Genomic DNA, 262927 nt, shown 5'->3' with positions numbered 1-262927 from the left:
GCTGCTCTGGTGGCTCCCTTGGCACCTTCTCCTGAGTCTCTGGGAGGGCCAGCTGAGCCAAGATGGAGAAATATTGAGTCCAGGGAATTCCTCCAGCACTGCACAGGGCACAGGACAGCTTTTTGCTCCATCCTGGAGCATCTCTGGCTTTTTGCCTGGCCCAGAGCCTTCCCTGAGGAGCAGAGCGGTTGATGTGCTCACTCCTGTTGCTCCAAGGAGGCCACCTGGCCTCTCTTTGCCTCTCGCCCTTCCTTGGGGGCAACAGTTTTGTCACTGGGGCATTTCTGTTCTGGAGGAGCCCTGCCTGTAGCACCAGCACCCATCCTCATTAGCTCCCCTTGCAGATGTCCAGGGCAAGGTGACAGGGCTTGACTGGCCTCCCAGCACTGGGAAGGGTAGAGCTGCCCTTTTCATGCTCACCAGCCATCTTCAGGCAGAAATAGCTCCCCACAGACCATCTCGGCAGGGCTGCAGGACAGGGAGAGGTCGTGGGCACTCAACCCTGGAAGGCTGGAGCCACGGGGAGATGCTGCTGCTCCTGGCTGGGAGGCACCGGTGGGGTGCCCGGCTCACCCAGGGGAAGCTGTGGAGGAGGAGAAGGGCTGGGCAGCGATGCCCTCTCCTCCTGGCAGGGCTGGTGGGCCGTAGGCACCGTCACTTTCATTTCACTTCTCTTGCTCAGGCGGTAAATCTTGCCTGACAGGGCAGGAAGAGGCACCGAGTGCCGGGAAGGGGAGGAGGCACCGAGGCAGCGGCGCTGCCAGTTGGTAAGCTCAGCGCTTCCTCCCAGCGCGGTGCCTTTCCCCGCGGTGCCCAGGGATGCTTCCCTGACACCTGCATCCCCAGGCAGGTGACCCCGTGGTTCCAACCATGGCTGCAGCCCCCGGAGGGATTCCCACTGAGCTGCAAGGTAAGCATCGCCCACCGCCGTGCTGCCGTGGTACCAGTGCCATACAGAAAGTGCTAGCGTGGGGCCTGCTTGGCCCTGGTTTGCCATGCCGGGGTTGCCAGAGGTGCTTTCGGGTCCCTCAGCAGCTGCAGTTCAGGGATCCAAGCAGGTTCTGGGCTACGAGGGCCACTCTTGCCCCCAGAACTCACATGCTTAAGGATGGTGCTTGGGCCAAAAGCATCCCCAGATAACAGCCTGGCTCCTCAAGGACGTGCTTCTGCACAGCTTGAGCTGCCTGGTTGGTGGGTGCAGCATGGTGCTGCTCAGTCCCATGGGTTTGGGGTCCCCCGGCCAGCTGAGGGTCCCCAGCAGCCTCCCAGTGAGTCACAGCCCACAGCCCTGGCCTGGCTTCCCAGCAGCATGGGGGATGTGTGAAGCACTGCTGCTCCCAGCCTTCCCTCATTTGATTGAAAAAGCAAAAGGCCACAAAGGTCTTGGGGTCCTGCAGCCTCACAAGCCCCATGGGGCTTGCAGTGGGGTGGGAAGGAGCCAGGTCACTGTGCCCCTGTGGTCCCAGGTCTCAGCTCTACCAGGGTGGGTCCCTGGGGACACGTGGCTCAAGCCACTGGACCAGCAGGGCTCGGTGGTGGTATAAAAACCTGGTTGGCTTTGCGTGGCAAGGGACAGCTGTGGTTCTGGTCCGTTTCTCTGAGGGAGAGACGTGAATCGGGAGAGGTGGGGAGGTGATGCGCAAGGCAGGAGGCAGCAGGCAGGAGCGATGCTTGTGCTGGTCCACAAGTGACTGGTTTGCAAACATGGGGAGGTGGGCACACACAATCATCTGTGCAGGTGATGGCCAGGAGAGTTCCCAAAAAACTGCAAAAGCAGAATACATCCTTGGCTGCACTGTGGGGAGGAAGGACTTGGGTGCTGAGCTGCTCCTCAGTGGTAAATTTGGGAATGAAGGAAGAGAAACCAGGACCCTCTTGTCACTCAGCACCAGCTCCCGGCAAGCGAGGCACATGTGCAGCATAAACGAGCAACCCCAAAGGCCTGTGCTTGGCTGAAGCTGAAGCCAATGGGAAGGTGGGTTTATCACCTGAGCAGCAAATAAGACCCAAGGCTGGTGAAGAAGCACGTGGCTTAACTGAGAGAGCAACCAGGGGCTGCCTGTCAGGTGTGGGTGGAGAGGAGTTGGTTCAGGCGGGGGCGTAGGGGAATGAGTTCCCAAGGGCAGCAGGGCATGCAGGAGAAGACCGGGGTGGCTTTAGCCACCTCACTTCACACAGACATTGGTCTTTTCAGAGAGCATCACCACCTTCCTGGGGACAAAGAAGGTTCTCCTGGTGATGAGCATCCAGCTGCAGGTGAAATCCAAGTATGATGACTATATCTTGGTACGTGCAGAGTCTGGCTGGGTTCCTGCTTTCCCAGTTTCCCCAGGCAGCCATTTCATGGCCGCAGCAGGGGACACGGGTGGCTGCCATGTCACCACAGTCCCTTGTCACGCCAATGTCCCCCCCTGCCTAGGTGCTGACGCCCTGGCGAGCCTATGTGCTGCTGGTGATGCTGCCGGTGAGGGTAAGTGCCAGGGACCTTGTGCCAGGGTAGAGCCCTGTGGCTCCTAGGAGAGCATCGCTCAGCTGCCTGGGGCACCTGGACCACCGGGTCTGGGAAGTCCCCAGGAGCAGGATGGGGAGGAGGGTGAGTCAGGGGCTGGTGAAGGCTGGGGGCATGGCTGGGCACCACCTGGGGTATGGGGAAGGGTGGAAGCCGGGGGCACCTTTGGGTCCTGCTTCTCCATCAGCACTGGGGCTGATCCTGCTCCTCTCACGCACAGATTCACAGCACCTTCAGCTTCCTGGAGGTGAGGGAGATGACAGTGCGAGAGCCCAGCTTGGTGAGTGGCACCAACACCCGTGGCAAACCCAGCCCGGGCACCCACCACCCCACCCTGTGCCCACATCCCCCTGTAGCAAACGCTGGCCTGGAGCCCACCATGGGAGCTGGGGCTGTCCTGCCCCTCCGTTGCATGCTGAGGGCCACCAGTGATGACCTGTGAGAGTTCCACAGGCTGTCAATCCCTTTGTCACCCATAAAGAAATCCTGTTACGCCTGGGGTATCACCCTCAGGGCTGGAGGTGCAGGCAGGCACCCAGGGGTGCTGGGGCTGAGCGTGGGTGCCTGTGCCTCTTCCCCTGCAGCAGCCACAGGCAGTGCCTAGCTGTGGCACCTCCTGCTCAGCAGGGACAAGGTGACAAACGCTTGCTGGCTTACGGAGGCAAAGCCAAATTTAGCAAGAGGGTGTTTTAAACCCTGATAATCCTCTTAGAGAGGGGCATTGCGCGCAGGGCACGTGCGGCAGGTAGGAGCTGTGGAGGAGAGGGGCGGATCGGGATGCCCTGGCTTGGATGCGTGGGCTGGAGCAGCGCCGCAGTCCTCGTTAACTTCTAGCTTGGCTTTTGCTCATTAAAGCATCATCAGTGATGATGGCCCCAGCCTCTAAACAGGGATTCTGCTGCTCAGCAGGCTCTGCGTGGCTGAGCCCTGGGAGAGGAACAAAAAGGGGCTGGGCAGAGCAGGGGGTGCTGGGGTTGGGAGCCCAGGGTGGCGGGGGTGGTGAGACCCCTGGGGGGGCTGTGGGAGGCCCAGGGTTGCTGGCCGGCAGGCAGGGTGCAGGCAGCCCAGCCGCGCTGCCTGCTGCAGCCATGCCAGCAGATAATTGTCATCCCGATCCCACGCCTCAATCAGCATGTAATTAAATTAGGGAGCGTGTTGCCATGGGATTTTTCTTTTTTTTTTTTTTTTTCCTGCTAGGAACTGAAAGCTAAAAAAGCCTTAAAACCCGATTAGAGAAATTCAGGGAGGAAACCTCTGTCCTGCAGCTGTGGCTGCTGCAGGCAGAGTCAAGGCTGTTCTCATGCCACTGCCTTGGGCTGCTTTTGCATCAGCTTAGCTTGAATTTTGGGGGAGGTTTATGCCTTATTCTGGCACGTTAGGATCTCTTTCTTGTATTTTATCCTACAATATCTATCCTATTCCTGGTGCTTGCAGCCTTCCCTGTGCTCACAGTGCTCCAGCTGGGTTTATAGGCAGCGGCTGGGTGTTTGCAGTGAGGAGCCGATGGCTGTCACCGTTGTGTCTGGGGGCTTGGGGACGCTGTGTGCTGCCAGCTCATTCAGGCATCTCCTATTCTTTGGACCATGCAGGTTGTCATAGAAACAGATGCAGCATCTTACGCCTTCCGGTTCATGTCCTTTGATGATTTGGAGCAAGTTGTCATCCATGTCACCATGTCACTTAAGAAGGTCTTTCCAGACTCATCTCCTGGGTAAGGGTCTGCTGCTCCTCAGGGATAGTTGTGTAGGCATTGGATCAACGTCTGCTCAGAAAAACCACAAATTTGGGGTGGGTTCACAATAGCACCTTTTCACAGCAGAAACTCACAGTGATGGAGGCCAGACGTGGCTCCCCGATCACATCGGGAGGGATGCTGCCGGCCACCCTATGCACAAGGGTGGTAACTAAGCATAAAGTGATGGAGATGCTGCTCTCCTGGCTTACTGCCACACCCCTCTGGTCCTTCCCCAGGACGCTGCTCAGGAACTCCCCGCCCAACTTGTACGAGAGGATCCGGCAGATCACGGACTCGCTGGAGGAGATGCTGCAGAGCAGCCCTGGGCCCTGCGGTAAGCCCTTTTTTCCCCACACACATCTTCCCCAGGCACATTATCTCCAGGAGGGCTGGAGCACCCTGGGGACCATCACAGCCCAACACCCATTGATGTGACAGCCCCCACCCCTGCTGGCAGGGCACCCATGGTGGCTTGGGGCAGAAGGAGCCCTGCTAGGAGGGGACTGCTCTCCGCCAGCCCACCCCATCCCACGGGGCAGGAGCAGGTCTGAGGGGCCGCAGTTCCTCAGAAAGGAACAAGACAGCTGTGGGGCAAGGATGCTCAGTTCCACCTGTGAGGACACGCAGCTTCCACCCCCGTCACGTGGCATCGCTGCAGAGCCGGGGCTTTTCCCATAGCCTGGTCTGAAGTAGGATACCTCCATTATCATCACAGCAGTGCCCCTTGCCTTGTATCCATACGGATCAAGCAAAGCAAGCCGCAGCCCCCTGAGTTGCGCCATCATTTCGGCTGGCAGTAAACCCCGCAGGACACTCTGGCCCCTTTGAGGAGGGCAGGGAGAACCCTTGCCACCCCTTCTGAGCCCCCGCTGCCCCTCTCCTGCCTCCTGCCCTCCCCAAAGCTCTCCGCTCTGTTCCTGTGGCAGGCCTGCCAGCAAGGCTGCCTTCTCTTCATAGGGGGGTTTTCGGAGACCTACGCTGCTTTATGTGACTACAACGGCTTCGCCTTCCGTGAGGAGATCCAGTGGGTAAGCTGGCCTGTCCCACCAAGGAGTGGCAGCTGCCGTGTGCCACTTGGTGGGCAGGGAAGTGGGATGCTCGTGGGTGCCTCTGCTGCAGGCAGCAGCCCTGTGGGGCTGCCGGGGCTGGGACACCCCAGTGACCAGGGACATCCCAGAGCTGGGAACTGCAGTTTTGCCTGGCTTGAATACCTCCTGCTCCTTGCTGGGGTGGAATCAAAGTACAAGAGGGGATGAGATGCTGTTCCAAGACTGTCATGTAAGGAGAACCCTAGGAAATCTGGGACCTTGCTGGATGTCCCTAGCAGAGGAGAAGCTGGCTGGGACCCAGCCACAGCAGGACCAGCTGTCCCCCCCTGCCTCTGGGACTGACTCCAGCCCACCTCTCCCACACCCTCATTGTCCTCACCCTGGGGGTGTGTTGCCTTCTTCTGGCCAGTCCCTGCAGAAGTGCTGCAGGACCCACCGAGCTGTCCCACCAACGTGGGACATGTGCCCGGTCAGCCACAGCATCAGGGGAGGGTTTGGGCAAGGAGCTCCCCAGGGAGGGTCTCCAAGGGCTCAATTCCCTCCAGCAGCACTGAGCACCCGAGCCCTCCCCAAGACCAGTCACTGAGCCTGATCTATGTGTCCATCTATCCGGGCAGGATGTGGACAACATCTACCACAGCCAGGACTGCCGTGAGTTCAACCTGCTGGACTTCAGCCACCTGGAGAGCCGGTCAGTCTGCCAGCCATGCTGCCTTCAGTGCCCTCTGCTGCTTGAGCACTCGTCCTCATCCTGCCTGCTGTAGATGCAGGGATGGCCCAACACACTCCTCTGCTCGTGTTAGAAGCTTTTATTGCTTTACATGCTCCACGGATGCCACATCTGCAGGCTGATGCTCCCCCGCACCAGACACCACGAGCCCCATCCCATGGGACAACGGCCCCGGGAGGCCGGGCAGCTTCCCCGTTTGTTTTTAACACTTCACCCAGCCTGTGGGCTGCTTACAGGCGTGAGGACCAAACATCACGGCAGCTTCTTGCAGCTCGTGGCTGTCAGGTGTTTCCCTATGCAAAGCAGCTGGTGCCACTTGCCTCCCCCAAACTTGACGCTGCTCCTCCCAGCCCCCCAGACATCTGTTGTAACCCCACAGCAGTGCCGCCGGCTCAGGCTGTGCCCAGAGCTCTCCCAGTGGGGCTCAGCCGTGTCTCCATCCCAAGGAAGGTGGAGCAAGGGCTTGGCTTGGGGAAGGCAGCCACTGCGCTGGGGCATAGCAAGTCAGAGTTCTGGGCTGAGCCTTCTGGGGAACAGAGGATCTGTGTGCAGTTGGCCAAAAAGGAGACAGCTTTTGAAATGTCTTTGGACCCAGAAGTCAAAAAGAAATGTGTTCCCACTCAAGCGAAACCTGTGCTGTTCTTTACGTGAGAGCTCAGAATTAAAAAGAAAAAAAACCACCAGAGGTTTTGACAGAAGCATGCAAATATTTACATTAATTTTATTTTCCCTGAGGGAATAATCTGGGAAAGCTGAGCCCCGTGTGGGCTGCCTTAAACTCAGGGACCCCATTCCTGCTTCACTGAACACTCTTGGGGCACCCCAGGGTTGGGTGTCTTGGGGCACCCGTTTAGGACCAGGTTTGGCTCAGCCTGGCTCCTGATGCTGTCATCCTTGTCACCCTGCAGAGATGTGGCGCTGAGTGTCGCTGCGCTGTCCTTCAACCTGTGGTTCACCAAGGTCTCCTGCAAGGACTTCAGGCTGGTGAGTGCCAGTGCTGCAGCACCGGGTGCGCCGGAGGTGGCCAGGTTTCCAGAAGGGCTTTCTTCTCCCCTGCCAGAACCAAGAAATTTCGGAGCAGCTGCTCTACATGCTCAGCAAATCAGTGACGCTGGAGGAGCTGGTGCTGGAAAACAGCGGGGTGAAAGCGTAAGCAAAGTTGTTGCAGGGTGCTGGCATGGTTATGAGCAGGGTCTCAGCAGCCTGGTGGTGGTCCCCTCGTGCATGGAGCGAGGGGAGTCCATGCACCCAAGTGTCAGGGGAGTGTTGGTGCCTCGTCCCAGCCACAGCATGCTCCACTGGGAGCAGAGACCCCCTACAGCCTGCAAAACCTTGTTCAACCCAAGCATCCCACCCTTGGAGATGCTCTGCTTTCTCCTGCTGCCTCCTCAGATGGAGCCAGCTCAACTCGTTCAGCAGGCAGGAGCTGGTGGCACTTCCCTGTAAGGCTACAGGGTTGGTGGCCACATCTTCTGGACGTGGCCATACCTTGCTCAATGAGTGACCCTTCTTCCCACAGTGACTTTGCACAGAGGATGGCCCAGGCACTCAGCAACCACCCCGACTCTGTCTTGCACACTATCAACCTTGCTGGCAACCAGCTGGAAGACAGAGGTACCCAACCTCTGAGCCGGGATGAGTTTACGTCCATGAGAACTGATGTTCAACTCCAGATCCCACTGGCAGCTGTCCCCCACCAGGGACTGGAACTCGGGGTGGGATGGACACCAAGCTGCACTAGCACGGTCCCTCAGGGCTCTCTGCTCTTTCATCAGGGATCATTGCCTTCAGCCAGTACGTGAAGAAGAGTCCCAAGGGTCTGCAGAGCCTCAGCTTGGCCAGGACGACGCTCACTGCCAGAGGTACAGCCCAGCATCCCGCTCCCTGCCCAGGTGCCGCTGGGAGGCTGGGCACGGCAGCACTCGGGGCCAGGCTGGCACCAAAGGGGTGGCTGGAGGGGTTGCAGGGACACCCTGGAAAGGGCATCTTCAAGGATAGGGTGTCCTGCTGCCCCAGCTGTAGGAAAGTGTCCCTTTGTCTGCCCCATGGTTCCCTCCAGTACAGGGGACCTGCAGACATCCTCCTCTCTCCTGGGGCAGGTATAAGCACGTTATGCAGGGCTCTCACAGATAACAAAGCCATTGGCTCCTCCCTCCGGCACTTGGATCTTTCTGGAAACCCTGGCACCCTGGCTGGCGGCGACATCAGTGTGAGTGCCCAGGCTGTGATGCGGTGACACTACCTGGGCTCTGTCCCCAGTGTGGTTTGGATGGCTTCAGCCTCCTGGGGTCTGCGCCCTGCCTTGCAGCACCCAGGGACAGGGAAGTCACAGCTGCAGCACCTCCCTGCCTACCTGGGAGCAGCTGAGGGATGCACTGGGGACGTCCCCCTGCATCTCCTTGCAGGAGGGTGCGAGATGCCACCTGGAGCAAGGATTTATCCCAGGAGTGAGCAGCATGGGGCTGGGTCCTTCTGTGCAGGATTCATCCCTGTGCTCAGCAGGAGGGAGGAGGGGGGCTGGAGCTGGGATTTTTGGGTTGCAGGGTGCTGGCAGGGGGTCGGGGTCCTGTGCAAAGCCACTGAGCCCCCTCTGCTGACAGAACCTGCAGAGCCTCCTCCGCCGGTGCCGCTCACTCTGCCACCTCAGCCTGGCCGGCACGGACTGCCCTTTGGATGCTGTGAGTAACCGTGCGAGGGGTCGTGGCCAGGAGTCCCTGCCCCAGCCCCCTCCTGAAACTGTGCTGCGCTGCTGGGGGGTGCTGCCACCCATCCCACTGGCACGGGGCCGCGGGGACAGGGCGTGTGGGGCAGCGGGCAGCCAGCCCAGCGTCGTCCCGCTCTGTGCCCACTGCCGTGGGTGGGTGGGGAGCTCGGGGTTCAGCAGGAGGAAGAAGGGAACCCCAGCATGGGGCACACCCCCCCTTAGTACCCCTCATAGCTTGTCCCGTCCCATCTCCCATCCCTCCCTGAGCTGTGCAAGGGGCTGCAGCACCAGCTGAGTCCTCCTTGAACATGGCTCATGTTCCCACCCTGGCAGATCTTTGGAGCCCTGGTCCATGGGTGCCACACCAGCCTCGTTCATCTGGATCTCTCCAAAAATGTGTACTCCCACAAGTAAGGCCCCAGGACAGTGGGGAGGGGAGTGCAGCACCCAGCTGGGGGGCAAATGATGCCATGTTGTGCCCATCCTTTTCAGGAGGGTGAAAACCATCTCCCCTGACATCAAGGAGTTTTTTGGGCAGGCCTGTGCCCTCAGCCACGTCTCCCTGGCAGGTACCAAGCTGCCAGCAGATGCTGTAAGGTGAGGGGGGGGCTGTGAGTCTACCGAGAGGAATGGATTTGGGGTGAGCATGGTCTAGGGGGGGACCTCGCTCAGTGCTTTGCATGTTGAAAGGGCTGGCGGGTAGGATGGATGGAGCTGTGAGAAGCAGAGCTCTGGGAAGCATGTCTTCTCCAGCACCCCGCTCACGCTCCCTGAACTGTTGTGGGGTGCTCCATGGTGGGTGCTGGTGCTCCCGTTGCTCACATCGATGGGTGGCTTTGGTGACTTTTTCAGGGCATTGTTGCAGGGGCTGGCAGACAACAGCCACATCAGTGACCTGCACCTGGATCTTAGCAACTGCGAGGTGAGGGGCCAGCACCCATGGGTGCCGTCAGGCCAGCCAGGGGGTCCCATTGAAACAGTGGAGGAGGCTCGCTCTCTGTGCGGGGAAGGTCCATGCCCTGTCTGCCGTGGGGCTGGGGTGACATTCCTGACAGCAGGATCTTGTTCGCAGGGCTCAGTGCCTCCCCTTGAACTGATGTCTTGCTGTTTCTTCCAAGTTGAGATCAGCGGGGGCCCAAGTCATCCAGGATCTCATCCCTGATGCTAGTTCCATCAGTGACCTGGACTTGTCTGACAACGGTAGGTTGCTTTTTCCCCACCTGGGAGAAGGCCAGACACTGTGGCCTCTTTGGCAGAGGCTGGCTCAGCCTCGGCACCTGGTGAGGGTGGGGGAGCCCGCAGGGAGATGGGCAGGGTCTGTCGCCCCTGCCTGCGCTGGCTAAAGGAACACTGAACTGCACTCGCCACCTGTGAAAGTCCTGCAGCAGCTGCAGCACTGCAGGCTGTCTTGTAGGCTGGAGGCACACAGTGGTCACCACTGGATCCCTGCCTGAGAAATTACCACCTTATTAGGCTTTTATGGCTTTTTACCCCTGAAAACCACCCCCACCCCCACCCCACCTTCCCCAAGGTAGGCAGTCGTTCCAAGTGCTCTTCTCCATCTACTGATGTCCTTCCCAGTGTGCCAGACCTCTTCCATCACCTTCCAGCATTACATCCCACGGTAGGCAGCGGCGATGGCCCTTGCCTCTCCCCTTGTTCAGAGAAAGCTTCTCTGGCACAGGGTGTGGGGTGACTTCTTCATCCTCTCCAGCCTTGGGAGTTGCCAAAAATTCTCATTTCGCATCTTTTGTGGTGCAAGCCTCTTCGGCTCACTGAATTTGAGGCGGTCTCAAGTTGCTAGCTCAGGGTTTGAAGCAGTGAAAAGGTCTCCCTGGGCTGAAACTCTTCCCACCTCTCTACAAGAGTTTGCAGCTTCTGCTGCTAGACTTGTCCTTCCATGGCCTCTGAAGCCATGGACGAGCAATCCTAATTATCACAAACATCACCTCTGCCAGCTCTGAATTTCACCTAAAAGGCTCCAGACCTTAAGCAGCCTTGCTAAGATCTCCCAGCAGACCATGCAGCTCCTTGACAGCCAGATGGCTCTGGGAAAGCTGATGTGGTTTGGAGTCCTTCAAAAAACTGTTCAAGCCACCGATGCTCCAAAAGCTCATGGTCTCATCCAAAATTTTTGCCAGCCTTTGCTGAAAAATGCTTTTGGCTCTGGCTTTCCCAGCAGAGCAGCTCCACACAGGAGGGACAGTCCTGTAGGTGGGTCTCGGTGCCTCTTGGTCCTGGCTGGCGGAGCAGCTGGGTGAGCAGATCCTTGCCCACATCCCTGCCCCGTAGGAAGGATGTCACCTTTGCTTGCCAAATTTCCCTGAGGATGCTGCAGCTGTGAAGATGGGAGTGGAGGCAGCTGCAGGCAAGCTGTGAGAAGCTCTCCCACGCTGTCCGGGTGGTGGGTGGGTGATGGAGGGCACATTCCTGCAGGATGGCAGAAAGCAAGCGCCGTCTCTAGCTCCGTAAGTGCTCCCCATGGCTCAGCACAGCCTTGGCAGAGCAGGGGGCCCCAGAGCAGGTGCTCCTTCCCTGGAGTCACTCCTAGGGACCCCAGCTCTGCACAGGTCTTCGATCTTCTGGGGGGAGCCATGAAGAGCAGGAAGATGCTCAGGAGTTTCCCTGGGCATCTCTCCAGCATGCCACGCTGGCAGCTTGGTGGTTTTTCAGGTCTTCTGTGAGATACCACCTAGGTGCCACCTCTGTGGACTGCTTGGAGCACCCCTGTGAGTGTCTCCCATCTCTTGCAGGCTTTGACCCTGACATGGTGACGCTGGTGCTTTCCATCGGCAGAAGCAAGTCCATTAGGCACATCTCTCTGGGGAAGAACTTCAACATCAAATCCAAGTAAGTGCAAAGCCAGAGCAGCCAGGCCAGGAGCCATGCTGGCACCATGCAACCACCTCAACCCTCTCTTGCCATTGAAAGCCTGTGGGCTGGTTGGGAATGCCTGGGATTGCCTGCCCGTCCTGCCCGCTCCTGCCCAGCAGGGAGCCTGGGACCGTGGGGGGACATCACCTGCTCCTGGCACAGTTCCTATGGGACCGCAGGCACTGCAGGGCTAGGTCACAGCCTCAGGCAAGAGAGGGAGGGAGGACAGAGCTCTGCTGGCTGCCCCATGGCCTCGGGGGGTGCACGTGTAACCCCCTGCCTCTCCCCTCTCCCGCAGAGAGGGGCTGTTGGATGTCCTGCACCGCATTGTCCAGCTCACCCAGGAGGATGACTGCGTAAGTCTGGGTTGTCTTCAGACACCCCACTCATGCTTTTGGTCACCCTCCGCCACCACCGTGCCAGGGTCCCATCCAGATCCCTTCCAGCACAGGCTGGGAGCAAACTTCCCCCCCTCCCCCCACCATTCAAATCCTCCTGCTCTTATTTTCCTCCATCTGAAGCAGAAGCTCAGACAGAGAGCTGTTCCCGTTCCACTGGGAAAGCGGGAGGCTGTGTCTGGCTGAAGACATGGAGGACAGGCTTGGTGTAACCTGGCTGGAGCCCAGCTTTCCAAAAAAACCTCTTTTCTCCTCACTGCTGCCAGGCATCTGAGCTAAATCCAGGGTGTTGCTAAAGCACCCGTCGCCCTCCTGTTTCTTGGGGTTCGGCGTGACTTGGGCTCTCCTAAACCGGCACCAGGTGCCCACAGAACTGCCAGCCCAGTGGCCACTGGACAGGGATGGAGGCTGTGTCAGCAAGGGTGACACACGTCTTGACGTGTGTCCTGGCCACCTCTCCCCCTCCTTGTCCCCTTTCTAGCCTCTCCAGTCCCTGTCTGTGGCCGAATCACGCCTCAAGCTGGGAACCAACGTCCTGCTGAGTGCCCTGGGCAGTAACACCAGCCTCATTGCTCTGGACATCAGTGGCAACGCCATGGGGGACACGGGGGCCAAGATGCTAGCCAAGGCCCTGCAGATCAACACGAAGCTCAGGTAGCAGCACATTGCTCTGTGGGTGCCCTTCCCACCTCGTGCCGGGTGTCCCTGGGATGGTGGTTCTGGTTGTGGTGCTGATGCCATTGGAGGGGGCTTATCACGGCCCCTGGTGACCACAGATGTGGCCCTGGACCATTCCTGGTGCATAGTCAGATGCTGTGGCCGTGTCTTCCTCTCATGGCAGTCATCTGGCAGTGCTGGCAGGGGACGTGTGAAGAGCAAGAGAGGAGCAGCTCAGCCCTGGCACTTGCCAGCTCTTTGCCAGGCTCCTGCACAGCCCGTGGTGCTGCAGCCAGGCCCTTGCAGTCACTGCCCTCACCCATGCACTGGCATCAGTTCCTAAAATGCCATTTTTTTACCACATCATGCTCTCAAATGCAAGGCAGGGGTGTCTACAGGGGATGGGGAAGGTTCTCCCAGCCAGAGCTGTTCCTCTGGGGGACATCTGCCCTTGCCAGCAGGATGGGGCCTGGCTGTGTCCTCCCTGCCCTTCACTCCCTCCAGGCACCCACATGCTTTACAGCTCCTTGCAAAGTCCAAGTTTACATTTTGAATACTGAGATTCAGATTTTTAACCCCATTTCTAGGCTTTCTGGTACCTGGGGTCAGCCTTGGGCTCATTCCTTCTGGCACCCAGTGGGTGAGCACCAACTTTGGGGTGATGTGGGTGCAGGCAGGGCTCACTCGTGTCCTTTACTTTGCAGGACTGTGGTTTGGGACAGGAACAACACAACTGCCCACGGGCTCCTGGAGGTGGCTCAGGCTTTGGAGAGGTAAGGAGGGAGCAGCTTGGTCCTTCTGGCTTGGTACAACCATGCAAAAGAGCCTCTGGCACCAGTATGTCACCATCCCCAGGGCCTCTTGTCCCCTTGAAGCAGCAAGTGCATCACGCAGTTGCATACAGCTGGTCCACTGCTCGGCCTCTGCAGCCAGCAAAGCAACCTACCACCTGTTTGGTGGTGGCACCTTCATTACAGACCTCAGGGTCTCCCCTGGGCTCTGCATCCCAAGCTGGCACAGCCCATGTCACCCCAGGCTGTCCCCAGCGAGCACGGGCGGACCTGCTGTTGGTGGAGATGTGATGCTCTGCTGCTCCCTGCCCGTGAACGATGGGTAGAGGCTGCCCACCAGCCAAGCACACCAGCAGCTCCGGGGTTTGGCCCTGTTGCTTCTCTGCGGGGCAGAGGGAGAGCCTGGCTGGGTGGTTGCTGCCGCCCGGTCGGGGCCAGGCTCTGGCCGTCCCCACCTCCTGGGCTGGACCCTGCAGCAATGCCCAGGCTGCTGGTGGGTGGGCTCTGGGCTGGTTATGTCTGCGGGGAAGTGCATGGTGGGGATGACCCCCCGCAAGGCTGAGGGGGGTCCCGCAGCACCTGCTCACCCCTGTGCTGCCTGGCAGGAATTACACCCTCAAGTCGATGCCTTTGCCGATGAGCGATGTGGTGCAGGCATACCGCAGCAACCCTGAGAAAACGGAGGAGGCGGTGCACAAGGTGGGGGGGCCACGGGCTGGGGGGCACGGGGTTGGGTGCCACCGACACTGGCTGCTCACGGCCTCTTGCCTGCTACAGCTCCAGTCCTGCCTAACGAGGAACCAGCTGCGGCGCACGCTGCCCACGCAGACCTTCCGGCTGCAGCAGGGCATCCTCACCACCTCTTCTGAACAGGTTTGCCGGCCAAATTGCTGCGTGGGGCTGCCCTCCCCTGCCCCAAACAACCCTGGCTAGCTCCTGTAAGCTCTTGCAAGCAGCACAAAGGCCTTTCCACCTTTTCTGAGTGGAGGGCAGAGCAGTCCAGGGAGATGAGTGGGGCCAGGCAGAAAGAATGTCCCCAAGGAACCCTCCTGGTTGCACCCATGTGTTTCATGCACATGCAATGCTGGGATATCTCACTGCTAAGCTACCCCATGCAGCATGTTCCCAGTGCCCTGTGCATGCTCTCAAGCAAATCCCTGCCATGTGGCACCCCTGGTAATTAGGCAGGGATGCTCTGAGGGGCAGTATCCTGCCTGTGTGCCCCCCGCCCCATCAGGCAGGTCTGGCACATCCTTCTCCGGGAAAGTCACAGCAAGGAGGGGAACTGGCAGTGCTGCTCCGGCACCGACACATGACACAGCCTCTCTGCGCTCCAGATGGTGAATGAGATCTGCCTGAGCGTGCAGAAGCATGTCGACATCCTCAGCGCCTGCCCAGGCAGGGAGGCGGAGGCAGACATCCTCTGTGCGGAGGAGGCCATCAGGAATGCCAACCTCTCCATCAGCGTGAGTCCACCGCACCGGGAAACCCTTCAGCTTCCCTGGCTTCAGTTCGGGATCGAAGCAGGTTATCGATTAGTTAATGACATAATAACTGACAGTCAGGGAACACAAGGATCATCAATGCAACAGATGCACATCGCTGAGCACTTGCAGAACGTTAAAGAACAGCTGCAAATTTCTGAATCCCCTTCTTGAACCAGGCCCAAAATGTTCTTAATCCCCTCGCCCCAGAGGCACACCATTGTATGCACATCCTCTGGGAAGTGGGGGTTGCAAGCACACCCCCTCTTCAGCGAGGGCACCCCCTGCCCGTGCACCCCTCCTTGGGAGAGGTGGGTGCTCCAGCTCTGGGCAGATCCTGCAACCCACCGATACCCACAGTGGTGAGAAACACCCCCTACATCCCCCAGGGGTCCCTCCCTGGGGCACCCACATCCCACCCTGGCTGGGTTCATCCCAGCGATGAGGATGCTCCACCAGCCCTTGACGAAGGCCAGCGTGCTGGCTGGGCAGCTCCCCACGCTGTCAGCCCTGATTTGATCCTGGTCTCACTTCCCTCTCCCCATCACACCTCTTCCTCCTCCTCCTCTACTTCTTTTCAAACCACCTCCTTTTCCTTTTTCCCAGCTCTCTTGGCAGCCCACTGGGTACTTAATCTGGTGGATATAGGATTTAATAGGACAGTGCTGATGGTGGAAAGGTGGTGAAGGAGTGGGAAAGGATCTTCCCTGATGTGGGCAGCAGCAGGGGAAGGAGGGTCAGTGGATGGTGGGGAGCAGCTGAGGGTCTGGTTGGGGGACACAGGGACCACAAGGGGCGAGGATACCCAACCCTGGCCTGGCAAAGGCAGGAGGTCACTGAGTCTCCCCAGCTGATGCAGGCAATGCTCTTGCAGCCAAAACCAGGACACTCTTCCATGGGGCAGCCATGGATGCAGGCTGCACATTGAAGGATGGAAGGCAAGCATGAGGCGCCATGGGATGATCCACACCTTCTCTCTTCCCATGGCAGATCCTGCCCCTCTTGTACGAAGCAGGAAACACCCCATACCAGAATGGCAAGCTGCAGCACAAGCTGGAGTGTCTCACAGAGGAAGCATTGCAGACCTGCAGCCGGGAAATCCAGGTGGGCACCCAGGGGGATCTGCCAGGGGGGAGTGGGGAGCTGTCAGCAGCATGGGATGCTCAGTAGCCTCAGCCCAAGGATAAGGGACATGGTGTCTCCTGGAAACCATATGTATCCTGATAGAAAAGACATGGAAAACTCCCCTCTCCCCCCCAAACTTCAGGCGATCATGCAGGCAGTGCTGGACACAGCGCACAGCCTGTGCCCAGCTGTGGTGCAGAAGAGCGGGGTGAGGGACCAGCTGGTCAATGCCATGTCCGAGCGGATTCACCTCCAGGACCACCTCAACCTCAGCACTGTCCTGGACCAGATGGTCACTGATGTCTTCAGCAAGCTGAAGTGGGTGACGTGCCATTTTTCCTCCCTGCTCCACAGCTGGCTCTTGCCCATGGGGCCAGAGAAGGATTTGGGGGGCTCCCTACCAACTACTCCCCTCCCCACACGGTGGTGGCAGTGGTGTTCTAGATCCTGTTGCAGTGTTTTCTCAGCTGTGGCTTTGCTTCCCACTCGGATCCAGTTTGGATGTGTCCCTAGGGAGCTGGGATGTCCTGTGGGGTGATGTTCCTGCAGGCATGCTCCTGTGGCTGGCAGAAGGGAGCCCCAACCATCAATGGGGGAATGTGCTCAGCATCCTCCATCCCAGCCAGCACCTGCTCCCGTTCCCGCGCCGGCAGCATGCCCCCAGTGAGCCGGAGCCCAGGGCATGTCCTGGGTGCCCCTCTGGGTGCCACAGCTGAGCATCCATCTCCCCAGCAAGGGTCTCCTTGGGGGGGCTGGCCCCGTGGCTTGCAGGGGCTGTAGGTGCTGGCCCTGATGCCCATCTCTCCACTCCCAGCGAAATCAAGTTGTCCGTCACAGCTGCCATGGCTGACTGCATCGTGGATGTCGTGCTGGGAGACCTAACCATTGCCCAGTGCAAACTGGTGAGTGCTGGGGGCTGCCAGCACCTGCAGAACATGGATGTGGGATGGGGATGTGGGGCTGGGGTGCAGATGGGGATTTGGGTACCTCAGCATTGCCCAGGCACCAGCAAACGCGATGACTACAGATTTGCTATCTGGGAAGCAGGACAATTCCCACCCAGGCTGGTTTTCCTCCCAGGTAATCCTCTCCTGGTGCAGTCACAGCAGCATTAACAATCCTGAGTGAAGGCCAGGAGCGCAGCGTGGTGGAGGGTGCCGGGGTGAAGCCGGGCACCGGCTGCTCGTGCACCGGGGCGGCACAGGGCAGCTGCGCTGGGGCCAGTCACCAGCTAATCAGCCCTAAATCCGCTCACAAATCCCAGCCACGGGCAGGGAGCGGAGCAGCACAGAGCGTGCAGGGCAGCCGGGCGCACTTCAGTCCCTGGGATAATTTAAGCATTTCCTAATGGTTTTAGGTGGAGAGCCTCCCCAGGCAGGGGCTCGACCTCCCGGCGCTGCTGCCGGAGCTGGCTGAGGATGATGCCGCTGCACCAGCGAGGGGCAGGAATCCTCCGGACCTCGCCGCGGAGGAGGTAGGGTCTGACCCCACTGCCGCTGCGTGATGCCCACGCTATAACCACCTTTCATCCGCCTTACCAGATGATGCCAGGCTTAATGCTTCAGCCTCTCCGGGTGCACGCACCCTCAGCACCCACCCAGCGCAGCACTAAGGCAATTAGTGCTGGGAAATGGGACTGCTAGGCTGCCTGGCCATGCTGCCTGCCCTGCCAGCACCGACAGCGTGTCCTTGTGGTGGCCTGGGCTGGTCCCAGCCACACACAGCCCCTTCCATTGGCTGTGGCTTCAGGACCTGGGATCGAGCACAGTGTGAGGTCCTGGCTGGGGAAGCATCCGATCTGGCATCGTGGGTGGTTTTGGTGCCAGACCAAGATGAGGGGGTGCAGCCCTGGGGGTGATGGAGGCATTGCACCCATCACCGGGCAAAGCCTGGCTGACACTGGCAGGATGCTGCTCACCACAGCCAGCTTGTCAATGCCAAAGCCACCGCCGTCCCTCTCTCCCTGCAGTACAAGATGGCCCTGCGGAGGAAAAATAAGAATTTCAGGAGCATTCGGCCCACGCCAACTGTGAGAAGTAAGGTCACCGCATGGCTTTCCCTTTGCTGTGGCTCAGTGTGTGCCATGCCACCTCCACCAGGGCATGGCAGAGGGACTCGCAGCAGCCTGATGGGCAGAGCTCTCTGTGATGACGTTACAGGCTGCAGGCAGCACCTGGCAAGGATCTGGCCCCTTTGGAGAGCCTCTCCTGGTGCTGTGGTGTGGGTCCACAGGCAAAGCTTGCTGTGAGCTTGCTCTTGTGCTGGTTTTGGGGGTGCAGCTGGCTCAGTGCCCATGGGCAGGGGGGTAGATGCCCTGAGCTCCCTCTCCACACAGCCAGGCAGGGGTGGGAGCCAGACAGGTGCAGTCTGTGACTGCAGATGCCACAGCATCTCCTCCTGCCATCCCAGGGACCACCCTGGGTATGGGCATCACTGACCTGCCCAGCACCCCTGGGAGCCTGGCACAGAGGGGAAGGAGACATTGCCCAGGGCTGTTCCTACTGCTGATGTTGCCCCACAGAGCCCTGTGTGCCCAGGGAGGGGGCAGGATCCAGAGGGGGCAAAGGCAATGAGCAGCTGATGGGTGACTTCTGCTTTATGGGGCTTTGGCTGTGATGCATACTTGGCTTTGGCTGAAGTAGAGCTTGCACTACACCCGAGTGCCTGGCACCCAGGTGTCCCCAGGGGACCCCTGGAGTCCCCAGGCCCAGCAGCACCCTGAAACTCAGCAGCACCCTGACCCCTGGTGTCCCCCAGCCCAGCAGCACCCTGACCCCTGGTGTTCCCCAGCCCAGCAGCACCCTGACCCCTGGTGTCCCTGAGCCCAGCAGCACCCTGATCCCTTGAGTCCCCAAACCCAGCAGCACCCTGACCCCTGGTGTCCCCCAGCCCAGCAGCATCCTGATCCCTTGAGTCACTGAGCCCAGCAGCACCCTGACCCCATCCAGCTGCCTGCAGAGCAAAATGGGGTGCACTTGTGGGTGCCGCTTGCCGAACCAGCACCGGCAGCGCTTGTGCCGGCCAGTTGCTACTTGCCACAGGTCTGAGAGCTTGCTGTGGGGGTCTGCTCGGTCCCTGCCGGAGCATCCTGCCCCTCCGCCCCCAGCATCTACTCGGGGGACCACAGCACACACACACCCCCGCAGCCCCACCCCCGCACCCCCTGTGGGTGCTCCCCGCCGAGCGTGGGCGATGCTGTGGGAGGCTGGGTGCCAAGCGGGGCCCTCTCGCCCCCGGTAGGTGTCTCGGAGCTGGAGCCGGCGGGCCGGGAGGCGAGCGGGCTGCGGGCGCACCGGGCGCCGCCGTCACTCAGCCTCGCCGCGCCGCCGGCACGCCCTGCCCGCACAAAGGATGCGGAGCCTGCGAGCCGCCCGCCGCCCGCCGCGCCCGCGCTCATGGACCTGCCGACCGCCGGCCAGCGGCTGGAGCACTGCACCAAGGCCCGGCCCCGGCCCAACCGCCGCCACCGGCAGCCGCCCCGCAAGCCCAATGTAAGCGAGGGGGGAGTGGGCAAGGAGGAGGGGGGGTGCTGGGGGTTCTTTGGTTGGGGTTTTTTTTCTTTATTTTAAATTTTATTTCCAGTCGGGTGAATTACTGCGCTCGGTATTTGTTACCAGGCAGGAAAATGAGATGCGCGGAGCCGCGGCTGGTTAATTATCCCGCATTCCAGCCGCTGCCGGAGCCGCCTCGGAGGAGGGGGGCAGCCCAAAAGGATGGGCAGGGGGGTGAGGGAAATCATCCATCCCCTTTCCTGCTGCCCGCCGGGAGCTGCCGAGCGGTGGGAACCGGCAGGGAGGGAATGAAAATCCTGCAGAGTTTGGGCGCAGAGGGCCGGCGTTCGGCAATGGCTCCGGCTCCTCTCTCCTCCTGCGCCCCACTCGCTACCCCCCCCAGACCCCCCGGCCCCGAAGCGCCAGCAGCCGCCGTGGCCCCCGTGCTGCTGGTGGGGCTCTGCCCGCTGCGGTGGGGCGAGCTCCGCTTGCCCCCCCACCCCCCACCCCCCAAGGGCAAGCAACTGGGGATCCCACCTTCGCAGCCCCCTTGCCAAAGGAAAAGTAACTTTTGGGTGCAGGCAGCAGAGGAGTCTGTTGCCGTCCCCTGGGCCGGATCCTGCTGGCATCACCTCGTCCCCATGCCACTGTGATGCAGCTGGATCCTTCCACCTGCCAGAGAGCCTCAGCTTGCACGGCTGCAGTGATGCTTGCCCTCGGACCATGGTGGGACCAACCAGCGCTTGCTGTGGGGCCAGAGGAGCGGCAGGAGCCGTTCCCCGCAGGCAGGGTGATGCTGGTGGCTGGCAGGGGCCAGGCAGGCCTGGGGGCCACCACCTTGGCACGTCTGTCCACATGGGATGGGCACGCTCAGCACCCAGGGTTGGCCAAGCTCTGAGCAAGGATAGGCTTTGATGGATGTGATGTGATGGGGAGAGCAGATCTTGGATGGCTGGAACAGGTCCTGAGCGGCATCAATCCAGCCATAAAGCAAAGTCGTTATGGATTGAAATGCCACCAATGGCGAAGCACCTCCCTCTCGTCAACAGGAAGCCACCGATGTGGTGCCACATGCTGGGGTGAGGAAGGTGCTGTGGAGGAAGGCTCAGCCATGGCATGGACTGCTTTGCCATGGGGATGGAGTGGGTAGCCTTCATGCAGGCTGTGGTGGCACTCCAGGGTTGGACTTGAGGATGAGCACCAGCCTGAAGGATGCAGACACAGGTCCATGCATGTCACCCACTCCGTCACCCACCAGCAGCGTGGGTGTCCCTTCCTTGGCGCTCAAGCGGAGGAAGCATCGCTGCCAAAGGGACACCCCTAGGGAGAGCAGGGTGGGAGACCTGGCCCAGCCCTGCGAGGGCTGCAGCAGGATTTGCCATCGCATGTCATGAAGGAGGGGCAAAGGCACCTTACCTGTGTGTAAGGCATGTGTGCCAGAGTGTGTATGGATGCCATACCCTGGCCACTGTGCTGGGGAGCCACCAGCACCCCACAGGTGGCACCCAGCAGGGTGCAGGGGGCTGACAGCTAAGCTGCCCTGCCTGCACAGCAGGGTGAGGAGCTGGCGGGAGCCTGGGGCAGGCTGTAGCTCCCAATCCCCCAGGGGTGCAGCAGGATTAGAGCTGGGATGCAGCTGATAACACCATGGTCTTGCCTTCATGCTGGATGCACAGTGAGACAGAGGGTGCCAGCACCCATCCTGCATGGTCACCCGCTTGCTTGTGCACAGGCGTGGGTGACCGTTGTTCATGCATGGGGGTATCTTTGCCCTGTGCCGGGCTGATGGCTGTGCTTGCTCACAGGTGCAGCCCGTGGCCTGCGAGAACAGTGAGGACAGGAGCATCACCCGCGTGGATGAGGGGCTGGAGGACTTCTTTGCCAAGAGGCTCATCACAGAGGAACTGCCGTAAGCCCAGGAGGGTACCCAGGGCCCCACACCCACCCAGCACCCTGGCACACACCCATCCCTGGGGTGTTGGCAACCCCCCCTGCCTTTACCTACCCAGCAAACACTGCTAGTCCCAGTGCCAAAGGGATGCTGGGAAAAACATCACACCCAGGGGCATCACCAAGGACAAGGCTGGTGGAAGAGGGCTGGGGTGGCAGCCATGGGGTGCAGGATGCAGCCAGCACTCCACTCCCACAAGCCTGAGAAGGGGCCATGGGGTCTCTCCCATAATGGGGAGGCAATGGGGCAGTACCCATGGGGTGTCCCATGCTAGGAACGGCTGCCCTTGCCAGGACACTGTCACGTCAGGTGGGGTGTCTGGGGTCTGGGGTCCATCCTTTCATGGTGGGCAAGGTGGGAAAAAAATGATCCCTAGCCCCTCAGCAGCACGGAGCTCACCTTTCCCAACGCTGCTTCTCTCCCCAGCCCCACTGCTCCGGAGACCTGCCCGGGATCAGCCCCTCTGGCCACCTCTGGCTCCCACACCCTCAAGAAGAAAATCGGGAATTTTTTTGCCTTCAAGAAACCCAAATCCAGCCGGGGCTCAAGGTGTGAGAAGGAGCCCGAGGGTGGACCTGCTGTCCCCAGGAGCAGGCGCTCGATGCTCAGTGACATTTTACGAGCCCCTAGCAAGGCGGGCGAGGCGGGCAAGCCGCTGAGTAAATCGGAGGAGGGAGGACTCGCTGCCAAGCCGCGGGCAGAGCCTGAGCACTGCCAGACCCCCGACTCTGCCCGCAGGATCCGGCCCAAGTACTCACGGGAGGGCAAATCCCAGTCACTCATATTGCTGTCCGGGGAGGATGAGGATGCGCTGGGCATCAGGCATGACAAAGTAAGTGCTGTCACCGCCACCAAGCCACCACTGCTGACCCTGCTCTTCAGCTCACCCTGTGAGAGCTGCTCCCTCCCAAGGGCACAGTCAGCTGGGTACTGCTGGGGGGGGGGCGACACACGGACAACGACCAGAGTGATAGCTGGGGACATCCCCACTGGGTTGTGGCCATGCTTCCACCTCCTGGGGGCATGGCTGGGGTTGGGGGCATGGGTACCCCGCAGATGGGTGCTGTGCCCCTGGCAGTGCTGTGTCTGTCCTGCAGAAAAGGCACCTGGAGAAGAGCGAGGGGGAGCTGCCCGGCTCCTTCGAGCAGTGTGTGCAGGTCATGCTCCACCGCATCGGCGTCACCAAGGGCCCAGCCGCTGAGGGCAAGAAGCAGCAGGTGGGGGAGCAGCTCCACTTTTGGGACAGATCCTGCACGCAAAGGGTGGGTGGAGGTGGCGGTCCATGGGATGGCGGTCCCCCAGCCGGGACTGGCAGCACCCAGCTCTGTGCCACCACTGCCCGTGGCCTCTGTCCTGTCAACCAGCCCTCTGCCAGGGGGACCCATATGTGGGCTTCTATGCACTGCATGGTGTCTGTCTGTCCTTCCCTGGCATGCACCCATCCCCTGCAGCCACCCCGGAGCCTGGCAGCACCCTGCCCTCTGCCACCTATCACCCCTGAGGGCACTGCCACCCTGACCCCCTGCCTGAGCAGGTTTCTTTCCCCTTGCAGAGCAAAGACAGCGAGATCAAGAAAGCTGGCTCAGATGGTGAGGAGCTGCATCCCTCCCAATGCCCGCCCAGCTGGGCACCCACGGGTGGGCACAGCCGGGCTCCCAGCAGCGGATCCCACCACGTCCCCCCCGGCTGGGTGCTGGTGGCACGGGGCAGACCCCAGCTCACTGATGCTGGCCTGTGGCTTGTGCTTACAGGGGATATTGTGGACAGCTCTGCAGACTCTCCCCCCTCCCTGAAGGCTCGCACACACTCCGTATCCACAGGTGGGTCACCCATGGGTGCTAGGGGGGTCACACAGGCCCCCCGGGCAGAGGGCTCTGTCCCCTCTGCTAGTACCAAGCAGTGCTATGTGGGGACTGGAGCCAAGAGGGACTGGTGGGCACGGGCACCCAGGCAGGATGCCCAATCCTGGTGATGGCAGATGGAATCCCAGCCCCTTGCCTGGTCCCTGGGGGGCTGCAGGCTGGTTCCCAGTGCCAGTAGCCATCCCCTGGGACCATCCCCACCGGGCACCCACAGCTCTGTCCTTCCTTCCCTATAGATGCACCCTTCCGCAGCCCAGCCACCGCGATGGAGCCCGGTGGTGGCACGGCTGAGCACCGGCCAGCCTGGAAAGCCCTGGGCTGGCAGCTGCCCACCGAGCCGCTGGGCACCAGCTCCGACCAGCCCCGCTGCCCCCTCCTCCTGGCCGAGCCCGGCGGGCTGCCGGAGCCAGGGGGCCGGCAGGGCTGGAGCAGCAGCCTGCCGCGGCCAGGGAGAAGCACAGCGGCAGTGCTGCCACGAAGGGTCAGCCATGGTGGGGAGGTGGGTGCTGGCAGCGCCCTGGCCACCCCGCCTGATACCGAAGGTAGGGATGCACAAGCTGCCACGGGGATCCCCCATCCCACTACTGGGCCCGTTTCTGGAGCCCCCTGGGCAGGGAGAGCAGGGGGGACACCCAAGCACCCAGCACTGAGTGCTGGGGGGGCTGCCAGGAGGCCGGGGTGCTGCAGGCCCCCCACCCCGACGGCACAACCGCCCCCCCCCCGTTGCTTTTCCAGACAACCGGCTGATGCCACGGCTGGTGGCACCACGAGGGACCAGCCGCAGAGCTGTGTCTGTCCACGAGGAGCAGCTCAGGGAGCCCGAGTGCCTGGCAGCGCTGGGAAGTAAGTGGGAGCTGGAGTGGGACCCCACACCCCCCCCCGGCAGAGGAGGCAGGTGGTGGCACAGTGAGATCCCACATACCTGGTGGTGCTGCTTGTCCCAGCTGGCGGGCAGCCACCCACAGTGCTGGGGTGATAGATGGCAGCATTGCGGCTCTGGGAAGGTCTCAAGGGGGACTTGGCATGGGGATCAGCTCCGGTAGCAGCCAGGCTTGGCAGGCAGAAAGGGAGACGGGAGCCAGATGGCTGTGCCCCGCCGTGATGCGGGGCTGGGCTGTGTTCCCCACAGTGGGCACCATCCCCCTGCGCCTGCGACGGTCGCCTGTGCTCAGGCGGAGGACCAAGCACAACTCCCTCCCTGAGCCAGAGGGTAAGCCCGGACTGTCTGCCCATGCTGCAGGTGAGACACCATGCTCCCCTCCACGGTAAAGGGGGGGGGGCATGGAGGGTGTCCCCCCCCCGCGCTCACGCCAGCACCCGTGACCTCTCCAGGTGCCACACCGCAGGACTGGCCCTGTGCCAGGCTGGAGGAGCCGGAGGCTGGAGCAGAGACCGATGGCGAGCGGCTGCAAGCCCTGGCACAAACTGTTGCAAATGCACAAGGCTCAGCAGCCGTAGACCAAAGACACCCGGTGCCAGGCTGGGGGGAGCCAGCCCTGGGGCAGTGACACCCCTGCATGCTGCTGCACTGCTCCCAATAAATCCCTGCAAGCAAGCGCACAGTGCCAGGGTGGTTGGCAGCTGGGGTGCAGAGAGCAGACGGGGCACAGGTCTGCTCCGTACCGGGCTGGCGTGGATGCAGCCGCAGGGCCGGCTAATGACAGCATCACCCACCGTATGGCCAGGCCACCAGCATCACCCAGGAGGGCAGGGATGCCCAGGGACTGTGCCAGAGCCCTCAGGATGTGCCAAGTGGCATCACCTTCCCTGGATGGCATCTGCCACTGCAGGCTGTGGAGCGGGGAAGCTGGTGATTTTAGGCAGCAGCTGGGCAGGCAGCAGCAGTGCTGGCAGCCAGTCATTTTTAGCAAGTGTTACCAGGGCCCATTTACCACCCCAGCTCCTCACCCCACGGGGTACCGCCCTCTCCAGCCTCCCCTCCAAGTTGCAAGTTTCCATCAGCAGGACCACGAGCCATGGCATTCCAGCATGCAGCTTCCCCAGCCGAGCTCCAGCCACGCCTGCCTCGCCATCCCCGCAGCCTCCCCGCCAGCACCAGTGTTACCCCAACACCCAAACAGCTTTCTCCTGCGTTGACCTCCGCTCCGGACCAAATGCATTCCTTACATGGATGTTTACAACAAAGCAGCAAGATGCTTCTTTTTACTTTTTTTTTTCTTCTTTTTTTTTTTTAATACAAGAGCTATGTATTTAAAAAATACACAATTTTTATTTTTAACTTCTACAGCATAAACCTGTTGAACATTTTTTGCAATGAGCAGTGCAGGACCCTACATAAACCAATCAATAAAATGTCCAAACTCCTGCACTGCCTTTGGAGCAGGGATCAGGCTGTGGGGCCTCTGCCACCTCTGCTACGGTGGCAACTCTTGTTCCCACTTGCTGGGCCTGGGTGGGTGCAAAGGATGGAGAGAGAGAGGTGGGAAAGGGATGCTGGCTCATGCCCAGGCATCCCTGAATTAATGCTCTTTTTCCCTCTCCGTGCTGAGGGTGCTGGCCTTCAACAGATCATGTCCCCAGCATTCCTGGAACAGGGTCTTTTGTGGCCAGGCCAGCACACAAAGTGGTCCCCTTGGGGACAGGGGTCCTGGTTTTCCCCCTATCCCTCCCCCAGCTGCTCTTCCCAGACAGTCCTAAATTGTTTTGGCTGAACCAGAGAAGAAATGAAGAATGGGCTGGCCTCAGGAGTCCATCTCCCCGGTGAGTATCCAGCATGCCCACTTCAGCATCGCCTTTGAGATCCTGCAAAACCAGACCGGGGGAGCCAGGGTGAGAAGGGACCCAGCTGGGGACACGAGCAGGGCAGCCCAGTGGTGAAGGGTAAGGCAGAGTTTGGGGACCTGCTGCAGGGGTGCAAACAACATCACCCACATCCCATGGGGACAGCCATGGGGGGAAACAAGGGACTGCCATACGAAGCCATCACGGCACTGGCACTGACCTGACAGATCTTATCTGCTTGCAGAGCTCGGGGCTTGGTGTGTTGTACTTGTACTCGACGGGCTTCTCATTCACGTACTGCAGAAGCAAAGGGGAGGGTGACGCTGGTCTGCCCCAGTCACAAAACCCAGAGCACAGCCCCACCAATGCCAGCCTGAGACCCTGATACACCTAGGAAAACTCTGGAGTCCCTCCCTCAATCACTTCCTGCTCTTCCAATCTTATTTTATCCAGAGAGCTGGAAGATGCTCCAGCAAGCGTCAGTTCTCACCCAGCTCAGGCTCAAGTACATCTTCACCCTGTGCCCCAGATCCTCCTTTGGGAGCGCTGGGGCCACCATCTATGTTGACACCTGCTTTCAACTCCCCATCCCCACCAGCCAGGCGAGGAAAGACCCTGGGGGGTGGACACCAGCAGTGGGGGGACACAGAGAACCTCCCCAAGGGCCCCCCCCCTCCAGGGGACCCCACCAGCTGCTTCATCTTTACCGGCTGCAGAGCTCTGTGCTGCTCTGGCTTGGACCTGGAGCCGCTCACTGGGCATGCTTGCTCTTCCTCCTCCTCAGATGGCTCCTTTCCATGCAGCAAGTCAGTCTCCTCTCTTCTCTTCTCTGCACCCTGTGTGCTCTCAGGCTCCATCTGCCTGCCTGTGTCTCTCCCCCTGTCCCATGGGGCACTTCGAGGATGCTTCTGCCCACTGAGGCCATCTCCCATCAGCAGCTTCCTCTTGGCACATGCAGCACCTCCTCCCGGGGTCCTGGCATGAGCCGGACCACATTTCAATGTATCTGGAGGGAAAGCTGTGCCACTGGAGTCTGTGTGCTTCCTGCAAGGCATCTCTTTGGGCAAGGACTGCAAAGGGCTGCTGGGCAAGACAGGAATAGCTGGAGAAAGAGATGGCAGGGTCGCCCAAGAGCCCCCCCATACCTGCAGGCCCCCAGCAGTGCAGGGGGCATCACAGGCTGCCTCCGAAGCTGACACCGGACAGGTGGTGCTGGTCTCCACCAGACTGGTATCACCATAGGAGCAGAGCAGGGAGGGAGAAGAGGTCTCCACCAGCTGTCCCTGTTCCAGCAAGTTGGGGGTGTTGCTGCTAACAGCCATATCTTGCTGGGTCTTCAGTGAAAGGCTGCGTTGAAAGCTCTCTGCCAAGAGAAAATGCATGGTCAGCTGGGGCAGGCGGCTGGTGGTGGGACCTGTCCCAGCATATCAGGTTGGGCAGGAGTGTTGGAGCTGGAATGATGCAGGCACAGGGCAAGGGGAGCACCACAGCACCACGCTTTGGCCAAGGGAAAGCATGCCAGCATCCAGGATGAGCTATGTGGTCACTCACTGAGGGGAGTTGTCTCCTGTCAGCCAGGCAGGCTGGATGCTCTGGGGCATGGAGACTCACCATCTGAAGACTCCAGGACCAGAGATACTGGGGCGAGCCTGTTCCAGGGGTTGTCCAGGGATACCTCCGAGGTCTCCGACAAGGCTGTAGACCCGGTGGCTGCAACGATGAAGTTGTGAGGGATGATTTTTGCAAAGAAAGTGGCTGCCCACTCCCAAGCCTGCAGTGGCTACAAGGAGCAGTGCACGAGGTCTGGGACAGAGACAGCACTCGAGGGGAGCACCGAGAGCCCTTTCCAGCCGCACCCAGGGTGTTCTCAGCCAGGCTCCTTCCAAGACCTCAGCCAGCCCCTGTAGCACGTAGTGGAAAGGCAGATGCTGCCCAGAGAGCAGGAGGGTGGGAGGAAGACCTTCTCCTACACCCTGCACTGTCCAGGACAGCAGCTCCCTTTGGCTTCTTTGCTACACAGAGCTCTAGGAAGTGCTTCTGCAGCAAAGCTTGGTGACACAAGCCTGTGCTGAACCACAGCCAAACAAGAGCCTGCATTCAGGCAGGAGACTCGGGCTCCATGATGGCATCAAAGGGACAAAATGACTTATTGTGCTCCCAGCACAATGAACCAAAGCTACTCAGCTTCAGGGAGGCTGCAGGACGATTCTCTACCCATTCAAAGGACAGCTGGGAATCCTGGTCTCCTAAAGACCTTGGTCAAGCTAGCACCTCCTCCACTCAGTCCAAGGAGATGGGCTGCACTAACTGCAGAGGAAACTACTACAAGGCTGGATGGAATCTGGAGGCCCCACTACTCACAGCTGACTTGGGATATGACGCTCGCATCACTTGGCACCATCCTGCTGTCACCACTCTTCCCAGGAGTTGCTTTGATTGTGTCTGCAATGAAAGGGGCGCTGCTGGTTGCATCCCAGCACTCTGCAGAGCTGGAGCAAAGGAAGCAGCATCCCCACCCCAGGGGACCCCTTATTTCACACGCTTGAGCATGGAACTGCCCGCCTAGAGTCTACTCTGCAGATGAAGCCACTGCACTGACCTGCCTTGGAAGCATCACAAGCAACCATGTCCTCCTCAGAAGTGATCAGCAGGGTGTTGGCCGGGACTATGAAGACATCCTCACCCCACTGAAATGAGACACGTTGTGTGGTTTTTGCTGGGCAGTCTCACTCCAGATAGAAGAGCCCACCCGTACCTGGCAGCTGAACACCACCTCTCTCCACAGTGAATCCCCAGCTCTGCCCATCACCCTTCCTCTTCCTCCTCCCACCCCTCCAGGGCACCATGAGCTGTCACAGTCCTGTCTCACATAGTCACAACAGCCAGACTGACCTTTTTCTTGCGCTGTGCTTCCCACTTAGTGGTGGAAACCTCATCCTTCACCGCTGCTGGCGGCTTGTTGGGCATCCACAAATCCAAGCATTCCTCAGCATTTTTCTTCAAAACCTCCAGCTGGTTCTGTCCTATGGCATCAATTAGCTGAGAGACAGATGCCTCTGGAGCAAGAACACATGAATGTCAGTGGAGAAGACACTTCAATTCAGGCAAGCTCCACTTGCAAATGTTTTTACTCTTGATGCCTGACTGTCCTGTGCACTGAACACTGAAACCTGTGGAAACACACAAAATTCTATATTTTCTTTCCTTCTAGGAACTATTTTTCCTTTCTCCACACAGGTCCTGGAGCAGCAGCACGAGCACAGGTGTGCGACGGTCCATGCTGCTGTAGCTGTCAGCACCACCTCATCCTGCTTTGGGCTTAGCAACATTGCCTTGTGAGACCTGGTCAGGTTTGCACTACCTCTGCCTAACCTGGATCAAGCTGAGGAGAGCCATGAGCCCCAGCAGGCAGCCAGAGCATCACATGCCCCCCGTAAGCCTTTACCTGAGCTGGCAGCGTTCTCCAGAGCGAGACTCCTCCTGCAATGACCAGGAAGACAAAGCCAGGTAAGGGCTAGGGCAAACGCGGGCCAGCAGCCCTTTGCAGCTCTTGGCTGCAGATTGAGCACCCTGGCTTGGGAGAAGCAGCTTGTACGCTCTCGTCATGGCGTCTGGAAATATTCCCCCAACAACAGCCAGCCCTGTACTTACATCCAGAGTTCCTTTATCTTCTGCAGCACAGAAGGCTCCTCGTTCCTGCAGCAAAAGAGAAGCCAGTTACCGACTGTCTCTGAATCCCCACCTTCCTTCACAGCTTGCAATTGAGGCAGTTCCTCTTTCAAAGAGCAAACAGTCCCCACCACAACCAGGTCACACCAGGACTCCCAGGGTTAGTGCTGCTCCAGGAAGATGAGGGAGCACCCTTAAAAGCAGAAGCCCCACCCACCCCATGGACCGTACCCGTTAGATGCCTCCATTCTCTGCCTCTCCATAGGCAGCACGATGAACTGCTGGGCTGTGAGGTAAAACTCGCAGTCCTCCTGTGGGGAAAATGGAGCCATAAGGCACCTCTGCAGTCCCACCTCCCTCAGGGCCAGCAAACACCCATCTGAGATCTGCCACCAACCCTCCAACCAAAGTGAGGACCTCATCACAAAGGACAACCCCCTTCAACTGGGGTTTTGTACCCTTCTACATCAGCCGATGGCTCTTCATGAGCCACACACCAGGCTGGGCCAGCCTGAGGCCACAGAGACACTCCTGACCCCCTGCAAGGAGACAGCAGGCAGCTCTGCCACCAGTGGTCCACACAGGTCTTCTGCCGCTGCACAACAGCAGAAGGTCACAGCCACGTGGCCCTGGGGGAGATGCCCCACATCCCCAGGGAGGACTCATGCCATGCCCTGCCCCAGTGCCCAGGCCACCTGCCACAGACCATCCCAGAAGCTGCAGATGAAGACAGAAGAAAAGCCACCCATCATCTGCCTCCAGCTCCTGGGGGCAGCTCAAAGCAGGTACGCATGCAGGAAGCACAGCAAGATCAAGGAACAAGTTGCTTCCACTCATCAGAGCACTTACCAGTCTGGCCTCCTCTCGGAAACACACTGTGTACTTCTGTAAGACAATAATCCTGCAAATAAGGCTGGAAAGCCTGACATGCATTTGGGTGCTAGAAAAAGAACAGAGCAGGAACATCTTGGAGAGATGAAGAACGGAGCTGGACCACCCAGACACACAGTGGTGTTCCCCACAACAGCCACACCAACCACGCTGGGGCACGCTGGAACATGTTTCAGCATGAGCATCAGGGACCGAGGCCTCCCAGTTCCTGCAACTTATTCCTGCTGCTTATCCCTTGGCTCTGCTAGCAGCACCCCACCAGTCTAGGGGTGTCCAGATGGGGAAACTGAGGAAAGCACTGACGGAACAGCCCAGGTTAAATGCTCTGGCTCCTTTCACAAAACCCACGGGCTCTTTAGTCCTTTCTAATCATGTCTAGATGGCATCACAGCTTCTGCCATGGACCCCTGCCCATCCTAGCCAGCTGAAACTGGAACTCCGGTGTTCCAGCTTTCTTTTCTTAGCAGCTCTTTCATGCAAACTTCCCACCCTGTGGTTGCTTTAGCTTAACACAACCTGAAACGAGACCAGGCAGAAGCCCCACTAGCAGCTGTGGAGAACTGCTGTCCCAGCCACAGCCGAGTCATGGTGCAACCCACTTTTCGTCCGCCTGCAGAGCTTTGGATGTAATGACCACACGGATGTAGTAGGACCCATCTGAGACCTGGAGGACAGCATCCTGGAGGACCCCAGGTTGGCCTGGAGCAGTTGAGTCTCTCAAGACCTATCAAGAGATTGGGGAGGGGGAAAAAAGAAATCTCACTTACAGACTTTCCCGTGAACAAGGACAGGACACCACACCTGGCTGAGAGCCTGGACTCTTCGGAGAGAAGGTCACCAGTCACTGTGAAGCCAGGTGGTGACGCTTACCCCAAGGCCAAGGGGTACAGCACATGCCCAGGCCTCCCGACTGAACTGAGCAAGCTCCACACTGAGACAGAGGAGGGACGTGCCACATTGTGCAAGAGAGCAATTGGAGGCAAGGTGGGAGAGAAGCCACAACCAAGCATTTTTTCACCCAAATCAGCAGCAGGAATCCAGGCAAAAGGGGTCTGGGCAGGCCTGGGGCATGTGCTCCTCTGCAAAACAGAGGGAGACGGTAACCAGCAGGATTGCTACAGCCATTCCCTTCTTTTGAATAAAGTTCCTGGTGTAGCAGCCCTGACTCTGTATTAAGCCAGGTCCATGCTGGGTCAAAACCACCCCCGAGGAAAGCAATAAACTCCTCCTCCAAGACTCAGTGAGTCTGCCCTGTGAGCTGGGAGCTGTGGATCAATCCTGGCCTGCCCCAACCCCTACAGCCCTGAGCTTCTCCTGATACACACCTATGATTTGGTCACATACATCATGTACATTGTTCACCTGACTGGTGACGTTGGGACACAACGCATGAAGAGCGGACATGAAAAGGCATGTCCCGTCATGCATGAACGCCGTCTCCATTTGACAAGAGGTGTGCATATGTCCTTCAATAGGTGCCCACCATGCTAAAAAGACCAGTTGTTTTCAGCTGGGACTTTCTGACAAGAACAGCCTGCCAATCCCACCGCATAAAGCTCCTGTACAAGCCAACAAGGCTTGCTGCCGGGTTTAAGGATGCCCCTGACACTAGCATCCTGCTCCTGTAGGTTCCTGTTGTGGTGTAACCCCAGCTGGCCACCAAGCACCACATTCATTTCCCCTACAGTGGGATGGGGAAGAGAATCGGAAGAGCAAACGTGAGAAAACTTGCGGGTTGAGATAAAGCCAGTTTAACAGGTAAAGCAAAAGCCACACACGCGGGCAAAGCAGAACAAGGGCTTCATTCACTGCTGTCCATCGGCAGGTGCTCAGCCATCGCCAGGGCAGCTGGGCTCCATCACGCATAATGGGGACTTGGGAAGACAAACGCCATAACGCTGAATGTTGAATGTCCCCCCCTCCCTCTTCTTCCCCCAGCTTATATACTTGGCATAACGTCATATGGTATGGAACAGCCCTTTGGCCAGTTTGGGCCAGCTGTCCCAGCCATGTCCCCTCCCCATTTCCCATGGCCCCCCAGCCCTCTGGCTGGCAGGGCCGGAGAACCTGCAAAGTCCTTGACTTGGTATAAACATCATCCAGCAACAAGCAAAACCACCAGCGTGCTATCAATGCTGCTCTCATGCCAAATCCAAAACAGCACTGCACCAGCTCCTGAGAAGAAAATCAACTCTGTCCCAGCCGAAACTAGGACAGTACCACAGCTCAGCCACCAGCAGTCCTCACTGGATGCATCCCCTCGTCCTGGTGGGAGAAGGCCAGCGTGCAACTGGCCAGTCCCACCGCGTGCTCACTCGCTATGGGCAACTCCTGATGCCCAGCACAGGCAGAGTGGCTTGGCCCACGCTGCAAGAGAGCACCAGTACCAGCAGCAGGTAGGGCTGCTCATGGGCCTGGGTAAAAAAACACAATAAAGAAGAGGGTAGGTTTGGAAATTGCAGTTCTGAAACAGATAGAAAAGAAGATGGGCAGAGCTGGAACACAGGGCAAGCTGGAGAAAGGCTCTGCCGCTCAAGGTACACTCCCAACCTTCCATTCATTGCGGAGGCCTCGGGTGGGTGTCGGTTGGAGAGTGGCCACACTGAGGCAACTCTCCCCATTAATCCCTTGAACCCTCGGGGAAATCCATTCATCCACTGCCGGGTCCTCATCAGCCCAGGCACAAGAGATCTCCTGCCTGGGAGAGGGGACTGGGACAAGAAGTAGGGAACCAGTGATTTCACCACCTTCTGCCTTCAGACAGGATGCGGAACAGGACCACAGGGTCTTCTCTCTCTCACTGTCATTTGTTTCTCCCCATCTTGTCTATCTTTCTGTTTAAATCACAACACCCATCTTTCTCCTTCCTGCTCCCATGAGTGAGGAGACATCTGAGCTGCCTCAAACATCTACTTCCCCAAAAGACATTAGGAGATCGCTAACAATAATGTTGTCCATGGCAGGATACTGCTACAAGCCCCCACAGGCTGCGAGAGAACAGTAAACTAGAGCACTAGAGCTGGGTTTCTCCAGCATTCAGGTCTTGACCTGGTCATCACAAGGCAGGGACCGCATGCCCTGCCTGTGTGGGTCCCACGTCTGCTGGGGCACCCAGCTGTCCCACAGCACCTCCATCCAAACCCTCTAAGTCCACAGCAAATGATCACCAGCACTGACTTTGTTTGGCTGTTTTCCTCCTACTTCCTTTCTGCTGCCCATCAGACCTCAAAGAGGCACGAGAGGCCCCTGACTAAAGCTCTCTCCTGCCCCACCGGACAGATCAAACGTCAAAGACATCACCAGCATTGCACCAAAAGCTCTCCAGCCATGATGCAGGGGCCATGCCCTCAATCACCACACAAGATTTTCTCCCAGAAGAGCCAGCAGCCAGGGGAGAACGAGCTCGTGGTTCCACCAAGGTTCACCACCAGATAAGACAAGGCTCCAGACACCTCAGCAGGTCCTGCTTCTGCCTCATGCTACCCACTGTCAGGACCACCCGTCAAATGACATGGTACAAGGAAGGATGGGATGCAAAGAGGAGGAAGAGGAAGCCAAGGCAGCCTGCAAGTGTGAGGCTAGGAGGGAAGAGGATCTCGGAGACTTACAAACTCTTTGGATAAGAGCAGGGCAAACCTACCAGGGGTGCAAACATCAGCCAAAGCTGCCAAAAATGAGCAAAGCAAAACTCCTCCACCTCAAGAAAAAAAAATAATCAGGGGCTTTGAGGAGGAACAGTTGCCCATCCATAGCCACCAAATTGGGAACTGCTGAACACTTCCAGGAATTTGGATTTCAAACAGTGTCGGAGACCTTTAGAACAGTCCCTCTCGCTACCTACCTGCAAGACCTGCCCGGCCACGAGACACTCATGGGTATCCACCTGCTGGGAATTCAACAAGAGGTTGACAATCCAAGGCTGCAGGATGTAGATTTTAGGAGCAGATATATACTTGGACTCATACACAATCCTGCGGGCGAAGAGAGGAGGCACCAAATCATACATGTGGGACACAGCAAAGTTCCATCATCCCGGGAAGAGTTTTGCACCCCTGACAGAGCCACAATCCCGGGAGACGGCTCAAATCCAGCCCAAGCCCACCCATTTCTCCCCCAGGACACCCATCCCCAGGGAGCCGTGCCAAGGTAGATGTGCTGGGGGGGGTTCAGCACCCTGCTTGTGCCACCAAGGGCGGGGGGGGGGCACCCGCAGTGTCCTGAGCCGCGTGCAGGCTGGGACGGGCCTTTTGCAAGTCTCCCACCCAGCTCAAAACGTGATTTTTCTATCTCTTACTATATTATTACCCCTCAATAATTATTTTCCCGCGCCCAGGCCTTAACCACCCACCACTGCCTTCACTGTAAAAGGGGGAAGGGGTCTCTGTGCTGGGTAAGGGACGGGCAGGGGGGGCACGGGCAGGGCACAGGCGGGGCCCGTCGGCTCACCCTGACACCAGCAGCTCCTGTCGCTGGACCAGCTGTGACCCCGCGGCAGCCCCCGCAGGACCGGCAGCCGCTCCCGCCATTGCGCCGAGCAGCGCCCGAGGAGGGGCCGCGACCCCGGAACAGGAAACGGGAGCCGCGCGGGAGGGGCGTGGCGTGGCGGAAGCGACGGGAGGGGCGGGGCGGAAGGGGCGGGGCGGAACGGCCTGGCACAGGCACCGGCAGCGGCTCCAGACCGGGGCTGGCACCAAGGCGGCCCGGCACATCTTGGCCCAGCTCCGTTCCCAGCCCCGTTCCCACCGCCATTCCCAGCTCCACCCCCACCCCCAGCAGGCTCCCCGCCGCCCCCCGCGCGTTCCCTGGGCGCACGCCCGCCCGCCCGCCCTGTTGTTGGGCCGCCTGCCCGTCCCCGCTGCCCGGCGGCTGGGCACGATGCCGCCCACCGGAGCGCTGCCTCGGCCTCGCACCGCGCCCTTTCCCGCCGGCTCCGGCCGCTCCCCGCAGCCCCGGGTCTCCCCGACCGGCCACCCGTGGGAAGCGGCGCCCTCCGGCCACGACCGTGGCCTCCCCTCGGGGCGTTACGGCCACCTGCCCGCTCCAGCCCAGGTAGCAAAGCGGGCAGCACCCGGCGCCTGCCGAAGGGACCGCACCGCCTGCTCGGGCGTGGGTCAGGGCTGGGACGGGGCCACCGGAGCTACGGCTTGCTCCGGCCACTGGCACTCCATCCCCGGGCTGTGGCTGCTCACGTGGGCTTGAGTGAGCACAGCGAATTGCCACGACAAGATGGATTAGTGCTACACAGAGGAGTAGAGAGCAGGGTGTGTTTTAAAAGCAAAAAAGATAATTTATTGGGACTGTTGCATCAGATAGCGCGTGCGTGGAGGATCCCATCTCTTGAACAGGACGGCTGGATGTTTCCCAGTTGCAAAGGTCCTTGCAGCAGCAGCCCCAGATGGAGCAGGTGATGCTCCTCAGGCTGATGCCCACCCAGTCCTGCCTGATCACCTGCCTGATCTGTGTTATTATCTCAAACTACCTACCAAACGTCGCTGAACTATCTTAAATGTATCTTCTTCTATTACAAACTGTCTGTCTACGGTTTGGGCAATGCTGCAGCAGGAGCCACCTGGGGAGGCCATGGGATGCTCAGATCCTCCCCGCAGAGCGTTCATCGGTGCGTGGAGACACGCAGGTGCTGCTTCTCCATTGCCTTTAGGCATAGCAGGAGCTCCTGGGGGAGCTTCAGGCCTGTCCTGAAGCCCCTGTACCCATCAGTCAGATGTTTTCCTTGGAAGTCAGCTGGGAGTCTGGTGCCTCCCTGCAGCAAGAGCAACAGCGTATGGACCACCCTGGGACTGAGTGGCCATTGTGTGCAGTGTGTGTGCCTGGGCACGGCCCCATTCCCGGCCACACCACAGTGATACCTGTGGGGCAACACTGAATGTTATCCATCTGTCACACCTACAACTTAAATACTGTAGCTGTTGTCAGAGCAGACCCGGAGGAAAGGGTTGCTCCAGGCAGCTCTGGAAGGTTTCCAAGCAGTCCTGGAGGGTTTCTAGGTGTTTCAGCCTGTTGAAGTGGCCAAGGGACACTTGTCTGTTCAAGCTTCATCCTCAACCCTGGCTTTGGCCTTGCACAAATTAAGGCCAACAAACTGTGCTGCGGGGGGTCAGCAAGTCCACCCTTGCCTGCCTGACCTCAGGGGAGGAGAGGGACAGAGCCTGGTGTCTCAAGGGGGAGCTTAGCGGTGGGAGGGCATGTCAGTGCAGGAACGGGGGTAGTTCTGGCCAAAAGCCAAACGGCTCAGGTTTGGCGGAGCAGGGAAGGTACAAAGAACAGCTCTCCAGATGTCCAGGCCAAGGCATTCCCTGTCTGGGCAGGACACTCGGCTCCCTTTGCATCATTCCTCAGCTTCTGGGAAAGGTGGATCACGGGTATGGACCACAGCCAAGCGGCTGAGGTGCAGGCAGAGAATTTGCTAGAGCCACGGGCTGATGCAAGCCATCGTGGGAAAATTCGAGATAGCTGAGTAGCAAAAGGCACCAGCAGAGTCAAGGTGAGAGCAGCGCAACAGCATGGCAGGGCTTCGCGTCTGCTCCGTTCTGGTGACGGGGGCCAACCGGGGGATCAGCCTGGGGCTCATCCGGCATTTCCTGGGGATGCGAAACCCACCCAAGTGGGTCTTTGCGACTTGCCGAGACCCCAGGGGGCAGCGAGCACAGGTGAGGCTGGGCTGGGCGGCAGTGGGCTGTGCTGGGGGGGGCGCTGGGTGCCAGGGCGGCAGGGTAGAGCCAGGAGGGGGTCTGCAAAGGGCTTGGGCTGCAGCTGGGCACCTGCAGCACAGGGCGGCCGGGTTGGGACAGTGGTGGGACCAGCTGTGCATGGGATGTGCAGAGGGGACAGTGGCATGTAGCAAGTGTGGGAGGCATGGAGCCCCATCCGTCGGGAGCAGGACAGCCGGAGCAGGGTGCTGGGTGCAGGCACAGAGCTGGCGTGACACAGGCTTTGTCTGGGAAAGGCTGAGCCTCGGCGCAGCCCCTCCTGCCTCTCCGTACCCACACGGTGCCCTCTCTCTCAGGACTTACAGAATGTGGCCTCCAATCACGCCAACCTGGTCATCATCCCGCTCGGTAGGTGCCCCGAGGTGGGGGTCCCTCGCCCCGGTTCCCCTCTCCACCTGGCACCACAGTCCCGTGCAGTGCCGGCAAGTGCCCTGGTGCTGTGCACACCCTGGGAGCCCAGTGCCATAAGGGAGCCACACTGATAGGTCGCTGCCTTTGGGGACACCTGGTGCTGCTGTCCTGGGGGACACACAGGGGATCCCAGACCACCACGGGGACGTGGGTGCTGACCTCCCCTGCATCGGCTCTGCAGAGGTCACCGACCCCACCAGCATCAAGGCAGCTGCAGCCAGAGTTGGGGAGCACGTGGGGGGCTCGGGGCTGAACCTCCTCATCAACAACGCTGGGATGGTGATAAATAACACACTTGATGACGAGACGCCAGAGAACATGACCCAGATTTACACCACCAACACGGTTGGGCCCCTGCTGCTGGGCCAGGTGAGACCCTCACCTGAGCTGGGCTGTCCCAGGGGGCACGAAGGGTGGGTGGGAGGGGGTCCTGCCTCCGCTCTGGTGCCTGATGGGCTCTCGGTCAGTGAGAGGCTCGTGGAGCAGTGGGCTGGAGCTCAGGAGCTGGAGCCTGGCAGGCTGGGGCAGGGGGAAGAGGAGGGAGGATGCTCCGGTGCTGGTGCCAATGTTGCCCACTGTGGAAGGAGCTGGTCCTCCCCTGTGCCCCTCCACGTGTGCCCCTCTCTCCTCTCTCCTCGCAGGCGTTCCTGCCCTTGCTGAAGAAGGCTGCCCAAGGGAGCCCGGGCTCAGGGCTGAGCTGCAGCAAGGCAGCCATCATCAATATATCCAGCTGTGGGGGCTCCATCACTTCTCCCTCTGGCTGGGATCTGCTTCAGGTTGTGTCATACCGCTGCAGCAAGGTACTGCCACACTGTGCAGGGGCCAGGTTTGGTTCCCCTGCTCTGTACCTGATGCGGGGTCTGCACGTGTCCCCTTGCAGCCAGCCGACCCTTCCCACCGACGACCCTGCCCTGTCTCCCTGCAGGCTGCCCTGAACATGCTGACCAAGTGCCAGTCCCTGGGGTACCGGGCGCACGGTGTCCTCTGCGCTGCTCTCCACCCTGGCTGGGTGCAAACTGACATGGGGGACTCCGTCGGAAACGTGGTAGGAGTTTCACCTCGGCGGGTCCATCGGAGCCCCTGGGACGGTTTTCCCGTGGGAGGGAGCCGCTGCCCTGAGCCCCTGCCCGCCCCGTCCCCTGCCCTGGTCCTGGGTGCCTGTGGCCCCATCCCCTCGGCTCTCCCGGTGCTCCGAGCGGCTCCTGCCCCTGGCCCCGGCTGCTGCAGGGCAGCCCTTGGCCAGCCCTGGGGCAGGGGCTGCCTCTCCCCCTCCGCCCCGCAGGCCCCCTTGACGGTGGATGCCAGCGTGCGAGGGATGCTGAAGGTGCTCTCCTCCCTCTCCGAGAAGGACACCGGCACCTTCCTGGACTGGGAAGGGAAGGTCCTGCCCTGGTGAGGTGCCGGCCAGACTCCTGGCAGTGGGGCCCTGGCCGCTGCTCCCGCCTGCCCTGCATCCTCAATAAAGCCCTGCCTGAGACCCCCGGCTATGCTGTGCGCTGCCAGGCCCCTGCCCAAGCAACCCCTCCTCACCGCGGGCTGTGTCGGTGCCCCAGCTGCCCGCTTGACCCGCAGCTGTCACTGGTGTCCCCATGAGTCGCAGCCTGTGTGTCCAGTGACACCGTCACCGACCCCCAGAGACGTGCCCCCCGGGAGGCACCGGAGCCAGGACAGAGCCCCTCTCCCTGGAGGAGAAAGGCGGGATGTCCTGATGCACAGGGCCGGCTCTCCCCCTGCCCAGCTGCGGGGCACACCCGGGTGTTCAGCCCAGGGTGCCCGAGGGGCTGGGGGCACAGGGACCAGCTGCCCTCTCCCCTCAGCTGGGGGATGCTCGGCCGCGGTGGGACAGACGGACAGACGTGCGCGGGCAGCGTGCAGGGACCATGCGCTGGGCTCAGCCCAGGCGTTTGGGGCTGGGGGCGCAGAGACAGAGCAGAGGTATCAGCTCCCGGTGTTTACAGAGGTGGGGGGTACAGGGGGCTGCAGGGCCGCGCGTGGGCCGGCCAAGGGGAGCGAAGCTGCTTCCCATGCCCTTCCCGCTCCCTGGCAGCCCGGGGCGGCTGGGGGCGAGCAGAGGCCCGTGCCAAGGGGCGAGTGGGGGGCTGAGGCGCAGGCAAGAGGTGCCGCCTGCGCGCCCGTCACCAGGGCAGGCTGCTCCCTGCCCAGTCGAGGAAGGCTCCGGAGGTGTCCTGCGAGAGGCTGGCCAGCACGGCCAGGATGCCCCGCATGCTGCGCTCCACCATCAGGGGCGCCTGCAGGGGAGGACAGGGCCAGTGTCACTGCTGCAGGCTGCGAGCAGCACGGAAAGCAGCCGGCCCTGGGCAGGCAGGAGGGTGCATGGCCCGGGGAGCAGCACCCACGGTGCTCGTGGGGGCATTTCCCCCCCTGCCACCCCCCTGCTGTCCGTGCTGAGGGTGCCAACGGGGCTGGCTATCCCGTGTGCTTGGCACTTGGCACGTGCTGCCCGCTCCCTGCCTGCTCTGCCCCAGGAGATGGTCCTGGCATCACAGCATGACACAACATCCCCTGCCCTGAGTGCCCCTGCCCTCCCTGAGAGCTGGGGGCACAGCAGGAGTCCTGCTGACCCTCCCCTGCACAGCCCAGTACCTTCTCCGTCCCCATGTCGGTCTTCACCCAGCCGGGATGGATGGCCGCGCACAAGATGCCCTTGTCTTGGAAGTCTGCAGCCATGCACCTCGTCACCATGTTCTGGGCAGCCTAGAAGAGGCACCGCCGTGCCAGCATGACCTGGGGCATGGGTGGGCAGGAGGGGGGACACCTCCCAGCCAAAAAATGGCTGTGGGGGTGGGCAACGGGACTTTGCCCTGGGGTAAAGCATCAGCACAACCCACCTGAAATGCTCAGTCCTGGGTGCTGCTGTCTTGGTCTCCATGTACTTGGAGAGAAGCAGGCAGGGGGTGGTGGCCTGGGGAAGGCGGGTGCCCCCAGGGGCTCCCCTCCATGGGCACTGTGTGCAGAAGAGCATTCCCAGCACCTCCCCTGGCACCTCAGCTTGCTGGCACGGTATGCGTACATGGGGGCCTCTGGCACCCGGAGGCACAGCCCGATGGAGCCCAGCTTGCTGGAGATGTTGATGACCGCAGCCCTGCTGCAGCTCAGCCCCCCCTTCCTTGCACCCTTCGCAGCCTTCTTCAGGAGGGGCAGGAATTCCTGATGCAAAGACACTGACACTCTGTTAACACACAACGAGCCCGAGCCTGAGCACTGCCCTGGAGGTCTCTGCTGTGGACCAGGGATGAGCAGCTGGACAAATGTCACAAGGGCAGGGGATGGGGAGGATGCCCCATGGAGGGACCAAGCTCCAGCCTTTCCCTTCCCCAGGGATGGAGTGAGCTGGCACAGCCAGCCTGGGGCGGGCAGGAGCTTCAGCTGGGGAGGAGCGAAGCATGGGAGATGCTGGGGCTGGACTGAGCTGCCTCCCTGCTTCCTTGGCTGGGCAGAGGAGACCTGTGGTCCTGGTCTTGCCCCATCAGTCTGCCTCGTTCAAGAGAGCAAGAACCCACCCAACTGAGGGCACCTTTCCCACGGGGAACATCTCCTCAAGAGGGAGAAAGCCAAAAGGTCCAGATGTACCTTGGCAACCTGGAGTGGTCCGACCACATTGGTGGCAAACATGGAGAGCATCTCCTGTGAATCCAGGGAGCGCAGCGTGGCCTGCGAGCTGATGCCCGCGTTGTTGATGAGGAGGTTCAAGCCCTGATCCTCCAGATGAGACCCCACAGCCCGCACGGCCCCTTGGATGCTGGACAAGTTCACTGCGTCTGCCGGGACAAAAAGCAGAGTGGAGGAGAGCTCCAGCGGGTCACGCAGCATTGGCTGGAAAGCGTGCTGTGGCTGGAGTGCCTCTCTTTAAACCAGCATTATCCAGAAAGAAAGGACCGGGTTTAGCAGGTCAGGATGTTAAGCACATTGAAATGAGCAGCCGTTTGTCCTCACCTCTTGGTTTCACAGCCTCAGTGAATTAAACCTCAGTTCAGCTCCTTTTTGCTTGTACAGAGGCTACTGGCGAGAAGAACGTAGCTGTGTTTGCTGTCTGTATTCAAGGGATCTGTGATTGCACAAGGGGTGCTTGGTCCTTGCACACTGAGACTGCCCGTTTTATTTCCATCAGGGGCCAACACAGCTGGATGGGCACATTTTAAGGACAGAATCCCCATCTCGGGGGAAACAACCGAGCTACACTCTTCAAGTCCTGCTCTATTGCGCAGCAGGTACAGGGGCTGGGAACACAGCAGGGGCACATTCATTTCATTGTTGAATTACATGATGATCTTCTCTGGTTGATATATATTCTGAATGATCATTTAAAGCTATCTTTGCCTTTTTTAACAATTTGTGCTTAAACTGATCTTCACAGCCTAACTTCCTATAGCTTTGCAGCCGTTTGTATGTGAAAATCCTTTCTTTTTTCTTCAGATATTTTTTGTTTCACCTTGTTACTGATGAGGATTTGGAGCTGATATATTAGCTAAGTAATAAAATATAAATAATAATAACAATAATAATAATAACAATTATTATTATTGTTTGTGGTGGTGGTGGTTGTTGTTACTATTATTATTATTATATTTGGGATATAACCTGTAGTATTTGTCTGCAGGCTCTGAGCCTGAACTTCCCCATCTCTACAGATGCTCTGGCCAAGTTGTGGGGACAAACCTACCTCAAGGAACCAGAAACAACTGGAATTGTGCTAACAGGGATAAGCATTTCCAGTGCCTTTTTCTTCACTTAAATATTGGTATCTTTTTGAAAATCTGCCATGCTTTAATTGCAGGATTTTTTGGCTAAAGCAACAGGAGTGGTATTTTTTGTGTTCAGCTTTTGGGTTTGCTTGTTAGGATGTGCACCCGCTACCAGGTGCTCGCCCCACTGACGTGGCCATTGTCTATTTAAAAGAGGTCATCTAAACACCCTCAGGGTCTGAAATGGGCCAGTTAGGCCAACATTAAACTTTATATATTGCCTTTTAATATCCTAAGTACACCACCGAGCCCTTAAGAGACTTGAGTATTCAGAGCGTGCCTTTGCTTCCCGCACACGTTTCTGCACACAGTTATTGCAGGTGCTGGTCTGACAAGCCTTCTGTGGGGGGCAGATCATAGAGCCAGATTTCTTTTTTGCAACTTTTTGGCCCCTGAGCTGTGTTTCTGGAATCATGCTTAAACAAGACTGACTTAGCAGAGGTTTGTAAGGCTGAAGACTCCTTTCCTGGAGTATTTGCTACACTGATGAGCAGCAGAACAATCCTTTTTCCTGGCATTTTTAACTGGCCTGGTGTCTTATGGTGGTAAGCAAGTATTCGAGTGGCCTGGGACTTGTAACCACCTTGCCTTGCGCAGCACAGACCTTCCTTTGTAGAGTGTCAGAAAACATTTTAGGGGAATTTGACGAGATAATGTGCTGTGGGGCTGCCATCTGTGAAGGGATGGAGACTTGGAATTTGACAGGACATGCGTGGCGAGCTGCAGGACATATCACAGGGTGCTTCTTAGTGACTCCTCTTTAGATAATGATTCAACGGAGTTCAAGGCTCCATCGCCCCCCCACGTGTGTGGCATCTTTCAGGCACTTTGGTGAACAATTAACTGCTCTGTTTGGACTACCCGAGTCATTTCTCCAAGGGGCCAGGCGTGTGGGACCAGCACATCCCTAGTGCTAGGCCAGCAAAATTTGCTGAAGGAACAAACTCTTTTCTCCTTGGAAGAAATAAAGAGGATAAGGATGAGGAGGAGAGAGAGCGAGAATGAAAGGAAGTGACAGGTCATGCATTTTGGAGCTATGTTTTAACTGTCCTTTCTGAAAAGTGGTACTCCTGTTACTGGTTTGAAGCCAACCTGTCTGCAAGATGGAGAAAGACAGACTAAAGCAGCTTATATTTTTTTAAAAAATACTTTGTTGCTGTTGGATTTTTCATAGCTTTTTAGCTTATTTTGGGGCTTTATAGACAGTCTGGGTTTTGGGGTGTGTGTGTGTTTTAGTAAAGGTTGTTTATTTAGCAGTCAGCCCCTGGTGGTGTCCCTTTCATGTTGGCCATGCTTTGGTGAGCAAAGCAAGCATGCTCCCCCATCACGTGCTGCCGGCTGGGGCCCACAGGTAATTTTAAAGGTGCTGTTTCTTAACACAGAGTACCACATACTTTAATAATATGTTTAATAACATGAGAGAGATTTGCTGCCTCTTTGTAGCAAAGTCTCACTTCAGGAATGCCTTCTTTGCTAAGAAATACTAAAAATTTACTCGAAATTTTCAGGTGTTTTTAAACACATCATAGGTAGAGACCGATAGGGGCTTTGCACTGCTTTGACTCAGTTTGCTTGTTACTGGCTCTAAGGAAATGCATTTAGAAGGTCTGGCTGCTTCTCACCTCACTTCTCACAGCTGCAGCAATTCTGGTGCAAATGCTTCCCCAAAACACTTCTTTTGGGTTTGGATGTTTTTTCAACCAACTCTTCTTAAAAAAATAGTGGCTGTGAGCAGCCCCTGCTCTCTCAGACAGCATCGTCTGCCTCCAGGCACGACTGCAGGAGACCACGCTCCTCAGCCCGGTGCTCCTTATCTCACGCTTCAGCCTGGTGTCCCCCCCCTGCAGGCCCCCGTCCCTGCCCTGCACCTCAGAAGGTTCCTGCATGTGAACACCCTGACCCTGGCAGCACCAAACGCTGCCGTGGCTGCGCTCCCTTTACTCCACCAAGTCCCTGTGCTGTCCAGGTCCATTTGCCACCTTCTCCTGCTGCTCCCGGGCGCTGCTGACAAAGGCCAGCAAATCTGGCCTGCCTCCATGGGAGCAGGGAAAGGACAAAAGGACATCTTCCCAGTCCAGGCTGCAAACATCCTGAACTGGAGCATGCTTCTGGGTCTGAGCATCAATCTGGGATACCAACACTACTGAAGGCCAAATTTCCCATATGCATCCTTTTAGCCCGTTTCTTTTCCCTGTTTTTTACCTGCAGCAAAGGAGATGCCGACTGTGGCCACCTCCAAGCAGACCCCAAACCAACCCTCCTACTTAGGGACCAGCCAGTAAGTTTGCTTGCTGTGCTCTGCCTTGCTTTGTTTTGCGAACCTGTGTGTCCCAGCCCAAAACTCAGGCACCATATTTAGCATCTTTGGGAACAGAACGCATACCTTTCCCATGAAACATGCTCAGCCGAGGTGTACAGACCCGCTTCTGCCTGTCTCCAAAGCCAGTTTGACTGCTTTCAGCCAGAGGACAGCTCTGGTTGGAGAGGGAAGCCTGCCCAGATGGGCACCGATCCCTCCCCACCTGGCAGAGCTGGAGCTGCCTGGCTGCCAGCATTGAGGCAGGCTGCCTGACAGAGCTGCCCCTGGTCCCATCCCCAAAGCAAGCAAAGGGCTACAAGCAATGCTGGGCGCAGGGAGGGAGGTTGCTCCATACCTAGCTGGACCAGTTTGATGCCAGGGTGCTGGGCAGCTAATTCTTGCAGGGCCTGGAAACAAAGTGATGGAGCAAGGGAGGCGGTTAGAAGCCACCAGCAGCACAGCCAGGTCTCCCACCCGTGCTCCCAGGTCACCCCAGCTGCGGCCAGGCCAGGGTGGCTTTGGTTATTTGGTGGAAAGCGTGCAGGACCATTCCCAGAGGCCAGGGCAGGGCAGCATTGCCATGGCTGGCAGGAGAAGGGTGGTGCTGAGCTCAGGCACTGCCCCCTGTTCTGGGTGATCCCAGCATGGAGAAGGGGTTGACCGGCCATTGGCACACCCAGGAGCGAGCCCTGAGGACATGGGCACCATGTCTGCCCCGGCAGCCTCATCCCACCCAGCTAGGTCAGGCACTGCCATAACCAGGGGGCTGGGGGCAATAAGACCCCGCCAGAGCACTCCTGCCCCACTGCTGGGCCACCCAGCCAGGGCCAGCAGTGAGGTGGCAGAGCCATGGGGACTGGGAATCCCCTGCGCCCACCGGGCTCGGGACCATCCCCATGCCCTGTGCCCACACTGACCCTTCCCTCTCGGACCCTCGGGGTTGCGGCAGGTGGCAAAGATGTGCTGGGGGGGGTCGGGGGCTGGCGGCGAGCTGCCTCACCAGCTCCCGCCTGATGCTGCAGTTGGACCCTGTCACTAGGACGCTCTGAGCCAGCGCAGCCATCTCAGTGGCCGCCATGCCAGGCGGTGACACATGGCAGGACTGCTGCCATGCCGCGCAGTGACACATGGCAGGACCACCGCCGTGCCAGGCGGTGACACATGGCAGGACTGCCGCCTGCTCGGCACAAAGAGAAGCCAGGCACAGCCCAGGGCGGGGCTGCTGGCGCCCACGGGGACAGAATGGTGCCAGCACCAGCCCCGGCCCCTCACCAGCCCCACACAGAGCCAGGGTCCCAGGGTGGACCAAGGGCTCCCTGGCATTTTGGCACATGGGGCTGCATGTCTCCTGCAGTGCCCAGTTCCCCACCACTTCCCTCCTCTAAAGCCCCAGATCCCAGGGTCCCTGTAACTGCAGGAGGAGGGTCACTCCTACCACAGGTTTGGAAGACCACTTGGAAACAGCACCAGGAAAAGGAAAACAGGTCCAGACCTCTCTGTGACTGGCAATCTCCCACTTCGGGGGGTGAGTTTGTGATAGCTGAACCCAGGGGTGGTGATCCAAAGCCCAACCTGGGAAGTGCAGGACAGGTATTTCTAACACTGCAGGATCAGGTCACACCAATACCTTCACCCACAGTACCCAGGAGCCAGCAAAGAAGACCCCAGTTTCCTGCAGCCCTGACCACTCGCTGCTGGGGCTCCAGGGTCATGGCCATCACCCTTCTCCTTTTCTCCTTGCTGACGGATGCTGCTGGATGCTTATCAGCCCAAGAGGTGCCTGCAAAGGCTCCTGAAGTCCAGATCAGCCTGGAGGCACGGGTTTTTAGGAGACAGGAGTGAGGTGCTAAAAGAAACAGAGCTGCCATGTTAAAAGGCTCAGCTGAAACAGAAGAATTGGGGCAACCTGAATTTAATATGTGAGAGAAAATAAGAAGAGGAAAGTAGTGGGCAGGAATGAGTCTGTCTGGATGTGCCCAAATGGACCTGTCTATTGCCCAGTCTCACTCGGTCTGGTGGAGGGGGCAGAGCTGACTATTCCCTCCAAGTATTTCAGTGGTTCCAGGTCTGGCAATCACCAAAGAAATACTTGGGCCAGGTGGTGGGGCTCCAGGTTTGGAAGATGTGCTTTCAGGTGATGTAGAGCATGGAGAAGAGGAAGCAGTGATGTTTCCTTCCACCTTGGTGGGTAGACTATTGCTCCCCCAAGAGGTAAGCATGCTGGGTGTGGATTTGCATGCTGTCAGACTCGGACCCGCTGTAGCAGGGGTTATTAAGGATGTAATCACCTGTGCAAGTAATTGCACTGCACAGACTTGCCCGTGCCTGCTGCTATCTGCAAGCAGCATCCAGAGCAGTTTCCATTAGGAACCAACAAGACCAGAGTTTCCTCTTTTCCTTCCAGGCTTCCTGGGAAGGAAAGAACAGACACAGGAACGGTGTGAACGGCCGCAGGCCAGCACCGAGCAGGGCAAGGCGAGCAGCAAGTGAAAGGGCTAACCAAAGCCAACCAAGGCCAAGGACAGCAGCACAGATGTGCTCGTGGCTCAGGATCCACAGCCTGGGCCAGAAGGGATGCTCTGGGGAGGAGACAGGACTGAGCTACAAGGTCCCATCACCGCAGAACAGCTGGGGACCGTTCAGGCTGGAGGGGACTTGGGAGGACTCTGGCCCAAGCCTCATCAGGGGGAGCAGGGTCAGCAATGACTGCAGGTTGCCCAGAGCTTGAACCAGACCTCACGAACCTCCAGGGACCCCCCAGTCTTCCGGGGCCCCCATTTCAATGCCTGACTGTCCTCACAGTGAATTCTTCTGCCCAAGTGGCACCTCCCCTGTGTGCTGTGCCTCTCGGCCTTGGGCCTGAATAGTGAATGCTGTACCACTTATCTAAAGGATGACATACCTATGTTTAGTTAAAAGTTGGGAAATGTCCAAGGACCCTTATTGCCACATGACAGATGCACAGACTGCTAAGTCCTTGGGTTGGTTATCTTTAGAAGTAGCATTTTGTCTTAAGATTCCTGTTGTACATGCAACATGGCGAAGATGGAGACTTTAAACATGGCCGCTGAGGAATAGAGTTTGCACAGAGACAACTCCTCAAGGACACTGTGCAGGCACGAGATACGTAAATGAATTCTCAGAATTGTAATGAATATGTAAACAATTTCTTGGAAAACTCATGAATAGGTATGAGTAGCTTGTATAAAGGGGGGACTGAAAAATCCCCTCGGGGTGCATGACTTTGGTGGAGCGATCCCCCACGCACCCTGCACCCTGCGCTGCCGAATAAAGATCACCTCCGCTCGCCTGCATACTGCTGACTGATTCTTCAAATCGGGCCGCATGCCCCTACGCCATCCACTGCCCAACTGCATGACCAGAGCACGTTCATCATGCAGTGACCCCCCCCACCGCACCTCCGAGCCGCGGCCTTGTCCCCTTAGACCCGCACAAAGGCTTTGCAGCCATTACGAACCCCAGCAGCGAAGCCCACCGGGCTTTGGCCGCCACTGCAGCAGCCACCTCATCCACCGCGCCCAGCCAGCTGCCCCGCACGCCCTCGGCCTCCTGCAGCCCCCTGCTCTCCCCACGCCCGTGAGCGGGGCCGTGCCAGCTGGCCTAAGGCCTTAGGCCACCGCGCCGCCCCGGTACCGGCAGCGAGAGGGGTGGAGCGCCTCGACAGCCCCTGCGCCGCCACCAGGCGCGCGCTCCTCAAATGGCGCCGCCCGGCGCAGCTTCAGCCCGGCCGCGTCACGTGGCCGACGTGCCCCGCCATTGCATCAGCCGGTGGGCGGCCCGCCCCCGAGGCCGGCCGCGAGGAGGAGGCGGGGATGACCCAGAGCGACGGCCGCGATAGCCAATGGGGAGCTGGTGCGCTGCGCTGCGGCGGGGGGCGGTGCGGTACGGTGCGGAGCGGAGCGGGCGCTGCGCTGCGGCGCGGCCGGCGGTGCGGAGCGACGGGTGGCGGCCGGGGAGGTACGGGGAGGGGGTGGGGGCCGGAGCCGGAGTGTGGCAGGGCCCGGCAGGGCCCCGCTGGCCTTCGGGGTTTGTCTCCTGTTCTGGCCCGGCCGGGTCCCCCGGGCCGAGGGGGAGCGGCCTGGCGGGGCAAGGGGCCCGGGGCGGGCAGCGGGGGGGGGGGGGGGGGGGGGGGGGGTGCGTGGCGGTGCCGCCGGGCTCCTGGCCTCCGCCGAGCTCCTGGCCTCCGCTGGGCCGGGGCGGGCTGCCTGGCCTCCGGCGCTGGGCGGGTCTCCGCGGGGCTGCCGACCCCCCGGGGCGCTTCGCACCGGGTGGTGTCGGGGCAGAGGCTCTGCGCTGCCCGGGAGACGCCGCTGCGCCGTGTCCTTCCCTCGTGGGGTCCCCTCCGCCCTCATGGGGTCCCCTCCTCCCTGGGGTCCCGTCTGTCCAGCGACCCGCTGGCCTTGGTTGTGTGAGGCCATGTCAGACGTCCCTCAGCACCAGAGCCGCTGGGAGCTTGTCCCCCGGGGTGACCGCCCCGCGCTCCGTTGGCAGGGGCCAGGCTGGATGTCCCCGTGAGGATGGGCAGGAGGTGCTCTCCTCCAGACTGTCACCCGCTCCCGGTGTCCGTAGGGCGATGTGGTTCCTCTCAGGAGAACGTTTCCAGCCATCCCTGGAGCTGACCCCGTGTTGAGCAGGGCAGGGTGGATGAGGTGACATTCAGAGGTCGTTCCCAAGCTTAACCACATTCTATGATCCTATGATTTAATCACTTTTAATGATTTTAGGACTTGGCAATCCCCCCTGCTCCCCATGTCCCCAGCAAGGCAAATACAACCTCTTACTAAGTTCAGCATCCAGGTGAACTCGGTGTTTTACACCCGCGTGTTTTCAAAGAGCAGGTAACTTGAGGTGGAGCTCTCGAGGTCTGGGGTTGAGCCAGCGCTGTTGGGGCAGACGGGTGGCTGAGCTGAGGTCTCAGTGAAAGCGCTCTGCCCAATGTGGGGAGACCCTGTCAGGAGACAGGGGCGTTCATCCTCATGCTCTTGCTTGAGCTGACAGCATGTAAGCACCTTGTTGTTTTTTCAGACTGCACCAAGGCCTTGCTGCTTTCCCTTCTGCCTGCTTTGGACAGCTGTGACTTGAAGCTTCGAGATGGAAGCTCTGCTAACAGCTAGTCAGATTCGTCAACGGTTTATTGACTTTTTCAAGGAAAACAAGCATACCTATGTGCACTCATCTTCTACAATCCCCCTGGACGACCCCACCCTGCTCTTTGCCAATGCTGGTATGAATCAGGTAGGATTCCCACTCTGGTACTGTGGTCCTTATGAACGTATCCTGTAGCAGTTGAAACCTGTGAAGCTGCTTGCAGAGCTGTTTGTGTGGAAAATTATTCTTGTTTTCTGCATCTTCCTTCTGGTCACAAAGAGGTGGTTGGTGTGTCTGCTGGAGCCCTCTGTGCTCTCACAAAATTGGTGAGAGCACTAGAAGACGTTCCTGTGTCTGCTGGGCTGACTGCGGCGATGCGAACACTGCCAGCCTCCCTTCCTTGACCCTTTGTACCACAGCTGGTCCTGGCACAAATGGCTAATGGCATCTTTGAGGAGTGGTTGAGGCTAAGCTGCTGAAAGGGCTCTGCTGGAGATCAGCAGACAGCTTTCACTGATTTTTTTTTTTATTTATTATTATTTTTTGTTTATCAGCTGGGAATCTGGCTACTTTCAGTCCCTTTGGAAGTCCTGGGGTTTGGTGAGCTCCAGGAACACATGCGTGTGTGGGAGTGCTGTTGTAGGCAGTGCTGCAGCCTCCTCACAGGCAGGATACAGCAGGCTTGTTGTTTCTGAAAGCTGCCCTGGTTGTCTCCAGGCTAGTGGTATCATGATGTAGACAACGTTTACTGCCTTGCTGTTGCTTGCAGTGTTTGAAAACAGTCTCTTAGTGCTTTTCTTGATTGCCCTTTTTTCTTTCCTTTCAGTTCAAACCCATCTTCCTCAATACCATCGACCCCTCACACCCGCTTGCTAAACTGAACAGGGCCACCAACACGCAGAAGTGCATCCGAGCAGGGGGCAAGCACAATGATCTGGATGACGTTGGGAAAGATGTCTACCACCACACCTTCTTTGAGATGTTGGGGTCCTGGTCCTTTGGGGATTATTTCAAGGTAAAACAGGCTAGGTGCAGCTCTGAATCTCTTGCACGAAATTACTCATCTCTATGAACTCAGCAGAACAATTGCCAAGAGGAAAGAGGGTATCTTGGCACGGAGTGGTTCCTAAGGTGCATGTGGCTCCTTTGGAATAAATGAGTTTGGAAGCTGACCCAGCCCTGCAGAAGGTTTTGAGATTACTTAAGGTTTACAAAGCTGATTATGTTAACTCTCTCAGTTTGGAGTCTTCAGGCAGAGGTTGTAGTGGCTGTCCTGGAGCTGTGGGGAGTTGTGTGTGCTGTGCAGCTATGATGGATGGACTTCATACAGGAGCGATTGTAAAATGATGTCCTCTCCCAAGCTTCTTGATAATGTAGCATTCAAAATCAGAAAGAGGATTTTAAGAATACAGAATAACAGCAGAATTAAAAGGCTTTTTTTGGGCCATAAACATGCCTGGCTGCATCTGGAAAGCCATAGGAGATGTTTCTTGTGCCCTGTTCACTGTATATTTCAGTTTGTCTCTTATGTCAGAAGTCTGAAAGTTTTTGGTGGTTTAGCTACTGATACCTACAGTAGCCAGTACTTTGCGTGCTGAAGAGAAGCTGTCTTTGCATTCATTTGCTGACCTCATCTTTCCTTCTGCAGGAACTTGCTTGTAAACTGGCACTGGACCTTCTCACCAAGGAGTTTGGCATCCCTGTGGAAAGACTCTATGTCACTTACTTTGGTGGAAATGAAGCTGCAGGACTGCAACCGGACCTGGAGTGCAAGCAGATATGGTTGAATTTAGGGTAAGGCCTTTAAACAGAGGGAGGTGCGTGTTTTGATGTGCAGTAGTCATTCAGAGAAAGGTGGCATATGTTATGTGGTGGAGCACATATAATGGCGGTTTTTAATAAAATTGAAATGTCGCACATAACGTTTGCAGGTGGTGGAGCTGCAAAACCAAAGGGAAGCACTGGTATAAGATAGACAATACTAGAGATTTCGTTTCACAATCTCTTGTGTAAGCTTAATTAGATAAGAAGTGCCACGCTGGGACAGATCAGTGGTCTGTCCAGCCCCGTGTGCTGCCTCTGTCAGCAGCTGAGAAGATGCTGTGCAGGGAAAGCAGGCAGGCCTGACTGTGGCCTGCGCTCTGTTTACCTCCTCCCCTCCCAGCATCCGCAGTCACTGGATTAAGTATGTTAGAGGGTCATCCATCTCTTCCCCTGAGCTTCTGTCTGGGGCCCTGCTCCTTTAGAGTGTGTCTACATTCTGTTTTGAACCCGTTGGGTTTTTCTAAATCTAAGTCGTAATCTCCTGCCCAGCCTTGTCCTCTCCAGATTGAAGAGTCCTCATCATTTCTGTATGCCCTTCCTAAGGCAGCTGTTCCACCCCTAGATAGGTTTAGTTGCCCTCCTCTATACATCTGCTACTTCTGCCTCACCCTCCTTGAGATGAGGAATTGTGAGCCATACTCAGCACTCAGGTTGTGCGTGGGCCAGAGCTTGATGTAGGAGTGAAATGATGCTTTTGGTCTTGTGGCTGTAACCCCCTCTGAAACCTGCCACGGACCCCGTGACACATCTCTGTACTGCGGGGCCAAATCTGTCTTGCATATATAAAGTCAGAGATTCCCCCTGTCGTCTTGGAGCAGCTTCGCTGAGGGGTTGTGCCGGCCTCTGCTGCCGCCTGGGACAAGTGCCAGGTGCCAGCGTTCACTTGGTCCTCCTCAGCAGGGATCCTGGGAGTCAGGCTGTTGGCTTGGTCTGTCTCAAAACTCTGACAATTCATCCCCTCAGCCGGGGAGTCAGTGAACTGGTGTTTCTCTGGTGTAGCCCATGACCTGGGAACGCTGGCCTTGCCATCAGCCTCTGGTGTTCAATAAGAGCTTCTTGTCACAGGCTGGCTGAGGGCAGGATTCTGCCTGGCAACATGAAGGACAACTTCTGGGAAATGGGAGACACTGGCCCCTGCGGCCCTTGCAGCGAGATCCACTATGACCGGATTGGGGACAGAGATGCTTCACACCTGGTCAATCAGGATGACCCCAACGTTCTGGAGATCTGGAACCTGGTGTTCATCCAGTTCAATAGGTGAGCCAGACCTGCTTCCCTCCCCAGGCTGCCCCAGCTCGGCACGGGATGTTGCTCAGACCGCGTACTCTCAGCTGCCCCTGGTTTGCTCACCATTCCCTCATCTCCATGAGCTGTGCACTTTGTGTTGCTGTGTCCCCTGACCCACCCGTACAGAAGAGCTCAGTCACACTGGCTTTGGGGATGTACTGGAAGTATTTTTTCAGTTCATCTACCAGGAGTTCAGCAGTGAATAAGTGCCATCCCGCTCTGGGTCTAAGTTGTCACTGAGGATCTTGCTAACTATATGTCGTCAGTGTTGTCCTTTGTGTGGCTTGTGTATGGGCCCGTGTTGTGAATCTGATGGAACAAAGTCTCGTGGAGATGAGGAGAGAGGTAGGGTTGCCCCTGCAGACCCTCTGTCCATAACAGTTCATCTTTCTTTTTGTGGCTGGGCAGGGAAGCTGATGGAACACTGAAGCCTCTTCCTAAGAAAAGTATCGATACTGGGATGGGCCTGGAGAGGCTGGTCTCTGTGCTGCAGAACAAGATGTCCAACTACGACACAGACCTTTTCCTTCCTTACTTTGAAGCCATCCAGAAGGTACAAACTGGGGAGTCTGGGTCTGGGCCTGACCCAGCTGCATCCCTTCCCTGAATCCCTGGGGAGACGCATGGGGCTGGTCGGACAGGGTGATTGTGTCTGCAGGTCTCTGCTTTCCCAGCTGCTGCAGGCTCTGTGCATTTGTACCGTGAGGGCAGAAGTGCAGGCTGGCACGGTAATCGCTGCCTTGGGCCACGTTTCTAGGGGAAAACACAGGGCAGTGAGCAGTGCAGCTTTCCCAGGTGTTTCTGTGAACTGTCCGGACGGCACACTCCTTGGTCCTCTCCCAAGTGGGAGATGCTCTGCAGTCCTGTATGGCCAAGTGCCATCTTTTTGCCACGTGGTAGAGAGCACGTGGTGCTGTTAAGCCAGAATCAGAGTTTGTCCTTCAGTCTCTCACCTGGAACATGCTGATCTGTAGAAGATCCCCTAGGAGGGGAGGTCTTTGCTGTAAACCATGACAGTCATTTGCAGAACTGGGGGTGGACCACATTACCAGTGCTGGGAGCTCTGTGTGCCTCTGTGTGCAAGTCCAAGCTGTTGTGGTTTTTTTTTTTTTTCTCTCTCTATGGAAGAGATAGAGCTTCCTGGCTGCAGATCGTGCTGGAAAAAATGCAGGGAGGAGAGCCTAGGCTCATGCTGCCTCTGAGGAATGAGGTGCAGAGCTCCAGAGTTGGAATTGGAGGGCTGCCTTCCTTTGGTGTTGAAGCCACTGGCTAGACACAGCCGATGTGTCCTTGCCTCCCTTCCTGCCATGTGCTGGGAGCCTGGCTGTAGGGGCTGTGCCCATGGTGTGAGGTTTGCACCACTTGTAAGCACTGCTTTGTTACAGCAGTTACCTTTCCCTTGAGCATGGATAAAAACAGGCCATGAGAGGGAAGCTGGGACTGTCTCCCATGTGATAGAATTTGAAAGGTTTCTTGGCTGGGTGGGTTATGCAAGGCTGAGACCTTGAGCCAGTGTGCAAAACAGATGATTTCCCTGCATTCTGTCCTCCTCCCTCTTTCTTCTGCCCTGGGCTTTTAATGTTGGGATAAATTGGCTTTTCTTCCCTCTGGTGTTGGAGATCCTTTGGCCCCAGAAACATGGGCAGTCAGAGAGGAGCCTCACAGCTCTCCACCTTCCCTGGCTTCAGTGAGTCACCTCTTCTCAGGAGGAGTGTGCCTCCTCTGGCTGCAGGCAGCAGGATGGGGTTGGCGTCCAATGTGCTTCCCTGTTGTTCTGCCATGTTGCGGGTCCCCACTGTCCATAATTGTCCCCTTTGCCCACCACCTTCTCCTCTCTGCGCAGGGCACAGGTGCCAGGCCGTACATGGGGCAGGTCGGTGCCGAGGACGCTGACGGTATAGACATGGCGTACCGTGTGCTGGCTGACCATGCCCGGACCATCACGCTGGCCCTCGCTGATGGGGGCAGACCTGACAACACGGGCAGAGGGTAAGGAGGGAGCTGCTGCAAGGCTGCCTCTCCCATTCTCTTCGGCACAGCTTCCCTGGGGGGACTGGGATCTCATGGGTCTCTGAGATGTCTTTGAATTTGTCATCGAAGCAGTGAGTACCAGAGGGTTTGCTCAGTATATTTGACGCTTGAATCCCTGTAGCAAGCTCTGCCCAAAGGGCCAAGGCACGCAGGTCTGAGGGTTGGTGTGAGCACCAGTCTGGCTCAGCACCCCCAGAAAGGATCGCTGTGGGCCAACAGGCATGAAACCATGGTTAGTGCAGTGCTGCTGTCAAGAAAGCCATGAAGTTTGGGCTGGGGGGCTGTGCTGTGGGTGCTGCTGGACTCACAGGACTGACTCTTAATCACATGGTAGGTCAGGGTCATGGAGCTGGGGCCTGGCACCTCAGCTCTGGCTTCCTGCCGCTGTGAGCAGCGACTTGAGAGAAGATGTGGGGAGAGAACCCTGTGTCCTTGGTCCTGGGGGTGGTGGTGCTGCCAGGTTGATGCTGGTGGATCCCCTGAGAACACGAGGGGGATGCATGATGGGCTCTGCTATTCCCTAGGTATGTGCTAAGGCGGATTCTCCGACGGGCTGTGCGCTACTCCCATGAGAAGCTCAATGCCCCTAAGGGCTTCTTTGCTACTCTGGTTGATGTGGTGGTGCAGTCACTGGTAGGTTCTTCCCCTGCTCCACTGTATCTGCCAAAGCCTTCTGCTGCTGAATTGTGCAGATCTCCGTGCTGAAGGACTAATCCTTTTGGATCTGTAGGGAGATGCCTTTCCTGAGCTGAAGAAGGACCCGGATATGGTGAAGGACATTATCAATGAAGAAGAGGATCAGTTCCTGAAAACACTCAGCAGAGGACGTCGCATCCTGGACAGGAAGATCCAGAGCCTGGGGGACAGTAAAACCATCCCTGGTGAGGCTGTGACTTCTGTCTCGGTGCACCAAAAGGCATTTATTATCTGGGACTGAGTTAGGACTCAGCTGGGCTGCGAGCTGAGAAACAATGGAAGGTAGAGGGGGGAAAGAGTTGGAGCCAAAAGATCATTGCTCAGAGCTGGGCCACCCATCTCTCCTCTGGCCTGTGTTCACTTGCTCAGGTTCCTGAGCTGCCCAGACACAACGTGACTGTGTGATCTCTGCTGCGTCAGAGAGGAGCCTCTTAGCTGCTCGTGTTTACCAGAGCTGTTCGCTGTAGTGCCGAGCCAGCTGGTGGGACGGAGCTGGCTGGAGAGCAGGGAAGGAGCAGCACCTCATGGAACAGGGGTGCTGACCACTCTGTTTTTTCTCTGAAGGCGATACTGCCTGGCTGCTGTATGACACCTACGGTTTTCCTGCGGATCTCACTGCGCTGATTGCAGAGGAGAAAGGCCTTGTTGTGGACATGGAGGGCTTTGAGGAAGAGCGGAAAAATGCGCAGGTAGGTAACAGCTCCAGCGGGAGCTGGTCTACAAGTGGGCAGGGAGGGTGTCCAGCCTTGTTTGCAGTCATGGGTCTGTTCCTTTCTTACCGGGTCTGCTCATACCTTGCATGTCCTGGCGCCCTGTGGGAAAGGCCAGGGCACTGCAGTTGTTGTGGGACGTGTCATTTCTGTGCAGCTGGGGCTGGTTTTGCTCACTAGTACTGCGAGGCCCAGAGCCTCGAGCTCAGCCTTCAGAATTAGGGGAGTTCTGGGAGCACTTCCCCACTGCTCCATTCCGGACAGGGAAGCTCAGGACCGCAGTGTCCGAGCAGGCCTGCGGCTTGGGTGCCTCTTCTCCCAACACATCAGCGGCAGCGGCAGGGAGTGACATCAACGGGCTGTCTGGGTACTTGCCTCGCCCTCGCTGGGCTCTGGCTCACTTTGTCTGCATGCTGGTGGTGCTGGAACAGCCCGCTCTGAAGCCAGAAAAGATGGGAGCACTCCAGCTACTGGCACACAGCTTCCCCAAGAGCTCCGCAGTTTAGAGCTTTGCCCAGAGATGCGAGTGAGGTGTCCAGTTAGGCTGCTGTGCGTGGGCCCGTGCTGAGGTGGGATTTCTTAAACTCTGGTGTTTGTCACTGGCAGCTCAAATCCCAGGGCAAGGGTGCTGGAGGGGAGGACCTGCTCATGCTGGACATCTATGCCATTGAAGAGCTGAGGGCCCGAGGGCTGGAGGTGACTGATGACTCGCCAAAATACAGCTACTCTTCAGATCCAAGCGGTACCTATGGTATGAAAAAAACTTCTCAGAATCATCCTCTGCTGCCAAACCTTTCCTGCCGTGTACCTCGACGAGATCCCCTCTGGGCTCATCTTTCGTGGGACATGGAGGCGGGAGTGGAGACAGGCTTGTTACAAATCAAGCACGGCAAGAGAAGGGCAGATAGTTCGGGGGCTGCTGTACTGCTCAGGTCCCTTGTTGCCAACTTAAGGGGATTCCTGTTCCCTGCAGCTTTGTGTCACCTATGTCTGTGTTTCTCAGCTGCTTCTTTGCCAGTGCCGCAGGAGACTTCTTCAGTTTCTGTTTGATTTGTTAGAGGGTCCTTGGCTCACTTGCTCTGGCTCTTCCTGCTAATTTTTTGATTTGGTGGAGATTCAGGAGGCCCCAGGCTTGTAGCCATGTGTGCTGCTGACTTTTACTGCATAGTTGTGGAAAGAGTGACAGTTCCTGCCTTAGAAAACACAGAATGAAATTCCCTCTTATCCAGCTAACTGTTGCCCTGGTTCCTTCTCCTTACCCCCTGCAAATGTGGTAGCTGCCATAAACTCCTGTAGTAGCTGGGAGGTCGTTGCTCACTCTGAAGTTCTGCTCCTGTACGGTGCCTGCAAGGTTTTCCTATCTTACTGACGCTGTGTGTTGTCCTGGTGACAGATTTTGGGAGCCTCGTGGCCACAGTGAAAGCCATCCGCAGGGAGAAGAAGTTTGTGGAGGAGGTATCCACTGGCCAGGAGTGTGGGATAGTGCTGGACCGGACCTGCTTCTATGCCGAGCAGGGTGGGCAGATCTATGACGAGGGCTACATGGTCAAGGATGACGACGGAAGGGAGGATGTGAGTGGGCCTGAGAGCCTTTTGCTGGACTCAGCCTGACCCAGGGCCTGGGCAGAGGAGGAGAAGGGGCCAAGCAAGCTCTAGCAGTTTCCTGCCCATGGCTGGTGTCAGGCATTGTGTGGGTTTCCTTTTTGGGGTGCAGCACGGCACAGATGTGGTAGAGTTTTCTTCCCCTTGCTTCTGGGGGAACTGAACTCTGTGCTGCAGCATCAGGCTGTTGCCAGAATGTGGGTGCCTGCAGTGGTGGTGGTGGAATTGTTGTGCAGGACGGTGCTTTGGAGCTGTGATGGGGAGTTGCGGTGGCGAGCTCCTTCGGCTCTGCTGTGCCCCGTATCTGTGCCCCATCTTCACTCGCTTCTCTGCTTGGGCAGCCATGTGCTGTGCCGGGGGACACTCAGCTTTCTCCTATCACACGCAGCAGTCTGGATCTCAGCTGAGACCTTTCCAGTTGCAGCTCAGACCTCTGGCTGGACTGTCAGCCTCCCCTTGGCCTCTCGCCTTGCTCACTAGGTGCATTTCCCTCTTCGTACAGAAAACGGAATTCACGGTGAAGAACGTGCAGGTCCGAGGAGGCTACGTGCTTCACATGGGAACTCTGTATGGAAGCTTGAAAGTAGGAGACCAGGTCCACCTGTCTATTGATGAGGTGAGTTAAGACATGGTGTCACAGCACGTGGCCTCATCTCTTTTCCTTGGTTTGCCTCTCTTCATCAGTGCCGCTCTGGGGGCTGGCTCTCCCTGCAGCACACAATCCAGGCAAGCACTGTGGCCTTCCCAGGTTGGCTGACCCAAGGCCTCTCCCGCTTGGCGCCTGGCTTTCTCCTACCATGAGGCAGACAGTGCCTGGCTGGCTCAGAGCCGTGCTCGCCGGGTTTTGATGATCGGCAGTAGAAACATGTTTTGGGTTACAACTGGGAGGTGGAACATGTATGGTGCCCCACTGTCTGCTGGATGCCAGCAGAGAAGCCGGGCTGTTGGCCCCGCTCCAGACATGGGTTCTGTGGGCTCAGCCTGCAGAGTGAGTCCTGGCTTGATCCTAGCCTGCAAAATGCATTTCCCTTCCCTATAGAGGCAGCACCTTGGAGCAAGAGGGAAGGCTTCCACCTTGCAGTGCTTTTCCCTGCCAAGGGGCAGAGATCAGCGTCTGTGACCTGGTTTGTCCCTGGCCTCTCTCCAGGCAGGCCCAACAAGGGGACTGCCAGGGAAAATCCATGTACAAATCTGGTGGGGAGTGTCTTACTCCCTTAGCTGAGGCTCCCAGGCAGCGAGTGTAACAAGTGCTTCCTAGTCTTCTGAGCTAGTTCAGGTTCCTGTTGGAGCAGTGCCTTAACCTCCACTTCTGCTGCTGGAGGTGACCTTGGCTTCACAGCATGGGACCCCGTCTAACAGTGGCTTCCTCCATCAGACAAGGCGGAGGCCGGTCATGAGCAACCACACGGCCACCCACATCCTCAACTTCGCCTTGCGCTCAGTGCTGGGGGAAGCTGACCAGAGAGGATCGCTGGTCGCGCCAGACAGGCTGCGGTTTGACTTCACGGCCAAGGGGGCTTTGTCCACCCAGGAAATCAAGAAAGTCGAAGGGATCGCCAACCAGATGGTTGAGGAGGCAAAGGTGGGTATGGCTGCCGGGTTGGATATACTCGGGAGAAAAATACCTGGAGCCTTCTGGATGATCTCAGATGCTGGGGGTTTGGCCCAGCAGGAGTCTTCTGAGCTGCTGATGCAGTGCTGTGCACAGATTGGCATCCCCTTGGGGGAGTTTGAGTGGGACAGCTCCATGTAGGTTGCTCTGTTCGTTGGTACCAGGCCCTCTCTAGGACTGGAGTGTTTCCATGCCTGCTCTAGTGTTGCATTAGCTACAAGAGCTGAGAGGTTTGGCAGAGTAGTTTTGCAGGCCTGGCTGGATTTACCGCGTGTATGCCCAGTCACCCCAGCGGTGTGTCCTCAATGGTGAAAGAGTTGCTCTGCCTGGCACCAGCCCTGTGTCAGAACAGAGCCTGGAGCACCCTGTGCTCCACTCAGGTGTCAGCAGTTAGAAACCGTTTGAATGTACAGGAGCATGCAGCAACTCTAAGCAGGCAGTGGTGTCAGAAATTTTAAAGATAAGGGATCTGTCAGTGACTTTGGGACCCCTACAGCTCAACAAACCCCAGCTCAGGTGAGGCACAGAACTTCCCTCTTAGGATCTTTCAGAGGAAGTCAGGATTCCCTGGAAATGTGGGCCCTTGCTCACAGCTGATGGGGACCGGCTTTGGCCTGCATCCCTTCCTTGTCGCCTGCAGACCGTGTACGCCAAGGACTGCCCTCTCGCAGCAGCCAAAGCTATCCAGGGACTGCGGGCAGTTTTTGACGAGACCTACCCTGATCCTGTCCGTGTGGTCTCGATTGGCATCCCTGTGGAGGAGCTGCTGGCCGACCCCTCTGGCCCCGCGGGCTCCATCACATCTATTGAGTTCTGCGGAGGGACGTGAGTATCTGGAGAGGCTGAGGAAGGTGGCAGGGTGGCTGGGAAGGAGTCCCTGCAGAGCCCGAGCTCTGTTGAGAGTGCTGTGGGTGTATGCTGGGCACAGCCAGGGTAGAGCTGGAGGTGGTGGTGATGATGTGCCTTTGCATTCCCGGTCCTGAGTCGCTCTGTGTTTAAAATCAGCCTTTGCAGGCAGGGAAAGCTGCCTGTATGCTGTCCCTGCCTGCTGATGGTGCTGGGAACATAGCCTTGGCCACCCTTGCCTCACTCATATGCTTTTAGCGGCTAGGTTGGGTTTTCTGCCTGTCCCCATGCTTGCTGCATCTCCCTGGCAGGGTGTTTTTTTTTTGTTTCCATGCTGATTCCTGCTGAGATGAGAGGTGGACTTCTAACTCTGTCTTATTGTGGGTCTTTCTGGGTTCTTTACAAAGGCACTTGCAGAACTCCAGCCATGCTGGCCCCTTTGTGATTGTTTCAGAAGAAGCAATTGCTAAAGGCATCCGGAGGATAGTTGCAGTCACTGGGGCCGAAGCTCGGAAGGTAAGGGGAGGCAGGAGAGATCCTCTGTGAAATCCCATATATTAACACTGTGTGAAGGTTAATTTGGTTCAAACTTGCCCAATATCCCTGTTGGGATGCTGAGCACCAGGGAAAATCGGCATGAGTGTCTGAGGGGCTCATGGAGAAGGATGCTGCTGTTAGCAGAGGCGGTGCTGGAGGCCCCGGCTGTGCTGCAGTCAAAGGAGAGAGCAGGGAAGGGAAGTCTCAGCTGCAGCTGCTGCGTCAGTGTGGCAGAAGGGCCTGGGGTGGGCCTGCGAGGTGGCTGCAGGGTTGGCTCTGGTGGCCCTGCAGAGTGGGCTGCGAGTCTGTAGCTCTCAGCAGCCGGCAAGATTGGCAGGAGAGCTGCAAGGTCTGAGAATCCATCCGGTTGTCTGCTGCAGGAGGCAGGTGACTTTGGTCCTGGGCCAGCTTGGGCTGGTGCTTCCCGGAGTGGGAGAAAGGGGTCTGGTGGGGGAGATGGTTGACAGAAGGATCTTGACCTTCCTTCTGTCAAAGAAGAGTCCTGAGGCCTGTCTGCCAGCATCACACCCCGGTTCTGGTCAAGTGCCGCCTGCTTTGCCTCTGCTGCTTCCTGAGGAGTCACTGAGCTCCGTCCTGGGGCTGCAGCTTTCCTCGCCCCTTCTCACGCGGGTGGCCGAGAGCCTGGCCCGCTCATCTCCCTGCCTGACTTAACTGTGATGGTGTTCTGCCAGGCCCTCCGGAAAGTGGACAGCCTTGGGAAACTGCTGTCAGCCCTGGAGGCCAAGGTGAAGGTTCAGACAGCTCCCAACAAGGACGTGCAGAAGGAGATCATGGACCTCAGTGAGGTGAGGCTGGTAGCAGTGCTCTGTCCCCAAGTGAACGGGACCTCAATTGCCAGTGTTGTCTGGTAAGAATGAGGCCCAAGTGCAGGTTCCTGCTCCTGCCCAAGCAGCCCTGCATCCTGTGGGTGCTGGAGCTGGCACCTAGTGCCTGAGGCTGTTGGTGCTGGGAGAGGAGAGCAGCTTACTGGGCTCTGCCAGTTGAGGCACATGAGGTTCACAAGTGTGGTGCAGCATCTCCTGCTGTGGTCAGCAGTACCTTTAACCCTCTGCCTACTCCTGTTTTGCAGACACTAGCCACTGCTGTCATCCCACAGTGGCAAAAAGATGAACTGAGAGAGGCTGTTAAAGCACTGAAGAAAATCATGGATGACCTGGACCGAGCAAGCAAAGCTGACATCCAGAAACGAGTGAGCCCCGGTTGGGAATAAAGGACAGTATGGGAGGGCTGTGGGGGACTCCCTGGGGAGCTCCACTTGTGTCCAGCATGCAAGGGAGCTGAGCTGTGGGGATGGCCTTCATGCTGTTTGGCCTTCCAGCCTCCCCTGCTCCCTCCTGGGGCATGGCTACCTCCACATCTGTTCCCTGGCTTGAAGCGCTGGCAGCGTGTCTCAGAAGTTGGGGTGCCTCTGCCCTAATGGTGCCTCTGGGTGTCGGCTTCTTCCTCCTGGATCCCATTGGATTTTCCTGGAAGAGGACTCACACACAGCACTGCTGCTGCCTCGCTGGCCACACGTACCCACTTGCCAATACATTTTGTTCTGGCTCTGCAGCGTGAGGCCACTCTAGGCTGGGCTGTGGGTGTGCTTGGGCACCTTGGGGGCCTCTGTACCTGCAGGGAAGCTCTGCCTGGGTGGTTCTTGTGTCCAAACGTAATGTATGCGCTCTAGCATCTGACCACTGTTGTCCTCAGGTGCTGGAGAAGACCAAGCAAGTCATTGAGAGTCACCCTAACCAGCCATTGGTCATCATGGAAATGGAGAATGGAGCCTCAGCAAAGGTACGGGAAGGTCTGGTCTCTCCTCAGCAACCTGCCTTGTGCCTGAGGAGCAGCTAGGTGGTCTCTGTTCACTCGGGGAGGCAGCGCTGTGTTACAGAGTGGTCTCACTTGCTACCTGCCAGCCCAGAGAAGTGGCTAGTAAAGAGGGGGAGGACCACTGGGATGCCCCCCCCCCCCCCCCCCATGTCCCACCTGGATTAACACATGGGTCTGCAGGGGAGGCTGGGGTCTTGATCATTTGCTGAGCTTCCAGACCCAGTGGCAGATGGGGGACCCCGATAGAAATCACATTGTGTCCAGGTGAGACCGATCCAGCAGCTGTCATGACACTAAAGTGCAGGCTTAAGGAGCTCTGAAGAGCCACCAGGCCACAGTGGCTGTTACGCTTGTGGGCGTTGCAGATCAGCTCTGGGAACGGTGTCCTGGGCTGAGTGTGTGGAGAGGGTTGGAGAGCTGCTCCCCAGCTTCTGGGCGCTGCGTGCTGCAGCAGGTTCAAGTTCTCCAGCCAGGGCTGAAGCTGCTCCTTCCCGCCTCCGTGAAGAGGTTCAGTTTCTTTCTGAGCGATTTCTGTTGTGAACAAAAGCTCCCTGTGTGCACTGTGCCACAGTGCTGAGCCCAGCAAGTGCCAGGCAGTGGAGGCCAACGGTGCCCTGAAGTTGGACTGCTCTGCTTGTAATGCTCTATTTAAATTTCCATCTCGGGAGTCTTGGAGCTGATGCTGTCTACAGACGCCTGCCTGCTCTCTGTGGCCATCCCCATGTCCATGATGCCAGCGGTGGGTGCTGATGCAGCATTCTTCCTGGAGGAAAAGTACATCCCAGGGGATGGTGGTGCTGGCAGCCCAAGGAGCTATGCTTCCCCTATCTTAATAGACCAGCACTGCTGCTCGCTGGAAAGCCCACTCCTGCGAGCTCTGTGCCACATCGTGCTGTCTGTGCGAGCGAAGGATAATGGTCTCCTTGGGAATAACAGGACGCGTGGCAGTCTCCCTGGTTTCTACAGTGTGTCTGCTGTGTCTGATAACCCTTGCAGCTTCTTCACGCTGCATTTGAGTCCTCCTGACTCACTGTAGAACAGCCGCTCCCTCCTGCTGGGAGCTCACATGGCACAGCAGAGCGTTTTCCCCTCCAGCCATTACACCCAGGGAAAGGTTCACTTGCTTTGGTGCTAATTCAGCCAGTTCCTGGATAATGGAAGGTGGGGAAATAAAATAGCTCCTGCTGCAGCTGTGAGGGGTCACAGCCAGGGCTTGTGTCCTCTGCCATGGCTTCTGCACAGCCAGGAGTGTGGAGGTGGCTTGTGTTTGGGGGAGTACTGCAGGGTGCTGCTGGCTGGTTTAACAAAAGTCCAGATTCCCGAGGTCCCAGTGGGGGCGGGAGCCAGGCTGGCTGCGAGCACCGGGGCAGGTGTGCTGCCATGATGTTTGTCCTCCTGCAGGCCCTGAATGAGTCTCTGAAGCTCTTCAAGGCTCACTCCCCCCAGACTGCCACCATGCTCTTCGCTGTGGATAAGGAAGCTGGCAGAATCACCTGCCTGTGCCAGGTGCCCCAGGTACGGCCGCCGGGACTCGCCCGCTGTTCCCCAGCCGTGGTGGGGGGCTGCAGCCCCCGGGCAGTGACAAACACCACGCGGCTGGAACTCCCGTGGGTTTGGCAGGAGCTGCAGCCCTTACGCTTGGGGTTGTCCTCAGGCTGCAGAGGAGGGGGGAGAGGCGTTGTGCTCCGTGACTGGGGAAGAGCCAGGAGTTAACACGGTTGTGGGCAGGGGGCTGTGGCTTGGCTCTTCGCCAGGGGCTGCACCTGGAAGAGTTTTGCCCTGTTGGGTGCTGCCCACGGCCCCTCTTCCCTCGCCGCTGGCTGGGCCGAGGTCGAGCTCCCTCCTTGTTTCTCTCTCCCCGCGCAGGAGGCTGCGGCCAGGGGCCTGAAGGCCAGCCGGTGGGTGCAGGAGGTGTCGGGGCTGATGGACGGCAAAGGCGGCGGCAAGGACGGCGCTGCGCAGGCGACGGGCCGGAACGTGGGCTGCTTGCCCCAGGCGCTGCGGGTGGCCGCGGACTTCGCCCGGCTGCGGCTGGGCGAGCTGGAGAACTGACGGTGGGGGGTTCCCGAGGCCCCCCGTCTGCCCCTGGGGCCCCCGCCGGGCGGCCCGTGAATAAAGGCTGCTGCCCTGCGCGCTGCCTCGGCTCTCTGCGGGGCGGGGCGGGGCGGGCCGGGGCGGCCCCTCCCCTTCCGGCCGCCGCTCCCCGCGCTGCCGGCCGAGCATGCCGCTGGATCACCGCCGCCTGCGGGGCCCCGAGGAGTCGCAGCCGCCGGGGGCGTGGGCGGCGGCCGGGGAGGCGGACGAGGATGAGGAGGGGGCGGCTGCGCCGCGGGACCCCTGCGCGCTGCGGCCGCTGTTCGCCCGCGCCGGGCTGCTGAGCCAGGCGGGGGGCTCGGCCTACGTGGAGCTGCGCGGCGGCACCAAGGTGCTGTGCGCGGCCTGGGGCCCGCGGGAGCCGGGCGAGCCGGGGGGGGCGGGCGGGGCGCGGCTGCTGTGCGAGTTCCGCCGGGCGCCCTTCGCGGGCCGCGGGCCGCGCTGCCGGCCGGGCTCGGCGGCGGAGCGGGAGGCGGAGCGGGAGGCGGCGGCGGCGCTGCGGGAGGCGCTGGAGCCGGCGGTGCGGCTGGCTCGGTACCCGCGGGCGCGCCTGGCCGTCAGCGCGCTGCTGCTGCAGGACGGGGGCTCGTCGCTGGCCGCCGCCATCAGCGCCGCGTCGCTGGCGCTGGCCGACGCGGGGGTGGAGATGTACGACCTGGCGGTGGGCTGCGCCCTTAGCCGCCCCCCCGGCCCCGCCGCCACCTGGCTGCTGCAGCCCGGGGAGCCCGAGGAGCGCCGCGCCGCCGCCCGCCTCACCGTGGCCCTGCTGCCGGCCCTCAACCAGGTGTCGGCGGTGCTGGGCGCCGGGCAGGGCGCTCCCCCCGACGCCTGGGCTCAGGCGCTGCGCCTCGGCCTCGACGGCTGCCACCGCCTGTACCCCGTGCTGCGGCAGAGCCTGCTGCGGGCCGCCCGCCGCCGCCACGCTGCTGCCACCAGTGCCTGAGCGGCCCCACCACCCTGGCCCGCGGCGGGGCTGGCTACCAGAGCCTGCCCGGGGTGCGCTTGGTGCTGCTGGAGGCTGCTGCTGGAGGCCCCTGGAGCCTGCCCAATCCATGCCCCACCCAGCAGGAGACCCCCGATGCCTGCGTGATCCATGCCTCATGCGCTTGGAGACCCCCGGAGCTGGCCTGATCCATACTTAGCACTGCCAGAGCCTCCCAGAGCCCCCCTGATCCACGTCTCATGTGGCTGGAGCCTGCCGGAGCCCACCTGATCCATGCCTCGTGCTGCCACAGATCCCCGGAGCCCGCCTGATCCATGCCCCACACCGTTGGAGACCCCCAAAGCTGGCCTGATCCCCACCGCCCACCGGAGCCCACTTGATCCATGCCTTACACTGCCGGAGACCCGCAAGGCTGGCCTGATCTACATCTCATGCTGCCAGAGACCCCTGGCACCAGCCCAAGCCAGCCCCTGTGCTGCCGGGAGAACCCACGCTGCTATCCATGCAGTCAGAGGCCCAAGAAACCTGCCCAACGACTGGAGTCTGCATCCCCCACAGCAGCCCCCACACTGCCTGAGCACCCCGGAGCCTGCCTGAGGAGCCCCCACATTGCAGGAGACCCCTCCCTACTGGCCCTGTGGGACCCAAACAGCCTCATTTGCTGCCAGAGCCCCCCAAGAACCACCTCTGTGTTGCCTCAGCTGCCAGACCTGCCTGCACCACCCCTGCGCTGCCAGCCCCTGCCCGAGACCTCCCTGCAAAGCAGCTGCCTGCACTGTGGGACCCCGCACCCTGCCCCAGGGTGGCTCCAGCCCCAGGGCAGAGACCCTTGTACCGAGCTGCCCACCACAGCTGTCACACAGGCAGGGTCCCGGCAGCAGTGGGCAGGAGCCACACTGTGGCACAGACGGTACGTGGACCTCGTGCCCAGACAGTGGTTCAGGGTGGCAGAGATGGGTTTTGTTGTTGGATTTTGTTGGGGTTTTTTTATAATAAATCAGTTTTTTCTTGTGAGTCTTCCCGTGTGGCTCTGCTGGGGCCTCTGCCAGCTGCAGGTGGAGGTAGGATGCAGTGGCGGTGACCAGCTGTCAGGCGTTGGGGTCACCTCCCTCCGTTCCCGCTGCCCTTCCTTGAGGTGTGTGTGGGGGGCTGGACGCTGCCTTGGGGTTGTTGTTCCTGGGGATGGAGAGGAGCTGGTCCTGCCTGCCCAGCTGCACTGTGCCGGGCTGATGGGAAATATTCTGGGTAAAGGCGGTGAGTAATATTTCCATTCAGAAACAGGGCAGAGCTGTGCTCCTCCTGCCTCTGGGCTGGGCTGTGGGGAAGGCAGCATCCTAGAAAGCCCCCAGGGCCTGGGGCTGTTGGGCAGCATGCAAAATTGGGTACAAAAATTGCATGTGTGCTTCAAACAGTTAAAAACTGCATTGGAGTCAAATAACCAGAGAAAAGAAATACAAATTATTTTTCTTTCCGACACAATACACTCTTTTACCAGAGCAAATTAGAAATACAGAACAAGTTCCTACCAGCGAGAGAAGGACAACCTAGAAATGAAGGACACTGAATGAAAATGCAACGCTGGGGAGCACAGGGGGGGGACAACTATGATTCCTTGGGCACAGGCAAGGAGCCCTGGCAAAGCTGCTCACAGGAGTCCTGCTGACTGCAAACGCGATCCCTGGCCAAGAACAGCCTGCAGTAAACCAGTAAGGAAACCCATTTGGGAGCAGGGGCAACCGGGAGCAATCGGGTTTGCATCACCTTGCTGCTGGTCCTGCAGCTGGTGTCGGAGCCGGGTTTAGCACCATCCCAAAATCCTGCAAAAGTCTCCTGGAACTGTCTCAGGGTGGTCCCTCCTTCCTGTGGCATTGTGGTGGGATGCTGAGTGGCTCCGAAAGCCAGCCTGGGCTTAGCCCTGCCTGCTGCACCTTGCTGGGCCAGTTCCTTGGGGGGGTCTGAAGGGTGGGCTTCCACGGAAGGGCACGTTGGGGTGCAACCTCTGCCATAGGGGCTGGGAGCCCTGGGGTGCTTTCTCAGAGCCCCACAGCACCCTGTGAGTGAGGGGATGCTGGCAGGCAAGGCAGCCAGGATTTGGGATGCTCCTTTGGGAGATGGTCCTTTTGGGTGGTTTTTTTTGCTCCTCCCCTCCCTCCTCTGGCCACATCTGCTTATCCCTAGGTCTGAAAACAGGAGGAAAAAGAAAACAAGCGCACTCGAACACAAAGACCTCTCGCCACGGCTGGCCGGTGTCTCGCAGGGGTGGGATGCGGGGCTGCCGGCTGCAGGGGTTGGCCGTGCTGAGAGCGGGCACCTCGCGTTGCGCGTGGCACTCGCTGGAAGCCTCAAAAGAAATACGAACACAAGACGGAAAGGGCTGGCCACACAGGGAGGCTGCGGCACCCCAGTCCATCTACTGGCTCCCCTCAGGGTCTGACATGTGGTTTTTCATCTGCAAGGAGAAACACAGCATGGCCATCCTCTGATGCGCCCCAGCAGCAGGATCAAACCCAGCACCCTGCCCGGCCTGGGGACCCCTGAGGTCCTGCACCCAGCTGGGGGATGCAGGTGTGGGAGCAGCGGCTTTGATAAAAGGTATTTCTACTCTAAGGATCTTTGTGCAGCCTGTGCTGCTGGAGTTGTGCATGGCCAGGGGTTTGCTGCAGGGTGCTGGGGGCTGTCCCAGAGGCACGGGCAGTTGTGGCCCTGGCACACAGCTGGGATGGGTTTGGGGACCCTGATGAAGCATCTCTGCTCTGGGCATCCTCTGTCAGGACCCATGCGGGCAGCAAGCAGGGGAGAATTCTAGAAAAGCAGTGGGCCTGGCACAGGATCTAGCCCTCCTCCTACCGTCTCCTCCGTGTCTGTGCTCTCCTCAGCACTGTCAATGTTGCGCAGGTCACTGTGCCCGTCAGCTCCTGTCCCCTCCTTTCCCCGGGGCTCCCGTGACCCCTCTCCTGCTGGAGACGGCGACTCTGCCCCTGTCTCTACCCTCTTCTTCTCACTCTCCTTGGACCCTGCAAGGACAGAGAGAGCAGAACTTTGGGGTGCCCATGCGAACATCAGCCCTGTCCCCGCACGGCCCCCTCGTGCCGAAGGGGCAGGACGCCCGGGGGAATTTGCCCAGCTCCCTCCTGGGCAGGCAGAGAGGGACCCTGTACACCCAGCGCGGGGTCCAGGCTCGTGTGTGCCCGCAGGCTGCCCAGCACAGACGGGTGGGTGTCAGAGGGTCTATGGCCCATCTCCTCACCCGCGAGACGCTCCCTCCGCTGGTCCATGCGATCCAGACTCTCCAGCAGACTGTCCACCTGCGCCTTGATCTGGCTCAGCTCCCCCTTGATGGAGTGCAGCTCTTCGGCCCGCACTGCGGGGAGAGCTGCCGTGAGGATCCCACCCAGATGCTCCTCTCCAGAGCATCCTCCCCACTGGGCATCCCTGGGGAACAGGGACAGGTCCAGGGGACAGCCACCAGCCCAGTGCAGTCAGGGCTGTGTCTGCTGGAGCCAGGGACTGGCAGCAACAGAGTCAGCGCTGAGTGGGACCTCCAGGCACCGGGTGCACTGCTCTAATACTGAGATGCGAGGGCCAAGCCTCCTCATCCTGCCAGCCCCATCGCACTCACACTTTGTCCGTCCCACTGTGGAGCTAGTGCTGCTCCTCGCCCCAGGCTGGGGGCTCGGGCTGCTTTTGCCTCCTGCTCCCACGTGAGTTCGTCTGGCCTTGACCGGGATGCGGTTAATGAGGGGGGGGATCTTCTGGTACTCGTACACCCTGCAAGGGCACAAGAGCAGAGTGGCATGAGCCCAACCTTGGAGGTGCAGCAGCAGCCCCTGCCAGGCAAGACAGCATCTCTCGGGTTCCCTCTGCGGTGAAGGACCCCCACCATGGACACTGTGCAGTCCACACGCTGTCCCTGCCCCATGTACCCCCTCCCCAAGGTCCCCAGCCCGGGGAAGCTGTGGTATATGTGCTCCTTGAAGGGAGCAAACATCGCCAAGCCTCTCTTGGAGGCGGGAGGACAGATGCCCAGGGACACCCTGCTTTCCACCTTCAGCAGAAACACCATTGCACACCAAACCCAGGCGTGCCCAGTGCCTCCCACTCCTGGGATGCCGCGCTCACCGATACGGGAAGTTGTCCCTGTAGAGATCGTAGTCCAGGTCGCAGTTACTGCTGCAGGAGGGGAAGAGAGGAGAGCAAGTCACTACAAGGGCCATGGAGCTGCCACCTCTGGGCACAGCAGGGCAGGGCCCCCCACTCAGCCTCCATCCCCAGGGAGCTGGAGGCACCCCAGAGGGTACCACATAAGCTGATGGGCCACAGCATGCTCGGGGAGGTGGCAGTGCCCTGGCAGGGGTTTACCCTGGAGGCAATAAAGGGTGTTGGGGGGGTTGGAGAGAGCCCCGGGGCAGCATCAGCAGGTTCTGCTCTTGGGAAACCGCATTTAGAACACTCTGATGTTAAATTTTATGGTCCCTGGCTCCACACGCATGCTGCTGGCTCGCTTGGCTCCAAATTAAGAAGCGATCTGTCAACGGATCGCCTCCAATGCGGGCAGCCGACGTGCCAGTAATAAATCATGCGCCGTGGACCAGGAGCAGGGGGGAGGAGGAGGAGGAGGAGGAGGAGGAAAGATGCTGAAGCTCATTTTGCTGCTTCAGCTCTTGCAGAGTCAGGGAGTGTAGGATTAAGCCTAACCCGAGGGGAGACAAAGCTGTGATCAGAGCATCACTGGGAGTGGGGAGACTTCCCTAGCCATGCTGCCAGAAATGGGGGGACCAGGAAAAGGACCCCTAAGGCTCCAGATTTTGCTGCAGATGAGCTTGTCACCCCAGGACGGATGCTGGAGCTCAGGGAGAGCTGGAGGTCTTCTGGGGGGGCTAATGGGCAACCTGGACCGCCCTGCCTGGGGCACCAAGCCTAAGCCAGGCTTGCCAGCCCCAAAGGCAGCCTGAAGTCTGTCAGGGGGCAAAGGCACCCCCAGCCCTGCTGCCACCCTGCCTTATTCAAGAATAATCTGCACGGGACACAGCACGCAAGTGCCAGCCCTCCTGGTAAGGGTGAGCTGTCAGCCCAGGGGTGCCAGGACCCATCTGCTCCTGTTCTTTGCATCTGAGGTTATTTTGGGAGCTTTTGGCCCAGCCTTGCTGCCTTCCCAGTTTCCATCCGTCACTGTGACCAGGACAGCGAGTCCTTCATGTCCCCACCTCCTGCCTGTCACCCAGGGAGGAAGGTCAAACCTGCCTTGGGGAAGAGGGGAATAGGCAGCCAGAGGCGAGTCCCAGCCCACGCACAGGCACGGGGAAGGTGCCAGCTCCAACAGCTGGTGCTGCCTGGAGCCCATACCAAAAGAGACAGGGATGCTGCAGCCCTCCCCGCATTGTGCGAGCACTGGTGGCACTGCAGGAGACCTGCTCTTGGGGTCTGGCACCCAGCTAGGGACACAGCAAGGGTTTTCCTGGCTCAGCTCTTTGCTCAGAGCATCCCCCGGGAAGAGCAAAAGCCGCGACTGCCACACTCCAGCAGCCCGAGGGGGCCAGCAGTCCCTGCCCTGCCAGCGCTGCATCCCTCCGGCACCATGGCAACGGGCAGAGCAATTAGTTCAATCAGGGCGTTCGCAAAAAGCTCTCTAACGAGACAGACGGAGCCTGGCTCGTATCCCCTCTTCGCTACACGCCTGCTGAGCTAGTGAGCCAAAAGCACCCAGGGATGGGAACCCGCTCTTCTGCTACCATTGGTGCCACCGTCACCGTCAACTACTGCCACTGTCAGGACCATCCCCGCCCCGGTGTGCCTCTGCAGGGGCGCCAGTCCCCCAAGAAACAATATTCAAAGGCCAGAACTGCAACCAACATCGACATCTGTAACAGGCATGGGGACTGCAGGGCTCTGCTCTTCTCCCAGCACATTCGGATGGGGCAGGGGATCTCCACACCCCATCGAGGGGAGCCAGCAAGAAGCCAGCCACCACCAGTGCAGCCAGGCAATGCCATCAGCATGGGGCACGGACATCCCATGGATGCTGTGGGCAGGCAGCTGGAATAGTCAGAGGTGCAAGTGATGGAGAGCAGGGAGAAGAGGAGCCAGGCATGGGACAGTCCCCAGCCTGAGCCGCCCCCTGGCGCAGCCCCTGCCCCACGCGCTGGCACTCACTGGTACAGGCTGCTGCCATGCTGCCGCTTCTGGCCCAGCCTGGCCCGGCTTGGCTTGGGTTCCCTGGCCATGTCCAAATCTGAGGGGATAGAGAGGAGGAGAATGAGCAGTAGGAAGAAAAGGGGATGCCAATACCCTACCCCACGCAGACACGTCTCTGGCACCGGCTTCCCCGGGGCTCCTGGCCACGCTCCTCTCCTGGCTGGAGATGTCCCACTCCAGAGCACCTGCAGGAGGAGCCAGAGGCTGACAACTCTCTCTAGATTGAAGTTTTCGGGAAGGACTGGAGCAGCCCAGGGTTGTGCCATGACATGGAGTGGCTCCTGCTACCCCTGCAGCAGCCCCATCCTGTGGGTGTCCCGTCCCCAGGAGCCTGCACTCAGGCCAGGCGGGGCAGGTTCCAATTAGGGTGGCAGAAAGCACCTCTGATGATGAGGGTAATTAATCCTCAGAGACATTTCCCACCACCACGGGGAATCAGCCTTTGCTATCGCTCCTGCCAGGTGGTTGGGGCATTTTTCAGGATGCCAGTGAGTGCTGCCCACCACGGACGGGTGGCAGGGATGGGGGAAGCCCCACACCCAGCCGCTTCACGCTCCCAAAGGCTGCCAAGGCATGTTCGATGCTGGAATGTGGGGTAGGGATGTCTCCGGATGCGCAGCTTGGTGATGCCACGTTACACCTCCCCGGTGATGCTCTTCAGCCCTTCTTTAGGATTTCACAGCCAATGTCCATATAAAAGCCAGCTTGAGTCTGTTTTCTGAGTATACATTTGAGAGCCACCGATGCAATGCTTTCCTAACACCTCCATGTATTTAATTTTGTAATTCTGGGGGGCTCTGAAACATCTCTGACCGCTGGGGTAGGGGACGGTGGGTGAGATGTTGAGGGCTCCCTCTTGGCCATGGTAATTGTGACCAGCTGTCCCATGGGTGACTGTGGATATGACTGCAGCAGGAAACTCCAAGCTGAAGCTTCCCGAGTCCTCTGAGAACACACCAGCTCATCAGAGAGTTCCAGACCTCCCCAGGAGTGTGCAAACTGGCCACAGGCCCCCCTAAGCTCCCCATCTGTTGGAGCAAGGTCCCTCCATCCCTGCGGAGGAGAGGACTTCTGAGCAAGATCCATGCGGAGGGAATCCAGCGCTTGTTTGCTTTCCAGGCTGTCACCTTGTGTGATGAAGTCTGCAGGCTGGCTCTGATCTTGGGGCGAGCTGGGGAAGGTGCCCCACTCACCCTGTGCACCCCAGGAAATGCTGGCACCCATCTTCTGTGGGTGCAGCCAGCACCCCCGGTGACAGCTGAGCTCACGGCGCAGGGCCAGAGCCCACTGTTGCCACCCCTCTTCCCAGCCCCTCGCACTTGCCCAGCTGCACCACCCACTCCCCTCCCTGCCAGTGGGACAGGGACCTCAGCGCCCTAGCCAGGGACCCCAGCCATGGCCCGTGCCCTGCCACAGGCCACCTGCCCCAAGGGGACTGTCCTGTTGGGGCAGGGGACCCAGGCTGGCAGGGCTCCGTCACCCCGGGACCATCTGCCCTGTATCTGGGCTCCCTTCCCTGTAGCGGCAGCGGGGACATCCCAGTATGGGGAGGACGTTCCTGTCCTGGGGGTGATGGCATGAGGGGGTAATTGTATAGGGGACATCCCAGTATGGGGAGGACATTCCTGTCCTGGGGGGTGATGGCATGGGGGGGTAATCGTATAGGGGACATCCCAGTATGGGGAGGACATTCCTGTCCTGGGGGTGATGGTATTGGGGGGTAATTGTATGGCGGGTATCCTGGTGCTGGGTGGACATCCCTGTTCAGGGGCTAATGGCACGGGGGCATCCCAGTACGGCGAGGCCATCCCAGTACGGGGAGACCATCCCAGCACGGGGAGGCCATCCCAGCACGGGAGCGGCTCGGAGCCGGGAGGCCAAGCGTGTCCGCGGGGAGGGACCGGTCCCAGGGGGCGGGAGGCGGCCTTGCCCTGGGGGGGGCCGTGCGGCGGGAGGCTGGCCGCGGGGGGGCGGGGGCATGGGCCGGGCTGGGCTGCCGGGGCCGGGCGGGCGTCCCGGGGCCGGAGCATCTACTGGGAGAGGAGTGTGGGAAGAGGGTCGATCCCGGGGGAACGGGGGCACCAGGGGGTGGGGGGCCGGATCCGGGTCGGTACTCACATCTCCAGCCCGCGTCCCCGCTGCCGAAGAGCGTCATCCCCCCGCGGTGCGGCCCCGGCCCCGACCCCCGCCCCGCCGCTCCGGCCCGAGCGCGCCGCCACCGGGCGCTACCACCGCCGGTCGAGCGGGGGCCGCGGGCCGCACCACCGCGAGGGGGGGACTGCCCGCCTCGCCCGCGCCCCGCCCCGGGCGCAGCGATGCTTTATGGCACCATCCCTGCCCGCACCATCCCTGCCCGCACCTACCGCCGGGCCGGGAGCTCCTTCCCCGGCGCTGCAGCTCTACGGACGTGGCAGCTGTGCTGGATCCTCATCCTCCTTCCACCGGTCCCATCCTCATCCCCCTTTCCCCATCCTATCACCATCCTCCTTCCTCCACCACCCTCATCTTCCTTCCCCCATCATCCTCACCCTCCTTTCTCCATGCCCGTTCTCCTTCACCCATCCCCATCCCTGCCTTCAACTCCATCCCCATCCTCCTTCCCACTTCCTCATCCCCATCCTCATCCTCCTATCCTTGTCCTCCTTCCCCCATCCCTACCTTCATCCTCCCCGGGCTCCCTCCCACATCCCCTGCCTCCAGCCCCCTCTGACCGGTGGGGCTCTGCCCCCCTGCCCGACAGCTGGGTTGCACCCTGGCTTTGCTCAGCTCGCCCCAGAGCCATGAGCCTGGCCTCGCCGGCAGCAACATGGCTCGCACCTTCCTCCATGGAGCCGGGGTGCAAACAACCAGCTCGCAGCACCCTGGCTGGGGCCATTTTCAGTTCCACCCAGGCCCCGCGATGGAGCGGGCTGCCTGCTCCCTGGCTCTGCAGTGGGAGGGTCTCCACAGGGTGCCAGCAGTGGCATGTCCCCTCCAGAAGCACCCACCAGCTTTGGGGACACAGGCTTGCACCCAGCAAATGAGATGCCATGGCTTGGGGCCATCCTGGGGCTGGAAGAAGCAGCTCTTGGCTACCGAGACCCCCCTGAAACACCCCAAGAGGGCTGGAGACATGAGCTGGGCCATGAGCCAGGCTGGTCCCTCCTCTGACCCCAGCACCCACGCCAGGGATGGAGCTGGAGGTGCTGCCCAGCACGGGCTGTGGAGAGGGGGTGTCTGGTGGGTCTGGGGGAGGATAAGGAGACAAATGGCTCTTACCAAGGGAGAGAGGGTCTTTATTAACCACCCAGAAGCTGGTGAGGAACCGGATGATGATGAAGGACCAGGAGATGGTGAGGAACCCGTGGTACAAGGCTGGGGGGTTCCCACCCAGGCCAGGATGATGGTTCGGAGCTGAGCCCAGTCCCTGCTCTGAGCCGTGCCAGGATCTGCACCCCCTGGAGGCCCCCCTTGGCTCCTCATCACATCAGGACCATGGTCCAGACACAGCCCAGCTGTGTTCAGGAGGAGAGTGCTGTTGGACCTGGCTGTTGCAGGGGCATCTCCCTGCCCTGGAGCTGCTGCAGCGTGATGGCGACAGAGGAAGGTGAGGGGCAGAAGAAGATGCTGTTTCGGGGATGCTGATGCAGAGCACATGCCCCTCTCACCAGGTTTCATCACCATGGGTCCCCTCAGCCCCTGCGCAGGGGAGCCGTTGAGGGGTCCTCCTGAGCCCTGGCCTGGGCTCGGCACAGCACCGCCATCCTCCTTAGCCACGGGCTTGGCACAGCAGCCAGCGCTGGCCAGTGCCCGGGGCTGCCAGCTCAGGGGTCCTGGTGCCACCGGGAGATGTGCTCCTGGGCTGTGATGGGATGTGGATAGTCAGTGCCTCCCATGTCAGGAAGAACCCAGAGGTCTGGGCAGGGCTGGCAGCAGAGGACAGCCCTGGCAGAACCTCAGCCCCCCTGGGAAGGTGCAGGAGGGCTCCCAGCTGCCCACTCACCGAACTGGCAGATGTACCGGTTTCGGGTCTTGCAGCGCTGGTCATTCCAGTTGAAGGCGGCCGACGCTTGCATCTCCACGCAGTTCCCAAACCTGTGCCCCGGCAGGAGGGCGGTGAAGCCAGCCAGCACGGTGGCATGGTGGTGACACCACACAGAGGTCAGGTGTCCTCTGGATCCAGCGGGGACTTACCCTTGGTTGTCTGGCTGCCCAAAAGCGAAGCTGGTGAAGGAGGACGGCTTGCCCACATCCCAGCGGAAGGAAGCCTTGGATGTCTTGTAGGTGAGACCTGGAGCATCGGAGGTGGGGTGGCAGGTCCGCCTGCATGCTGGGTACCCTGCAGCTTGCCCCGTGCTGTCACTCACCGATCCAGAAGTTCCCGGTCTCAAAATCAGTGTCTGTCACCCTGTTACCAGTCTCCAAGCGGCTGAGGTAGAAAGCCAGGATGTCCTGGACCTTCTGGTTTCCGATCTGGGCCAGCATCGCCCCTTTCTCCTGTGGGGAAGGGAGTGAGTCACACCAGCACGTGGCCCAGACCCACACCAGGCAGTGGAGGGCTGCACACGGGGGCTGTCAGCATGGGTGGCATTTTTCAGCTGCAGAGGGATGTTTGGAGCATCCGAGGGGGTCACCTGGCACTTTATTTTGGCTCCATAGTAGGTGTCAGCCTCGGGGGACACCATGAAGCAGTCGCCATCTATCTGCACATCGCAGGCGTGGAAGGGGAACCGAATCTTCACTGGGGGCAGAAGCAGGCACAGGTGGGTCCCTGTGCCGGCAGAGGTGGGCCCCCTGGAGGACCCTTAGCCCCACTCTGGAGGTCCCTGCCTGCAGATCCCTGCTGCAGCACAGGTGGGTGCAGGCTCACCGCCACACTCGGCTCCGCCGTAGCCCACGTCGCAGAGGCAGGAGCACTCCTCCTTCCTGAACTTCCCGTGGAGGCACTGCCCGCTGCATCTCACTGTAGGCAAGGTGCTGTGTTAGCTGGCAGGGGGCTTGGCAGCCCCTGCCCGCCCCAGCTGAGTTCGTGCTGCATGTCTGCGCACTGCACTGAGCTGCCCATGCTGCACTGGCCATGCATGCATGCATGTGCTCCACCACTGTGTGCACTGAGCAGACCATGAATGCTGCACCAGCCATGCACGCATGCAACTTCATTGGGCCTGTGCCTGCACGCACTACACCGACACTGCATGCATGTGCACTGCGCCAGCCGTGCACTGCGCTGGGCCCTTTGCATACACATGCACTGCACCTACACTGCACATGCACTCACCCTGTGCATGCCTGCAACACACTGGCCATGCATATGCATGCACCACACTAAAGCTTCACATGCATGCACTGCACTAGCCATGCACACACTGGCACCGCACTAACATTGCAAATGCACGCCCTGCACCCATCCCGTGTGTGCCTGCATTGAACTGGCCGTGCACACAGAGGCACTGGTACTGCACATGCATGCACTGCACCCACCCTGTGGATGCCTGCACGGCACTGGCGAGGGGCGAGGGGAGCGGGGGTTGTGCAGGTGCCCCTCTCACCTTGGCAGTACCTGCCTGTGTAGCCAGGGGGGCAGGTGCACTGGCAGCTGCTCATGTCGAGGCGCCCGCTGTTCCTGCAGCTCATGCGGCAGGGGTTCCTGGGCACCTCTGGGCACAGCAGGGAGGCGGGTGGGCGTCAAGGGCTGCGGCACCGCTGGGGGCCGTGCAGGGGCCGGGGGGCAGGCGGGCACTCACCGCAGAGCCCGCCGCCGTGGTCCCAGGACTTGAAGCAGCCAGAGAGGCCGGCAGTGCAGAGGGAGCACCAGGGCCCCGGCTTGTAGGGCAGGACGGGCGTCCCTGCCACCTCCCAGTTGCCCCTGTTGCCCCAGGCAGCTGGGTGTGGCTGCCCGCCCCACCAAGCCCCACCCACCCCGCCAAGCCTCACCCATTTCTGGGGAAGACCACGCCCAAATCCCACAGCCCTGCCCTCTGTCAGCACAAAACCACGCCCACATTCCTAATCCCCGCCCACCACCAAGGCAAGACCCCCCCGCCCTCACCATGCACCCCCATTGGCCAGCACAGCCACACCCCCGCTGGCCCCGCCCACAGAGCGGGAGGGCCTCTCCCAGCTCCGCCCCCACACCACTGACACCCTCCCATGGCCCCAGTCCTGTCCCTGCCTCATTGACCCCTGCCCCCGCAGGCCCCGCCCCGTGGGCCCCACCCCGCCGGCCCCACCCCGAAGGCCCCGCCCCCCGCAGCCTTACCCTGGGGAGTAGACACAGGCGAAGGCCTCGCTGGGGCCATGGCCGCCAGGGCAGAGGTGCCGGCCGCAGCCCAGCCACCCTGCCGTGGCCCACACCAGCTGCGAGAGAGCGTGTGTCACCCCAGTGCCCGGCCCCCCGTGCCCCCCTGCTCCCCGTGCTCACCTGGGTGTAATGGCGGCAGGTGGCATTGCTGGCACAGCGCCCTGTCCCGTAGTCGTAGCGTTGGCCCTCGTCAAACCAGCGCTGCAGCACAGCCCCAAAGCCCCCAGTGCCCACCGGCAGCAGCGCCTCGCTCCAGCCCAGCTGGGGGGCCGGCGGTGGAGCAGGACCCCCCAGGCAGCTGGCTGCCCGTGCCCCCGCCAGCCGGCCCAGCTCCTCGCTCCACTCCTGTTGGGGGCAGTGTGCTGTGAGCCGCTGGGGGTCCCCAGGGACGGCCCCGGTGGTGGGGGGATGCTGGGACAGTGGGGGGCCACTCAGGGGGTGTTTGGGGACCACCTGGGGGGGCGGTCCAGGGGATGACTGGGGGATATCAGAGGGCTGACGTGGGGGATGCAGCAGGGGACACCAGGGGACCAGCCTTGCCCTTGATGTGTGCAGGTGTGCGTTGATCGGGGGGCATCAAGGGCTGTCACAGGACATGGGGAACACAGCTGGACTCCAATTATCTTAAAGGTCTCAAAAGATTCTATCATTCTATATCCAGGGCCATCGTGGAGAATGGGGGACCCCACTGGAGACCCCCAGGGACCATTCCTGCCCCGCCTGTGGTGTGTGCAGATACAGGATGCTCAGGAGACATCAGGGGGGCATGGGGGACCCCACAGGGCACCCCAAGGGACCAGCCCTGCCTTTGGTGTGTGCTGAATCTGGCAGTAGGACATTCCCCAGGGTCCCTATGCTGGCCAGATCTTCGGCTTCATTAGGTTGTTAACTATCTAGTGTGTAGCATGCACGGGCTGCCCCCTGCACCGGGCATGGAGTGGGAAGTGGATGAGGCATCCAAGGTGGGGCCTGTGGGGGGGGCTCACCAGCTTCTGCATGTTGGCGGCGGGGGGCTGCACTTTGCTCCTCAGCTTGTTGTGCAGCGAGAGCACCAGGAAGGTCTCCTTCATGCTGAGAGCTGGGGGTGGGGGCAAACAGCTGGGGCCAAGGGGGCTGTGGGGTGCAAGTGCCTCCCCCGCATCGCCAGCTGCAGCCAGACCCTTCCGGGGGCCGTGGGAGCAGACCCAAAGGGTCCGACTGCAGCCAGGGTTACAGCGGAGGCACCCGGGTCTCCATGGAGACTCGAGGGGAGAGAAGAAATCGCTTTTGGGCTGGAAGCACAAAAGGGGCAGGGGCCAGGGGGAGTCCAGCCTGCTGAGCCCCTCTCTCGCACTGGTGGGCTGAGAAGTCCAGGAATGTACCCACCAGCCCCCTGCCCCCCTCACCTCTGTCCTGCCAGCACCCAAACCCCACCAAGCTGGACCCTTCGCTCACCCCTGACACCAGCCCTGTGCTCCCCTTCCCAGCCCCATGCCATTACCAGCCCCAGCCCGCTCCCCAGCCCCATTCCATCACCAGTCCCATGCCCCCCCACAGCCCCTTCTCATTCCATCCCCAGCCCCCATCACTCACCGAGACCCCCACTGCCATCCCTGCATGCCCATCACCCACCCAGCCCCCGTCCACCTGGCCTAGCCCCAGGGGACAGTGCTCAGGGTGCACCCACTCCCCGCTAAACCAGCTGCCCCCCAGCCCTGCTGCCGGCAGCAAACCCCCCAGCCCCTCTCCCGATTACCTCCTGGAGCCAGCACGGACAACTTCTCCGGAGCACCTGATCCCGTCTCACCCACCCTCCACACCAGGAGGTTGCAAACCAGCAGCACCGAGAGCTTCATGCAGGTTCCTGGAGTGGGGAGACCAGACCCCCACGGCTCTGGCGGGAAGATCTGGGAGAGATGAGCCCCCCCCCAGCAGCCCTGGCGTTGGGTGAGCTTGGCCGCGCGCTCCTGCGCACTTCTGTGTGCTTGTGTGTGTGTCTGGTTGCAGGATTTGATCCTATTCAGGACTCCAGACAGGCACCGCTGGTCAGCTCAAACAAAAGCTTGACGGGTGAGTAATAGCTCTGTCAAAACAGTTGCTCGCTGGCGCGAACATGGCAGACAACTCCCGGGGCCGCGGGCTGCAGCCCTGCCGGGATGCCCCGCAGCGGGGCCAGCGCCCCGCGCTCTGCCCCAGCCCTGCCGCAAGCCGGGGTCCGTGTGGAAGGGCAGGCAGCAGTGGGTATCCCAAGCAGCACCACTTTGGGGCACTGGGAGGTAGGATGTCAAGGGGCTGGGGGCAGCTCAGGGCCCCCCCCGGCTGCCAGCTTTCCTCCTGCCCCATGAATTAAACATGCTGGGGAAGTAACACACACCACCATGGGCTCGAAGCCAAATACCCGCTCCGGGGAGCTGAGCAGCATGGTTACGGTTACCGGGTGGGAGGATGCGAAGGCCAGGGGGCCAGCAGTGGGAGAGATGCTGGGCTCGGGGTGGGGGTGGGGGGCATGTCTCAGCAGGCGCTCAGGGCCGGGCAGGGGTCCCAGAGCCCGTGCTGCTGAGGGGCTCAGTAGCACCTTGATGGCTCTGCCCTGACGCAGGGCTCCCAGCACCCATGTCAGGTGTTCCCCCATGGCAGGGCAGATGTGTGAGTTCAGACATCCCTGCTCAGGGGTGGGTGGGGGACAGGCACATGAGGCTGTGCCCCTTCTGCTGGGCTATCACAGTTGGGAGGGACCAGAGCATCCCACCTGCTGGTTTTGGGGCTGAGCTGGATGTCAACAGAAATCCAGCTCCGAACGCCTTCAGCTCCCTCGGCTGGAGCCTAACTCTCACACTGGCCTGAACCCCAGCCCCACGGCTAATGCCAACCCCAGCCTTCATCCAAACCCTCCTGTTCATACGGACCTGAACCCTTGGCATCGGTCCTCACACTGACCTTAACCCTTACCCGAAACCTGCCCTTAGCCCTGGGAGTCCAGTGCTCACTCCAACCCTTGCCCTAGTGCCAATCCCAACTCTAACCCTAACCTTAACACTGACCCCAGCATTAACTCTGACTCTAATGTTAATGCTGCCCTTAATGCTGACTGGCACCTCAGCTCTCGGCTGCAGGAGAGCCCTGGGGTCCTTCTCTAAGCTCCAGTGCAGCTGAGCTCACTCCAGCAAAGCCATGGGCAGCCGGCAAGCTCACCGCGCTGCTGGGCTGCCCCCCGCAGCAGCCCCAGCTCCCATGGAGAGCTGGATCCCAGTGCCAACCCTGGAGCCATCCCTTCTCCTGGGAGACTTTCCCACACTCAGCAAACACGTGGGATTAGCCTCATCCTGCACCCCTGTGTGCCACAGAGCCAGGGCTGGTCCCAGGGGGAGCCCAGCACCGCAGGTACGGCAGCAAGTGCTGTGACAGCCACCGCCTGGCCCCGGTACCCGCTAGCCCTGTGACACGAAAGGCCCCAAAGCCCCTGATGTGCAGAGAGGGAGGGGAACGGAGAGGCTGGTGCCAGCACCAAGGGGAAACTTTCCTACAGCTTGGCTTCAGACAGGGGAAAAAACAACAAACACACGGGCACGCGCCATGGATAAATCCCAGTGTGTGCAGGAGTGCGGCCGCGAGCGAGCAGGGCAGGACCAGACCACTGGCATCTCTGCAGTCCCTGCAGCCTGCACAGCCAGAGCCAGCCCGGCATGATGCTCCTCGTGCCACCACCAGCCTGGCTGGCCCCGGGCATCCTGCAGCTGCCCCTCAGCAGCACCCAGGTAAGGATCCCTGCACCTCCCTCCAGCTCCCTCGCAGAGCCCACACTGGGGGCTTCTCAGCACCCACCTCTCAGACCCCAACGCGCTGGCACTGCCTTGGCAGGGACACACACAAACACAGAGTATCGCCCCAGCCTCAGCGGGGCTGCCCAGGGCCAAGGGGGACAGTTGTGGGGCTTTTCCCCTGCAGCAGCAAGATGATGCTAAACCCACCCGGTGTATCCAAGCTGCTCCGCAGTGTCCAAGTGCTGGGGCAGGACCGGGTGGAGGGGCTGAGGCTGGAGTGGATGCAGAGGCGGGAGCAGACCCCACACTGGGACAGGGAGGAAGGGGCTCTGCCCAGGGCAGGGCATCCAAACCAACCCCAGAGATGCTGCCTGCTTGGGAGGGTCCCCCTGGGCTGCGGCAGGGTGGCAGGAGACCCTGGCAGGTGACGGGGATGTCCTTGCATCCCCCCAGGAGTGCCTGAACCAGCAGCAGGTGCTCAGCACGGTGTGGCAGATGCAGAAGCTGCTGGTGGCACAGGAGGCTGCCCACCTGCAGGGCACGCGTGGTCTCTGCCAGCAGCTCTCCATCCTCCGCAGCCGCCTCCAGCGACAGGCCACCAAACGCAATGGTAACCCCGGGCAGGTCACCACCACGGGGGTGGCATCCCCGTGGGGATGGGTCCAAGCCCTAGACCTCCGGCAGGCAGCCTGGCGAGGGACCCCCAGCTCCTTGCTGGGGTTGGCTCCAGCCTGGCGATGTCCTCACCTGTGTCTGTCTGTCCGCAGAGACCTGTCCGCAGCTGGCGGTGCCTCTGAACGGACGGATGCTGGGCCGGAGCATGCGGGTGGGCCATGATGTTCACTTTGTCTGCGATGCTGGCTTCAGGCTGGTGGGCTCCGAGACGTGTGCCTGCCAGCACGACTGCACATGGAGTGGCACCCAGCCCTTCTGCAGAAGTGAAGTGGAGCGGGGTTGGGGTGCCATGGGCTCAGCTGTGCCTGCAGGCTCCTTTGTTGCCCTGAGCTGTGGTGTCCCATCACTCTGCTCTGCTACTGTGCAGAGAGCAGCCCAGAGGCTGCAGCGAAGGGCACCGAGGCTGGGCAGCAGGATGGGGTGAGGATGGGCTTCTCCAGCTGGTGTTCACGAGCTCCTTCTCCCTAAGTATTGACGACTGCTCCAGCAACCCATGTGCCAACAGTGGGACATGCCTGGATGGCAACCGGAGCTATACGTGCCTCTGCCCCCAGGGCTGGCCAGGCCCCAGCTGCCAGAGCCCCATCTGTGCCTGTAGGTGCCTGGGTCTGGGCTGCGGAGGACAGGGATGCTCATGGGGACAGCACTCAGCCATGCTGCGCCCGTCTCCCCCTTCCCTAGCAGCCCCCCAGGATCTCAGCCCCCCCCCCCCCCCATCTCCCTTTGACACACCCCCCAGCAGTGACACCCGCTGCCCCCCCACAGCCTGGGTGACGCTGAGCAATGCCTCCTTCAGCTGCCAGCCCCGCTGTGCCGAGAGCCGCGTGGGCTCCTGGCGCTGCAGCTGCGATGCCGTTTTCCAGATGTGAGCTGGTGGCATGTGCCACGGTAAAAAGGGGTTGAAGATGGCGGGGAGGGGGAAACTGTCTTGGTGGTGACGGGACCCCAGTCATGTCCCACTCTGTCCCCCCAGATGTGGACGAATGCCAGCTCTTCCACTCCAGCCCCAGGACCCGGCTTTGCCTCCACAACTGCCTCATCCTCCCCGGCTCCTACTGCTGCCTCTGCCCCCCCGGCTACCTGCTCCACGCTGACCGCAGTACCTGCAAGGGTAAGCGTGGTGGGTGCAGGGCAGGGAGCATCCCCTGGGAGCAGGGGTGTGGGGAGGAGCAGCAGGGACAGCCCCACTCGCCCCGTGTCACTGCTGCAGACGTGAATGAGTGCGCCATGAAGCAGCACAACTGTACCCAGGGTGACTCTCTGCATCAACACCTTTGGGGGCCACCGCTGTGTGCGCCCCAAGTGCCCCCCGCCCCGCCACAACACCAGCTACATCAAGACCTCTGCCTTGTGAGTACCACGCGTGACTCAGGCTGTGTCATGCCCTCTCCCCCAGGTGATGGGTCCCACAGTGCCCTGGGGACCGCACCCTGCCAAACCCGGGGCAGCAGGGAGAGTGCCAGCCAGTGCTGGCAGCAAATTGTCACGTGGGGTGCTGGGTGTGCTTAGCATGCTCCCCGATGGTCTCAGGATGCAGGTGGCTGGGTCCCCAATGGTCTCAGGATGCTGGTGTCTGGGTGTGTGGGTGGGAGCCCACCGGCACATGGTGGCTTTATGTAGGATCCCGTCCCCCCAGAGCCCCAGCCTAGGGGGAACAATGCTGTTCCCCCTCTGCTGCACATCCGCATGGTGCCATCAGCTGCCACCCAGCAGGCAAACCCCCTGGTTCTGCTTTTGAGACTAAATCCCTTTATGGCTGAGCACAAGCTGCCCAAGCAGAGGAGCTTGCCTACTCTGGGTAAGTTCATCGATGGGAGGCATGTCTGAGCCTGGCTCCATCCCTGGCCTCCAGCTGGGACTGTGGTGCCCCTGGTCCCAGCCCCAGAGCGTGACCCAGAGCTGCAGCCCCGCAAGGCACCGTGTTTGCCTGGCAGAGGAGGGATGGGACACAGATCCGATGGCAGGCACGCTGGGATGTGGCTGTCTTGGGTGGCTCTGCCACAGGACCGGTGGTGGGGCTGGAGGCCCTGCCCGCAGTGCAGACTGGGCTTGTTTGCAAGGATGCGGGCAGCTCCCTGAGAGCCAAACCCCAGCACTGAGCCACGGTTCCCCTTCTTTCCTGGCAGCCAGTGTGAGAGGAACCCCTGCCCCACCGGGAGCTGAGCCTGCTGCCTGGCTGCCACCTCCATCTCCTTCCACTACCTGCCGCTCTGGGCCAACTGTACTGTGCCCTGCGTCCTCTTCAGGACGTCCACCACCCGATCCACAGGCGACAGTCTGCATTTCACCATCGTGGGTGGCCGGGGACAGGGCGCCTTTGCCATGTGGCGCTCCAGCCAGCAGATGGGAGAGCTGGTGCTCACCAGCCCTGTGGCAGGGCCAGCCACACTGGAGGTGGAGCAGGAGATGAGCGAGTTCTCCTGCAAGGTCCTCCTGGGCAAGCACGTCTTTAAGGTCACAGCCTTTGTGTCCCTATATGAGTTTTGATCCCCCTTGGAGGTGAGTGTGGGGCCAAGCCAGAAGTCTTTCCTGGGGAGTGATGGAGCAGGTTCAGCTCAGTGCTCCCAGTTCTCATCCCATTGGAGGCGTCTCTCTCCCATAACACTTGCTCACGGCTGGTAGAGCAAAGCCACCGCAGCAGAAATGATGCCTGTCACAAAGGCTGCAAGGAAAACCCTGCAGGCAATGGGGGGACCAGCCTGGGGGTACCTGCCTCTGCCAGCCCCCCTCCTCTCTGCCTGCATAGCACACGGAGGGGCATGACAGAACAAGCTGACAGCACGTGGTGTGCAGGTCCGGCTCCTTGTATCTTTTAACCTCTAATAAAAGAAAAGTGGCTGTTGGAAGGGCGTCCTCCTTGCTGTATGCCTGCTGTGTGGGATCAGCCCCATGCTCCTGTGGCAATGCTCCTGGGGAGAGCTGGGGGCTGTGGCCATGGCAGGGTCCCCTTGCAGAGTTTGGGGTGCCAGTAGAGCTGTCAAGCCCACCCAGGATCATGCAGTGTATGTGTCCCTCCCAGCACCACTCTTCCCACGGGGGCATGCTGAAGAGCCCCCCAGTGCAGGACTGGGAGGCGGGCTGAGCATACTGCCCTGCACAGACAAGGCTCATTCCCAGCCCCTTTGGCAGGTGCAGCACAGCAGGGCTCCCTGGCACCCGCCGAGCAGGGGACAGCGGCCGGGGGCCGTGTTTCCCCATGGCCAGGGGACTTCCCTCTGCAACAGCTCTGACAGGAGCTGACTGCACGGGCAAAGCTGCAGGTCCGCAGCTCACTGAGCACTCAAGCTGTCCCCTTGCTCCTGACTCGAGGAGGGTGGGCAGCGAGGACAAAAGAGTGGCAGCCCCCCACACTCCTTGGGCCCCTCCTGCCACCAGCAGCACAGACAGAGCCCTGTGCAGGGAGCGCTGCCGGCAGCTGGAGGTTGAAAAGGTGACGGGGGCTTTTGGGGACAGTGAGTGAAGGACATGCCGCCCCTGGGACACCCTTCCCTCCACACACAGAAGCCTTCCTAGGTGAGTGTCCAGCCAGCCCATGCCAGAGCTCCTCACACAAGGCAGCCGCTGTGCACACACCGCGGGCGGCTCATAAAGGCCCCTTGTGTGCCCGTGGCCGGTGCTGCCACCGGCTCTGCTCGCCGGCTCCTGGGGCTCCACATGGCTGCTTTGCTGCAGGAGGGGGACAAGCCCCCCCGGGGGCATCAGAGCTTCGGGCTGGACTGGCTGTGCTGCCTCACGGAAATCCACAGTTGGCCCGTGCCAACCGAAATAAGAGGCTGGGACACAAAGCAGGGTACAGTATTGACAAGTGTAAATATTTATTCCTGCACATGAGGTGTCCCAGCCAAACGGGGCACCCCAAACGTGGTTTTGCACAGGGTTCTTATACCCTTCAAACCTTCAGGTACAACATGACCTGACTGAGCACCACCTCCCACATTGCTGATTACCAGCCACAGTAAAACTTTGTGAAGAAACACTATTTTTCCAGCATTCTCACTGCTTGTCTATCGATCCAGACGTACCTGGAGTCAGTCTTGCTGGAGTTACTGATCTATGACACCAGGCAATGCTGGGAGGGTTTCAAAGCCATGTCTTTGGATGCTAGGGTGCCCAGGGGTATCTTTCATCCTTCATGGATTCCTCTAGGCTTCCATGAAGGAAAGTCCTTATTTCCAGGGCTGGGCTGCCCTTTGGTTTGTTTTACTTAAGCACAAACAATACTGAAGCCTCCAGTAAAATTCTACTACCTTGTTACATCGCAGTTATAACCTGAACTATGTATATATTAAGAACATACATTTTCACGCTGCAAAGGTGGGTTGGTGGAATAGTTAGAGAAAGGAATTTTCCTAACGGGACGGCTGGAACCCCCCGCCTTCCCACCGCCGGCGGCCAGGTCACCCCGGCACCGCCCGCCCGCGGCCTCGGCTGTTCCCATAAACCAGCCGGCGTCACCAGCGACAGGGCACTGCTGCCTTCGGGGGGACCGGGGGCAGCGCAGGCCCCTCCGCTCCTCCCTGGGCGGCCTTCGGAGGGGTCGCGGCTGTTCGGCGGGGGTTCGCCGCCTCCCCGAGCGATGAGGACGGTACAACGCGAGTGACCCGGTGCCACCAGCGGGAAGGCCCCCGGCTGGCGAGGCCCCGCGGGGTGGGTGCTGCAGGGCTGGCGCCCAGGGCCTGGCCCGAAGGCCGTGCCGTGCCCCAGGCTGTCCCTCCGGTGTGGGGTCCGCAGGCCCCGGGCCGCCCCAGGCAGGCCGCACACTCCGGTGGAGCGAGGAGGCCCCGTCCCGCCCCGGCTGCGCGGAGCGGCCCCACCGCGCCCGGCCCGGTTTGTCCCCTGCGCGCCGCCGTACCCAGCCGTTGCCGTGGCGACGGGCCCAGCGGCCTGAGCGCGCGGAGGCGCCGGGAGCTGCCGCGTCGGCCTCGGCTGGGGGCCCCGCGACCCGCCCGGGCATGAGGCGGGTACGGGGCCGCTCTCAGCCGCCTCTGCGGGGAGAAGGTGAGAAGGCGGTGGCGGATCCGCGGGGGGTCTGACCGGCCCTCCCCGCAGCGGCTGCCCGCGACCCCGCTCGCCCGGCCCGGCCCGGCCCGCGGGGCCTGCCCGCAGCTGCCCGGGAGGAGCCGGTCCCCGGCGCGGCTCGCTGCGTGCTGCCCCCGCTGCCCCCCGCTCGGCGGCTTGGCGGCCGAACACCCGAGGGGTGAACGTGACAACTCCCGGCTGGCTTACAGCCAACTAGGTAACTAGCAGGGTTAACAAGTGGCGCCAGCTCAGTTACCCTGTGAGGTGGTGAGTGACCCCGAGGGCGGCTCCGTGCCCCGAGTGCCGGTTCGGGCTCTGCAGCCGGGCCCGCGGGGCGCCGGGCTCACCCGCGGCGTAGGGTACCCGCCGGGCAGGGGGACGCAGCCTCCTCGGCTCCCTTCACACGCAGCTCTGTTTTTCATCAGTACCGGTGAGTGATCAGTGCATGGGCTACAAGGGAAGCTGTCGCACTGGCAGGGAAAGGCCAGAGGAGCTTTGCCTCTGAGGGCCTTTCCTGCTCCGCCACTGGCTGCCGGGCTCGGGGGGGCCCAGCCGGGAGGGAGCTTTGGTCGCAGTTCAGCACATAAAAGGTTCTGTAGAATTGGACCAAGGTTTTTGATATTAAACAACATAATGTTAAATCCCTCTGGTGGTGTAAAACAGTAAAATCTTGCAGTGAAACAGGGATTCCAGGGTCTGGGTGGGCTGAGCGCCCTCAGCCAGGGTCTGGTTAGGAGAAAGGAGAAATGTGGGGATTTTTTCAAATAATTTGAGCAGTTTTTGTAACAAGTAGCTCAAATTGATGCGCAAGCAAGCTTTCAACAACCAAACGAGAAAAATACCATGTGATTAGTGACTATTTATCATCATTGATGAGCCAGTTGCCATGTAGCAATTTAAAGTATGCATGCATGCAGGCCGGTACTGCTAATTTCTTCAAAGGCTGAAGTTAGGAATTATTTTTTTTCCAGCCTGCTTGTCGATAAGACCGTGCTGATGAGCATAAATTACATTCTTTTGTATTCTTACCTGCTGCGTCTCTACCAGTTGACACCAAAAGATCCTTTGTTGGCTGTGATGACACAAAAAGCCCTTTGCCTGGGGCTGATGCAGGACTGTTGGTGCACCAAGGTCTGGAATTGTTCTGCTCGCGCTTTCAGCCTGTTGGCATTTTTCTGGTACTGGAACTACTATAAAAAATGCTGCAAACGAGCCAGAGATGACCTCCTTTTCTTTCAGCGTGCTCAGGTGCAAGTTAATCGGACTAATTGAAGTTGCTTATCCCTGTTAGATGTTAATTCAACATCGTCTCTAGTTACTAAGGAACCATGAGCGCGGTGCAGAGGTACTTGTGCTTCAAGTCAGCTCGGGTCCGGCAGACCTTCTTAGTGCCGGTTTTACAATGCTACCCCTGACCTGCTGCCTGTATCGTACTCCCCGGTATCCGCTGCACCCAAGTTTTCCGTGAAGCAAAGCAGCCCAACTCTCTGTCGTTAAATGCCCATCCTGGCTCCACAGCAAGTGAAAAGCAACAACTAGCAATCCAACACAAATTGAAAAAAAGGAGAAATGGCTTCTGAGCTCATAGCTGTTGTGCAAACAGGAATCGTAAACGTCAGGAACTTTCCAGGTTATGGTTGTAACTGATCTTTGCAATTAAATTTGCTTTCTCCTGCCAGGAGTCCAGACACGGTAGGACAGCTGAATAATCAAGCTGCTTCCTGCGTGGATGTTCTGCATATGTAACTCTCTGTTCAGTTCTTCTAGCAACAGTCTGCTTTATACCTGTGTTGTGGAGTAACTCCTGCTTCTTTTCCTCTTTTTGTCATTAGTGTATCAGTTTACTTTTTCAGTTTCTAGTCTTTCCACTTCCTTTGTTGCTGACAAAGGAGTCTCTGTTGTCTTGCATGCTGCGTGGTGCTGAATTGCAGTTCCAGACCACGTGCTCCAGTGGGGCCACCCGCTCTCCCCTCCCTACACTTCTCTGCACCAGCTGGAAGGACAACGTGGCATGTCTGAGACAGGTGAAAGGACTTGTTCTGCCACCATCCATAGCAGTGTTCAGACATGAACATGTCCCCAGACCACAGCAGATTATACTGCATCTCTGGACTGTCACCAAAATACCCTCTTAGCTCTTTTTACTCTATTTATTTAGGTCTAGATCCATTCAAAGACTGGCAAAACCTGCAAGTTTCCCTTAGCTGAAAATCTGGGGTATTGTTGTTTCATGCAGACATCAGCACTTGCTTTTAGAGTGGAATTGGTTTTTTTTTTCCTTTTGTCACTATTGATACAAAATCCCCTGTGCAGAGAGAAGTATCTCCTCAGGTGTGTTGTCATTTTAGTCTCTCCAACTTTCTGTACACCTTGGAGCACATCTCCAGCACTTGGGCTCAGTTGCGATATTTTTGTATCACATATTTTTTTTTCCATTTTTGATTTCTGTAGATGAATATCTGCAATAAACCTCCTAATAAAACAGCTCCAGAGAATTTGGCCGAAGCTGTTCCTGAGGTGCAGGTCCAACGCGCTCGAAGGAATGGCTGGAGCTGGCCTCTGCACCTTTTCCAGATTATTGCTTGGTCGCTGTACCTCTTCTTTGCGCTGGTTGGCTTTGGAATCCTGGTTCCTCTCCTGCCTCGCTACTGGCTGCCTGCTGGCTATATTGTATCCTTTGGTCAAGAGGAGAACACGGACCGTAATAAACTATTGGTGGGACTGTTTTACAATAGTTGTTAGGTAGTGTAGAAAGTGTAGGAGAAAGTAGCTGAGCCACAATCTTTTCTGAACTATAACTATAATTTTGATTTTCTCCTGTCTATAAAAAACAGTTATTCTGAGTTACTCTGCCCTTGAACTTTGGGTAGGTCACTAAAGTTCTGCTTGTTGCCTTCATCACTCTGTTAAGGTGACTGTCTTTGCTTCCAAGACTCCTTTGCTGTCTGCTTCTGCCTGTGTGTCTCCTTTGTTTTATATTATTCTTCTACAAGCTTGTTGCAGGGTTTGAGGGAAGTCAAACTAGAAAAGCCCCTCCTGAAGCCCCCTGGCCGCAGTGGGCAGCCGCACCTCCCCACGCTGACTGACCGAGTCTTGAAAGGCGGCTTTATCTGTTGGTGGTTATATGGTGCGGTCGCTTGTGATAGCTGGCAGTTATCTTCTCCCTGGGCCTTCTCCTGGGTCTTCCGTAGAAGATTTGTGAGTGAAAGGCAAGGTGGTGTAGTGTGACCCTCAGAGGAGAGGTCTGTCGTGCAGCAATTTAACGCACGTCTAACTGTCCTCTCAATGCGGGCAGCATCAGAAGATGAGGTACTTGTGCTGTGAAGGCATCTTGTCCTGTGAGCTGTGCAGCAAAGCCCAGCTCAGCCCAGCCCAATGTGTTTTCAGCCTCCTGTCCTCAACCCACCTCCCTAGAGCTGTGCGTGCTGCTCCTGCAGCTGGGAAGGAGAGAGACTAGAGATGGGGTGTGCTGGGGAGTGATCCCAGTGCTCCCAGTGCCACCTTCTACTGTCATCTATGCCCAGGGAAGGAATTTTGTCACGGCCAGGCCCTGGCTTCTCCTGGTGGACTAGGTTGTCTGGGGAGTGGCAGGCTGGAAGAGGGTATCCCAAGATTGGAATTTAGTACTTAACAAGCTGGTGAGGATTTTTAATTTGATGTGCGCATCTGGGTGTACCGAAAATAAACTGGAAGGTTTGCACACATGCTCATTTAGCTGCAGTGTATTTTAGCAGCAAACTCTTGAGCACAGCGGTACTCCAGGCATGCAGGTTGCTGCTTTGTATGTGTACATTCTTACGTATTTGTATATTCTTTCCAAATATCAGCCATTACTGCAGGTGCCTGGTCAAAAGTACTGCTAAAGCACATTTGCTCTGGCTTGCCACCATGTTAAGAAGTAAGAATCCAAACAGGCTGTGTTACACGAAACAGTGGCAAATCCTGGATACCGTTTGCCTGTAAATTGTACAGGAGCCTTCTTTAAAGGGGTGATCCTCGTCCTTGGGATTCTGACTGCAGGAAGAGGAAAGCAAGGTGGTCAGTACTAGTTCCTTGATATGACCTTTTTTTTTCCTTTCTCGTAAGTTTGTTCTTATGAAGGGGCACGTGCGTGGCCTCAACTGAGTGTTCCTTTCCAAGGAGTCGGTATGGACTGAGATATATGGACCTACGTCAATGGTCTGCATGTGGGTCCAGATTCTGGTAAGTAAAGGTAATTTTTAGAAATGTCCTTCCTAGCACAGGAGGTTTTGTGAGGCAGAGTAGTACATAATAAGGAGGGTTGTTCTGTAGACTTAGTTATCTTTTTCCGGAAAATATTTATTATCTCTGTTAATAAAGCTCAGATTAATGTGCTGCAGTCAGTTATATAGTGATACTTCATTCTAAGCCATATATTTCTCATCTGTGTGGCCTTTGTGCATTAAGGATAAAAATTACAGGCATTAAATCATATGATCCTTAACTGTGTACTTCAGTGTCCAGGAGTGTGTTTTATCTACCATTTAGTTGTTCATCTTACTGCAGTCTCCATTGATCCTGCGGATGCAAATGTGCGAGAAAAAAATTATCTGGGGCCTCTGGCCGCCTTCAATCGTAATCAACACACACATGTCATTGAAAACCGTCACTGCCATGTCTGCGATGTCGATGTGTAAGTATCTTCTCTTCTTCTCCTACTACTCGGTTTTCTTCACCGTTACACATCACCGTTAGTCTTTAATGCTAAACTCTCTTAAGATTGAAATTGAGCCCCTGAGGCTCTATAGCGCAAGTTAAACTTTATCCTGTGGCAGGGCTCAGTTAATCGGGTCAGTGCCCTCTGTCAAATACGTACACGGTTCTGTGTTGCATTTAATTGGTCACGTGTTGTGTGGAGCGGACTGTACGGTTCCGTGCTACTGGATCTCAGTGTTTGACCTAACAATGTGTCATTTGTGTGTGTGTGCGTGTGTCTGGCTGGACGTTAATACAGTAGCAGGCAATGCTTGGAGGGCAGGCATTGTGATCAAGCTTTGTAGAACTGTTGAAGGATTTCAAATAAGAAATCAACGATTTCCAAATTAGAAATTGTGCAGTGTATTTTGCAGTGTTTAGGATTGTGGTCCAACAATGGCTGTTTTGTTTGGGTGTTGAGGTATTCCTGATGTGGAAGGTTTCCTTGCTATTACCAGGATCTTAACCGCTGTATCCCCCTCTACTCGTGTCACTGGAAAGTCACGGTAATGAGCTGGTGCTGCCGTGCTAATGTCACCCTTTCTTTGGCAGGAGTGCCAAGTCAAAGCACTGTGGAACTTGCAACAAGTGTGTGTGTGGCTTTGATCACCACTGCAAATGGCTCAACAATTGTGTGGGAGAGAGGAATTACTGGTAAGAGCCTGGCATTGTGACAGGAGCACAACACTGAGTCAATGATGTTGCCCCTTTTCTTCCCAAGGTTTTCCTGCATCACACTCCAGCCTGTGCTGAGCCACGCAGCTCTCTCAGACCCCAGCTGAATAAAATCAGTCGTGACAAAACCAGATGGAAAATGCAAGCATAATTATGACATTCAAATAGCCAGGGATAAAATTCCGACACTTAGTAGCTGAACATCTACTAGTAAAAACAGCGAACATAATCTTGTTTAGTTTTAGGAAAAGCTTACGGGGTATTAACTGGGGGTCCTTAATGCTTCTGAGAGCCGGAGTGGGAATAGAACCATGATCATGCAGTTCCCATCTCTGAAACAACCTACTTTGTTGTGGGTTTTTTTATTGCATACTTTTCCTACGAGACCCGCAGCGTACAGGCACCTCTTATCTGTGCTAGGTTTAAGATAAAGAGTAAGGAAGCTGTCACTGATTATTGCTTCTCAGTTTACTTTCCTGCACTAAAACCACATGGAAAGCAAACGGTTGTTACTGCTGGGTGCCTTGTTACACTGCCTGCAGATGTTGTGCCGGGAGCTCTCTTGTCTGTCCTAGATAGACCTGACCGTGTTGTAACCACAGTTTCCCTTAAGGGTCACTGTTTCATCCCTCAGGGTAACAGATCAGAAGATCGTTAACCGGTGTCTATCATAAGTGTAAGAAAGCATCACAGTAATTTGGGGTAACTGTCTGTCTCTATCTTATCGGAGGCTGGGGTTTTGAATTGTATGTGTGCCGTTATTGAAGCCACTCAGACTTTTCATCTTCTTGGCAGGCTTTTTCTGAATAGTGTGCTGTCTGCCCTTCTGGGCCTTGGGCTTCTGCTGCTCGTCGCTTGCTACGTCTTTGTGGAGTTCTTCGTTGACCCCACGATGCTTCGCTCTGACCAGCACTTTGATGGTACTAGCAATGCTTCTGTTGTGTGTCCTGTGAAGCAACCGGCGTATCTTGAAAGGGGATTGGATTCCCTGGGCTCTCCCATGGAGGAGGAACTCCTTACTCCTTCAATTTTGTATTTCTGCAAGGGTGTCTCTGCTCAGATGGACAGAATGTCTTTCCTTACAGAGCCAACTGCTCTTCCCAATGGCCTTGCAGACAAAAGATTTCGTAGGTGTCCAGTGCATAATGGATCTGCAACTACTTTTGAACTAACAGTGTTTGCAGCTGTAAAGTTTATGATGCATCTATAGAGATATGTAATATCTGGACGATCTACTTAGCCTCCAACTCTTTGTTTTTACAGCTCTACAGAACCACACGGACCTCTGGTTTGTGTTTCTCCCTGCAGCTCCTGTTGAGACTCGCGCACCTGCCGTTTTGACCACCATTGGGATTTTTATTCTTCTGAGCCTAATGACCGTGATCCTGCTTGGCCACCTCCTGACCTTTCACATCTATCTCAGTAGGTGCTACATTCCTGTCATCTGCACCCCCATTTCGTTTTCACTTAGCTGCTTCTACTCATTCTGCATACACTGTGTGTTCACTCGTGTCACAAATATACAAAGTTGTGTAAGATGGCCATTGAAATGGTAGAAAATTTGAGTTTAACATTGTATTTCTGATTTACCACCAGTACCAGGTGGTCTTATCAGTGCGTGTGCAGCAGGGGGCTTGAGTTGGGCTTGTGCATTCCTGTGTCTAAGCTGCGTTGTCCTGGACCTGAGAGCATGTGGGAGAGTAGCAGCGAGGCCAGGTGGAACGAGCTGGATAATTCCAGCTCAGTGCCGGCGATGGCAGATTCAGATTGGTTCTGCACGTGTGCTGTTGTGAGTCTCCTCACTGTGCTGCCCAGGACGTCTGTTGTGTGAGAGTCTGTTTCTCTGTGACCCCCGAGAGATGTGGACAATATTATTCTAAATTTCTAATAGGAGGCCTAACGTCCAGGTCAAGCTCCCTTAATGGAAGTTGTACCTCCTTAACACAAAAAGGCTTGTGAAATTCAGAGGAAGAGGTTTTCAGAAAGGCTTTGCATTAAGTCTCCTACTTGTTTCTCTGTCAAGAAGGGATATTTATCTTTGTTTACATACAGATGGGCGTCAAAAACCTTTTTACAGCCATCGTCTGAAATGAAGCCGATGCTATTTGGCTGCCTGACGTAAGTCATGAGGAGAAAGGATCTTACAGTAGCTGATGGTGCCAAAACTATGGAAGAAGGGATGTGGTGGAAGAGAAATGAGGACAGCAGTGACAGAGGATCATTGGGTGCATTTTTAGGTTGTCAGTCACAGTGGTGCAGATGCCAACACAAACTAGGTCAGCTCAAACCAGTACAGCTCCAGAAACAAAATAGTTGCACTGCTGAAGTGTAGCATTTGATGGGCGAGGGCTCCTCAGCTGGCATGAAGGTTCCTGTCGGTGAGGTCATTGACTGTTGTTTTCCTTTGAGACCCTTTAACGAGCTTAACTTAAATTTGGTCCCGCTGCGATTTTGCTTTCTCGGTGGAATTGGAAGTTGACTTTGCTGAGTTAATGGCGATGCCTGTGGATTTCAGAGGTCGAACTAGCACGGTAGAAAGACTAAAAGCGTAACAAAACTGGGGCCGCTCCAGGAGGATTTCTTTTGGACGAAAAAAAAGTATTCTCCAGTTGAGTAGAGTGGTGTTTCTCCTGTCTTTGTGTACAATTTCCACGAGAGGGTGCTCCCTCCTTGGGATAGAGACATGCTTCCTCGTCAGGCAGAAACGTGCATGGGTTGCGCTGGTTCTGCTCTGGGTTTGGGGGATTTTTTGTTGCTGTTGTCTCGGGGTGATTTTTCTCCCCTCTTTCCGAGTAAATTTTGACCGAAATTAGTTTTTCTTTCTGGCCCGGTTTTAATTCTTATGACTTATGAGAAAACAGAATTTAATTATTGCTGACTTTTATTAGTATTTTATTACATTTAAATCTGCTACCCTACTGAAACTGGTCCCAGCTGTGCAGAAGTGCAGTGTGTAAGTCCTTGCTTAAAAGGAGTGATGTTACTATATAGACGCCTGTTGTGCATTAGAGATGAGAGTGCATTGCACTGACAGCTGAGATTCAGGGAGATGGGCAAAGCATGTCTGGGTCAAATTCCTCTTATTTCACACCTGTAATTGTCAATAGTCTCACCTGAATGCTTTAAGGTAGGTGGTGTTGGAATGAACGAACCTCTTTTGGGACTAGAAATACAGTTTACCAATTTAAACGTAATTACTGTTCATGAGTATTTCTTCATAAACCTTTATTTTTTAAGAACAGTTAAAATACAAGGAGAAAACAGCACCCCTGTGAGTGCTATTGTCTGTAAGCTTCACATGAAAAAACATTGCTTAAGTCAGGTGTGACTATGGAAATTTAGAATCTAGTTTTGTTACAAGCACAGTGAACTTTTCAGAATTACTGTCCTGGTTTTTAATTACTCACTGCTACCACTCAAAAGGGAGGAAGTAGGTTATTCTCAAAATAGTACGTCCGTGTATTCAGAATTGCCAGTCTTGATGGAGATTCAGTTCTAGAGGCATTCAGTGAAACATGGTGCTTCAGAAGTTTGGAGGGAGGATATTTTTTTCATTCTTCAGTAGTCAGAAGCAATAGTAAGCAGAATAAAAAGAAAAAAAATGGTAGGGAATATAAGAAAGGATATGGGGCTCTTCACAGGCTATTAATTATATATTTCACAGTATGTGCTGAAGTGTTATCTGGCCAGACAAATGCAGTATTTTTAACTAAACAGTTATAAAATATTTTATGAGTTATGCTGTTAAGTATTCAGAAACCAACAAACTCTAAATTAAAAGTGGTTTATAGCCCTTTGCTTATGAAGCAATATTCTGTTTCTCAAATGAAGCACACGGTGCCACTGTAGGAGCATTTGCCAGCACCCTGTGCTGTCCCTGCTCAGTGCATTCGCTCAGTACTTGGCTGCGGAGCAGTGTTCATTTCTGTGCTCCATCTTCCTGGCCGAACGGATCTTGAATTCTTATTTCTTCATAAGGACGATGCTTTAACAGGAGGGGCACCTTCCCCTTTGCTCTCTCTCACTTCCCTACGAAGCCGTCCTGTGGTTGGGGCATCGTTTCAAGGGGTCAGATATTACTGATACAAACGGCTTCAGGCAGAGGAAGAACCATAGTCTGGACGTCCCACATCCTGGGTGTCTGCATGAGCTGTGAGAAGGAAGAATGATGACCAGGCTGGGCACTGAAAACCTTCAGCATCCATTGCTGGGTTTTGTGCTCTGAAAGTACTTGCTATCACAGTGTCATTATGGGAGGAATGTCTGACTTTTGGATCCTCGTAACATTTTGGGTCTCATGAAGAAACCAAGCTTCTCAGACATGGCACGTGCTTTTGGTCATTCATGGAAGCAGATGTGTTTGTGTGTGTGACCTTAAAAGCACAGAAACTCAGGCACATGTGACCTCTGGGCACATCTGTTTGGCTTAAGGCCAGCTGTGCGTCTGAGGTTTTGAATATGAAGTGTCTCAGTCTCCTCTATGGGACACGCTGACCTGCTGAATTTCTTTTCTGCATTGAGCATCACAGACCTTCTGACTGCTTGTGGAGCTTTCTGTGCAGCGCACACCGTACCCTTACTGGGTGTGAGTAACGGGTTTGCTCTGAAATGAGCTGGACAAATCACAGCGGCACAGACGGCTGCACCATGTCAGTGGGACTTTAGAAGAACAGTGGGATTGTGAGAAAGTGTGATGGTGGCAGTAAGGGATGTAGTAAGATGTACAGTGCAAAGGTACTTTTGACTCAGATTATCACGTTTATCACGTTTACAGTTACTGTCTGATTGTGTAGTTATTCACACTCTTTGTATAAGTGTAGTTACAGAGCGGCCTTTCCTGCGCTGACAGCTCGCTTTTTTTCCTCCCAGTGTGGAACAAACTGACGACGTATGAGTTCATCCTGCAGCAGCGTCCGCAGCATGAGACAGAAGATGGGGAGAAGCAACAAGAGTCTTGTCCCTCCCAAGTGACACCCAGTCAGGTACTCGCGGTCCATTTCTCAGAACAGCCTGGCTGGCCTGCAGGGTACAGTGTGCTGCATGTCTGGGAGTCCAAACTTTAGAGACAGTTGCCAGACAGAAGATTTTAGAGAGACTTGGTGGAGGCAAGTGTGGTGTGAGGGAGTGTGAGGCTGTAACTCGATGTAACTTGTTGGAATTCGGGGCGGCTGGTGCAGCTGGGTCAGTTCTGGTACAGCCGGGGCAGCAGGGGGAGTGACAGGGGGGGAGCAGAGAGAGAGAGAAAACAGCGACAATGAGCGCCATGCGCCCCCACGTGCCCCCACTTTCTTTGCCCCACTTTCTTGCACCCCGCACATTTGCACCCCACTTCTGTGCCCCACTTTGTACCCCACGCTTCCTTGCCCCACTTTTCTCTGCCCCACTCCCCCTGGGTGAGCGGCGATGAAGTGATGGCTGCAGCGGGCCGGGTGTGCAGCGTGTGCCGGTCTGTGTCGGTCGTGGCCATTGCTGCAGCTGATGGTTCTGCTCGTGTGGCGCCGTCTGTCTCTGGTACCGTCAGGCTGCTGCTGGGCTGTGGCTGCGCCAGCTGTCAGGACAGAAAATGTCTGGGCTGTGGCTGAGGCAGGAGGGAGAAGACATCTCTGTAATAAAAATCTCTCTTCTCCCCTCTGTGTCCGTATTGGTCTGAAAATATTTTGCTTTATTTTTTCCAGGAGGCAGGCTCTTTTCCAGGTCACCCTGGCTGTACAGACCCCGCTGTTCCCGTAGGGGAATTCTCAGCAGTAACTGCAGGACAAGGGTGAGTAAAGGCACAGGTACGAGTTTCCCTGCAGCGTGTGTGGGGAACGGGAAATTGTCAGCAAAGCCACTGATGGATCCTCAGGCAAAAGCACTTAGCAGGACAGGGAGCACTAATGTTTTGACCAAGACATGGTAAAATCTTTGAGTTTCAGGAAGGGAAATACCTGCAGGACTACTTACCTCCCCTTCCCTGGGAAAATATCTTTCCTACAATAGCCTTTTTCTTTCTTTTTTTTTTTTTCTTCTGTTTTGTATCAAAATTACAGCAAGGCTGCCTGATTTGTCGTGTAGTTCCTATATTGAGCTCGTTACAGTTATATCATTTCAGGTTGTCAGGAGATGAATCACAACAGCAAGGTCTGTAGCACAGGCCAGCACTCATGGGAAAACAGCGTCCTTGTCTCCTCATTCATCCTGGGCTGTTAACTCCTGTCCCAGGGGAAGGGAGAGGAAACCCTTCACACATTGCACAATGGTGCAGGAAAAGTGACCCTGCAGTTTTGTCAGGGATGCTGTGCCAGGCAGGGGATGCTTCAGTCAGGCTGGTGTGTCTGTGCGAGCAAAGTGGGCATCAGTTAAGTCACGTGTAAGGGAATCATCTTGTGTCTCTGCTGTGTGTTTTAGCTTTTCCAAGCTCTGTGCCCACAGTGATGAGGCTGACCCCGAGCAGAGGTCCTCCCCTGACCTCCCATCTCTTCACTTCGCAGTCCCTTCTCAGGTGAGCAGGAGAACTTGCTGCATGCCATCACCTCTGCTGCTGGCACCTCACCCAGGTGTGTGGTGCATGCTCACTGCAGTGCAGGCTGTGGTTTGTACGCACACTTTGCCTGTCCTCACTGTGTATCTGCAGGGGTGACTGTGCCCTGCGGTCACTGTGTCCAGGTGACACTCTCCTGTCTCAGTTCGCGCGTGTGATCAGATACATTCTGCAGTTCCTCCGTAAACTCACAGCCCAGCTGTAACACAGCTGTAACACGATGTCCTGTTGCTGCAGTGCGGTGCAGTGACTGTATCTGCACCACTTCACTGATGTAATAAGCTGTGCATGTTTCTGTTGAGCAAAATCCAACAGTTTATATGTTTAAATACGGATGTTAAAGCACCTGCCCAGGGAAAGATGGTGTGCGTGGATATGAAGCTTGAGGGTGTGAAACAGCTGCCCAAAGTCCAGTTTTCTGTGCTTTTGATATTCGTGTATTTGTGTCCAGATGCTCTTCCCCCTTGCTCAAATGGCAGGTGGTGGTGCTCTCCCCATTTCCTCCAAGCTTATTAATCAAAGTTGTCATCTAGATGATAAAAAAAATTCCTTTTCAACTATACTTGTATTTTGGACAAGAGGTACCTCTCCCTTGGGATGTCCTGTGCTATGTGACTTTTGGTCCCCCCTTCTAGTCTGGCTTTAAAAATCCATCTATCCACCGGTGTCTCGTAGATCGTCCAGCTGTACGAGACAGCAGCTTAAAGGCACCTACACACAGGGAATCACTGTGTGCAGATAACACATATTCATTAAATACCTGTTCTCTATCATTTCTTTATAGTAACTCCATCTTAAATTATAAAATGTTCTTGGTCTTTGGTCATGACTAATACCATTATTAAAAATAGGAGGAATTAAAAAGAATTAAACTATCTGTCTCATTACTTTGGGCTGATGAAGTGACTTACCTTCTTTGGGCCATCTGCTTTCACAGCAGCAGAAAAAAAGAAAAAAGAAGATGCATAAAGCTTCTTCCTCAGCAATGGACAGCAGATCCAAAACACACGCTGGACCTTGGCCCTCTCTCCCAGGCCCCCAGTCAGGTGAGAGTGCACCAGTCCGCTGCTTTGCTTCTGGACTGGGTTTCTGGTTGCTGGCACACAGACACAGAGTGTGTCATGAGAACCCACTGGCAAAAAGCTAACTTGCCTAAGAGGGGAAAATGAGTGCTTATGAGTGCTTGGAGACACTCTAAAGTGATCAGGCTTGGGTACTCTGCTGAGAATTCTGTACATTTTCATAGATCATTTTGCAAGAATATGCATATGATTTTCTTTAACACTGGTGAATCAGCCATATGAGAGTTCCTGGGCTTGTTCGTGTCTCTGTGGGGCTGAGGGATCTCTCTCTCTCCCCTTCCTTAAGCTTTCTTCTCCCTTCCTTTCCACCTGCAGATGTCCCAGCCATGGCTGCTGCCACCTCATCTTCCCGCAGCCTGCACTCCTTGGTGCCAGCTTTTCCTCTGGGAGCTGCTGTGCCCACCCGCAGCGACGGCCTCATCCAGGTGGCAGGACCCCCTGCTGAGTATCACTCAGAGTCCGCTGAGCCCATAGATGAGATTCCTGTGACTCAGACTCGCCTGGGGAGTGTGGCTCTTCACAGGCCTCCTAAGAACAACTCTCAACACTGTCCCTTGTCCACAGACGATCCCAGAGGTGACAGGAGGAAGAATCTGTATCCTGGGCACAAGGTAAAAAGGAAAAGCTGCCAGCAAGGCAGACATGTGGAAAAAGACCTGGAACTCTTTTCCAAGATTCCTGCTGTATTTGTCAGTAAGAGCAGTGGAGAACCTCGTGTGTCTCAGCCCCAGCCCTGTGAGGGCACATCCGAGCCGCAGCACAGAAAATGTGCCAGCAAGCAGCATGTGGACAAGCGTGTTCCACGCTTGAAGGACATAAGGACAAACACCACAGCGGCCTAGTGGTCACCTTCCAAAGCCATGGCCTTCTGGGGACAAGGCAAGAGGTTCTCTTTTTATGTTACTGTTCTTGGCTCCGGTGACTTGTCTCTTTGCCTGGAGGTAGCAGCGCCCTTGACCTGCAGCTGCCCATCTGCCAGCAGAACTAGCTGAGAGGTGGTAAAACCTGCTGCATCATTGTTTCTGGCTGCTGCCTCTTCCTGAGCCAGGGGTGCCCCAGAGCCCAGTTCCGCTCCCCGTGACGAGGAGGAACCATCTCCCCTGGCAGGGATGTGCCCAGGGCTGCCCCTGGCTGGGAGCTGCAGCTGCAGAGGGCGAAGGGACTCACCCTGTGCACTGTGCTTGCCATCGCGCTGCAGTGAGATATTTCTCATACTCGACCAAAGGCCAGAGGCAATAAGGTGGCAAACCTGCGGCAGGCACGTTGCTAGAGAGAGCTCAGGTTCTTTCCCGAGGAAATGGACATACCCTCCTGGCCCTCTGCGCACTGGTACTGTGGTAACTTTCTGGGAGAGAGCGTGGGAAAGACCAAGGCTGCATCTCCACTGTTCCCTGCACCCTGAGAATTAAATTTCCCACCTGCCTACACCCTGCCAGTCCTTGGGTCATTGCAGGTGCTTCAGCAGGTGGTTGGAGAGTTACCTCAGGATTGCCCTGTCCCTATACCGCTTTCCACTGTGCGCTCTCAAACCAAGCCCACCACCAGCACACACCCTGTCAGGCAGCGCAGTGTGACCTGCTCCACCGTCCCAGCAGCCCGCAGTGCCCCGCAGCGCAGCTTTCTCATCAGAACCTCTGGGTCCTGAAACCTTGCCATGTCCTGGGCTGCCAGGTCCACGTTAGTCCGCAGCCAAGCCTGGAGTCTTTGTAGTGCAGAAAAATCTTGCAGTGGGTGCTGGGGCACGTAGCCGGTGCCTTGAGTCACACCAGCCTGTGCTGGTGGTGGGAAGCAGAGAGCTGTCTGGGTGGCTGCGCTATGGCACCGCAGCTTTCCCTGCCCCTTGGCTTCTGCAGGGAGCATGCCCTGCTCTGGGTTCCTGGCCAAGCGCTGGGGCCAGGGCTGCCAGCAACCCCAGGTCTGCCCAGCAGCCAGCTCACCTCGGAGCCCAGGGTAGCAGCTACATCCCAATCGGCCTTGCCACCAGCATGGATGTGCCTGACATGGTTTGTCACTTGACAGCCATGGCACCTGCATAGCCCCTGCCTCCCCGGCATGGCCGGTGTCCTGAGTGGCAGCGGCTGCCTTGGCCAGTTGCACCATTTCTGGACAGGCCCCTGGTGCCGCACACTGCTGGTGTGTGTGAACACAGAGGTGCACCAGCAGAGCAGAGGAAGCCTGGGAAGCCTTTATCACCCTACCGAGTGTTTTGATGCATGGAAACCACAACTGACCCTTTCTCCGGACCGCGGTGGTTGCAGGTGGGTGCAGGTGAGGGAAGGACAAGGCGCAGTGGGGTGCCGTGTGAGCCGCAGTGGGGTGCCGTGTGAGCCCAGCCGAGCTGCTCCTCCCCTCGCCCAGCTCAGCCTGCACGTTCAGCAGAAACGGTTTGGAGCAGGATGGGGTATGTGGGGACAAACGCTCTTTGGGCACAGCCAGCACGGGACAGGCAGGCTGCACTCCCAGCTGTGTTGTACACGCTGCTCAGCCCTGCTGCTGCCTGTCATCCCCATGCTCACGCTGGCTCCTGTGCTGCTCTGAGCTCTACACAGAGTCCGCGTCCCCTGGGCCCAGGTAGTTTTCGTTCCAGAGAGCTCAGTTCAGCAGGGAGAGGCGGGCAGGCACCTGCTGCGTTTGGAAAGACCGAGCCCATTCCCAGAGCAGCCCCGAATGCCGCCTGCTGGCCCAGCTCCCTCGGGAAGCACCCAGCGCCCCTGGCCAATACCGTGCTGCGTGGTGCTCATGCAGCAGATGCTTCAAGTAGCACATGCCTTCAAGGAAGAAGGCAAAGTGCTGCAGCTGCTGCTGGAAACACATGATCCTTCCAGAGCTGAAGTAGGGGAGTCCTTTGGCTGAAGGGTTTATGGCAGGGGTCTTCAAAATGGCAGGAGGTCATCTGTGGCTGCTTGGTTTCCGCCCCCAATCCCTGGCGGGGGGGGGTGGGGGGGTGGGGGGGGTGGGATCTATAAATACCGGGGGCCAGACTGAGGACCCTGGGGGGCCGTAGTTTGAGGACCCCTGGTTTATGGGGTAAGCGTGGCTCAGAGATGGGACCGTCAGGCCGAGCGCTGCCTGGGACAGTCCTGGGGAAATTCTGGCAAGGCAGCATGGATATGACCGCTGACCCTGGGTTTCTCTAAAGGGCTGGCTTGTCGTCCTTCTCTCTTGTCTGATTTTTGACTCCTGGAAGAGCCGGAATGAGGAGCTGTGACTCTTCATTGAATGACGTGAGCTACTGATCAGCAACAGTGAAGTCTCACGTAGCTGTTGAACTCATTACGTGTCAGTCTGCAGGAGGGGTTGGCCTGTGATCACGCTCCTCGTGGCTTCCTTTGCTGCTGCGGCCAGTGGCACCTGCTGGCAGTGTGACCCTTTGGCAAAGCTGGTGTGTGTGTGACCAACCCTGGGGGAGCAGCAGAAACCAGGGCATCTGCTCACTGATGGGTCTCAGTTAGACCAAGTCCTTCCAGTCATTTCTCTTCGTGTCTCCTGTCACCTAAGGCAGCTACACCCCGCAGTAACGCTGTGCTCGGGATTTTCCAAGGCAGCTGTCCCACCACCCCGGAGCCATCGGTAATGTCTCTCCAGCAGCTGCCCCCTTATGTGTTTTCTTACGCTTCATCTGCACAGAACCAGTACCAAAGTCATGTCTGAAGCTCTTTAGTAGCTCTGTTCACAATAAAATTTTCTATGTCCTTTGCAAAATAGTTTCCTCCTTTTTTGCAGTCATTTGTTTATTGGCCTGGTTGATGGCCCCTGGCCTGTTTGGTCCGTTTTCCCCGCACCTCTGACATCCCAGCTGGGCTTTGCACCTTAGCCTGTGTGGCGGTGACAGCAGTCCCCTCCCCACCGGGCCGTGTGGCTGCTGGATGGGACATGGGCCTGCCTTCCCTGAGGGGCAGGGGGAGACCACCCCGTCTGTGCTGCCGCAGGGGGAGGCCAGCCCGGCTACGCTGCAGAAAGGGTGCTGTGCGCTTGGGGAGGGGGGGAGGGGGCTGGGATTCCTGCTCTATCAGGTGTCCAGGGACAGACAGGTCTGGCATGTCCCAAGGTGGCAGGTTTGGAGCACAAGCTGGGAAGGAAGGGGATGTCCTACGGTTTGCTGGGATGTGACCCTCTCCAGGAGCAGGGGGGTCACCCTCAGGTTCAGCATTTAGTTGCCCTCCCCGCAGGCTGCACTCACCTGCCCGGTGTCCCACTGAGAACGGCCCGTAAGCCCCAGGCTCCCCTGCCACACACACGGACACCCACCTGAGGAAGGGTGTCTGCCCCCAGAGTCCCTGACAACCAGTGCAGAGGCCCATATGCCGCTGGGCTGTGCTGGTTTTGTCCTGCCCTGCAGATTTCTCCCCAGGGAGTGGGAGCCCACGCTTTTTGCTGGAGGCCAACAGGGTGCCCTGGAGACCCTGCTCTGGGGGTCCCTCTGGGTAGGGCAGACATCCTTGTGCTGCCTTCTAGCTGAGCCGTGGAACATTTTCTCCGCTATGTCAAGTGCTGGAGGAGGCAGAATAAACTGAGGCTGCAAAACGTGCAATGCCTTGTTGGTGTGTCAGGGCAGCTGGGTGCTGAGTGAAGAGCTGGGCCCTGGCAGGATGGGCCCCCAGCACTGCTGCCCGTGTTGGACTCTGATCTCCTAAACCTCAGCAGGCAGGATCGCGCGTGCTGCGTCGTGTTTGCTTTTGGCTGGATTCTCTCTTTTCACTACAACCACATTAAAAGTGGACAGTTGGAGATGCATTCCGGGCACCTGAGTGGAAATGGTGAGACGGAGGTGGTTTTAGCTCCTGGGAGAACTGCTGTCTGCTCCAGATCAGTTCCCAGCAAGGATGAACCTTTGCAAGTGCAGTTCAGTGTCTCAGCTGAGCTGCTTCGTGTCAGGAGGGCCTTTTGCAGATGCTGCTTTGCAATATATACATGCCCTCAGGACCCTGGCTTTGGGTGCTGTGTGTGGTATCCCACAAAACCGTGGAGGTTTTCTGCAGCAGGCAGCTGGTGCCTTTCCAAGGTGGTCGCAGCAGGGGCAGGCACCATCTGGGCTCTCTCCTTCCCCACCTCATTTCTGTTCTTTGGGGACCCTAATGCTCATACCCTGCTGGTTCAGGTGCGGAGGGCGTTTCTGCAGTCCTGATGCCTTCAGCTCCCTGTTGCTGCAGGGACATTGAGGTCTGGCACCCCCAAGCACCTTCTCCAGCACTCAATAAAAGGGGGTTGCCAAGGCATGAACTCTCCCATCAGCAGGAGGCAGCGCCCTGGACTGGCCCTTTCCACCACGAGATGCTGTGGCTTTTTATTAGGAACAAGCAATGTGCGGCTTTCCAGAGTCCTCTAAACTCATAAATCATGTTCCCCGGCCACTCACCAGCAGCTGAGCTGGACCTTGCGGTGCCTGCTGTAAGTCTCTCAGCGTTGGCACAGGACATACACCCTGCTTGCTTTCATCTTCGGGCCTGACTCATGTTTCTTAGTTTTCCCTTTGAAGTCGAGGGGACCTTCCTTTGGGAAATGGTTTTTGATGAGTCTGATCGTGTTCTGCTTTTGACATGTCCTGAGAACATCATAAGGGGCTGCCTTGAACTGCAGGGGGGAAATGGAAGCTCCTGCCGAAGGATGGAGCTTTTTTCCCCCTCCCCTCTGCCCAGTGTTGGGCATCACAGCTGGGACACCAGCTTGAGCAGCAGAACCCCCTTGTCGCACCACTGGCACACCCGGCGCGCACACGCCACGATCGCACCGCTTGTCAGCCACAGCTGAGCCCTGTTAATGCCTTGTGGACACGCTGTTGCTGGGGTTACCGTATACATATTGCACAACCGCCGAAACACTTCCCTCTGTTTTGTAGCAACTTGTGCTAGAGAAGCAGCGTTCCCGCATAACCTCATCCCACCCCAGATGCTGCCGAGCCAGCAATTCATTCCTGAAACAAGATGACTCTGGGGAGCCTGCGGTGCCCAGCCCCAGGGAGGCAGGAGGTGGAGATGAGCACAGAGGGTGCTCTGAGGTTGCTCTTCTGCTCTGGTGTGAGCTCCGAGCTACACCCTGAAGCAGCCACAGCGCTCCAGGGCTCTGTGTGAAGGTGGGGAGACAGGCATATCCTAGCAGGGACAAGCCCAGCATCCAAAGCTGTGTCTCGGTGACACTGAGCTGTGACCCTCAGTGTGTCGCGGGTAAGCACCCAATTTATGTGGCTCATTAAGCTCCCCGGGACAGGAGGCAGCCTGGGAATGTCCTGACCTTTATAGGAAATCGCAAGAAGGGAAAGGTCCCCAGGGAGCTGAGCACTGTGCCATGTACATGCTCCTCCACCACATCAGAGGACCGGTGAACCTCCTCCTCAGCTCCTGCCTGTGCCACAGGCTCTGGACCAAGTTACAGCCACCTCCTGGGCTTCCTTTCCCGGCTGCATGAGGAACAGCAGGAGCTGGCCAAGGACTGTGCTCCATCCCAACAGGGCTGTCATGGTGACAACAAATGCACAACAAACCCCAGCCCTTAGGAACCGAAACCTGACCTGCTCAGCCTGACCCCAAGGGGCAACTCGCCAGCCCTGGCCTGGTGCCCCCGCTCGCCTGGCTCCCCCCGTGTGCCACTTCTTGGCTCTTCAGGCTCTGCAGCCCCTGGGACGGACTGGAGCTCCTAGAGAAGAGCTGCCGACATGCCCAGCTCCCGCTCAGCCCCTGCCTGCTGCCAGCACGGTGAACCTGGGCTCTCGTGCCACCTGCTGCTGCCAAGCCCTGCCAGAGCTGCTGCGGGCCGGGTGCTCCAGCCGGCATTCCCTGGCTACTCTCTGGAGCCATCGGCTGGAAGCAGAGCCAAAGGCACTTGCTCCGGCAGTGGCAGGGCAAGCTGAGGACAAGGCTGTACCTTCAGCAAGACTTAACCACCCTCCTCGATCTGACAGCCGCAATTATTGCCCTCTCCTTAAAGCAGAGAGCAGGTGAGCAGCTCTTCCCCGCTTTCTGTGGGGTGACAGGACAGCCCTGGGTCCTTGCTGGCCTGGGCGAGGGCTGGTTTGAATTCCCACTTCAGCCAGCTGCCGTAACTGCTGAGCCTCTGTGCTTTGGGAACTGCTTTCATGTTTTATGAAGAGCGGGAAGCATGTGTGCTCAGGACAGAGTCCTCCTGGTGCCACCTCCGTGCAGCTCCCAGGCTCTCTGGCCATGGCTGAGCTCTACCAGGACAAGCCGGACAGAGGAGAAACATTTGGTGGGGATGTCTGCTTGGACTCTGGCATCAGGCTGGTCCAGCCCCTACTAGATGAGCCTCCACACCTGTCCTGCGCACCCTTGACTGTCTCCTTTGGGATGGCCTTGCCACTGGGCAGCTGTGGGTTGCCACCCTGCCTCTGGCTGGGCTGTGAGACAGCAGCTCCTGCCAAGGGAGGGGTCACAAGGCTGGCGGGAGGGACATGACAAAGTGGAGCCCCTAACATAGCTGTGACCATCTGGGGCTACCCAAAGTGGCCAGGTGCTGAGGTATGCCTGTGTCCTCTGACACAGCCCTGGCACTCGCCTCCGAAGCGGGAAGTAGCGCTAGTGATCCCAAACCGCAGACTTGCAGAATTGGCTGGTGGGCACCTCTGGAGGTCCCCAGACCCTGCTCCAAGCCAGGATCAGTACGGGTGTGTCGCTCAGGACTTTGTCCAGTTAAGACCTGGCAACAAGGTCCCGGCAGAGAATGCATGCCCCTCAGCCAAGAGCAGGAGGTTGCACTGGGACCGTACCCCAAAGCAAAGGGTTCTGATACCTCCGGGGCAGCCCAGCCACAGGGATACCCATGTACATCCTCGCCCTGCAGCTCCTCCACACGGGGACCAGAGCAGACAGAGACCCCAGGGTGTCAGAGGCTGCCTGCGTTGTTCCCGCTGTTCCCCAGCTCCCCAAGCTGCTGATTTACCCGCAGGATCCTGTGTGGCAGCAGCGAACGCTGTGTCCCCTCGGCGTGAACAGCTCCTGGTGATGCTGTGGCTGGCCATGCACCATGGCCCGTGCCTGCCGGAGCGAGGATGAGGAGCGCCGAGGTCAGAGCAGGCTGTGGGCAAACAGCTGAGGTGGGGCTGTGAGTAGGTGATGTGGGCTGTGTCGGGACGCCATGGCAACAACAATATTTGGGTGCTGCTTCAGCCCGCAGCACCTGCCGGGAGCCCCACATGTGGTTGGGCTCCAGGCAAGGGAAGTCAGCAGCCACGATGGGCAGTACTGGCATGTGGCTGGCTGTCCCCAGGGCTGCTCCAAGGGTGTCCCACCAGGCTGTACAGAGGGGACAGGGGCTCACCATGGTGCCTGCCACGCCAGGATGGTTGGCATTTGTCCCCACAGCCTGGGCAGTGGCCTTGAGTCCATGTCACCCGCTGAGGGGGGCCAGTTCCTCTATGGAAGGTGCACGCTGGCCGTGGGGCAGGGGACGGGGCTGCAGGGCAGACCACAGGGGGCTGCCGGGGGGAGTCTGCAGTGGCAGGCGGATGGAGGCACCTTGTGGCGGGATGGTGGGGCCTTGTGGGGTGGAGGAGGGACCTTGTAGGAAGAGGGCTGACAGGACTTTGTGAGGCAGTGGAGAGACTTCGTGGGTTGATGGACTTCGTGGGGTGGAGGAGAGACCTGGTGGGGTGATGGAGGGACCTTGTGGAGGCCAGGAGGGCCTTGTGGGGTGGTGGAGAGACCTGCTGGAGCAGTGGAGGGGCTTCGAGGGGTGGCGGAGAGTGCCCCGGCGGCGGCTCCGGACGGCTGCCCGGGCCCGCCTTCCCGCCCCGGGGGCGCTGCGGGCCGTGGGGCGGCCCGGGGAAGGCGGGAGGGGGCGGCCCGGAGCGGGCGCGGCCCGCGGCCCCTCCCGTCGCCATGGCGGCTCCTTAAACAGGCGGCGGCGGCGGCCCCCACGCCTCAGAGCGCGGCGCCGGGAGGTGAGTGACCGAGCAAGCGCGGCCGCGGCGGAGCCGGGACTCCCCCGCGCCCCGGGTCGCGCCGCCGGCGGGACCCCCCCGGGCCGCGGCTCCGGCTGCTGCCCGTCCCGCGGCGCGGGGCCGGGACCCTCGGAGGGAGCGTGCGGGCTCCGTGCGGCGGCGCCGGGCGGTGCGGGGCCGGGGCGGCGGGGGCCCGGGGCCGGGCGGGGACAGGCGGCTTCCCCGCCCCGCCGCTCCTCCCTGGCGACGGTCGCCAGGCAACGCCGCTCCTCCCTGGCGACGGTCACCAGGCAGCACTAGGGCCGGCGGTGCAGCCACCGAGCCCGCTGCGACTTCGTGCCCCCTCCCGGCTCTCGCCACGGCCCCGGGGAGCCCATCCCAGGCCCCCCCCGCCCCGGGCACTGGTTGAGGTACCCGCTCCGCACCTCGGCGTGCCGGAGCCGGGCCTGGGTCCTGGCCGGGATGCTGCGGGTGCTCAGCACATGGCGAGGGATGCTGAGCCGGCAGGGCGAGGCTGACGAGGGATGGCGGGTGGGAGGCAGGATGGGGCGGCGGCTGCGGCACTGTGCAGGGGTGCGGAGGCCCAGCGGCCACTTGGCACCCCGGTGCTGCTGGCTAGGGGGCACCATGTTTGGCCCAGCCCCGGGGGGCAGGCTGCAGGGCTGGGGTGCTGTCAGCTGCACGCAGGGGATGTGGCCGTTGGCAGGGCCATCGGGGCACGGGAGAGGTGGGGCTGGAGGCAGCGAGCATGATCGGCGAGCAGGAGGAAGGCAGCCGCATTGCGTCATTCCCAGAGAGTGCTCCCGAGGGGACAGGCTGCTGTGCTCACTCCTCGCCAGCCCCTGGAGCCGGCAGCCTCGCTGCTGACAGCTCTCCATCCCCCAAGACACGTCCTGGCTGGTGGCTTCGAGGCTTGTCCCAGGCTGCTGCCAGCCCTCACCCCACGCCCGCAGGCTCTGCCAACGCCCCGCTCCTGCTGCAGAGCCTCGGCCCTCGCCAACCCTCCTCCTCCTCCCACCCTTGCAGGCCAGAGAACAGGGCTGGCTGAGCTCTGCCGGCGCAGCCAGCCAGAGCCAGGGCAGTAACAGGCCCCTCCATCCCCTGTCCTGCTGCCCCATGGCCGGGAGCACCGAGATGGCCTCGCTGGAAGAGAGCTTCCGCAAATTTGCCATCTACGGTGACACCAAGGCTACGGGGCAAGAAATGAATGGGAAGAACTGGGCCAAGCTGTGCAAAGACTGCAAAGTCACCGATGGCAAAAGCGTCACCAGCACCGATGTGGACATTGTCTTCTCCAAGGTGAAGTAAGTGACTTGGCTTTTTGGGGCCTCCAGCGGGGCTGCCCTTGTGGTGTGGGCAGGGTGGCAGTGCCCAGGTGCGGTGATCCCCAGGGGGTGTGGTACCCCAGCTGCATGCCCAAGCTGTCCATTCCCGTGTTGCACTTGGCATGGAGCAGCGGGTGCCGCCCTGCAGTGTTCTGCCTTCCAGGGAGTTGTGTCGCTGCTTTTGCAAGACCTAATAATAAATTAATCCAAATCTCTGTGTGTGTGTGTGTGTGAAGCTCAGGTTTTGGTGCAGATCCTGTGCCCCTGCTCCTGCTCCCCCAGGTGTCAGGGTGGGCCTGGCCAGTTCTGCCAGGTTCCTGTGTAGGTGCTGCAGGGAGCAGAGAAGGATGCTCTGGAGTGTCCCCTGTGATGTGGCACAGCCCATCCCTGTGTCTGGCCGGCCCACACCTCAGCCTGGAGCTCACGGGCAGCTGAAGAGCTGAAGGCACCTGGGGCTGTTTCTGGGGTCCCTGAGGACATAGTGACACCCAGTGCTCCAACACCAGAGTGCAGGAGCAAGGATGGGTGGAGAACCTGCTCTCTCTGTGCCCTCCATCTGGGGACCCCGCTGATCCCTCGTGGGGCCGGGAGGATCTGAGCAGCAGGAGGTGTTCAGCCCGTAGGAGGGTGGGTTGCTATGCTGCCCTGGAGGCGAGGACCAGGCGCTCATGGAAGAGATGCTCTGTGCACATCCGAATTTGACCAGAGAAGGACTGATGCCTGCCAGGGTAGAGAGGGTGCTGGGCATCTCAGCCAGGCTGGCAGCAGTGGGAATGGATGTGTGTCCCCTCCTGCCACCAGTGCCTGAGTTCCCAGGTCACTCCCATTCAGGGGTGAGGTATTTGGCACCAGAGACTTGAAAGCTCCTGGAGCTCAGCACCAGTTGTGCTCAGCTCAGCCCGTTCAGCCAGGATTGCCCTGGCATAGCTATGTTTCAGAGGTGGGTGAAGGGCTTGAGGCCAGTGGAGGACAAAGCCGGGGTCGTCTTGATGCAGCTCATCCCGCTGCATCCTGTTTGGAGGCACAACCTGAAGACGTGCTGATGGCAGCCTGGGTTTTGTGCTTGCAGAGGGAAGACAGCCCGTGTCATCAACTATGAGGAGTTCAAGAAGGCGCTGGAGGAGCTGGCCCCCAAGAGATTTAAGGATAAGAGCAAAGAGGAGGCGTATGAAGCTATCTGCCAGCTGGTGGCAGGGAAGGAGCCCATTAATGTGGGCGTCACGGTGAGTGAAGAGCCCTGTGGCTGCTGGGAGCAGGAGGGGTGGTCAGGGGGGGAGGATGGAGCTCTGCCCACAGTGCAAATGCTTTCTGAGGGACCCCATGGCCCTGGGTGGGCTGGGGGGTCTGGGGATTGTGTAGGTTTAGTGGGTGTGGGGGGCATGGTAGGGCCTTCGGTGGGTCTCAGAAGCTTGCATGGGGCAAGGGATGAAGGGGGTGGGGCACGTTCTTGACTCCGGTGTCCCATCTCCCTGCTGCAGAAAGCCAAGACGGTGGGAGCCGTGGAGAGGCTGACAGACACCTCCAAGTACACGGGCTCCCACAAGGAGCGTTTTGACGAGAGTGGCAAGGGCAAGGGCAAGAGTGGGCGGGAGAACATCGTGGACAACAGCGGCTACGTCAGTGCCTACAAGAATGCGGGCACCTACGACGCCAAAGTGAAAAAGTAGGGATGGGTGCTGTGGTGCCCACCGTCCCGGTCCCTGCACGTCGGCCGGGGGTCGGCGCTCATGTCAGCCTTGGGACATGCCTGCGTGACATGGGGCCCGGGAGGCTGCGCTGGGGCCAGCCCCAGGCTGGCGGGATGTCAGCCGCCCAGCGCTGTGATTGGGAAAGTCGCCGGGCTGTGTGCTCTGCCCCAGTGCTATGTCTGTCCCCCTCCTGCCGTGCTGTGACCCTCCCCAGCCCCTCCCGTGCCCCCCATACTGTCACCCCCAGCCCCCTGCCACTGGCAGCGCCTGCCGTACTAACAGCACTGCTCCTCAGGGCTCCCCTGTCCAGCTTGTACCCAGACCTTCCCTACCTCAGCCCCAGCTTTTGGGGCATCCTCCCTGCCAGTCCCACCGGGACCACAGCCTACCTTCCCCATAGACCTCCTGGAGACCTGCCTTAACCCTGCATGAACTACACCACAGCCACCTCCTCACCTCCTTCCTTCCCCACTGGTGCCCTTGCCGTGGGGCTGCCCAGCTTCGCTCCTTGCCCAGCACTGTGGGAGGCTCAGACCCTGTGGTGCTGTTAGTGCTGGTGCTGCCAGGATGCTCCCAGCTGAGCCCTGGCATCCACTCTGGGAGAGCTTGGCGTTGCCTGGCCATTGGCAAAGGTCTCCGACTTGAACTCCTGTGGCCTCCTGCTGCCTTTGTGAAGCCCAAACCAAAGGATGCTGCAGACCTGCGCTGTAACCCGGCTCTGCAATAAAACCCCACCCGCACTGACGCCCCCGGTCTGGCTGTGTTCTGTGGGGCCGAGCAGTGAGAGCCCCTTCGCTCGCTTGCCCGGCCGGGCGGTGGGAGGCTGGGCTGGCCGTGCCACCCCAGGGCAGTATGCCATGGGCTCGGCCCTGGCCGCCGGCAGTTTTGGCAGCTCCTGGCTGGCCCCGAGTTGCCTGAGCAACCACAGGCACACAAACATGAGTGCCTGGCTCCCACTCCTGCTCTGTTTGCAACCAAACACATGAGCTCCTGGTAACCATCCCTGGGAACAGGCTGGGCTCCAGGGTGGAACGGCAGCTCTGGGATGGGGGTGACCACTCTGACGGGTGCACGAGGCTGGGTGCAGGGGCTGACACCCCAATTCCAGGCACGGGCAGAGCCTGCTGCAGCGCTGCTGGGTGGCAGTGCCAGCCAGGCTTTCCAGCCAGATACCCACCTCCGAGGGCAGCTGCTCGAAGCCGGGCTCCCAAAATAGCCCCCGGGGGTTATTTCACAGGTGCCTCAGCCGTGGTTCTGGCACTGCCCGTGCCATGAGGGACATGCTGGGGGCATGCACGTGCCTTGGGCAGGCTCACTCCCTGCCAACGCACAGCATTGCACCTTCTGCATCCTAGCCATCTGCTTTGTAAAACACAGGAGAAGGAAGAGGTTGTCTTCTTCTGGGCTGGCTTCAGCCTCACCTTCCGTGGGGGTCTACCAGTAAGTGTCTACCAGTGGTGGGCTGGGGTGGGTGGGGCAATATTAACCCTCCTTTGAGCAGGTCAGAGGAAGATCTGTGTCCTTAAATGCTCTTTCTGAGAGCCAACCTTCCTCCTTCAAAAAGTTGTTGCGGGGGGGGGGGGGGGGGGGGGGGGGCTTTAACCCTTTGCTGACTCCATTGCCCAGCTGCAAATGTGAAGTGCAAAATTCCCAGGGCAAGGCAGCCTTGTGTTGCCTTGTGGTCTGTGGAGGTGCCACCCACAGCCCTGTCCTTGTGCACACTCGAAGGCTTTGTGAAGGAAGAAGATTTTGTGAAGAGGTGAGCAGGCCAGGCCCCGTGGGACTCATCCCCTGCCTGTATGTGGCTGTGGTCAGGACCTGGTGCTGGAGCAAAGGGGGGTACCCATGTCAGGGCAGCTCTGAAGAGTTGTAGGTGGTGACGTGCTTTTAATACTGGGCAAGACTGGGAAGGGGATTTTTGCCTGGTTTCATGCCTGCGTGTGGGACAAGCAGCAGTTCTGGCATCCCCATGTCCACTGGCAGAGCATGGCATTTGGGAAGAGCAGTTGTTCCTCCCCCAGCTGCTCACCCCACCTCTGCCACTGAGGCTGGGGACCTCAGCAGCTCAGCTGTCCATGTAGCAGCTGCTGAACACCCGTGGTGTGTGAGCCTGCAAGGAGGGTGGATGGGGCCTCACTGGGAGTTACCTCCGCAAGGGGTGCGGAGCTGCTGCTGCTCAGGTGATGGAGCAGCCAGGGCAGGGACTGCAGGACTGCCCCTGGACAGCCTTACTATCAGTTGGTTGCATCCTGCTCTGAATCCTGAATAGAAGCAGCTTCTTTGCAGCCTGTGAAGGCATGTTCCAACACACTGCCAAATCTCCCGGACTAAACGGATTCCTTACCTGCTCCAGCTCCTCTTCAAGCTCTCCACGGGTTACACAGGACCTTCCCCCTCCAACCTTCTTGTTCCCGAGGTGGCAGCTTCCAGCACTTGCTGTTCCCTGCATGGGGACAGGGCTGTGGTGAGGGTAGCAATGGTCAGACCGCCCTGGCCAGGCTGGTTGGCACTGCCTAGTCCGGTATCGCAGTCCTGCTGCACCAGCCCGGGAAGAATTAGTGCTGGTAAAGGCACAACAGGGTTTCATGGTGGCAAAGTGCCTAAGATCAACCTGAAAAGAAGCCGCTTCCCCTGAAGTGATGGGAACAGCTTCCTGACAGCAACAAGATGTTGCACCAAAAATGTAAATCTTTCTAAACACCGGTGCAGTGATCTCCTGGGCAGCTGTTGGCTGGGTACACGTGTACGAGGCTTGCCCCCTTCATTCCGGCAGCAGGGTGTGAGGCCCTTAAGAAAAGGCATCTGAAGGGCTGCAGTTGTCATCTGCATGGCAGATACATCACATGGCGCCTGTGCATGGTCGAAGCCAGGTGGAGACACTGCCTCATGGGACAGTAAGTGGCCTTTAAACATAGATCTTTGGGACTAATGTGGACAGGAAAGTGGAGGCCCCCAGGACGGTTGGCACTGGAGTGCAGGATGGATGAGAAGAGGCCAAACTGGGGTGCTCAAGCCCTCGAGAAGACCTTAACCTGAAAGAACTTCCACAGGACCAGCAGCTCCGGCTGTCTTCCTGGTGAAGCTTGAAGTGGTGCCCCAGGCTGCTGAGATAGAAGAGACCTTAAAATATTAGTTGCCAAGCTACTTTCTGTGGCGAAAAGTGACACAGCCCAAACAAAAGGGCTTGCAGCCATTTCCCCTGTGCTAATGGATTTGCTCTGGCCAAGCGTTTGCTCTGAGGTTGGCTCCACACCAGCTCAAGAAAGACCTTTTGCAGCCAGCGTGTAATTCCCTCACAGTGGAGGAGCTGGCGGGCGGAAGGTGTCTCAGCCAGTATTTATCTTGTTTGCATTGATCCAAGCCCCAGACATGAAACACTTTTTCTCCTTCCCCTTTGTTCCTTCCCCTCAGCCGCTCCCTGGCCCCAGTCTCACCGTGGAGGGGCACGCCAAGCCCTTCCCCCCCCCCCCTTCCACCACACACCATGCTCACCTGCTCCACCACTTTGGACAAGCCCAGACCCTCTTACAGGCTGATGTCCCAGCTTGCTGGTGAGACATGCAGCCCAGAAGGCTCAGCCAAGTGGTTATGATGAATTTAGCTGTAAAATGTGTTCTCTGCCCCCAGGGTCACTTCCCCAGAGAGTCTAAAATTATCTGGGGTTGTGTCTGATGTGCTTCACACTTTTACAGCAAGTGTGTGTGCCAGGGACCAGGGATCTGGTTCCTTTGAGAGGTCATCTCTCTCTGGGATGAGGGGTTTGACCGGAGTTACTGATGAGGACTGAGCACCCTGAGCCTTAAGGACATAGATTCATTGCTAGGAGAGCGAGACAGTGGATGCCAGTAACCCAGCAAGGTCTTACCCTTTCTGTCCCTGTGCAGGAGCACCAGGAAGAGCTCATAGGTGTTGCTGTTCCAAAAAATTGCTCCCCCAGTGAGCATCCCTCCATGGAGTGTATTGTGCTGGTGCAGTGCAGACCCTTGTTCTCAGGCCAGGCAAAACAGTTTCCCGGCTGAGCTGTACCTGTGCTGCCTTCCTCAGTACTTTTCCACTTCACTGCTAGTCTGATGGACAGTGTTTTCCAAAATACACAGACTAGGCTGTAAGTTGTGTTCAGAAAAGATTCAGAGAGCAGCTTGTATTCCGATGGGTCAGGCACATTCTCGGAGGGGCACATCTAAACCTGGGACTGGAATTTCAAATCCTTGCAGTCAGTGCCCTGAGATACTGAATTAACCACAAATGTCATGTGCAATACTTCATTGCTAGCTACGTGTAGCCAGCACGATGCTGGAATATTGATTCAGTACCATTTTAGAGGGAATTCAATTAACTAAATTACTATCTTCCCAGCACAGCATAGCTTCAGATAAAATGTTATTATACAGGAGCCATCCCCTCTTTTTGTTGATATAACAACTGCAGCAGAAGTGTAAGAACACAGGGGAAGATAAAAACAGGAAGATGCAGAGAAATGAAAAAAAAAAACCCCACACCAAGAATAAGATTCACCAGCTTTAAATACAGCCTGAGGTTTCATACAAGATAAAACTGACCATAATCCATATTTAATGTCTATTTTGTTCCCAGAGGAAAATTGCATAATTGCTCTGAACTGCGGTACTGACCGGAGCCGTGTGCGGGTGGTACCGATGCAGTTCTTCCTAGTGGGGATGACGACTCATGATCGGTGCATTTCGCATCTTGAAGAGGTGTTTTGTGAACAGTGAGGCTGCTCTCTTTAGCCAGCTGCTCCAGCAGGACGGTTTGTAGACATGAAAGACCTGGGCAAGATTGCTGCAGAAAATTAAGTGGTAAGCATGCATTCAGGAGAGTGAACCCACTGTAAAGATTTTTTTTTCCAAAACTGATACACTGATTTCCATTTATTTGAAATCACATTTTAAAACATTTGTACTTGGAGCTCTAAGTTTGCAGCTTAGAGCTCTGTATTTCAAGGTGACTGCAGCTACAGCTACGGTTCATTTTAAGACTTCATGCATTGCTGGCTTGCGATAGTTAATAACTGATAGAAACCATTCAAAGAGATTGATGGCATGTGCTCAGAGAGCTGGAAGCACATCAGTGGAGCACTGTGATTGCAAAAGGCAAGTCTCCTGTCTCTCGTTTTGTCCTGAAACACTTCTGCTAAAAAAAGCACTTTCATCAGGCCCAGAATATTCCTGACTTTCCGCTCACCGAACTGGCATTTTCATATCTTGGCTTAAAAGTCTGTGACCGGTTCCAGCCCCCTGAAGTGTACAATGTGTGCTAATGATCACCAAAATAGCCTGCCCCTGTGTCAAAGCTCTGAATTCATCCCTGTGCCACCAGCGCGGGGGTCTTGCAAGAAGCATGTGTGACCTGGGACCGGAGGAGTTCTGCTGGGGCCCGGGTGCGCCCTACCTGTGCCCAGCCCACACTGCTACCTGTCCTGCAGAAGATCCCTGGACTCCTGAAGTATGGTAAGTTGTTTCACTTCCAGTCTTAGAAATTCCACCTGGGAACTCAGATGGTCATTGTCCCAAAACAACTCCTCTGAAGGAAGCACAGGGAGAAGGCTGAGTTACAGTTACTGCTGTACCAAGCATCTCTCTAACAGGCAGGGCTGTTGTGAGAGACGGAGGGATCCGTTGTGGGAGACCGTGGGATCCAGTGGCTGGAGGTCACGCTCAGCAAAAAGTCCCCAGAGCTGCCTGCGAGGGGTGGTGGAACATCCTTTTTTACCCAAAGCCCTTAAACCCCAGGGCTGTCGGAGTGGCTAAAGCCCATCCTGCAATTCAGTGCTGCTTCCCTGACCCTGCAGCATCCAGGGCACAGAACCATGTGGCCTCTGCACTGGGGCAGGTCAGAGGAGATGCTTAAGCTTCCTCGGCCACCCAGCCTGTGATGTATCTCAGATCACGTTGCTCCTGTTACCTTTCATGCCAGCCACTGAAGTGCGCTGGACAAATGGGGAGGAAGGTTTGGACAGCTGTCAGTTTGCCTGCCTGAGGGCAAGGACAGACTGAAAATATGGGATAATCACTTTCATTTTGTAGGAGAGCTTGGTTTGGTCCTTCAGCAGTCCAGGCATCCATCCTATGATGTTCCTCGTTCCTTATTACCTTACAGTAGTCTTGTTCTTGCTGTACAGTGAACCCAAGTGCCTAGAAAAGGCATGCACGCAGAGCTGGCATGGGCATAGCACATGCATGGTTGCATTGAGTCAGCTCTCGTCAGCCTTATAAAGCCACCTCAGCCACATGAACCTGATACCCAGGAGGCTATGAAGGGATCCATCCCTTTTGCCCTACTGTATGTGGGCATTTGATCTCTTCAGGCGCAATAACGAGCAGCAGCCGCCTGATCTCTCTCTTGTAATGTGGCACCTGATACACGGCTCTCCTCCAGCCCTTCTCCCAGCTGCTGCGTCAGATCACCTGTGTGTGATTGGGCAAGACAAAAGAAAACAAACCAAAACCCCCCAAAATCACAAAAGGTCACAAATATTAAGAGAAATTAATCACCTTTCAGTGGTTTTGCCAGTGCCTGGTAAGTCCCTAGGAACCTTCCCCATGATGCTGGTGAGCTTGCTGAAGAGTGATAAATGACAATGAGCCTGACATGGTGTGAATTCAAGCAAACCCTTATGTCACTGCTTTGAAGTATTTGTTTGAAATGCACTTCTAAGGAAGAAAGACATTTTCAAAGCATTCCTTCATAGGTGTGCAAAAATAACCTACACAAACAGTAAAATCTGAAACACAAAAAGATATTTAGGCATTTTGGCAGGGAGCTTAGGTGACGTCAGAAAACAAATCCAAACAGAAATGTTTCTATGGAATTTTTTGTTGTTGAGAGCTAATTGGGAACAGATTTTAGCTTTGGATTTAAACATTTTCCTGCAGCATCTGCAATGCTATTGAGCATGACTATGATGCTCTGGAGCAGAGGAGGGAAAAATTCAGCTTCCTCCTGCTTGCATTATTGCTACAGGTTCAGCCAGTGGTCTTGGGAAAGTCGTGCAACCTCCCTCTCCTGGGAATTTTACCCAGTGGAGTTCAAGATGAATTATACACCTGCCCATTGAGCTCCATCTTTCTGCCTTCATGAATCCAGCGAGCGTTTCTTGCTCCACTGAGACAGAGCTTTGAGAAGAGTGAGGAGATTGGGGTGGGTTAACATCAGCATGGGATGAGCTTGGGCTCTTCCCTAGGTGGGCCGTGTTGGGGAGGGTGCCTCACTGGGTGCCTCACTGAACCCAGGCATCTCATTTCCTGACTCAGTGTGTTAGAGTAAGATCCGCCAAGGAAAAAAAGACAAGTCTTCCACTGGATCAGGAGTGTGTCATTTGATGTGAAGCACCCCACAGTTGTGTGCTTGTTAAATCTGACCTGGAGCAGGGAGCAGGAGCATAGCTGGAGGCAGCATAGGGGACCTGCGCCAGTCCTGCCTGTGACAGGCTGCAGTGCAATTGTATCAAGTAAAACATAAAACCTCAGCCAAAAATGCATGTGCAACATCTGGGAAATGCAGAAATTGGAGCAGCTATGGCACATGGCCCCAAAGATCATCCAGAGGATGATAAGTGTTGCTAGAAGTCTTGCTGTGGGAGTGGATGGACCCAGACCTGGCCAGGGTTGGACATGAGACAAAACCAGTAAGACCATGACGGCGGCGGCAGGCAGGGCAGTGTGTGGCCAGCTGGTTTGCTGGGAACGAGGAGAGCCCAGCTGACAGCTGAACGGCTCCTCTGTGCCGCGGGGGAGTTCAAAGCGCATCGCTTAGCGAATATAGATAAAACTCCATTGGATCATCTAAGAACAGGACCCGTCTGATAGCAAAGCTTTTGAACTGCCAGTGGGTTCGCACTGTACAGGCTGCAGAGGAAAAAGGGACCATCCATTTGTTTATACAGTATTTATTTATTTATTGTTGGTATAATACAATTATCCTTATGTTTTATTTTTCCGAAATCAAACTCTTCCCTTTTTCCCCTTATGCCAAAATATAGTCTGGCAGCCCCTCTCTCACCCTCGCTAATAGATCTATCGTCTAAAAGCAGCCAACAGCGCTTCAATACCAACGGAATATTTTTGCAGGCAAGTCTACCAGGAGAGGATGGCAGAGAAACCGACAACTCTGAAATCAAAAACCTAACGCAAAAACCTGCACCAGTAGTAGCCTACAAATTCCTGTCTGGGAAGATAAAGCAACTAAATAAAGTTGTCTTCATGCCAGCTGAGAGATCCAGGACTAATACGCAGAGCTGTTAATGGGTGAGCCTAAGTGAATGTTTAAGACATATAATCCCATCAGTGAGTTGTGACACAGTCCCAGAATGCAATTATTATTGAAGAGATTTATATGCATATATAATATTTGTATATCTAAAATATTTATATATTGATATATATATTGATGCTCTTATTTTTTTAATGCTGACCTTGTCCCCAGGGAAAGAAAAATATTGATGAGCACTCCTATATCTTTATCTAAAGCTCTCCTTAAATTATTTTCCTTAAAAAAACTAAAAATCCTGTATGCTAACAATGATTAGTCAAGTAACAAGCTGTTATATTCCAGATTTCCTTGGCTTTTTTTATTTCTTGGGTCTTGTTTCACACCTGTTTCCTATTTTAACTAAGAGAAATGACACAAAAGCACCTCATTAACAAACCCTTTCACACTACATTATGTTAATTGGCCTTTAAAACAAATTGTGGCCCTACCCTTTCCCCTGGGGCTTTGGGAAGCTCAGCTTTCATAAGGAGGGTGGTCCCCTCCTTTTGCAGGGATCCTCCTTTAGGAGTTCCTGGGGCCATCAGGGAGGTCTCAAAATCCTAGAGTGCAAGTAAAATAGATCAACAGAGTAACTCACGGTGAAGGGATTTTAAAACCGAGCCTTGCCACAGCACAGCGAACTTTATTTTATGCTGTTTACAACCAAAAGAGTGCTTTTAAATGGGGTCTGATCGCCAGGTGTGCAAACAGCTCTGGATGCCCAGGGACCTAAGCTTTCACTGGCCAGTATGAAATTGAGGATCTTTGTTCCTGAATTACTTCTGAAATCAGGATTTTCTTTTTACTTTCCTTTTCTTGTAATAAAAAGCTGTAAAAGGTTACTGGCTTGGTCCCTGTGGGTCCGGGTGTGCTACTGTCCCCCTCCTGCCAGCGGGTGCTCCCCCAGGGCCAATGCCAGCTGTGCACCCACCTGGTCCAGCTGTGCACCCACCTGCTGGCATCCGCTTGCAGAGTTGAGTGCTACAAGAAGCTGTAACACCCTCTTACCTTCTGCTGTGCCATGGAATTGGGCTGTAAAGCTGTGGGCTCAGGAGGAAAGCTTAATTATAAAGCCATCAGAAAAAAAGCCATGGATGTTTGCATCACAATTTTCAGCAACAAGAGAAGAAATGAGAAGCCGAACCGACGTCTGGCTCCCTATAGATCCTTTCTTTATATTTCACAGACTTGTCCTGTTGAGCGTTGTGTTCGTTCTGTTCTCTCATTTATTGGGTTTAATTTCACAGGCTTGTTCTGTTGCCTCGTTTACTGGGTTAAATAACGTGTTATCCCTTTTGCAGCTTGGGGAGAGACAGCAGCAACCCACCCTGGCGTATGTTTTAACTAACCTTCATAGCCGTAACTTCTGTTTGATCAGAAACCACCGAGACAGTAAAAAAAGAATCCCTTTGGTGATGTTTTATATGTTTTACAGGTTTTATTGTGGCTGTAGTACAACTGGTGCTTTCCAGGTCTCAGGGTAAACATTCTGAGCGATGGTACACGCTGGTGTTTTATGGCAAGTCGCTTGGTAGCAGTAATGGCAGGATCACCACCGGCTTTCTGCTACCTGGCTAGCTTGCAGAAGCCTGATTATCCTACATCCTGAAGATGGAGCTTTGATTAATCTCTGTCCTGAAGCTTTGTGGAGCTGAAGCTGTACGTACTGGGTGTGGGAGACATCCACCCCTGTTGCCCCAGCCACCCTGGCAGGCACCCCTGCCCTGCCAACCAACATGGCCAACAACCCCTCTGTGGGGAGGGACTTCCTGCAGCCGGTAGGTGTTGCTGCCAAAAGGTTATAATTATAATTTGTTAATCATGCATCCTCGGGCTGTATGAGCACCGTCCTCTCCAGCTTCACACCTGGCTCTGTGGGGACAGGCAACTTGGCCTGCCCGTGTGCCCCCATCATCCTGCCATGGGGTCCTGTCACCTGCCACCCCTGCTCTGTGCCCTGGCATTGTCCCCTCATGGCGCCTGGCTGTCCCCCCTGGGCCCTGGCCTTGTCCCCCCATGGCGCCTGGCTGTCCTCCCCCAGGCTTCCCGCCATTGCCTCACGCTGCCGCCATGTTGGGGCCGGCCTGCTGCTGAGGTGAGGTGGGGGCCACTGCCTGGCGGGAGCTGCTCTCTCTCCCCAAGGAAACCCACGCCCTCCTCATGAAAACTGGAGGAACAAAAAAGCTGTAGCAATCCCCCCCGAATGGATTGTTTCTTCCTATTGTGAGTGACTTGGCTGAGCCCAAGGCCTGACGTGATGGGGCGGCACCAGACGCGAGGGGCAGCAGGGGAGGGGGAGGGGTGAGGCCCTTTGCTGGGTGTGGGGCTGCTGCCTCGGCGCTGACACCCCTGCAATGGCGGCCCGAGCTGTGCCCACCGCCTCTGCCGTGTCTGCAGGGAGTGTCCTTGGAGCGATGGTGATAGTGAGGGGGGCCTGGTGGTGCTGCCGCTCTCCCCCCATCCCCTATAATTGGCAATGAGCCTTAGAAATACCAGGATTTTACTATCCTGTTGTTTTTCTTTTAAAAATTTTAATCTTTCTTGTTTGAATAGTTGGGTGTTTTTCATGTGTTGTATTCAACTCTTGAATTTGCTTTGAAATTGCTGGGTAGTATCAGTGTGAAGAAGTTGGTGATGAGAATACCTATGAAAAAGCCTCATCTAAGTGTACTCTGAAGGCAACATAACTGAGATTCTCCATCTTTAGTTTTGATTGTGAGTGTCTCTTAGAAGCTACAAGCTCTCTCTAGAAGCCGAGTTCAATTCTTGCATGCATTGAGTGGCTTTTCCCCCCTCCATCCTTTTTCAGGTTTCCTTTCGACTCCCTTTTCTGTAGCCACTTGTATGAGAAATAGCCTAAAACCATTGCAGACATCAGGTACCATCTTCCACCACGTTTTTTTCTGCTGAGAATTGTGCTGTCCATTGACAAGACAAACTCTGTCTCTTGGTGTCGGAGGCCAGCCGCCGTGGCAAAGGCAGGCAAGCTTTTCTTGTTTTCAGGCTTGAATTGACTCTTCTGTCCATTTTAGTAGGCCACAGATCAATCCACATGTTAGTGTGATACAATCAACGTGAAAAAATTGCCTACATGCCTGAAATGTGTGTTCTCGTCCCACCTTAGGTGAATTTTCTCTCTGCTTAGCTGACAGCCACCTATGTCCTTACCAGGCATCCCTTCCCTGTGGACCATTATTTTCTTTTCTGTCTTAAGAGGGTTATGACCAACATAGTAATGAATATCTGCACCTTAAAATAGTAACTAACTATACAGAATGGTGTGTCCATGGGCAACAGGTGGTGTGGGAGGTGATGTGGCATTTATTTATTTGCATGTTATTACTTTTATTTGAATATTTAAGGAAGACGTTTGTCATATTTCATTCGCTGTTCTGTGTTACAAGCTTGGTATGCATGTATACCAGGTTGCTCCAAGGTTTAGCCGTAAGTATTACATTATGCAAAACCCTGCAGTTTGCTGACTTGTCATGACCCATGGCCATAAACACATACTAACTGAGGAATGTGCATGCACAACTGAACGGGAAGGTAATTGCCCCGTGCTTTATTTTTTGCCAAGCTACCACAGAACGGCAAATAAAATGCAAAGTCCATTGGAGTTCTAAAATAAAATATCACCTCGTTTCATACTTTACAGGTTCATTTTTGCCTCTTGATATGTTTTCCTCTTCTGTTTGAAGGATCTGGAAAGCGTTATGGAATCTGCAGAAGAAGAGTTAGTTGATTTTAATGTTGGTGGCTGGTATTTCTCAATTCCCAGAAGTAAAGTTGCTCAGTTTCCTGAATCTCTGTTGTGGAAAGAAGTTTCTTTACAAGATCAGTCTGAAAATCCAAGATTATTTATTGACCGAGATGGTTTTGTATTTAGGCACCTTCAATATTACATGCAGACTTCAAAGTTATCTCTTTTCAGCTGTGCTGAATTGAATTTACTGTATGAGCAAGCATTTGTTTTGCAGCTGACACCTTTATTACAGGTAAAGTGGGATGTTCTCTGTGGCTTTTCTATATCTTTTTTTTTTCCGTTCTTAGATAATATTGTCTGTAGAAGGATGTCAAAGGGTTTGTGCATATAACTTTATCAATGCTTGCGATAGATATCCAAACAAATAATTGCCACTTCCAACTCATCTGCCTCAGCTGGTGAGTACAGAAGATGTTACAGATTTCATGCCTGACCTTTCTGTAAGAGCTCATTCAACAGTCATCACTCGCTTTCTTTTAAATAAAGTTAAAGCAAGCAGAGGCTTTTATCTGCCAATTGTTGTGCTTGACGATGATTATACTGACCAGTCTTGTTGAAAATGAACGCTCCAGTCTGAAGAAGGTGGGACTGCCCTTTCTGTTCGTCCCTGAGAAGGTTCAATCTGCCTGAAAACAAAGAACTCCTAATGGCACACCGCGGAATTTACCGTCATGTGAAATGGGAAATGGCGATTCTTCCTCTCCTCCTATTCTGTAGCTGCATAAACAGAAATGTTAAATTAATATCTGTAACAAATACTTCATTTGCGATTTAGCTACGAGTGTTTTATATTGCAATTACAGTGTGGGTTTGTATTGTGCCCGTGCAGGTTGAGTCCATGCTTCCCGGTTGGATGAAATGTGTATTTCCACTCATTAATGTTTGTATTTCCTCTGAGTATAATCTGAACTCTGAGTTTCTTTTGGTTTCTAATACTCTTTTTTTGTGGAATAGTCTCAAAAATGCTGTGATGCTTGATATTTTCAACCCAAAATATGAACATTTTGGGTTTAACATGAGTGATTTCTGGATTGTCTTTTAGGACTGTGTTTAAAAATGCAGTATCTCCAAATAGGTTGGTAGAGGAAGACCACCAAGCCTCAGTAGTCGATTGTATTAACAAACCATACAGGATCCCGTGCTTGACACAGACCTGTCGTGGTATGGCCACGAACAGTCCACTAAATACACTTTAAGTCCCTGTGAGCATAACGTTATTAACTCATGAAGGTATTTTATACATGTGCTTTAGAAATCGGAACCGAGGCGCTAAAGTTACTTTGTACTTCATATCCTACAACAGTATGTAACCATTTGTTCCAAGCCCGAAATAATTCATTTAGCGTTCAGTAACAAGGTTAGAAATTACAGACTGTTAGTTACTCCAGTCGCTGAGCTAAACATTGATTCCCCTTTCTAACCATCGAATTCCTATAGCTTATCATAAAGATATTGTTAAAAAGTGCCCAAAAGGTCTTTCAGGCTTTGTGTTGGGTTCTTGGCTCTTTCAGTTGTGGTATGCTTTTATGCCTGCCACTGTGCTGTCTTGAATTTCAGAGCTAGAATACAAAGAAGTGCCATTAAAACCCAAACTCTGAAAAAGGGTTGGCTTTTTTGAGCATATGAATGGCTCTAATTATATTACAACTTATAAACATTCTCCACAAGTTAACTCCAGTTACACTGAGGTACCCAAACCCCCAGGATCTAATAAATGTTCTTGTCTGTACACAATATTCCCCAGCGTATTTCAGTAGATGTCAAATACAGCACGGGATGTATTAGGCTCTTTCCTGTGGCTGCTTTTGATTTGTGGATTAATTATATGAATTGAAGTAATAAATAGAAAACCTTTACATATCTTAGGTTTTAGATGGTTTGAAGGAGGAGAAATATAGTTTACCTGTCCAGCCTGCAGATACACCAGTAGCTGAAAAACCATCTCTGAATTACTGGAGAACAGAGGAACGTACTGGCATGCTGTCAGAGATTCCTGCTAGCAGTCCCGCATTCACAGGTGGGTGTCCCAAACTGGTAAATCCTTTTGCTTCCTTAGGAATGCCCACAGGCTGTTGTCAGTTGTTGCAAGCCAGGAACGTTTTACTCCTGCAAAGTTTATTTTGCGCGGTATTTTTTTCATTAGCCTTCTTTATTTTTTAAAAAAAGAGGAAACCCCATGAAAATGTTTATTCATTTGTGCTGGGCTGTAAGACTTCATCCTTTAGTGAACAATAAAAGTTGCACAAGATTTGTGTGCTTTTATTGGCTTTGCTGTACTAGTCAGGTCTCCAGACTGTATATCTGAGTTCCATTTTTCTTATGTCTTGATTTTTCTCTGATTTTCTTCCCCTAGGGTTACATGAAAGAGCTCCCCTAGGGCTAGTGGATACACCTTTATTAGATACAGAAGACAAAGTGCATTACTGCTTTTTGCCACTAGATTTGGTGGCAAAATATCCTGTACTAGTTAATGATGACAATTTGTTATGGCTGCTTGAGAATGCAGCCCTGATCAAGTGCAATTGCAGTGAGTTCCGCTTCATAGGTAACTGCTTTCTTTTTTTTTTTAATTATTCAGCAAATGTCTAAATCACTTTTTTGTATTAAACTGTTTCTGCTTGTCTTCAATAATACATCGTTAAAGATCAGAATCTTTTAATCTTTTGGTTTGGCTTGGTTTGGGTTTGCTCTCTGCCAGTTCTACCACCTTGTTTATCAGTCAAGAATCAGGAATTAAGGTAGAGAAAGCTTTACGTGGTGATTCTAAATACTTAATCAGTCTTGTATATTTTCAATAGTAAGAAATCCATGTTTCATTCATTAAATACACTTTCAGCTCACAAAAAGACAAGTACTTTCCAAAAGTATGGCAGGATCCCATAGGTCCTCCATCAACACAGTATTTCATCCTCTGTGAACTCGGATGAGATGAGACAGATATGGAATTGGTGCAGTTCTGCTTTGCCATTCCTCTGATGTTAGCACATGGGAAAACCATGTTTAAATGCACAGTGGGATGGGACTGTGCTGGGAAGGGGGCGGGGGGGAAGCAGCCAAACAATCAGGAAACCTCTTACATGAACCTCTCAGGATGCTGTGGTAAAATTAACTTAATTCTGCACTTCCCCTACAGTTTATGCTGTGTCTGGTCTTCTCTAGCATAAACCTTGTTTTTAGAATTGTGTTTTCAAAGACAAAACGTTCCCTGGTGTCCATTGATCGGCTGTTGTATGTGCATACGTGAATAGTAACACCGAAGGGAGCAACAGCCTGTTTCTGCTAGAGCTGAGCGGTGCACAGAAGATGTCAGTACACACTTCCTATATTTTATTTTTATTTTCAAGTTAATTTTCTTCGCTCAGAGAAGATGCTGTTACCTGATGACTTCTCCAACATAGATGCCTTGGAGGAAGAAGTTTTAATTCTGCGAATTCCTGAGCTTATAGATGCTGTGAAGGCCTACAGAGGTAATAAAATATACATAGCTATGTATTTTCTTCCTTATGTGCATTGGTTTTAATGTTACCTTGTGAAACTGGGTGTCTGAAACAAATTATATTAATATGATCAACACTGAGGTGAATAGTCTTATCAACTTATTTCCATAAATGTTGAGAATAGTGGAATATACTGTGGTGATTATTAACTGCTGCCCTTCTGGAACATGGTCTTGACCACCTTTCCTTGCAGGTGGCTGCTCCACGCTGTCCCCTGCCACGGCGGGGGACAGGGATTGGCAGGGGGCAGCAGGGGTGTCCCTGTCACCATCCCCACTCTATGCCATGGCACTGGGGCTGCTGGTTAACTATCCGGATTCGATTCTGGGACAACTCTGCGTGGGCAGCGACCTGGGCAGGAGCCACCTGCACCTCTCTGGCAACGGCATCCTCTTCCAGCACATCAGGTACCCACCCTGCCTTCATACCGGGCAACAGCAATAAAACCTTTCAAGGAACTATCTGGCAGGTTTGGAGTCGAAAAGGAGCCCTGTTCTCAGCAGCCTACCCTTCAGTATCTGTAGTATTCATTTTCAGCTAAACTTGCAGGTATCTATAATTACAGGAGCTGGCATTCTTCTATTCTATTGTAGGCTGGTAAGCCTAAAATGCTGAAGTAATTCATGTGAGGTTTTTAATGGTCACATGCTCTTGAAACTTAAGATTTATCATTAATTTTAGACTTTTTGTATTTTCAAAAGCATCTAAATGCCCATGGGTACAGGCTTTTTGAAGACAGAAAAGTCACGCTGACATCTCTGGTCCAAGAAAGAATGTAGATTTCCGAATACTGTGTTTTAACTTGATCCTTTGAGGTGTTTCTCCATATGGTAGCATTACTGCTCAGGCTTACCATACTGGTGTACCAGTTTAATAAAATCCCTATTGTGTAGGAAAATGGGTCCTGAGTGCATCATTAGCACCTCTATCCTGAAATCAGTGAAAATGTAAATGTAGAGGTGAGGCATCTTTGCTGTGACCAAGGGATATTTTATTTTTAAATGCAGACACTTACTAGATGAGTCATAAAGCTAGCCATCAAAACCCACATTTTAATATTCTCTATTAAAAATGGTGTGCCATTTTCTTTGCCCTGCTTGTTGTGATCTGAATAAAGAAAACCAAAGGAAGTCACAGTGGATCGGTTGCGATTCAAGCCCGCTGCACAGTTAGATGCTCAGCCATGCATATCGCCATCAACCACACACTGAGAAGCTTCCTGCGCTTTTAACTGTTTTTCAATTTAGCACAAACAGATAACACCCAGTCTGTAAAGGGTGACAGAAACACAACTGGAAGCCCAAACCTGCAGTCAGCTCACCTCTGGGCCCCACAGCTTGTCTGTGCTTGCTGCTGGCACTGGTGAAGGATGCAGTGTAGGAGCAATACCACATTAAATGTTTTGTTCCAAACTATTGCAGACCATGACTTGATGGCTCCATTGCAACAGCTTTATTTGTCTGTGCTGCATAGTCCTCCATACAAAAACGATGTGGAAAGTTACAGGTAAAGCTCAGCAGGTGCAAAAGTCTTTTTTAGGAGAATTCGTATTTCCTGACTTGTGCTCATTAAAAATCAGCAGTAAAAACATAAAGCAATGATAAAAGGTTTAGTGATTCCCTCTCCTTTTGGATAGGAACTGGCTGGGAACTTGCCGGCTTCCTCTCACCAAGAATATTTCTGAAATCAAAGAGCTCTGTACTTATCTGGACCAAAGGGACGCCATGTACAAGCCAATGAAAGATGCTTTAAGATGCTATCTGAAACAACAGGCACCAGCAGAGAGCACAGATTATAGTAAGTCAAGATTTCTCAAGAGCTCCTTCATTTTAAAGTAGAATGAGCAGTGTTGCCTGAATACAGTTAATCTGTCAATGATCCACACCAAGTTCTGAGGGGTTGTTACAAAAAAGAGCTGAAGGTCTCACTGACTATTGGTCGGCTGTGGCCGACCAGTGAACACTAGAGCAATAATGTTAGGTTCTAGATGAAATACAGAGCAAGTCTTCACTCGATTTAGGTAGTACTATTCATATTTTTGGGTAACTACTTGGTAAATTTGCCACTCTTATTCATCACTGAACTAATTAGCGGAATCCAGTTCCTTCAAGCTTAGATAATCCAAGTTACTTTCATCAGAACATGTTCTACCTTAAAAATGAGGTTTCTTTTGCTCCCATTTTTCTAATGTGGGGCTGTTCTTATAACTCTTGCTATTAAACTACGGAATGTACTTCTAACTTCCAGCCTAAATCCTTCACAGCCACATTTCACTCTTGCTAAAAGTGATCTCTACCTTAAATGCTGTTTCTGCTTTGGTTTATCCCTTCTTTTCCTCTAATGCGTTTATAGAAAAAAATCATGACATTTTTCTCTCAGCTTTTATTGTGGCTTCTTAACAAGAGCTGATACGATTCCCTGGTTAACATTGTGATTTTTCTTTTTACCTATCCCAGTTTCCCCATATTCATAGTATGTAGGTCAGAAGACATCTCTGGAGGTCATTTCGTCCAACTCTCTGCTCTGACCAGGATCAAGTAGGTCAGGTTGCTTAGGACCTTGCCAAGAAAAGCTTTGAGTATCTGCAAGGGTGGAGAACCTGCAGCCTTTCTGGACTGCTCTTCCAATGTTTGGGTACTCCTGTGCTAAATAAAGTTGTATGTGTCATTTCCTATGTTCCCAATTTTTTTTCCATTGCCTCTTGGCCTAGTGCTTTGTACCTCCAAGGATTTGTCTCCCCTACACCCTCCGTTTGCTGCAGACAGTAAGATCTTCCTTTGACCTGCTCTTAATAAGGCTGAACACAACTGCTTCTCTCCGCCTTTTCTGGTATGCTGTGTGCTCCAGGAAAGATAAATTTAATCACACTCTGCACAAGGTAATCCAGTTGAATACTCCCCAGTATTTTAGACTATGCTACTACCAATCCTGCTGGAGTCGGCTCCCTCAGTGCATCCCACAGTCTCATTTGCAGTTCCTTGTTCCACTGGTGGCACGCGCTTTGGGATCAATGAATGCAGACATCCCTCTGCCCCATCCAGGCACAAGCGTCCTGGCTCAGGCTTCAGCTTGTAGGATCCTAACTGTATTTTCTGTTGCTTGCAAACCTGACTTCTTATTTTGTGGTAGTGACCTTACTTCCAGTTTACTCCACCCTCAAGGTCCTCTGAGTCTTTCTGTATGGGACGATTATCCTTCCCATTTTAAGCCATCAGCATATTTCACCTGAATAAGGTGAAGTGTTCTTCCCTGCCCCACGCAAAAAGCATGCATGCAGAAAGGAGTGAATCCTATCAATTCTGAGCTGGAGTTATGACCCTCGAGAAAGAGGGTTTGAACTTAAGTTGAAACAGTTAATGAGTTCTGTGCCATTATCGCGTAGCCTGTCGGATAATACATGCTAGAAAAAGTAACTCTGTGACTCATATGTCTCAGCAGTAAATGATGCCTTAATCGTACATTTTATAGAAGGTGGATAGTCCCGTTGTAGTAGCTACATCAGACAAGCATAATAGTTGAATCAGTGTTTCGAGATAGAATCTATTCGTATCATTAGCCATAGCCCTATAAGTAACATTACGTGTGACTTGCCCCTACCTTCTGTAAAGGCTATTGTAAGAAACACAGTTCTCCAATCTGAAGCCCTTTCCAGAGTTAGTTGTTTTTTGGGCTTGGGGGTTTTCTTAACAATTTTTTTGAATGCAAACGTGTTTTGCATTTCCTAGAACAATGTCCCAGAACTTACTGACTATAAGCAGTAATCTGAATTATACTATTAAAGATGTCAACAGAAACTTTCCCAGATTGCTATTTGTTGCCACACTGAAGTAAGAAAGATGTGGGCTGAACCCAGACTAAAATATATCCAAAGCTGTTATGTTACACCCGCTCACTGTAAGGAACAGCAATCTGAGGCTTGCACCTGCCCTGATACTGTCACCTTCAAAGCAAGTAACAACGTGGGGCTCCTTGAGAGGATGGAAAACGGTGCAGGAGCTCTAATCCGGGTTGCCCTGGAATTCCACCAGCTTTATACTTGCAGACAAGCTGCATCTTCGCTTGCAAAGACCTTTCAGATTTCCCCCTTATTTCTAGTAGTTTGGAAATAAATTATTTCTTTTGGTGGCAATGTTACAGTATACTTTGACTCGCCTACCTTAGGTGACATAAATGTGCCTGCTTAGTAGAGCAAGCATGGCTATGCTAATGCATGTAGCCTTCTTGCTATAATTATTTTTAAATCCGCTGAGGAGAGGTGGTTTGGCTGCAGCACGGGTGGACCACGTTGCCTGCTGTGCTGTGACGTTACGTCCTGACCTGCCTTTTGCTTGCGGTTGGCTACGAGCACCAGGTAAAGGGCAGGGTTCCACCTCTGTGCGGCAAGTGCACTCTATTACTTCACTATTTCCAAGAATTATTATTTGCAATATTTCAATGTAAAATCCCATGTCACATTAATTCGTTATCTATAACAAAACAATTACTACTTATAATTTCTACTTGTCATTATTTTAGTTGCTGCCTTTCCATTTGTTACTCCATCTCTAGACGCAGGCTGGTCAGCAGAAGTATCCGTATGCTCACTGCATCAGATCGTGAGAGTTTATGTAGGGAGTAACTGGTATGAAACTTATTTACGGACTTTATTGAAGGTATGGGTAATTAATTGTCCTTGCATTGCCTTCGTATGAACCCCCCTAGACAGAATTTGTAATTCGGCAGACTAGAATCTATATTTCTAGTAATAAGAATTATTAGAATGGTTTTGACCTGAAAACTTGGAATTATCAGAACCTCACATGTAGACTGGGCACTTTATACTAAAGGAAGTATGTTCAAGCACCCGAGGGAGATAAGTCATGGGCTTCCCAAGGAAGCACTTTCTTAGTTTGGCTAATAATACAAGTAGACTTGATGGAACGGGTTTAATTCTTTCACCAAGAAAGGAAACATCCTGTTTGAATTTCTCTCCCTCTGTAACACCAGAAACATGGTCTTAATATATTTTTATTTCTGTAGTACCCAGAGCTGCTGTCAAATGACAAGAAAGTCTGTTGGATCACATATGGTCAAACTCTTCTCATCCACGGAGATGGGCAAATGTTTCGGCATGTTCTCAACTTTCTAAGACTTGGGAAGTTATTTTTGCCAGCTGAATTTAAGTAAGCAGAGTGCATTCATGTCCGTTTTTTTTATTTTATTAGATGGCTGTGGGGGAAGCAAGCATTGGGATTTGTCTTCTGATTTTCACAGGAATATTACCTAAAAGAATTAAGACTTTTCCTTTTAGTCCTGAAGTGAACTATTCTATCTAAACATAAATTATTGGTATCTAGAGATTAATAGATACGGTTTTGTTTCAGTAGGTATGCCCTCATTTTAAGGATCGATATGCCAGCCACTTGGTACTGCAGGGTATATCACAGATTGGCGCACTGTGAGTGCACCTTTAGCAACCAGGAAAATTTTTTTATCAATGAGATCATTGCATCCCTTTTGAGATTTTTGTGGGGTTTTTATGGCAGAGACAGCTAAATCTGCTTAGTCCAGCTGAAAAATACTCGATCTGCCCCCTCTGCTGGTACCTCTGCTCCAATGCTGAAAAATGTCTTCCAAATGGCCTAAGAATGGAGGAACACGGGATGCTTAAAGATAAGGCATTTTCCTTCCATACACACATTGCTGTATTAGGTCTCTAAATTTTATCAATCATCATCAGTTGAGGTGGCTTAAAACACCAGTCTCCTAAGGACAGTCCTTCAATGTGCTTCACTTGCCCCCGAGACTGCTCAGAATCGATGTTTTGGTGCTGTGGCTTCTTGTAGCAGTTTCCCTGCTTCTGCCATCGCGACATGTTAGAATTCTTTGCATTCAGCAAGGAAGGTCTGCTGGCGTCAGATCTTTTGGTCTCTTCAGTTCCTGAAGCCCTTGTTTGTTGGTTCGTTTCTAGTAGGCAGGATATCCACTGCAGATCACCAGCCGATGTGGGCACGTTTAGCACCTGTAGCTGTTTCCAGGAGGAGCACGTGTTTGCAATCTTTTCCCCAAAGTCAACAGCGACATTAGACCAGTGGCTTCTTCGATCCTGAAACCACTGGTTGCTTTCGTGCCTGTCATCAAAGGTATCGGAAGCCAGGTGTCAGGCACCAGCGTTACATCTATACGAGCAAACTGAGTATGTCTGGGAATGTTTCTGGTCACTGAGGCCAGCTGGTGCCTGCTGGTGATCTGCTTTAACCCCCCCGGAGAAGGTGGCTTTGTTCCTCCTGTCCGCTGCAAGTGGTCCCGGGAACAGCTGAACAGCCAAACCGTGCCTGGGAGTTACTGGAGAGAGTGTAAATTGGGCAGGGCCAGGCACAATGCTAACAGCTTATCAGCAGAGTTAATCGTGTTCTAGGGCTAAGAACAGTTCTGGGAAGGGTGGATTTCCCAGTAGCCCATCAAACCCATGAGCTCCCTTTATGGGGTTCCCTTTGAAAAATGCCATGATAAATTTTGCACATGAGAAAAATGTCATGAGTGGCACAGAGCAGAGTAGGGTTCCTGCTTCTCAGGGTTTTATCATCAATACCCATGGTCAATTAAAAAAAAAAAAGAAAAAAAGGACAGACATTTTCACTTAATTAATAGAAGGGCAATAGCTGGAAAAAGCATCGAAAAGAGCAAGGCTTGCCAAGATTCCAAGGTGCTGCTAAACCCCTCTGGTTTAGAAGGTCATTTATTTTGGTTGCACCTGTCAAAAAATGTGTCATCTAATTCAGGATTCCTGATGTAAAATTCAGACTCTGTGGAAGTCAATGGTAGTCAATGGTAAGATTTCTATTAATGTCAATAAAACCAGATATTTTTTTCTCGTTGTTTGGATGCCAGATATGAAAAAACAACAACAACAAATTAGTTTGGATACTTTTCAGTATTTAAAATGATAAGCTATTTGTCTGTTATAGGAAAAATCATTTGTGTGATGCATCTTTCATTTTGTGTAGTGACTGCCTGAGCTTCCAATATCAATAGATGTTTAGAAAAGATAATCTGGTAGGATCATTTTTCAGTGATTTTACAGTTCAGTTTATTTACAACCTGCAGAGAATGGCCTCTCTTTTGTCAAGAAGCAGAGGAGTACCAGATCCCTTCTCTTCTAGAGGCACTTTACCACTCTGATGCATACAGGTAGGTAAAAATTCTCTTCTTTCTTTTTCTTTTTCTGTCATATAACATCCTTTCATCTGCCCTAGCAGTGCTTGTCCTTTGAAAGGCATGCAATTTTCTCCTTTCCTTCTGAAGCACAGCTGCTGGAGGGTGGGCAATTCCACTGTCTTTTGGGCCCTATTTTTTCCCATCAGTTATTTGGGTGCTGGAACAGTAACAGAGCCAAGGATCAGTTGCCTCTCTGGTAACCAAGGAAAAAGGCACTGAGATATTCCCCCAAAGCCCAGATGTTGAGAATACTGCAATGTGTGCTGAAAACCAGTCTGGAGACACCATACTGAGCAGAGACATTCAGATTTCTTAGCTTTGGCTCAGCCTTGGCTTTGCCAAGCCCCAGCCGGTTTCTGCAGACCCACTGGAGGATTCACCAGTGCTGCAGAGCGTAGAATGGTGTATCTTTGATGCAGCATCACAGAAAAGGATTGAGACCAGATGGAATTTAAATCTTGATGAATTAATGTTGAAAAGAAGCTGTAACATTTTGTATACAAATTCATCATTGAACATTTTCTCAGATACTTATTTTTCTATTGCTGACAAATGTAAAAGTAAGATTGGATGCTTTTCTAAAAGATGTTTTTCTATTAAACCAATAATTAGCATTTAGTGTTACTGGAGACCAGGCTTCATAATCGCAGTGGTCTTCTGGTCCTATAAAATCTGTGAATCTGCAAACCCTAGTGTTTTCTTTTCTGCTGTACTTGTTAGAGGGAAGGAGAAAATGTTAGAATGAGAGGGATGGAGAAAATTTTAGAATGTAGGCCTTTTGGAAAGTCCGCAGAACCCCTGACTGCAGAGTACTTTAGAAGATGACCTAGCATGGACCCTCTCTTCAATATCTTTTCAAGTATTTTCTGCCCAGGGAGGCTGTGGGGTCTCCTTCTCTGGAGAGACATGCAAGCCCACCTGGATGCAGCTCTGTGCAGCCCATTCTGGGAGAGCTGCTTCAGCAGGGGCTGGGCTGGGGGAGCTCCAGGCGTCCCTTCCAGCCCCAACTGTGCTGTGATTCTGTAGGAGAGCTCTAGAAGTGAATGGATTCTTACTTTGGCTGCTAACAGGCCATTTAGGCGTTTAAAAGTAAAAATATATCCATCAAAATCTTCCCAGAAGACCATAAGTTGCTGCAGCATGTTCTGAAATACCAGTGCCATGGGCTGTTAGCACCAGGTACTGCCACAAGTAGTTGGACAGACTAGTGGTAGCTACCAGTATCCCACTAGTAGTGACAGCATTTCCTAGATTTTACTGTAGATGTCTAAGAAGAAGAAATCCTAAATGTCATTTCCCCACTTCCCCATCCCAGTGTAGGAGCCTAACGTCATGTTCCTATACCTGTAGAGCAAGAGGAGGATGTCAGAGGGACTCTGAAGCACCCTACATGGGAATGATAACATTTTACATTCCCTAGAAGGTTTTAGCTAAGGATTAACGCTACCCTAAGATACACTCCTCCACCGCTCTTTGGAGCTTTCCCATCAGGGAAGGTGTCAGTGTCTCTGTCACATACACCAAAGGCCTCTAACACAGAACAGTTAGGCATTTGTCCCTGGAGTTCTTTGCTAGATCATGGGCCAGCTCTGTGGGCTGTCTTAGCAAATCTCCGTCTATAGGAGACAGAGAGCAGCAGTTACTCAGCGCTCCCAGAGTGATGTCACCCCTTCGGAAACTGCTGCGCAGCTCAGGCAGTCACTGTCAGGAGCTGAATTTCTTAAGCAGACTCAGAATTCAATTTTGAAACCATGAATAGAGATGGTTGACCTGGGTCTGCCTAGCCAGCTCCCCAAAGTGTCTAGAACGTCTTCATAATAAAACTGCCCCTCCCCCCCCCTCCAGATATGATGTCAAGTGGCCTTGGCTTGGGCTGATCAGCAAGGCTTATGTAAATCCATTGGCCAAGGGTCTGCGGATGCTGGAACAGAGACAAGGGATCATTTTTCTCTCTTGCGTGTCTGCAGCATCACATTTCAGAAATCATTACCGCAGGTGGGCAATACAAAACTGCTGGTCCTTTGTTGCCCTCGTGTTGTGTGCTGGGGCTGATTGCGAACGCCTTCCACCCCCCAGTGGTTTAAAAGTAACTCATAATATTAGAGTGTGATAGACACGGGTCCAGTGGTGACTGGAAGTCCTGACAGCTCCTTTTACAGGTTGACGTGGTGTTGCCCCTGGAAAGAATTCTATAATAACTGTAAATATTCATTTTCTAGATTATGGATCCAAAACAATGCATCACACAATGAAGAGCAGGAGTTCAGCAAAGACCCAAAAGAAGTAAGGTTTGGTTTTCAGAATATGTTGCCACAATGCACTTCTAAAAGCAGTCTGAATTAGAAAAATGACAAATTTTAATTCTACAGTACCATTTCGCTTTTTTTCTCTCCAAAATCAGCTACAATGCGAGTGTTGGAAATTTCTCTATTAAAAAAGACCATCTTCATTTTAAAAAGCCAAGCTGTGCTGTAAATTATACAGTTCAAAGCACAAGGTCAGGATCCTCCAGCCTGTGTTAGCTCGGTCTGAGTGTTACAGCCTGCACACTCTTCGAAACTCTTCTTTTGGTCTTGTCATTCACACTCCTGGTTACTTAGGGCATCTCTGTCACCAAGGCGGGTGGCAAGCCTGTGGCTTGGGCACTTTGTTGGGGCACAGGAGACACGGGGTCTGACCCCTCTGGACAAGGAGGACCTAGAAGCCAGATCTCCTCGTTTATAGGTAGTAAAGACAGGAGCAGCAAGCTTACGCAGTGCACTTGGGCAAGACAGCAGGAACTGTCTAGTCTTTGAAGTCAGTGGAAGGGGGAAAAGAACTTCCTGCTCAAGTCTTTGAATACTTTTAGTCCTTAGTTGGACACCTGCAGCTGAAAGGTGTCTTCAGTCTGCTAGAGAAGGGTGACAGGTAAGCGCTGCCTCCGCTGCATTTACATGTTGGTACCGAGCTGCTGTCCCCTGTAGCTTAATGCTGGTGTTCCCATGGCAGAGTGGTCGCACAGCTTGCTTTAGTTTGCCACACCAGTTTTCTTGTACAGAACGTGATGCTGTCAGTTCAGATAATCAAAATGATCTTAGCTGTAGCGGTAGCAAGGATGCTGGGGCGCTGCTTGTGTGCCTTGGCCGCTCCAACGTCTGTCTTCAGATTCTGCAAAATTCAGTGATAGGAGCTGAGGCCATTGAGGACAGTGTAATGTCGGCGCTGAATTATCACGGCTGGGTATGCAGAGCCTTAAGGCACTGTATCCCCCAGGGAAGTGAGAATGCATTTTCCTGGATTAAGAGCTCAGTCCTTAAATGCCTGTGTTAGAATGAGTAAAATATATCAGTTAATATATTATTTTGTATGTATATTATATTAGGAAGGGCAAAACATACACTTTGTTTCATGTCAATTAGAAATAACAATATTTCACTGGTTTTTTAGGGGTACTCATGTACAGCTGAGGATTTCAGTAAATGCCATATGAAGACATGGAGTAAGATAAAAGATCTGAAGGGAAAGCAAGATACCAGTGGGAAGAAGGCAAAGCATTCCAGAATGTTTTCAGGGGTGAGAGAGACAAAAAGGAGGAATAGGCTTGGAGAATACAACGCATCCTCGGGCAGCCTGGTAAACTCCAGCTATTACAAACATTTGGCAAGCCCTCCAAGGGAGAGAGGAATAAGAAGAAGTTTAACAAAGAAAGTAGAAAGTAAAGCCTCAGCAAGTCACATCCAGAAATCACTTTCATTGGCAAAGGAATGGGATGCGGTGAGCTCCAGGAGGTGTGATTTTCAGCACATAGGAAGGTCTGCTGGTTGTACCACAGAGCATGCGTCTCGATGCAACAGTCCTGGAAAGCACAGAGGTGCCAAGGCTCCTGTCGCCTCTCTCCCTGGGAAAATCAGCTTTACAATTCCAGGAAACAATCCCACTGTCCAATATGAAGTCAGGGCCGAAGGTGAGCAGCTGGAGCAATACGTGTTCACACACAGTTTGCAAGTTAATCCAAGTGCTGGAATGTACCAATTTGGCACTGTAAAAACTCCCCCCGCAGCAGGAAATGGTGCAGGGAATGTGGGCAAGGAGCCAGCAGAAGGTAAACCAGTGCTTTGTGATTGTTGTTTTCAAAGGTGGTGGGAGTAATTAACTGAATGCCTTATATAGCTAAGATACTTTGATCATGCTGAGGACTTTGAGAGTGACAGGCTCAACCTTTTCTTGTTCTCCTGCTCGTAGCAAGTGTTTCCAGTGAAGGAAGAGACACCACCTTGCAAGTGACACCCCTCCCTCTAAAAGACAGTGAGTTGATTGCCGGCTGCTAAGCAAGGGCTGGATTTTATTGCTTGTCTATGTAGAGTTTGATACTAAAAGTGTGTTAGCCAGAAAGGTGGAGCAGCTTTTAGATTCACTGGCATTAATGAATTGTTCTTTAGTTGGCTCCTTGTTGCTGTGGTTGGGTGTGCTTAAATTGTCCACTTGGATATAGGTATCCTTAATTTAACATATAGACTGAAAGATTTTTATGTTAAACCCAGAAGTTTCCACGGGCACATGTAAGAGGTAAAAAGATTTGCCTGATTAGCCAAGATACTAAATGCAAATTCAAGAAACCTAAGTGGAAAGTCTCAGTCCGAGACCCATTCCGACACCCCAAGGAGGATGTGATTTACCTGGCACCGCTTCTGCCCGGGGTAATGGGGTGGGTTTTCACAGAACTGTTGGCAGAGCAAAATGTATTATTAATGATTGTGAATGGGTTTGTTACTATATCAGTGCAAGCAGAATTATTATTTTCATGGGAAAAAACCCCTCTTTCATAGCCCGTGAAAGAATCCTGGGCTGAATTATGCTTGGGTTCCATTAAGCTGTATGTAACGGTTACTCTGTCTGAATTTTCCATGTGGAAGAGGGGAGTAGAGAAGACCTGTGATGTTATACCTAAGTTTGCAGATTATTTGGTGTGAAGGTAATAATTTACTATCTAGTGGTGTTTCATCTTTCCTGGCAAAACATGACAGAATAAAGACAGAGTGAGGCATAGCTCTGACGAGAAGGTGACAATATTGCATGCCCACTTAGAAATGGGCAAACATGTTTGGCCTGTAGCTGCTGATCCAGGCTTTGCTGTGTAATTCAAACCGTATTCGTTCACAGGAACAAGGGACAGCCAGCAAACCAGCGTTGTTCTGGCAGGCCACAGAAATGTAGGGCTGATTCTCAGAGTTGACCATCCTCCGGTCTTAGGCAGCGACGGCTTTTGCAGCAGCGATGAGGAGAGTGTTGTTTACAGCGCCCTGCCGGGTGGCAGCCGGCTGGCTACTCCCAGTGCCCCAGCGCTGTGCAGAGGTAAGGGATGGCAGACTGCACTCAGAGCCCGCCGCAGAGTGTTTGGTGTGAAAACCATTCCCTCTGCCATGGTTTGTTGCCAGCGCTGAGTAGTGAAGTTATCGCAGCCAAACCGCTGCTCGCATGTAATGGTGAACGCTGACCCACAGCCTTTTCTCTTTCCTAATGTGCTTGTGTTATTTCAACGGTTCCCCGCAGATACCGTCTTTCTGACCTTTGCTCTCTCCCATGAAGAGATGTTTTACGCCAGGCAGTGCCACTTCTTCCTGACCGATGTCATCCTGGACTCAGTAAGGCAGAGGGATCCCAAAGCAATCACAGCCAAAATCGGGAGCCTTGTGAACAGGCTGTGGGTAGGTGCGAGCTGCTCGCAGCCCGGGTGAGCCGTGGCCGCTCAGCTTCCCCGGGCTCCCAGTGGGGTGGCAGCGGCTGGAAACTCAGCTCTTCTGGCTGGGCACCAGCGGCCTGGCTGCTGTGGGGGCTGAGGGGTGGCCGCAGGCCAGGAGGGGGGCACGGGGCTGCCCCCAGCGTGGCACTGGGGCAGGGCAGTGTGCCACGAGTCCCTTTCCAGGTCCCTTTTTTGAAAGCCAAGGGTAGCCCCTGCAGCAAAGGTGTGGCGAGTCAACCCTGGGCAGCCCACACTACGGCACCCTCAGTGTGGCGGTGAGGTTTGGCCTCCCGTTGCTCCCGCAGCAATTCAGGAACGAAGCGTCGTGCCCCCTGCACAGCAGTAGCCGCCTGCTGTCCGTGCCGCCCTGGGCTGTGCTGGCTGGCCGTGGCAGAAATATAGGCCTGTCCTCGAGGGGCCAGGAACTTCGGGTTGCTTTTTAATTTGTGTTGGAGGTAACAGATCTCACCTGCACCCCCTCCCCAGCCATCCTGCTGGGAGAGATCCAGCCAGAAGCATTTTTCTGGGAGAGGGGCAGAATGGGGTGAGGACTTGGGAGACGCTCACCCCTGCTTTTTCCTCTGCGTGTGTGTGTGTGTGTGACTGACTCCAGCCCTGCTACCTCACACCAATTCTTTTTCATCTCAGTAATAATTAACCTGACCAAGGCCGGACAGGGAACATCTCCCTCCAACAGCTAATTGTGAGCTAGACCTTACCAGCGCACCCACTCGCTACCATTGCTCTCATTGTTCACAACTCACTGTTGTGTTCTGTTTAGACACGGCAGATCACACCTGGGGAGTTTGTTACCGATTTACTGAACACAGAGAATTTTAAAAAGGACAGAAACATTCCCAAAGAGCTCCTTCAGTGGGTGGAAGTAAGTAGCGCTTGCCACCAGGCGATCTACGTGGCTGAGCCTTTTCTCTTCCAAATGCTGTTGGCTTTCTGCTTAAACTAGCTCCCTGTTGCCAGCTCGGTTTGCAGGCAGATTTAAGTTGCGGTGGGGGGGGGGGGGGGGGGGGGGCACATTTTACAGCATGAATTGACTAATGGCATGTATAGTCTTAATGGAAAATTCTGCTGCTCACTTACAAGGCTGCCCACAAAGAGTGGGCAGGAGCTTCCTATGGCTGTTAAACGGAAAGAGAGGGTGATGCCGCCGTTGTGCCATCCACAGGCGGTTTGAGAGCAGCCGTCGCCTTGTGCTTTTTCAGTTTTCCCTGCCATTTGCGTGGAAGTACAGCCGCTGCCTCAACTCGCTGATCCAGAGAGGGTTTGCTAGATCGGTCTCGTATTTTGTCTTGGAAATGTAAGTTCATGTAACGTTAATGAAAATGTAAGTTCACATAACGTTAATAAAAATTTGACCTAGCTACCTTCTGAACTGCTTTTTTATTTTCTTGCGGCAGGTGAAGGGAGGAGGGTACATACCTCAGCTGCTGGTTAGGGAAAAGCCTTTTTTTTTACTCTGCCTTAACTTTGAACAGTGACTTTGTTGGGTCAGGAATTGTGGTAGCAGCCTTCTGCCTTATTTCTTATGTCTCCGTTAGTGACACGTGGTGTTTATTTCCCCCTAACAGCCTGATTAGAAAAACATTATTACAATCTCCCACCAGTGTTCCAAAGAGGGCATTCAGATGCCCCAGGGCCACATGCTCCCCTCAGCACATGCCTCTTCCCCCTCCTGCAGTCCAGGCTCCCAGGCTGAAATCAAGACACAATGCCAGCAAGATTCATATAAAGAAAATAACCTTTATTAGACAAATCAATCAAACCCTGAAAAAAACAGTGTCAGGTAAACATTACTAAAGGGTTTTCCAGCAATGCAGAAACCTTTGTAACTGAGAAATTCAGTAAGTTTCATGTTCCTCTTGTTGCATTACTAAATTCTCTCCCTCTCATGACATGAGCTGTCGCTGCCTTGACAGCCCAAAAATCTTGCGTGAACTCAACAATTTTAAACAGCAACTTCTAAAATCTTCCCTGTGCAACCGTTTCCCACACAATTTTGTACAAAGGTGTCAAACTATGTTCTTTGCTGTCTAAAAAAGAACAAGATTTAAAAAACATCCAGCTTATAAAAAATAACCAAGTGTTTTATTTACAGTACAGGAATTTCCGAACTCAAAGGACCACGGTCCATACGCTGGGGGTAATGCGGGTGGCTGGCAGGTTTAACACCAGAGACTTCAGCACTGCCAAGGGCCCGGCAGCTCCTCCCCGCAGCGGGAAACCGCAGTTTAATTAATTACTGCTCCCTCCATTGTCTTCCTCAGGCTAAACCCCGACACCACTTCTCTCACACCTGGGGAGCCTGATTTACAGCACTTCATAAACCAGGAGTAAATTGGCAGCAAGTAACTACTAATTTCCAAAAATGCTAATTTTCACTTCCTCCAAGAGTACGGGGAGGATGTCACAGCCACACAGTAAGCCTTGATGTCACTTGTGAACAGGCCACCTCAGAACACAGGGAACGCTTGTTCTCCTGTCACGTTGTGGTGCTTCAAACAACGGGGTTTCAGGTTCAGCATTATAAGCAACCTGCTATGCTCAAAACCTGCTGTCTCAGATGCCGCCACCACCCAAAGCTCCTCAAACCAGCCCCGATGGTGGGACTGAAGTACCCACAGAGGGGCTGAGTCGGAGGCGAAGCAAGCAGCCGGTAACCCCAGGGCACAGCCTGGCTGCCAGGACAAGGCATGATGGAGTTTGAACTTGCCACTTGCACCCCGTGCCACTGGAACCTGACCCAGCCAGGAGAGAGGCTGGCTGCCAGGCAGCGGCTACACTGGGCAAGTGGCTTAATTAAGAGCCAGGAACTTTGGTAACTCGTACCTCCTGACCTCTGCCAGCTCCTCTTCCTCACTCTAGTGACACCTCTGCTGGCAGCTCCGAACTCCTGGCTCTGCCTCAGCTTTCCCGTTGGCAGCACCGAAGTCTCCACCCAGGGAAACTTCCCGCTCTCCCGGCGGACGCGGTCAGGATTGAGATGGTTTAGCTGGCAGCTGGTTAGTGCAGAAACCGCACAGGGAGAGGGGAAGAGCTGACAGGTGGTTAAGACAGAGGTAAAGCTCAGCAAGAATCATCTCTAGGAACAATTCACTATAACAATGAAATTGTTTTTATTAAAACAGAAGTGTTAAGCCAAGAAAATAAATTATCGCTATGATAGACATATTTAGAACATAAGGAAGGACGTTAAATCTTGAGCTCCAGGTCAATATAACCCTGAAACAGAACATTACACTACTTTTCTTAAATACCTCAGTTTCTCTTCGTGCCCTTCCAAAAACTTTATAAAATGTGCAGTTTACAGAACAAATAGTAACAGAGTCACTTGTAACAAAAATCTGTACAGCTCATAGCTTTAAAAATAATACATTTTTTCCCCCAAACTGCTATGTTACTTACTACTCATAAATATAGGGCTAACAACATCTGAATGCCCAAGGTCCCATCCAACACCAAAGCTATTACATGTAGTAGCTGACAGAAACCTTCTTGGGGCTTCTCGCCCTCTCAGAGGTCAGGTTTTGGGCTGTTTGAAAGAGCCTGATTACGTATAAAAAAAAAAAAATAATCTTCACAGGTGAAGACTGTCTCCTTCTGCTGGTCAGAGGCCTGGGGTCTTCAGTGAGTTTGAAATGGCAATCAGTCAAACCTGGAACACAGCACCGTGCAATGGGTTAGACTGGCTGCCCTCCCACGGCGTGGCAGAATCCCACAGGTCCCTCTGTCCTGGCCAGCAGCGGTATCGCTAAGTGTTTAAAACCCACCGTTTGTCAGAGCTGCATTTTGGTGGGGAAAGAACGTTTTACTGGAAGAGCCTCGCAGGAGAAGCCCGGCTCTTCCCCCATGCAGGGGTCTGCCTCTGCACTTCAGGGCTTGCCCAAAGGCTACAGGCTGCTGTCCCAGCAGCCACGGGCCAGCAAAGCCTGCTGCTTCTGCAGCCACTTCAAAAGTCTCGTCCATGACCCTCCGCAGAAGGGGTTCTGGATCTTACATTTTAACCTTGGCTGGTTCTGTTTAGCTGTTCCTGAGCTCCTGTACCTGCAGATCACAAGCCGTGGGCCCACACACTTGTAACACCCCCCAGTGCCAAACCTACGAGCCATCTACCACCCTGCGCCTCAACCGTTCAAGTGCTAACCCAGCCCCCAGCGTCCCAAGCCCTCCACTCCCATGGGAGGGCGGGTCAGGCCTAAGGACGCGAGGAAAAAGCTGAGCCAGAAGCAGGCTGGTCGGAGTGGGCTGTGACCTGACTTCCCAAGGGCTGCCACCCGCACGTAGGGAGCCCTGCTTGCCAGGGCTCACCCCTCCTCAGATCACAGCGATTTCCTTGCTGACAAGGCATCCTCTAGAAATCGGGAAGCACAGGAGCAACATCAGGCAGCTCCCTTGGGACATCCCGACCATCACCTAGCAGGTCGCTCTGCCTGGTGACGTGCAGTTTCCTTTGGAGATTCAAAGGAAACTGTGGAATAAATCCAGCTTGGGGAGAATGCCATAGATTCCCCAAGGCAGTTCAGAGGGACTAAGAGCAGGACTTCAGAAAACAGCCACAAGAAACAGATTAGTGGTTAGACAGCTGGGCAGCATTCAGAGGAAAGGAGCTCATCTGAACACTGATGACTAGGCTGTGCTCAAACCTCTTCTACCTGGAGGTGATTTTGCTTTGTTTGCTTCTGCTTCTTCAAATCAGGGAGGCTTCAGACTGGCTGTTGGCGACGGCCCTAAGGGAGCTGGTCTTCTCTAACTAGATGAATCAGAGCCTCAGAGACCAGGCAGGAGTGCGTGTGGAAAACTGCTCATTGAGAAGCAGAAGGCGAGGTTCTCCTGTCTCAGAGCTACTGCCAAACCTTACCAGCACTCAAATCTGCTGGAAAAATCCCCTTCAGGGGCTACTTACAACAAATCCACTTCCTTAGGCGGTATACACGTGCAGAGGGGTCACACTATTGTCGAGGGACTTATGGTGACCTGGCCTGCTTTCTGCAGAGGAGAGAAGCCAGCATTAGTACAGGGTTAGAGGACAACAGCATCAGGACACGATCTAGTGGGAAGTCACTGAGAACTCTCGGGAACGTAAGAGGAGACACGCTGACATCTCAGAGCGACAGGCTCTCGCTCTTCCAGCTCATCGCTCCCCGAAAAAGGCCCAGACCTCCCAGGAAAGGGGCTTAGCAGCATCTGCAGCAGAGCTCCATCCATCCCAGGAGGTTACGTGTGTACCCCAGCCCATGACAAGGTTATAGCTCCTGCGTGTGCAGCATCCCCTCTGGGTGTAGCCTCCAGCACTGCAGGTCCTTCCCAGTGCATCTCCTCAGGGATCTGGGCCACCGTAGGGGAGGCTCCCCCAAATGAGGGGCCCTCACCTGCCCTGGAGGAGGCAAGTCTCTGCAAGAGGAACTGTCACTTCCCCACTGTGACCCCTAGCCCAAAAGCAGCATCTTCAGTCCCCCCATGAGAGGCAGTGGCTTGAACCGGGGAGACAGTTGCAGGAACAGGCAAAGCAAAGAGAGCATTTTGGCTACTTGCACTTACTGCAGAAATGTACTGGCTGTTTGCAAATCTGGGTTTCTCCTCCACTGCAGAGCTGTGTTGTGAGCCTAGGGGCACGTAGGGGGGTGAGCCCATGTCTTCACAGAAGCTTTCTTGTGGGATGCTGGAGACACAGCCGCTGTCGGAGCCGCTGGAGCCGCTGCCTGACATGCAGTGCGATGACTCTGAGCTCTCTGTTGCTGAGGGAAGAGAGGAAGGTTGCTCTGATGGCCACGAATTTGGCCTACATAACCTGTGCCATCTACACTTGATAATCTATCTGGCCACACAAGCCCGCAGATAAGCCACACTCCGCTCTGGGCCTCTTTGAAGCCACAGGCAACAAAATGACTCAAGGAAGTGTAGCAAGCAATGCTGGAGATCGGTGTAGGCTGGCCAGGGGAGCTCACAGAGGGGAAGCCCAGGGGTCACCGGGCCAGGCTGGCGAGAGCAAGGGACAGAGTGCCTCATACCAGAGATGCAGAGACATGAGCACTGGTCTCCAAGGCCCCAGCAGCCCCAGCATGCGGCACCAAGCCTGCCACACATATGGCTGCAGATCAGTGGGCACTGTACTAAGCCCCACACCTGAGCCAAGTATCCCCATGAAAGCTGAGACAGAGCTGGCACAGAAGGGCAGGGCCCTCCTTGCCCCAGTCTGGGTACAAGGCAGGGACTGCCATGACCCCAGCGAGCCTGGTCCGGCTGTGCAGCACAGTGCGAGGTGTGGGGATGAGCCCACACAGCCCGGGGCGCGCTGCAGAGAGCGGGCTCATACGTACTCAGTGATGGCTGGCTGCTGGTCTCGTGCTCCAGCTCATCTTCCTCGATGCAGGTCCCGATGTCAAAGGGGCGGCTGGGGGCCAGGACGCCTGGCAGCAGAGCCTGGTCCAGGTACATGTGGAGGTTGAGGGGCCCCAGCAGGGAGGAGGAGGAAGGGCTGTATGCAGCAGGGGTGCTGCCCGTGGAGAGCTGCGCCTGCGTCCTCTTGTACGGGTTGGAATGGTCAAACAGAGACACTGCAATTGATGCTCTGGTCCTGGCACCTGCCAGAAAACATACCAAAAAAGCCCTGAGCACCAGTCCTGCCTAGCTCACATGGAGCAAGGGAGAAGGCACAGCTGGTACTTACCTCTGCCTTTCATGATGTAATCGATCGCACGGTCATTGATAGCTGCCTCACTGGGTTTGATGTCCAGGAACGGCTTGTTGCCCACCCCCATGGAAACCATCTCCTGCATACGGATTTCTGGAGAGGAAGAGACCCACAGCCACATCGTGAGGTTGACCCAGCCCTTGCCACAGGCACTACTCAGCCCCAGGCTGGAGCACTCCTGGTCCAGGCTGCTCCTGAACTGCTGAGATTAGATCTGTTCTCTGCTTGCTCCTCAGTGCTGAGGAGTCTCCAGGGACAAGCAGACATGCCCTGCTCTGGCCAAGTAGCTCAGTGCCATGCGGAGAGTCCTGCCAAGTGGGAAGCCAGTGGAGGGACCCAGCCAGCCTGACTTGGGCAGCTGCCACTCGAGTAGCAGCCTAGATCACAGGGAGAGCAGCAAGCCTTTCAGGAGCACAGCGCATGCTCACAGGGTGGGGAACCCTGTGCTAGTATCTCCTGTTCCTCTCAGGGAGTCCAGGTGGGTGTCCACAGTTACACAGAGCTTGGACTGCTCAGGTTCCCTGGAGATGAGAAGCAGGGAAGGGACATACCCAGCCAAGCCCAGCACATGCTGCTGAGGCTGCATGCTGGCACACAGCCGCTTGCTGCACAGAGCTGCCTGGTCACAGGCTCCAAACCTACTCAGGACAGCACGAGCTGAACAGGGCTCCCGCACCTTTTGCGGCACAGACGCCCCGGGAAGGAATCACACCTTTATTGCGGGCTGCCTGCTGCCACAGGATCTTGGCAATGTCGCTGGTCCAGGCCTGCTTAGTCTCGGCTGAGCTGGCCTGGAGGATGTAGGTGTCGCTGGACTTCCGCCTTCGGAACCAGATCTCAAAGCGCAGGCCACTGTCTCCAGAGTTCTCCGTCAGCCCGATGTCTGCAGTCTGCCAGAGAAAGGAAGAGCAAAGTGTCAACCAGGGCTCCACCAGGAGCAGAGCCAGAGCTACCCCCAGCTCAGCAGAGCCCGAGGGCCCAGACAGGAGCAGGTACAATCCGCACACAGCTGAGCAGAGACAGCCCAGGCAATTCCCAGTGCTTCAGCCAGTCAGCACCACCTCCCTGCCACATGCACACTGCCCTTCCCTCAGAAGACCTTGGCCCCACATCCCACGCCATGGAGGGGGCCCAGGCATTACTGTGTGAAGTATTTCCTTCTGGCTTCACTGCACGGCTTGGAGAAGGTTTAGCAGTGGTGGGAGCACTCTTCTGCTGGAAGCGCTCCTGCTTCCCATTTCAGATCCATGCATCCATGGGGAAACCAGCCATGGACGTCTCCTGCAGAAGAGGGAGCTGCAGGGCTGCCCGTACCTTGAAGGAGCGTTTGTAGATATACACATCAAAGCCACCCTCGATTCTCTTGGGCTTGCTGAACAGGATCAGGTCCTCAAAGAGGAAGACGTGTCGCTGGCACTTCCTACGGCCCAGCCAGATGGTGAATTCATCCTGCCGCACCAGCTGCCCCTGCTCCTTCAGGTTCACCTGGACACAAGGAAGGATGCTGGTAAGACCCCAGCAGGATCAGGTCCGGGCAGCCACAGGCCTGGGCTTTGAGAGCAGGGTCCCACACGGCTGTGGCCCAGGTGGCGAAGAAGTGGCAGCTACCTGTCATCTTAGGAGGGCTCTTGGAGAGGTAAGGCTGCATGGCTTGCTAGAGGCCACACCAGGCTGAGACAACTGGCTCAGGGGAGAGCTGCACCTTTCTCCTAGACATTACCCATAGGTGGCCCTCTCCTGCCACCCTGTGCAGATCTGTGACAAACCCCTGGGGTGGGGACTGGAGGCAGCAGCTAGAGCTTTCTCTTGGGGAAAAGAGGAGAGCTGAAAAGGAAAGGAGTCCCATAAACTGTCAGGAGCACATCTGGGTCAGCAGGCCAGTCCCTCAGTTCTTCCTGCCCCACATCCATCTTCCCCCACCATGAGCCCCGGGGTTTTCCTCCTCCAGTGCTGTACTTCGCATGCCTCTCCTTCAGGTCCCACCTAGCTGACTTTGGCCTACCCCTGGCATCAGCATCAGTTTCAATTCCTTCTTGCAAACTGCTCGGCCCTCCTATCACCAGCTCAAGAAGATGGAAGGGCCCAAGGCAGTCAGCAGGACATAATCTGCAAGGGCTGCCAGGTCGCCTCACGTCACCAGGAAGCATCTGGGAGCACATTTACGACAAACATGTCACCCAGCTCAAGTAACAGCACCCAGGCTGCCTGCCCTAGCAGATCACGGAGACCTCCAAGCCCTGCTGTTCCCTTGTCCTGTGCCTCAGGAGTCCTGCTATGCTGTACTGGCAGACGGCACCCTGATCACTGTGGGAATTTGAGGGAAGGCTCACCATACAACCCAAACATCCCAGGTATAGAGAAGGGGAAGAAGTGTGGCTCTGCCTGCCCAGGCAGGGGAGGGCACTGAAACGTACATCACAGTCACGGATAGCATCCATGGCCAACAGGTCATTTCCGTGCCGGAGCTGAAACTTCACCATTTCCTCAGCTGCACGGAGGTAGCCCAGCTCCTGCTCTTGCGCCTCACTGCACTCCTTGGTCAGGTCCTTCAGAAGCAGGGCATATTTGCTCATCCGCTGGATGGGTTTCAGCAGGTAGGAGGCCAGGTCCATCTTATCTCCAAGCTGCACCTGCTTGAACTGAGAGACACAGCACAGTGAAGGCAGCAGCTTCCCGCAGAGCATCCTCTGCCCCCCGGCAGGCACTGACACCCTCAGTTCTTCCTGACTGGGTTACTCTGTTCGCTCTGTGGGGAAATGCAAGGCCACAGGACCACCGCTGCTGTGTGCCGGGCTCCTTTCCAAAGCACTCACTGCACCTCTGCCCCTGTCCCCCAACATACACTTGTGCAGACAGCTGTGCCAGGAAAGCAGAGGTAGTGCTGAGCATGCCTCAAACAGGGAAATTAAGCTTGTTTAATCAGCGACCCAAACACAAGAGTAATCATGATGCAAGCAGTGGAATTTACCTTGAAGAAGGTATTCCCATGGCTGGCCAGCAGCGAGTCTGACTTCGGCTTGTTCTTGCTATACAGTGCGTACATCCCAAACTGGTCTTTCTGCAAAAAAGATCCCCATGTGAGACCAACACGCACCCAGGGCACAGGGGCAGCCATGCTTTTGTATGTATAACCATCAGTTACTCTAGTGCTTCTGCCTCTCCCAGGCTGCACCAGAGCCTCCTATGGAACCACAAATGACTTTGCTTCAGGTTCATTAAGAGCCAGGGAATGTTCCTGTCCTCCTGCTCCTACAGGAACTAGGACTTTTTAATCCGTTGTCCTGTTACCCCTTGCCCCTTAAGTACCCCAACAGACACCATTCACTTGGTAGCAGCCAACTTGCATGGGGCAGCTCAGCTTAAGACCCGTGCCCCATGCTCCTTTCCCCCCAGCAGCAGGTCTGTGCCTCTCTGCTCACTGAAGCCGTTCCACACTGACACCACAGACAGAAGACGGGGTGGTTTTATGGAGTAAACATTTTGCTTCCCTGGCGGTGTCTCTTGGTAGCAAAGAGCAACAGGAAAGGCAAAGAGCATCTGCTACTGCCCGGGCTCAACTGTGCAGAACCATCCCAGCCCAACCTAGCATTTAAACTGGCAGGGGACAAACCAAGCCAGTACAGGGTCGTCCTCCCCCTCCCAAAGAGGGTCACACAGGCGAGTAGTCAAAAGTACAGGCATCGCCGCGCATAGGAAAGCAGCACATCTCTGGAGAAGCCCAGCCCCAGGGGGAAGGTCCTGATGCCTTACGTGTCGGAGGAAGCAGTGGCTGACCCGCAGGGGGTGGTTGCAGCAGCTCTCAAGCTCTCGCAAGAAGTACTGGCTGTGGAAGTCATAGAGTTTCTCCAGGTTCCCAAAAATGACGCTGCGCTTCCCACGCAGGTCCTGGGGGAGGTCAAGGCGCTCCATCTCAGGGAAGTAGCTATCGATGATGTAGCAAAGCGACCTCACATATTCCCGTTCCGTGGTTACCATCTCATCAATGATGTGCCGCAGCTTGCTGCAATAGGAAACACTCCTCCTTGAAGGCACCCAGACTGCAGCAGGGCTACAGCAGTCGGAGTGCCTGCAAAGCACCGGACTGCCCTGGAAGAAGGTCCCCCTCAGACCCAGCACAGAGATGAGATGATCCCTCAGCACCATCCAAGCTCACACTCACAACTGCCTGTCTCAGCTCTGACCCTGAGCACTGACAAAGCTCGTGGCTGATCCAAGGAACTCTTGTTGGCTTTTCTATTCAGGAAGGGCAAGCCTCAGGTGGCTGCAGTCCTGCTCCAACCTCAGCAGGACACACGCATCCCTGGGCCCACCCCGCCCCTGCTCTGGATGCAACAGGCAGCTCCGCAAATGGCTGCGCTCCCAAAACAGGGACAGCAGGAGTCACAGTAACTTCTGTGAGGAGGAGTCAGCCTGATGACTGGAAGCAGTGGGAGGTGATGGTAACCACGGGAGAGAACACAAGCACTGGACCCAGGTGCTGTTGGGCTTGTCCCAGCAAAAATGAGTGGGTAACAAACCTCGTTATCACTTCATCAGCAAACAGCAGTTCCTAGCACAGGTTGCTCTGCACGTCTCCGACAGGATCACTCTTAGGTACTTCAAATTTCCACTGTGAGGCAGTGCAGCATCAAACATAACTACTCCTGCCTTCCCTTCCTCTCAGCTTTTCCCCAAGCCAACAACTGCGGCTGTTCAGAAGACCGAACTGTGCAACTGCCTCAGTGCCCACAGGCAGGAGGGCTACTGCGACACTCCCTTGAGAAGCAAACTGCTGGTGTTCATCCCCTGCCATGCGCTTGCCTGACACATGCTAGGATATCAGAGACCCCTTCCAGAAGACTTCACCGTTCCCAGCCATCCCACTCAGAGCAGAAGCAGTGGAGGAGATCTGTAGTCTCCCTGCATCCAGCACTCATTTCTCATCTCTGCCTCCAATCTTCATTTTTTTTCAAAATTTTTCCAGTGAGATCAGCTGAAAAGACCTGCCTGGTGACCCCCTTTCAAGAACAGCTCACATCCCAGGGTTCTCCATAGCCCAGGCATGTTGTAGCATAACAAAGTTAAGTGGAGATCCTTAAGGACAGAGAAGGGAAAGAAGAGAACAAAAGCCAGCTGTTGGTCACCCAAACAGAGGTCTCGGCCCCAAAGGGCAAATACAAACACTCTGCTAGCTGTGATGCTGCTGTCACCGGGTACTTGAAGTGCCCTCTCTACCAGCCTGGGTACAACACCCCACAGAAGTGTCCAGGATGATGCACTATGCTTCTCTCCCGCTGCACCTGTACCACTGGTTTGTCAAGTCCCCAAGTACTACGTTTCTGCAAAGCCTCGTCCTCCAAATAACAGCAATGTTCAGAGACTCTCTCTCATGCTTGGGAACTGCTCTTCCCCCTCTTACGGGGCAATCCATGCTGTAGGGGAAGAGCAAGAGATCCGATTTCCCTGCCGCCCTGCCCAGAAGTAGGTGCCAGGCTATGTGGGGACATCCCTGTGGGACTGCCTCAGCACCACGCACACGTGTGCAGGGAAGCTGGAGCCGCACCTCCATCTACCTGCCCTGAATCCATTGCCAAAGTCACTGTTACTGCAGAGCTCTTCGCATCTTTGCTGACTGCCTTTTCACCACCCTGAGGACCGGAGCTCCGAGCTTCACAGCCACTTACCTGCCCCAGCTCTTGGCTTCTGACACAGAGAGGCAGCCCCTCTGTCCCTCCGGCAGGCAGTCTGCAGCCCAGCTGTGAGCAGCTTGCTGCCGCAGCACGAAAGTCCTGTCCACCAGCTCGGTGCTGCTCACCTCTAGCCCCTTAATAAAGACGCCGGTGTTGCCATATCTGGCCGGCTCGCTCAGTGCCCTCTGGCAGCCTGACCACAGGCTCTCACCGCAAGGGAGGTCAAAGCTTTGGGCCTTCCGGAGCATCCTCCTGGGAGGCAGCTTCCCGGAAGCTGGAGTAGATGTGCAGGATGGCTTCACCTCCAGGGTTTCTAATACGCTCTCCAGGTTTGGCTTTTCTTCAGGCAGCTTTGGAGACTTGGAGGCCCCACTGGCAAAAGAAACTCTGCTCGAGTGAGGAACAGGGCTGAGAGCAGCTTGGCAGGCAAATTCTTCCCCAGCACTGACATCACCAGGGCAGCTCAGGGAGGGTGAGGGAGCTTTCTCCTTAGTCCACCCCAGAGAGCAGCTGGGCCTGTTGCTGCAGTGGGATGCGCTGCAAGTCCTGTCCCAGTGGGACCTGGAGGTGGCCCCCTCAGAGTGCCTCCGGTGGGACAGACTGCCAGCCTCGCTGCCAGCCTGGGGCTGTTCCCCTGCTGCAGCTGGTTTTTGGTCTGACAGCAGAGACCTCCTCGTTCTCAAGGCTGCTTCAAGTTTCTTTTCAAAAACCAGCTTGGTCTCCTGGCATTTAGACCATGCAAATTTCCACTGCTTGAGTCCCTTGTTGCTCTTCAGCTCACAGGCCAGCTCCTTCATCTCCTGGAACCGGGCATCACTGATGTCTGGGTGCTGCCCCTTGTAACTCTCCAGGCACTTAATCACACCTGCACAGTGTTCGGCAGAGCTGCAGTCCTCCATGCTGATGCAGGCAAGGTGTCGCATCCCTTCCAAGGCCCACTCGTACGCCTGCAGAGAGCAAGAAAGAAAAAAAAAAAAAAGGCAACAGCTAGTTAGAGGGACTGTGGGAAGAATAACCCTAATTTGGTGCCTGAAGACAGGAGAAAGGATCAGTATGTGGCCACCACAGTTCCTCGAGTGTGAGAGGAGGGGGGACTGCTGTTGTCAATGGGGCTTAACAATTCAGCAACACAAACAGCTCCTTATGCAGAGGGCTTCAGCTGTGCTGGCTGCTCTGCCACAGCTCCACCTCCCTGCCAGGTCCCCGTGACGCTGGGCACCCACGCTGCTGAGCAAATTTGTCCTCCCTGGGCAGGGGGGAGCAGGCGACACTGCTGCCAAGACTGCAGGAATTCACACCTCGGTGTGGCCCTGCTCAGTGTAAGGTCTGGAACTTGCCCTCCTCCTTTGCCCAGCCACTGTCACCACTACCACACAGGAGAAGGCTGAGGGAGCAGCAGGTAAGCTGCAGGGAACGGGACTGCTGCTGCCCATGCCATTTCCCCGGAGCACACAGAGGCCTGGAGCTCTGTCACGGCTAGGCTCTGTGGATCACCCTGAGTGCTCCGAGCCATGCTTGCAGCAAGCAGGGATCTGACACCATGCAAGCCCAGTTGCAGCTTGTGCGTTTTCTGCACTTGCTGGCGCCTGATGTGCTGTGCCTGGCCCACCTGCCTGGCTCTGCTTGCTAGTCCACTACATGCTTGTCCTGGTTGGTCAAATACAGAGCTCAGCAGTTTGTTTCTAATACTCCAGGAATGCTGGAAGCGGTTTCATGGGGCTTAGCTCTATCAGCACTGCAAATGCTGGCCTCGCTAAAACAGCTCTGCCATGTAAGTTGAACAAGAAAAGTGGGACAAAATGTGGTTCAGTGTGACAGAGGCAAGGTAATAATGCCTTACCACCATGGCAGGGAAGGGGCTAATGAAGCACCATGCGCTAAGACCTGTCTGTCATTCATAAAAATGAGAGGAAAGACAAATATCTGAATTACTCAGGCTCGTAAGTCACTACTTTCTCTATAAAGCATGGTCTCTATAAAACAAGGTCAAACCTTAGAGCGAGTAAGATGTGACTGGTGCCATAGGCCTGCCCAGGGAACCTTACTGCTCATCAGTGAAAACACAAAGTTATTTGTTAAAATCCAATGCCCAAGACAGAAACGATTTCCAGGACAGGTCTGCCTGGCACCTTCCATCAACCGCCCAGGACCAGTGGATGTGCAGAAACACCACAGGCTGCCCTTGACACAAACCAGACCATCTCTAGCACTTCACCTGTCAGGCCCTGTGCACCTGCTGTTTCTGCAGAGAAGCACCACTCGGTGCCAGGAACAAAGTGACCAGCCTTAGACCATTTTCCACCTGCTGCACAGCCTCTTTATGACAGCCTTCACTCCGAAGCTTGAAGCACTGATTTTTATGCAGAATAGAACCTTAGACACCAAGAAAATCCACCCAAGCTTTATGCAGACATGGAGCAGACACTGCATCCCCATCAGGGACATGGTGGTCAAACAGACCAGGTGCCAGGCTCACTCCCTGTTGGTAGGCAGGGCAGGAGGTGCTTCATTCACACAGCACCCAGCCCCTGGATGGGGACAGCTATGACAACCAAGTGCCACTGTCTGTAGGAGAGCTGAATGGCAGCACGTGAGGGGCAGCCTGCGGATTTTGCGGCGTCACTCCAGGGACAGATTCCACAGGAGCTCCCACGGCCGTTCACATCACTCTCCTGAGCTGCAGCTGCACGCCGTGCGTGCCGCCAGTCGCATTACTCATGCAGAGCAAGGAGCTGCTTCAGAAACACCAGCAGCTGCTCAGGGAAAATGCTTCTCAAACAGTCCCATGCAGCCACAGCACAGGACAATCAAGCGAGCAGCAGCCCCCTCTCCTCCCGTTACCCTGCCCAGCGCAGCAACAGGCCCCTGGCCCGCCTCTCTCTTGAGCCAAGCTTTATGCCCTAGACTTGCCTGCTGCAGGGGGCTGGGAGGGGCGTGCGGAGGCCAAGGATACGCCAGACCCTGGTGAGAACCTGCATTTAGCCATGACGCAGAGGGTCTGTTATTCCTGGGAGGCAGAAGTACATCAGGGCGAGGTGAAATGCTGAGTGCAGCGGAGCCCAGCAGACCCGCACGGCAGTGACGGACGGCCTGTTTTGCTGTGGCTCTTTGAGCTGCTACCCCCAGCTGTAGGCAAACCGACACCAGCCCCCTCCAGCTCTGTCCGCAGCAAGGGCTGGCCATCAATGTGGACTAAGGGCATGTCTCACGTCTCTCGCTGTGGAGATCAATGGGTGATCCTACTGAAGGCTGCATGCTGGCTCCCTTTCGATCACCAAGGGGAAAAGTTGAGCTCAAAAGGCACACGGGGCTCTGAAAGAGCGTGCTGAGAGCCATGTGCAGAGAGGCACAGCCAGCAGGCCAGCCTAGCCTTTACAGCACCCAGTCAGGAAGGCAGAAGCCCTGTGAAGGCCTCCTCCGAGGCTGGGGACCTCACTTCCATGCACAGATGGGAGAGTGAGAAAAGAGGCTTCTTTTCTTTCTAGGAAGCTCTGCAGATCTGCGTGGGGCCGCAGTCAGAAGGAATCAGGGCTGCAAACCACACGGGGAGGCAGCCCCGCCACCTCTCATCTTCATATGGTATCTGTCTGCTCTTGGCGAGGACTCTGAGGGCTGCACAGAAACGACTCTCAATCTCGGTGGCATTTCTTCTATACCCAGTGCCTGTCGCAGGCCAGCGAATAGCTCAGCCTTGTTCCCTGCACAATGGGGGCAGCCCTCCACACCCCCCAGCTTGCTTGGCACCATGCTAAGTGGCCACCAAGGCTTTCTCCAGTCACACCATCCGCTTCAACTGCCCCTTTTAACACACGCAATGGCAGCCCCCTGCAGGGACCAAGTGTGCCCAGGCACCCAGGAGGGAACACCCTCATGAAGGCAGGGTTACTGCCGTCATCTGTGTCCCAGTAAGGTCACAAATCACACTCAGCCAAGCCAGGACACTTCCCTCCAGCCACAGGGCTCCGGGTGAGCAGGCAGCCCTACAGCCTCTCTGCAGAGCTGCAAGAGCTGCTCATGTCTAAGAGGAGGCACCTGTGTGAGACGAAGCTGAATCTTGCCAACCACATCTGGAACCAGGCAGGAGGGAGCCTGCACCTTAGCTTTTGATCTTTACAGACAAGTTGCTACTTAAACTCTCAATTACAGGATTAAAGACAAACCTGCTTCCTGCATACACAGAGCTGACCTATCCAGCAGCTGCGTGAGGGAGTCAGCAACAGGTTGGTCCTGCCAGGCTGCCGGGGGGAGGCAGGGGCTCTCAGGGACCTGCTGTGCCGTAAGGAAGAGCCAGGGACTTCACTGGAGCACAGTGCAGCGCTCAAACCCAATACCCTGTGTTGGCCCCTGCTCATTTCACCGTGGGCAAGACCTGCAGCGCACCAGGGACAGAAGCTCCTGGAGTCTGTTGTCTTTGGCATCACTGAAGTGCCATCTGCAAATACAGGCCAGGATAAGCTGCTCAACCCTGGCTCAGGGTACCTTGCTAGCACTGCACAGAAAGCTTTCAGAGGGTCCCAGATCCTCACCTGAGCCACCTCTCAGATATTACACCTCCCCAACCCAAACCTACCACAAACCCACCAGATTCCTCTGATGGCCAAGGTCCAGTGATCTCTAAGACACCTTTGTGGTGGCCAAGGCAGGAGACAGACACTGTGCACCTGCAGACAGATGCCAGAAGGGGCAATTTTAAGGGTGCCTACCTTTGTCCAAACCTCTTCTTTCTGTGGGGAGACAATGATTGTAACTGTATTTCTCTTGTCAAATAGGAAACTGGGTGTCTGAATAGGCAGAGAGTAAGTGGATCACAAACTCCCCAACTTTCTGCAGAAGAAAAATGCATCTAGGTGGGTGACTAACTCAGCTGCGAGGTTTCCTTCTGAATTTGAAGTGACTGCACAAGGGAGCTGGGCTGGGGTGATGAAAAGCCAAGACTGATCCCAATGGGAGCAACAATACAGGCAGGGATGCACTACAGCTGTGGGTATGATGACTGAAGCACTGCAACGAAAGAGACCAAGTCCCCATCCTTCTGTGGCGATGTCCCAGGACTGCAAGCCCACTCACTCCCCTGCTTTCCACCACACAGAGAGAGGGAAGCAGCACAAGAGCTGGAACTGTTGCCATGGACAGAGAAAAAGGAACCAATGTAATCAAACAAGCCCTGATCTAGCCTGCGTGCAGCTCCTGCATGTGAGCTGTTCCACCCTGCTGTTTGTTAGTGAGAGACAACTAATTGCAGGTCTTTGTGGTAAGAAACAACTGTACAACTCCCCATTTAACAAGACCTCTCACCACCACTATGTCCACTCTAGGTGCCCTAAACTTCACCTGTGAGTTTGGAGAGCAAGATGAGGTTGGCTTGCAGCAAAGGAGACAGAAACGGTGCAGCCAGAAAAGGTCAGTGCATCACCGGTACTGCTGTGAACTGAGCCATGTGCTTCCCAATGGCGACTATACACGATGCCACGTAGGCACTGACTCCAGCTACCCTGCTCTGCTGGCTGCCCCAGGTCTTGGCAATCAACCCTGCAGAGCTGAGACACCAGTCACAGCACTCATAGCACAAGGGCAGAGTGACAGGGCCCTCACCAGAAGACACGACCGAAGTAAACACTGCTCTCCTGCGTGACAACGCCTGCTCCCAGGTGTGCTCCTTTTACTACAGGTGCTCATTTGGGCTTATTCCCTCTTAAGTCCAATACGGCTTTAAGCCACTTTGAGAACCAACTCCTGCTCACAATACTGATGTCTCCCTTATCACAGGCTGCTGCACACACACCGTTAGCAGGGACCTGTGGCCGGAGGCTGCCTCATATGCTAACAGTTCAAAAAGACCACAGTTAAACCATTTTACATCAAAATATATTGAAAGGAAAATTAACCAGGCTAAAACCTTAACGTCACAAGAGCTGCCAACTGGCAAACAGTGACAAGCCTGTTTCTCTGCTAACTCAGAGACCAAGTAGTTACAGCAGAAAGGCTCACCACTCACTTGGACCTGCTTTGGGCTTTCCTCAGGCTCCCACCAACCGCTACTAATAGCGCCCATGAAGGAAGGGTCAGGGAAAGAGCAAGAGTTCAGGACCTGCAGATGTCCCCCTGACAAGTCGGGTTAAAAGAATCCATTAAAAAATAAACCTCATCCTACCTTCCCATCTGTACACAGGGGGTCCATCTCCTGGCTGCACCCAGCTCTGTGCTGTACATTACCATCCCCTATGGCCAGACTGAGGCAGGACCACTGCTTCAGTGCATCACCTCAGCTCCAGCTATTCACAAGCAAACGCTGCTAGACTAAATACCAGATTGAGGAGTCCTGGTAACCAGAGACAAGGCGGAGGGGGAAGGGGCTGCACTTCACATGAGAACTACTGAAGTGTGCAGAGAACACCCTGACTGGGCACAGGCCAGATCCCCTTTCTTTCACACTGCAAAAAAACAGGGAGAGAAAACATCCCAACTGACCCCAAATTCAAGCAAAATTCAAAGCAAGCCACCACTCGACACACAAGAGCTTTGGAGAAAACAATGCCTCCTAGACTTTGCAATGCTTTTTCCACATCTCCAAAAGCCAAAGCTCCTGCTCACTTCTAGCAAGATTTGCAGCTCTACAAACAGGCAGCTACGCTGGGGCGTACAAGAAACCATGTAACTGCAGAGCACAGGCATTTCAGCAAAGCCACAAAGAAGTAATCTCTCTACGCAGAGGTTCCCTCTCTTCCCCACCCTGCAGCATTCAACTTTTCCAAATTGCATTTGAAGCCCTGCCTGGGATTCATTAGCAGCAGAAACAAAACTAATCAAAACTGTGTTCTACGTGGGTTTTAGCTGGTGAAAGCTGAGCTTTGAACACCGAGGAAAGGACTCACCCTCGACATAAAAACCTAAACCATTTCTGAGTTGCTGTGTAGCTGGTGCTTCCCCTCCTCTCTCCAAGCGAGGAGAGACCACTAAAAATCACCAGTTTGCCTAAACCTAGCTGCTAAGGAAAACAAACTTTAAGCCCTGTATTTGCATTTCTGCCTGTTACCAAGTGCCAGATGCTGTACAAACACTGTGGGAGGGCAAAAGGATGAGAGACAAGTGCGAAGTGCAAACTCCTTGGATTTAGGCATAAGAAAGGAGAACAACTAGATACCCACAGCTGGGCAGGAAAGAACGAGAGTTCAGGGAAGCAACACTGCGCAGGGTTAGTCTCGGCACGCCACAGCCCGAGCACCAAAGGGTGCTTGTTAGAGCAACGCACTTGGAAATCCTTTTGCAGCAGCACTCTGGGTGAACGTGAACAGAGCTCAAAAATCCCTTTGATTCCCCTCTGGGCAGCCAGGCTTGACAAGTCCAGGAGAGTCTTAATTACAGAGGAATATAATTGGATAAAATAGGATTGCACATGATTTCTGCTCTCTTGACGACAGCATGAGGACCCAAAGGGCAAACGTGGCTCGTGCTGGAGCTGGCGTGCAGGACGCGCGCTTGATGTGCAGGACGCGCGCTTGCCCTTCTCTCAGTGCCGCAGCCGCCAGGCAACACCTGGGGCAGCTGTGTGAGGGACAGGCTGACTCAGCCGCTGAATCACAACCAACTGCAATAACCCCTGTTTAAGTACAATTCCGAGCTTCTACAGAGCAGCCTATGCCAGTTTCTCTATATATCTATATACAGACACACATATATGTCTATATGATGAACATATATGTATTTATACATGTATATATGTATAAAATGACTGCCTAGGAAGCTGGGCAGCAAGCGTCTGAGATTTGCCCTCCCCACAGCTTCTACTGCTCTGCAGCTGCAGAAAACCTCCCAACAGCCAACGACATGCAGTTTTCACTCCATTTTTCCTTTTTGCTCCACAGCCATGAGGGACTTTCCATCCTCAGGTAGCGTCTGCACTGATTTTTCTCCCCCTATTTTTGTGTCCCACCAAGGGAATTTTCTCAACATTTAAAGCTCCCAAGCCAGAGGACCGGGGTCTGGGTTTGCTCTCAGTAAAATCAGAAACTTTATGTTTGCCTTTGCTGGATACCAGCCTCCCCACATCTGAGGCACTGCCCATTGTTTCAGCAGCTTCATGCACCCATAGCAAAGCTTCTCTGTCAGTGAAATTCTGCTCACAACTCCTTCTTACCAGAATAAGGGCAGATGCTGTTTCAGTGCCTCGGTATTATCCTCCCTCCTTTCTGATGCTTCACCGGTTACAGACCCACACTGCACGCTGAAAACTCCTTCGGCCACTTTCTTCTCCCTGGCTGCTCCTAAACAACTGGAATCTGGTGGCTGGTCCTTCATTTGGCTACAGCCTACATCAGTCGCTACAGAGTTATGAAACCATCTTGAAGATTGACTTGAAAGAAGTTACACATGTTGAGTGCAACTCACTGATGGGTAAGAAAGCAGAAGGCATGAAGGAGTGAGCATATGCATTTGTGCATGTACGACCACTGCCTAGAGGAGGAGGAGGAGGAGGAAAAGGGTAGCATGTTTTCAGGCTTCTTTTAGTGAAGCAGAGAGCCAAGAGCCTCACGTTCCAGCCAAATTCAAGATCAAGCCACACAGAGATGTGAGATACGTCAGTCACTTGATATGCAGCAACTTGCACAACAGCAACAAATCGCTCTGTACAGACACTAATGTCACCTCCAGAGGATTTTTGCATGCTTCGCTTTTTTACATCTGTCCCGACAGCCACGTCATTACACTGCACAAATATCACTCCGTAATAGTATACCGCAGGCCAGTGAGGACAGAATGGACTGTGGTGTCCCCTGTCTGCTCTGCACTGGCTCCCTTTTAATGAGGTCCTCCATGGTCAGGAGGGGATTGTGACACCTCCAGTACACCCTTGGGCCTGCATGGGGAAGTGGATGCTTTCTCTGTGGTCTTCAATTCACATCTCACTTGTGACAGGCTGAGCCAAACTGCTTAATTATTCAGTGATGGGCTGGGACCTCTCTGCACAGTGCTGTTCGGCCACTTGTGCCTTGGGAGACGTGGAGCTGAAACTGAGCCCAGACACCCAGCACATCTGTTGGGCCGCCTTTCCTCGGGGTGGCTGACAAAGCCAGAAACAGCTCCCTGGTTTAAGAGCATGCTAAGATGTGCTTGGAGGATGAAGCCCCTGTGGAGCAGCCAAAGGAGCCTGGTCAGAGGCAGCGGGTGCTTGGGAGAGCCCTGTCCATATGTCCACAGCTTTTGATATGCAGATGGAGCCATTGTGAGCCTCAGCCCCATCTGTACACTGAGGGGAGCTTCATGTCCAGATTGCTTGAACAGATCTATTTAACTCCTGTGACTAAAGGGAATTCCAGCCTCCAGGAGGATCGGAGCATCCAGATGGATGCCAGCACATGAACATTCAGAAAATCTGTCACCCTGCACAGCTCCTAACCCAAGATCAGAGTGGAAAAAAACCCACCCAAAGACCACATTTTGCACACATGCACAGGGCTAGGGTCAGCTGAGGAAAGCCCTCTGCTTGCATCACATCTGACACCAAGTGCAATGCGCTCCCTTTACAGCACAGCTGCAACACAAGCTGGGAAATCCCTAAACCTGCTGGGAGGAAATGCTCCTTCTCTGCCATTACCAACCGGCTACCAGTGTCACCATCCAGCAGATTGAATCCCACCCAAGTCAGAGGGAGCTCCAGACCCCCAGACCACTGTCAATTTATGCTCACAGGCAGCCAAGGACACCGAGGAATATTTACACAGAAGTGCTGTGGCAGCCACACATGAATACAGAAGATGCTTTCAGCACATCTAGCATTGCCCCACTGCATACACAGTGGTGGCAGAACATGTTGGCACTCCTGTGATCTGGGAAGGCAGCTGAAGGGTGATCAGCCTACTCAAAAGATGCTATTCGCTGGCTGCCTCCCCCAGACTCTTCTTTCTGCTGTGCCCTCCAGCAAGGAGGAGAATGTGGCCAGCACAGTAGGAGGCAGAAAGACACCAGGCAGATGAAGGCTTCGCCCCCACCTCACACGTGCCACAAATACATCACACAGACCTCATACTGTGCTAAAGCAGAGCCCAAGGTGTTGGGCAGATGCCCAAAAGCATCTCAACCCAAGAAGACCTCACCTTCAACTGCAAATTGTGCTTGGATTGAGCACATGAAAACCCCTAATTAATTTACTGCTGCCCTGTAATACTGACGGACAAATTTATGCACCAATCTAACACCTGTGTTGTGCAACTAGAAAGGAGTACCAAGCGCGAATGCTACCTACCATTTAGCATTCGCCTACTGTCACAGAGCTTGCGTGTGGGACCTGGGGCACTGCTGTGATGCCAATTTGGCAATAAATTCACTGATGAAACACAGAAGAAAATAGACTGGGCACCAGCAGATCTAGCAGTGAATTACTGGAGAATTCATAAAACAGAACAGTTTCCAAATCACTAATTTTGCAAGACAGAAGAATAAGGGAGAGCTGTAGCAGTTCACATTTAAATGTTCAGGACTTCTTGTTTGTGCAAGAGGGCTATCTCAAACTCTGAGGCAAAGCAGAAACTTTCTGATACATGAGTACCTTTTGATGGGAACGTAAACATTACAAGCTTATTAACCTTGCAAGAAGGCTTCTCCAGCAAAAACCTGTCGGGAAAGAGAAGGGAGAGATTGCATGCATTAACCTTGCATGAACTCTGCCAGAGGATCAATTTTCCAGCCTCGAGGCTCAGTCCCCCAACTGCTTCAGGCTGCACATGCAAAAGAACACCCCTGAAATGGGAGCGCAAATCAGACTAGATGTCTGTCTAGGGGCATGACTTCACAAGTGTAACTGAAGAAGGAGAGAGGGAAGAGAGAGAGATCAGACAGCTGCTGTCAGTGCTAAAGCCAGACAAACAGTGCCTTCCCCTACAGCATCAGGAAGTCACAGCATGTATTCCTCTCCGTTGTGCTACTCAGATCTTCCTTCATCACCTTGAGAACTTGCACCAGATGAAAGCTGTTATGTGGGAATGTTGTGCAGCCCAGCCCCAAAAACAAAGCCAATCTCTACACAGAGGTGAAGAGAGAACAGCATGTATTAAGCCTCTCCCAGAGACTTTATTTTAAGTCACAGCAAAAACCTCATTTGCTCAGAGGTGCTAGGGGGCAAAGCCGTGTTCTGACCTGAGCATGACTGCTAGCAAGAGACAAGCAGCATGGCACCTGCATCTCTGTTCATACCAAGTGTGCTACAGTAAGGACATATCAAATGCCTCTTTTTCTACTCTCCACTTCTCCTCCAAGTACATTCCCCAAGTGGGGAATCATAACAACACCCTTTCAGCAAAATTCTCAAACTGTGCCAAACAGTCTGCAATAACAAAACAAAACAACACAACACACTTTCAGGTCACAGCCACCAGGATCCTTTCCAGCTTCCCACAGACCAGCATTCACAACCCTCCTTTTCCTCATCAAAGCCTAAGCAAAAAGAAACACCAATAATTTATCACCTAAAGGGAGCTTGATTCCCCCCCCCAAAACCATCATCTGCAACATTATATCCATACATGGTCAGAAAGGAAGCACAGCAGAAAATGAGCCATCAGCAGGTTGCTGTTCTGAATCTTTTGGGGAGAAGTGAGAAGTAACAACATCTGCGGAAGTCAGCTAATTTATCATGCCCTGGATTTCTGCTGTCACATCTAAGATCAGATCCATCTCTCGAAGCTGGGAATGCAGTGCCAGCAGGTCTCAGTCACTCAGGGGACAGGAGCCCAGCAAACCCTGGAGCAGTTGAGGCCAGCAGCCTCCTCTTGTGCTGTCCACAACCTGTAACAGCAGTCCAGGCAGCTCAAAGGGTACCACCTGCCCCGTGCACACATCCAGCTGGTTTGGAGGCATGCAGTCCCAGCAACAACTTTCTAGCTGCAGTTAAATTATGCCCACTGAAACGATCATGCAATAACCTCTAATAAAGAGACTGAGGGACAAACAGCACAACCCTGGGATTCAGAGGGACCATGCAAAGATGCACACAGCCCGCAGGGCTCTGTGTGAGTGCACAAAAGATGCACACAAAGCACTCTGATTCATGCTGGATGCATACAGACGCGCACAAGCAACCGCGTGAAAAGCCTTCTCTACATTGTTTTAAACAATCTCAATACAACTCACACGTCAGCTGGGGCGCCGGGCACTTGGTACTTCCAGGAGGGTTTTTGCAGTGTCTGTCTGCTGTCGGCGTTAGGATGGGGTGTATGCGACTCGGAGGGAAGGTGCATGGAGATGCACAGAGGCTCTCCTGCCAGCGGGGCAGGAGGGGTGGGCAGAAGGGCCCCAACCCCTCTGTGGGCCCCAGAAGCAGCAACACTTGTTCACAGGATGGAATGAAAAAAGGCTGGCATTCCTACAGCAGCAAGGACAATGGGGAGGGATGAGGAAGCACTGCCATAATCAAATGCAGGCCAGCTGGCCCTCCCCCAGGAAGGGCAGGCACCTCCTTCACTTGCCAAAGGCTTTGTTTTCTAAGCCACAAAGAACGAAGTGTCTGAGGAGGAGAGCCAGCGGAGGAGGAGAGCCAGCGGAGGAGGAGAGTGGAGAACCCGTGTGGGGGCAGATGCACGTATGAGCGCAGGTAGCCCGGTCCTTGCTCCTCGAGGATGTCACCGCAGATGGAGAGGGCTTGGGCCAACAATCCGCCTGCTCCAAGTAGAGCTCTGAGCTCGTAAGCAGCAGAAAGAAGCCAGGGATGGCTGGAGATCACTACTGAGGAACCAGAATCGGCACAGGCTGATAGCCAGGGGTCCTTTGAGGGAAGGGATCCAAGGGTGGCTGACAGAATACCACTGAAAGAACAGCTCACGGAGCAGAGCCCAAAGAAATCCCAACAGCGGAAACACTACCATTTCTCAACCCACGAATCCTGAGCAGCAGGACTCAAGAGCCTCTCTCGGAAAGCAAATGCAAAGTAAGGGCCCAAGCTGTGCGAGGCTCCTAAGGCCAGGGCAGAGCAATGCCCATACTTTTCCCAAGCACCAAAAGAGGCAGCATTTTGCACAACATCCTGACAAGCAGGAAAAAGCCCCTGGAGCTGCCTCAGGCCCTCCTGTAATGATACAGGCAGCTCAGCTGCAGGCTCCGGGCCCCACACCACCGCATGGCTGCAGGGTGTGCAGACGCTGAGCCGGTGCGATGGGACTCTGCCCTTTCTGGTTGGGTCACTGCTTTCTTCCAGAGTGACTTTTGCCAGCAAGTATCACACACCTTCACTACTGCTTTCTGTAGGACTGGTGGTCACCCCAGGGCTGGCAGATACTGCGCTGTGTGCTCCAGTGCATTAGACATGCCGCTGCGAGTTAGGTAGGTGCGGTCCTGACAGGGGGCACAGCCCTCACATGGCCGTTTCAAGCCTGTGGTCCAGGCAGCTGGGCACTTTGCTTATGGTAAAGTCAAAAGCATGCAAAGACCTGGGATATAAGAGCGACCTGGGAAATAATTTCACCCAAAGAAAGGCTGAAAAAGGAAAAAATGTGAAGGCTAACAAGGTGAGCAAGGAGAGGGAGACTTGCTCTTAACTCCTCCTGGCACTGATGGTGTGCCTATGGCAGTGTTACCGGGAAGCCAGGACAGGCAGCGGGAGAGAAGGGTACTGGGGGATGCCCTTTCAAGCACCCCAGAAAAAAGCAGACATTAGTGCTTTTGGTACAACATACACACCCCTGCTTGGTCAGCTTCCCAGTTCTCCCCCAACGCACTGTGTGGTGCCAGATCCCAACAGTCTTGGAACTGAGTAAGCAAGGGACAGCAGCCAGAGCAGGCCTGATGCCACAGGAAGATGGCAGGTCCCCGAGTATGCCCGCACTGAGTTTGTGGTACTGGAAAACAATCCTCCGTCCACAGTCAGAGATGGGGAAGGCAGCTTCCTACACCACTCCGCCGGCCTCAGCCCAGCCGTCATCCAGCTCCCGTCAGGCACCAAGAGCTCCTGCCACAAAGGAAGTGGGGACAAATGGAAACATCCAGCTTGGCATTGGACATGGCCTTGGGGAGGGAACCCTGCCAGCCCATGCGCAAGCTCCATGTGGTCTGGCCCAGCTCAGCCTGCCTCACCGCAGGGAGTTCTGACAGGCCATCAGGAGCTGTCAGGCAGTGAAAAAACACGGTACAGCCTCCTGATGGACCATATGGGGTTGTGCTGTCCTGTCCCATGGCCTGTCCAGCAGCCACAGGCAGCACCCTATGAAACACTGCCCCACCACAAGAAAGTCCAGCAAGCAGAGCCTCCCATTCCTAGTAGGCAACAAAGTACATGAGGGATGAATAACATGATCCCCGTGGTGGGTGCTCCACTCCCCTTGGCACACGCTGAGATGTCTGGAGAGATCTGAGCTTGCCAGCTCATTACTGCAGTGTACATTGCTTATGCATCTTCAGGCTTCTTCCCTAAATCCTGGGGTCTGGCATGCCACAGGCTCTTTACAAGAAGGAAAAATCAAGGACATTGCTTAGTGCAGACTTCTGCTGTTGTTATCCCCCTCAGATATTAGGGGAGAGAGAATAGGGTTAGGCTGACACTGACAAGATCACTGCAGGAAGGTCAAAGCAGAAGAGAAGGTCAGCATCAGAAGAGAGAAATCAGTTTAGATAACATCTTCTGCTTTCCCCCCACCTCCCAGACTACACCACTGACTTTGCTTTGGGAAGGCAGAAAGTATTCTGGAGATCAAGATCAAAATAACCAGCACTGAAAGAACTTTCATGCTGCGCAGCAATTTCTGCACTCATCCTACAGCTGCAGGATGTATTCCCAACCCCCAACCCCTGGTTTCAGTTGGCCATCAGCTCAGAATACACACATGCTATATTTACAACACTGGCATTGTTTATAGTTCTGAAACCAGTGAGATCAGAATCCTCCTCCCTCACTAAGCGAGATACCTCTCCTCCACACCAAAGCGGTGTGCAGACACACTGTGCTGCTATCGTTCAGTTTTCACTGGGGCTGTGCATCATGAAAGGCATAACCAAGAGGGATGATGCTGTTGCTGCCAAGGACTGCATCCCCAGTTGTCATCCACCAAAAAGAAGCTGTATGAGTGGTGCTATGATGCCCTAAGAAAAGAAATGGGCCATTGTTGGGGTCTGTATAACACTTGAGCCTCTAAGAACGGCCCAGGCTTTGAAAAGCTTTGAAACTGTGGAAGAACACGTATCACCAACTATCCTGGCAGCCCAAGAGCTGCCACCGTGATGTGGTTTCCATGCCTGAACAGAGAATGGATCAGCCATCGTGTGCTACAGTCCAGGTCTGGTGCTCCAGAGATTTCCAGGCTGGGCGGGGTGGGTTCATACAGGACCAACGTTTGGCTTGGCCATGGAACTGCCAATATGCCGAGCAGGGCTGGCACCTTTACGTGGCCCAGTTTATCAGAAGAACAATGACAAAAGCCATCCTTAGCAGGATCCTTCCGAGTACCCCCCATGACGGCAAGGGGTGTTCAGGGACCAGAGCAGGCCCTGAATGTCTGTGCTCAGCGAGTGAGCAGAGCACAGGTTCTTGCCATTCTCTTACAGCATGAGAGGCACTTTTCTCTCCACTGCAGGGAGGAAAAAGTAAATTACATATTCCCATAGCAAGAGTGTTCTGCACCCTCACAAGAAACTGTACAGATGATCTAGAGCAGACCTGCAGAGCATCACCAAACAAACGCAATCCGTACATGTCCTGACAGCAATGTTCTGGGCTGCTTTCTCTACTTTCCTCCCTCGCACAGGATGCTTCTCGATGTTTTCATGTTAACTGAATTTCTTTCCCCCTCCTCTGAGCACTTCTGGCTGCCAAGGCAGCTCAGAGACAGCAGCTAAGTGCCACCTACATCTGGTACAGCTTAACTTTTAGTGTCTATTCTTTCTGGAATTTGAGAACCTCAATACCTAATGTTTGTACAAGTGTGGAATAAATGGAGTACAGGCTCCCTGGCCTTCAGTGCTTGCCAAAGCTGTATTTTAAAATGCACTTAGAAAATCCTACTGTTTATTCATCTGCAACTTTAGAAATTAAAGGACACGAAATCCAACTGCAGGTCTGCTGAATGGGCGCATCTGCATTAAATCAAACAGGTGAGAAGGCCAGGCACTCAGCACAGTCACCACACACATCCCCTCCTCCTGCTTTCCAGATGCCTGGGCCAACCCAGTCCCCTCGTTTGCTCAGCCACACTTCCCAGCACCCCGTTCTGGTGCTCCGTTTCCTGACACAGGCCTCCACGAGAGAGAAGCTGGGCTATATTTAGGGCTGAATCACAGGGTGCTACTCCTGATGTGTCAACAGGCTGAATTTACCAGCGTGTAAGGACACAGCACGAACACAAGGCAGGTAGCCTACCCTGGCATGGTGACCAAGACAAGCAACCAATCTCTTGGCCCTTATTGTCAGAGCCAGCACCACCATAATCCTGTCTGCTGTGGCCATGAGAGGGGCCCTAAAGCTACAGCTGAGACAGGAAGACCTCTGTTCTTAACACATGCAGACATTTTATTGAATACACATCCATCCTTTCTTCCACATACTGACTTGAAAAAAATCACTGCAGACATATGAGCATGACGGAGCTTTGACAGGTCATAGGTCCAGCTCCCTGTCAGTGCACACACACTGTTTCACACCTTTCATAAACAAGCAAGTTCTGGATTGAGTCCAAGCAGGCTTTTTACTCCGTCCTCTGTGCAGAAGACGCCTTGTCTTACCTTGTCAAAGAATTCGTACAGCCTGACCGTCTCACAGATTCGGTGCCTGTTTTCATCCAGTTGAGTGCAGAACTCCTCCAACTGATCTTTGTAGCTCTGCAGCTTTCCCCTGTAAGAATGCACATCCACAGACGGAAAGTCTTCCCATCGATCCATCTTCTTTAGTGCTTCCTGCCCTCTTCTGCAATATTCCTGAAAGCAAAATGGGATTGCGTTTGAGGATAGAGACCTGACACGGACAGTAGATAAGTCTTCAAGGTCATTAATAGCTAGGGCTAATTAGACTGTTTCTTAAGGTTCAAATCACAGGAGCAGGGGTGTACTTGTTTACAGAATAATTCTAGAGAACCCTGACCTCTTTTATGATTTATGTTAGCCACACAGCTGCTTGTAAAGGCCTATATGGCAGCTTGTAAAGGCCTATGCAGCAAGGCCACCGGTCAATTAAGATCAGAGGCAGCGTCACAAGCACATCAAGGGAGTAACCAAAAAAAATCCATCTTCTATCACAGTAGTTATTTTCCTGAAGACTGGCAAATACCATCTACTAATGTGCTGAGCTGGTGGCTTTGTCTACAAGAGAGCAGGGAGGCTAAACAGTGCTAAGGAATGACACACACCTTGGTGATGAACCCTCTACCAATGCCATCTTAGCATCATGGGTTTGGCTGAGCATGTACAAGGCACATACGCTACCAAATCAGACCCTGGGGAACACATTTTTCCAATCAGACAACACTTACACTGGCAACAAGATCAAACTCCCTGAACTGCTTTTGTGCTTGAAGCAGCATCTCCAGAGAATCATCCAGGTTGATTGTTTCCTTTAGCCGTTTTCTGCCAACATTCTCAATCCAACCGCTGACCTAGGAGAAAAGGGAGAAGCTCCACTATTAGTCACCCTGTGCTACTCACCAGGGCAGGCCTTCATGTGGAAAGAGCAAGGAACTGCTCTCTTAACTGGTCATTTCATTACTGGAAAGAATGTGCATGTACACTTCTCCCCCCATCCTAGCATTTCAGCCTGAGCCTCCTGCTAGGAGCCTTTCCACTTCAAGTTACTGAGTAATTGCAAAGCTCTGCTATTGCTCAATAGCCTTAGGCATAAACACAGCAAGTAGCTGCTTGGGCTCTGTTTCGGGTGAGCCATGACCTAATGCGAGCTCTGCAACCTGCAGGCTGGCCTTATGTTCTTATTATTGTTACCCCCAAGTGGGATAAAATCTCCCCGCAGCCAGATTTCCTACATCACTTCCCTCTTCTGACTGGCAGGACATGAACTACATCAGTATGAACGTACTGACAGATTCTCCCCCTTCTGCAATGTTTCATGGTTCTCTAGGACTCACACCTACTGGTTTTCTGAAAGCAGCTCACTGCAAAGCTATGCAGTAACTGCAGGTTCCTCAGCAGCGCCCAGCCACTGCTGCAGTTATAAGTCCATATCCTCAAACATGGATAGAAGACTAACAAAAGCGTCCTAAAAGCAAAGCAGACACAGGAGGCCGGGCAGGGTAACACAGCATCTCCATCAACAGTGGGTTTTAAAAACTCATCAGTAAACTGGTCTGCAATGCTTCAGGCATAGCTGCACCTCAGGGAAGGGACAGGCTAAATGTTTCTTAATTCCCATGCATCCTGTTTTCCTGTATTATCTAAATCCATATCTCAACTCAGCCCCACAGTCAAGGACAAACTCCTAGTCCTGTGAACTGAGAGAGGGTCTGTGCCCACAGACCAAGCCCACGAGAAGATGGGGGTGGGCTCCCAGAATGGGACCCTTACTGCAGCTGCTGCCTAGAGCTCCTAGGCAGGCTTAAAAGCAGGAGCAGCTGCTGCCATCACTGGTGATCTGCAAGCAAAGTAAGCTAGGAGCAGTTAGCTTTGCTTAATTCTATCAAAAGAGAGTTCAGCTTAAAGCAGGGGCAGGCTGCAGAGCCTGCCTTTGTGCATTTTTTCATTTCTGTTTGGTATTAGGAACCTGTGTGTTTAAGGCAGTTTTTCTAGGTTCTTGCATCACACTTCTTGTCCTGAACACATAGTACATGGCGCCTGAGCGTCTACCTCCAAATGGGAAGTCATTAAAACTCTTGGATCCACTTTGGCCTGTGAAAACATCAGGCAGGCTACAGCCTCCTTTGCAAATTCAGTTCTCTCCAGAGGAGAATAGCCCAGAATCCTAGAAGAGCAATGGCGAAACTGGTCCTAGTACTGATCTTTAAGGACACAGGTTCCTAAGGTGAGCTCCAAAGAGCACACAACCCTTCACAGACACAGGGTAGTAAGTGATAAATAAAACTTCTCACTGTTGACAAGCTGCAGCAACAGAGACTATGCGACTCCGTAATCTCGAGGTTGAGTTCAGGCTTAGGCATCTGTAACACTGAAAGAACTGATCAGACCTCAAGGGACACTCGGGCAGCCTGAGCTACTTTATGAGTTTTTAAGGTCCTCTACCTACACAGCTATAGGTTGCAAAGGTCTTTTTGAAAGCCAGTGCCTGTTTTCTTCAATCATTCCACAGCTGTGAAGAGTTTCAATCAGCACCCTGTGAAGGGAAGCTTCAGCTCCCACAGAAGTGCAGAGAGGTGGGGAGGGCTGAGCATGGCTTTTGGGCTAAGGACAGGAGGCTGCTCCCTTGCCTCGAGCCTGTGTGCAGGGCTGCACCCAGAGGCAAAAGGAGTGTGCCTGGGGCTGCACCCAGAGGGGAAGGAGTGTGCCTGGGGCTTATCAGATAGCAGAGACCCGAGTACTGCACAGGAATCTAAACAACACAGTGCACAGCAGGGATGGGCAGCTCGCGTGGGGGTTGCAGTGCATGGCTCACTCCATAGCAGGATGTAGGCAAACCCTGCAGGACCTACAGCCCAGAGGGGACACACAGACTCATCACCAGCTTGTCATCACTCTGCTGCTTCTCAAGGTGGAGCATGAAGAAGGGCTCCTCAATAGTCTTGCTGGGAGGGTATTTTTGCTCAACAACATAAAAAGACATCCCGCCTCCAAGTGTACAGCTTACCGATGAGCCACTACAGTGTGGTCTTCAAGTATGGAAAAACATCACAGATTGTTATGGCATTTGACTGACCCACACCTAAAGAGCAGCCAGGAGACTTTCACCTGGCATCAGGAGATACAAGTCAAAACAGTACCTTGGTTCTCAGCACATCTGAAAAAAAAAATCTCACATCTGGAGAAAAAAAATATGTCAAATTCTTATGTTCAGTTGTTCTTTTTAAGGACCTACAGGCTTCACTCTACACCATCACACAGGAGACCAACAGGCCCAGTACCTGCTGCGGGACGCACGGTCAGAGGGTGGCAGCAGGTAGTCACTGGAACCGACAGGCCTTACCTCCTTAAAACACTCTTCCACTTTCTCGAACTCCATCACCAGTTCCAGTTCCTGAATGCGTTTGTTTGACAGCATCACCAGCCGGTGAACGCCCTCATCAACTCGATTATAAAGCACACTGGCAGCATCAAGTGCGTCTCTGGAAGGGGACACAAGTCTGGTCAGGGGTTTTGCATTAGGTCCTTCCCCCAGCACTTCATGCAAACGTGACCTGGCTAACAGCAGCACTTCAGTCGTCCTCCCTCCCATAACAGCCATCTCCTTACGGAGAACAGAAGCAGAAAGGAGAATAATGCTGGTCCCTGCACATTCCTGTGACTCACCACTCTGATCCCAATGCAGACAACCTGGCAGGAAGGACAAGAGCATCTCCTCCCAGCCAGGCTCCTTGCAAAATTTACTGTCCTTGTCACACTTTCAGACAGGATACTCGGCTTTTCATAAATACAGATTATTGCCTCAATGGGCTTTCACAAAACACAGGGTCAGGCAGTCTCAGTGTCTAAAACACCATTTGAATTAAATTTAAATAAGTAAATAAGCAACGACTCAGAAGCATATTTCTCCTGAGTGACAACAACATAAAGCACCTGATGCTCCACTCACTCTTAGGATTTCTATCAGCCAAACAAAAATGCAAAGTGTCCAGCACTCCAGCACCAAGAGAAATTCAATTTTATGATGTCGTACTGGAAAGATTCATAGACAGAGCTCCCCGTCTTCCACAGGCAGTTGCGCCGACCAAAGCCCAACAGGCAACACCAGGCAGCACTCTCCCTGCCAGCCCGGCCACAGCAGAAGTCAACATCCTCATGTAGAGGCAGGAATGGAGGGGCTCAGGCTGGAGCCCAGTGCCTTTGGATCTGCTGGACCCCTTGCCAGGGTCTAGGCAAGATGATGAATGTTAGCAAGTTCCTGTCAGATGTGTGCAACACAGGCTCGGGTGAATTGTCCCAGGATTCAAGAGACAGAACAGCATTCAAGCTTATTCTTTCTTTCTTATATTTCTTTATAAATTATATTTTCCCTCCTCTTACTATATATGGACTCAACAGACACCTACAACAAAATACAGCCTCCTTGGGCTGTGCTCTGCGCTGGCGTGTTCAGCCACCTGACCATCTCCCATACTCACCCTAAACCAGCTTTCATTTTGCAATTGTCTTACAACCTTCTGGCTTATGACAGCATGGCTTTTTTTATCATATTATTAAAATTATCAAAAGCACTTATGAAATAGATAGCTAAAACTCTTAAAGCTTTGTAAATGTAAATTAATACAATCAATTCAGCATACAGATTATTTATGTCTTGGGTTGCAGGCAACCTTGAACATAGGAAATGCAGCTGAATATGAGCATTTAGTGGCAACCACCCCACAGTTCTTAGGTAGTACTTAACTGACATGAGGTAGTGCAATGGGTCTGGACAACTAGCTCTTGCATAGCAGAAATCCACAGGATTTTTCCATTCAGAATTCCACCCAGTGTACAACAGCCAACTTCTCAAACCTCAGGCTCTTAGAATCTTTTGTTTTTCCTCTTCAAAATGCCATTAGACCAAATGAACTTCTCCAAAGTTCAGCCAAAAATACCCGAATTGTTTCTGGACTAAGATCAGTGCTACCGCAGTGCAGAGGAGACAGGTTCTCTACAGAGAATCTGCAAGCTTCCATGGAAAGATCCTAGCTGTAATGCCGCTCCTGCGTTTCCCAAAACCACTGTAAACAAACAGTGATGATATGAGCCTCCTGTTTTGTAATCCTTTCCCAGGGACAGACCCAGATCCAACCCAGGAGGCTTCCAGCGGCAGAGCCATAACCACTGTCCAAGCCGAGCTCTGAAAAGTGTGTTTACAAAGCAGGTTCTTGAAGGCCAGTTCCCATCAGCTGCAGTGACACAGCTAGGACAGCTAATGAGAAACAGTTCAGAAGATCGCTGAAAGTTATATTTGGTAACAACATTAATGCTGTTAGGTTTTGTGCAGCAGAGTGTATCTGTCAGGTCCTAGTTTCTGAATAAAGCACCACCGTACCGATGGCCAGACAGGTAGACACCCTTCGGTCTTACTCCCGTGGTTCTGAAGTCCTTGCTGGGGAATTTAATTTAATGCTCTCATCCACTCAGGAAAGCACAGCAACACAGCAAATGCTCTTCCTCCCACCGGCACAGACAAGCAAGCACTTATAACTTTAGACATTACAGGCTGTTACATGCACACATTTGCGGTTATGCTCTCGTAAGGCAAAATATTTTTCTAACTTTTCTCTGAGCTTCCATGGAAATCACTTTGGTGTTGATCCTACTTCTCCGATGGCGCTTTTCAACAAGCTAGATTGACCCACTTGTCTGTAACGGGAGCCCATACATCCACCCAAGCCCAAGATAAAGAAAGCATACGTGGTTTCAGTGCTTAACAAGATATTCCAAGTTGGTAACCTCATGGCATAGAAACTTGAAACAAGAGTTCCAGGTCTTACGTTAGCTGACCTAGCGCAGAGTGTGGCCTGATACAGGGGCAGGAAGCCAGGGAGTCCCACTCCACTCCTCTCCATGCCTGATGGAGGAAACAGGACCCCAGCTGTCTCAAATTTTGACTAGTTTTCCTTGACAGGAGTCAGTCATAACTTGGGCTGCAAGGCTCTAAATGCTACAGATTCATACACAGCAGGCAGCACATTTCCCAGTCACAAAACACTGGTTTTCCTGAAGACAGCACTGCAACTGTGGGAAAAATCACCCTCAAGGTAGAGGGACAGGAGGTGATTACAAAACAAATGCAAATATTTTTTCAGAAACAGAAATAAGCCTATCACAAGCCTACTGTGTACAGAGGCGAATTCATAGGCATTGTGGACAAGACCAGTCTCTTGGAGCACACTTATGACCAGCAAACCACTCCAGGGAAAGTCAGGTTCAAAAACGCAGTAATAAAATACTGCCAGTCCAGCCCCTGAGCCCTGAGGAGCCCGCTTCAGGAGAAGAAAATGAGCTTGGGTGAGCTGCCTGCTGCTGAGCTGAAGGACTGAAAAAATAATCCACCCCAGACAGCGCTCTTCTGGCCCCACACACGTTTTTCCATAGACGGATTTATGCCATATTATTGGAAATATTAATAAAGAGCCAGACTCCAAAGATCTCAGTAAGACCAAGACTTCCTTGCATGTGCAGCAGAGTGGCAGGGAAAAAGCAAGCTACCAGTTTAGAACCGAGCCCTCAGCACCATCAGATGTGATCCAGGTGTTGGCAAATGCAGCAGCTACACACATCTACATATACTCAGCTACCTTCCCTCCATCTCCCCTGATTCAAGGGTACCAAAAGTGATGTCCTGTTACTGAATGCACACATGGAATACCTTACTGATCCATAGGCAGCTCAAACTAGAGTCAGTCTAGGATGCATTTGAGAGTTTATACTATGAGCAGGGACTGGACAGAGAATTCATTTAAGGTAAAAGGGCTGGAAATTAGTTATTTTTTATCTGTAAGTGGGGCTGTTTAGCATATATATAATTATTTAAAATCCCTTACTCTTGTCATTTAAGTAATTTTATTTTCTGTGAATGCCTGCGCAGGCTGTTGATAGACTTATCAGGGCACAGCCCAAGGCTGCCTCTTCTCTTGGTCCTGCCAATGGTTTGCTGAGTGACTACACACAAGCCACCCAGGAAAAATGTTTCCAAACAGCTCCTCTGGGCTCAGAGCCCCACAGGGACTTCAGGTGTGGCCTTACCACCATCCCTCCTCCTCCTCCTCCTCTGCTGAGTTCCTCCAGCATCCCAGCACCTCAGCTCTTTGTTTCAGGGTCTGGCCATGCTGATTTCACATGTTCTGCCTCGCTTGGCAGGCATTCATTAAAACCTCAACGTCTAGTTGCTGGTCTTCCGTTGCATCTCCAAGGTAACTCCATTCACACGTTGTCAGCTTCTGACAGTTCACTTTTACCAGCCTGACGGGCTCTATCCCTAACATCCATCTTTTACTCTCTTACACAGAGGAAAATATAAGCCTTTCCAACCCTGTAGCATAAAGTAGATGGGCAAAGTGAGCCAAACAAAGACATCGCTCACAGTCCATGGGAAAGTTTGTTTTTGCAGTTCACTTCGGCACTTCCAGTGCTCACAGAAGGTACTGATTGGGCATTAAGCATGTTCTCCCAAATCTCTGTATGTCTGTTTACCTATTTACCCATCCATTTGCTGATCCACATCTTTAAAAATTCTTCCTCAATCATTTCTAGTATGCCAGTAAACTCAGCAATATCCTGCAACAGGAGTTTCATGGGTAAATGATACCTTGCATAAACACCTATTTCTTTTTCAGAGTCAGACTTTTTCATCCCTGTCATTCACTGGCTTCAAGGCAGCTTGGACTAAACAAAATAGTGAAAAATTGGTTGAAGAAGAAAAAGTGACTTCCATCCTGTCACACAAAGGGAAACACCTGGTTTTTAAGCACCTTAAAGATATTTTAATAGTGGCCTGCGCAACTGTGAGGAAGAAAAGTAGAGTTGTTTGAAGTCAGTGGAAAGTCTTGTCTAAGCTTAGATCTGTTCGGATGCATTGCAATTTCCCTGCGCAGGTGAGTGTGGTAATAAGTCTTTCACTACATTCTTCCATGGTCAAATCATTCAAAGTAATTTTGCAATACTGCAGAGTCAATATAATTTATAGTAACAAGGAGTAGCTTGATGTCAGTTTATGTTTCCCCAAATCCTGTTTTCATTGGGCAATTATCATTTCAATGGAAAAGGTTCCAAACGTCTTCAGTTTTCTGGAGAAGCGCCAAGCTGTTGTATAATGCTAGGGTAATTTTAAACCTATAATTTAGAGAGACCATTTCTGTCTGAGTCCATCCTTCAAAAAAAGCTAGTCTTGGAGAGTTACACTTTAGTTTTCAAAGCAAAATACCTGATTTATTTTTGAAAATTGATGGCCACAGAAGAGGCATCCAGCAGGCTTGCAAAAGCAGGTGCTGCATGAGCCATGCCTGCCGCTGCCAGTGAGACACAAATAGAAAGGCGCAGGGAAGGAGGCAGCAGAACCATCACCATTCTGCAGCTTACTGCCTGCCCCTTGAAAAACTGCTCTAACCAACAGCAAGAATAACAGATCTAAAGCGAGGGCTAAATTCAGAGCTCATCCTCTGACTAACCTTGATTAATTTTAAATGGCAAGAATTCACGAATGGAAGAAACACAACACATAACTGACTTTTGCTGGCGTACTTGATGATTTTTAGGCAAGAATATCACAGCTAACTTGCCCTGTAAAGTCAGATATCCCTGATCATTCTGTAACCTAGAAGAAACACAGTCAGATGTTGCCACATTGGCCTCATCTAGTCTTCCACTTCTGGTGCCAAACTGCCCTTGTGGATGTCTCTACAGGATTCGGCAGAAAATTAATAGGTTCTGGCAGCCGGGAGATTTAAAGGATGGTTTAGTCCAAGGACGTTGCCCAGATCATCTATGCTGATACCTTGGCTACAAATCGTTTAAACATCCTGAACAATGCTTTGGGAAGAAATCTTTCCTACTTTGCAAGGGAAGTCTTGCGTGCCCAAGAGCTGTTTCACAGGAAGAGCAATGCATTAGAGCCATTCTCAGTCGTTAATGCATTTTGGTAGCAACCTATATAACTGCCGTATTTGCAATGATCCCCAAAAAGGTGGTCAACCTCAAATGCACGCTCCTGCTCTCCAGGCTGAAAACTTCACAGGCAGCTGAGGTTAAGATTCAAACTGGCCATGATGAAGCTAATGCAGATATTGCTAAATAAACTGTAATTATTCTCTGCAGCACATGAAGTGCCACAGTGATTTTAATTACCTAATAAAAGTATTTAAAGAACTGGGTACAGTTTTTAGAACCCTGAAGTGTCCTTAGAAAGGCACAGAAGGCAAACACCAGGTTTGGGATTGCCTGTGGGATTCCAGCCATTCATGATGTGAACAGTGGATCCAGCTGAGACCACAGACCCGACCGACTCCCTCCTTACCAGGCCACCTGACAAGCACCTGCACTGGGAGGAACTCATCCAATTAATACAACACACCGCAGACCATAACTGCTGAGAGAATTCTCTTCTGGAGCACGGCTCATTTAAACATGTTTTTAGCAGAAACATACTCTGAAGTCCCTTTAAAAGCAAAGGGATAGATGCATACAGTTAAAGAAGTGTCCAAGTGCAGTCCCAAACCATGACCTTTGATTCTTTCCCCAGCCTGGCTTGCATTCAGTTACAATAAAACTGCATTCAGACTCTGGTTGATTTTAAATCCCAGAAAGATTCATAAAACTGACTGGAAAAAAAAATACTGTAAGAAATCCCAAACCAATAAGTAGCATGCTTATGGGGAGAGCTCATCCTGCAGTGGAGCCTGAGATAGGATGTGGAAACACTGTTCTGGGAACACCAAGCATCAAGTTGTGGTCTTCTACCAGCTGTAAACAGCTTCTACCTCCAAACCTCGTCCCATGTACACTAACCTGTTTATGTTTACACTTGTTATCTAGGTCAACTGCACTAGTATTAACAGCTCCATTCCTGGAGTTAGGACCACCAGGGCTTCAAGATGTTCTGCTCAAATATATACCCACTGTCACTTAAAGCCACATACCTATTTCCCTGATAGGTCCTCCTTTTGCACACTCCCAGTGTTTATGATACATATAATAGCAGTGACTGTGCTATTAACTACCCCAGCAACAGAAACATCTACCCAAACTTAGCCGTATCAAAAACAGCGCTTGTGGGATGGTCTGGGCTGAGCCAGGAACTTCAGGCAGTTCAGTTAACATCCTATGCTGGAAAATTTTTGCAATTTTTTTCCATAATATTTTTAAACAGATAAAACACACTGTGTGTCATTAATTACCTAATACCCTGTTGGCACGACAGACATTGCAAACAAGAACAAGCAAAACCAGAGTCTTCTGGGTAAATTCCCACTGAACCCAGGAAGATTTAGGACATAAGACAGCAGAAAATAAACAGCAGAAAGGGAGCTGAGGGGGATAATTTCATGAAAAGCCTAAAAGAACAATGAAAACTTACCTAGACAGAACTCTGCAATCTTTTACCTCTCTGCAAATGCCACAGCTGGCTCCATACAGCCCTTCATACACTCAGAATGGCAACGGCTCCACGCTCCTTTATGTGCAGAGCCATGAGGTTTGTTAAATGCAAGCATAAGTGCTTTTTACCAGGCTAAAACCACCACACAAACAGAGGGAACAGGTTAGACTGTAATGAAAATGAATACCAAGCAGCACGGTATGTGTTTGGATAGAAATGTTGCCGTGCGCTCCTCCCTCCACCTAACACAGGCAAGTAAGGCTATGGAAGGGTGCTGCCACCCGTGCACTAAGGGCCAAAGGTTTTAGTGTCTGTCACCTTCTTCTGTGTTGCCAGCAGCAGCGCGCAGGCATCTCATGGCAGAACACATGTCTTTGAGGCCAGGATCTAAGTATGTTTTTTCCTCTCACTTCAAGGTATACTGAGAGCTTGTCCTACCCAAGAGGTGAAGGTTTTAGGATTAGGTCCCCAGGGGAAAACTGCATGGGACACCTACCAATGAAAGGTGCCTCTTGAGGACCATGTCAGGAACGTGCACTATGGCAAGTGGCAGCATGAGAGGTTCCTCAAGCTCCCAGGGAGGCAGGAAGATGAGCAAACCCTGGATCAGCAAACCAGGAAAGTGAGAACTACACAAGCACGGAATTATTTTGAAAACGTATAAACACATAGAGCAGCAACCATCAAACTGGCCACAGCACAGACAGAAACAAACACACCTCTAAAGCAGAAAGGGGGTGGCAGATGGCAGTAACACCTCCAGGAAGGATTTCCCGATGTAGGTTGCCTGGCTGTGACCACCAGTGTATGGCAGAGGCTGTCAGTTTGCAGGGGCACACCTTTCACCTTCCAAACCAAGAATGCCAGCCATCCCAGTCTCCACAGACTGGGACTTACACACCAGACAGCTGTCTCCCCTCTACCCTCACCCCCAACTTGTCTCACATTTTGGATGATCAGCTTAGTCTCTCTGCTTCTACCCCAGATAGACAGAGCCTCAGACAGTGCTTGTGCAGTCCTCCAGGCAGGCCCTCCTGGAGCCCCTGAGAGTCTGTACATTATCTGAGTTTACTTCTGCCAAAAGGAGCTCTAAACCGCTTTGCAGAGTGGCACGTGCCTGCCTTGGAGCATCCCAGGAGTTGCTACTGATAGGAGTCTTCCTAAAGACCCACAAACATGAGCTCCTACAGCACCACACAGCTATAACTCACTGCATCATTAACTGACCACAGCTTCAAGCAGACCTAGTGCCTCAGCATTGTGTGTGGAAGCCAGGGACAAGCACTGTGGAGGCTGTCAGCCATATGATCGCCGTCTTTGTTGCTGTCATTGAGTCAGGCCCAGCATCAGGAGCCTGGCAGCTGTTGCTCCCGAAGTCTGCTCTGCACTGCCCATTGCCCCTGCTCAACTCAGGTCCCCACCCTGAGCTTCCAACCAGATCACCAAGCCATACTAAAAATAACCAGCTCACAAAACTAGCTCTTGGCTCTAGCCACTCCACCCTCAAAGTACAGAGACTAACTATACTGCCTTCTTCAAACAAAAGGAGAATTCACTCCTCCATCTATTTATAAGCTGCTTATTCACAGCTTGCAAGCACAAATTCTTTTCAGATGAGGAGCTTGGGGGAAGAGATTGGTTTTTTTCTGGTTCCATGTTGCACAGAGCTCAGCACCCAACCTGGTCATTCCTTCACCATTTGAGGTTTTTCTCTTTCCTTCAGCTCTCACATCCAGCCTTGTGGCTATCTTGCCCACCAACATGCAGAGCATGATGCAATCCCGCTCCTGTGCCATACTGAGAATGCAGGTTTACTTGCAGACCCGGACATGTGCCAGGTATATTCTGGTTCAACTAGTATAAAGCATCTTTATATTAATATAAAATGTTTATATCGTACTTTACTCCACTTCTGACTCATAGCATATCTACAGGACAAAAGGCACCACTGGACATTTTGTCTAGGCAAGCATTCCCACCTCCTGACTATGCTGGAAGAGCAATAATAATGAGAACAACAGTGGAAAATATCTGGCTAAAAACCAGGTTAAAAGTCTCCCTGCCTTACTGCCCAGCCTCACACAACTGCTTCACTTTAGTAATAGCTCTCACTGCTGCTGCCTTGCTTCTGGCAGTTTCTCTGACACTTCCATCATAAGCCTGGAGAAACCTTTGAAATCTACCACAAAATAAGCAATGCATTAGTCCACCTTCCATGACTGGCCTAGTGAATTGCCTGTGAGCCACACGTTGGTTGATCAATACACTAGATACACAGAAGCCAAAGACACACCTGCTAGCCAACTCTATGTAACGTTAAAAACCCATGTTTATTAAAAATTTCCTTTCCAAAACTGCAAAACTAAGTAGTAACAGCATCAAAGCAATGGATGTCTCTGTGGCATTTGTCCACACTTACCAACAGGAACTGCAGCTAGCCTACCAGCTCTGCATTTCAATCCCCAGAAAGACTGGGACAGCAAAACCTGGAATCCTCCAGCTAACAGACCTGGAGATGCGCTTAGCCTTCAAAGCAGCAGATGGTGTGAAGGCAAATATAAAGCCAGCCAGTTCCACCAACAATGAATAAGTGGCAATGCCGCCTTCAGCAGTCCACCTGCCCCTTTGGGTGGCCAGCCTGCACCAAAGCTGTCATTACAGCACTTACAGAGGCGCCACAAAGATACTGGCTCATCAGTACCACACCCACTCCGACTCTAGTCCAAAATCAGCCTGGTCCTCCTGGAGATGGGAGTGCGTTGTGGGACCAGCTGAGCACACCGCATCCCCTTAGCCAGCAACCTGTGATGGGTTGCCTGCAGGATGCGCATTCTGGCAAGACGGCTCCTCCTTTCTCAGCCAGGAAAAAGCTGAGATCCAGAATGACTGCTTGGGAAGTCCCTCTTTCCCTTTGTGGCTCAGCAGCTGGATGGGCAAGGCTCTCACACCAGTACTTGGTGGAGAAAGGAGTATGGAGACTGTCAGCTCACTCACTGGGAACAGAGGGTGAGTAGTGTTACCAGTCAAAGTCACTGCTGTGGTGCCACAGCACCCCTCAGGATGTGACCATCCAGAAAGGACTCCTGGAGGCTCTTAAAAGATCTGTCAGAGAAACAAACAGATACACCACAACGCCTCTCCTGCATGACCACATCTCTGATGGGATGAGTTCAATTTCTGCAGGAAAGGAGTGGCGTCACTGGTTTAGCAAAAACCCTCGCAAAGCTCGGGCCAGACCTAAGCAGCAATGAGATCCCACTGCCCTGTGTCATCAAACACTCCGAAGGGCATCTCAGCTCTCCAGAAGGGCAGAGCATGGAAACATGCCAAAATCAAGCCCAAGGGAAGAGTTTCATTACTGAAGAAAGACTAAAGCCAGCCTTGTTTGCTGCATGCTCCTGAGAGGTATTTGGCAGATAACATCTGACTGCATACAGCACAAGGCTGCTTCCTTGCCTGTTTTAGCCTAATGTCTGTAACCGGCAGTCAGGCGTTTTCAGACGGGTTTGTCCATCTCTGTTCTTACCACCTCCTGGTATTCTTTATGCCACATGAAGCCACAAACTAGTAAGAAAGTCAGCTGTGAGAGCTGGCAAAACATATCCCCTGCAAAAAAAAGCAAGTCAATCTCTTGCTTGTTTAATCCCAAGGTGACAGTGCAGCTGGGTTTGTCTTTATGTGTCTTTAAAAAAATCATGTTTTTCACCTTTAGTTCTGCACTTCTGGTTGGCATATTTTAATTAAGTGGAGCTAAGAGTCCAGCAAAATGCTCTTAAAGTCGTGTCCGTCCGTCCGTCCCCCCCAATTTATGTGCAATTCTTGCACATTTTGACAGTCACTTGTTCACAGCTGGCCTCAGCTTCTGCCTACAAAGTCTTGGCAGTCATGACTCTGCTTGATCAGGCTTTTGCACCACAACAAAAAACCATTAAAATAATGGGACATGTGATTAACACAGAGCTAAAAGGTGGCTCAGAAAGGTAAAGTAATTTGACTCACTCTAGTAAATAATTTGAGATTTCAAGTATTGGGGGGTGGGTGTGGAATTACAGGCTTAAGCATTGATTAAGATTTTACAATTCAAAGTTCAGAAAAGCAGTACAACAGGCCCTGATGAGTGCACAGACACAACCAGTCCTGTTCCATTTTCACATATCAGCAGTCAGAAATCTAATATTGGACCCACACACATCAGTAGCCACTCCACGCTAGCTTAGTAGGCTGACTACAATATTTTGTTCCTGCCCTGCTTTGACTTCATCTGTTCAAAGAAGCCTTTGAAAATCATAAGCATAGAAGCCTTTACAGAGTTAGCAGAGCTCAGAACCTTTAATATCTGCATGCCAGTTTGAAGAGAAGGAACAAGTGCAGAATCATGGAGACTCCAAAACCAACAGTGCCTTATACAGAGTTCTATGGCCAAGTGATGAGTTTTCCCCATTTAAAAGGATCCTGGAAAAAAGAAAAGTGGACTTCTTTAGTCCTCTGCTCTGAGTTACACGACAAGCAGGCATTTCCTCAGTTAAAACACCGCATGGATTTTAGTTTCTGCAACTACTCCACAGGCTAGCAGAGGACTGACTTTCTCCCACTACATTCGTTTACGCTTCTCAGGCTGGAGAGCACCACATACATTTGACCCACAGCATACACTCTCCATTCATACTGGCAGGCAACACGTATAACCCAAATTAAATGGAGAACATGCTACACTGCCTCCGCAAGCACTCAAACACTGTGCAATCAAATGTGTATCCCCCACCCTTGCCCTTCCTAAGGCAACCAAAGCAGAAAATTACCCTTAGGGGTTCTGCCAGATCAGGTTTCAAAGTTGATCATTTCCCTGCACAAGAACACAGGCTTAGCTTAAAACCAAAATAAAACATAAAAAGCATGCATGTTCTCCCCATGCTCCTAGGACTCTGAAGTTGCTATGTGTTGCTTAAAATAACATAAATAAAAAAACAACAGCCTACATAATGTGTGTTTCTCAAATCATGTCAGAATAGAAAGGCTATATACTGTACTAATTCTATGCAAAACTGCATAAAGCGTACTTCACCAGTTCAGCAACAGAATTGCGTCTGTCCGGCCCGCCACAGCTGCTGACAGCAGTCACAGCAAGCAGGGAGAGGAAACACACAGCCTGTCCCCACGCTCCCCTCACTCGGCACTGAAATGCCGACCCCTGTCTCCCACTGACAGGTAGCAACTTGCACTGTCATTCACTTGCTGCATTTTCAAAGAGAAGTGCTGTTTTCCTAGTGTTTGGGTGGATACTCTATAAGCTATTTTGTTATCTTCTCTCCATTCCCTCCCGTTAAAACCTCCCAGCTTGCAATGGCAACAGACAGTTTAACCAGAGCAAGGCTGCAGACACCCGGAGCCATTCCATGCCACCCTGCTGTCCTCTACGCCCTCATCTGCACCCACATGCCAGCATTTCTCTTGCAGTTGGCCTGGAAGCTCCTGGGTGCACGGGCTGTCTTTCTAACTTGCTGTTTGCACAGCACATGGCACAGAGGCCTTCACGCGCTGATAGGCTTGAGGTGCTTTAACAGCACAAACAGGAGTTGTGCAATGCTCTGTGGATTTCAAACAGCTGGTCTCTCTTAGTCCCCACTTCTCATACCAACTCTGCACATGGGCAGCGGGTATTTGTTTGCGCAAACCACACCAATGTTCGAGGAGATCAGAGCTTGCTTCAGTCAGAAAGCATTCCTCGCAGTTAAGGTCCTTGGAAATCCCCTTGCATAGGGCGTGCCTTGGTAAATCACACAGCGATAATGCCTGGACCTAAACATTCATCACTAGCATCATCAATCAAGGCTTGTGTTTTAGAGGCATGCAAAAATATTCACCCCTCTCTCCGCTACAGAAGGTTAGTTCGATTTGGCTTGGAAAAATAACTTTAAACATCTAAGTGAATCCACCCAGACAAGTTTTTGCACTGGGGAAAAAGCAGTCAGGGTAAGAGTAAAATTCCCTTATGCTTTTCACCTTTGCTGTTTCCAACAAAAGCACATACTACACAAAGCTGCTCTCTTGCCTACACCAACAATGGGTCATCTGACAGAGACTCCCACTGCCTGCTTTTTGCTCATCTCCACCTCTTCTCTCACTCTTGGGGCTCACCTGTAGTCATGGGTGAGGGTGACACAAGACTCCTCTTTCCTTAGTCTGGCCAGCAGTGCTCCACCCTCCAGCTGCAGCCTGACCAGCCGCGCGTCTTCAAGAACATTCTTCATCAACTGTCTGTAATTCCTCAGCAGCACAGCTGCCTCCTGGAGGGATTGCAAGAGTGAGAAGAGCAGTTACTGCAACCTACAGGCAACGAAGGAACAGGCAAAGACCAGCACCCAACTCAAAACATACACAAACCACATCTCACCTTGGCCTACCCTAGGAAAGAGGGAGGTTGGTTCCCACAGCTGTTTCTCTCAAGCCTGCCAAGTCCTAAGTGATAAACAGAGCTCCTTGTGCTCTCAGTACTTCCCCCACCAGGCTAAAATCGAAACTCAGTTCCTATCATTGTCCACACTCCATGTCCTGGCCACACCAAGAAGCAGCTTTCCAGCCCTGTTTGCCCCTCACAGCACGCTCCTGCTGGTCTGAGAGCCTGGGCCCACACGGCTCCGGTCTGTGGGACAAGACGCACATGAAGGCTTTGTGGACACACATGTATGTGCAGGAAGGGCCTGAGAGGCCACTGTGATCTGCTGCTGCTGCTTTACTGTTGGGACCCCCAGTGCAGAGCTGGCAGCAATTTCTTACTGTATCAGGGGTACAGCAGCTGCTTAAGGGTAGGGGAATATAACCTTTGCGCAACACAGGCTTGGCCTTTGTGCCCTTCTCTTCTTTCCCACTCTGTTCTGGAGGCAATGAAGGTGGAACCACAGCACAGCCTTGGCCTTTATGCCCTTCTCTTCTTTCCCACTCTGTTCTGGAGGCAACGAAGGTGGAACCACAGCACAGCCTTGGCCTTTATGCCCTTCTCTTCTTTCCCACTCTGTTCTGGAGGCAACGAAGGTGGAACCACAGCACAGCCTTGGCCTGGTGAACACTATGTTGTCACCTAACTTAATTCCAGGCCATTCAAACAAACATGGTGTGGCACAGCCTGAGGCAGCTGCTCAGCACTAGACAACCCAAAGCTAGGACGAGCTACAGCTGTGGAGCTGCTAGGAATGCGCTCCAATGCTGGAGCAAGCACCCATCAGCAGCAAGCACAGCTGAAGAGGAGGTCTCCTGGGTGATGGTGAGGGATCAGAGAACCTGCTTCTATATCCCATGGAGCCTCCATCACTGTGTTTGGATTAGTCTCTACTAGTCCAGCTGTTCTGACAGCTCCACAGTGACACACAGCACTCTGAATACTTTGCTACTATAGCTTGCAAACTCAAAGCTCCATCTTTTCTGCAGCCACCCAGCCTCCTGCACTCTTCTGTCGCAGATCCACCTCTGATACGGGGTGAGGGACAAGCTTACCTCAGCTCTTTCTGGTAATTTTCCAGATTCCACTTTATGAATAGCTCCCTGGAGGAAGGCACAAGCACCTTGGCATCCTTGTAGCAAATGTTCCAGTTTCTACAAGAAGAAAGGACCAAAGTGGAGATTACTGCCTCACAGTTGTCAGGAAAGCTGTCTTTTCAGCTTGCAGCAGGTTAAAAGTGCAGAAATCAAGACAGGATCAAACACATTAACCCAAGGGCTCAATTGTACCATTCGGTGAGGCTGTATCAGCAAGGAGAGGCCCAGCAGAGGATTCAGATACATCACACTATACCAAGGCCTCTACGCAGACCCTATAAACTTGCATACTCACGGCTTGTACAGGTCAGACTTTACAGAAAAGAAAAGCAGTTCATTTATGTCCCCACATTCTTCTCACATTTCAGTTAACTTCCCACTAAGATTAATCACTCCGCGTGAATTTTGGAGGAACAAAATACAGAACAAGTACTTGGCATTTCTCTACTTTAAATCATTTCTCTTCATGTTAGAAGTAGTTTACATTGAAGATTAGGAAACTGGAAAGCTTCCACAATCAAGCACTTTACTGACAAATCTGAAATCCCTCCTTTCTTCAGGGGGCTGGCAGGGTGGGGGGAAACATGACAAAAAAACCCCACATGAAGAGTCAGTGATATTAAGCCTAAATACTGTCAGATGCCACCTTCTAGCCACTGAAATCAGAGAAGGGAGAAACAGCTATTCCAAAACAACCATGCTCAAAACAAAACAAAAAAGCAGCTGTTTGAATCTACTGAATTGAACTCCGTCCTCCCTGGAGTGCTGGAACAGCCCCAGCAGCGCCAGATTAGCAGGCAGGATGCAGGTGAGATCACTGAGACAGGAAATAAATGCTCTTTACCACACAGCTGCAGATCTAAAGGGGTTGAGCATGCGGGTCATTATCACACATAGTACGTTGTATAAATAGGCAACCCCTACAGATTAATTCCTACAGTAACCCCCTTTTGTAACATTTTGGATGTCAAGATGCAAGACAAATAAGAAGTAGCCTGATCTCATGCTTCTCCCTTCAAGAATTACCCTTCTGCACAGACTGAGCATCTCAGCTCTGTCCACAAAACTAATCCGTAACTTCTTGCAAAGCTGCTCTGCTTCCTCACTGCCAAACAAACCTCAGATTCTCTAATTCAGTCCTAAGCACCAAGATTAGGCTCCTGTTCCTCTACTGCACCAGGATGAGTTCATACCAGTACTTTTAGAAACAAGTTCTAAAAATGGGTTCTAAAGGTGGAAAAGATAAATTAACATTTGGCACATGCTAAGCCTAACCGCTGAAGCTTGCCACCGGCAACACAGTGATATTATTGATATCTTAACCTGCTTCCAATGCTGCAGTGTGCCACGCAGCACTCTGGGCAGTGAGGTCAGAGCCAAAGGACCACTGAAACTTTTGGAAGCAGAGGTGATGGTTCTGTCATCCACCAGAGTAAGCAAGTCAAACTCAAAGTGAAGACAGCCAATCTGTGTGCAGATTTACAGAGATTTAATCCTGTCTAGCCTCAGTGTGTGAAGCATCTCTCAGTAGAGCTTTTAAAGATTCAACAGGCATATGATCCACAGAACTTATGCTCCCTCTACATCGTGAGTGTGCACAGAGCTGGGTATTGGTGCCAGAGATGCTACTTTTGCAGCCTTCTGGCAGTCTGCATATACACTGCTGCGTGGCCAGCAACACCTGAGTCCTGCCTGAGATCAGCTGCACCAGCAGCTGCAGAATTCCTTATTGATCCCTACAGCGCCCTTTCCAGGGCTGCCTTCCTTATAAACCGTGTCTGGGTGCTGCAGTTTCAACCTTTCTATCTCTGAGGTTTAACCTGGGTCAGCTCGACCATTTTCACAAAGCGGTCAGCCTCCCTGCACCTTGGGCTGTTTCTGATCCACACCTGGGTACGGGTCACTGTAGATCTCTCGATCCACCACTCTTCTGAAGAAAAGTACAAAAGTCAAGCAGCACCACAAGGCGTACTCAAAGCAGCCAAACAGCGAGAAGGAACATATTGCTGGTACTGCCTCCTACTGTTACCTTCTCCTAAAACTCACCGAATGGAATCTGCATGGGGAAGCTTTTGTTTCCTCACCTCACCGCTTGCAGAGGAATACAGTGCTCCTCCAAATGCTGAACCCTCTCTGACTTTTTGTTTAGATGCTTTCTAAAGAATTCTTGATGACAGCTTCGGTAAATAAGTCAATTACATCTAAAGGAGGAAAAAGATCCTCAAAGTATCTGAACTGATTATCAGGAACTTCCAAATTTCACTCCTTCGTGCAAGGACTGCAGTTTTTACTAGAGAGCTCTTAGCTTGGTCTGGTGAACCTGCTCCAAACCCAATAAGATCTAACTATTTTTATTATGCTCAAGTTATTAATTGTTAGCTCAATGGCAACATGATACTAACATCTTCTCCTAAAATTAGTTTTTAAGTGTCTGCCCTTATGCCTCCAAGTATAACTGGAGAAAAGTGCCACTGTATACCACAACAAAACAGAGTTCAGATCTGACTGTATTTTTAAGGGAAGGAAGAATTGATGCACTTCAAGCAGATGAGTTAAAACCTAAAATTTTAGTTCTTGCAGTCAGGCCAATAGGCCACAGTGTGCATACATTTCATGAAGACGTTATTAGTATTTTTTTGATAAATGAATAATATGCATACATAAGCATTACAGGAACCATTGTCTTAATGCTTGTAGGTTCAGCTGTTGACAGGCCCCTCTTGCTTCAGCTCCATTACCATGCCATTTCTGCTCTCAGATACCAAAAGATACAAGACATCCTACTCACCATGCGGAAGCTTAACCAGTCCCGGTGGCAATAAGGGAAAGTTCCATCCAGTTCTAGAGGCAGCTGTGAGCTGTCTATGTGCTTATGGAGGGCTTTCATGGAGGTGAGCAGTTCAAACTGCATGGGAATAGAAGAAATAAAAGCACATTTGCACTGGATTGTGAGTACTGGAGAAGGAGGGGAAGGTTAATGAAAGACAGCATCCTTTTTTTCTTTATCTATCTTGTACAGAAACAAAGCACACAGTGTATAGCTGCAATATCACTACCATATGAAGGGGGGGGGCGGGGGGAAATCAATTCAATCTTAGAGCAGGTTGCTGTACAGCTTAGTGGGCGAACCCTGAGGGAATGCAGGCCACAACATGCTGTCACCAAGCCGAACATCTGTGATGGAAGTCTGGCAGCAGACAGCCTTCTCCAGAGCCAGTACCTCCTAGTATAAGCAGAGCTCCCACCTTGTGCTGCAATTTGCATTTGTTTGCAAAGTCTGAGAGCTTAAATCCAGCCCCCAGCTTCCCCATCTCACTTCCTGGAAAAAGTGTTCGACAGAGCAGCCTCTGCCCTACCCTCAGCTCTCCACTCATCAAAGCAGCTACTTGCTCCAAGCATTTCCTGGATCTTGTCACAGATAACTTGATTTCTGCGGGTCTGTAGGACCTCAAAGCATTTTTATACTCACAAGAGAAACAGACAAGTGCTCCTGCAGGTACATGGAAGCCAGTCCAAACACAGAAACTCAGGTGCAGACATCTAACCACGTGCCACCCCTCCTCAAGTGAAGGTTCCACCTCCTTACAAAATAGTGATGATGCTTCCAATTCCTCCTGCATGCCCGTGTCTTTATTAGCCTTTGCTCTGTTCCCTCCCACACACTTTGTGTTTATTTAATGTCTCCTGTATTTCTCCCTGCATGCACACACCTGCAGCTCCCATTCCAACTTCAAACTCTTCCACACGGGGGCAATGAGGAAATGGACTAATAGCATTTGTTATTCTTTAGCCTTTTGGGGTGGCACACCACACCCACGGCAAACCTGATGCTATTCACAGTGTCCTCATCCACAGGAGCCAGAAGGGAGGTCCTGGCCTACTCTGAAGTCTACAGGGTGTCAGCAGGCACAGAATTTCAGTCTTGTGGCTTGTAACAGTCTTAGAGCAAAAGGGAGATGACTAAGATGCAGTCTGATGTTCTACTCACTCAGCACAGAGTGGCTGGGAACCGACATTTCTTATCCAGCTATGGAATACCAAGGCAGATTTACTTCTAGTGGGAGTGTTCAGTGATGTTGTTATGATTTCCCTTCCTCCATTAGCACCTCCTGTTAGTCTTCCCAGACATTTCAGCTGCAAAGGGAACCTCACACACATACCCATCTCCTCCTCCTCTTGCAGAAGTTTCTCAGCCACTGACAGCAGCAGCTACGAGGACAGGAAACACGCAAAATCCCAGAAAGCAACAAGTACCTTCAAAGGATGGAGTTCAGGGTTTAGCCTAATGCAATCTCTTCCTGCCCAAGGATTTCCCGCCTTGTTAACAGGAGAACATGAAAAGCATGTCTGTTAACCCAGGGCTCCTCCATATAGCTATCCATGTTACCAACAAACCCACTGTGTCTTGAGGGCCCCAGCAGACTGACATAATTATGGTGCAAATGTCACTGATGGACTCGGCAATAAACAGAGCACGACAGAGATCTCTTCAGCCCACATAAACTTTACAACCCTATAAATACCACACCCATAAGAGACCACAACCATAAAATACAGAGAACAACTACAGAGATTTCATTTGAGAATAAACATACATCAGCGGACAGAGAACTTGCTGTTTGCAAAGTTGAAAAAGGGATATTAAGAGCTCCCCAGAAACTCCTGGATGAATGGTTCCATTACCTGTCCTGCTGGTGGCTTCTCCATCCGAAAAGTCAGATCTCTTTCAACCAGAAGCAGTACTCCATGAATACAATGAGGATCTATGTCCTAGAACAGAACAGAGTGCAAATCCGTTACTGGTCTGTCTGGGATGCCAAGGAGAATGTACCATACCAGGTTTGTACATGAGATTCCAATTTATCCTTCAAAACTATTTACGAAGCCTGAAAGTCAGTCACCAGGTATAGGGACAGCCATTCTACTGAGCACCAAGACTATGTCCTTAAGGTGGTTTGCTTCACGTCAATTAGTCCTGCAGTATTTCAGGAAGCAATGACAGAGGTCAGTTGTTGGCTGTACTAAAAAAGCTTTGCTTTCTACACAGGGAAGTAAGTCCAGGGGGAAAAAAAAAAAAATGTTCAATGTCCAAGGTTTTTCTTCATAACTTTCCTGGTCACTTCTCCTAACTGAAAGGAAGTTGGTTTTTTTTCCCCCCACAGTGCCAAAAATGTCATCTTGTCTTTACTTACTGCCAACTCACAATCAAGGCCTTGCATCCTGTTGCTACTGTTAAAGCGACAGAAATTCCAAATACAAGGGATGTCTGGCAGCTCTAGTTCAAACTCTGTGATCCAGGAGCAGCTCTCCGATTATAGAAGCATTCTACAGGGAAGTGAGAAACAGGCACAGAGAGCGACAGCAGGAAGAGGGAGATGTAGCAGAAAGATCCAGACCATGGAGACAAGGCCCACTACATACATGATGCCTGAACTGGGAGAGCAAGGAGAATAACCGTTTAAGCTGTCATGCCTCATGGTTAAGTAAGAGCCATCCCATCTAGATGTCTTCTAGATGGTCTTTGTCTCTGCAAAGATATCTGAAACTGTCAAGGAACAAATCCTTTCTGGTATTGCTTGAGCTGCAAGGAACCAGCCACACAGCAGCCCACCACAGCAACAGAAACCTGTTTAAATAAATGGCTCCAGTAGTGCTCAGGGTTAAATATCCAACAGGAGCAGCAGAGCCAGAGTAGAGAGGTAAGTGGACGAGCTGAGACTGAGTCACCTAACTCAACACTGGGCCCAGTACAGAAATTAAGAAACAATGCCAACACAAGGAGACCCAGTTCTGTGAGTGAAATCAGTGGCAGTGATTCCAAAGCAGAGGGAAAAAGACCTTTCTCTCATCTAGTCTTAAACCAGGGTCCTTTTGAACAGGCAGGAAAAAATGCAACTGAAACACCTTCCAAAACCATGAGAGGTTTCTAAGTCTTCTCAAATCCCTTTCTCCAAAGCAAATAATTGACACTTTCACTGCTATTTGAACACCGATCAAAAGGCCAAAAAGAATTTATTGCATAATTAGGCTGTATTAAGTAAATACTGAACATCATCGGAAGAGAGGATGGGGAGGTGTTAGAGCTGTATCAGCAGCTCTGAATTTCTCTGCTAGAAGGTACTGAAGGATGGAGACCAGCCACAGTTTCAAGACAGATCATGGTACTAAATAAATTTATTCTTTCACAATCCCTCTTCTACTCCAGCAGTTATGAGCTGTGCAATCAGAGTAAGGGATAAAGGTAGTGATGGTGTAACACAAGATTACAACAGCCAAAACACTCGCTTGTTTGCTACTCCTGAAAATAAAAACTGAAAAACCGTTCACAAATAAACCTGTCAGGGGAGGAGTTCTGGGTTTTCCAATCCAAGAAGTAATATTTCTAAAGAAATAACGTTTTTTTCCAGCTTTTTTTTTTCCCCTTTAATCAGCTGAAGAGAAGTCGGTCTCATCCAGTACTGAGGACAGAACCCAAACTGACTGAAACAGGAGTGCCTCGGGAGACAGGCAGAGCTGGAAGCAGCAGGATGCTACCCCCAGGAAGCTTTCCTGCAGCTTTCTGCACAATCTCTTACCACCTTTGCTAACAAAACCAGCTGCCTGGAAACACAGAAACAAACTCCCCACACACACCTCCAAAACAGGCACAGTGTGGACAGCATAGAATAGTGGGGCATCAACAGGAGCTCAGAAAGCAGCAGGGTAAAACCCCCATCCTTTTATTATTAATCTTTAAAAACAGAATTAGGTACTTTCTTCCATCTTTCTCAGACTGAAGTTCCAAACAGTATTCTGGCTTCCTGACCCAAATGGAGGCCCACGGCCAGACTTAACAACACTGGCACAGTTTGAAGCGCAGGTTGCCAGGAATGCAGATGGGAGAGTCCCCAAATACCGTGTTCAATCCTAAAGTGACCACTTGTAATGGAGTAGTAGGAAGTTCCTGGTCTTTAACATCAGACCAAGGTCCTCTGTTCTGCAGATAACACAGCACGCAAATACACCTCTAGAGCAGAAAGGTTTGCACAGAACTTTTCTGCTTTCAGCCGCTACTGTATTTCTTTGTCTTCATAAGAGACTCTTCCCTTCCCAATCCAACACACAGATGCAGCAATTACAGGATTAAGCTTTCACGCCGATATGCAACATTCGAAAGAATCTCACTTTATAAAGACTCAGGCACAGGGAAATACCACAGATACCTGTTCACTGAAAGCCACTGTACATATTCCACTGTCCACTGCCTGCTCACTGACCGAGGGATTGGCCCAGCGCTACTGAGCAGCAAAGTTCCTCTGAACAGGCCCCCCAGCACAGAGCTTACTGGTGACAACCTGTGACCAAACATCACAGCAGCATTTACCTCCGCAAAAACCCTTGCTCCAAAGCATCATTATGCAGCTTCCCACAGGAACAAGCGTGATCTATTCTTGCAGCACGTACGCACTGTGCATTTCCCTCCACCTCCATACAGAGCTGCCAGAATTCCTCCTGCTTCTTCCTGAGCTAACTCTGCTGCAGCGCTTTATTCTGCCCCTGCTCCCAGCGCTGCCTGGGACAAAACGACTTCCCAGCCACTCATATTCTGAAAAGGAAGAGGGAAGAAAGTCTTGCAGAACACAACTGCCCCCACCCTGAAAGGCAGAGAGGATGAGAAGCTTTCACCAGTTTACTACATGGATCTACGCAGAGCAACTGTCAGTGTCCCAGTGCTGTAGGGAAAACTAACTGCAAGCACCAAAAGTTGGCTATTAGCACTTAATTCCATTCATGCTTTCATTCTGGAAAGATGGAGAAGTGAAAGTAATATTTCTTCACTGACAGATCTTGACCCAGAAACCTGTGGACTCAGCCTCCCCTCCCCAGGGAGGTTCTCTAGCATTAACAGACCAGAGCGCCGCAGTGGGAAGGGACTCTGCATTAGGGCAGCTGACCTGTGCTTACCCACCGTGAAGCAGTGCTCCTTACGGCTGTCAAGAGGGAAGCAACCCTTCAAAATTGAACAAGCAACACTGGGTCTCAACATTTAACAGATTCTACCAATATTATCATAGTAGGCTTCAGAAAATCTGTGTAAATAAAAGCCTGTTGAAGTAGACAGTAGAACAGCAGAGAAATGAGTTCCAGAGACAGTCTGCCAGAGCTAAGAGACACTGGGAGATGTGTCAGGGATTTCAGAAAGGACCCCGAAGAGATGATTTGTTCTGTGACCTTACAGACTGTGCTTCTGCATCCACTGGCCAGCAAACCCTGCTGCACTCTAGAAAACTCACTGTAGTCACAGTCAGCTTTTTTTGTATTCCTCTAATCCTTGCTTCAGAGCAGATGACAGTACTGCTGTGGGATCACAGAGGTAAACGCTAAGGATCTCCAAAAGGCTCAGAGGAACCCAGGAATTATTCCTGTGCCATAACCAGATGATGAGCTAGCTGAACAGGTCTCCTTTATGGAGTCTGCAGAAGAGTCAAGGTAAGGAACAAAAAACCACAAGCAGAGTAATTAGCCTCTGTCAGTCACTGTTACCTGGAGCACACGCTCAGCTCCAGCAATCTGTTTTGCAGCACATTAATCCCTGTTAACTAACTGTTGCACCACCCTGATAACGAGGTGCTCAGAGCCAAACAGCCATCACAGCAGGATATTACAGAGGCACTGCAAAACACTTACCCCCCACCTTCATTTCAGAGGTTAGGAAACTTAAGGTTAGAATGGCTTTATTCCTGCCATGCTTGTACAAGACTGGGGACCATCTCAACATGTTGCTGATTTCCAAACCATTCCACTAAGACGACCATGCAACTCACATCAGCAACGAAATGCTCAAAAGCTTTAGCAAGCCCACTGGCGTGTGGGCACAGCATAAAAGAGAAGATTCTCGCTCGTTACCTCTGCCGAACCAAGCAGAGCACCAGATTACTCCTTCACCACGGAGAATGAGCCCACTGATAGAGCTGACAGCTCCACCCAGCCCAGGAAGCAGGAGTACAGACTGATTCAGCCCCAACTCTCAGATGTGGCACTGAAGTGCATAAACCACAGAGACACCAGCTTCATTAAAACATTGCCCTGTTCCAGTCTGCAGAGTTTGAGTCCTGAGAGACCTAAACTCTGCTTAAAAAGGAACACCTGCTTAAACAAGATTAGTCATAGCCACGACCCAGCAACTCCTTGGCTTTCTAACAGCCGGAGATAGAAGCTATTTGGGAGGGGGGGCCACACAACCTGTTTGCTTTCCAAGTGACTGATATGAAAGCCTTTGACCTGAAGCAATATAGAGTTACAGCATGTCTGATTCCAATCATTCACTGACAGCCACATCAACAGCTGCATGTGCTCTTCCACCTGGCATGACAGGCAGTGTTCTTCCCTCCATAGCAGGCAGAGGCCTCACTTCCTCCCTCTCCGTCATGGACAAAAATCCCTGCATATTTCACACAAACCCTCAGTGCAATGGACAACATCTCCAAGCCTGATAATTCATGACAGCCTTTAGACTTGGGTACAGGCTGTTCTCAGCACAGAAATGGAAGCAAATTTGGAGGGGTGGGGAGGGGTGTTCTCCCCTAACTCAGATTTGCTTCAGGTTTTTGCTTTGCCCATGGTCTGGCAAGTCCAGGTCATTCTCCTAAAACAGGGCTGGGTGCATAACTACACCTCTCAAAGCCAACTGAAATCCAAGTGGCAGGTGGAGACATAAGCAGCAGATGGAGATATAACATTCAACCAAGACAACAAGCCAACTAGTGTTCCTTTGCCCAAGCTCAGAGCTCACCTGCAATATGCTGAATGCCTTGAAGAGAGCAGGAACTGGTGAACAACGACGAGCATCCACAAGAACAGTCAGACCCAAAGCCTGACATTCTGGTCTGCAAGAACAGAGAAAAAGAGGTCACATTTGTCACCAATTAAAATCAACAAAACTATGGAAACAGAACCCGTAGTCATGACAGAGTGAAAAAAAACAGTACATTATAGCTCTGTAAGGCCAGGGAACTAACTGGCTACCTTCGCCTAACTAAAATACATACATGGAAGCCACCATCTGGATTGCTTAGTTTTTACCTTTGCTATTTCCACCTGAACTTCCCTTTCCTCCAGTTCCTAGGATACATCTCACTGATGGCAGAAGTGCTGATACCCGCTCTGGGTGATCCACACAGGAAAACCAGTCCTTTCTAATTGCATTCAGGGACAAGCTGGGCCTCAGCCACATTGCTTCACAAGAACAGCCATTCTGTATCAGACCCGAAGCCTATCTCACCCACAATCAGATTTGAAGGGAAAAGCATAAGAAACAAAGTGTGAGCAGCTGAAGCCTTCTCATGGGTTAAGCCTGTTCCCTTTAACTACGGTTTAAAGGCTTAAAAAGAAAAAAAAAAAAAAGAAAAAGAAAAAAAAAAGAAATCACCTACAGAGTTAGCTTTACCTCTTCTTAATTGTCTAAAAGTGAACCAAAGTCTCAGTAGAGCCTGAGGTGAGCTGGGAAGAGTCTGTCACAGTGAAAGAAAGTGTAGCTGCAGCCAACTCCAGCCTGCAGACTCCAAAAACAATTGTCAGCCAGGCATTAAGACAGATTTTCTGAACCCTTGGAGATCCTCCCTCCCTCTCAGTTTGGAGGCCTCGCCCTAAAATATCATGTCACAACACTGCATCATGGACCTGCTGCATGACTGCCCCATCACAACTCCCAAATCCCATTTTCTGAGCTAATGAAGGACAGCAAGAATGGCTTGGATTCACAGCAATGCATGAAAACATTCAGTACATACCTAATTATATCACACCGTGTGCACAAGGCACATACAGAACAGCCAAAGTCCTTACTGAACATAAGCCAGGTCACTCTAGCAGAAGACCCCATCTGTACAGTCTTGGAACTGTTTGCACCAGGTTTCCAGGCCAATAAAAGTCAACCTGTTCCACTCACCACCTCAGCTTCCACCACCCCCCCCAAAAGGCAAATTGGACACGGCAGCAGCTGTCCACCTTGTCAGGCCAGGAGTGTCACAAACCTTGGGATGCTATGCAAGTACAGAAGAAGGCGTACGAGCTCAGTGGTATTGCAGTGGGGGTTTAACCAGGCTGTGTTCCTTGTTGTTATTATGGCCACTGCACGTCCTGATTTATCTCTGGTACCTGTAGAAAGAGCGGGGGGGGGGATGTGAAAGTCGCACAAGGAAGTCAACAGAGCCTGGTTCCAGGTGTGTATACCTCATATTGCCCTACTACCACCCCATCACCTTCCTGGAAATGATCCCCAGAACTTGACAGAGCGTATGTTGTAGATTGTAGCAGGCTATAAACATACTCCCAAGTACCCAAATGCTGTGCCAGAGTGAAGTAGCTGAGCTCTGCTTGTCTTTCTCTCACGGTAGTGTTAAATTTCAACTGTTTTCTTCTACCCAAACACCCATTCTTCATAAAATACGGCATAAGTTGGCTCATGATAAACCCAGGCTTGTGAGAAAAGCAAGAATGTCATAAACTCAAGATAAATAATCTGACCTCCACTTATGTTACAATATTCACATTGCTGACAGACGAGAATGCAGACAGGTCTGCAGAACAACATGCACTACCTAATGAGACTGGGCACACACCACAGGCTGAGCCTAGCACATAACCAGACATCTCCTGGGGATAAAGCCCTAGAGCAGAAGCCCAGAGCTCCTCCTCAGAGGCTGCAGAGCACATGGCCCAGGAGCACACTCTTGCCCATCTACAGCTCTGACAAGGGCAGAATCGGTGCCAGGTTTTATTAGTTTGAGAGCTGGCACACAGTGGGCACCACAGCTGAGTTGTGATATGTCAAGGAAGGAGAAACATCTCTGCTTCAGTTAGACAGTTCTCTGCCCCCTGCTTTCCAAAAGCCCAAAGACACAGCTTATGACAGGGATCAAGCCCACTCTACGAGCTCCCAAAACTAAATGATAGCCTGGCTTTAGGCTTTAGCCACAACATGCACCAGGAACTCTGAAGAGAAAGATGTAACAGTGCCAATGCCAGAACTGCGTCCAGCCTTCTCTCCAGATGCAAGGGATAGGTAAAGAGCAGGTGGACACACCACTTCAGCGACCCAGAGCTGCCTCTGCCATTCAAAAGCAGGCAGTGCCTCTGCAGCGAGCCTGCGCAGGTGACCAGTGCTCTGCACTTGCACATGTCGCCAAGAAGGTAAGGGATGTGTAACTTGCAGCAAGGACTACACCTTTATTGTGTGAAAAGTAATTCACAAAAACAGCAGCCTTTTCCTGTCATACAAATGGGGAGTGGGGGGTGGGTGGGGTGGGGGTGGAATCCCAAGCACAAGACAAAACCAGAGGCTTAGAGAAAGCTGTCTTTCTGTCTCTTCTGATCTTCATTGCTACCACAGACCATACTGTCCTGGACCACCTCTCTCCCCATCCCAGGGACAAGCATGTGAGTTGACAGGTGGAAGAGATACAGATGGACAGCCCCAAGCACAGAAAACTGCCCTGGTGTGATCTCAATCTGTCACTGGGACGTGACTTGAGTAAGGGCCACAGACACAGATGGGCATCGTTCAGAATCAGGGCTTTCTTCATCCCAGTGACAAGGCTGTAACACAGGCTTTCTCCTGCTAACATCAGGGACAAAAACCTTCCATCTGTGTGATTCAGGAGTTTCAATACTCCTGAAATGCTGTATTCTGGACACTATAATCAAAGAGCAGGAGAGAAATTAGAAAAAGTTTGACCTGCAACTAATAAACTAAGGGGATCATCAGAAAATAAAAAAAGCAAGGCACTCAATTACTAGCTCAATAACCAGGCTCAGTAAAAACTTTCTTACTCTGAAGAAAAATCTTTTGTCCATCAGGGAGGCTGGGCATCCCCAGAACTTGATTAACCTTGAACTTCCATACAGGATCCTGGGAATTGCCTGACCAGGTCAAAAAAGCAACCCCATCCACCAGGGCTAGGTCTCCAATAGTGGCATAACCAGATGGTTCAAGAGCAGAATGCAGAATTGAAAGGAAAATCTCTTCCTAGCTTCATCAGCCACTAGTTCATTAATTCATTCTTATTCACTATTCATTATAGAAATTACAATTTCTAATGCAATTATTATATCATTACCAACATCTAACATAAAGCATTTAACAGAGAGGTGAGTGCACTCCCTCAGGTGTGAAGACTGCCCACCAAAATCCAAAAGGATACATGTGAGAGAAGAGATATCAGTCAAATCCAATACTGGTTCTACAGAAAACATGATTCCTCCCTTAGGTATGTTGTCCCAGGGACATTATGACAGGAATTTGTGACAAAGGAAACAACTAGAGCATTAGCTCACATAGTCAAGCTTCTACAATAGCATGGACTACGAGCTTGTCTGAAAGGCCCTTCTCAAATCCTGTAACTTTTTGGCTGTAGTACACATGATAAAAATGTCCAAACCGATCAGCAGACCAGAAGATTAGAAATACTTCTTTGCAATTTGTTTTAACAATTTACCTCCCAATGCATGTCTGAATGTACCATAACTCCACCCTGCACTTGGTTTCTCATTTCACCTTTTTCCAGAAGGCTGGAAAAGTTTTATTTCCCTTTCCTTCTTCCCTGCACATGGAAAAGTCTTATTTCCCTTTGCTCTTTCCCTGTACAAAGCTGTTTCCACCTCATTCTCAATCATCTTATGAGATAAACAACCTTTCAGTCTCTTGCCACAAGACATCCAATTCAGGTACAAGGAAGTGTCATTACCCTTCTCTGCACCACCTCCAATATTCACCATTTCCTTTTATAACAGAGGCATCAGAACAGCCCAAACTATTTGGGAGGCATCACCAACAAATACGCAGAGGCAAAAATCACCTTCTTATCCTGGCTAGTCATCTCTTCTTTACACACCTGAGGTCAAAATCGGTCTCGCAGCCCCAGCACTGAGCAGGAGATCCCTGTGCTGCCTTTCTGCTCTTCTTCCCAACTTCTCCACACTGCACAGGTACGCCTGACCTCTCCTCTGCTCTCTAGCCAAGTTTCAACTCATACATGGCTCCTGAGCCGATGGAACGCAGCTATCTTCCTGCCCCACTCTGGACACCCCTCTCCCGGGCTGTGGATGGAAGGAAGCTCACAGGGGCTGCTTACGCAGATGCTGCCAAACGGCTGTTTCACACCGAAGAGGCAGATCTCGCCTCCTCTGCTTTAATTTGAATTTGGTTAAGCACAAAGACCTCTTGTGCGGGTCCTATACACCAAGCGATCCCGGCTGCTCTGTCCAACAGCCTCAGCTTTGTTTGCCACCCTGTGTCCCGTACCGAAGTTTCATTGCAGCAATTTGATACTTGCTGCCATATCAGATGCAAACACTAACACCTGACCTACGACTGATCTCAGCAGAACAATTCTGGGAAGTCCTCCCTTGACAGCATTTTGTCATCTGCTATTTAGCTACGCTGTTGTTCATCCCACACGCTGTTCACCCACACTTCATTCGGATATTCCTTTCAACACTATGTGTCATGAAATCAAATGTTTTCAAAAAATCTATTATATCTAGGCAGCTACATTTAATCAACCAAACTTCTAATTACCAAAAATAAAACTGGTTTTACAAGAGCACTGTCAAATAGCATCTTCCACACTCCTATCCTTTAATTACCTACCAAGTGAATCAAGTTCCTACTGTTTCGTCCAGGTCTGAAGTCAGGACCACCAGCCCATCATTAGCTGCACCCTCACTCCTCTTTCTGAACTACTGGTGTGAGCCCACAGATTTGGCATTTCTGACTCATACATGCTTGGTTAACATTTTGAGACTCCAAAGAACAAGTTAACATTACTTTCATGAGAGGAAGTTCTACTTCCTGCCCTTCCCATCCAGCAACTTTAGAGGATTCAAGAAGTGATGCTTCTGGAGAGGTCTGGGGTTAAAGAAATGCAATTGGCACCAGTCTGCAGTGCTGCAAACAGAGGCCCATCTCCCTTGCCCTCCTACAAACCACGCTTCCCAGGCAGTTTCTGGCTCAGCTACTCACCAGGCAGGCAGGCAACTCCGCTCCTGAGCACTTCGGGGTTCACATCCTTGGCTATGGTACGTGCAGACCGACCACCCCAGGCAGTCCTAGAAGACGGGGATGTTGGGGGAGTAATAGATGTTGAGGTTACCTCCAGGGCACTGACTTTACTCACTGGTTTCAACACATCTGTGCCAGTTGCTTCTTTTCTCATCTCTGCCCCCTCTGACACCATCCCTGTAAGACAAGCAGCAGCCAGAATCTCAGGCACAGCTCCACCCAAAAGGTCCCAGGTGGGACCCTGTGGAGGGACGTGCCCCCAGCCCCAGCAGCTCCTCCAGCCCTCATGCCAGCAGAGTGCATGTTCCAGAACTGGTTATAACATCAACAGTACTATAATACCAAGAAAATAAACCAATTTATTGTCAAGTTTGCAAGTTACAAAAACTCAATTCAGATCAGGATTACTGTAGTCAAATAATTTTTTAAAGGTAACATATCAAACAGCACATGTCTGCTCACAGCCTGAAAATCTGGTGCGGTGCAAGTCCTTGGCTAAGCTCCAGCAGCTTGAGCATGCTGAAGTGATAAACCAGCTTCTGACAGGGAGAACTGCTCCATCAGAGCTGAATTACTCCCCCAACACCACTTTCAGATTAGTTCCTGAAAATATGAAGTCAACTCGAGGCTGACAAAGCAGCTGGAAATTAGCTAAAGAGACCTTGTTCTTGTCCAGACTTTTTTAATTAACAGTTATTGTGGAAGTCAGAAACCTATTCTAAAACCCTGAAGAACAGGATGATTACACCAATCACCTCTGTCTGAGAACTGGAGAAAATGCTTCCTCTGCCTGACATCTCAGCTCTAAAGTACAAGTTACTTAATTTTAGAACTAACTGATTTTGGTATCTTAGCTACTACATGGAAACTAACTCTAGTTTTATCAAGTTTCAATTTTCATGTGAAAGTAGCTGCGAGAAGAAAAAAATATATACCTACTGTGTAAGAAGAATTATTCCCCATTTCCCAACATTCTAAGAATAAGAAGCCAACAATATGTCTTCAACAATACGTCTTTAGCATCATAAGCACACAGCCTGGCTATCCTACCGTTTGGCACAAAGATATACTAAAGAAAAGGCTATACTTCGCTGCAAATCCTGATACTTCAGTATCTACCAACAAAAAAAAAAACAACAACCTTTCTTTAGGAAAATAAGAGTAGGGTATTTATTTGCTTGCTATGAAGTCAGACATCTTAATTGCTATTTAAAATTGACTTCAACCATCCTACCTTCCTGCTGCATCAACAATGCTGACACTTGACTCAGTTTATTTACTAACAGATTCCAATACTTCATTAAAGAGCAGGACCAGGAACAAAGCAGTCCTTGAAGTGGCTTTCAATACAAGTTTTAGCAGTGAAGGAGGTTTACAGGTTGAGGCTCAGCCCAAACTGCTTTCAAAATTGCTAAAGTGGGTGAGAGAAGTGCCCTAAGCAGCATGGCTCACTGTGCAAAATTACCTGACAGCAGGGGGGAAACTAGGAGGGGCTCCAAAGCTCTGCACCATCAAGGCCATGATGGGGCGGGTGCTCATTACTCCTTGGTAACACCCCTCTTGAGGGAGCATCCCTGGGACCCAGCTTGGCATCCACTGCATTTGGCCACATAAGTGGCTGCGATGGCTTCAGGGATCTGCAGTTCTGGGACACATCAGAGCCCAGTTCTGTTCCTAGTGCCACCTCAGTCTCCACTTCCCAGTGATGCCAGAGGTCATTCACTTTGGACAATGCTGCTAGACCTTCCTGCAGCAGCATTTTAGAGGGGCACTGATCTCCCATAGATGGGGTATCTTGAAGACCACAGTGTCATGTAAGTTGTGTTCCAAAGGTTTCCCATTAAGGGCTTATAGACTTTCTAGGAGAACACAGAATCATCTTCTCAAGGAGCTGTAAGGCCTAGCAGTAAGCTGAACCATGCAGTTTATACTAAAGAAATCTGCATTAAACGAAGAGAGCCTGTAAAGAGGACCAAAAGGTGGCATTTATAGGAGACAAGAAAGGGAACATAGCTATACTGAAGGTACTATACCTGGGTAAGAGAAAGACAAATGTACATGGCAGCCCTGCTTTGAATATCTCTTATGAATGAGGCAGCAGCTCCCACAAGCTAGAAAAGAGAAGCATTTTGCTCAGCTCACCAGACACTGTCTTGGTACTGGAGCTTTTCAGCCTCAGGGAAAACTCACTGGAGTTGCGCAGCCTCCAGACTGCATAGATCTTGCCCAAACAAACCTCTTCCCTAAGCTTCCTGGGCTCGGTTGAGATCTGCAGCTGCCACCTCTCTCCAAACAGGCCCAAGCACACTGTTTGTTATTTGCAAACTGGGGTGGAGGCATTTACTAAAGCGGAAATTGTACAATGCGGAGGATTACATCAAAAAGCAAATTAAGAACTGGGACATCTGAATTTGCCATGTTTGCAGGTTCCACCTTTCCCCCAGGTTAAGGAAGTGGTAGAGGAGGATTTGCTTGTGTGCATTTCAAAGAGACATTAGCATTTTTTTGCAAACTGCCCCGGCACCAGTATCATCTATGCTAACATCACACAGTAACAGAGAGCAGGAATGGAATGCCCTAACAGGTGCTGCTGAATATCCCCCTGTGTGGCTCTTCAGCCAATTTCTTCAATATCAAGATACTTTCCACCCCCAAACTACAGGAATTCTTTCCAGAGCCACAAAGTTTCAAAATTCACTTTCACTTACAGTTAGTCATTAGGGAAAAACAGCAGCCACATTATCTGCAAATGGAATAGTATACATTTTTAGCTACCAACTCAAAATAGCTCACATTTACCTCAAAATCTTTCTAAGTTAGACTGTATTTGTGTGGAAGATAGGCTCACTGGGAGAGAGTTAAGGGACAAGGAAAAATCTGGAGACACAGCAAACTCAGATGTTCCAGTTCTGAATGTAACTTTTGACATACCCGACAACGTCTGCCGTAACAAGCAAGTTCCTCCACCTCAAAGCGCAAATCATGCACCTGCCCACTACTGCTGAGGTGTGAACTGCAGATCTGAATTGATCCAGTAAAGCTTAAGCTTTGTTGTTATTTATAGTTTAGGCAAGATACCCACAGCTTCCAATCATAGTAGCAAAATGACCCCAAAAGACACAGTTACAGAGAATTTAACTTGTCTACAGACAGCTAGAAGACCAGAATTTGTAGGACATTTGCTTCACTTTGTAATTTTATCTCTGAATTATCTTCTTGTTATATCTCTGAGGGTTTAATGGGGCTAGATAAGGGGATGGCTTGTTTGGATCTCAAAGCAATCAAATGTAATTTAATGGATTAAGTTTATTATAGTTCCAGCTATAGTGTTTAAGAAATACTCCCAGCATTAACAGATATTTGAGCTGCCCTGTGCCTTAAAGTGTTTGGTTGGTTAGTTTGGGGCATTTTCCTGATGATTTAGGTTGTTTCTTTTGCTTTATAAATTCTGAGGTAACAGGGTTGGGGTTTTTTAACTGCAATGCCAAAGTTTAACATCATCAGAACTGGGCCACAAATGTCACTGCAGCCAAACCCCCCAGAAACATTTAAATTGTCTCTCATAAAAACAAACTCCACACATACCCCAGAGGGGTCCGTCATTGCTGAAATCCACAGCAGCAGCCAAGACTTATCCTGTGGAGCAGCAAGAACACCACACTGACTATCTCATATGCAAACTGGACCTGGCTAATTTTAGACAGAGGAGATGGGAACACTGACCAAGCAGCCACTAGTCGTGAGGAAAGCATACACCCAGCACTCAATACAGCCCAGGTTTTCTGAGGTCCGGTCCTGTGTAAACATGAAGTCAAGCCAGATTCAGCTTGGTCAGGGGAACGGATACCCATGGCATAGTTACACACTGGCATACGTGCCCCGAGAGCTACGGACAGGCACGAGGTGACCTCTTTTTTCCTGCTCATGGGAGCAGATGCTCACAGACACACACACTTCAGAAACAGAAACTTTTGAGCTGATCCCTCCATTTCAGAGAAGAGAAATACTTGTCACTCCAAAAGTATCAGAAATACCTGGCAACCGTGGGCTTGCCCAATTACAAAAGTAAAGTGTTTTGCTGCAGCTGTTAATGAGATTTCATTTTAATCAACAGCCACTTTAGCTCCATTAGGAGGTAACACTAAGGCATCAGGTAAAATTTTACTTCTGGACACTTGTGTCCCTTTGGCTGTGTTTGCAGCGAAACAGCCGTGCTGCAGCAGTGGTGTAGGCTCTTACCCACACCAGTTAGGACTAGCACAAGCATTACACTGGCAGCCTGTCCAAAGACAACCAGGTCTCGATCTCTTCCTCCACAGGGTCAGACACACTCTACCAATGTGGGTCTATACCACCGACCCTTTCCAGAGTCCTCACTCTAATCAAGTCAGGTAATTTTCCTAGCCAGGGGTCTTGGGGAATGAGAGCTGTTGAACTGGAATGGCACGTTTCACCCACACCCACCACACACACGCTCCTCGGTGTGATCTGCATATCTAGATACAGCTTTCCAGACTCAGCAGAGCTAGGCAAAGTCAATGCCACGTCCATGCAGTTATACTCTGCCTGCCTACAGTCTGGTGCAGTAGGCAGAGAGGCCTGGATGGCCTGCCCAATTCCTTCTGAAGGAGCACAGCTCCAGTGCAGGAACTCAGGCATCAAGAAGGCAGGTCAACGCCTGCTTGAACATACCATTTGAGTTTAAGTTAGATGCTTGATTTCTCTGTGCTCTCCCACTCAAGTTAAACAGCTCCTACTTGAAACATAACCAAGCTGAAGAAAGAATGCCAGAGGGAGGGAAGGGGCGGGGGGGGAATCCCTCAACTCTTCAGTTTGCTTCTTGAATCAGTTTACCTGCACACATATTTGTTGATCTTCAGGTCATGTTACACAACTAGTATTTTACTGTGGCATCCACCGCTGCTTCCTCTTGCCACAAACAGCTTCCTAAAGCCAATTTTCAACTATGAAAGACTGGTACAGTTACACATTCTCTCCTCGCACATTCCTACGGCATGCATCCATAATGGGCATGTGAATGTAACAGGTGGTCACCAGCAATCAGATCAGCTGAAATGGAAAGTCTCTTACACTGGAACTTTGTTCTGTACTGATGCAAATTTGCAAAGAACTATTAAACAAAATACCCCAATAAACACACCTGCGAAGAGAAAGCTAATTCCAAGCCACAGAAATGACAACTTAATCACTTTCCTGTAGTTTGTGCTACCAGCCCTCATCCTCTCAACAGACATACTTGTCAGCAGTACCTCCTGAGGGCTTTGCTTGTGATCCATGTTGTCAGATAAACACACAAATAAATATCCAATTGCTGTACCTTTAGGAGATGATGCCCTAGAAGCAGCCTCTTGGTGGGAGTACAGAGCGGTGGGCTCCTTATGCCCCTCAGTGGGTCCTGAGGACAGTGGTCCAACCTCCAGTTCCTCTTCAATAGATTCCAGTGTTTTTAAGGCTACAGTCTGTGACTTTTCCCCATGAGAAAAGCTTCCTTGGTTCTCCTCCCCTCCCTGCATGTCCTGTACTGCAACACACTGTGGGTTCAGCAAAGAATTCTCTTCACTTTTATAGCTCTGGTTTTCTATCCGTCTTTGTGGTTCCTCACATGTCTCTCCAGACCTCTGGGTTCTGAATTGACTTGAGCATTCTGCTTGTGCATCAGGGCCCAAAGAGTCACTGTTATTTAGTTGTTCTGCCATCTGATCACCCTCTGCTGACAGAGCAGTTTGGAGCAGTATGGCTTCTTCAGCTTTCTTATGCTGACAGATAGAGACCTCTTGCTCTTCACCATCTGACAAGAGTCCACCTGTAGCAGCTTTAGCAGAACAGTGACTGTGACTAGCCTGACTCTCATTTACAGTCAGTATTTGTTCAACCTCTTTGACTTCCTCTGGGCTGTCCCTTTTTCCCAGCTTGAATTCACCTACTTCTCCTTGGTTCTGTTCTGGAGGATTTAATGGAGAACTAAGATTTGCTTCCTGATCACTGCAGCAGGCACCAACTGCTCCTACATCTGCTGTGTTCCCTAAAGGAAAGCCTCCCTCCAGGCCTACATCTGAACTCTCAGGTGTGATGAGCAATGTGATGGCCTGGACTGGCTCAACACTTTCACTGACACTCTGGCAAGAAACATGAGAACCTTCCTTCAGTGTGCAACGTGGTCCCGAAGGCCCTAGGACAGACACAGGAGAGGCACCTATCTGTGTCACCTCATTTTGACCCTCAGTCAGTGGTTCTCCATGTACTCTCAGTATAACCTCCTCTTCAGCAGCAGTAGCATGTACAATTGTTTCTGGGCTCTGCTCTGACATTTCAACACCAGGTTTTCCACTAGGATCATCACTTTCTCCTTCCGTGTTTTGGGGAGCACTGGGCATTCGTGCTTTGCAGCTGAAACCATCTCCAGCACACATGTCACTGTAGCTGCACAGTGCATATCGCCAATCGATTAAGTGTTCACTGCAGGCCTCCTGCTCTGCAGATAAATCTTCTGCACTGCAGGCAGCAGACTCAGCCACAGAAAAACTATTCCCCATGTTTCCAGGACCACCTGGTAACAACTGACTTTCTGGAGACAGTTCTTCATGTGCCATCATTTTGTTGCTTTCCAACGGAATTACATTTTTGAGAACTTCTGGAGAAGAAGTCCTCAGAGTGTCCACTTGACAGTGCTCCTTCTGCATAAGTGCTGACTGAACTAAGTTCTTGGAGTAGGTACTGTCTTGAATAACAATAAACCTATGCTTGCCTTTAGATGCATTCACTCGTGTTCTGGGCTGAGTTAGATAACTTAAAGCTAGTGACTGGGTTAAAGAGCCTGTCTGTGGCCCAAACCTGGGCAATGAAACTTCTGTCAGCTCAACGTACTCCCCTTCAAGGTCACTTTTCAAGTTCTCTTGAGGCACAGGACTTATACAGACACCATTGACAAGAGCTTCACTTAACTGCGGAGCTGTGCTGCTAATGACCACGTCTTGATTTGGACTTTGTTCCTGTAGACACTGAGATCCTAGTTCTGGTGAACTGCGCTCAGCATGGTCCATGGGGAGGCACAAAGCCGAACGTTCCTCTGTTATTTCTGGAGAGATTATATTGTTTTCAATTATTTTTGGTTTATTTATAAATTCAGGATTAACCACTTTATCCCAGGGGACACGAAATATTTTATCATCAGTGGTTAGTAAACAATTTTCCAGTGCTATACCCATTCGCTCTCCATTGAAAGTACTCAACCATTGCAGAGTAAAAATAGAGGTATAGGAAACTTCTGGAATCACGACTTCCTCTACATTATGCTTGTCTTTTGCCAAACATTTCAATACAATTCGTGGAGACTTCTTCAGATAGGGGACCACCTGGAGGTAGAAGTCACCAGGCTTCAAGATTTGCCAATCAATGGAAGCCAGCTGGACTACAATCTTCTCATGAATACACAGGGGCCAGCCCTCATGGCGAAACAGCAAGCCACAGTACTGAACCTATGGAGAAAAGAGAAAGTGTTTTCAACATCAGGAACACATGTCAGCTCAAGCTTTTGGACAAAAGAAATCAATGCCTCTCTTTCACAGCTGTACCAATAGAACAGTTGAATTTAGGGTCTTTGGTTATTAGCATAGGGGAGTTTTCCATACTGAGGTCTTCTCTTTGAAAAGCAGAAAGAAGAAAAGCTACCAACAGAAATTACCAGCATCTCTGAATAGGAACCAACCAGCTGCCAGAAGTTTCAGCCCTGTAATAAAACTGGGTCAGCGCAGACAGGCAGATGTCTAAGCCCCAGAATCCCAGCACAGAGAAATCAGGAGTTTCCACGTCCCAGTGCTCAAGCTGGGAGACCCTGTCTCTACCTCATTTCTGACTCATAAGGGCCAACTGGACTGACTCAGAAAGTGAAAATTCAGACCATACAGCATCCCTAACCAAGTGCCATTAGAGAAACACAGGCAGAGAGCAGTCTGCTTACAATGCACTGACAAAACCCACTGTCCTCAACTGAAAACCATCCCCAGCCTTAACAGAGAAGGTGGCAAATAATATGCATAATTTCCAGAACATTCACAGTAAGCTCTAGGTTGTACCAGGTACACTCAATACCAACTTGCCAGGAGGCTGGAGGTGCAGAAACCTCATCACACGGGATGCCACTAGTCAGCCTGGCACTGCAAAATGTCTTTTCTCTGGTCTTGGGTCTTTAGACTGAGGTCTGCTGAAGGGAGGTAATTAAAAGCTTTGCTGATGAGGGAAGGCAGCATGACAATGCCAAGGTCTGTCTGAGGACTTGTTTCTATTCCCTAATATGCTCTGCTGGAATACACAGCATGTTCCACCTAATGTCGGTTAAGCCAAATTGAAGAGCATGGAGCCAGGTAAAAAGCATTGCTCATCTCATGCTAACACGAGCCTTTGCAAGACAGGTGGAGACAAGTTACATGGGATGCAGCAGTAAGGGATGGCTGCAACCTACCAGTGAATGGAAGCAGATACTGCGAAGACAAAGCAGGAGAAAGGAGGCAGCAAACGAGGAAAGCATAGCAGAACCACAGAGAAAAAAAAAGCAAGTGCCATCAGCCAGCTGCAAGGAACTGTTGGCGTACCAGGGATTTCCTTGTTCCCAAAACACAGCAGCACTCAGGACAAGTCTCAAACAAATCCCAATCAACTAAAAGAACTGAAGTTTCATGGCTGAACTGAATTGACTCAATTATTTACAGCTTCATCACAACTTCAAAAAAATAAAATCACTGATTTGAACTTGATTATGTTTGGGTAAACTAAGATTTAAATTGATCCATGACATAAGCCATCAGTTTCATGATTAATTCCATCTTTCCTGGTCACAACAAGGGTTTAGATAGGATTCACTTGTATTGATGCAATACTTAGAAAGCTGTCATCTGACTTCAGTATTGGCAGCATTAGACTTCAGACATTTTATTTTGTTTCTAATATGTGGCCACATGGAAGTCTTGACAAAAGAAAGCAATTATAAAAATGTTGTATTCTGCATCTCCAGACAGATGAAAGAAAAAAATACTTTAATTCAAATATTTTGCCATATAGTAGAGAAACCACAGGACTGGAAGGAACCTCCAGGATCCTCACACACCTTGAAACAACAAGTAATGGCATCAAGTAATTTCTTTCCTATGTTCATCAAGCTTTATTGTCAGCCCAGCCAGGTTTCCTAGCCTCACTGCACTTGATGCAAAGTTGTTCAGAGGCTTGAATGCCCAAATTATCCTTCAGGTTCAATAATTCCTCCTCCTCAACCCTGGAGCTAATTCTCTGGAAGTGTTCCCATTGCTTAAAATTATTAAGCCATGTCACATCACCGTAGCACGCCTCCCTTGATAATCTCTTAGGCCTGCCTGAAGCACCTCTTTGGTGATGCCTTTTTTTAAAAAAAAAAAAACCAAAAAAAAAACCACACAAGAAAGAAAAAAGAAAAACCACATTTAATTATTCCGATTTTGTCATTGTGCAAGGCATTGCAAAACACTGCGTACAATGGCACTAATACTTCCCAACTGTGCTAGAAGCATCTCTTAAAGCTAAGATGACACTTGGCTTCTAGTCACTCCCCTATGGTAATCCGGTCACCTGTTAGTTTTTCTTTCCAAACTGGTGAACCCCAGTTCACGAAAGAAATCCTGCCTATTATTTCATGGAGGCACACGCTTGCCCTCTGAGTGTACCGTTACAAAAACTTAAGTACAAAGTTTCAGAGCTCATCTTGCATAATATATTTATCACCCTCCTCCTTTAGGTTATTGCTGATGTCTCCCAGTCTGGTTTCACCCCAAATACCTACCTGCCACTTGTGTACTCTTACTTTTTATGCCAAGGTCATGGGTGAGAATCAATGTGTGTTTCAGGACTCCTGCCTCCAACTCAGTTTGCACTGCAGCACAAACATCCACCCTTTCACCAGTTTGTTACTCTTCTTGCAATACTTGCATAAACCTCCATCCCTTTGACACAGTAATTAATTTTCCATATGGCTCCATAATAAATCCTTTACAAGAGAGATTAGGCAATGAAACTTTTCTCTCTAGAGAGAGCTGGTTTATGAAAAAGGGCAGTCTTATACTACCTGCCATGGAGCAAACCCCATGAAAAAAACGTTACCCAGTTTTTAATGGGTCAGTTAATTCAGTCCTTGCTCAGTGCATGTTGTTGTACACTCAGCTTGTTCTCTGTGTTTTGTTACTAGCCCTGACTGAACAGATTCAATAAAAATCCCTGCTATCAGACATTTGGCATTACATAGTAACTTCTTCCATATTCCAGGATGGAGACCAGCCAGCCCCTTTTCTTCGACATAGTGAATTCTATATCCATTTCAGTCACGGCAGTTTTATTTCTGTTCAATCAGTGCAACTGCCTTACTGTTGTACCTACATGCTGTTACTACTAAACTGAATCTTACTTTGTTTTCAGTTGTTTGAAGATCATATTAATACTACCTTTACATTCTAACCTTGAACTCAGAGCAGGCCCACCTCCCTTTCTTTTCTCTTTCTAATCTGGATGCAGAGGAACTTATTTGGGAGCCATGCATACATTAAGAAATCCAAAATCCAACCTCACCATTTAGATGACCTGCATGCCTACTGACTGACAAGTGGAAGAAACCTCAGCAACAGAATCACCAAAACTAAAACGCAGGATGCAATGAAGTTCCTGAGAAACCCTACAAACCCACAGTTTAAACTGCAGCAAGAGCTAGAGTAACCTCCAAACAGAAACGTAACTCCTTCAATAGCCTACACATTTCAGAATTTTAGAGCTTTAGAAGTGGAGTATCCTCATGCTGCTCCTGCTCCAAAAAGTACCTTCACAGAGAAGATTACATAAAGAGGCTCATTTCAGTTGTTTTAACATTTCACTTTGAGGCTCAAGTGTTTGCTTTTCTTGTGTCCAATCTCTGCTGAGCCAAACCAGGCTCATCACAGGAGTCTATTCTCTACACCCAGCATTTGCAGCCAGGAATAAATCTGCCTCTCAGGAAAGAGCTGGGCATCAACAACAAAGATGGCACAAAGGCGGTAGCTCCTAGAGCTATGGGGATGGCTTGGCTGGAACAGACCAACAGTCCATTTAGCTCAGGATGTCATATTAAGAAAAACATGGTTTCTTACTCATTGCTAAGCAGAGACAGACCCCTTGGCATGCCCCTCTCCAGCCCCTAAGAATCACATACAGGCCAGTAATTTTAATATGCCCAGCTGAAGCCCATGAACTTGTCTAACACTTCACAAAGCTACTTACACTTCTGTCACTGCAGAGGCTGACAAAAGATCTATCTCTCAAGATTTCCTACAGCATTCAGACTTTTCCCTTTAGTGTGTTTAGAAAAAGCTCACATGGATCAGCTGAACTATAAACTAAGGAGGAAACACTGCTTTCATTCGGACTCTCTAAAAGGCTGACAAAACTTTTAAAGAACAAGCAGCAAAAAACAGTCCTACATATTTCAGACAGTGAAGACAAAAGAAGGGGCACACAGTTTAGGGGAGATGACGAGTTCACAACAAATGAAAGAAGTAACTTCCAGTAATAAAAATTCAAACAAGCAGACTTCTAAATAAAATATGGAATAGCCTGGGCCCACAAGACCGTACAAGGTACCTAGAGCCTCCCTTGATCTCCCTGTGCAAAATCATGAATCAAGGCCAGAAAGGGTCACAAACAAGGACGAAAGGCTCAAGGCATTCAGCTGTGCTCTTTGAGAGGTCTGTGCCTGCACTCTTGCCTCTTGCTGCCCACTCTCCCAGACATTTCACACTTCAGCAAAAGCTCCTGACACCTAATGCTGAGCCCTGGGCAGCCCTCACTGGAGGCAACTGCCCCACCAGCCCCACACCTTGTGGCTACTGGGCAGGCCAGGGAGTGCCAGGCAGGCCCTGAGGCCTCCCCTATTCCTGGGTCTGTGACAGGAGAGTGGCTCTGAGCATGTCTCCTATCCCTGCACTCCGGCCCCCCCCTCCCAAACAGCACTGCATGTGTAATACAGCCCCACCACACTGCTTTCGACCTCCAACAGGGCACCTCTGCCACCACCAGCCCTCCTGCCTCCACGGCACCTGGGCCCATGCTCCAGGCCAGCCTGGGAGGTCTGCCAGCACCCCCTGAGCTCCTTCAGGGCCCCCTGCCCTCACCTCTCCCGCCTCAGGGACCCTCAGGGCCCCCTGCCGTCACCTCTCCCGCCTCAGGGCCCACCGCCTGAGCAACTCCTGCTGACAGCCCCTGGCTCGGCCAAGGCTACTGAGCCCAACAACACAGCCCCGCACTCCTATTGGCTGTCACAGCCGCAGCTGTCCTCCCATTGGCTGCCGGCAGCACAAGGCCCTCCCTGCCACCACACCCCACAGCGGCCTCGGCCGAGGGCAGCCACGGCCCCTGGTGGGCACGTGGCCTCGGGGGCCCTGGGGTGGCAGCGGCAGCCCCCCACACTTCGCCGGCATCCTGCCCCCACACCTCCCCTCTGGGACAGCAGCACGGTGGGCCAGCTCCCCGGCAGGCAGAGGGCCACGCCGACCGAGCGGCAGGCTCAACTCGCAAGCCAGGCTGTGTGCCTTGCCGCCCCCTCCCCCCACCAGCTCGCATGCCGGGGCGGCGCTGGGCGCTCAGGAGATGGGGGGGGAGATGGCTAACTCGCCTCCTCCGAGGTGGGAGGCTGCCTGGGGAAAGCTGTGAAACCTCTTGCGATAACGACCAGTTCATACAAACTAAAAGCTTTTTGTTTCTTTAAAGGGGAAAAAGCACACTATGCACCATGGAATTGGAAACTGCAGCTACATACACCCATGGAGTTATTCCCGCCTGAGTGTTCAGGGTATGAGAGCTGCTCCCCAGAACCCTCACCCACAGCCTTGGAACTCTCCTGGGCTCACAAACACACAGCTGGCACCAAGCTGAGGCTGGTGACAGCGCAGCAAGACAAAAGCTGCACCAAAACACTTGCCAGGTGACCAGCTCCCTGGGGTTGTTACGTGGATCCTTTGTACGATGGGTGTTTCCCTCCAGCATTTCACCTCCTTGAGACAACTGAGTAACTGACTATTTCAGCTTCTGTTTAATGCTTTTCCTCATCCTAGAAGTCCCTTGCCCTCCAACATGAGGACTTCTATTGAAAGCCTGGCCTCACACACCTTCTAGGTTCGGAGACAAAAAGGCTAGAACGAACCCTAGTTTTAGGTTGTTGGGGCTGGTTGGTTTTTTTTTCATCTTGCAGGCTTTGAGCCAAGTTTCTGATGGAGGCATTTGACTCATCGTTTCTAACATTTTAGACTCCAAACAGTAAAGCACGTTAATCTTGGACTCGTTCTGGCAGTAAATGTAACGTAACTCCTTGGGGCTACTGAGCCTTGCGACCGTTCCAGCAACCATCAAAGGGGAGCCGGAGTTCTGGGAAAAACACCGACTGGCAGCGTTTCACCCCGCACGTCCTCCTGCCAGAGGCGGCACCTGACAGATTCATCCACAGGGCCAGGGAACGGCTGGAGTTAGAAGCCACCCAAGTCAGCCGTATCCAGCAAACACTTTGCTAAACCTCTTCCCCTGAATCCCTTAAGCCTTCTGTTTGGTGCCCCCTGGTTATGGAAGGCGAGGGTGCCACTCCACATCTGATCTCTGCATGGTTGAGCTTCAGTAACAATTTCTCAACTGTTTCCCAATTGTCTGCCTGCCCTCCCACCTAGGCTGCCACACAGATGCGAGCACTTTTTGCCAGCCGCTTTACATACGAGAGCAGAAGGAAAGCTCTCCGAGAAAGCCTTCATAGGCCTTAGAGAGCATGATGTACTCACACAGGCATCCTGCTGAATGCACTGCAGGATGTGCTTGGCTGGAATCAGGAAGTCTATGAGGTAGCGCAGTCCATCCCCACGGTACGTCTTCTCCACCACATCAAAAACTTGGCACAGAACAGTGGCTGCAGTAGCCTCAAATGGAGGGTAGAGTGCTGATAACGTACTCTGAATGCAACCATCCAGCGACTCCGAGTCCTGCCAAGAGAGAAAGCGTTAGTGGTGCCCTGCCACTACGCTCCGGTGCCCTGCCAAACCCAGGAGCCCAGCCACTTCCAAATGCAGGAGGAGAGGAGATCAAAGGAGCAAACTGCTGTCCTTTCTAGCTTCTTTTGGCACCAGCGATTCCAGGTAAACACAAAAAGGCTCTTCCAAAACGCGAGTGGAGTGCTTGCAGAGTGCTGTGCACAGTGGCGAGATTTCCCAGCTTTTGCTTACGCAGCAAGTCCCGACTGCGCTGGGTGGGGCTGCCAGTAAACCATCGCCGCGGCACGTGAGCGCGTGCGAGCGAGCAGGAGTATCGTGGGGCGGACGGATCGGCAGGCCCTGTGCTTTGGATACCCGGGGCTGGAGATGCCACCCAGCACCTGGATACCTTAAAGCCCACTGTTATGCTCCTCAGTGGGCTAAGGGGAGTTGCAGGGGCAAGAGCCAGGCTGAAGCTCCCCAGCCTGCTGTGCTCTGAAGTCCCTGCACAGAATAAGCTGCCAGAGCTGTCTGGTACTGGTGAAAGCCACTCACCAGTGCAATTCCTCATTATTCACAACTGTTTGGCTGTCATGAAAGGCTCACTCCAGGAGCCGGGAATTTTCAACAGTGAGAGATGCCCCACAACAGGATCCACAGCCTGCATGTGGACAGGGTTTGGTGCCTGAGCACACGCATCAGTACGTAGGATGCCCGTTTCCTGCTTGGGTATCAGAGGCAACGGCTTCCCTGCTTCCACCTTTATTCAGGAGAACCTGCCAGCCAGACCCTGCCCACAGGTCAGGACCAATTCCAGTGCTAGAAGCCAAATTCTGATCTACTGCATAGGTGTAAATCAAGAGAGCTTGCCAAAAAATAGTAACAAAATAAATCTGTACACATCTAGAAAGAGGATCAGGATCCCCTCTTTCCTTTCTATTTTAGAGGGGACCCCCCTGGCTAACTGGTAGCCACTGGGAGTGAGTTTTTCTACAAAACCAATGAAAGTTTACTCAGGTGTCTGGGCAGATCCTCATCTGATCTAAATCCACCTCCTTTTGCTAGCGACAAGAAAAGCATTTCAGCCACTGGCCCAGAAGCCCTACAGCCTCCTGCAGAACAGGAACAGCTGCATGGACACGCTTGAAAATATACCACAGTCCCACAGCAAGGCTGAGAGAGAAAGTTAAGCAAAGCAGGGCCACAACAGCTTATACTGCCACTGGGTAACAGTAGGATGAAGGGATCAGGAGGAAGCAAACCGTTTCGCTTCCTCCACTCCAAGGGAGCACATGTTCATTGCTCCTGGTACCTCCACTGGCTTGTGAAAACGCAACAGTCTGAGAGAAGCCTGAACCAACCTGCAGCCAGAACAGAGGTGAACCCTTCCCGTCTCTCACAGCTCAATGATCTTAAAATTCCTCCTTTAGAGGCTTGGGTGTTTGAAGCACAATATAAACTCCCTGCTCTGTTGTAAAGCATTCCTGTAGGACAGCCTGCAGGATTGCACAGGAGAGATGAGAATGCCCAGGCAACGCCTCCACCATCCCTGGCAGCCCTGAGCTGGCAGGACGCAGGTGACAGGCAAACCACACACTGCCCGTGGCACGGCACCACTTTGTTACTTTTTTTGCTGTTTCCCCTGATGTCAGCAACAAGCAAGACTAAATGGCAGCAGGCTCCTCAAGTGCTCGCAACTCTTCCAAGAGACCAGCTGCCTCCTGCAATACCCCTCAAGGTCAATGCAACCAGATAAACAGAAATTAAGGAGCTATTTTTCATATTCTTAACCCAAGGACTCAAAAAGCAGGAGCCCTGTGTGCACGCTTCCAAGCATTGAATGCCGGGACCAAGCATTTAACCCAGTCCTAAATGGGAGGAGAAGGCTGTTTTAAACAAGCTTCTTTCCACTCAGAAAAGAACAACCTAAAGCCTCAGCTTTTATTCCATTAATTGAAGTGAAAACCATGGAAGCTCCCAGGCACTTCCTTCGCTGCAGGAACAGGACTTCAGAGAAAATCTTCCACTAGATATCGTGGGGGTCAACGTAAAACTTCCAAGAGCCTCCAAGAACCTGCAGCTCTCTGCACAGTTCTGGACAAGACCGTCCCCATGCACGGTTACAAGGAGAGAACTCGGCAGAGTTCAGAAAACATAAGAAGAGAAAGCAGGCTGATGGGAACTGTGGGCTGAGTTGTGCAGACCCAAGAAGACAGCCTAAATAAGAAATGTTCCCTTTACATGGTATCCTGGACCTGCTAGAAAAGGCATGGAGGGGGAAGGGTAGGGAAATGGGTATGGAGCCCAGCATAAAGCATGTCAGTTAGACATCCACCTAATACCGCTAAATACTGACATAATGCACTGAACACTGTACATCATTCCTCTCCTGAGCTCTTGTGAAATGACAGAGGCCTAGCGCAGCCAGCTGAAGGTGAGCACAGCTCCAGGAACCTCTGTTGACACCAGCCTGTCCCAGCAAGTGCCGGTGGCCTTGTCAGACAAAACTGGCCTTCACCCAGGTGTTTGGCCACTATCACAGTAGCTTTACTGCTGGCAGCATTTGACAACGGTTTTCCTCTGACCTTCCACAGCCCACAGGTTCAAAATATCATCAAAACCAGCCGGGGTTGGTTCTGTGCCATCTTCTGCCCCTGTACCCTGCTTGAGCAAAATTCTTTCAGATATCAATCCTCCCCACCAATGAAATTTAAGTTAACTCTTGCAAATAAAACAAAGAAGTCAAAATATTTGCACATGAGTCAGTGCATCGCTCTAAGGTTCTCACACCATTCCTGCTGCCTTAGCAAAGTCTTCACAAGACAATTATTAACATTGGCACTGAATCAAAAATCCTTTATATGGTTAAAATAAACCAAGTCGTATATTATCCTTTCCTTAGTAAAATACAGAATAACCATAGCCTGTAGCCATTGCAAAGTTCAGTGCTAACAGGGCACTCCTTAGCACAGAGACTTTAGCTCTCTCTGGCTAGACTATACCACAGAGCCATGATAGCTGTGCAGGCGTAAAAGGGACAGAAAGAAGGTTTCAATGTCCACCATTTGGTAGAAAAAGGAGATGTTTTTACCAGTCTCTGCTAATTCCACATGAAAAGCTCCAAACAGGGAGCAAATTCCCACATCCCCTGATGCTGCATGTGATTGTAACACCAGCATCCTTGGGCAGCTGCAGAGCAAGGATGGCTGCAGCCTCTGTGTGCCGCAGATGAACACAAAGGCAACACTGCTTTTCAGTGCTCCCACCTACCCAGGGTGATCTCCCAGGGGCAGGTCCTGCCCAGGTGGATGGTGAAGAGTGGCTGAGCCTCAGAAGTCACCTTGAAACACAGAGGGTGAAACATGGCTTGGAGCCTGCAACAGCAGCAGATTCTCCTCTGATCATGGACTCATTAAACCAATGCACAATCCTAGGGATGGGACTGCTTATTTTTACTAATTAACTTCTCAGATTGCAAGGTGGCCTGAGGAAAGGGCCTCTGCAAGGGCTGCAAGAGGCCGCATGGTCCTGGCTGTTTAATGCTGGAGCACAGATGGCCAGCCTCACACATCTGGCCTGTGGGCAGTGCCTGCTGCCACACACATGTAGGAACCATGGTTTGGAGGCACAGGGAGCTCATACCAACCAGCTCAAGACAGCAAGAGAAAGGCATAGCATCCTGCACTCCAGTGCCTGATAAACCTGGTCTAGAGCCCACCCTACTTACAAACCACATCTCTTATCTCAAGAGGCAGCGACACAATCCTCAAGCAGGAACGAGGAGAAACCTTTGCAACCCAGGACAGCACCCGCAGAGGAGAACAAGCTAAACCCAGCAAGGACCCAAGGACAGGGCACTCCTGCCCTGGCAGACATCCATTTCAGGCAGCCCATAGCAGCCCCTGAGAGCTGGCAGAGCCCAGCACAGGAGCCTCCTCCGGGGACTGCAGATCTCAGGCTTCCCTGCCTCCAACAGCATTGCCACATCCCCCTCACAGGAAGGGTCCTGGACACTTGCTCCTTTCCAGCCACACAGCACAAACGCTAACGGAAGCATTTTCCAAGCAAGCCAAAGAGCATCTCTCCAAGCAAAAGGCATCTTTGGGACTCAAATGCTGCTTTGTCAATAGCATGGGAGGACCCGTGAACTCCAGCTCCCTGCCACCACTCCGCCACACACTCACCACCCCCCTGAAACAGAAACATGCTTTTAAAATAACTCCTCCATAAATCAAGGCGCTAAATAAAGCCCAGGTTAAGGTCATGTCCGGCCATACCGGCTTTCACTGTTCCTCAGCTGGGAACCAGCTGCCGGTGCAGGGGCTGGAGCACAGCAAGGGAAGCAGCACATAGGGATGGGATGGACTTCGTGGGCAGAGCGGTGTGATGTCAACAACCTAGCACGGTCCCAGCTGGCGAGGCAGGAGAGGAGGGAGAGCCCAGGAGGGCTTCACTGGGCTTGGATCTGAACAGGGGCAGAGATGAGCAGGGTGGGGTGGGCTGCCCTCCCTCCCCTGCATATAACAGGAACTACAGATGCTGTGAAATGAACAGAGCAATAAAGGATGTTGTGGCAGAGCTCTGCTGCTCAGCCCTAAGAGCCCCTCTCCCCATCACAGACTGCAGCAAGAACCAGGAGTTGGGGACAGACGAGGTTACAAGGGCCTGGGCAGAAGTCCCGAGCCAGGACTCGCCAGCAGCAGCAGGAAGAGGAGCCCGGGATCAGTCCCCTGCTCAGGGGACACATCACCTCTCCTGGCGCAAGCAGCCACTGCAGGATGGGTGGGGAGCCTGCCAAGAGGCATCTGGAGTAACCAGGAGCTTCTTGGGCTTTTGTCAGTGCATGGATTGAATTTTATGCCTCCCTTTGTGGGCACAGAAAGAGCTACATAGCAGTCTCAGCCACTGGGAACTCCTGCCATGCTACATTTCTTTCTGACTTGGGACTCAGCTTCTTCCTCTGTGGGACCTGCTGCTCACCAATTAAGTCTGAACCCTGGAGAGCCTCCTACAGGTTTGGAGACCAAGAAGTCAGCCTGCTTGGGGAGCAGAGAGGAGACCGCTAGGGTTACAGAGCTTGTGCAGCATCAGAATACCAGTGCTCTCCCAGCAAGCACCAGGGGCAGTAACCCAAGTGGCTCTGGACAGTGCAAGTCGGTGCGGGGACGGGCTGCAACCCACAAAACCTTGGCAGCACTTTCCCTACAGCTTACCCCAACATTTTCATAAGAAGTCAGCGTCTTGCCTAAGAATTTTGTCTATAAAATGCTAAGTCTTGGTCAAGGAGACCATGAAGAGGCACAGATCTTCCCTGCTGACAGCCCAGGTGCTGTCTGGAGACTCCTAACATCTATTAGCATGGTGAGGCCAGACTAACTGTTTGATTAAACCATGACTTATGGCAGACAGCGCTCATTTCTAGTGGGTTGGACGGGCCCATGTAACATGCTGAGGATTCATCCTGCAACAGGAATTTAGCTAAAGGACCTGCAGCTTTGCTCTGAGAAACCAGGACTGCCACCTGAGCAGCTGAAGAATGAAACTACATATCCCAACATGCTCCAGTGAAATCCAGTGCTTGCCATGGCTTGGCAGAGCAAGGAGCATAGCTGGGTGGTGGAGCAGAGCGGGCAGGCTGCAAGCACAGCGAGCAGTGCCATGGTACGCCCAGCTCTAAGTCACTGAGCGCCTCGGCTCCTGCTCTGCAGGGCAGCCTTCCAGCAGCTCCCGCAGCTTTGCCCTCCTTCTGCCAGCTGCCCGGAGCCTGGCCACATCCTGCATGCACCCACCTTCTCCCCTCTTTCCCAGGCACTGACGGACAGCCAGTGTGAAGGCAGGACAGAGGAGACAAGGGAAGGGACAACCCAACTCTCCCACACCCCAGAACTGGAAAGTAGAAACAGCAGCGAAACTGGGAAGAGGCAGAGCTCCAGGCAGCACAGCGCAGCACCTGCCCACGGCCCCCAGCCAGCTTTGAGACTGAGGGAAAAAGGAGCACACGGCAGGCGCTGAGCAGGGCCGGGTTAGCTGGTCCCTCCACCAGCAAAGGCTGCTGTGCTGAGCTGCACTGCTTGGCTGGAGGCTGCTCAGCTCTCAGCTGACGTGAGAAACCGCATTTCCAGTAAAAACAGACCTCTGGGCTTTCCACGAAGCCTTTCCACTTTCTGACACAAAGCTGAAAGCCAGGCCTCTTTGCCTTTAAAAATGAGACATTTCTGTATTCAAGAAGGTCTTTGGCTAAAAACAAGGGTTGTTTTTCTGACAAAATCTGAGATTTCCCACTCCATTTCTGCAGGGAGGAGGGCCCTCCCAGCCTCATTTCCTGAGCCGCTCTAATCACAGCGGCAATGAGTTCAAGAGAGAAAAATCTTCCCAGAGCAAGTGCCAGCTCCCCCCTCTGCTGCTCACTCTGAGGCTCAAGGGGAGGCTGGGAGGAGGGCGCCTGCCTTCGGCACCCTGCCTGCCTCTAGATGTTTTCGCTAAAATAATGTACTATTAAGTGGCGCAGCTATAGGCAGGCATTCCCACTGCTGTAATTACACCACCTTCCTGTGAGATAACCAGGAATGGCTCTACCTGCTCTTTGAGCTATTATTTTAGGCTTTTCAGGGAGTAAAGCACAGCACCCAGTTCCACTTGGAAGGAAAATGTTTGCCGTCTCACCCAGGCCAGCTTTGCTACCTCTGAAAGCAAGCTGCCTTCTGCACGCCGCCGTGGGTTCCCTTGCACAGGGCACAGCTGTACCCGGCTTGGCTCCCCTGCCACTGGGGCAGGCAGGACGGCTCCACAGCCTGTGGATAAACCAGCTCCTACAGCCTTGCAGGGAGTGGTGCTCTACACACAGAGCTCAGAGAATCGTTTCCAGATGCCTCCCTCTGTTCCCCCGGCCCTTTTCTGGGTTGACGTGGCTGCTGCAGCCAAAGCAGCTCCTACTGGGCAGCGTGCGGGATTATCATTCCAGGCACTGCAGGAAAACAAGCGCTTGGAAGCGATTAACTCATGATCTCTCATTTAATTAAACAAAGGGAAAAAATGATGTATTTGCTTTTCGTCTCTGAGGTCCTGCCTCTGCGCATGCCGTAGGTCTGGGCGTGCTCAGCTGGTGAAAGGCAGGCCCAAAGCTGATCGATCCCCCTGCCAGCCCAGGGCTGGGTTGTTTTCACTCAAGGGGGTCATCCCAGATTGCTTTGAAAGCGAAGCATGACCTCCTGCAAGCTTCAAGGTTGGAGCTACTGCACAGCTACGCCAGCACAGTCCTTATGCTGGAGCAAAAGGCAGGAAATAGATGGCAGAGGCAACCTGGTACAGGTACATCCCTGGCTGTGCACCACACTTCAGGTGGCCAAGTGCAGGCATTGGAATATGGCAACACAACCAGCAACAGTCACCCGAGCCTGCTCCCCCAGTCCCAGACCCTTGCAGCCCAGCAGGGTGATGACAGTGACAGAAGAAGCAAACCTGCTCTTAACATGCCCAAACCCCAATATTCACCCTTGCCAAAGATGTGTCCTGGCACAGTCATTCAGGGAGGAAAGCCTGTGCACCTGGAGAAGGAGAGCTTTCCCCAGCCCTCCACTTCCATGTGCCCCCAAGGGAAGCCGGACACGCATGGCGGCTTGCACAGCAAACTCTCTGCTGCTCAACCATCTCCAGACCTTCTTGGGGACCAAGCCTGACCAAACACAGCTTCCCAAAGAAAATGGTACCATATGCCTTCAGACACAGCAGTCTGGCACCTCTTCCCACCAGAGCTCTCTATTCACATTACTCCTCTCTACCCTTTCCTTTAGATTTTCATACTCCAGCTTCTCTGGAGCAGGGCCTGTGACTTTCTCCTTTGCCTGTGCAACACCCAACACATCAGAAAACACAACAGAAACACAGCAGACAACTGCTGAACAGATTAAAGAGGCCAAAGCGGGGATGAAACATTGACCCACAATCCAAGAAAGTAATTTTATAGCCAGAGAGCAGCAGAACTGATTGGGGGTAAGCCTTTCCTCGCAGGGATGTCCTGCTCGCAACTGAGCTTTCAATGAACTGAGCAGGAGGCAGGTCTTATCCAGAGCACCAAATGAGCCTTGCTGCCAGAGACCTGTTACTTTCTATTAGCAATAGATCAAGGAGATGATAGAGGTGTTTAAAGGGCAGCTGAGAGAACAGACCAAAGCCCTGTCTTTAAACAGACATCTTCCAGCTGAAACAAGGGCCTGCAAGTGGATGAGAAGAGCTGCGTATAAAACACCATCCTACAGCTGGAGACCAGCTTATTTTGGTTTAGTTTAATCAAGGGATTAAGTCCTTAATCTGAAATAACTGTCTAAGCACAGATTTTTTTAAAATATCATTGGCATAGATCTAACCATGCAATTCATTAGCAAAGTCGTACTCCGTGTGATGCAAAGCTTTGGGTACTTTTACAACACCTTTCCCAGCAACAGACTCATGCTGGAAGAGCCTGAGCACGTGGCAGCTGTGGCTTCACTGCCCAGCATTAGCTGCATATGCCTCTCCCCCTCATCGAGCAGGGCTGTCCTCTTCATTCCCACTACCAGACTGCACAGGCTGCCCTGGCTTGGACACTGACAGTCTGGCCGTAGTGCCACATGCCATGGTCCAGCCAGGGATCTCTGCATTCAAAGTGTCACGTTCCTACAACAGGCTTGCTAAATTCTGTTAGATATCATAGAGCCAAGAATTTCCCAGGCCACTTCTATACAAGTCTTGGGACATTACAGCAGACTCTTTCCTTACAGGGCTCTTCTTGCAGATGTACTAAAATCTTTCTCTCTGCTACCCAACAGAAGAAATTGCTTGAGCTTGTTCACCTTATTAGCTACTGTATTTACTCCACTCTCAACAGCAGGCATCTGGCAAGCTGACCTGAGCAGTAGCATCTTGTACCCCTTACAATTCGTGCCTAACATCTATCAAATAACAGCGCACTCCAGGCAGATGAAAGATTTGTTTATACCAGCCAGCTATAAAATACCCTGGGTAAAGTCTTAGCCAAACAGTTCAGCTCATTTTAACACCTTTTAGTCAGAGGCATTAGGCCATCGCCAACACCTTGTGTTCAGACACCCATCTGGGGGCATCTTACAACAGATGGGCAGCCTCCTGTGCTCAAAGAGAAAATGATAATCCTTCAGCAGGACAGCTGACAAGTGCCAAAAACGATTGCCACAGGGTCAGCATTTAGATTATTACTTATGTGCCAGCGTTGCACACATCTAGGCTCACATTTAGATCTCATCCCTTCCTCTGCAAGGTGCATGAGCTGCTAGACAGGCTCCTGTGGGGACTGCTGGATTCTCCATTTCTTGCAGCCTCCATAATTGAGGGTGGATGCCTCCAAGAAAAGATCATATTTTAGATAAAGAGCTCCCAGACTCAATGTGGGAGCTAGGTAACACAGTATCCCATAACAGATGATCCGTAGTTCCTTTTGGCCTTAAATGCACTGTATTACCATGTATTCATGAAATACAAAGTCCTGCTATATCAATAGGGAACAGAAACTGCTGTGAAGCCACTCTTCAATTCCTAGGAGGGGCTGGCTGACCACGTGAGAAAACAGTAAGTGTGCAGGGACCTTCCTTGAAGGAGCACATCCCCATGCACCTCTGATATGAGAGAGCAGCTGGCAGCAGTGATCAGGTACCACCTCTGAGGAAGAGGCTGTGAGGAAGAATCAGCCAGAAGGACAGAGCAGGCAGCCCAGAGGTGACAGTGGCTATGCCAACTCAGCCCTGGGTTGCCACAAGAAGCATCAGTCTGTGCCCCACAGGGAGATGTGCTCCTGGTCAGAGGGCCCCAGATTTGCTCCAAGGCTCTCCAAGCTCACTAGGGAACTGACACATCCATGCTCAAGCTCTCCTGCCCCTGAGCAGCCAAGCCTGAGACTTCAGAGCCGAATGAAAACATTTCCCCTATATTCAGATACAGTGCTAAATGTATGCCTCCTGGAAAGCTAAGTAAATCAGTTATAAATTCAATGCATTACTTTTACTAAACTCCCGAGTTAGAAAGGAGTAAATACAGGCTTTTAAAGCTACTCTCTTTGTAGGGTTGGTTTTTTTTCCAAACAGAAAACAGTCTCACGTGTCCCATTATTTCCATACATATCAAAGGAGGGTGGAGATTTAACTAGTGATTTCTAAAAGACATCTTTGTGCACAGAAGGGATGTATGCCAAAATGTGGGTGGTTATAAGCCCAAACACAAAGGAGAATACATCCACAGGCATTTTTCCCCTTGATCCATTAACGGGTCTGCATACCAGCCTCCTGAGCATATGAGAAGGACCTTGTTCAAAAGGTAAATGTATTCAGAAAGATGACAACAGACAGCAAATAATCCACATCCTTTAACCATGTTGGAGGCTCAGCAGCACTAGGTTTTTGTCAGGAGCCGCTGAGATTTGACAGGCAGCCTCAGGGAAGGTGTCCTCCTGAAGGAACCTGCTCAGGAAGCCTCACAACTCCTTCTCCTGCAAACATGCCACACCTAACGCAGGCTGAAAAGCTCAAGGTGGACACCTAGCTCGGATCACCAGAACTTCTGCAGCTTTTCTTCACACCACGCAAACCACCATCCAGCCACAGCATCGCAACACACTGGGGGTGACCACAAGGCCCCATGGAGGCTTCCCTCTACCTCCCCCATCAGCATCCAGGAGGAGCAGATGCAAGCCTTTACCTGGTCCCTGCTTCTCTTCAGCGGAGCCATTTGATTCCATTCAAATCAATGGCTGGTTGCACCAGTTGGAGCAAGGGTTCATCCTGGGCATCCCAGCCTGATGGCAGGATGGTAAATTTGAGCAGACAGAAAGCCTTTCAGATTCATTCTGTGCTGCTTTGATCTTGGAAGTTTCAGCTTGGTGTCCAGTGATGCAAAAAATGGGATACGTATGAAACCAGCCAGGAGCACTTACCACAAGAAAGGCCTCATTTCTTTTGTTAATTTTTTAATGAAAGACTAGGCCAGCCAACAGAGATGAGGCCCTCTGTGTGGCAGAGAGGTATTAGCATGGTCAAAACTTCAGAGTCAGCAAGGGCACATCCACTCACTTCTCTGAGCTGCAACCCAGGTATCATGAGTTGTGCAGAAAGCGCAGAGCATCCCACCACAGGAGCGGCAGCTTGCCCTAGCAGGCTGCCCTGGCTTTTTATTGCTCTTCAGTCAGCAACACGTCCAGCCCTGGTGCTGCTGCTTGCTTTTTCAGACCTTGGCTACATTGAGCTCTGCAGGACAGGGACGGGGGGTTCCATCATGAGTAGGCAGCCAGGAACAGGAACAAAAGGTGCTCTGATATTGAGTGCCCACAGGTGAGATGAGTTTATAGCTTCTACAGAAGACACCTTGACTGTTTTAGCAGAGATTTTGGGCACTTTAGTACCAAAGGGACCTGTAGCCCCTGTGTGTCTGTGACTTCCTCCCACACTCAGCACAGATGCTCAGGTTTAGGCTGTGCCCACAGCCTGTAGGGTGGTTCAGTTTTGCACAGATTGGCTCCAGACAAGGTTATGTTCAAGGTGAAGCTAGAAAATTAGGCTCCAGGAACTGAACGTCTGTGACTGTACTCTAGTATTTAGAAGCAGGCATGCTGAGTGGCTATCTTTTCTGAAACGACCAGCAGCGAGATGCTTACAAGGCTGTCATGTTATGATCTCTTCTGCTAGCAAGATATACCCTCAGGGCTGACTGTGCACGTAGTAGATGGTCAGCAACATGGCCAGAGGTGCTTATGCTACAGGATGCTGATTTTCAGAAAATAAGCGCCAACACTCAGCGTACAGTCCTCCTTGGACATCTGTGGCATCTCACCGTAAGCACTTGCTGTCTTGCATTCCCACCTGGTACCAGAACATATTTGGCGATTGCTGGGAAGAGGTAGATGGACACAGCTGGCCTGTCACCTGCATTTAGCCATTATTTTTATTGCTACAATGAACAGCATGTTCACCTGCCCAGCATTTTTTGAAAGATGCTAGGCAAAATGCACAAGTTGTCATCCTTGTTACCCCAGAGAAGATGCTTTCAAACCACTTCCATGTGCTCAGGATTACATCTCTGGGCTTTGTCTGTGTTCCAATGTCTTGCTCATGGCTTTGGCACAGAAATAAAGAAAGAAGATCCCCAATGCTTAAAGCTCTTTGTGATTCCTAGACTCATTTCCTTTCCACCCCAGGAGAAGACATAACCAGAGGATAAAAGAAAGACTGTATTTTCTGCTGAAACCTATCTTCTCTCCTGCCAGCATAGAGGTGCCACCTGAACTCCTCTGCGAGAAGACACCAGCATTTGCACACCTTTTGATACATACAAGCTCTGCTCTACATGTCTGCATGATGGCTGGAGACTTGGAGCGTGCCACCATATGAAAGGAGCAGCCCAGGCGCACAGCTGTGGGACGCTCACTGAATTCACACACTGGGTCCACAGTGCCCCAGCTCCCATTGAAAAGCAGCAGCAATCATCCTAGCAAGGGTGAAAAAGCAGCCCTGGGCTCCCTGGCCAGCCGCTGCAGCTTGAGCAACTTCCTCGAGAGGAAGCTGTCCTTCACAGCCTGGGAATAGAGGCTAGGAACCAGACCCGTGCACCGTGCCGTGAAGGAGCAGGGCTATTGCTTGCTTTGCCTCCAACCAACCCACCCACCCAAGAGCACAGGGGCTTGCATCTGCCTGGGTGGATGCACCTCAGGTGGGGCACACTGTGTTCTGGCCATATGCCCTGACCATCTCCTGCGCCCCAGCCAGCATCAGGCACCAGGCAAGGTGAAGCTCACTCCACCTCCCATGGGGAAGAAATCCCTCCATGGAGGGAATGAGGGGAAATCCCCAGCCATCAAGGCAGCGATGGGATCACCAGGGTAGGCAGAGCCCAGCCAGGCTCCTGCCTTGCTTGCACCATGGGGTTTTCACAGCTGCAAAAATCACTTCTAGTGGAAGTGGGCTACTCTGGCCTAGGGTATGTTACACTTTTGGTGCTTTAGGCATCCTCCAGCTGCAACAACCCTCCGCATCTATACACACACCATATCGTCCCTAACACTGAAACATGGCAGACACTCTGTGAGGAGGAACCGCCTGCCTCACACAGAACAGGGCAGCCAGCAGTAGCGCAGTGCCAGACCTCCATCAGAAGCCAAGCCTTTGGGAGTCCTGCAGACTGCCAGAGGCCACGGGGAAGTGTCATACAGGCCAACAGTGGCCCACATTCACTTAGATGCAAATCTTTTGCTTTCAGGGTTTGATTGATTTACCAGGACACCACAAAACTCAAGTGAAACAGAACAGGTTGGAGCTACAGTCACAACTCAGCTGCTCACAAAAATGTACCTCCCAAAATGCAGACTGGTCTAGCCCAGTATTGAGAACTGACACCTGCCATGGAGCGCAGGTACCCGTAGTGTGGCTAGTGCCCATTGCTGGGTCTGTGGCAGCTTGGTCTCTGGTTCCTGCTCTTTGCAGCTGCCAAGCCTAAACTCAGCACCTGAGAGGCACATATCCCTCCTTAGCAGCAATGCATGGTCCCTGCATGCCCACAACCCACCACAGCACCTGGACTGGCCATGCCACTGCTGCACACAGCTTTTGCATCACACATTAGAACTAGGTGAAGGAGGACCTGAACTGGGGATGAAGCACTTGGGAATCAGAAAGTCACTTCCAGCTTGCAGGAGCAGAGTAGCAGCAGCCAGTCTCTGCCTCAGGCCTCCTGGAGCAGAGCTTTGCAACTGCTGGTCCAGCCCCTATGGCAAAATGCAGCCCACGGGACTGCAAGGGATGGCATCCACCCTGCACAGCTCCAGACAGTGCTCTCCTTTGATTTCAACTTCCTACAATAATCAGCAGAGCCAAAAAATTGCCAGGAACATACTAGGCATGGAGTAAGGGAAAGAGGTCTCCCGACTGAGGTGGAGAAGTGGAAGAAGCAAGATGCCTGCAGGTCTCCAGAGCAGCATGAGAAAGGGGAGTACACCACAGCTCTGACATGGGCACATGAGGAGATGGAGTGCCACAGGGTCCTCTGCAAAGGAGTTGGAGGGTGGCAAAGGGGAAGAGACAAGGGTCTATAAGCTTAGCTCAGGTTGCAGAAACCAGAAGTAGGGCAATTCATCCTTCAATGAAAGCCAAGCTTCTCCAGGCTCGAAAGCTGAACTTTAAAGAGCAAGTCACTGCCAGGCACAACAGCAAGGCAAGCTGCTTGTCCCCCTCATGGACTTTGTTCCCTCTGCTGTGGAGAAAGAGCCCATGACACAGTGTGACACATCCAGGAGACTGAGGGCTGCTGGGCAGAGGGATCCCAGCCTGAGCCCAGGAACAAACCATCAGAAGCCAGCCTGGTTCTCAGTGGGATCTCACCACAGGACTAGCAAACTCCCCAGCCTCTGCCACCCCAGGGCTAGGCACCTCCACAGGGCAGCACCAGGGAGTCAGGGTGCTCGGCTGCCCGGCTGGGCTCACCAGTCTCTCCCCTCCCCAAAGAAGAATCCCCATGTGCAGAACTTGAACTGAAAGGGAAGGATCCCTGCCTGGGTGGGAGACAAGAAGCCGATGCTCTCCCCTTCCCCAGGCTCTGCAAGGGGGCAGTGCCCACAGCCCCAGAGCAGGGCTGGCAGAGAGTGAAGGCAGGAAAGCCCAGCATGCAGGCAGCCCAAAAGACAGGGCCCTGCCTGACCTGCCCCATCCCAGCTCCTAACTCCAGGACTGTACCCCAATAGGCACCCTGGAGGGGGTCTGTGCCAACAAAAGCCGAGTGTCCCTGCAGCCACCGTCTGGGACTGGTACCCAAGGGGACAGAGTGCCGTCCGAGTAACGCAAAGTGCCAGAAAAGCTGGTTCCCAGTCCCGGCATGAGCACTGTGCGCTGGCTCCAGGCAGGCTGCCCCGACAGTAGCTTCATCCCGCGCAGCCCTGCTCGTGCCCAGGGTGAGAGCCCTTTGCAGAGATTTCCTTACCATGTTCCTGGCCTCCTTTATTCCCCCTCACTTCCAAAGGCAGCGGTTTTTCTCTTTTTCCTCCATGTGTGCGATGGGGCGTCTCCTCTCCGTCTCTCCCCTCCAACTTGAACCACTGAAGCACTTTGAGTCCTGGACTGTAATCCAAGCCCTCACCGCCCCCAGCACAGCTCCAACTAATCTAACTCATGACACTACCGGGGCTGAGCAGGGGACCTCGGAGGTTTCTCTGACAGCCAACTCGAGCGCTGGACGGCAGAGGGGCACAGTGAGTGCAGGGTGCTGCGTTCCCCAGCCCTGCCGGGACCTTACGGACGCAGGCAGAGCCAGCAACGATCACAGGCTGCTTGTTACAGCATCGCAGCTATCTGCGTCCCTCAGAGCGCCTGGCCCTCTGCACAGACCTGCTTAATGCAGATGCTTCGTGGCAGGGAGCTGCCTTTGCCCGGGAAGATCTGAAGAGCTGCTAGAGGAGAACAAGCCCACAGCAGGCATCCCGAGAAGGTCTCCAGCTTCCCAAAGAGGTTTCCAGCAAAATCCTCCACCCGCCTCCTCTTGGCTTGGTTTTCTCTAAGTCCAGAGAAGTTTCTGCACTCCGCAAGATCCTGAGGCAGCGCTGTAGGTTAAGCAAAACACTGAGAAATTAAAAAAAAAAAAAAAAAAAAGTACTCTGAAATATTGTTTTTCTAACTTCTGGAAGGAAAACAGAGAGGCAGTGACTGCTTCAGGCAACAGCAACAAACTGCATTGGTATCAGGCGAGAGATGTGGAGACCTCAACCCCTCCCAAAGGAGGAAGTAATTTAACATGGCAAATTTCTCCACCCCTCCATTAATTGTTTGAGATGGCCAGGGGCCAAAATACTGCCCAAGCAGTGGGAGTAGTGGAGGAAGGTCACCAAACAGGCGGGCAGCAGCCTACAGAAGTGACAACAGGAAAGGGCAGAGCCACAAAGGCAGAGAAGGAGGGGAGAGGCAGGTGCCGCAGGGCATCCCAGGATCTACTGACACACCAAGGCTCTATGTAACGGAAGCGGGGCGGGAAGCGACACACAGGCGAAGCCTCGCAGCCCTGGGCATGAGGTGCAGGGCCTGGCAGTAGGGGCTGGGACCACGAGCTGCCTCCCCAGCCTTGGCCAAGCAGCATGTGGTCTCAGCAGCCTTGGTGGGGTCTCACCCTCCATCAAAGACGACATGGTGCTGGCACTTGGCTGTGCCCCCTTTTGGGAGAGGCCACACAAACAAGTCCATCCCAAGAGGAAGGGTGACTCAGGCAGGACATGAGGATCTGGAACAGGAGGAAGACATCCCCCACATGCACAAGGTCAGCAGAGGAGTGCAGGGTACTTGCCTGCTGAAGCTGGCGCGACCACTACCAAGCACCTCTTCTCCCTTGGCTCAAGGGGCAGGCCCCTGCAGCCTACCCAAGCCCTGCTCCACAGGGCCAGCAGCAGGGCCCACATGGGCCGGTCCAGCTCAAGAACACCTTCAGATAATCATCTCCCAGGGAGAACTGCCAACAGTTGGTCCTAAAACCCATTGCACACGATGGCCTCTTGGCATGTGTTCAGACATAACCAGCAAACAAGGGGCTGAGCAGTTCCAAAGCCAGCCATTCGATACACCAGCTGCTTGACGTGCTGTTGTGTTTCATATGGGCAGCAGGATGGATGGCAGTTCCTGCAGGGCTGCAGTTTGCTTCCCTTAAGCAGAAAGAGATGCCCCTCGTAAAAGGGATGAGACATTGACAGTGCGCCAGGGCTGAGCTGCTGCCTCACTGTTCTGTGCTTGTCTTTCCAAGAGCCATTGCTTGCTGAGGCTCCCCCACAGCCTCTAACAGCTAGTCACCTTCTCCCTGCCGCAGCAGGGCACTGCCTGCAGTGCACCATAGCAGTGAGAACCTCCAGCCCATGTCAGGTGAGATCATCTGGTAATCCCAATCTGGGAAGGAGAGCATCCCTGCCAATGCAAAGGGTATTAGCAATGCAGCACAGACTCTACCTAGTTGCTGTCAACTGCAACAACTAAAAGAATATGTGATCTTGTCTGTGGATGCAGGAGAGCCTTTCTTTCCCCCTCATATTCACAGCAGGAAGATGAAGAACTTGGCCTACCCTCCCAGCAGAGTCTCAGACCAGAGATTTCACCATCTGCACAAGGCTACACTTGCAAAGTAGCGCCCTTCATCTGTTTCCTAAACACATCTCCCAGCCCACACACATGGCTACATCTTTACAACATCCTCGGGCAGGTGCTGGGAGTCTCCCTATGGACTGCCACCCTTCAAGAAAGGGAGCACCAAGAGCAATGGCCCGCCAGCAGGCACACAGCACAAGGCTTTTTGCGGCCAGCTGCGCGCTACCAGAGGTGCTGAGCTATTTCTGTTGGAGACGTGGCCCCCCACCACAGGGTAAAAGGAGGTAGAAGGGATTCACCACACCTCTCATGTCCAGGTGTTTACGGAAATCTGCCTGCTGTTTCTTCAACTGCAGCAGGTTTCCTTTCAGGAGGCCACAGCTGCCTAGGGCTAACCCAAATCCTTGCACATGACTATTTTTATTCAGCAAACAAGTCTCTGCACTTACCCTGAGGTCTGAAGGGGGTCCAGCCTCTGAGTAGAGATCTGAAGCCTTCCAAGCAGTCTGGCTGCCAGCAGCCTGTGTACTGAGATGACGCTCTTCAGGGCTACTCCAGCAGCAGGCCAAAGCCCCAGACAGTTGTGTACAGTCTGATTGAAAGCCTGCTGTGGGGCTGCAGGGGTCCCACAGGCTGCTGCCGTAGGGCTACTGCACAAGCCGGGAGCTACCAAACCTTTTGGAGCAGAGACGCGTGCTCCCCAGGCCATGCAGACCCAGGTAGGGTTGGGGCAACCTGAGAGCCCATAGGGATACAGGGATTGGAGCAGAGAACTTGCTCCCATGCTGTTACTGAACCAGCCAGGTCTCCTGCGCCCAGACCTCTGGTAGCAGCTCCAGGGCGAGAGAAGCGTTTGGCTTTCCTCACCCCTTCAGGTGGCTTGCACAGGCCTGGGAGCACAAGGTTGCCATCTCCTTTAGTTCCGAGTCAGCAGGTAAGACATTGCCAAGCCACCTAATTCCAGCTCTTTGAGGGCCAGAAAGAGAAGAGCAGCACTTTCAGGAGCTGGTGTAGGAATTTGCAGCATCCCCATAAACAGATGATGAGGGCACTGTACAAACACATTTTCCATCTCTGTGACCAGGGACAGAGCCAAGTGCTCCCCACACCTTACAGCCAACACTCGCTATCCAGGTCCTACCCAAACTACATAACACAGGCTTTTTGCAGTGCAGCAGCCAGCTCAGTTGTGGAGATGACAACTGAAAGCTCTCCACAAGTTCCCAAGCCACCATCACACAAGATGATGCAGGCAAGTCAGTGGCTGTAGGTATACATTTTTGGAAGCAGAGGGGGAATGGGTTGTCTGACACAAAAGCATCTTAGAGCCCAACCTCGCACCTCCCCCCTTTTCTATCTGTGCTGAAAGCTCAGGAGCGCATCCCCCATTAAGTATTTCCGGGCTGAAGAGCCCGAGTTCAGCTCAGCCCTGTCCCAGTCAGAGGCAGTGACATGATTGCCTGTGCCACAGCACTGTGCTGAGGGGAACATCGCACTGCTGTTTATCATGGCTGGATCTTAACATAGCTTTCAAAGAAAAAAAAAATTTTTTAAGTGGCCTTTTCCTTCTGTCCTGCATTGTAGATCCATTTCCCACACAGGCACATGGGAGACAGCTGTAGCCAGCACTTCAGTGGGTGTTAAAAAGCCCCTCTTGACTGAGGCTGACAACAATGCTGCGCTTGTTCCCCAGCACAGTCTCACACTGTCTTCTCGCAGGAGCAGCTCCTCGCTCTTTATGAGGCCTGTGCTTTCCTCAGGGTTGGTTTAATTGCTGAAGCCACTGCAAAAGACTGCCATCATCCAGCTCTGCTGGTAGAGATCTGGGTGCTCCAGCTCCCCATCCAGCAGACCCAGCTCCTCTGCGTGGACTGATGGGCAGTTTTACACCGAGGGAACCGCTCTGGCACCTGCCTGTGGTGGCAGCTGAGAACTGCTAAGCACAACCCGTCCCAGAGGTGAAATATGGCAAAAGGCAACAAACGCTGACATCAGGAAGGATGCAGAGCCAAAGTCTGAAGGCTGTGAAGCCTCCCTAGAGTTGAAAGAGGATAAGATGGGAGAGGGGTCAGTACACAAACTGTTCTGAAAACTTCAGGGTTGTAACTTCAGCCCCTCAGCTCTTTGCCCCTGTCCCCTTCCCCTTTGCTGAATCTGGTTTCTGGAGCTGCAGTATTTCTCAAGTGCCTGCTGAAGCAGTATGGTAACCTAGAGCCTCGCAAGAGCTGGGAGAGGGTGCGGGCAGAGAGAGGTAGAAGGCAGACAAAGGACCTCTGCCTTGGAGTCAAGACTAGCAGAGTTCTGTTGTGCAAACCAGGGAAAGCTCAATACTTTCACAAATAGGACTCAGCTGTGCTGGAAGAAACACAAGACAGATGTTTTAGATGTCAGATAAAGACATCTTTTGACCTGGGGGAAGTTGTGCAATATGCATGCTAGCTACACGACTGCGCTACAGTGCCAAGAGCTCTTAGGAAAACACCCTTATGCGCTCCATGTTAGCTTAGCACTATCACTGGTGTGGTCCTCAGCACAGCACTGGGAAGCTCCTGTGGCCATAGGGACTGTGGAGGGAAGGGAGAGCCTGGGTGTGGCAGAGCAGCACTCCAGAGCACACAGCCCCTGCTAACCCACTGATCGATGGATGCCTCCGAATTCACTTCTAGGCATCTCCTCATCACCAGACTGGGGCTCTCCACCAGCTCCCATGTCCACACACATGGCTATGCAGACGTCCCATGGGTTAAGCTGTGCCCCGAAAGTACAGGTTCAGGAAAGATAGATTATAATCTCACCAATATAGCCACTGTGAACCTCATTACCCTCCCACTTGGCAGTCTATGAAAACATGGGAAGCCACCAAGAAGCAGCGTTAGACCCCACTCAGCACAAGCAGGTGCTTAAGACCAGTGATGTTTGCTTGAAACAGGCTTTGCCAAAGAAAAGCAACAAGTGCTGCAGCAAGTGGAGCTGCAAGCAGCCCTTTGCACCAACAATGTTTCAGGAAAGTTAGTTCTCTTCCCATTAGGGAGGCAAGAGTGGGTTGTATGCAGTTTAATAATATTGAAACCGTCATTTCAGATCACAAGGAAAGCAGGCCGTGGCTTTACAAAAGCACATCTTGGTTTAACTAATTAATTTGATAATCCCCTATTTGCAATCCTCAGGAGACATTCGGCTTCTAAAGCAAGTAATTACCACTAAGTGGCAACCTCTTTGTGAGGCCCAGTCTGATTAGGGAAAAAATTTCTTAAGCCAGAAATATAATCGTGGTGTGATTTCCCAGAAGGACTGGAAGAGAGACTACATAACAACAGCTGGTCATGCTCACCATTTGAAGGAACAGAAGCAACTCAATTACTAGGTCTCCAGCTACACTTCAAGATGTTGTTTCAAGGCCACGTGCAAACCTGGTGTGCAGTTAACTATCAGGAGGCTTTGCAGGAGATGTTTTATAGGTACAGAAGTCAGGAAGGTCCCACTTAGTGCTCTCAGAATACCCATGTGTTGGGGTTAAAAAGAGCCCAACCTTGGGCTCCCTAATACCATGGGCTGGGGGGGGGGGGGGGGGGCGGGGAACTTGCATGTGGCAAGCTTATCATGTGTAGTCCCACAGGGAAACAGTCCAGTCGGAGGAATGCCAGCCTTACAGCCTCTCTGCACAGATGTGAAGGCACACCTTGATGACACATAGTGTCTTCAAAGGTTGTGCCACACAGTGTCTTCCCAGACAAGCCAGCTAGACTCAATACATGCAGAGCACTTGCTAGTCTAGTGCCTGCTCCAGGCATCTCCAAGTGTCCAGGGTCGTGGCTCAGCAACAGCCCAGCACTAGGATGAAGACCTGCTTCTGCATACACCCAAGACACTTGTCTCAGGCTGAGCAGCTTTGGGCTTCTGTAACTAGGCTGTTCTGGGGGGACACAGGTGCCCTGCCCTGCCCCCCCCCAGGCCTTGTGAAGCAGCCACGCTGCACACCACTCCCGGGTTAACACCCCTACAAAAGCCTCCTCCAGAGACTTCTCCTTATGTGAAAGTTATGAATGCAGCCAGTACAGGTAGGAGCAGGGCTTGGACGGAAACCAGGTCTCCTGCCCCCATCAGGCACCCTCCCAATAGGCACATTTTCTCTACAGCACACACACACCCCGAGATGTTTCCCCCCTGCAGTGGACTCCCCTGCTTGGGTGTGGGTCTCAGCATCCCAGTGCTCCAAGCACTAGGCAGGTGCACTGGTTGGCAGGATGCAACCATTCTGGAGAGAAGACATCAAACCCGCTGAGAGCCTGGAACAGAGACCTGTAGGACACAGAGCCAGGCAGGGGCATGCCTCTGTGGATGCAGACCCAGTTAAGAGAGCTTAAATCCTTTAAGAGGAGCTGCTTGTTTGTCTCCCTGGAGTTTAGGCACTGCCTGCCTTTCCTGAAGACAAAGTGCTCTTGCCTTAGAAATCCAGCTGTGGTTTCAGGACTGCTGCTTCAAAACTCACCACTGTCTCTGAACAGAAGACCAGATTGTCTTTCTCTGAAGAGCAGCCTAAAACCGACCTGTCTCTTTCCAGTTCCCACATATTTAATGGCATAAGTCATTCACCTGTTTACCTTCCCCACTGGCAGTGATGCTGCATGCTATTTAGTCCCTGCAGCACGTTTACCATGCTCTCCAAGACAGCACACTCACCTCCAAGCTAGACGTGCCAGTGGGCACCTACACCCTTCCTGCCCCAGCCTGGCAGCCACCTCCCCAGCTCCTCTCCCACAGACATAGGAGACAAGGAGAACAGGGTCTTACAGCTGCGGCAAATACCATCCTCAGTTGCAACTACCAGGGCCCTCTCTTCTCTCCAGGCCTGCTTGACAGAGCATGGTTGCGATGACAGACAGACACCCTCCCTCCATGCCTCTGCACCACCAGGAGCCCCCCATTTGTGTCACTGCTCTGTGCCCAGCTCACACTTGAGCAGCCAGCACCCACAAGACACTTGCCCAGCCCACAGCAAAAGAAGCAGATACAGCCCTCAGTGGACACCTCGAGTAGGTATTAAGTGCCAGCCATTACCAGACAAGGGCTGGGACACACTTCTGAGCTGGAGACCATCTCTTCTCTTCCCAAAAGCAGGTTAAATCCAACTATGTCCTGCTAGGGGGGAGGGCTGAGAGTTCTAACCGCCCTGCTCCAGGGGAATAAGGACCTCCCCTTGGACCACCGGCTGCAGTTTCTGCCCCACAGCCCGCAGAGCCAGGACCAGCACCTAGGGGTAGGAGCCAGGGGCCCCAGCACCTCCTTCACTCTGCTCCAGGAGCTCCAACCCCCAGGACTGCTATTGCACTTGGGTGCATGTTTGCCAAGCCCCCACCCAGCCCCTCTCAAACCCCACACTTACAGCCAGCACTTGCAGAGCCTGTGCCCAGCAGATCCCAGCAGATCCTGCAAACCATTCTCCCATGGCAGAGTCTCTCCAGAGAGAAGGAAAGCTCTCACCTGCCTGAAGTTTGCTCCTCCAGATCAGGCAGACAGAGAAGCAGCTGGGTTAACTCAGCACTCACTGGGGCAGAGCAATAGCCCCAAGGTGCAGCTCCAGCTGCAGGCATGCAATCAGTGCTTTTTACAGCTGTGTGGGTGTTCCCTGGGACCAGATCTCACATTGCATGTAACAGCTGGGCTGTGTTTCCCACTGAACTTGGGCAGTCTCACTGTGGGTCCTCCAGGTACTTGTCAAAGTACTCTTAATCCTGCTGGTAGTTCTAGCAGGGGAATGGCAACCTGCTTAGAGCTGAGTGATGGTCTCCCCTGGTACAGGAAAGACTGGCTTTGCCCCCCTCTAGCCTTGCCCTGCTGGTAACAGTGGGGAAAGGTCTGGTTCCTCCATCTCAGTCTCAACAAAGCAGTTCTGCAAGGCTCCAGGCTGAGGTTCCAGTCACTCTGCAGCAGACAAACAGCAGTTTGGGGTCAGGGTCTTCTCCCCAGGGGCATCTGAAGCCAAGTCTGCTGACTGCAGATCCAGAGCACAGGAGGTGATGGGAAGCATTCTCAGATGCTGCTGGGAAGGGCTGGTTTGATGACGATAGGAGCAGTCTGCCACACAACATCCATAGCTGGCAATTAGAGGAGTGAACCTCAGGGAATGTCTACAGCAAGGGTGCCAGGCAGGAACACAGAGAGGGTGCGACACAGCACAGCGGGTTCCTGGAGGAGGTGGTGTGGTGTGGATCATGGGTCCGGTACCAGGGACCCTTTGTTCCCAGTGCAGGTTGGAGGGAGAGGACCCTGCACCAAGCAGGAGTACCCAACAGGCACACTGTGAGCGTGGTGCCAGCTGGGATGGGCACCTCCTCTCCACGGCACCAGGGCTGGAGAGCACCAGCAGGAAATAGCATGATTTAATCCCACCAGCAGCAATAACAATGTGTCTCCTAAAGGAGATGAGCAGTTTCCTCTTCAGGCAGGTGAGGGCAGAGGGCTCATGCCTCCTGTCATCGGTGTCTGCTGCCTTGCTCTCGCTTGGCCTTCTTCCATCACTGCTGTGTTCTCCTCCTCCTTGCAGGGGGATCTTGCCCCCAGACCAAGGAGCGGCAGGGTCAGGCCAGCTGCAGGGCAGCCGTGGGAAAGGACCGGGAGGCTTAGACCTCTCTAGCATCCATGTAGGACCCATATTGTCCCTGTTGTTTGGGGCCACGTGCCTCCAAAGGAGCTTGGAAGTAAGTGGGATGAGCAGGTCAAGAGTCGTAGAGTTGATATTCCAGCTGTCCCCGGAGTATCCTCACCAGGCACCCGACCCCAGGTGTTCCTGGCGGCACAGGGCATCCAGCGCCCAGCAGAACCAGCCCCCTGAGCCCCGGCCGCAGCCCCCTCACCGCCTCCGAGCCCACACAGGGCCAGCTGCGTGGGGTTTGCTGTAGGGTTCCTTTGTTTCTTTAAAAAAAACTTTGGGGTTTGGGTCATTCTTTGCCCCGGCCAAGGCAGCCCCTGCTGCTGGGTGAGATGAAGGCACCTGGGGGGGGGAAGCTCTGGCCGGAGGCTCACTGGGAGCACCAGCCTGCACAGCGCAGCCGTGCATGGGGTGAGCAGCTCCCCTGCCACACCGGCACCACAAACTACCATATATATCTATATATGTATATATAGATATATATTATTTTATTCCCCTTAGGACCACCCCTTCGTGGAAACGCGGGGCCCTTGGCGCCGCTCGCGGTGCCAGCCCCACCGGCCCGGGGCGAGGCCTCGGCGCAGGGCGACACCTGGCGGTGGCGCCGTGCGGGCTCCCCGCTGCCTCAGGCACGGCCCGGGGTAACGGGCGGCCGGGCCGGGGCTCCGCCGGGTGCAGCCCCGCAGCGGCACGGGCACGGCGGCCCCTCCGCCCCGCAAAGCCTGCGAGCGGCAGCCTCCGCGGTGTGTGCGCCCCCTGCCCCGCTCCCAAGGCAGCCGGCCCGGGGCTACCCGAGGCCGAGGGGGGCACGGTCCCCCCGCCTGCTGGCCCTCCGGGGCAATTTGGTTGCCTGCGGTCAAGCGACACCTCACCTGGAGCAGGATTTGTGGACAAATGCCAGCACAACCAGGCAGCTGCTAGAATTTTCTCACTATTGCACTCTTTAGTCTGTAATTTCCTGTTTGCTTCAAAAGCTATTTTTGCTAAGGGGGGGTGTGGGGGTGGTGTTGGTGGAAATCAAACAAAACAATTCTGTCTGCTCCCCAGCAGGAGAACACAAAGGTCAGCGCAAGCCTGGCAGGGGGCATGGATTTGCCCTGTGGCATTAGCCCGGCCAGCCTGCTCGCCCAGCAAACGCCAGGTGAAGCTGGCCGGCTCCCTTCAGCCAGCCCCGCGCCACAGCCTGTGCAAGCATCGTAGTTCTTGGCCCCAGTTGTTTTCCTATCCCCCCCCATCTTTCTGGAGTACCTTTCTGAGGCCTTTGCCAGCTTTATGCATAAACAGGAGAGGGTGGGGGTGTCTGCTGAAAATATGTGTATCTACGTGCACGTATGTGGTAAACAAGAGAACACCCTGGCCCTGGGAGATGGGGCTTTCTGAGAAAGCAGGCCAGACCTTAAGTGTCCAGGAGAAATCCTGAGGGGGTGATCCCTGAAAGAGTGATGCTCAGGTGGTCCTGGCGCCAGCCATGCCTAGGGGAGGGCTCTCACAGCAGCTCTCACCCCATGATCCATCCATCTGCCTGTGAGAGCCTGAGAGCACCAAAGCTGCTGGGGACCCACGCACGGCGAGGCCCCAAGTGTGTGCACAGCCCAGAAAACAGCTTCCCCCCAGGCAGCCAAGGAGCCAAAGCAAAGCTTTAGCGGGATCTCCAACAGTATGGGCTTAGCTGGGCTCCAGGAGGCTAAGCTTGTGCACAAGGCAGCGAATTGCCCCGCATCACTGCGAGAGAGGAAAGCACAAACACCTTCCACAGTCTGGTCTCTACCAGTACCCCACGGCCTTTCCAAGTCCTTCTTTTTGGGCTGCCCACAGGCTCAGGACAACCTGTGGTCTTGTGTAGACCAGACCAACTGGACTGGTGGCTACCTCCCCAGAGTGTCCTCAGCATCCTCCCTCTCCAACTAACCCGCCACAGGTTACATTTACCTTTAGGGCAGCCTGGCTGCGTGGCAGCAGATGCCAGGAGAAGGTGAGGTGAGAGGAGCCCAGGCAGCTTCTTCAGGGATCTTTGCCTTCCCTGTGGCTGTGATGAATCATTCTGTTCGGCTGCAGGGAAGATCACAACTCTAGGATCTGGGGTACTTGTAAAATCAAAGCTCTCACTATGTTGACATCCATCCCCGGGAGCTGCAGTCTGGCCATACAGTCCTCCAGAGCATGGAGTCCCACAGCCACGTTTGCTCTTCCAGGCAAAAGCAGGAAAATCTGAACCACGAAGGGGGGTGTGGATCACCCCACCCAGCTGCTGCTGACCTAAAGATCCCACTGCTCTGGTCTGTTCCCAGCCAGTCCACGCTGCAGCTTGTTCCGCTGTGCAGCCGGGGTGTGGGGAAAGCCTCCTGGCCAGCCCTGCAGCCTGGCGGGTGGCACAGCCACTGGAGAGGGTCCCCGGCTCTGGGGGGGGCCCAGGGACACTCACCACCAGTGAACGGCAAGGAGACACAGCTGAGCCAAGAGACTGGCTCGACACGCACCGGAGGGACGCAGCGCAAAGCACAAAGGCTCTCCCATCCCAGCCACTCTGCCCTGGAACGTAGCATGGGAACCACTGCCCAGCGCAAATCTGTTCCTCATTATCCACCCTAGCTGCCGACTGATCCCGGCTCCATCACCAGCCACCCGCTCTATGGCCCCAGACAGCTCAGCTGAGCAATTTCTCTGTGACTTCATCAGCCAGCGCAGTGGGGCAGACCTGGGCCAGGGCTGGCATCCACACCTTCAGAGGTAATGCCAGAGTGAAAATGAATCATTCCCTTCACCAGCAGGCAGAGGAGGCTTCCAGCGAAAGCAGGGATGGCTGCAAATGGTGGGAAGGCATTTGTATCCAAGTGAGATGGGTACCTGAACAGATGGACAGGAGCAGGAAGGAGCAAAGAACAGACCATGCCTCCAAAATGTGTGTACCAGATACAGAGTGACCACCCCTCCTGAATTCTCCTGCATTTGCCTTCCTGCTTTCTGTATGCAAATGTGAGCATGGCCAAAGCCTCTGCCGTGCTTTGCACTTGCTGGGGCCACGTGAGAGGTGAGAAGCTGAGACCCCATTCACTAGCTTCCCACTGCTTGTGCCTGTATAAGGCCATCGTGAAAACATCACACGAGGACATCAGAAATGCCCTAGAAATAGAGCAGAATGAAAAATCACACAAGGTTGCCTGTGAGTCAACAGCACCTTTGCTGCAGTGGAGAACATGAAGCTGACAGGTTCAAGGGAATTATTATTCCTCTTGGCTTTGTACCTGTGAGACACAGCTGGGTACTAGCTCCAATCTGGGGCTCCCCAGAAATATGTATATGCATATGTATATGTCAGAGAGAACCAACTTTAGGAAGACAAGGCAAAGAAGGGAGCTACCTATGAGGGGTCACAGAGAAACCAGAGCCCAATTCTTCTGAGAGACACACTTGGAAGAACAAGAGGCAACAGGGACAAACTGCACCAGGGGACATGCTTGCTGGGCATAAGGAGAAAATCATTCTGCGCAAGACTAGTGCAGTTGTGGTGCAGCTCTGGAACAGGGAGGTGGTGACACGTCCATCCTTGGGGACCCTCCATACCCAACAGGACAGGGATCTGAGCTACCTTGCTCTAGCTTTGCCACCAGCCCCACATGGAGCTAGGGTTGGACTGTAGACCTCCTGAGCCCCTTCCAGCCTAGAATTTACATGATGTTCCAACATGCATTGTCCAATGGCAAGGTGGTCATTTTAAGATGACTGTGCAACACTGCTACTTAGCTGACTTTGGAGATGGCCAACACCAACTCATCGCCCACAGCTTGGCTCTTCCATCCAGCTGATGCCCTGTAACCAGAGCTGCTTACATCCCTGCTGACTTCACAAGTTCTGGTACCATGAAGAGACTGGAGGAGCTGAGCACTGGAAAAAGTAAATCACTGTGGAAAAAACATGCAGATCTAATGGCAGGCTTTTCTAAGGAGAAGCCTGCGTGCAAAATGATGGGTCTGCGCTAGTCAGGCAGCTCCTGGGATGGGGTTGCTTATAATAACAGTCAGAGGGTTGTACGTTCTGGGTTACAGCCTGACAAGCAGCTCCTTTGGTTGTGCCTTACTCTGCCCTGGAGAAGCAGAGGTTTAGGCACATGTGTTCATGGTTTGGCTCAGTTCTTGTGTTTTTACACTGAAGCACTTTAGTATTTTTAGGCTGAAAAAGACAGCTCTCTGCTGTGCTGGAAGGATCAGAGCAGTCCTGTGCAGGCAGGATGCTGCCTGCTATCTCTCCCTGTAAAGTGAAATACAGAGAGTACGAGAATAAATACTGATAAAACCCTGTGGGGAAAGGTGGAGTAGGAGCCACCATCCATGGCCACAACATGGCTGGGGTCCAGGGTGTGAAGAGGAGGCTCCAAGCTGCTCGCTGGTGGCATGAAGAGCCTGCACACACATTAGCTGCTAAGCTTAGAGAGCCATGTGAGAGCAGCAACTAGCCCCAGCGCTTCCCAAAGCAGAGACATTTGCTTTTCCTCCTCTGAGGATCTGTATTACACAGATCCACCACTTCCAGGAAGACAACCTGGCCCACATGACCTGCTGCACTGCCAAGGTGATTGTGTCTGCAGGAGATGCTGGCACTGAGGTCCGGCACACAGAGCATGGCTTGGACAGCATTGCTAGCTGGTAGGACGTAGGGCAGATGGGGAGTGCCGGGAGGAACAAGAGCTTCCACTGGGACTCAAGGCTAGGAGCTGTATAGAGACCTGCCAAAAAGGACCTAGGGGTGGTGGTAGATGCCAGGTTGAATACAAGCCAAACATCCATCTTGTGAGTCAAGGGAACCACACTGAGTCTCCTTTAGGAGTGGGGCCAGCAGACTGAAGGAAGAGCAAAGCCAGTACACACAGATGCAAGGAGATTCCTGTGATCCAGAAGACCCTGAAACAGACCTTTTTGAACCATATTTTTGGCAAAGAGAGAGGAAGCAGGGCCACGGGAAGATCTAGGCTCCCAGCACTCTGCTGCCTTGCAGGCAGCCACGACACCGGGCAGCCAGGTCTCAGATCCCTGCTGGCCTCTGCTGGCTGCTCCCTGTGGCATGGCCTAATGATGGCTGCAGGCAAGCTTCTCTTTGGAAAGAATTTCATATTTTCCACAAATATTATCGAAACTAGGAAATCCAGTTAGGCACGTTGAGTCTGAGAGGGGGGGCTGTGGCCTTGGGTGGAGAAGAAGAGAGGCACAGGGACGTGGTGCCTGTGAGGGAGAACCAACCAGGAGCTGCAAGAACCAGGAGCTGCAGAGGTTCCCAGAAGCAGACCAGACTGCAACACCTGCTCCAACTCCGATTTATTGAACATTACAAAATACTCTGCATATATTTTCACATTAAAACAATATTCTTGCAAATAAGATATTAAGTCTTGAGTCATTTGTGGTGCCCAAGGCTAAGGAAAACACTGACCCAGCTAGAGATTTAGTATGGCCCAATATCAGAAATCAAATCCAGAATAAGGCATACCAGAAATGCAAAACTATATAAAAACCTTTTAAAAGTCTCATGCTCATCTGGTGAAACAGTTACAGAGCAGAACGGCCTTTGCAGAGCCTGGCTGACAGTACCGGGGGTGCCACCAGCTCACTGGCCCCACAATGGGCTCACTCACCTGGTGCATGTAAGTGTCCCCTTGACACCTGCTGTCTCACCATGCCCACATAGCTGGAACAGTTATTTACCTGCTTTGGGGGATTAATACACTGAGTCCCCATTCCTCCCTAAGAGGAGCATCCCCAACCCTCCTGCATTGCCAGTGGCCAGCTGCCATGCTGAGCTCTTGTGTACTGAGCCGTTCTCAGGGAGCAATTCTTGGCCCTTGGGGTCATAGCAGGACAAATTCACTGTGTGGGCCATTGTCACTGGGTCCCACCACCCTCTCAGGAGGGACCAGGGGTGGCTGGGAGGCAGGTGATGGGGACAGACCTTTGAAGATGCACTCAGCTCTCACCCATCACCTCTGTTCCTGATGTACATTCATACCTGCTGCTCGCTCCACTCCTTGCACCATGACCAGCCCTCCCAGCCAATGGGCCCCAGGCAACTGGAGGGACTGGGATATGGGCAGGATGAATGCCAAGGGTGCTGTGCAGGGCAGCCACCTCCTAGCAAAGCCAGAAAGCTGAACACCTCAGCTAATCAGGAACACATCCAGACAACAGGTGTGAGGCTGGCACAGCAGGTTGGCTGCTAGAGCAGTCCCTGTGCGTACAGGTTCACCAGTCTGGCTCCTGGTGGAGCCAAACCCCAGGAGCGCTGCTCCCAGTCCTGAGAAGGTCACGGCCTTGCCTCTGTGGTACTTCCATAACCTGGGGAACGCAGAGCTGCCGTGGCAGGGGGCCTCCTGGCTGAGCTCTGTGCATGCTGTGAGGAACTAGCACTGTAGCCTTGAAGTCAACGGCTCGGCCGGTGGGTGTGGATGGGCTCTCATGCACTGGATGCCACTCCCAGCCCTCTCCCCGGAGGTCTCCTACTCACAGCAAGGCTGGAGATCAGCTCATGCTCCTACACTCACGAGCCACAGCCCATTAGCCAGCACCCCTGCACCTCAGGGCAGCACAGCCCTGATGGGATCAAGTCTGATTGGGATCCCAGCCCTGGGAGGAACATTTCTGGTCTCCCAGCTTCAGAAATGTGTAGGGACCACAGAGGAAGAACGAAGTTTGGGTCTGTGCTTCCGTGGGTGGATGGGGCTGGTACCTGCTGCTGCAGCACAAAGTCCAACTATCAACCAGTTTTGCATCACTAGGTGCATAGCCAAAGCCCACCTTGGAGTGCAGCTCCAGGAGGACTACTGGGTTCTCCTGTTGCTCCTGGCGTTTATGGAGACACACACAAGCTTTACAATGCAAGACAGCAGAGCGGTCAGCAGGTCACAGTTCGGTCGCAGCCCCTAGCCCCTTCCCCATCCACAGTGTGCCTCAGAGGTGGCTCGCTCTGTTGAACATCAGCCACCTGGGCTCTGCGGTGGGGGGCAGCACCCTGCCCTGCTCCTCTGTGGCCATCAAAGGCTGCAGCTCCTGCTGCTCAGCACCATCGGGGCCGCTGTCACTCTGCGACCGGCCGCTCTTAGAGATGTGGCTGGGGAACTGGAAGCAGGAGCTCTGCTCTGGCATCGCCTGGCTCGCAGACTGGGGTTGCTCCTCCAGCACAGGGCAGGCAAATCTCCGGTGCTGAGGTCCGCTCTCGATGCCTGGGGGGGAAGCGATGCTCTCCAGGGAGGAGATGCTTTGGTTCCACGCCTTCTGCATATCCACTGGCACGATTTTGGTGGTCTCCGAGGAGACATAAACAGCCAGATCAGCCTGGTCTCCTTTCCATGGAAGCTCCTTCTCTGCCAAGGTGGGCGATGGTGGGATGATGCAGGGGCTGGGGCAGACGTCCAGGCTGCCTGGGGATGCAGAAGAAGGGACAGTGAGAGGCATCTTGCACAGCTCTTGCTCTCTTCCTGGGCCCTGCAAACATTGCAGAACCAACCACTATCGAATGGCCAGCTAGCCCAGGGAAGCAGGAGCCACTGGGGAGGCTCTGCCCTGCCTCCAGAGCCACAGAGAGCAGTGATTCTCCCATTCATGCTCTGCTGACTTTGGCTTTGCCCAGGCCAAGGCAACTTGGCTCCCCAGGTGGAGGAAGGACAAGCTACCCAATGGCAGCTGCCCTTGCATGGGACCATTGGTGCCTACCAGGAGCTGTCTTTCCCTGCAGAACCTCATCGGTGGCTCGAGCGATGAACACAATCCCTTCGTCATCCTCTCTCTCTGTCTCCGAGCTATCGCTCTCCTCCTCCTCTGAACTGACCATCACCAGGACAGGAGCTGCAGCCAGATGGATGGAGTTGGTTTGAAGGATGGGCTACCCTGTGGGGGAAGGACTGCACCCATGGAAGAAGGACTTGGTGCTAGCACAACCCGGGTGCTGACATGCCACTCAGCTGGCAGTGGGAAGACACACTGCTCCCATCCCACCTTGCCAGGACCTGAAAAAGTCACCTGCCACCGGCCTTACCCGCCTCCTGCCAGGGGATGTTTCTGTGCGTCTTCCCATTGGGTGTCTCTTTGGTTAAAGAGATGTTCTTCTGTGAAGGAAGAGGGACCAGCTGGGACCTGCCCCATGCAAACCCCTAACCCCAACCCAGGGGACCTGCAAGCCAGGGTGACCCCAGGGACACAGATTCCCACCCCAGCTAGATGGCAGCTGGCAGTCAGTGGTTCCTAGTCCTTAGGCATCGTGCTTTCATGGCCCTACAACAAAGAGCTCCACTGCCATGCAAAAGCCTCCAAATGAGAGAAGACACTTAAGGCTCAATTTAAGGCTCAATGCCATGCTTCTGAACCTGGACCTGCATTATGCTGAGTGCTCTTGGAAAACAAACGTGGGGGTCCTCTGGGGCTTGGGACTGCTTTGCCCAGGGAAGAACCACCCCACAGCAGTGCTGGCATGGGGGGCACACAAGGGCATGCGACACCTGCATGCTCACAGGGCATACACAGAACTGTGACGAGATGAGCTGCTTTCCCCGCTGGCTCTGGAGCTGCCAATGCCCTGCAGCACCTCACCTACACCCCACAGGACCTCACTGCCTGCATCCTGTGGGAGGCCAAATCTCAGAACTAGGAAAGGAGCAGGAGGCTGGGGAACGCTTGCCTTTTTCCTGCCCTTTTCTTTCAGCCTGGCCTTGTTCTTGGAGGAGCAGACATTGTGCTTTGTTGACTTGAAGGTCTCCAGACGCCTCTTCATGTTCTGCCGGAAGACTTCTTTATCTTGGCGCTCTTGTGTATCTGGAGAGATGAAGTGACGGCTGTAGCTGGCCTTGTACTGGCCGAGGGAGAGGCAAAGAGACACAGGGTGAGCAGCTGGCCCCACAGAGCATCCTCTTGCAAGTGCTGCTACCCTCGGGGTCAGCCGCACACCACGGCCAGGGAGGGCTCACCCGCCGGCGGGGCTTGTAGAGGCTCCCTCGCAGCACATGGTGCATGGCAGCATCCTCCTTGTCCCGGCGGCTCCGCACCGTGTCGATCACCTGCAGGTCCAGGCATGCGCCGCTCCCGCTCTCCCTCCTGGCGAGGAGATGGAGATGGTGGGGCTGAACCCCATGCCTGCATCCTGCCAGCCCCCTGCCAGCCCCAGCACAACCCACCCCCAGGGAAAAGGGCAGCCATGGGGAGTCCAGTGAGGTCTGCCCAGGGGCTCGGAGGAACGCTTGTACTCACAGGAGGTTTGTGACCGATGACTCTGACATGGATGTGCGGCTGGGCATGGAAGGCAGCGCCAGCTTGGCAGCCGAGAGCACATGGCCACCCTGGGATGTGGAAGGGCAAGGCTGGCATCAGGGCGACCAGAACCCAGCTGGGCTGGGGGGTCCCCACTGCCTGGCCAGAGGGTACATGTGTGGCCATACATGGTGGGGGGCCACCACCCCAGCCAGCCAGCTCCTGTCAGGGCCATCCTGCCACCCAGTCCCCACCATGTGCCCCTACCTGGTCAACGAAGCTGATAGCATCACGGATGTTCAGCTTGTAGTAGACATCCCAGATCTCGTCCCGCAGCCTGTAGGCAGATTTCCGCATCAGGACCTGGCTCAGGTACTTCTTGTCGAACTGTTCCCACCTGCCACGAGACGAAAACACAGGTGGTTTAACTCCCAACAGGGTACCGTGGCCAGGGACCCACGCAAGGCTGAGTGTCCAAAGCACGGCGGAAGCGGGCTGGGCATGCAGGACCTGGCTGTTCCTCAGGGAGACGCTGCCAGGGACAGTAGGAGGGACACAATGACCCTTTGTCTCTGCCCAAGGGGAAGCCAGAGACCAGCGGGTCTGTTGGAGGTGATGGGATGGGAGCGGGACTGGGACCGGTGTGGCTGCCCCGCTGGAGTGCTTCCCCTCCAGGAAACAGGCTCTTTGCATCCTTTTCCTGTCACCGTGCTGCAGATAAACACTGCGCAGGCTTTAACAGGGCTGTTCCCCCCTCAGCGCTCGGAGCAGCTCCATCCATGGGGAGACACAGAGCCATCAACACCACCATGGACATGCCACAGCCCTCCAGCAGTGCTGGCATGGGCAAGCAATGACAGCTCCCCCAGCACCCCCAACCACACCTGCCCAACCTCTCTCTGGGATGCTTTTGGGACCTTGGTCTGCTGCGCAACAGCAGCCAGATGGTCCCCTTCCAGATGGACTGACACACAGACATACAGCCTTCCTGGTCCTGCTGCTCTGCCTGCAGCAGGGGTGTCATCCAGCGGGGACCCTGCAATATCCCCATGGCTGGCATGTGTCCCCCATCCACCTGATGGCTGGCAGAGGATCCTGGCTAAGACACTCACTTGTCCCGCCAGTAATGGTAGCCATGGTGCCCCACGATGTCCTCCACCGCTGCCAGGATGTGGTCAAAGGCCTTGAGCGAGGAGAAGAGGGTGAGAGCAGTAGCAAGGCTGTGGGTGCCCCAGGGGTGCCAAGGCTGTGCATCACCCTTACCCAGCCCCCAGTTCCAGCACCAGCACCTACGTGCTCATGCAGCTCCTCATTCAGCGTGGGCTTGTGATGGTCACTGCGTTTCACCTTCAGCCATGTCACCAGAGGTTTGATGGTGAGGCCCTGGAACAGCAGGAGAAGGCAAGGGAAAGACTGGGAGGGCGAGAGGGTGCATGGCTGGGGCACGGGGAGCAAAAGCAGCACGAAGTGACCGGGGACAGCAGCTGTGCCAACCGTGCATGCCCCTACCAACCCGACCCCCTGCAGTCAGGACCTGGGCAATGGTCCTGCGTCCTGGCAGGCAGTGACCATGTTGTACCCTCCCAGTCCCCCTTCCCCTAGGCTCGCACCTATCCACCCCATGGGCTCCCCTTCCTGGGGTGCAGGAGACCCAGAGCCGGGGGCCATCAGCAGCTGTGTAAAGAGAATGGCCTGGCCAGGCACATGCCATCGCTGCTCTTGGAGCCCATCCCAGAACAAGGGGCCAATGGGGAAACAACATGGGCCACAGTCCCATCATCACAACAGTCACTGCAGTGGTCCTACACACCAGTCTGGTGATGGATGGGGTGCCAGGATGCACTGAGGACCAAAGGTCACTGGCAAAAAGGTACTTGCACCCCAGGCCAGCTCTGGGGCCAGAAGGTGGCACAGGAGGAGGGCACACTGGCCATCCTCACCTGCACAATGACGGTGAAGAACACCACCACGATGGTCGTTGCCACAAAGTAGTCCTTGGCTTTCACCTTTGTCCTGTCCAGAAGGATGACCAGGGCGAAAGCCACGGCTCCGCGGAGGCCACCATATGACATGACCACCTGATCGATCCTGTCCAGGGGGATGAGGCGGAAGCGGTTGAGCACGTAGGTCTGGAGGACAACACCTAGCAAAGAAGGAGGAGAGGACGGAATGCTGGCAGAGCCCTACCTGCTCCTGGACATGGGACAAAACACCAGCCAGGAGCTGTGGCTGGCCTCATGCCCCAGCCTTTCTTGGGGGATACCACTTTTTGGCCTGAAAAGGGCTGGGTACTATCAGCCAGAAGTACAGCAAGGCAAACTGACCCACAGCTCTGAAGAGCAGGATAAAGAACAGGGTACCCAGCACCAGTGCTGTGTCCCATGCCCACTTGGAGGTGTCCACAGCCGAGATGCCCAGAAACATGAAGATAATGGTCTCTGAGCTGCTAGCCAGTGTCTTCATGGTGTACTTGACCGTGGTGCGGGATTTCTGGGAGATATTGGCTTCCACATACTTCTTGCAGCAGATCCCACAAAAGGTGACTCTGCAGAGGGGCAGAAGGAGCTGGCATGACCCTATGGTGGGATGAGGAGTGGATCTGCTTGCTGCCTCTTGCTGCTCAGCACTGCACTCCCCATTTCCTAGACCCCCCAAGGGACACTCTGGTACTCACGCCAGGATGGAGGAAAGCGAGACCATCTCGGCAGCAAGGTATGCAACGTAGGCCAGGAGGAAGACAAAGAGTGGCTCGATGATGCGCACACGCTTGGTGAACCGCGTGATCAGGGCCAGGAGGAAGGCGAAGAGCAGCCCCACAGCTGTGCCCCCCAGGCTCACCAGGAAGAAGGATGCTGGTGCGGGGAGAAGATTCATTTGCACCACAAGCAAGCGAGCCCAGCTCCTGTGCCCCACAGCCATACCACACCGGGCTGGCCGAGCCCTGTGCTCCCACCTGTGTTCCCACTGAGCCATCCTATGACGACAGCCAGCACATGACCACTGGGATGGAGATGACAGAGCCGTGGTGCTCAATGCCCACCCCACAGTATGACAGCACCCATGTGTGCCCCGCCCACTTCCACACCGGAGGAAAAGGCGGAGGGGCTGGTGGGGCACATACTCACCTACCCCCTTCACATAGTCTGTGGCATGGATGTGCGCTGGGCCCAGCTCCACAAAAGAGTTGAAGACCTTGTACAGCACCTGCAGGCAAGGCAAATCCTTTGGGGAAGGCAGAGTGTTGCCCTGCCTTGAGAGGGGCAGCCCCTGCAGGCCCGAGGGACCCTGCAGAAGAGGCATCACTTGCCGCAAATCTGCCAGGTTGTGTCACCTGCTCATCCCAGCCGGCACAGTCCCCCAGGGCCAGGAGAGGAAAGACCAAGAGAGCATGGCATGGGTCTGCCCCCAGCTTGGGGATGTCACCTGCGTCCTCTGCCCATCCTGGGGGACTCCAGCCCCCTGGCCCATGTCAGGCTCTACATTAGGGTCCCCCAAACTGCAACTCACCACAGTGACAGCATCATTCAGGAGAGACTCGCCAAACACGATAATGAAGAGGGTCTCATTTACATGGACCTCTTCGAAGACAGCCAGCACTGCCACAGGATCCACAGCGGAGATGAGGCTGCCGAAGAGCAGGAAATCCATCAGCCCAGCTTCGACGCCTGGATCTGCTAGGACAGAAGGACCAAGTTCAAGCAGACCATCTGCCCCAGAGCTCCTCTCACCAGGCTGAAACAAGCCTGTCCCTCATCTGCTCCCAGCGACTTGGCTGCAGCATCCCAGGTTGGAGTGCAGCAGGCTGAGCCTGAGAGTGCCCCCAGACCTCTGGGGTCCCCCAGGCGAAGCAGGGCTCAGCACATCCTTGCTGCAACATGAGGGGAGCACAGCCTGCGTGTCCCTCTTGGCACCCAGGTGCATCGCTGCCCTGCTGGCAGGTATGTACCAAAGGAGGCTCAGCAGCCGCACCTCAATCCCTGGCATCAAGCAATTCCTCAGAGCTCAAGAGAGCTCAGAACGCTGGCCAGGGCCAGTGGCTCCAGCAGAGGACAGGGAACACAGCAGCAAGCCAGCAAAGCTAGCCAAGGTCGGCGACAAAAATAGCAAAGACATGAGTCAGCCCAGTGCCAAGAGGACCCATTTGTCCTGCACACTTGACAGTCCTGCCAGAGAACCGTTCCCAGGATGCCAGGACCTCATTCCTGCTATAATTCCTGGGAATCCATGACAGGGCCAGGCAGTGGGCTCTGAATGTGGGGATGCTTTGCACCTCCAACCCATCTTTTAGGGATGTGGTCCAAGCTGGGTGGTCCTGTGCACCCACCCATGAGCCCGGCCCGATGCAGCCCCCAGAGCGCAGTGCCAGTGGTGAAGGAGTTCCAGAGCGTGCCCACCACTGCATAGGTGAGAATGGCACCAATGTTGTCGAAGAACAGCCGGCTGGGCATGAAATAGCCCGAGTCTAGGACGATGGGGGGCAGAAGGAAGAGGAAGAACATGTTGGGCTCCAGCTGGTACTCAGCTTTCTTTGCCACAGCCAACACGATGCCCCCCAGGCCCAGGCCCAGCAGGATGAGAAGGCAGCTCTCTGGGACAATGGATGTCACCTTCCTTGACAGGTGGAAAACTAGAAGAAAAAGAAGAATGAGATCATCAGCCAAACAGGCACATGGACAGGGTATCCCAGATTCACAGCCTCCACAGAAGAGTTGGCTGATGCATGGTGGACCCTGGGGAAGACAAGGGAGCACCTAAGGCTGCTTCGTGGCCATGTGTGCACAGAAGACCTTCCAGCTAACTCCCAGGCCAGGATTTCAGGTCCCTGACTCTTTGGGACCTCCCTCTGCTCCTCATCCACTCTCTAATAAGCCAAGCAGCCAGGCATTTTGCTTTTCTTGGCCTCTGGTATCTGCACTTAAAAGTGTAAAAGCAGCCAGCGAGCACGTCCACAGTGTCACAAGCAGTGCTGGCTGCTGTTCGAGCGAAGGCATCCTGGTTCACTGGGACATGTCACCCACTCAGAGACGAGGATGCTCAGCCCTGGTGATGAGGTGACCTTGTTTGCAGCCGTCTGAGCAAGCAGACGGAGCAGCATGCAAACCACTGCAGCACAAGCCAGTCTCCATGCCAGAGCACAAGCTTCCTCAGCACAGGCTAACCTACCTGCATGCAAAAACCAGACACACGAGAGCTATGGATTTAGAGGTGCTTTGAATAATCAGTTTACTCCATGCAAGATTTGGACCAAATCTTAAACTGCCATGGAACAGGATATCTTTTTTTAAAGCAAGCAGAGTATGCCCTGGTATTCACCCATCAGCAATGTGGCAGTGAGCATGCAGCTCAGGCACAAGCCAGCAGGATGTCACACCAGCCAGCACAGGGGATATGCTCCTCCAGGCAGCCTTGTCCCCAAGGCCAGGGTGTTCTCTGTAATCCCAAATCATTCCAGCTTCCAGGTGAGCAATGCCCCATCCCTGCAGATTTCTCCTCCCTCGTGTAGGGTGCTGTATTTTCGCTACCCCAAAAGGGCAGTGCTTGGAGAAAGGCTGTTGGTCACAGCAGTTTTGCCCACCCCCCCCATCACTGAGTTCTGCTGCCTTCACTTGTGACATCCCACCCAGGTCTGTAGTATGACTTGGCCATCACACGAAGAAACCTTCTCCTGGGGAGTGGGTCCTTCCAGGTATTCCCAGAGACACCTCTGTCCTTGAGCACCCAGCAGGTACAAGGAACATCAGGGCAGCCTCTGAGCCACCACTTGGCTGCAAGCCCAGCCCTGCTGCCAACACCAACAAACCCAGTCCCTGAAGCCCTTTAGCTGGATTAAAGGTGCCCATTGCTTGTGCCAAGTCATCCCACCAGAAGGAAAGCTGTGCTGTGGTCACACATCAACCCTGGGTCACTCGGCTTCTTCGCTCCTTAAGAACCCCCATGGACAGACCATAAGGTCTGCCTAGCCCAGGGTCCTGTCTCCAGTGGCATAGACCTGGAGAGGAGCCCAGGAATGGGCAGTGCTGCATTCATTGGTTTCCATGTCTCTATGCCCTTGCTCTCCTCTGAACCTGTCCCAGTCCTTTGTCCTTTCTGGAACAGGTCCCAGTGCCCCTGAGATGCGGACACCCTGGGAACTGAGATCGTGGCCTCATGATGTTCTTGCTTTCTCCTTTCCTAACACCTCTTAGCTGATTTGCTTTCCTTTGCTGCAGCTGAGCACTGAATTAGAGAAGATAATTCAGTGTCAAAGATCTGGTCCCTAACTAGACACATCTTCGAGCCCACCACCAACCACACAGGCTAAGGACTCCTCTTCCTCTCGTTGAGACCTTCACAGTGACCTGCGCTGCTCCTTGGCACCGTAAGCCCTGTCCACGCCATCCTGGTGAGCGCCAGCACTGCTCCCCTGCCATAACGCACCGGCAACAAAGCTGCAGCTGGCAAGGGCAGAGTGGCAAGCGCGGGGGTGGCATGATCTGCAACTCCATCACCGACCACCTCCAGGGGGAAGAGCCGCAGAGCACCCAGGGCCATCCCTCTGCTGTAGCTCTGTGACCAAGCGGCCCAGCCACAGAGCCCAGGGCATCCACCCTCGCCCCCAGCTGCCTCCGTTCACTGCCAGGGGCTGCAGTTCAGCCACGGAGACAGTGGCAATACAGACACTACAGCCCTCCAAGCAAACCCACAGCCTGGAGAAGGGCTGGCTGAACTCCAGCCCAGCCAAATTCCTGCTAAATGATCACAAAAGCCACAGCAGAGCCCCATTCGCCCCACCTGAGCCTGGTGAAGGCAGCGCCGGTGGGTGAACAGCACTCGCGCAGCGCCTGCGGCAGGCGGCGAAACCACTTCCCTCCCACGGGAACAAAGCTCTGAAGTTTTCAAAAAGGGAATGAGGCATCTAGCCCCTTTCTGCACACTCGGGAGCATTGCCAAGATCCCCAGTCCCCGCTCTGGCAACCCATCTGCACTCCCTGTGCTGCGGAGATATGTCCTGGCCAGCTGGAGAGACCCAGGACAATCCACAGACATGCTATGGGCACATGAGGACATTGCTTCTGGCTGTCATCCATCACTCATTCCCTTGAACCAAAAACTTGGGCAAAGAAGGGAGCAGCATCGATGGGAAAGACCCTGCTTGCCCAAAACTCCCTTGGCTGAGGGTGGATGCTGCCACCCTCCCAAGCAAATGACAGCACAGGAGCTGCTCTGTGCTGCAGGGAGCAGCCAGCGGGGACGGGTGGAACAAGCTCTAATTTTACACGCGCTAGTCAAGGATTTCAGCATTAAAGGTTCCCACAGCAACAGTAACTTAGCCACATGTGAGTTAACTTCAGAACCATAATCCACATTCAAGGCATCCATAATACAGGATTTGCCATTGGGAGGATTCAGGGCCAAAACCTGCTCCACTCCTCTGGTGCTTGGGAAATGGCAAAACACCTAAACCGAGACCCAGGCAGCTGGGGACAGAGGTGATGGTGTAACAAGAGAGGGTTGCCACCCATGGGGATGCCACTGGGTGGAAAAACATTTGCCTGCTGGCAAACCCCTGCCCACAGGGCAGCTGTGGATGAGGAGTATGTTTGGGGCAATGCTCGTCACTTCCCTCTTCCCCACATCCCGTCCAAGCAGGTCTGCGCTCTGACCAAGTACGGAAAAAGCAGCAAAGCCCGGATGGTGCCTTGCTGTGCAGGAAGGCAACACCCAAGCCAGCCTTTCTCCGCCCCGGGTGTTTGCTGGCTCAGGGCACCCCGGCATCATGACCGCCTCCGAGAACAGAGCCCGCAGTGTCATTTCCCCATCACCCAGGCGTGGGGCTGCTTCCTCCCCTGCAGTCACAGGGCTGTGAGCTGGCAGCCCAGCGCCACAACTGCAACAACTCCTCTGCGCCAGCCTACGCTCGGCGTCCATGGCTGCCGCGGCCAGCGCTGCCCCTTCCGCACCCCAGCATCCTCCGCCCCAGCTCCAGCTCCTCTGTGGGCTCCCATGCACCCTGGGGACCGCACGTGCCACCTCCAGGGACACCCCTGCCAGTGGGCTCCCGCAGCCCTGCCCCAGGTCTGGGTGTCACTCTGGGATCCGAGTATCCATCGGACCCATCGGATGCGCTAAGCCAGGCAGCCCAGAGCTCCCAGCCATCAGGGTTGTGTCTCCCAAATGGAGAGGGAGAATGGCCATCATCTCACCTCAGGCCTGGAAGAGTGTGGTGGGGCTGGGGGCTTGGGAATGAGCCCAGCTCAGGCCCCACCACACCTGCTGGCACTGCCAGGGCAGAGGGAAAGGCGGTGAGGGCAGTGCGTCAAGGGGAACCCGTGCAGGGAGCAGCTCTGGGGAGGCGTTTGAAAGAAGAAAATAAGAGCCAGGGAAAGGAATCGTCTCTCTGATCTTCTGCAGGTAGGAGGGATGCACTCGGCAGCTGGAGGTGGCACAGCTGCAGACAGAGGGCTGTATTTTTAAGCTCACGACACTCTTTAATTCATTCCTCGTGATGCTTTAGGTGTCCCTTGCGAGAAGGCAAGGAAGACAGGAGCATGAAGTCCGTGGTGGTGGTTTCCAAGATGCCTGGGACAAGCAGAGGCCAGCTGGTGGTCACGGCTGTAGCTGTTCCCTGTGTACCAAGAGCTGCTGGTCCCCAGCTGCTTGGAGACTCCCCTGCCTAACTCCAAACCCACATTTCTTGAGCCAGCTCTAAACCATGAGGGTGCCCGCACCCCTGCCACCAGGGCTGTGCCCACAGTGGGGCCCCCAAGGAGGAAAGCTGCCTCAAGGTCACCATCTCGTCCCCTGAGCCCACAACGGCAGGCAGGGGCACTGTGGGGGAGCAACCCCCCGGCGACCCTGCTCAGCACCCATGCGTGGGTGCCCCCTCCCCAGCACCCAAGGTGCCAGCGGGGAGCAGAGCCCTGCGGCAGCTCGCACACATCCTCCTTGCACCTTCCCACGCAGCCTCTCGCGGCGGAGCCTCCCCCCGGCTGCGTGGCCCTGTGCTGGGGAGCACGACAGCCCCAGGCCGTGCACATCTGGAGTGACCCACCCAAGGGGACCGCGGGCGCAGGCCCGTCCCCTGGCTGCCGGGGACACGTCTTGCCCAACACCGGCACCACGGAGCCCTTCCCGGGGCTGGGGGGATCAAACAGCTTCCAGCCCTGCTGACGCATGTGCTGTGCCAGCTGCCGGGGCACGGGGCACCCTGCTGGGCACCTCTGCTCAGCTCCTCTGCTCCCCCCGACCCTCCCTGCCCCGCGCCCACCCACCCGGCCGTCGCAGGGAAAACGGGCCCGGGCCCCCGCCTTGTCCTTCCACCTTGTCATTGCTCATCATCCCGCGGCCGGGGCCAGAGGATGTGGCGTGGGTCGTGCCTGGCCACCGCAGCCCCGCTAAGGGTGGTGACCAGCCAGGTTCTGGCCATCTGTCCCCGTGACCCGTGTCCCGGTGTGCAGTGCCATCCCTCGCCTCCGATGCCCCTGCGCCCGCCGGGGACGCCGCAGCCCACCCTGCCGGCCCCGGGGATGGGCGCAGCTGCTCCCGGAGCGCCGGGGGGACCGCGGGGGGGACGGGGGACGGTGCAGGGGACACTCACCGATCTTGGCCAGGCTGGCCACCAGGATCCAGGCGGCCACCAGGCAGGGCGCTTGCACCTCCCGCCACTGCCACCGCAGCAGCTCGGCGCCCGCCGGGGCGGCGGGGCCGGGGGAGGCTGCCGGGGGCTGCATGGCCCCGCGCCGTGCCCGCCGCTCCCCGCCGTCCCCGCCGCTCCCCGCCGCTCCCCGCGCTCCCGGCCCCCGCCCGCGTCACGCGCACGTGGGGCCGCGCCGGGCCGGCCCCCCACGCCCCGCGCCACCGGCCCCGCCCGCCGCTCCCCGCCCCACCGGGCCCGGTACTGCCTCGGCCCCCGGTACTGCCCCGGGTCCCCCATGATGTCCCGGGTCCCCTGTACAGCCCCGGGCCCCGGTACTGTCCCGGCCCCCCGGTACTGCCCCTGCCCCTCCGGTACTGCCACGGCCCCCGGTAATGCGCCGGGCCCCGGTACTGCCCGGCCTTCCCCGGTACTGCCCCGGCCCCTCGGTACTGCCCCGGCCCCTCGGTACTGCCCCGGCCCCCCGGTACTGCCCCAGCGCCCCCATGATGCCCCGGCCCCGGTACTGCCCCGGCCCCTCCCCTCCGGTACTGCCCCGGCCCCTCCGGTACCGCCCCCAGTCCACGTACTGCCCCGGGTCCCCGGTACCGCCGCCCCCTCCCCCCCCCCCCCCCCCCCCCCACCCCCGCGATGCCACGGCCCGGTACTGCCCCAGCCTCCCCATGGTGCCCCGGCACCCCCACGATGTCCCAGGCCCCTGGTACTGCCCTGGCCCCCCCCAATACTGTCCTGGCCCCTGGTAATGTCCCACCCCACACCCACCACTGCCCCAGGACCCAACACCACCCTGCTCACCTCCTGCATCCCTCTTCACCTCGGGTCACCTGCACCCCCCTGGTGTCCCCTGCCCCACCTCAGTCCCCCTGCTCCTGCTCCAGTGTCCCCTGCCCATGCCAGACCCCTGCCCTGGTCCCCCCTGCCCCATGCCAGACCCCTGTCCTGGTCCTCCCTGCACCTTCCCTGTTGTCACCTGTATCACCCTGGTGCCCCTGCACATGCCCCAGTGTCCCTTGACCCATGCCAGTCCCCTCTGCACCTTCCCTGGTGCCCCTTGCCCCTGCCCCAGTGCCCCCTGCCCCACACCAGTCCCCTGGCATTTGCCCAGTGCCCCCTACATCCCTCTGGTCCCCTGTGCCCTCCCTTGGTGCCTTTGCTCTGCCCAGGTCACCTCACCCTGGCCCAGTCCTCCTGCACCCACTAATCCCCCCACCCCACCCCCAATCCCTCTCCCAGCCCAGCCCCTTCTGCTGCCAGCCAAGACCACCCGCCCCTGCCCCAGATGCTGCCTGAACACCATCCTGGGAGCACCCCAGGGGCACCCCTATGGTTTCTGGGTCCCCCTCACCTCCCCAGCCTCTCTCAGAAACCCCTAAAATCTTCCACTTGCCCACTGACCCTGGGCCATCCCCCATGCTGCCTGAACACCATCCTGGGAGCACCCCAGGGGCACCCCTATGGTTTCTGGGTCCCCCTCACCTCCCCAGCCTCTCTCAGAAACCCCTAAAATCTTCCACTTGCCCACTGACCCTGGGCCATCCCCCATGCCCCAGGAGGTGCCCTGTCTCCCACATCCCATCCCTGTGGCTCCCAGATCCAGGGCCCCGTGTCCCGGGGCGGGGGGGGGGGGGGCGGGGGGGGGCAGCAAGGGATGCCCAAGCAGCATGGGTGCCACCTGGCAGGGCAAAGGAAGGGACACTCACTGGCAGCGTGCTTCATGAGGAGCCAGCTCTGAGCTGTGTCTCTGGAGCCACGACAGAAGGACACCTTGGCCAGCCTGAGCATCTGGCTGGTGCTGCCTATGGCACAGGCACCCTCAGATGCTGAGTGCCAGGCAGAGCCCGCTGGCCCAGGGGGAGCAGACTGCAGAACACCCCCCCGGCAGTGTCACCTGTTCCCAGCATTCTGACCAGGCACAAATGTGCAGCGAGCGTTTGCTGGGAGCATTTGCCAGTGGAAGAAAATGGCTGGGGAAAGCAGCCTGCTGCTGCCACCCCTGCCAGCCGGCTCCTACCAGGAAAGGCAGCGCAGGAATGGCTTTGCAAGGGATGCCGCAGGGAAGAGCCTGCCTCCTGCTCCCCTTTTAAGTTGACAAAGGTGTAATTAAACGCCCCCCTTTGCTTTGCCTCCCCCAGGCTGGTCATACCCTGCCGCCATGGCCTTTTGGACCCAGCCTGTGCTTGGGTGTCTCTGTAGAGCTCCCCCCTACTCTGCTCACACCTTACTTGCACTGGAAGCCCAGGCCAGAGCCAGAAGCGAGTGGAAGGCTCGCTGCTTGCCCTTCCATTGCACTGGGCCATCAGCACTGCCCAGATCATCAATCAGAAAGAAAAATTGCTTTTGCCTTGTTGGGTTGTGCTCAGCATGCCCAGCAATGCTTCATGCTAAGTCCAAGAGCCATGAGACCTTCCCATGAGCCTAGTCCCATCCGCGATGCATCCGAAGTCCCCCCTGGGTCCTCCCAGGGGTCCTGGCTCTCCTTTGTGTGCTCCCTTCCAAGCCCACCGTAGCCGTGATGATGAACACTACATGACCCGTCTTGGACCATTGTTAGCACCAGCCCTGGCCTTGCAGACACTGAGCTGCCCTGCTGGTACTGCTGCACCCCCAGCTCTGGGCTGCCTGGGGCAGGGCAGCTCCTCCCTCTGCTGCCGTCTCCCCCACCACATGGAGGGGTTCAGCCCAGCTGCCCACCAAGCAGCCCTGCCCAGCAGTGTGGAGCTCCCCAGGGCCTGGAGCATCCCTGACACTGGAGCATCCCAGTGCAGCATCCCCGACAGTGGAGCATTCCTAACACTGCAGCATCCCTGACACCAGAGCACCCTGGCAGATCATCCTTGGGACTGGAGCATCCTGGTTGAGCATCCCTAGTACTAGAGCATTCCAGCAGAACATCCTTGACACCCGAGCATCCCTAACACTTGAGCATCCCAATGGAGCATCCTCAACAGTGGAGCATCCCTGGCACTGGAACATCCCAGACACCGGGGCATCCCTATGG

General features: G+C 53.8%; 13 protein-coding genes and 1 pseudogene across 25 annotated transcripts; 8 read left to right on the top strand and 6 right to left on the bottom strand.

Moving 5' to 3' along the window:
- Positions 1–744: 744 nt before the first annotated feature.
- Positions 745–25605, top strand: CARMIL2 (capping protein regulator and myosin 1 linker 2). Of its 5 annotated transcripts, none has more exons than XM_056360678.1 (40): positions 745–910; positions 2195–2286; positions 2420–2470; positions 2730–2789; positions 4099–4220; positions 4481–4578; positions 5202–5272; positions 5911–5984; positions 6932–7007; positions 7084–7172; positions 7543–7637; positions 7799–7885; positions 8123–8232; positions 8624–8701; positions 9061–9137; positions 9220–9324; positions 9580–9649; positions 9846–9927; positions 11481–11577; positions 11900–11957; positions 12481–12653; positions 13361–13429; positions 14053–14146; positions 14225–14320; positions 14785–14913; positions 15922–16035; positions 16199–16374; positions 16871–16958; positions 17414–17530; positions 18026–18092; positions 19297–19547; positions 21353–21456; positions 21925–22330; positions 22596–22715; positions 23051–23087; positions 23250–23318; positions 23597–23902; positions 24096–24203; positions 24490–24600; positions 24693–25605. In XM_056360678.1, the coding sequence occupies exons 1-40, from the start codon at positions 871–873 to the stop codon at positions 24866–24868; spliced, it is 4443 nt and encodes a 1480-aa protein (XP_056216653.1). In that variant the 5' UTR covers positions 745–870; the 3' UTR covers positions 24869–25605. The 5 variants fall into 5 exon arrangements, with proteins under 5 accessions (XP_056216653.1, XP_056216652.1, XP_056216651.1 ...); XM_056360677.1 differs by having other exon boundaries at positions 24030–24203; XM_056360676.1 differs by having other exon boundaries at positions 7799–8232; positions 21925–22047; positions 22237–22330; positions 24030–24203.
- On the bottom strand, positions 25571–35251 carry LOC130159266 (uncharacterized). 2 transcript variants are annotated; one of them, XM_056360710.1, is made up of 14 exons: positions 35109–35251; positions 34504–34633; positions 31262–31386; positions 30621–30711; positions 30003–30082; positions 29754–29798; positions 29548–29582; positions 28995–29158; positions 28702–28789; positions 28464–28544; positions 27714–27812; positions 26810–27465; positions 26323–26399; positions 25571–26123 (listed from the first exon to the last, which is right to left on the bottom strand). In XM_056360710.1, the coding sequence occupies exons 1-14, from the start codon at positions 35186–35188 to the stop codon at positions 26063–26065; spliced, it is 1812 nt and encodes a 603-aa protein (XP_056216685.1). In that variant the 5' UTR covers positions 35189–35251; the 3' UTR covers positions 25571–26062. The 2 variants fall into 2 exon arrangements, with proteins under 2 accessions (XP_056216685.1, XP_056216686.1); XM_056360711.1 differs by lacking the exon at positions 28464–28544.
- A 1917-nt stretch (positions 35252–37168) lies between these two features.
- LOC130159269 (C-factor-like) lies at positions 37169–39278 on the top strand. The gene is made up of 6 exons (XM_056360720.1): positions 37169–37330; positions 37687–37738; positions 37983–38170; positions 38443–38601; positions 38727–38846; positions 39084–39278. Exons 1-6 carry the CDS (start codon positions 37184–37186, stop codon positions 39195–39197), a joined length of 780 nt encoding a protein of 259 aa, XP_056216695.1. The 5' UTR covers positions 37169–37183; the 3' UTR covers positions 39198–39278.
- Positions 39279–39375: 97 nt separating this feature from the next.
- LOC130159461 (C-factor-like) lies at positions 39376–45941 on the bottom strand. The gene is given in 7 exon segments (XM_056361127.1): positions 39376–40050; positions 40406–40518; positions 40813–40969; positions 41393–41580; positions 45219–45260; positions 45781–45835; positions 45837–45941. Coding segments are annotated over 7 exon segments (774 nt in total). The 3' UTR covers positions 39376–39936.
- A 2792-nt stretch (positions 45942–48733) lies between these two features.
- AARS1 (alanyl-tRNA synthetase 1) lies at positions 48734–65085 on the top strand. The gene is made up of 21 exons (XM_056360843.1): positions 48734–48841; positions 49910–50119; positions 50799–50987; positions 51621–51766; positions 52862–53053; positions 53492–53636; positions 54927–55072; positions 55639–55747; positions 55845–55995; positions 56375–56499; positions 57127–57271; positions 57914–58092; positions 58625–58738; positions 59498–59704; positions 60375–60559; positions 60988–61096; positions 61810–61923; positions 62208–62327; positions 62831–62917; positions 64355–64468; positions 64820–65085. The coding sequence occupies exons 2-21, from the start codon at positions 49976–49978 to the stop codon at positions 65003–65005; spliced, it is 2907 nt and encodes a 968-aa protein (XP_056216818.1). The 5' UTR covers positions 48734–48841; positions 49910–49975; the 3' UTR covers positions 65006–65085.
- Positions 65086–65113: 28 nt separating this feature from the next.
- Positions 65114–67004, top strand: EXOSC6 (exosome component 6). The gene has a single exon (XM_056360844.1). It carries the CDS (start codon positions 65175–65177, stop codon positions 65988–65990), a length of 816 nt encoding a protein of 271 aa, XP_056216819.1. The 5' UTR covers positions 65114–65174; the 3' UTR covers positions 65991–67004.
- A 416-nt stretch (positions 67005–67420) lies between these two features.
- On the bottom strand, positions 67421–74431 carry LOC130159329 (RNA-binding Raly-like protein). 2 transcript variants are annotated; one of them, XM_056360846.1, is made up of 7 exons: positions 74301–74431; positions 72141–72219; positions 70110–70160; positions 69610–69758; positions 69238–69351; positions 68838–69004; positions 67421–68439 (listed from the first exon to the last, which is right to left on the bottom strand). In XM_056360846.1, the coding sequence occupies exons 1-7, from the start codon at positions 74335–74337 to the stop codon at positions 68401–68403; spliced, it is 636 nt and encodes a 211-aa protein (XP_056216821.1). In that variant the 5' UTR covers positions 74338–74431; the 3' UTR covers positions 67421–68400. The 2 variants fall into 2 exon arrangements, with proteins under 2 accessions (XP_056216821.1, XP_056216820.1); XM_056360845.1 differs by having other exon boundaries at positions 67421–69004.
- Positions 74432–75459: 1028 nt separating this feature from the next.
- On the bottom strand, positions 75460–80582 carry LOC130159331 (C-type lectin domain family 18 member A-like). The gene is made up of 12 exons (XM_056360847.1): positions 80198–80582; positions 79449–79540; positions 78583–78807; positions 78421–78518; positions 77906–78027; positions 77711–77818; positions 77032–77124; positions 76796–76902; positions 76529–76658; positions 76356–76452; positions 76165–76256; positions 75460–76023 (listed from the first exon to the last, which is right to left on the bottom strand). Exons 1-12 carry the CDS (start codon positions 80295–80297, stop codon positions 75986–75988), a joined length of 1302 nt encoding a protein of 433 aa, XP_056216822.1. The 5' UTR covers positions 80298–80582; the 3' UTR covers positions 75460–75985.
- Positions 80583–81980: 1398 nt separating this feature from the next.
- On the top strand, positions 81981–85548 carry LOC130159530 (fibulin-7-like; annotated as a pseudogene).
- A 2188-nt stretch (positions 85549–87736) lies between these two features.
- On the top strand, positions 87737–101907 carry ZDHHC1 (zinc finger DHHC-type containing 1). Of its 4 annotated transcripts, none has more exons than XM_056360966.1 (11): positions 87737–87875; positions 90348–90566; positions 92375–92550; positions 93165–93266; positions 94083–94207; positions 94596–94709; positions 98157–98269; positions 98963–99048; positions 99675–99768; positions 100745–100853; positions 101205–101907. In XM_056360966.1, exons 2-11 carry the CDS (start codon positions 90348–90350, stop codon positions 101729–101731), a joined length of 1665 nt encoding a protein of 554 aa, XP_056216941.1. In that variant the 5' UTR covers positions 87737–87875; the 3' UTR covers positions 101732–101907. The 4 variants fall into 4 exon arrangements, with proteins under 4 accessions (XP_056216941.1, XP_056216940.1, XP_056216938.1 ...); XM_056360965.1 differs by having other exon boundaries at positions 94551–94709; positions 100748–100853; XM_056360963.1 differs by having other exon boundaries at positions 94551–94709.
- A 7738-nt stretch (positions 101908–109645) lies between these two features.
- Positions 109646–113536, top strand: TPPP3 (tubulin polymerization promoting protein family member 3). Its single transcript, XM_056361192.1, has 4 exons — positions 109646–109779; positions 110806–111083; positions 112174–112327; positions 112583–113536. The coding sequence occupies exons 2-4, from the start codon at positions 110896–110898 to the stop codon at positions 112769–112771; spliced, it is 531 nt and encodes a 176-aa protein (XP_056217167.1). The 5' UTR covers positions 109646–109779; positions 110806–110895; the 3' UTR covers positions 112772–113536.
- Positions 113537–124380: 10844 nt separating this feature from the next.
- KCTD19 (potassium channel tetramerization domain containing 19) lies at positions 124381–142558 on the top strand. The gene is made up of 16 exons (XM_056361264.1): positions 124381–125058; positions 126693–126843; positions 127180–127371; positions 128171–128293; positions 128517–128730; positions 129960–130120; positions 132872–132975; positions 133343–133485; positions 135410–135493; positions 137740–137803; positions 138947–139601; positions 139742–139804; positions 140660–140851; positions 141050–141204; positions 142021–142122; positions 142460–142558. Exons 1-16 carry the CDS (start codon positions 124777–124779, stop codon positions 142556–142558), a joined length of 2784 nt encoding a protein of 927 aa, XP_056217239.1. The 5' UTR covers positions 124381–124776.
- A 419-nt stretch (positions 142559–142977) lies between these two features.
- On the bottom strand, positions 142978–232535 carry PLEKHG4 (pleckstrin homology and RhoGEF domain containing G4). Of its 4 annotated transcripts, XM_056360991.1 has the most exons (24): positions 232291–232535; positions 217141–217338; positions 208653–210810; positions 203276–203491; positions 199287–199410; positions 198047–198140; positions 192958–193044; positions 191063–191179; positions 188233–188331; positions 186880–187028; positions 173665–173803; positions 171053–171175; positions 170310–170501; positions 153609–154561; positions 151696–151945; positions 150914–151003; positions 150360–150584; positions 149260–149430; positions 148658–148835; positions 147922–148038; positions 147572–147835; positions 146793–146989; positions 146158–146240; positions 142978–144909 (listed from the first exon to the last, which is right to left on the bottom strand). In XM_056360991.1, exons 1-23 carry the CDS (start codon positions 232291–232293, stop codon positions 146199–146201), a joined length of 6186 nt encoding a protein of 2061 aa, XP_056216966.1. In that variant the 5' UTR covers positions 232294–232535; the 3' UTR covers positions 142978–144909; positions 146158–146198. The 4 variants fall into 4 exon arrangements, 3 of the variants coding, with proteins under 3 accessions (XP_056216966.1, XP_056216967.1, XP_056216965.1); XR_008825730.1 differs by having other exon boundaries at positions 146158–146989; XM_056360992.1 differs by lacking the exon at positions 146158–146240.
- A 13828-nt stretch (positions 232536–246363) lies between these two features.
- Positions 246364–260069, bottom strand: SLC9A5 (solute carrier family 9 member A5). Its single transcript, XM_056360997.1, has 16 exons — positions 259873–260069; positions 254620–254922; positions 253803–253966; positions 253421–253499; positions 252970–253147; positions 252620–252840; positions 252236–252438; positions 251589–251678; positions 251408–251478; positions 250563–250692; positions 250296–250384; positions 250016–250142; positions 249730–249900; positions 249091–249160; positions 248769–248900; positions 246364–248476 (listed from the first exon to the last, which is right to left on the bottom strand). The coding sequence occupies exons 1-16, from the start codon at positions 260003–260005 to the stop codon at positions 248007–248009; spliced, it is 2631 nt and encodes an 876-aa protein (XP_056216972.1). The 5' UTR covers positions 260006–260069; the 3' UTR covers positions 246364–248006.
- Positions 260070–262927: the final 2858 nt, after the last annotated feature.

This window comes from Falco biarmicus, chromosome 15 (genome assembly GCF_023638135.1).
Source record: "Falco biarmicus isolate bFalBia1 chromosome 15, bFalBia1.pri, whole genome shotgun sequence".
Classification (NCBI taxonomy): Eukaryota; Metazoa; Chordata; class Aves; order Falconiformes; family Falconidae; genus Falco; species Falco biarmicus.
Note: the sequence above shows the minus strand (reverse complement) of the source record. Positions and strands in the feature narration are given on the sequence as shown.

Coding starts and splice junctions, on each gene's coding strand:
- CARMIL2 (XM_056360674.1), top strand. CDS start 871: ATGGCTGCAGCCCCCGGAGGGATTCCCACTGAGCTGCAAG. Junction 2,790..4,098: donor CAGTGCGAGAGCCCAGCTTG/GTGAGTGGCACC, acceptor TGGACCATGCAG/GTTGTCATAGAAACAGATGC. Junction 14,147..14,224: donor CGGAGGAGGCGGTGCACAAG/GTGGGGGGGCCA, acceptor TGCCTGCTACAG/CTCCAGTCCTGCCTAACGAG.
- LOC130159266 (XM_056360710.1), bottom strand. CDS start 35,188: ATGGCGGGAGCGGCTGCCGGTCCTGCGGGGGCTGCCGCGGGGTCACAG. Junction 34,634..35,108: donor CAGGAGCTGCTGGTGTCAGG/GTGAGCCGACGG, acceptor CTTCGCCCGCAG/GATTGTGTATGAGTCCAAGT. Junction 26,400..26,809: donor AGCACAGAGCTCTGCAGCCG/GTAAAGATGAAG, acceptor TTGCTTCTGCAG/TACGTGAATGAGAAGCCCGT.
- LOC130159269 (XM_056360720.1), top strand. CDS start 37,184: ATGGCAGGGCTTCGCGTCTGCTCCGTTCTGGTGACGGGGGCCAACCGG. Junction 38,171..38,442: donor GGCCCCTGCTGCTGGGCCAG/GTGAGACCCTCA, acceptor CTCTCCTCGCAG/GCGTTCCTGCCCTTGCTGAA. Junction 38,602..38,726: donor TGTCATACCGCTGCAGCAAG/GTACTGCCACAC, acceptor GTCTCCCTGCAG/GCTGCCCTGAACATGCTGAC.
- AARS1 (XM_056360843.1), top strand. CDS start 49,976: ATGGAAGCTCTGCTAACAGCTAGTCAGATTCGTCAACGGTTTATTGAC. Junction 53,637..54,926: donor ACTTTGAAGCCATCCAGAAG/GTACAAACTGGG, acceptor CTCTCTGCGCAG/GGCACAGGTGCCAGGCCGTA. Junction 58,093..58,624: donor ATGACGACGGAAGGGAGGAT/GTGAGTGGGCCT, acceptor CTCTTCGTACAG/AAAACGGAATTCACGGTGAA.
- EXOSC6 (XM_056360844.1), top strand. CDS start 65,175: ATGCCGCTGGATCACCGCCGCCTGCGGGGCCCCGAGGAGTCGCAGCCG.
- LOC130159329 (XM_056360845.1), bottom strand. CDS start 74,337: ATGACGCTCTTCGGCAGCGGGGACGCGGGCTGGAGAT. Junction 69,759..70,109: donor AGGGACAACTTCCCGTATCG/GTGAGCGCGGCA, acceptor GTGCCCTTGCAG/GGTGTACGAGTACCAGAAGA. Junction 69,005..69,237: donor GCGGAGGGAGCGTCTCGCGG/GTGAGGAGATGG, acceptor CTGTCCTTGCAG/GGTCCAAGGAGAGTGAGAAG.
- LOC130159331 (XM_056360847.1), bottom strand. CDS start 80,297: ATGAAGCTCTCGGTGCTGCTGGTTTGCAACCTCCTGGTGTGGAGGGTG. Junction 78,519..78,582: donor CCTGCCGCCATTACACCCAG/GTGAGCACGGGG, acceptor GCTCTCTCGCAG/CTGGTGTGGGCCACGGCAGG. Junction 77,125..77,710: donor CACAGGCAGGTACTGCCAAG/GTGAGAGGGGCA, acceptor CCTTGCCTACAG/TGAGATGCAGCGGGCAGTGC.
- ZDHHC1 (XM_056360963.1), top strand. CDS start 90,348: ATGAATATCTGCAATAAACCTCCTAATAAAACAGCTCCAGAGAATTTG. Junction 94,710..98,156: donor GACCTTTCACATCTATCTCA/GTAGGTGCTACA, acceptor TTTTCCTCCCAG/TGTGGAACAAACTGACGACG. Junction 99,769..100,744: donor ACTTCGCAGTCCCTTCTCAG/GTGAGCAGGAGA, acceptor CTGCTTTCACAG/CAGCAGAAAAAAAGAAAAAA.
- TPPP3 (XM_056361192.1), top strand. CDS start 110,896: ATGGCCGGGAGCACCGAGATGGCCTCGCTGGAAGAGAGCTTCCGCAAA. Junction 111,084..112,173: donor ATTGTCTTCTCCAAGGTGAA/GTAAGTGACTTG, acceptor TTGTGCTTGCAG/AGGGAAGACAGCCCGTGTCA. Junction 112,328..112,582: donor CCATTAATGTGGGCGTCACG/GTGAGTGAAGAG, acceptor TCCCTGCTGCAG/AAAGCCAAGACGGTGGGAGC.
- KCTD19 (XM_056361264.1), top strand. CDS start 124,777: ATGGAATCTGCAGAAGAAGAGTTAGTTGATTTTAATGTTGGTGGCTGG. Junction 139,805..140,659: donor ACCCCTCCCTCTAAAAGACA/GTGAGTTGATTG, acceptor ATTCGTTCACAG/GAACAAGGGACAGCCAGCAA. Junction 141,205..142,020: donor GCCTTGTGAACAGGCTGTGG/GTAGGTGCGAGC, acceptor TGTTCTGTTTAG/ACACGGCAGATCACACCTGG.
- PLEKHG4 (XM_056360990.1), bottom strand. Junction 191,180..192,957: donor AGAAGCCACCAGCAGGACAG/GTAATGGAACCA, acceptor ATTCCCATGCAG/TTTGAACTGCTCACCTCCAT. Junction 187,029..188,232: donor AATTACCAGAAAGAGCTGAG/GTAAGCTTGTCC, acceptor CAATCCCTCCAG/GAGGCAGCTGTGCTGCTGAG.
- SLC9A5 (XM_056360997.1), bottom strand. CDS start 260,005: ATGCAGCCCCCGGCAGCCTCCCCCGGCCCCGCCGCCCCGGCGGGCGCC. Junction 253,500..253,802: donor TGAATGATGCTGTCACTGTG/GTGAGTTGCAGT, acceptor CCTTGCCTGCAG/GTGCTGTACAAGGTCTTCAA. Junction 250,143..250,295: donor TCATCGGTCACAAACCTCCT/GTGAGTACAAGC, acceptor TCTCCTCGCCAG/GAGGGAGAGCGGGAGCGGCG.